The 237504-nt window shown below is 44.3% G+C and overlaps 138 non-coding genes and 8 pseudogenes across 138 annotated transcripts; 78 read left to right on the forward strand and 68 right to left on the reverse strand.

Annotated features, from left to right (window-relative positions):
- Positions 1 to 3592: 3592 nt before the first annotated feature.
- Positions 3593 to 3755, reverse strand: LOC135047715 (U1 spliceosomal RNA). Its single transcript, XR_010239705.1, has one exon. It is a non-coding gene; the product is annotated as a U1 spliceosomal RNA (small nuclear RNA).
- Positions 3756 to 3907: 152 nt separating this feature from the next.
- On the reverse strand, positions 3908 to 4071 carry LOC135047662 (U1 spliceosomal RNA). Its single transcript, XR_010239657.1, has one exon. It is a non-coding gene; the product is annotated as a U1 spliceosomal RNA (small nuclear RNA).
- A 674-nt stretch (positions 4072 to 4745) lies between these two features.
- On the reverse strand, positions 4746 to 4908 carry LOC135047678 (U1 spliceosomal RNA). The gene has a single exon (XR_010239673.1). It is a non-coding gene; the product is annotated as a U1 spliceosomal RNA (small nuclear RNA).
- A 152-nt stretch (positions 4909 to 5060) lies between these two features.
- On the reverse strand, positions 5061 to 5224 carry LOC135047800 (U1 spliceosomal RNA). The gene has a single exon (XR_010239785.1). It is a non-coding gene; the product is annotated as a U1 spliceosomal RNA (small nuclear RNA).
- Positions 5225 to 6196: 972 nt separating this feature from the next.
- LOC135047664 (U1 spliceosomal RNA) lies at positions 6197 to 6360 on the reverse strand. The gene has a single exon (XR_010239659.1). It is a non-coding gene; the product is annotated as a U1 spliceosomal RNA (small nuclear RNA).
- A 674-nt stretch (positions 6361 to 7034) lies between these two features.
- On the reverse strand, positions 7035 to 7197 carry LOC135047724 (U1 spliceosomal RNA). The gene has a single exon (XR_010239712.1). It is a non-coding gene; the product is annotated as a U1 spliceosomal RNA (small nuclear RNA).
- A 152-nt stretch (positions 7198 to 7349) lies between these two features.
- LOC135047787 (U1 spliceosomal RNA) lies at positions 7350 to 7513 on the reverse strand. The gene has a single exon (XR_010239772.1). It is a non-coding gene; the product is annotated as a U1 spliceosomal RNA (small nuclear RNA).
- Positions 7514 to 8184: 671 nt separating this feature from the next.
- On the reverse strand, positions 8185 to 8347 carry LOC135047671 (U1 spliceosomal RNA). The gene has a single exon (XR_010239666.1). It is a non-coding gene; the product is annotated as a U1 spliceosomal RNA (small nuclear RNA).
- Positions 8348 to 8499: 152 nt separating this feature from the next.
- On the reverse strand, positions 8500 to 8663 carry LOC135047675 (U1 spliceosomal RNA). Its single transcript, XR_010239670.1, has one exon. It is a non-coding gene; the product is annotated as a U1 spliceosomal RNA (small nuclear RNA).
- Positions 8664 to 9337: 674 nt separating this feature from the next.
- LOC135047708 (U1 spliceosomal RNA) lies at positions 9338 to 9500 on the reverse strand. Its single transcript, XR_010239698.1, has one exon. It is a non-coding gene; the product is annotated as a U1 spliceosomal RNA (small nuclear RNA).
- A 152-nt stretch (positions 9501 to 9652) lies between these two features.
- On the reverse strand, positions 9653 to 9816 carry LOC135047785 (U1 spliceosomal RNA). Its single transcript, XR_010239770.1, has one exon. It is a non-coding gene; the product is annotated as a U1 spliceosomal RNA (small nuclear RNA).
- A 144-nt stretch (positions 9817 to 9960) lies between these two features.
- On the forward strand, positions 9961 to 10076 carry LOC135047740 (U5 spliceosomal RNA). The gene has a single exon (XR_010239725.1). It is a non-coding gene; the product is annotated as a U5 spliceosomal RNA (small nuclear RNA).
- A 270-nt stretch (positions 10077 to 10346) lies between these two features.
- Positions 10347 to 10463, forward strand: LOC135047763 (U5 spliceosomal RNA). Its single transcript, XR_010239749.1, has one exon. It is a non-coding gene; the product is annotated as a U5 spliceosomal RNA (small nuclear RNA).
- Positions 10464 to 10749: 286 nt separating this feature from the next.
- LOC135047761 (U5 spliceosomal RNA) lies at positions 10750 to 10862 on the forward strand. The gene has a single exon (XR_010239747.1). It is a non-coding gene; the product is annotated as a U5 spliceosomal RNA (small nuclear RNA).
- Positions 10863 to 15675: 4813 nt separating this feature from the next.
- Positions 15676 to 15838, reverse strand: LOC135047771 (U1 spliceosomal RNA). The gene has a single exon (XR_010239756.1). It is a non-coding gene; the product is annotated as a U1 spliceosomal RNA (small nuclear RNA).
- Positions 15839 to 15982: 144 nt separating this feature from the next.
- On the forward strand, positions 15983 to 16098 carry LOC135047748 (U5 spliceosomal RNA). The gene has a single exon (XR_010239733.1). It is a non-coding gene; the product is annotated as a U5 spliceosomal RNA (small nuclear RNA).
- A 270-nt stretch (positions 16099 to 16368) lies between these two features.
- LOC135047753 (U5 spliceosomal RNA) lies at positions 16369 to 16484 on the forward strand. The gene has a single exon (XR_010239739.1). It is a non-coding gene; the product is annotated as a U5 spliceosomal RNA (small nuclear RNA).
- Positions 16485 to 16770: 286 nt separating this feature from the next.
- Positions 16771 to 16886, forward strand: LOC135047732 (U5 spliceosomal RNA). Its single transcript, XR_010239717.1, has one exon. It is a non-coding gene; the product is annotated as a U5 spliceosomal RNA (small nuclear RNA).
- Positions 16887 to 17161: 275 nt separating this feature from the next.
- On the forward strand, positions 17162 to 17277 carry LOC135047757 (U5 spliceosomal RNA). The gene has a single exon (XR_010239742.1). It is a non-coding gene; the product is annotated as a U5 spliceosomal RNA (small nuclear RNA).
- Positions 17278 to 23905: 6628 nt separating this feature from the next.
- On the reverse strand, positions 23906 to 24069 carry LOC135047658 (U1 spliceosomal RNA). Its single transcript, XR_010239653.1, has one exon. It is a non-coding gene; the product is annotated as a U1 spliceosomal RNA (small nuclear RNA).
- Positions 24070 to 24740: 671 nt separating this feature from the next.
- LOC135047722 (U1 spliceosomal RNA) lies at positions 24741 to 24903 on the reverse strand. Its single transcript, XR_010239710.1, has one exon. It is a non-coding gene; the product is annotated as a U1 spliceosomal RNA (small nuclear RNA).
- Positions 24904 to 25055: 152 nt separating this feature from the next.
- Positions 25056 to 25219, reverse strand: LOC135047805 (U1 spliceosomal RNA). The gene has a single exon (XR_010239790.1). It is a non-coding gene; the product is annotated as a U1 spliceosomal RNA (small nuclear RNA).
- Positions 25220 to 25887: 668 nt separating this feature from the next.
- On the reverse strand, positions 25888 to 26051 carry LOC135047701 (U1 spliceosomal RNA). The gene has a single exon (XR_010239692.1). It is a non-coding gene; the product is annotated as a U1 spliceosomal RNA (small nuclear RNA).
- A 152-nt stretch (positions 26052 to 26203) lies between these two features.
- LOC135047778 (U1 spliceosomal RNA) lies at positions 26204 to 26367 on the reverse strand. Its single transcript, XR_010239763.1, has one exon. It is a non-coding gene; the product is annotated as a U1 spliceosomal RNA (small nuclear RNA).
- Positions 26368 to 27037: 670 nt separating this feature from the next.
- On the reverse strand, positions 27038 to 27200 carry LOC135047717 (U1 spliceosomal RNA). The gene has a single exon (XR_010239706.1). It is a non-coding gene; the product is annotated as a U1 spliceosomal RNA (small nuclear RNA).
- A 152-nt stretch (positions 27201 to 27352) lies between these two features.
- Positions 27353 to 27516, reverse strand: LOC135047775 (U1 spliceosomal RNA). Its single transcript, XR_010239760.1, has one exon. It is a non-coding gene; the product is annotated as a U1 spliceosomal RNA (small nuclear RNA).
- Positions 27517 to 28218: 702 nt separating this feature from the next.
- LOC135047718 (U1 spliceosomal RNA) lies at positions 28219 to 28353 on the reverse strand (annotated as a pseudogene).
- Positions 28354 to 28505: 152 nt separating this feature from the next.
- LOC135047795 (U1 spliceosomal RNA) lies at positions 28506 to 28669 on the reverse strand. The gene has a single exon (XR_010239780.1). It is a non-coding gene; the product is annotated as a U1 spliceosomal RNA (small nuclear RNA).
- A 2361-nt stretch (positions 28670 to 31030) lies between these two features.
- On the forward strand, positions 31031 to 31186 carry LOC135047728 (U1 spliceosomal RNA). Its single transcript, XR_010239714.1, has one exon. It is a non-coding gene; the product is annotated as a U1 spliceosomal RNA (small nuclear RNA).
- Positions 31187 to 31860: 674 nt separating this feature from the next.
- LOC135047669 (U1 spliceosomal RNA) lies at positions 31861 to 32024 on the forward strand. The gene has a single exon (XR_010239664.1). It is a non-coding gene; the product is annotated as a U1 spliceosomal RNA (small nuclear RNA).
- Positions 32025 to 32176: 152 nt separating this feature from the next.
- Positions 32177 to 32339, forward strand: LOC135047711 (U1 spliceosomal RNA). Its single transcript, XR_010239701.1, has one exon. It is a non-coding gene; the product is annotated as a U1 spliceosomal RNA (small nuclear RNA).
- Positions 32340 to 35642: 3303 nt separating this feature from the next.
- LOC135047804 (U1 spliceosomal RNA) lies at positions 35643 to 35806 on the reverse strand. Its single transcript, XR_010239789.1, has one exon. It is a non-coding gene; the product is annotated as a U1 spliceosomal RNA (small nuclear RNA).
- A 692-nt stretch (positions 35807 to 36498) lies between these two features.
- LOC135047705 (U1 spliceosomal RNA) lies at positions 36499 to 36640 on the reverse strand (annotated as a pseudogene).
- Positions 36641 to 36792: 152 nt separating this feature from the next.
- Positions 36793 to 36956, reverse strand: LOC135047710 (U1 spliceosomal RNA). Its single transcript, XR_010239700.1, has one exon. It is a non-coding gene; the product is annotated as a U1 spliceosomal RNA (small nuclear RNA).
- A 692-nt stretch (positions 36957 to 37648) lies between these two features.
- LOC135047689 (U1 spliceosomal RNA) lies at positions 37649 to 37790 on the reverse strand (annotated as a pseudogene).
- A 152-nt stretch (positions 37791 to 37942) lies between these two features.
- On the reverse strand, positions 37943 to 38106 carry LOC135047733 (U1 spliceosomal RNA). Its single transcript, XR_010239718.1, has one exon. It is a non-coding gene; the product is annotated as a U1 spliceosomal RNA (small nuclear RNA).
- A 6742-nt stretch (positions 38107 to 44848) lies between these two features.
- Positions 44849 to 44964, reverse strand: LOC135047758 (U5 spliceosomal RNA). Its single transcript, XR_010239743.1, has one exon. It is a non-coding gene; the product is annotated as a U5 spliceosomal RNA (small nuclear RNA).
- Positions 44965 to 45238: 274 nt separating this feature from the next.
- LOC135047746 (U5 spliceosomal RNA) lies at positions 45239 to 45354 on the reverse strand. The gene has a single exon (XR_010239731.1). It is a non-coding gene; the product is annotated as a U5 spliceosomal RNA (small nuclear RNA).
- Positions 45355 to 45629: 275 nt separating this feature from the next.
- On the reverse strand, positions 45630 to 45745 carry LOC135047737 (U5 spliceosomal RNA). The gene has a single exon (XR_010239722.1). It is a non-coding gene; the product is annotated as a U5 spliceosomal RNA (small nuclear RNA).
- A 274-nt stretch (positions 45746 to 46019) lies between these two features.
- LOC135047735 (U5 spliceosomal RNA) lies at positions 46020 to 46135 on the reverse strand. The gene has a single exon (XR_010239720.1). It is a non-coding gene; the product is annotated as a U5 spliceosomal RNA (small nuclear RNA).
- A 264-nt stretch (positions 46136 to 46399) lies between these two features.
- LOC135047751 (U5 spliceosomal RNA) lies at positions 46400 to 46515 on the reverse strand. Its single transcript, XR_010239737.1, has one exon. It is a non-coding gene; the product is annotated as a U5 spliceosomal RNA (small nuclear RNA).
- Positions 46516 to 46785: 270 nt separating this feature from the next.
- On the reverse strand, positions 46786 to 46901 carry LOC135047743 (U5 spliceosomal RNA). Its single transcript, XR_010239728.1, has one exon. It is a non-coding gene; the product is annotated as a U5 spliceosomal RNA (small nuclear RNA).
- A 144-nt stretch (positions 46902 to 47045) lies between these two features.
- LOC135047726 (U1 spliceosomal RNA) lies at positions 47046 to 47173 on the forward strand (annotated as a pseudogene).
- A 593-nt stretch (positions 47174 to 47766) lies between these two features.
- Positions 47767 to 47930, forward strand: LOC135047781 (U1 spliceosomal RNA). Its single transcript, XR_010239766.1, has one exon. It is a non-coding gene; the product is annotated as a U1 spliceosomal RNA (small nuclear RNA).
- A 152-nt stretch (positions 47931 to 48082) lies between these two features.
- Positions 48083 to 48245, forward strand: LOC135047686 (U1 spliceosomal RNA). The gene has a single exon (XR_010239680.1). It is a non-coding gene; the product is annotated as a U1 spliceosomal RNA (small nuclear RNA).
- A 675-nt stretch (positions 48246 to 48920) lies between these two features.
- Positions 48921 to 49084, forward strand: LOC135047808 (U1 spliceosomal RNA). The gene has a single exon (XR_010239793.1). It is a non-coding gene; the product is annotated as a U1 spliceosomal RNA (small nuclear RNA).
- A 152-nt stretch (positions 49085 to 49236) lies between these two features.
- Positions 49237 to 49399, forward strand: LOC135047703 (U1 spliceosomal RNA). Its single transcript, XR_010239694.1, has one exon. It is a non-coding gene; the product is annotated as a U1 spliceosomal RNA (small nuclear RNA).
- A 9215-nt stretch (positions 49400 to 58614) lies between these two features.
- On the forward strand, positions 58615 to 58778 carry LOC135047666 (U1 spliceosomal RNA). The gene has a single exon (XR_010239661.1). It is a non-coding gene; the product is annotated as a U1 spliceosomal RNA (small nuclear RNA).
- A 152-nt stretch (positions 58779 to 58930) lies between these two features.
- Positions 58931 to 59093, forward strand: LOC135047692 (U1 spliceosomal RNA). The gene has a single exon (XR_010239684.1). It is a non-coding gene; the product is annotated as a U1 spliceosomal RNA (small nuclear RNA).
- A 655-nt stretch (positions 59094 to 59748) lies between these two features.
- On the forward strand, positions 59749 to 59912 carry LOC135047788 (U1 spliceosomal RNA). Its single transcript, XR_010239773.1, has one exon. It is a non-coding gene; the product is annotated as a U1 spliceosomal RNA (small nuclear RNA).
- Positions 59913 to 69656: 9744 nt separating this feature from the next.
- On the reverse strand, positions 69657 to 69819 carry LOC135047704 (U1 spliceosomal RNA). The gene has a single exon (XR_010239695.1). It is a non-coding gene; the product is annotated as a U1 spliceosomal RNA (small nuclear RNA).
- Positions 69820 to 69971: 152 nt separating this feature from the next.
- LOC135047659 (U1 spliceosomal RNA) lies at positions 69972 to 70135 on the reverse strand. Its single transcript, XR_010239654.1, has one exon. It is a non-coding gene; the product is annotated as a U1 spliceosomal RNA (small nuclear RNA).
- Positions 70136 to 70810: 675 nt separating this feature from the next.
- On the reverse strand, positions 70811 to 70973 carry LOC135047688 (U1 spliceosomal RNA). The gene has a single exon (XR_010239683.1). It is a non-coding gene; the product is annotated as a U1 spliceosomal RNA (small nuclear RNA).
- Positions 70974 to 71125: 152 nt separating this feature from the next.
- LOC135047792 (U1 spliceosomal RNA) lies at positions 71126 to 71289 on the reverse strand. Its single transcript, XR_010239777.1, has one exon. It is a non-coding gene; the product is annotated as a U1 spliceosomal RNA (small nuclear RNA).
- A 593-nt stretch (positions 71290 to 71882) lies between these two features.
- LOC135047727 (U1 spliceosomal RNA) lies at positions 71883 to 72010 on the reverse strand (annotated as a pseudogene).
- A 144-nt stretch (positions 72011 to 72154) lies between these two features.
- Positions 72155 to 72270, forward strand: LOC135047745 (U5 spliceosomal RNA). The gene has a single exon (XR_010239730.1). It is a non-coding gene; the product is annotated as a U5 spliceosomal RNA (small nuclear RNA).
- Positions 72271 to 72540: 270 nt separating this feature from the next.
- LOC135047752 (U5 spliceosomal RNA) lies at positions 72541 to 72656 on the forward strand. Its single transcript, XR_010239738.1, has one exon. It is a non-coding gene; the product is annotated as a U5 spliceosomal RNA (small nuclear RNA).
- A 264-nt stretch (positions 72657 to 72920) lies between these two features.
- Positions 72921 to 73036, forward strand: LOC135047736 (U5 spliceosomal RNA). The gene has a single exon (XR_010239721.1). It is a non-coding gene; the product is annotated as a U5 spliceosomal RNA (small nuclear RNA).
- Positions 73037 to 73310: 274 nt separating this feature from the next.
- LOC135047738 (U5 spliceosomal RNA) lies at positions 73311 to 73426 on the forward strand. The gene has a single exon (XR_010239723.1). It is a non-coding gene; the product is annotated as a U5 spliceosomal RNA (small nuclear RNA).
- Positions 73427 to 73701: 275 nt separating this feature from the next.
- Positions 73702 to 73817, forward strand: LOC135047747 (U5 spliceosomal RNA). Its single transcript, XR_010239732.1, has one exon. It is a non-coding gene; the product is annotated as a U5 spliceosomal RNA (small nuclear RNA).
- A 274-nt stretch (positions 73818 to 74091) lies between these two features.
- Positions 74092 to 74207, forward strand: LOC135047759 (U5 spliceosomal RNA). The gene has a single exon (XR_010239744.1). It is a non-coding gene; the product is annotated as a U5 spliceosomal RNA (small nuclear RNA).
- A 6743-nt stretch (positions 74208 to 80950) lies between these two features.
- Positions 80951 to 81114, forward strand: LOC135047744 (U1 spliceosomal RNA). Its single transcript, XR_010239729.1, has one exon. It is a non-coding gene; the product is annotated as a U1 spliceosomal RNA (small nuclear RNA).
- Positions 81115 to 81266: 152 nt separating this feature from the next.
- On the forward strand, positions 81267 to 81408 carry LOC135047690 (U1 spliceosomal RNA; annotated as a pseudogene).
- Positions 81409 to 82100: 692 nt separating this feature from the next.
- Positions 82101 to 82264, forward strand: LOC135047721 (U1 spliceosomal RNA). The gene has a single exon (XR_010239709.1). It is a non-coding gene; the product is annotated as a U1 spliceosomal RNA (small nuclear RNA).
- A 151-nt stretch (positions 82265 to 82415) lies between these two features.
- Positions 82416 to 82557, forward strand: LOC135047691 (U1 spliceosomal RNA; annotated as a pseudogene).
- Positions 82558 to 83249: 692 nt separating this feature from the next.
- LOC135047784 (U1 spliceosomal RNA) lies at positions 83250 to 83413 on the forward strand. The gene has a single exon (XR_010239769.1). It is a non-coding gene; the product is annotated as a U1 spliceosomal RNA (small nuclear RNA).
- Positions 83414 to 86717: 3304 nt separating this feature from the next.
- On the reverse strand, positions 86718 to 86880 carry LOC135047712 (U1 spliceosomal RNA). Its single transcript, XR_010239702.1, has one exon. It is a non-coding gene; the product is annotated as a U1 spliceosomal RNA (small nuclear RNA).
- Positions 86881 to 87032: 152 nt separating this feature from the next.
- LOC135047670 (U1 spliceosomal RNA) lies at positions 87033 to 87196 on the reverse strand. The gene has a single exon (XR_010239665.1). It is a non-coding gene; the product is annotated as a U1 spliceosomal RNA (small nuclear RNA).
- Positions 87197 to 87870: 674 nt separating this feature from the next.
- LOC135047729 (U1 spliceosomal RNA) lies at positions 87871 to 88026 on the reverse strand. The gene has a single exon (XR_010239715.1). It is a non-coding gene; the product is annotated as a U1 spliceosomal RNA (small nuclear RNA).
- A 2361-nt stretch (positions 88027 to 90387) lies between these two features.
- LOC135047796 (U1 spliceosomal RNA) lies at positions 90388 to 90551 on the forward strand. Its single transcript, XR_010239781.1, has one exon. It is a non-coding gene; the product is annotated as a U1 spliceosomal RNA (small nuclear RNA).
- A 152-nt stretch (positions 90552 to 90703) lies between these two features.
- LOC135047716 (U1 spliceosomal RNA) lies at positions 90704 to 90838 on the forward strand (annotated as a pseudogene).
- Positions 90839 to 91540: 702 nt separating this feature from the next.
- On the forward strand, positions 91541 to 91704 carry LOC135047776 (U1 spliceosomal RNA). Its single transcript, XR_010239761.1, has one exon. It is a non-coding gene; the product is annotated as a U1 spliceosomal RNA (small nuclear RNA).
- A 152-nt stretch (positions 91705 to 91856) lies between these two features.
- Positions 91857 to 92019, forward strand: LOC135047719 (U1 spliceosomal RNA). The gene has a single exon (XR_010239707.1). It is a non-coding gene; the product is annotated as a U1 spliceosomal RNA (small nuclear RNA).
- A 670-nt stretch (positions 92020 to 92689) lies between these two features.
- On the forward strand, positions 92690 to 92853 carry LOC135047779 (U1 spliceosomal RNA). The gene has a single exon (XR_010239764.1). It is a non-coding gene; the product is annotated as a U1 spliceosomal RNA (small nuclear RNA).
- A 152-nt stretch (positions 92854 to 93005) lies between these two features.
- Positions 93006 to 93169, forward strand: LOC135047702 (U1 spliceosomal RNA). Its single transcript, XR_010239693.1, has one exon. It is a non-coding gene; the product is annotated as a U1 spliceosomal RNA (small nuclear RNA).
- Positions 93170 to 93837: 668 nt separating this feature from the next.
- Positions 93838 to 94001, forward strand: LOC135047806 (U1 spliceosomal RNA). The gene has a single exon (XR_010239791.1). It is a non-coding gene; the product is annotated as a U1 spliceosomal RNA (small nuclear RNA).
- A 152-nt stretch (positions 94002 to 94153) lies between these two features.
- Positions 94154 to 94316, forward strand: LOC135047723 (U1 spliceosomal RNA). The gene has a single exon (XR_010239711.1). It is a non-coding gene; the product is annotated as a U1 spliceosomal RNA (small nuclear RNA).
- A 671-nt stretch (positions 94317 to 94987) lies between these two features.
- Positions 94988 to 95151, forward strand: LOC135047770 (U1 spliceosomal RNA). The gene has a single exon (XR_010239755.1). It is a non-coding gene; the product is annotated as a U1 spliceosomal RNA (small nuclear RNA).
- Positions 95152 to 101777: 6626 nt separating this feature from the next.
- On the reverse strand, positions 101778 to 101893 carry LOC135047760 (U5 spliceosomal RNA). Its single transcript, XR_010239745.1, has one exon. It is a non-coding gene; the product is annotated as a U5 spliceosomal RNA (small nuclear RNA).
- A 275-nt stretch (positions 101894 to 102168) lies between these two features.
- LOC135047734 (U5 spliceosomal RNA) lies at positions 102169 to 102284 on the reverse strand. The gene has a single exon (XR_010239719.1). It is a non-coding gene; the product is annotated as a U5 spliceosomal RNA (small nuclear RNA).
- Positions 102285 to 102570: 286 nt separating this feature from the next.
- On the reverse strand, positions 102571 to 102686 carry LOC135047754 (U5 spliceosomal RNA). The gene has a single exon (XR_010239740.1). It is a non-coding gene; the product is annotated as a U5 spliceosomal RNA (small nuclear RNA).
- A 270-nt stretch (positions 102687 to 102956) lies between these two features.
- Positions 102957 to 103072, reverse strand: LOC135047739 (U5 spliceosomal RNA). Its single transcript, XR_010239724.1, has one exon. It is a non-coding gene; the product is annotated as a U5 spliceosomal RNA (small nuclear RNA).
- A 144-nt stretch (positions 103073 to 103216) lies between these two features.
- On the forward strand, positions 103217 to 103379 carry LOC135047783 (U1 spliceosomal RNA). The gene has a single exon (XR_010239768.1). It is a non-coding gene; the product is annotated as a U1 spliceosomal RNA (small nuclear RNA).
- Positions 103380 to 108193: 4814 nt separating this feature from the next.
- On the reverse strand, positions 108194 to 108306 carry LOC135047769 (U5 spliceosomal RNA). The gene has a single exon (XR_010239754.1). It is a non-coding gene; the product is annotated as a U5 spliceosomal RNA (small nuclear RNA).
- A 286-nt stretch (positions 108307 to 108592) lies between these two features.
- LOC135047764 (U5 spliceosomal RNA) lies at positions 108593 to 108709 on the reverse strand. Its single transcript, XR_010239750.1, has one exon. It is a non-coding gene; the product is annotated as a U5 spliceosomal RNA (small nuclear RNA).
- A 270-nt stretch (positions 108710 to 108979) lies between these two features.
- Positions 108980 to 109095, reverse strand: LOC135047741 (U5 spliceosomal RNA). Its single transcript, XR_010239726.1, has one exon. It is a non-coding gene; the product is annotated as a U5 spliceosomal RNA (small nuclear RNA).
- Positions 109096 to 109239: 144 nt separating this feature from the next.
- On the forward strand, positions 109240 to 109403 carry LOC135047786 (U1 spliceosomal RNA). Its single transcript, XR_010239771.1, has one exon. It is a non-coding gene; the product is annotated as a U1 spliceosomal RNA (small nuclear RNA).
- A 152-nt stretch (positions 109404 to 109555) lies between these two features.
- Positions 109556 to 109718, forward strand: LOC135047713 (U1 spliceosomal RNA). The gene has a single exon (XR_010239703.1). It is a non-coding gene; the product is annotated as a U1 spliceosomal RNA (small nuclear RNA).
- Positions 109719 to 110392: 674 nt separating this feature from the next.
- Positions 110393 to 110556, forward strand: LOC135047687 (U1 spliceosomal RNA). The gene has a single exon (XR_010239681.1). It is a non-coding gene; the product is annotated as a U1 spliceosomal RNA (small nuclear RNA).
- A 152-nt stretch (positions 110557 to 110708) lies between these two features.
- Positions 110709 to 110871, forward strand: LOC135047672 (U1 spliceosomal RNA). The gene has a single exon (XR_010239667.1). It is a non-coding gene; the product is annotated as a U1 spliceosomal RNA (small nuclear RNA).
- Positions 110872 to 111542: 671 nt separating this feature from the next.
- On the forward strand, positions 111543 to 111706 carry LOC135047803 (U1 spliceosomal RNA). Its single transcript, XR_010239788.1, has one exon. It is a non-coding gene; the product is annotated as a U1 spliceosomal RNA (small nuclear RNA).
- Positions 111707 to 111858: 152 nt separating this feature from the next.
- Positions 111859 to 112021, forward strand: LOC135047725 (U1 spliceosomal RNA). The gene has a single exon (XR_010239713.1). It is a non-coding gene; the product is annotated as a U1 spliceosomal RNA (small nuclear RNA).
- A 674-nt stretch (positions 112022 to 112695) lies between these two features.
- LOC135047772 (U1 spliceosomal RNA) lies at positions 112696 to 112859 on the forward strand. Its single transcript, XR_010239757.1, has one exon. It is a non-coding gene; the product is annotated as a U1 spliceosomal RNA (small nuclear RNA).
- Positions 112860 to 113831: 972 nt separating this feature from the next.
- Positions 113832 to 113995, forward strand: LOC135047799 (U1 spliceosomal RNA). Its single transcript, XR_010239784.1, has one exon. It is a non-coding gene; the product is annotated as a U1 spliceosomal RNA (small nuclear RNA).
- A 152-nt stretch (positions 113996 to 114147) lies between these two features.
- LOC135047665 (U1 spliceosomal RNA) lies at positions 114148 to 114310 on the forward strand. Its single transcript, XR_010239660.1, has one exon. It is a non-coding gene; the product is annotated as a U1 spliceosomal RNA (small nuclear RNA).
- Positions 114311 to 114980: 670 nt separating this feature from the next.
- On the forward strand, positions 114981 to 115145 carry LOC135047700 (U1 spliceosomal RNA). The gene has a single exon (XR_010239691.1). It is a non-coding gene; the product is annotated as a U1 spliceosomal RNA (small nuclear RNA).
- A 149-nt stretch (positions 115146 to 115294) lies between these two features.
- LOC135047681 (U1 spliceosomal RNA) lies at positions 115295 to 115457 on the forward strand. Its single transcript, XR_010239676.1, has one exon. It is a non-coding gene; the product is annotated as a U1 spliceosomal RNA (small nuclear RNA).
- Positions 115458 to 116131: 674 nt separating this feature from the next.
- Positions 116132 to 116294, forward strand: LOC135047667 (U1 spliceosomal RNA). The gene has a single exon (XR_010239662.1). It is a non-coding gene; the product is annotated as a U1 spliceosomal RNA (small nuclear RNA).
- A 152-nt stretch (positions 116295 to 116446) lies between these two features.
- On the forward strand, positions 116447 to 116609 carry LOC135047698 (U1 spliceosomal RNA). The gene has a single exon (XR_010239689.1). It is a non-coding gene; the product is annotated as a U1 spliceosomal RNA (small nuclear RNA).
- A 674-nt stretch (positions 116610 to 117283) lies between these two features.
- On the forward strand, positions 117284 to 117447 carry LOC135047777 (U1 spliceosomal RNA). Its single transcript, XR_010239762.1, has one exon. It is a non-coding gene; the product is annotated as a U1 spliceosomal RNA (small nuclear RNA).
- A 152-nt stretch (positions 117448 to 117599) lies between these two features.
- LOC135047706 (U1 spliceosomal RNA) lies at positions 117600 to 117762 on the forward strand. Its single transcript, XR_010239696.1, has one exon. It is a non-coding gene; the product is annotated as a U1 spliceosomal RNA (small nuclear RNA).
- A 7148-nt stretch (positions 117763 to 124910) lies between these two features.
- On the reverse strand, positions 124911 to 125025 carry LOC135047766 (U5 spliceosomal RNA). The gene has a single exon (XR_010239752.1). It is a non-coding gene; the product is annotated as a U5 spliceosomal RNA (small nuclear RNA).
- A 275-nt stretch (positions 125026 to 125300) lies between these two features.
- Positions 125301 to 125416, reverse strand: LOC135047731 (U5 spliceosomal RNA). Its single transcript, XR_010239716.1, has one exon. It is a non-coding gene; the product is annotated as a U5 spliceosomal RNA (small nuclear RNA).
- Positions 125417 to 125702: 286 nt separating this feature from the next.
- On the reverse strand, positions 125703 to 125818 carry LOC135047750 (U5 spliceosomal RNA). The gene has a single exon (XR_010239736.1). It is a non-coding gene; the product is annotated as a U5 spliceosomal RNA (small nuclear RNA).
- A 270-nt stretch (positions 125819 to 126088) lies between these two features.
- On the reverse strand, positions 126089 to 126204 carry LOC135047749 (U5 spliceosomal RNA). Its single transcript, XR_010239734.1, has one exon. It is a non-coding gene; the product is annotated as a U5 spliceosomal RNA (small nuclear RNA).
- Positions 126205 to 126348: 144 nt separating this feature from the next.
- LOC135047782 (U1 spliceosomal RNA) lies at positions 126349 to 126512 on the forward strand. The gene has a single exon (XR_010239767.1). It is a non-coding gene; the product is annotated as a U1 spliceosomal RNA (small nuclear RNA).
- A 4824-nt stretch (positions 126513 to 131336) lies between these two features.
- On the reverse strand, positions 131337 to 131449 carry LOC135047762 (U5 spliceosomal RNA). Its single transcript, XR_010239748.1, has one exon. It is a non-coding gene; the product is annotated as a U5 spliceosomal RNA (small nuclear RNA).
- Positions 131450 to 131735: 286 nt separating this feature from the next.
- LOC135047765 (U5 spliceosomal RNA) lies at positions 131736 to 131852 on the reverse strand. The gene has a single exon (XR_010239751.1). It is a non-coding gene; the product is annotated as a U5 spliceosomal RNA (small nuclear RNA).
- A 270-nt stretch (positions 131853 to 132122) lies between these two features.
- On the reverse strand, positions 132123 to 132238 carry LOC135047742 (U5 spliceosomal RNA). Its single transcript, XR_010239727.1, has one exon. It is a non-coding gene; the product is annotated as a U5 spliceosomal RNA (small nuclear RNA).
- Positions 132239 to 132382: 144 nt separating this feature from the next.
- On the forward strand, positions 132383 to 132546 carry LOC135047789 (U1 spliceosomal RNA). Its single transcript, XR_010239774.1, has one exon. It is a non-coding gene; the product is annotated as a U1 spliceosomal RNA (small nuclear RNA).
- Positions 132547 to 132698: 152 nt separating this feature from the next.
- On the forward strand, positions 132699 to 132861 carry LOC135047709 (U1 spliceosomal RNA). Its single transcript, XR_010239699.1, has one exon. It is a non-coding gene; the product is annotated as a U1 spliceosomal RNA (small nuclear RNA).
- Positions 132862 to 133535: 674 nt separating this feature from the next.
- On the forward strand, positions 133536 to 133699 carry LOC135047699 (U1 spliceosomal RNA). The gene has a single exon (XR_010239690.1). It is a non-coding gene; the product is annotated as a U1 spliceosomal RNA (small nuclear RNA).
- A 152-nt stretch (positions 133700 to 133851) lies between these two features.
- On the forward strand, positions 133852 to 134014 carry LOC135047668 (U1 spliceosomal RNA). The gene has a single exon (XR_010239663.1). It is a non-coding gene; the product is annotated as a U1 spliceosomal RNA (small nuclear RNA).
- A 671-nt stretch (positions 134015 to 134685) lies between these two features.
- Positions 134686 to 134849, forward strand: LOC135047774 (U1 spliceosomal RNA). Its single transcript, XR_010239759.1, has one exon. It is a non-coding gene; the product is annotated as a U1 spliceosomal RNA (small nuclear RNA).
- A 152-nt stretch (positions 134850 to 135001) lies between these two features.
- Positions 135002 to 135164, forward strand: LOC135047714 (U1 spliceosomal RNA). The gene has a single exon (XR_010239704.1). It is a non-coding gene; the product is annotated as a U1 spliceosomal RNA (small nuclear RNA).
- Positions 135165 to 135838: 674 nt separating this feature from the next.
- LOC135047793 (U1 spliceosomal RNA) lies at positions 135839 to 136001 on the forward strand. Its single transcript, XR_010239778.1, has one exon. It is a non-coding gene; the product is annotated as a U1 spliceosomal RNA (small nuclear RNA).
- A 972-nt stretch (positions 136002 to 136973) lies between these two features.
- Positions 136974 to 137137, forward strand: LOC135047807 (U1 spliceosomal RNA). Its single transcript, XR_010239792.1, has one exon. It is a non-coding gene; the product is annotated as a U1 spliceosomal RNA (small nuclear RNA).
- Positions 137138 to 137289: 152 nt separating this feature from the next.
- LOC135047673 (U1 spliceosomal RNA) lies at positions 137290 to 137452 on the forward strand. The gene has a single exon (XR_010239668.1). It is a non-coding gene; the product is annotated as a U1 spliceosomal RNA (small nuclear RNA).
- Positions 137453 to 138122: 670 nt separating this feature from the next.
- On the forward strand, positions 138123 to 138287 carry LOC135047685 (U1 spliceosomal RNA). The gene has a single exon (XR_010239679.1). It is a non-coding gene; the product is annotated as a U1 spliceosomal RNA (small nuclear RNA).
- Positions 138288 to 138436: 149 nt separating this feature from the next.
- Positions 138437 to 138599, forward strand: LOC135047682 (U1 spliceosomal RNA). Its single transcript, XR_010239677.1, has one exon. It is a non-coding gene; the product is annotated as a U1 spliceosomal RNA (small nuclear RNA).
- A 674-nt stretch (positions 138600 to 139273) lies between these two features.
- On the forward strand, positions 139274 to 139437 carry LOC135047801 (U1 spliceosomal RNA). The gene has a single exon (XR_010239786.1). It is a non-coding gene; the product is annotated as a U1 spliceosomal RNA (small nuclear RNA).
- A 152-nt stretch (positions 139438 to 139589) lies between these two features.
- LOC135047684 (U1 spliceosomal RNA) lies at positions 139590 to 139752 on the forward strand. The gene has a single exon (XR_010239678.1). It is a non-coding gene; the product is annotated as a U1 spliceosomal RNA (small nuclear RNA).
- Positions 139753 to 140426: 674 nt separating this feature from the next.
- On the forward strand, positions 140427 to 140590 carry LOC135047802 (U1 spliceosomal RNA). The gene has a single exon (XR_010239787.1). It is a non-coding gene; the product is annotated as a U1 spliceosomal RNA (small nuclear RNA).
- A 152-nt stretch (positions 140591 to 140742) lies between these two features.
- On the forward strand, positions 140743 to 140905 carry LOC135047679 (U1 spliceosomal RNA). The gene has a single exon (XR_010239674.1). It is a non-coding gene; the product is annotated as a U1 spliceosomal RNA (small nuclear RNA).
- A 674-nt stretch (positions 140906 to 141579) lies between these two features.
- Positions 141580 to 141743, forward strand: LOC135047663 (U1 spliceosomal RNA). Its single transcript, XR_010239658.1, has one exon. It is a non-coding gene; the product is annotated as a U1 spliceosomal RNA (small nuclear RNA).
- A 152-nt stretch (positions 141744 to 141895) lies between these two features.
- LOC135047707 (U1 spliceosomal RNA) lies at positions 141896 to 142058 on the forward strand. Its single transcript, XR_010239697.1, has one exon. It is a non-coding gene; the product is annotated as a U1 spliceosomal RNA (small nuclear RNA).
- A 22345-nt stretch (positions 142059 to 164403) lies between these two features.
- Positions 164404 to 164567, reverse strand: LOC135047676 (U1 spliceosomal RNA). Its single transcript, XR_010239671.1, has one exon. It is a non-coding gene; the product is annotated as a U1 spliceosomal RNA (small nuclear RNA).
- Positions 164568 to 164718: 151 nt separating this feature from the next.
- LOC135047791 (U1 spliceosomal RNA) lies at positions 164719 to 164882 on the reverse strand. Its single transcript, XR_010239776.1, has one exon. It is a non-coding gene; the product is annotated as a U1 spliceosomal RNA (small nuclear RNA).
- A 674-nt stretch (positions 164883 to 165556) lies between these two features.
- LOC135047695 (U1 spliceosomal RNA) lies at positions 165557 to 165719 on the reverse strand. Its single transcript, XR_010239686.1, has one exon. It is a non-coding gene; the product is annotated as a U1 spliceosomal RNA (small nuclear RNA).
- A 152-nt stretch (positions 165720 to 165871) lies between these two features.
- LOC135047780 (U1 spliceosomal RNA) lies at positions 165872 to 166035 on the reverse strand. The gene has a single exon (XR_010239765.1). It is a non-coding gene; the product is annotated as a U1 spliceosomal RNA (small nuclear RNA).
- Positions 166036 to 177028: 10993 nt separating this feature from the next.
- LOC135047677 (U1 spliceosomal RNA) lies at positions 177029 to 177192 on the reverse strand. The gene has a single exon (XR_010239672.1). It is a non-coding gene; the product is annotated as a U1 spliceosomal RNA (small nuclear RNA).
- A 150-nt stretch (positions 177193 to 177342) lies between these two features.
- Positions 177343 to 177506, reverse strand: LOC135047797 (U1 spliceosomal RNA). The gene has a single exon (XR_010239782.1). It is a non-coding gene; the product is annotated as a U1 spliceosomal RNA (small nuclear RNA).
- Positions 177507 to 178180: 674 nt separating this feature from the next.
- On the reverse strand, positions 178181 to 178343 carry LOC135047696 (U1 spliceosomal RNA). Its single transcript, XR_010239687.1, has one exon. It is a non-coding gene; the product is annotated as a U1 spliceosomal RNA (small nuclear RNA).
- A 152-nt stretch (positions 178344 to 178495) lies between these two features.
- On the reverse strand, positions 178496 to 178659 carry LOC135047773 (U1 spliceosomal RNA). Its single transcript, XR_010239758.1, has one exon. It is a non-coding gene; the product is annotated as a U1 spliceosomal RNA (small nuclear RNA).
- A 674-nt stretch (positions 178660 to 179333) lies between these two features.
- LOC135047697 (U1 spliceosomal RNA) lies at positions 179334 to 179496 on the reverse strand. The gene has a single exon (XR_010239688.1). It is a non-coding gene; the product is annotated as a U1 spliceosomal RNA (small nuclear RNA).
- Positions 179497 to 179648: 152 nt separating this feature from the next.
- Positions 179649 to 179812, reverse strand: LOC135047755 (U1 spliceosomal RNA). Its single transcript, XR_010239741.1, has one exon. It is a non-coding gene; the product is annotated as a U1 spliceosomal RNA (small nuclear RNA).
- A 37655-nt stretch (positions 179813 to 217467) lies between these two features.
- On the forward strand, positions 217468 to 217631 carry LOC135047794 (U1 spliceosomal RNA). The gene has a single exon (XR_010239779.1). It is a non-coding gene; the product is annotated as a U1 spliceosomal RNA (small nuclear RNA).
- A 152-nt stretch (positions 217632 to 217783) lies between these two features.
- LOC135047693 (U1 spliceosomal RNA) lies at positions 217784 to 217946 on the forward strand. Its single transcript, XR_010239685.1, has one exon. It is a non-coding gene; the product is annotated as a U1 spliceosomal RNA (small nuclear RNA).
- Positions 217947 to 218601: 655 nt separating this feature from the next.
- Positions 218602 to 218764, forward strand: LOC135047660 (U1 spliceosomal RNA). Its single transcript, XR_010239655.1, has one exon. It is a non-coding gene; the product is annotated as a U1 spliceosomal RNA (small nuclear RNA).
- Positions 218765 to 228386: 9622 nt separating this feature from the next.
- LOC135047680 (U1 spliceosomal RNA) lies at positions 228387 to 228549 on the reverse strand. The gene has a single exon (XR_010239675.1). It is a non-coding gene; the product is annotated as a U1 spliceosomal RNA (small nuclear RNA).
- Positions 228550 to 228701: 152 nt separating this feature from the next.
- LOC135047768 (U1 spliceosomal RNA) lies at positions 228702 to 228865 on the reverse strand. Its single transcript, XR_010239753.1, has one exon. It is a non-coding gene; the product is annotated as a U1 spliceosomal RNA (small nuclear RNA).
- Positions 228866 to 229539: 674 nt separating this feature from the next.
- LOC135047720 (U1 spliceosomal RNA) lies at positions 229540 to 229702 on the reverse strand. Its single transcript, XR_010239708.1, has one exon. It is a non-coding gene; the product is annotated as a U1 spliceosomal RNA (small nuclear RNA).
- A 98-nt stretch (positions 229703 to 229800) lies between these two features.
- On the reverse strand, positions 229801 to 229964 carry LOC135047798 (U1 spliceosomal RNA). The gene has a single exon (XR_010239783.1). It is a non-coding gene; the product is annotated as a U1 spliceosomal RNA (small nuclear RNA).
- A 49-nt stretch (positions 229965 to 230013) lies between these two features.
- LOC135047790 (U1 spliceosomal RNA) lies at positions 230014 to 230177 on the forward strand. Its single transcript, XR_010239775.1, has one exon. It is a non-coding gene; the product is annotated as a U1 spliceosomal RNA (small nuclear RNA).
- Positions 230178 to 230329: 152 nt separating this feature from the next.
- LOC135047674 (U1 spliceosomal RNA) lies at positions 230330 to 230492 on the forward strand. Its single transcript, XR_010239669.1, has one exon. It is a non-coding gene; the product is annotated as a U1 spliceosomal RNA (small nuclear RNA).
- Positions 230493 to 237308: 6816 nt separating this feature from the next.
- Positions 237309 to 237472, forward strand: LOC135047661 (U1 spliceosomal RNA). Its single transcript, XR_010239656.1, has one exon. It is a non-coding gene; the product is annotated as a U1 spliceosomal RNA (small nuclear RNA).
- Positions 237473 to 237504: the final 32 nt, after the last annotated feature.

The raw sequence follows: 237504 nt of genomic DNA on the forward strand, positions 1-237504 counted from the left end.
ACCCGATTGCAAGCAATGGGCACTGCATCCCTTGCAAAGGATACTGGGAAGCTGAAATTCAAATCGGACGAACAGTGCTACCACAGCAAGGCTTCATCATCACCACTGCCCAAGATGATGGATTGCCTCCAGTGATAGTGGGCATGAATGTGTTGCGGAACTGCTGTGAGGAGCTCGTAGCAGCACTCCAAGGAGAGTTTCAAACTGACAAGCTCCAGGAGAAACAAGGCCTTCAACCTGGGATAGCCAAACAAAAGGGAAGAATGATAACAGAATTATCTGTAAGAGAGGAACATGAAAAAAATAAGGCTAGCCAAATAATGATAGAAATGCCCATCTCCAGTGTCCAGATTATCCGAAAGAATGCTTCAATGTTAGGCATGAATAATATAGCATCCAGTTCTAGAAACTGTGAGCAACCTATTCAAGGAACCAGTTTTGACCACCTGCAAGATAAAAGTCAGATGATAAGACACCTCAAAGCCTTACTGAAGATTGGGAAATACCTGACCAAGCGACAAAGGCAAGAATCCTCGCCAGAACTCCTGAAGTTGTTGAGACAGCGAGAAAGGCTGTTTGAAGAGAAAGGACAGTTGGTTCGATGTAGTGTGGATCCTAATACTCATTATAGGATCAGTCAACTTGTAATTCCAAGACAAAGTGCTTGTTATGTGCTTGAAGAATATCACGACAAGTCAGGTCACCCTGGGTGCAAAAGGATGGAAACAAGCATCTGGAAAAAGTTCTTTTGGGTTGAAATGAGGGAAGACATCAAGAGATGGTGCCGAAACTGTCCAACCTGTTCTGTAAGAAGAACCTTGCTGCCTCTTTCTCTCCAGAATCCATTGTCCCAAACCAGCTGTGATACTGAATCCCAAGATGGAATGGAAGAGGCTCATAAAATGTATTTACAGCAGACTAAGGTGGTTTGTCACCGACAAGGAGGCAAGAAGACTAGGGCTTGCAAAACAGAAAACCACCATAGTCAGCTGCAGTTTTGTACAGCATGTCCCAAAGACAGTTTAGAAAGAGTTCAATACTCATCCATGGCAGGGGGGTTGAGGTTTCCTAGACAAACTTTTCAAGACCATATACTGTCCAGATTTCAACCGATTGCTCCAGGAGCATGTGTTAATGTACTATAGCACAAAAGGAATTATACCTATCAGATACTGATGTTAAAAATGTTGATAAATGTTAATGTTTCAGACATAATCTGTGTTCACTAATGAATGTGACTGGATATAGTGAGAAGTTTATATAGGGATAAAACCAAAATGCGTGAGGACACGCATGTTTTGGGGGGGGCACGTGTGATATCCCATAACAACAAGGACATTTTTGACAACAGTGTAGTTGCCTGTGCCATTTTAAATAAAGTTTATTTAAAAGAAAATTGAACAGCAGTTTGAGAAGTCAGTTGGAGCCATGGTGAGGAAAGAGCTGGCGACGCCATTACGCAGAGATGAGCAGCTGAGAGAGGGGAGACAAATAAGCTGAAAATTGCATGAGAGAGTAAGCAGTAGTGCAAAATACAGCAGTGGAAGTGCAGCAATTAACAAGTAAGAACGCCATGACACTCTCAGCCAAGAGAGTGCACAGCAAGTGTCAGAGACAGGAGAGTATAAAGCCTTTATACCAATGCTGACTGGCCTACATCTGAGGGGAAACTGCCTCAGAAACATCTATTGACTGGGTGAGATAAATCCATATTTATACTGAAACCTACTCCACTGCAAAGGACATTATCCTATATTTACTATACCTATGCAGCGATTTACATGGGAAGCAGCTCCAGTTTGTTTTAAACAATCATCTTTACTACACAGAGCTACAATATTTTGTTCACAGCTAAAGGAGACAATAGCTGCATATAACTATGTAACAACATAACCGGGCCCCAACGTGCACATAGAGACTCCCTGCAGTGACACCAATGTTATCTGGGACTTAAATATTGTCTGCATAAGTTGATTTCTATTACTAAGCAACATAGTATTAATCTCAGATTTAGTTATATTACCATTTGTGTAATGACTTAAAGTGTATATGGTGTCTGTGTTTAAGTTGCTTGAATCAAATCTTTCCCTTCCCTACTGTAATCAGTTCCTTTTCTGAGTTATGTGGTAAACCATTTATTCTTTCATACAAAGCCCTGCCTGCCTTTCTTTGTGTCTGGGGAAACCTTGCCTCTCTGCCAGGAATAGAGAAGAGCTGCTGCTGAAGGAGGAATAGTCCATCAAGGTATCCCTGACCTGTTCCACATAGTTTACACACTTGTTATACCGGGGTGTTACATTGTGTGTGACTGACCTTAGGAAGAAACCGGAGCCTCCGCTGCAGTGACCCAGCAACCAGGGCACGGGAGTATACAGTGCCGCTGGGAGTGATGAAGCTGCAGTAAAGATGTCTATTAGACCTAGCCTGCTGCAGCCCTTGTAGATTCTCATAAAAAAAGTTCTTCTTTTCTTGTCAAAATTAATAGCTAAGAATAGGCTGCTTGAGGCAGGCCCCTGTTAAGTGGCCTGCTACTGAAGGCAACAACTACAAACTGAGCTCCCTGTTCATGGAAGCGGGGTTATAGAGGAGAATGCGCTGAGCATCTTGGGAACAGTCAAAAGCTTTGAGCCGGTTGGTGCCTCAGATCAAGATCCTACTCTACACCCCAATGTGAATCCTTGTGGAGTCCAGTGTACCCCACAGAAGAAATTAATGTGTCACACCCATTGGCAGCAACCTTAGAATAGCTGCTGATGGGCACAATTGAGAAAGGAAGGGGGGGGGGACATTTGAATCCAGCACATAGATGCAATTCAAATATGTAATTTGAACCTTCCTATTTTAAAATATAATGGATGAACCTCACCCTGTGAGAACAATCTTCATGATATAGAGATCTCATATGCAAAATAAGTATGAGTTGGGATAGGGCTGGGGAGGGTGGCTGCTCGGGCAGCCCCTCCCCCGTCAAGTTAAGGAGATTCAACTGAGGAAGCACAAGGGAACTCTCGTCTGGGGACAACAACTGCAGGGAGACCACATCTTTTCAGATGAACATGGGAGGGCGGAAGGCTGCCTAATACTGAAGCACCATCAAATATCAAACCATATGCAATAACTAGTACAAGCATTCCTGGGGGAAGGTCTGCAGGAGACGAATTTGCATACGGTGATGTCATCCAAGCAGTGGGCCAAAGTTGGCTGGAACCCTCATCTGCATATGAAAAGAGAAAAGGGTTATGCAGGGCATGGCGGCATTTTGCGGCGCTTGGATGACCCCTAGTTCGCATTAAACACCTCCACCCTCCTTCGGTGTGGGGCTCATGTTGACTATGCCCCAGCCCCTGAAGCATTCAAGCTGATTTCTTGCAGCAGCTGGGCACTGTAACAGCTCCAGAGCTGCTCTGTAAGGCAAATAAAAGGGTGTGGGCCCTGCAGCACTACCTGTAGTTCGCATTGTGCGTTGGAAGGCACAAAGTAAGCAGACGGGAGAAGTCAGGATAGTGCGCAAGGGCATAGAAGGGAGCGGCTCAAGAATAGAGAAGTGGAAACAGACAGCAAACTAGGCTGGAGAGAGACCTGAGACAAAGAGATCTGAATTATACGAGAGCCGACCAGGGGAAACACAAATTATGCAGTCAAGTTTCCCACATTTGGGGAAATCGCAGGGGCAGCACAGCCAGAGTGCAATGGGTGAGCCTTGCCCTGGGAGAAGCACCTTCAAGATCATAGTATCTCACCTGGCAGGTAAATAGGAGTTGGGCTAGAGCTGGGGAGGGTCGCTGCTCGGGCACCCCCCTGTCAAGTGAAGGAGATCCAACTGAGGCAGCACAATGGAACTCTCGAAAGAAGAACAAGGCTAGAGGAAGATCTGAGACAAAGAAATCTGACTTTTACCAGAGCTGACCAGCGGAAAACACAAACACAGTCCCCCACTACCACAAATAATGCAGGCGAGTTTCCCACATTTGGGGAAATCACAGGGGTCAGCATACCCAGAATGCAATGAATGAACCTCACCCTGGGTGAACAATCTTCATGACCATGGTGTCTCCTATGCAAAATAAGTATGATTTGGGATAGGGCTGGGGAGGGCCGCTGCTCAGGCACATCTCTGTCAAGTAAAGGAAATTCAACTGAGGCAGCACAAGGGAACTCTCATCTGGGGACAACAACTGCAGGGAGAACACATATTTTCAGATGAACATGGGAGGGCAGAAGGCTGCCTAATACTGAAGCACCCCCAAACAACAAACCAAATGCAACAACTAGTGCAAGCATTCCTGGGGGAAGGCCTGCAGCAGATGGATTTGCATATGGTGATGTTATCCAAGCAGTGGGTCAAAGTTGGCTTCAACCCTCATCTGCATATGAAAAGAGAAAAGGGGCGTGCAGGGCATGGCGGCCTTTTGCGCTGCTTGGATGACCCCTAGATCGCATTAAACACCCCCACCCTCCTTTGGTGTGGGGCTCATGTTGGCCATGCCCCATCCCATGAAGCATTCAAGCTGATTTCTTGCAGCAGCTGGGCACTGTAACAGCTCCAGAGCTGCTCTGTAAGGCAAGTAAAAGGGTGTGGGCCCTGCAGCACTACCTGTAGTTTGCATTGTGCATTGGAAGGCACAAAGTAAGCAGACGGGAGGAGAAGTCAGGATAGTGCACAAGGGTATAGAAGGGAGGGGCTCAAGAAAAGAGAAGTGGAAACAGACAGCAAACTAGGCTGGAGAGAGACCTGAGACAAAGAGATCTGAATTATACGAGAGCCGACCAGGGGAAACACAAATTATGCAGTCAAGTTTCCCACATTTGGGGAAATTGCAGGGGCAGCACACCCAGAGTGCAATGGGTGAGCCTTGCCCTGGGAGAAGCACCTTCATGATCATAGTATCTCACCTGGCAGGTAAGTAGGAGTTGGGCTAGAGCTGGGGAGGGTCGCTGCTCGGGCACCCCCCTGTCAAGTGAAGGAGATCCAACTGAGGCAGCACAAAGGAACTCTCGAAAGAAGAACAAGGCTAGAGGAAGATCTGAGACAAAGAAATCTGACTTTTACCAGAGCTGACCAGAGGAAAGCACAAACACAGTCCACCACTACCACAAATAATGCAGTCGAGTTTCCCACATTTGGGGAAATCACAGGGGTCAGCATACCCAGAGTGCAATGAATGAACCGCACCCTGGGAGAACAATCTTCATAACAATGGTATCTCCTATGCAAAATAAGTATGATTTGGGATATGGCTGGGGAGGGCCGCTGCTCAGGCACATCTCTGTCAAGTAAAGGAGATTCAACTGAGGCAGCACAAGGGAACTCTCATCTGGGGACAACAACTGCAGGGAGAACACATATTTTCAGATGAACATGGGAGGGCAGAAGGCTGCCTAATACTGAAGCACCCCCAAACAACAAACCAAATGCAACAACTAGTGCAAGCATTCCTGGGGGAAGGCCTGCAGCAGATAGATTTGCATATGGTGATGTCATCCAAGCAGTGGGTCAAAGTTGGCTTCAACCCTCGTCTGCATATGAAAAGAGAAAAGGGGCGTGCAGGGCATGGTGGCCTTTTGCGGCACTTGGCTGACCCCTAGTTTGCATTAAACACCTCCACCCTCCTTCGGTGTGGGGCTCATGTTGGCTATGCCCCAGCCCCTGAAGCATTCAAGCTGATTTCTTGCAGCAGCTGGGCACTGTAACAGCTCCAGAGCTGCTCTGTAAGGCAAGTAAAAGGGTGTGGGCCCTGCAGCACTACCTGTAGTTCGCATTGTGCGTTGGAAGGCACAAAGTAAGCAGAAAGGAGGAGAAGTCAGGATAGTGCGCAAGGGCATAGAAGGGAGCGGCTCAAGAAAAGAGAAGTGGAAACAGACAGCAAACTAGGCTGGAGAGAGACCTGAGACAAAGAGATCTGAATTATACGAGAGCCGACCAGGGGAAACACAAATTATGCAGTCAAGCTTCCCACATTTGGGGAAATCAGAGTGCAATGGGTGAGCCTTGCCCTGGGAGAAGCACCTTCATGATCATAGTATCTCACCTGGCAGGTAAGTAGGAGTTGGGCTAGAGCTGGGGAGGGTCGCTGCTCGGGCACCCCCCTGTCAAGTGAAAGAGATCCAACTGAGGCAGCACAAGGAAACTCTCGAAAGAAGAACAAGGCTAGAGGAAGATCTGAGACAAATAAATCTGACTTTTACCAGAGCTGACCAGAGGAAAGCACAAACACAGTCCCCCACTACCACAAATAATGCAGTCGAGTTTCCCACATTTGGGGAAATCACAGGGGTCAGCATACCCAGAATGCAATGAATGAACCTCACCCTGGGAGAACAATCTTCATGACCATGGTATCTCCTATGCAAAATAAGTATGATTTGGGATAGGGCTGGGGAGGGCCGCTGCTCAGGCACATCTCTGTCAAGTAAAGGAGATTCAACTGAGGCAGCACAAGGGAACTCTCATCTGGGGACAACAACTGCAGGGAGAACACATATTTTCAGATGAACATGGGAGGGCAGAAGGCTGCCTAATACTGAAGCACCCCCAAACAACAAACCAAATGCAACAACTAGTGCAAGCATTCCTGGGGGAAGGCCTGCAGCAGATGGATTTGCATACGGTGATGTCATCCAAGCAGTGGGTCAAAGTTGGCTTCAACCCTCGTCTGCATATGAAAAGAGAAAAGGGGCGTGCAGGGCATGGCGGCCTTTTGCGGTGCTTGGATGACCCCTAGTTCACATTAAACACCTCCACCCTCCTTCGGTGTGGGGCTCATGTTGGCTGTGCCCCAGCCCCTGAAGCATTCAAGCTGATTTCTTGCAGTAGCTGGGCACTGTAACAGCTCCAGAGCTGCTCTGTACGGCAAGTAAAAGGGTGTGGGCCCTACAGCACTACCTGTAGTTTGCATTGTGCATTGGAAGGCACAAAGTAAGCAGACAGGAGGAGAAGTCAGGATAGTGCACAAGGGTATAAAAGGGAGGGGCTCATGAAAAAAGAAGTGGAAACAGACAGCAAACTAGGCTGGAGAGAGACCTGAGACAAAGAGATCTGAATTATACGAGAGCCGACCAGGGGAAACACAAATTATGCAGTCAAGCTTCCCACATTTGGGGAAATCGCAGGGGCACCACACCCAGAGTGCAATGGGTGAGCCTTGCCCTGGGAGAAGATCCTTCATGATCATAGTATCTCACCTGGCAAGTAAGTAGGAGTTGGGCTAGAGCTGGGGAGGGTCGCTGCTCGGGCACCCCCCTGTCAAGTTAAAGAGATCCAACTGAGGCAGCACAAGGGAACTCTCGAAAGAAGAACAAGGCTAGAGGAAGATCTGAGACAAAGAAATCTGACTTTTACCAGAGCTGTCCAGAGGAAAGCACAAACACAGTCCCCCACTACCACAAATAATGCAGTCGAGTTTCCCACATTTGGGGAAATCACAGGGGTCAGCATACCCAGAATGCAATGAATGAACCTCACCCTGGGAGAACAATCTTCATGACCATGGTATCGCCTATGCAAAATAAGTATGATTTGGGATAGGGTTGGGGAGGGCCGCTGCTCAGGCACATCTCTGTCAAGTAAAGGAGATTCAACTGAGGCAGCACAAGGGAACTCTCATCTGGGGACAACAACTGCAGGGAGAACACATATTTTCAGATAAACATGGGAGGGCAGAAGGCTGCCTAATACTGAAGCACCCCCAAACAACAAACCAAATGCAACAACTAGTACAAGCATTCCTGGGGGAAGGCCTGCAGCAGATGGATTTGCATATAGTGATGTCATCCAAGCAGTGGGTCAAAGTTGGCTTCAACCCTCGTCTGCATATGAAAAGAGAAAAGGGGCGTGCAGGGCATGGCGGCCTTTTGCGGCGCTTGGATGACCCCTAGTTCGCATTAAACACCTCCACCCTCCTTCGGTGTGGGGCTCATGTTGGCTATGCCCCAGCCCCTGAAGCATTCAAGCTGATTTCTTGCAGCAGCTGGGCACTGTAACAGCTCCAGAGCTGCTCTGAACGGCAAGTAAAAGGGTGTGGGCCCTGCAGCACTACCTGTAGTTTGCATTGTGCATTGGAAGGCACAAAGTAAGCAGACGGGAGAAGTCAGGATAGTGCGCAAGGGCATAGAAGGGAGCGGCTCAAGAAAAGAGAAGTTGAAACAGACAGCAAACTAGGCTGGAGAGAGACCTGAGACAAAGAGATCTGAATTATACGAGAGCCGACCAGGGGAAACACAAATTATGCAGTCAAGTTTCCCACATTTGGGGAAATCGCAGGAGCAGCACACCCAGAGTGCAATGGGTGAGCCTTGCCCTGGGAGAAGCACCTACATGATCATAGTATCTCACCTGCCAGGTAAGTAGAAGTTGGGCTAGAGCTGGGGAGGGTCGCTGCTCGGGTACCCCCCTGTCAAGTGAAGGAGATTCAACTGAGGCAGCACAAGGGAACTCTCGAAAGAAGAACAAGGCTAGAGGAAGATCTGAGACAAATAAATCTGACTTTTACCAGAGCTGACCAGAGGAAAGCACAAACACAGTCCCCCACTACCACAAATAATGCAGTCGAGTTTCCCACATTTGGGGAAATCACAGGGGTCAGCATACCCAGAATGCAATGAATGAACCTCACCCTGGGAGAACAATCTTCATGACCATGGTATCTCCTATGCAAAATAAGTATGATTTGGGATAGGGCTGGGGAGGGCCGCTGCTCAGGCACATCTCTGTCAAGTAAAGGAGATTCAATTGAGGCAGCACAAGGGAACTCTCATCTGGGGACAACAACTGCAGGGAGAACACATATTTTCAGATGAACATGGGAGGGCAGAAGGCTGCCTAATAATGAAGCACCCCCAAACAACAAACCAAATGCAACAACTAGTGCAAGCATTCCTGGGGGAAGGCCTGCAGCAGATGGATTTGCATACGGTGATGTCATCCAAGCAGTGGGTCAAAGTTGGCTTCAACCCTCGTCTGCATATGAAAAGAGAAAAGGGGCGTGCAGGGCATAGCGGCCTTTTGCGGCGCTTGGATGACCCCTAGTTCGCATTAAACACCTCCACCCTCCTTCGGTGTGGGGCTCATGTTGGCTATGCCCCAGCCCCTGAAGCATTCAAGCTGATTTCTTGCAGCAGCTGGGCACTGTAACAGCTCCAGAGCTGCTCTGTACGGCAAGTAAAAGGGTGTGGGCCCTGCAGCACTACCTGTAGTTTGCATTGTGCATTGGAAGGCACAAAATAAGCAGACAAGAGGAGAAGTCAGGATAGTGCACAAGGGTATAAAAGGGAGGGGCTCATGAAAAAAGAAGTGGAAACAGACAGCAAACTAGGCTGGAGAGAGACCTGAGACAAAGAGATCTGAATTATACGAGAGCCGACCAGGGGAAACACAAATTATGCAGTCAAGCTTCCCACATTTGGGGAAATCGCAGGGGCACCACACCCAGAGTGCAATGGGTGAGCCTTGCCCTGGGAGAAGCACCTTCATGATCATAGTATCTCACCTGGCAGGTAAGTAGGAGTTAGGCTAGAGCTGGGGAGGGTCGCTACTCGGGCACCCCCCTGTCAAGTGAAAGAGATCCAACTGAGGCAGCACAAGGGAACTCTCGAAAGAAGAACAAGGCTAGAGGAAGATCTGAGACAAATAAATCTGACTTTTACCAGAGCTGACTAGAGGAAAGCACAAACACAGTCCCCCACTACCACAAATAATGCAGTCGAGTTTCCCACATTTGGGGAAATCACAGGGGTCAGCATACCCAGAATGCAATGAATGAACCTCACCCTGGGAGAACAATCTTCATGACCATGGTATCGCCTATGCAAAATAAGTATGATTTGGGATAGGGCTGGGGAGGGCCGCTGCTCAGGCACATCTCTGTCAAGTAAAGGAGATTCAGCTGAGGCAGCACAAGGGAACTCTCATCTGGGGACAACAACTGCAGGGAGAACACATATTTTCAGATAAAAATCTTGGTCATGCTCTGGTTTCTCTTCAGAACGAACAAATCTTTCGCCTCTTACTAAAGATTTCCGTGGAGAGGAGCAAAACCGAGTTTTATCTCAATTTTTGCATGCCCCATCTTTTTGGGGTTTCTTTTACCGGTTTAAAGATAGAATGAGTGTGCTTTAATGTAAGCTCATTTGCATAGAAATGACAGTAAATGTTTATTTATGTTCAAACAGAACTTTCTTGACCATGCTACTTGCTTTAAAGATCTGGGAGCACATGGAATACAGTACAAACCATGCTTATAGCAAGGAGAAGCCAGGTGAGAAATCTGCTTTCTTTCAAATTGGGCGCTCACTTTGATCTGAATGAGGACTGCTGGCACAGCACTCAGGCGACAGGTGGAATCTTGGTCATGCTCTGGTTTCTCTTCAGAATGAACAAATCTTTCGCCTTTTATTAAAGATTATCCGTGGAGAGGAGCAAAACTGAGTTTTATCTCAATTTTTGCATGCCCCATATTATTGGGGTTTCTTTTATCAGTTTAAAGACAGAACAAGTGTGCTTTCTTGTTAGCTTTAATGTAAGTTTATTTGCATAACAATGACAATAAATGTCTGTTTCTTTTCAAGCAGAACTTTCTTGACCATACTAATTGCTTGAAAGATCTGGGAGCACATGGAAAAGAGTACAAACCATGTTTATAGCAAGGGGAAGCCTGGTGAGAAATCTGCTTTCTTTCTTTCAAATTGGGTGCTCACTTTGAGCTGAATGAGGACTGCTGGCATGGCACTCAGGCGACAGGTGGAATCTTGGTCATGCTCTGGTTTCTCTTCAGAACGAACAAATCTTTCGCCTTTTACTAAAGATTTCCGTGGAGAGGAGCAAAACTGAGTTTTATCTCAATTTTTGCATGCCCCATATCATACCTCCCAACTGTCCCGATTTTCGCGGGACAGTCCCGTTTTTTGGGGACTGTCCCGCTGTCCCACCTGCGGGCCGCAGTGTCCCGCGGTGGGTAGGACAGTTGGGAGGCTCTGTCTGTCGCTGCCCTGCTTAGCAGAGCAGAGGTGAATAGTCGCTGTGCGCACAGCGTCTATTCACTGAAGTCAGAGGGAGAGGTGGCATGCCAGCGGCTCACAGAGCGCTGGGCATGCCCCCTCAGTGCCGAAAACGGGGGCGTGACTCGCGATCGCGGGTCCTCCCGCGAAGCCATGCCCCTTTTTACTTAGGCCACGCCCTTTTTGGGAGCGCGTGCGACTTCGCCGCGCGTGTGTCCCTCTTTGCGAGCCGACAAAGTTGGGAGGTATGCCCATATTATTGGGGTTTCTTTTATCAGTTTAAAGACAGAACGAGTGTGCTTTCTGGTTAGCTTTAATGTAAGTTTATTTGCATAACAATGACAGTAAATGTTTGTTTCTTTTCAAACAGAACTTTCTTGACCATGCTACTTGCTTGAAAGATCTGGGAGCACATGGAAAACAGTACAAACCATGCAGTATCACAAGAGCCTTTATTTGATCTTTCATGAAGATAGAGCAGAATTGAGGACACGTCAACAATTTCTGCCGAAGGTGGTTCATCTTTCCACATGGTGCCTTTGGCCACTGACACCTTCGTTGAGTCAAAGTCTCTGGCTGTGGTCAGAACTTTGAAAATTTATGTCACCAGAACGGTTCAGATTAGGAAAACAGAGGCTCTGTTTGTCCTGTATGCTCCCAACAGGATTGGGTGTCCTGCTTCCATGTAGACCATTATGCGCTGGATCTGTGGTAAGATTCAGCATGCTCATTCCATGGCAGGATTGCCGTTACTGAATTAGGTGAAGACCCATTCTACTAGAAAGGTGGGTTCATCCTGGGCAGCTGGTCGGGGAATCTCGGCATTGCAACTTTGCCGAGCAGCTATTTAGTAAACACTTTTGCTAAGTTTTACAAGTTTGATACCTTGGCCGATGATAACTTCAAGTTGGGTAATTCGGTGCTGCAGAGTCGTACGCACTCTTCCACCCGTTCAAGAGCTTTGGTATAACCCCATGGTTCTTAATGTGACCCCAGCATCCTCTAGGTCGTATGAGAAAATAGGATTTTAATACCTACCGGTAAATCCTTTTCTCTTAGTCTGTAGAGGATGCTGGGCACCCGTCCCAGTCCATACTGTGTCTGCAGTTATTACTTGTGGTTATACACATGTTGTGTTATGGTTCTGGTCAGCTTTTTGCTGCAATTATTCATGCCGTTGGCTTGTGTTCTGTTGAATGCCACGTTCTGCGGCATGCTTAAGGTGTGAGCTGGTAAGATGCTCACCTTAGTTTAACAATAAATCCTTTCCTCGAAATGTCCGTCTCCATGGGCACAGTTCCTATAACTGGAGTCTGGAGGAGGGGCATAGAGGGAGGAGCCAGTTCACACCCTTTGATAGTCTTAAAGTGCCCATGTCTCTTGCGGATCCCGTCTATACCCCATGGTTCTTAATGTGACCCCAGCATCCTCTACGGACTAAGAGAAAAGGATGCCCTTGCGCACTATCCTGACTTCTCCTCCCGTCTGCTTACTTTGTGCCTTCCAACGCACAATGCAAACTACAGGTGGTGCTGCAGGGCCCACACCCTTTTACTTGCCTTACAGAACAGCTCTGGAGCTGTTACAGTGCCCAGCTGCTGCAAGAAATCAGCTTGAATGCTTCAGGGGATGGGGCATGGCCAACATGAGCCCCACACCAAAGGAGGGTGGGGGTGTTTAATGAGAACTAGGGGTCATCCAAGCACTGCAAAAGGCCGCCATGCCCTGCACGCCCCTTTTCTCTTTTAATGGCAGATGAGGGTTCCAGCCAACTTTGGCCCACTGCTTGAATAACATCACTGTATGCAAATCCGTCTGCTGCAGACCTTCCCCCAGGAAGGCTTGTACTAGATGTTGCATATGGTTTGATATTTGATGGTGCTTCAGTATTAGGCAGCCTTCCGCCCTCCCATGTTCATCTGAAAAGATGTGGTCTCCCTGCAGTTGTTGTCCCCAGACGAGAGTTCCCTTGTGCTTCCTCAGTTGAATCTCCTTAACTTGACGGGGGAGGGGCTGCCCGAGCAGCCACCCTCCCCAGCCCTATCCCAACTCATACTTATTTTGCATATGTGATCTCTTGATCATGAAGATTGTTCTCACAGGGTGAGGTTCATCCATTATATTTTAAAATAGGAAGGTACAAATTACATATTTGAATTGCATTTATGTGCTGGATTCAAATGTCCCCCCCCCCCCCTTCCTTTCTCAATTGTGCCCGTCAGCAGCTATTCTAAGGTTGCTGCCAATGGGTGTGACACATTAATTTCTTCTGTGGGGTACACTGGACTCCACAAGGATTCACATTGGGGTGTAGAGTAGGATCTTGATCTGAGGCACCAACCGGCTCAAAGCTTTTGACTGTTCCCAAGATGCTCAGTGCATTCTCCTCTATAACCCCGCTTCCATGAACAGGGAGCTCAGTTTGTAGTTGGTGCCTTCAGTAGCAGGCCACTTAACAGGGGCCTGCCTCAGGCAGCCTATTCTTAGCTATAAATTTTGACAAGAAAAGAAGAACTTGTTTTATGAGAATCTACAAGGGCTGCAGCAGGCTAGGTCTAATAGACATCTTTACTGCAGCTTCATCACTCCCAGCGGCGCTGTATACTCCCGTGCCCTGGTTGCTGGGTCACTGCAGCGGAGGGTCCGGTTTCATCCTAAGGTCAGTCACACACACACCACCCTTCCGGATCACGAGGCCGCTGATGAAGGGGAGCGTGGCCGTAGGGGGTGGACCGTGTGCGCACTGGCGTGGACACTGATTACTGGGCAGCCGCTCCACTAGCCACCAGGTACAGTTAAGGAGCACAGGTCTGGGGGTTTTTCTCCTATATTAACCCAATTTTGTACTGCCCGCAGCGCATTGTGATAGGTAATAGGGCCTGATTCAGGTTGGATTGCAATCACAATAAGCGATCCAACTGCAAAAATTGCTAAGAGCATACGCATGTGCCTGCATTTTCTGCGGCACCCCGCAGAGAATGCGATCGCCTCTGCCTGTCAATCGGGGCGGGGGGGGATAGGTGGGTCAGCAACACTCCATTTCCAAGTCAGGGATGGAGCGGTGCGGGGGCAAGGCTTCAAAATGGGGTCTGCAACGGAGTAGACACAGGGGGCGTGGTCACAGCGGCTGTATGACATCACATTCAGCCGCTGTGATCACAAAAATGGTGGCGGCTTCCTGCGCGCACATACAGTCTGCACCAGCAGGAGGCTACACCATTTTTTATGATCACGCTGAACTGCAGTGCGACTGCAATTACAGCATGGTCAAGAAGGGAGGCGTCATGCTGGGTGGCCATGCCCTTTCACTGTGCAGGAGCCAGCACCGCTCACACACTAGTCCCCGGGTGCAGCCCCCAACCCCCGGGACACCCGGAGCAACAAAATGTAGATTCAGGCCACCAGGCCACGCCCCTACCTATGAAACCATGCCTCCTTTTTACCATTGCGCTGCTTATCTGCGCGTACTGCATTACAATCTCCCTCGCCACCTCTCTGGGTGTCACCAGTGATAGTGACACCTCTGCCATGCTTGTAGCAGCTGGTCCTAAGATCTACGCCTCAAGCCCTGAGTGTTTGCCCTTGTGACTTGTTGATCATCATAGCGAAGCAGATGCTTACAGAAAACTGCAGGGGCTTAGATTGAAAATAAAAAAATTGATTGGTATAAGGTAGAGAGGAGCGGGTTCGGTTCTCCGAGAACCGAATTCCCCACGAACTCCACGTTGTTTACACTGGTCCGAGGCAGGCTCGGTTGTTCCCGCCTGACTCGCAAAACCTGAACAAGGGAAAATGTCATCATCCCGCTGTCGGATTCTCGCGAGATTCGGATTCCATATAAAGAGCTGCGCGTTGCCGCCATTTTTACTCGTGCATTGAAGAGAGAGCGGAATGGACGTGGCTATGTTCTCTCAGTGGAAATCTCAATATCAGTGCTCAGTATCAGTGGTTACTTATTGCTGCTCAGTAATACTAGTAGTGTGTCTCTCCTGCTCAGTGTCAGTTCTCAGTAGTATCCTCATCAGTGCTCAGTATCACTGCTCATTGTCTTGTGCTGCATTGTGGTGCTCAGCATACTACAGTACATTACTAATAGTCCAGTGCTGCATCTTGCTGCTCAGTGTCAGTTCTAGTATCCTCATCAGTGCTCACTATCACTGTTCATTGCATTTTGGTTTTCTGTATACTACAGTAACATAGTAATATAGTAACATATAGTAACATAGTTTTTGAGGTTGAATAGAGGCAAATTGCCCATCGTGTTCAACCTGTTTTAAGTTGTGATGATTCTACATACTTGCTGAATAATGTTTTATGACTAGTTAGCTACTATAACTCATGTTACCCCCGGATTAACCATGTTGATATTTTAAGTATTATAACCTTAGATAGCTTTTTCATTCAGAAATGTATCCATTCCTTTTTTAAATCCAATTACAGAGTCCGCCATTACCACCTTCCCTGGCAGGGAATTCCACATCCTGATTGCCCTAACAGTGAAGATCATAGTATCTCACCTGGCAGGTAAGTAGGAGTTGGGCTAGAGCTGTGGAGGATTGCTGCTCGGGCACCCCCTGTCAAGTGAAGGAGATCCAACTGAGGCAGCACAAGGGAACTCTCGAAAGAAGAACAAGGCTAGAGGAAGATCTGAGACAAAGAAATCTGACTTTTACCAGAGCTGACCAGAGGAAAGCACAAACACAGTCCCCCACTACCACAAATAATGCAGTCGAGTTTCCCACATTGGGGAAATCACAGGGGTCAGCATACCCAGAATGCAATGAATGAACCTCACCCTGGGAGAACAATCTTCATGACCATGGTATCTCCTGTGCAAAATAAGTATGATTTGGGATAGGGCTGGGGAGGGCCGCTGCTCAGGCACATCTCTGTCAAGTAAAGGAGATTCAACTGAGGCAGCACAAGGGAACTCTCATCTGGGGACAACAACTGCAGGGAGAACACATATTTTCAGATGAAAATCTTGGTCATGCTCTGGTTTCTCTTCAGAACGAACAAATCTTTCGCCTTTTACTAAAGATTTCCGTGGAGAGGAGCAAAACTGAGTTTTACCTCAATTTTTGCATGCCCCATCTTTTTGGATTTTCTTTTATCGGTTTAAAGATAGAATGAGTGTGCTTTAATGAAAGCTCATTTGCATAGAAATTACAGTAAATGTTTGTTTCTTTTCAAACAGAACTTTCTTGACCATGCTACTTGCTTGAAAGATCTGGGAGCACATGGAATACAGTACAAACCATGCTTATAGCAAGGAGAAGCCAGGTGAGAAATCTGCTTTCTTTCAAATTGGGCGCTCACTTTGATCTGAATGAGGACTGCTGGCATGGCACTCAGGCGACAGGTGGAATCTTGGTCATGCTCTGGTTTCTCTTCAGAATGAACAAATCTTTCGCCATTTATTAAAGATTTCCGTGGAGAGGAGCAAAACTGAGTTTTATCTCAATTTTTGCATGCCCCATATTATTGGGGTTTCTTTTATCAGTTTAAGGACAGAATGAGTGTGCTTTCTTGTTGGCTTTAATGTAAGTTTATTTGTATAACAATGACAGTAAATGTCTGTTTCTTTTCAAACAGAACTTTCTTGACCATGCTACTTGCTTGAAAGATCTGGGAGCACATGGAAAAGAGTACAAACCATGCTTATAGCAAGGGGAAGCCTGGTGAGAAATCTGCTTTCTTTCTTTCAAATTGGGTGCTCACTTTGAGCTGAATGAGGACTGCTGGCATGGCACTCAGGCGACAGGTGGAATCTTGGTCATGCTCTGGTTTCTCTTCAGAACGAACAAATCTTTCGCCTTTTACTAAAGATTTCCGTGGAGAGGAGCAAAACTGAGTTTTATCTCAAATTTTGCATTCCCCATCTTATTGGGGTTTTATTTTATCTGTTTAAAGATAGAACGAGTGTGCTTTAATGTAAGCTCATTTGCATAGAAATGACAGTAAATGTTTGTTTCTTTTCAAACAGAACTTTCTTGACTATACTAATTGCTTGAAAGATCTGGGAACACATGGAAAAGAGTACAAACCATGTTTATAGCTAGGGGAAGCCTGGTGAGAAATCTGCTATCTTTCTTTCAAATTGGGTGCTCACTTTGAGCTCAATGAGAACTGCTGGCATGGCACTCAGGCGACAGGTGGAATCTTGGTCATGCTCTGGTTTCTCTTCAGAACTAACAAATATTTCGCCTTTTATTAAAGATTTCCGTGGAGAGGAGCAAAACTGAGTTTTATCTCAATTTTTGCATGCCCCATATTATTGGGGTTTCTTTTATCAGTTTAAAGACAGAACGAGTGTGCTTTCTTGTTAGCTTTAATGTAAGTTGCCATAGATGCAGTGAAACACACGTGTAGGGCACGGCGAGTCCGCGTGTATTTGACTCATGTGAAATGTTATAAAACAAAAATATATGATTATGATGTTAGCTGTTAGTCTCCACTAATAGGGAATAGAAGCTGAGCTATAAGAAAGGAATACACTAGATATGATGTCACTTAGCAGATACAATGTCTAAAGTGCATACAGATAGCTACTAATAACTCTTGATAAGAAAGTATATCAGTGTGGGTATATTTATATGATGGGATATTGGGACTAGTGAATATATATCACTCCTGCTGTCCAGATTGGCAATAACCAGACAATTATGATAAGAGTAGAGATGTCACATGGGCTGCTATAGATATTAATTTAATGCTGTATGTGTCATTTGTTACAAATGGATACATTTTCTATGAGTCAGCCTAGCAGCTGCATGTTCTAACAGAACACTATCCTCACACAGAATCTGCTAACCTTGAGATAACTAAATGACAGTGTGTAACAGTCTCTTTACTATAAGACTGTTACAAAGTAATATATATATTTGAAGTCAGTCTAGCAGCTGTGTGTTCCAGCAGTTTATAAGACAAAGAAAATCTCCTATTGTGGAATCTAGACACATGGGACTGCTGGCCTGTGTCATACTATTTCTATGTAATACCAGTAACATGTATATAACTGTTACATAATTGTTACAAATGGATAAATCTTTGAGTCAGCCTAGCAGCTGCATGTCCTAACAGGACACCATAAATCCTTTACAGTGTAACAAATTGATTGGTAACACTTAAAGGCTGGAGAGCAGTTATATGCCTTACTAGCATACTCAATATACCACATTATTACACCAGTTACCACGATTATTGACAGCGCATTTGATATATTATATTACCCTCACACTGAGTCTGTTTACCTTTAGATAACTAAGTGACCGAATATGTAACAGTTTCTCTATCATAAGACTGTTACAAAGTGAGATAGATATATTTGGAAGTCAGTCAAACAGCTGTGTGTTTCAGCGGTTTATAAGAAAATTCCTCATTGTGGAATCTGGACCACTAAGGGTTATTATATATATAGCACATGGAATTGCCACATCTCCCTATATGATAATTTCATTACACTGTAACATAATAAGAATTAACTCTTTAACAGTGTAAATAGAGAGTAATGAATCTCTGACACATGGAATATATTATTTCTTAGATGAATTGGATAAACCATTATGACAGACACTTTGCTTCCTAATAAGAATTGAGGTGGCTATACCTCTAAGGAAAGCATTATTGCCTACGCCTAGATCAGATTAAATAAGATCTGGCTGAATATATGAAGGAAGGTTGCTATTTATATGAGAATTGGAATTGCTATATTCCTTAAGGCAACCCCACCGATTGATATATGTTGTCAATTAAGTATATCTGAACGGCTATATCTGGACCAGATTTAATAAGATCTGGCTGATTATATGAAGGAGGGCTGCTATTTATATTGGAATTGCCATATTCCTTAAGGCAACCGCACCTGTTGGTATATCTCGCCAATTAACTATATCTAAACAGCTAAATTAAAGCTATTCATCATTTTTTTAGTTTGGATATTAATAAATATGATCTTTCCATGATGCATAGAGATTTCCCTATCAAGTGATTCCTTATCCGATATAGAAAGCTATCCCCCTGTGGTATTGAATTTAGGAATATAGTCTTAGGGGACACAGAGAAATAAGTGATCCCCATCTACCTAAGCACCCCACAAATTGGAGGTTAGCTTACCGGTTATACTCAATCACCCCCACAAATTCGCCAATGGGGATGGCTTCCCGGGAGGTAACCCCTATTGAGTGAAGGGAGTATATAGGATACGACCCAGTGGTACCTGACGACATAGATACTAACAGCTATTTAATAACATTACGCTAGAAAGTGATTATTAGCAACATATATATCTATATAAACAACCCCGCCAGGGTTGTGCCTTCAAAAATAATCACACACGGACACGCTTTTTAAACCTTTTTTTCACATCTCTTTATTCTTCTTATGCACATGTATGTTAGTTCTGTGATTTTAACCTTTATGTTTCACTGCAGTTTGGGATAATAATATTAATATTTATCCAATTTTAATACATACTTAATAAAGGTTATATTTTATGATTCATTCATTCTGTCCAGTGCGTCAACAGTGCAGATTTCTTCTTGTTTTTTCTCCCAAATTCTATAACAATGACAGTAAATGTTGTTTCTTTTCAAACAGAACTTTCTTGACCATGCTACTTGCTTGAAAGATCTGGGAGCACATGGAAAACAGTACAAACCATGCAGTATCACAAGAGCCTTTATTTGATCTTTCATGAAGATAGAGCAGAATTGAGGACACGTCAACAATTTCTGCCGAAGGTGGTTCATCTTTCCACATGGTGCCTTTGGCCACTGACACCTTCGTTGAGTCAAAGTCTCTGGCTGTGGTCAGAACTTTGAAAATTTATGTCACCAGAACGGTTCAGATTAGGAAAACAGAGGCTCTGTTTGTCCTGTATGCTCCCAACAGGATTGGGTGTCCTGCTTCCATGTAGACCATTATGCGCTGGATCTGTGGTAAGATTCAGCATGCTCATTCCATGGCAGGATTGCCGTTACTGAATTAGGTGAAGACCCATTCTACTAGAAAGGTGGGTTCATCCTGGGCAGCTGGTCGGGAAGTCTCGGCATTGCAACTTTGCCGAGCAGCTATTTAGTAAACACTTTTGCTAAGTTTTACAAGTTTGATACCTTGGCTGATGATAACCTCAAGTTGGGTCATTCGGTGCTGCAGAGTCGTACGCACTCTCCCACCCGTTCAAGAGCTTTGGTATAACCCCATGGTTCTTAATGTGACCCCAGCATCCTCTAGGTCGTATGAGAAAATAGGATTTTAATACCTACCGGTAAATCCTTTTCTCTTAGTCCGTAGAGGATGCTGGGCACCCGTCCCAGTCCATACTGTGTCTGCAGTTATTACTTGTGGTTATACACATGTTATGTTATGGTTCTGGTCAGCTTTTTGCTGCAATTGTTCATGCCGTTGGCTTGTGTTCTGTTGAATGCCACGTTCTGCGGCATGCTTAAGGTGTGAGCTGGTAAGATGCTCACCTTAGTTTAACAATAAATCCTTTCCTCGAAATGTCCGTCTCCCTGGGCACAGTTCCTATAACTGGAGTCTGGAGGAGGGGCATAGAGGGAGGAGCCAGTTCACACCCTTTGAAAGTCTTAAAGTGCCCATGTCTCTTGCGGATCCCGTCTATACCCCATGGTTCTTAATGTGACCCCAGCATCCTCTACGGACTAAGAGAAAAGGATGCCCTTGCGCACTATCCTGACTTCTCCTCCCGTCTGCTTACTTTGTGCCTTCCAACGCACAATGCGAACTACAGGTGGTGCTGCAGGGCCCACACCCTTTTACTTGCCTTACAGAACAGCTCTGGAGCTGTTACAGTGCCCAGCTGCTGCAAGAAATCAGCTTGAATGCTTCAGGGGATGGGGCATGGCCAACATGAGCCCCACACCAAAGGAGGGTGGGGGTGTTTAATGCGAACTAGGGGTCATCCAAGCACCGCAAAAGGCCGCCATGCCCTGCATGCCCCTTTTCTCTTTTCATATGCAGATGAGGGTTCCAGCCAACTTTGGCCCACATCTTGGATGACATCACCGTATGCAAATCCGTCTTCTGCAGACCTTCCCCCAGGAATGCTTGTACTAGTTGTTGCATATGGTTTGATATTTGATGGTGCTTCAATATTAGGCAGCCTTCCACCCTCCCATGTTCATCTGAACAGATGTGGTCTCCCTGCAGTTGTTGTCCCCAGACGAGAGTTCCCTTGTGCGTCCTCAGTTGAATCTCCTTAACTTGACGGGGGAGGGGCTGCCCGAGCAGCCACCCTCCCCAGCCCTATCCCAACTCATACTTATTTTGCATATGAGATCTCTTGATCATGAAGATTGTTCTCACAGGGTGAGGTTCATCCATTATATTTTAAAATAGGAAGGTACAAATTACATATTTGAATTGCATCTATGTGCTGGATTCAAATGTCCCCCCCCCCCCCTTCCTTTCTCAATTGTGCCCGTCAGCAGCTATTCTAAGGTTGCTGCCAATGGGTGTGACACATTAATTTCTTCTGTGGGGTACACTGGACTCCACAAGGATTCACATTGGGGTGTAGAGTAGGATCTTGATCTGAGGCACCAACCGGCTCAAAGCTTTTGACTGTTCCCAAGATGCTCAGCGCATCCTCCTCTATAACCCCGCTTCCATGAACAGGGAGCTCAGTTTGTAGTTGGTGCTTTCAGTAGCAGGCCACTTAACAGGGGCCTGCCTCAGGCAGCCTATTCTTAGCTATAAATTTTGACAAGAAAAGAAGAACTTGTTTTATGAGAATCTACAAGGGCTGCAGCAGGCTAGGTCTAATAGACATCTTTACTGCAGCTTCATCACTCCCAGCGGCGCTGTATACTCCCGTGCCCTGGTTGCTGGGTCACTGCAGCGGAGGCTCCAGTTTCTTCCTAAGGTCAGTCACACACACACCGCCCTTCCGGATCACGAGGCCGCTGATGAAGGGGAGCGTGGCCGTAGGGGGTGGACCGTGTGCGCACTGGCGTGGACACTGATTACTGGGCAGCCGCTCCACTAGCCACCAGGTACAGTTAAGGAGCACAGGTCTGGGAGTTTTACTCCTATATTAACCCAATTTTGTACTGCCCGCAGCGCATTGTGATAGGTAATAGGGCCTGATTCAGGTTGGAATGCAATCACAATAAGCGATCCAACTGCAAAAATTGCTAACAGCATACGCATGTGCCTGCATTTTCTGCGGCACCCCGCAGAGAATGCGATCGCCTCTGCCTGTCAATCGGGGCGGGGGGGGGAGAGGGGGGTCAGCAACACTCCATTTCCAAGTCAGGGATGGAGCGGTGCGGGGGCAAGGCTTCAAAATGGGGTCTGCAACGGAGGAGACACAGGGGGCGTGGTCACAGCGGCTGTATGACATCACATTCAGCCGCTGTGATCACAAAAATGGTGGCGGCTTCCTGCGCGCACATACAGTTTGCACCAGCAGGAGGCTACACCATTTTTTATGATCACGCTGAACTGCAGTGCGACTGCAATTACAGCATGGTCAAGAATGGAGGCGTCATGCTGGGTGGCCATGCCCTGTCACTGTGCAGGAGCCAGCACCGCACACACACTAGTCCCCGGGTGCAGCCCCCAACCCCCGGGACACCCGGAGCAACAAAATGTAGATTCAGGCCACCAGGCCACGCCCCTACCTATGAAACCATGCCTCCTTTTTACCATTGCGCTGCTTATCTGCGCGCACTGCATTACAATCTCCTTCGCCACCTCTCTGGGTGTCACCAGTGATAGTGACACCTCTGCCATGCTTGTAGCAGCTGGTCCTAAGATCTACGCCTCAAGCCCTGAGTGTTTGCCCTTGTGACTTGTTGATCATCATAGCGAAGCAGATGCTTACAGAAAACTGCAGGGGCTTAGATTGAAAATAAAAAAATTGATGGGTATAAGGTAGAGAGGAGCGGGTTCGGTTCTCCGAGAACCGAATTCCCGACGAACTCCATGTGGTTTACACTGGTCCGAGGCAGGCTCGGTTGTTCCCGCCTGACTCGGAAAACCTGAACAAGGGAAAATGTCATCATCCCGCTGTCGGATTCTCTCGAGATTCGGATTCCATATAAAGAGCTGCGCGTTGCCGCCATTTTTACTCGTGCATTGAAGAGAGAGCGGAGAGGACGTGGCTATGTTCTCTCAGTGGAAATCTCAATATCAGTGCTCAGTATCAGTGGTTACTTATTGCTGCTCAGTAATACTAGTAGTGTGTCTCTCCTGCTCAGTGTCAGTTCTCAGTAGTATCCTCATCAGTGCTCAGTATCACTGCTCATTGTCTTGTGCTGCATTGTGGTGCTCAGCATACTACAGTACATTACTAATAGTCCAGTGCTGCATCTTGCTGCTCAGTGTCAGTTCTAGTATCCTCATCAGTGCTCACTATCACTGCTCATTACATTGTGGTGTTCTGTATACTACAGTAACATAGTAATATAGTAACATATAGTAACATAGTTTTTGAGGTTGAATAGAGGCAAATTGCCCATCGTGTTCAACCTGTTTTAAGTTGTGATGATTCTACATACTTGCTGAATAATGTTTTATGACTAGTTAGCTACTATAACTCATGTTACCCCCGGATTAACCATGTTGATATTTTAAGTATTATAACCTTGGATAGCTTTTTCATTCAGAAATGTATCCATTCCTTTTTTAAATCCAATTACAGAGTCCGCCATTACCACCTTCCCTGGCAGGGAATTCCACATCCTGATTGCCCTAACAGTGAACATCATAGTATCTCACCTGGCAGGTAAGTAGGAGTTGGGCTAGAGCTGTGGAGGATTGCTGCTCGGGCACCCCCTGTCAAGTGAAGGAGATCCAACTGAGGCAGCACAAGGGAACTCTCGAAAGAAGAACAAGGCTAGAGGAAGATCTGAGACAAAGAAATCTGACTTTTACCAGAGCTGACCAGAGGAAAGCACAAACGCAGTCCCCCACTACCACAAATAATGCAGTCGAGTTTCCCACATTTGGGGAAATCACAGGGGTCAGCATACCCAGAGTGCAATGAATGAACCTCACCCTGGGAGAACAATCTTCATGACCATGGTATCTCCTATGCAAAATAAGTATGATTTGGGATAGGGCTGGGGAGGGCCGCTGCTCAGGCACATCTCTGTCAAGTAAAGGAGATTCAACTGAGGCAACACAAGGGAACTCTCATCTGGGGACAACAACTGCAGGGAGAACACATATTTTCAGATGAACATGGGAGGGCAGAAGGCTGCCTAACACTGAAGCACCCCCAAACAACAAACCAAATGCAACTACTAGTGCAAGCATTCCTTGGGGAAGGCCTGCAGCAGATGGATTTGCATATGGTGATGTCATCCAAGCAGTGGGTCAAAGTTGGCTTCAACCCTCGTCTGCATATGAAAATAAAAAAGGGGTGTGCAGGGCATGGCGGCCTTTTGCGGCGCTTGGATGACCCCTAGTTTGCATTAAACACCTCCACCTTCCTTCGGTGTGGGGCTCATGTTGGCTATGCCCCAGCCCCTGAAGCATTCAAGCTGATTTCTTGCTGCAGCTGGGCACTGTAACAGCTCCAGAGCTGCTCTGTAAAGCAAGTAAAAGGGTGTGGGCCCTGCAGCACTACCTGTAGTTTGCATTGTGCGTTGGAAGGCACAAAGTAAGCAGACGGGAGAAGTCAGGATAGTGCACAAGGGCATAGAAGGGAGCGGCTCAAGAAAAGAGAAGTGGAAACAGACAGCAAACTAGGCTGGAGAGAGACCTGAGACAAAGAGATCTGAATTATACGAGAGCCGACCAGAGGAAACACAAATTATGTAATCAAGTGTCCCACATTTGGGGAAATCGTAGGAGCAGCACACCCAGAGTGCATTGGGTGAGCCTTGCCCTGGGAGAAGCACCTTCCTGATCATAGTATCTCACCTGGCAGGTAAGTAGGAGTTGGGCTAGAGCTAGGGAGGGTCGCTGTTCGGGCACCCCCCTGTCAAGTGAAGGAGATCCAACTGAGGCAGCACAAGGAAACTCTCGAAAAAAGAACAAGGCTAGAGGAAGATCTGAGACAAAGAAATCTGACTTTTACCAGAGCTGACCAGAGGAAAGCACAAACACAGTCCCCCACTACCACAAATAATGCAGTCGAGTTTCCCACATTTGGGGAAATGACAGGGGTCAGCATACCCAGAATGCAATGAATGAACCTCACCCTGGGAGAACAATCTTCATGACAATGGTATCTCCTATGCAAAATAAGTATGATTTGGGATAGGGCTGGGGAGGGCCGCTGCTCAGGCACATCCCTGTCAAGTAAAGGAGATTCAACTGAGGCAGCACAAGGGAACTCTCATCTGGGGACAACAACTGCAGGGAGAACACATATTTTCAGATGAACATGGGAGAGCAGAAGGCTGCCTAATACTGAAGCACCCCCAAACAACAAACCAAATGCAACAACTAGTACAAGCATTCCTGGGAAAAGGTCTGCAGAAGACGGATTTGCATACGGTGATGTCATCCAAGCAGTGGGCCAAAGTTGGCTGGAACCCTCATCTGCATATGAAAAGAGAAAAGGGGTATGCAGGGCATGGCGGCCTTTTGCGGCGCTTGGATGACCCTTAGTTCGCATTAAACACCTCCACCCTCCGTCGGTGTGGGGCTCATGTTGGCTATGCCCCAGCCCCTGAAGCATTCAAGCTGATTTCTTGCAGCAGCTGGGCACTGTAACAGCTCCAGAGCTGCTCTGTAAGGCAAGTAAAAGGGTGTTGGCCCTGCAGCACTACCTGTAGTTTGCATTGTGCGTTGGAAGGCACAAAGTAAGCAGACAGGAGAAGTCAGGAGAGTGCACAAGGGCAAGGGCAGGGGCTCAAGAAAAGAGAAGTGGAAACAGACAGCAAACTAGGCTGGAGAGAGACCTGAGACAAAGAGATCTGAATTATACGAGTAGCCGACCAGAGGAAACACAAATTATGTAGTCAAGTGTCCCACATTTGGGGAAATCGTAGGAGCAGCACACCCAGAGTGCAATGGGTGAGCCTTGCCCTGGGAGAAGCACCTTCCTGATCATAGTATCTCACCTGGCAGGTAAGTAGGAGTTGGGCTAGAGCTGGGGAGGGTCGCTGCTCGGGCACCCCCCTGTCAAGTGAAGGAAATCCAACTGAGGCAGCACAAGGAAACTCTCAAAAAAAGAACAAGGCTAGAGGAAGATCTGAGACAAAGAAATCTGACTTTTACCAGAGCTGACCAGAGGAAAGCACAAACACAGTCCCCCACTACCACAAATAATGCAGTCGAGTTTCCCACATTTGGGGAAATCACAGGGGTCAGCATACCCAGAATGCAATGAATGAACCTCACCCTGGAAGAACAATCTTCATGACCATGGTATCTCCTATGCAAAATAAGTATGATTTGGGATAGGGCTGGGGATGGCCGCTGCTCAGGCACATCTCTGTCAAGTAAAGGAGATTCAACTGAGGCAGCACAAGAGAACTCTCATCTGGGGACAACAACTGCAGGGAGAACACATATTTTCAGATGAACATGGGAGAGCAGAAGGCTGCCTAATACTGAAGCACCCCAAACAACAAACCAAATGCAACAACTAGTACAAGCATTCCTGGGGGAAGGTCTGCAGAAGACGTATTTGCATACGGTGATGTCATCCAAGCAGTGGGCCAAAGTTGGCTGGAACCCTCATCTGCATATGAAAAGAGAAAAGGGGTATGCAGGGCATGGCGGCCTTTTGCGGCGCTTGGATGACCCTTAGTTCGCATTAAACACCTCCACCCTCCGTCGGTGTGGGGCTCATGTTGGCTATGCCCCAGCCCCTGAAGCATTCAAGCTGATTTCTTGCAGCAGCTGGGCACTGTAACAGCTCCAGAGCTGCTCTGAAAGGCAAGTAAAAGGGTGTGGGCCCTGCAGCACTACCTGTAGTTTGCATTGTGCGTTGGAAGGCACAAAGTAAGCAGACAGGAGAAGTCAGGAGAGTGCACAAGGGCATAGAAGGCAGCGGCTCAAGAAAAGAGAAGTGGAAACAGACAGCAAACTAGGCTGGAGAGAGACCTGAGACAAAGAGATCTGAATTATACGAGAGCCGACCAGGGGAAACGCAAATTATGCAGTCAAGTTTCCCACATTTGGGGAAATCGCAGGAGCAGCACACCCAGAGTGCAATGGGTGAGCCTTGCCCTGGGAGAAGCACCTTCATGATCATAGTATCTCACCTGGCAGTTATGTAGGAGTTGGGCTAGAGCTGGGGAGGGTCGCTGCTCGGGTACCCCCCTGTCAAGTGAAGGAGATCAAACTGAGGCAGCACAATGGAACTCTCGAAAGAAGAACAAGGCTAGAGGAAGATCTGAGACAAAGAAATCTGACTTTTACCAGAGCTGACCAGAGGAAAACACAAACACAGTCCCCCACTACCACAAATAATGCAGTTGAGTTTCCCACATTTGGGGAAATCACAGGGGTCAGCATACCCAGAATGCAATGAATGAACCTCACCCTGGGAGAACAATCTTTATGACCATGGTATCTCCTATGCAAAATAAGTATGATTTGGGATAGGGCTGGGGAGGGCCGCTGCTCAGGCACATCTCTGTCAAGTAAAGGAGATTCAACTGAGGCAGCACAAGGGAACTCTCATCTGGGGACAACAACTGCCGGGAGAACACATATTTTCAGATGAACATGGGAGGGCAGAAGGCTGCCTAATACTGAAGCACCCCCAAACAACAAACCAAATGCAACAACTAGTACAAGCATTCCTGGGGGAAGGTCTGCAGAAGACGGATTTGCATACAGTGATGTCATCCAAGCAGTGGGCCAAAGTTGGCTGGAACCCTCATCTGCATATGAAAAGAGAAAAGGGGTATGCAGGGCATGGCGGCCTTTTGCGGCGCTTGGATGACCCTTAGTTCGCATTAAACACCCCCACCCTACTTCGGTGTGGGGCTCATGTTGGCCATGCCCCAGCCCCTGAAGCATTCAAGCTGATTTCTTGCAGCAGCTTGGCACTGTAACAGCTCCAGAGCTGCTCTGTAAGGCAAGTAAAAGGGTGTGGGCCCTGCAGCACTACCTGTAGTTTGCATTGTGCATCGGAAGGCACAAAGTAAGCAGACAGGAGGAGAAGTCAGGATAGTGCACAAGGGTATAGAAGGGAGGGGCTCAAGAAAAAAGAAGTGGAAACAGACAGCAAACTAGGCTGGAGAGAGACCTGAGACAAAGAGATCTGAATTATATGAGAGCCGACTAGGGGAAACACAAATTATGCAATCAAGTTTCCCATATTTGGGGAAATCGCAGGGGCAGCACACCCAGAGTGCAATGGGTGAGCCTTGCCCAGGGAGAAGCAACTTCATGATCATAGTATCTCACCTGGCAGGTAAGTAGGAGTTGGGCTAGAGCTGGGGAGGGTCGCTGCTCGGGCACCCCCCTGTCAAGTGAAGGAGATCCAACTGAGGCAGCACAAGGGAACTCTTGAAAGAAGAACAAGGCTAGAGGAAGATCTGAGACAAAGAAATCTGACTTTTACCAGAGCTGACCAGAGGAAAGCACAAACACAGTCCCCCACTACCACAAATAATGCAGTTGAGTTTCCCACATTTGGGGAAATCACAGAGGTCAGCATACCCAGAACGCAATGAATGAACCTAACCCTGGGAGAACAATCTTCATGACCATGGTATCTCCTATGCAAAATAAGTATGATTTGGGATAGGGCTGGGGAGGGCCGCTGCTCAGGCACATCTCTGTCAAGTAAAGGAGATTCAACTGAGGCAGCACAAGGGAACTCTCATCTGGGGACAACAACTGCAGGGAGAACACATATTTTCAGATGAACATGGGAGGGCAGAAGGCTGCCTAATACTGAAGCACCCCCAAACAACAAACCAAATGCAACAACTAGTGCAAGCATTCCTGGGGGAAGGCCTGCCGCAGATGGATTTGCATATGGTGATGTCATCCAAGCAGTGGGTCAAAGTTGGCTTCAACCCTCGTCTGCATATGAAAAGAGAAAAGGGGCATGCAGGGCATGGCGGCCTTTTGCGGCGCTTGGCTGACCCCTAGTTTGCATTAAACACCTCCACCCTCCGTCGGTGTGGGGCTCATGTTGGCTATGCCCCAGCCCCTGAAGCATTCAAGCTGATTTCTTGCTGCAGCTGGGCACTGTAACAGCTCCAGAGCTGCTCTGTAAGGCAAGTAAAAGGGTGTGGGCCCTGCAGCACTACCTGTAGTTTGCATTGTGCGTTGGAAGGCACAAAGTAAGCAGACAGGAGAAGTCTGGAGAGTGCACAAGGGCATAGAAGGCAGCGGCTCAAGAAAAGAGAAGTGGAAACAGACAGCAAACTAGGCTGGAGAGAGACCTGAGACAAAGAGATCTGAATTATACGAGAGCCGACCAGGGGAAACACAAATTATGCAGTCAAGTTTCCCACAGGAGTATATAGGATACGACCCAGTGGTACCTGACGACATAGATACTAACAGCTATTTAATAACATTACGCTAGAAAGTGATTATTAGCAACATATATATCTATATAAACAACCCCGCCAGGGTTGTGCCTTCAAAAATAATCACACACGGACACGCTTTTTAAACCTTTTTTTCACATCTCTTTATTCTTCTTATGCACATGTATGTTAGTTCTGTGATTTTAACCTTTATGTTTCACTGCAGTTTGGGATAATAATATTAATATTTATCCAATTTTAATACATACTTAATAAAGGTTATATTTTATGATTCATTCATTCTGTCCAGTGCGTCAACAGTGCAGATTTCTTCTTGTTTTTTCTCCCAAATTCTATAACAATGACAGTAAATGTTGTTTCTTTTCAAACAGAACTTTCTTGACCATGCTTCTTGCTTGAAAGATCTGGGAGCACATGGAAAACAGTACAAACCATGCAGTATCACAAGAGCCTTTATTTGATATTTCATGAAGATAGAGCAGAATTGAGGACACGTCAACTATTTCTGCCGAAGGTGGTTCATCTTTCCACATGGTGCCTTTGGCCACTGACACCTTCGTTGAGTCAAAGTCTCTGGCTGTGGTCAGAACTTTGAAAATTTATGTCACCAGAACGGTTCAGATTAGGAAAACAGAGGCTCTGTTTGTCCTGTATGCTCCCAACAGGATTGGGTGTCCTGCTTCCATGTAGACAATTATGCGCTGGATCTGTGGTAAGATTCAGCATGCTCATTCCACGGCAGGATTGCCGTTACTGAATTAGGTGAAGACCCATTCTACTAGAAAGGTGGGTTCATCCTGGGCAGCTGGTCGGGGAGTCTCGGCATTGCAACTTTGCCGAGCAGCTATTTAGTAAACACTTTTGCTAAGTTTTACAAGTTTTAGAGTAAAGGAGATTCAACTGAGGCAGCACAAGGGAACTCTCATCTGGGGACAACAACTGCAGTGAGAACACATATTTTCAGATGAACATGGGAGGGCAGAAGGCTGCCTAATACTGAAGCACCCCCAAACAACAAACCAAATGCAACAACTAGTACAAGCATTCCTGGGGGAAGGTCTGCAGAAGACGGATATGCATATAGTGATGTCATCCAAGCAGTGGGCCAAAGTTGGCTGGAACCCTCATCTGCATATGAAAAGAGAAAAGGGGTATGCAGGGCATGGCGGCCTTTTGCGGCGCTTGGATGACCCTTAGTTCGCATTAAACACCCCCACCCTCCTTCGGTGTGGGGCTCATGTTGGCCATGCCCCAGCCCCTGAAGCATTCAAGCTGATTTCTTGCAGCAGCTTGGCACTGTAACAGCTCCAGAGCTGCTCTGTAAGGCAAGTAAAAGGGTGTGGGCCCTGCAGCACTACCTGTAGTTTGCATTGTGCATTGGAAGGCACAAAGTAAGCAGACAGGAGGAGAAGTCAGGATAGTCCACAAGGGTATAGAAGGGAGGGGCTCAAGAAAAAAGAAGTGGAAACAGACAGCAAACTAGGCTGGAGAGAGACCTGAGACAAAGAGATCTGAATTATATGAGAGCCGACCAGGGGAAACACAAATTATGCAGTCAAGTTTCCCACATTTGGGGAAATCGCAGGGGCAGCACACCCAGGTGAGATACTATAATCAGGAAGGTGCTTCTCCCAGGGCAAGGCTCACCCATTGCACACTGGGTGTGCTGCTCCTACGATTTCCCCAAATGTGGGACACTTGACTGCATAATTTGTGTTTCCTCTGGTCGGCTCTCGTATAATTCAGATCTCTTTGTCTCAGGTCTCTCTCCAGCCTAGTTTGCTCTCTGTTTCCACTTCTTTTTTCTTGAGCCCCTCCCTTCTATACCCTTGTGCACTATCCTGACTTCTCCTCCCGTCTGCTTACTTTGTGCCTTCCAATGCACAATGCAAACTACAGGTAGTGCTGCAGGGCCCACACCCTTTTACTTGCCTTACAGAGCAGCTCTGGAGCTGTTACAGTGCCCAGCTGCTGCAAGAAATCAGCTTGAATGCTTCATGGGATGGGGCATGGCCAACATGAGCCCCACACCAAAGGAGGGTGGGGGTGTTTAATGCGATCTAGGGGTCATCCAAGCACCGCAAAAGGCCGCCATGCCCTGCACGCCCCTTTTCTCTTTTCATATGCAGATGAGGGTTGAAGCCAACTTTGACCCACTGCTTGGATAACATCACCATATGCAAATCCATCTGCTGCAGGCCTTCCCCCAGGAATGCTTGCACTAGTTGTTGCATTTGGTTTGTTGTTTGGGGGTGCTTCAGTATTAGGCAGCCTTCTGCCCTCCCATGTTCATCTGAAAATATGTGTTCTCCCTGCAGTTGTTGTCCCCATATGAGAGTTCCCTTGTGCTGCCTCAGTTGAATCTCCTTTACTTGACAGAGATGTGCCTGAGCAGCGGCCCTCCCCAGCCCTATCCCAAATCATACTTATTTTGCATAGGAGACACCATGGTCATGAAAATTGTTCACCCAGGGTGAGGTTCATTCATTGCATTCTGGGTATGCTGACCCCTGTGATTTACCCAAATGTGGGAAACTCGCCTGCATTATTTGTGGTAGTTGGGGACTGTGTTTGTGTTTTCCGCTGGTCAGCTCTGGTAAAAGTCAGATTTCTTTGTCTCAGATCTTCCTCTAGCCTTGTTCTTCTTTCGAGAGTTCCATTGTGCTGCCTCAGTTGGATCTCCTTCACTTGACAGGGGGGTGCCCGAGCAGCGACCCTCCCCAGCTCTAGCCCAACTCCTACTTACCTGCCAGGTGAGATACTATGATCTTGAAGGTGCTTCTCCCAGGGCAAGGCTCAACCATTGCACTCTGGGTGTGCTGCCCCTGCGATTTCCCCAAATATGGGAAACTTGACTGCATAATTTGTGTTTCCCCTGGTCGGCTCTCGTATAATTCAGATCTCTTTGTCTCAGGTCTCTCTCCAGCCTAGTTTGCTGTCTGTTTCCACTTCTCTTTTCTTGAGCCGCTCCCTTCTATGCCCTTGCGCACTATCCTGACTTCTCCCGTCTGCTTACTTTGTGCCTTCCAACGCACAATGCGAACTACAGGTAGTGCTGCAGGGCCCACACCCTTTTATTTGCCTTACAGAGCAGCTCTGGAGCTGTTACAGTGCCCAGCTGCTGCAAGAAATCAGCTTGAATGCTTCAGGGGCTGGGGCATAGCCAACATGAGCCCCACACCGAAGGAGGGTGGAGGTGTTTAATGCGAACTAGGGGTCATCCAAGCGCCGCAAAAGGCCGCCATGCCCTGCATAACCCTTTTCTCTTTTCATATGCAGATGAGGGTTCCAGCCAACTTTGGCCCACTGCTTGGATGACATCACCGTATGCAAATTCGTCTCCTGCAGACCTTCCCCCAGGAATGCTTGTACTAGTTATTGCATATGGTTTGATATTTGATGGTGCTTCAGTATTAGGCAGCCTTCCGCCCTCCCATGTTCATCTGAAAAAATGTGGTCTCCCTGCAGTTGTTGTCCCCAGACGAGAGTTCCCTTGTGCTTCCTCAGTTGAATCTCCTTAACTTGACGGGGGAGGGGCTTGCCCGAGCAGCCACCCTCCCCAGCCCTATCCCAACTCATACTTATTTTGCATATGAGATCTCTATATCATGAAGATTGTTATCACAGGGTGAAGTTCATCCATTATATTTTAAAATAGGAAGGTTCAAATTACATATTTGAATTGCATCTATGTGCTGGATTCAAATGTCCCCCCCCCTTCCTTTCTCAATTGTGCCCGTCAGCAGCTATTCTAAGGTTGCTGCCAATGGGTGTGACACATTAATTTCTTCTGTGGGGTACACTGGACTCCACAAGGATTCACATTGGGGTGTAGAGTAGGATCTTGATCTGAGGCACCAACCGGCTCAAAGCTTTTGACTGTTCCCAAGATGCTCAGCGCATTCTCCTCTATAACCCCGCTTCCATGAACAGGGAGCTCAGTTTGTAGTTGGTGCCTTCAGTAGCAGGCCACTTAACAGGGGCCTGCCTCAGGCAGCCTATTCTTAGCTATTAATTTTGACAAGAAAATAAGAACTTTTTTTATGAGAATCTACAAGGGCTGCAGCAGGCTAGGTCTAATAGACATCTTTACTGCAGCTTCATCACTCCCAGCGGCGCTGTATACTCCCGTGCCCTGGTTGCTGGGTCACTGCAGCGGAGGCTCCGGTTTCTTCCTAAGGTCAGTCACACACGCACCGCCCTTCCGGATCACGAGGCCGCTGATGAAGGGGAGCGTGGCCGTAGGGGGTGGACCGTGTGCGCACTGGCGTGGACACTGATTACTGGGCAGCCGCTCCACGAGCCACCAGGTACAGTTAAGGAGCACAGGTCTGGGGTTTTTTCTCCCATATTAAACCAATTTTGTACTGCCCGCAGCGCATTGTGATAGGTAATAGGGCCTGATTCAGGTTGGATTGCAATCACAGTAAGCGATCCAACTGCAAAAATTGCTAAGAGCATACGCATGTGCCTGCATTTTCTGCGGCACCCCGCAGAGAATGCGATCGCCTCTGCCTGTCAATCGGGGCAGGGGGGGAGAGGGGGGTCAGCAACACTCCATTTCCAAGTCAGGGATGGAGCGGTGCGGGGGCAAGGCTTCAAAATGGGGTCTGCAACGGAGGAGACACAGGGGGCGTGGTCACAGCGGCTGTATGACATCACATTCAGCCGCTGTGATCACAAAAATGGTGGCGGCTTCCTGCGCGCACATACAGTCTGCACCAGCAGGAGGCTACACCATTTTTTATGATCACGCTGAACTGCAGTGCAACTGCAATTACAGATTGGTCAAGAAGGGAGGCGTCATGCTGGGTGGCCATGTCCTGTCACTGTGCAGGAGCCAGCACCGCTCACACACTAGTCCCCGGGTGCAGCCCCCAACCCCCGGGACACCCGGAGCAACAAAATGTAGATTCAGGCCACCAGGCCACGCCCCTACCTATGAAACCATGCCTCCTTTTTACCATTGCGCTGCTTATCTGCGCGCACTGCATTACAATCTCCTTCGCCACCTCTCTGGGTGTCACCAGTGATAGTGACACCTCTGCCATGCTTGTAGCAGCTGGTCCTAAGATCTACGCCTCAAGCCCTGAGTGTTTGCCCTTGTGACTTGTTGATCATCATAGCGAAGCAGATGCTTACAGAAAACTGCAGGGGCTTAGATTGAAAATAAAAAAATATATGGGTATAAGGTAGAGAGGAGCGGGTTCGGTTCTCCGAGAACCGAATTCCCCACGAACTCCACGTGGTTTACACTGGTCCGAGGCAGGCTCAGTTGTTCCCGCCTGACTCGGAAAACCTGAACAAGGGAAAATGTCATCATCCCGCTGTCGGATTCTCGCGAGATTCGGATTTCATATAAAGAGCTGCGCGTTGCCGCCATTTTTACTCGTGCATTGAAGAGGGAGCGGAGAGGACGTGGCTATGTTCTCTCAGTGGAAATCTCAATATCAGTGCTCAGTATCAGTGGTTACTTATTGCTGCTCAGTAATACTAGTAGTGTGTCTCTCCTGCTCAGTGTCAGTTCTCAGTAGTATCCTCATCAGTGCTCAGTATCACTGCTCATTGTCTTGTGCTGCATTGTGGTGCTCAGCATACTACAGTACATTACTAATAGTCCAGTGCTGCATCTTGCTGCTCAGTGTCAGTTCTAGTATCCTCATCAGTGCTCACTATCACTGCTCATTACATTGTGGTGTTCTGTATACTACAGTAACATAGTAATATAGTAACATATAGTAATATAGTTTTTGAGGTTGAAAAGAGGCAAATTGCCCATCGTGTTCAACCTGTTTTAAGTTGTGATGATTCTACATACTTGCTGAATAATGTTTTATGACTAGTTAACTACTACAACTCATGTTACCCCCGGATTAACCATGTTGATATTTTAAGTATTATAACCTTGGATAGCTTTTTCATTCAGAAATGTATCCATTCCTTTTTTAAATCCAATTACAGAGTCCGCCATTACCACCTTCCCTGGCAGGGAATTCCACATCCTGATTGCCCTAACAGTGAAGATCATAGTATCTCACCTGGCAGGTAAGTAGGAGTTGGGCTAGAGCTGTGGAGGATTGCTGCTTGGGCACCCCCTGTCAAGTGAAGGAGATCCAACTGAGGCAGCACAAGGGAACTCTCGAAAGAAGAACAAGGCTAGAGGAAGATCTGAGACAAAGAAATCTGACTTTTACCAGAGCTGACCAGAGGAAAGCACAAACACAGTCCCCCACTACCACAAATAATGCAGTCGAGTTTCCCACATTTGGGGAAATCACAGGGGTCAGCATACCCAGAATGCAATGAATGAACCTCACCCTGGGAGAAAAATCCTCATGACCAAGGTATCTCCTATGCAAAATAAGTATGATTTGGGATAGGGCTGGGGAGGGCCGCTGCTCAGGCACATCTCTGTCAAGTAAAGGAGATTCAACTGAGGCAGCACAAGGGAACTCTCATCTGGGGACAACAACTGCAGGGAGAACACATATTTTCAGATGAACATGGGAGGGCAGAAGGCTGCCTAAAACTGAAGCACCCCCAAACAACGAACCAAATGCAACTACTAGTGCAAGCATTCCTGTGGGAAGGCCTGCAGCAGATGGATTTGCATATGGTGATGTCATCCAAGCAGTGGGTCAAAGTTGGCTTCAACCCTCGTCTGCATATGAAAAGAAAAAAGGGGTGTGCAGGGCATGGCGGCCTTTTGCGGCGCTTGGATGACCCCTAGTTCACATTAAACACCTCCACCCTCCTTCGGTGTGGGGCTCATGTTGGCTATGCCCCAGCCCCTGAAGCATTCAAGCTGATTTCTTGCAGCAGCTGGGCACTGTAACAGCTCCAGAGCTGCTCTGTAAAGCAAGTAAAAGGGTGTGGGCCCTGCAGCACTACCTGTAGTTTGCATTGTGCGTTGGAAGGCACAAAGTAAGCAGATGGGAGAAGTCAGGATAGTGCACAAGGGTATAGAAGGGAGGGGCTCAAGAAAAAAGAAGTGGAAACAGACAGCAAACTAGGCTGGAGAGAGACCTGAGACAAAGAGATCTGAATTATATGAGAGCCGACCAGGGGAAACACAAATTATGCAGTCAAGTTTCCCACATTTGGGGAAATCGCAGGGGCAGCACAGCCAGAGTGCAATGGGTGAGCCTTGCCCTGGGAGAAGCATCTTCATGATCATAGTATCTCACCTGGCAGGTAAGTAGGAGTTGGGCTAGAGCTGGGGAGGGTCGCTGCTCGGGCACCCCCCTGTCAAGTGAAGGAGATCCAACTGAGGCAGCACAAGGGAACTCTCGAAAGAAGAACAAGGCTAGAGGAAGATCTGAGACAAAGAAATCTGACTTTTACCAGAGCTGACCAGAGGAAAGCACAAACACAGTCCCCCACTACCACAAATAATGCAGTTGAGTTTCCCACATTTGGGGAAATCACAGGGGTCAGCATACCCAGAATGCAATGAATGAACCTAACCCTGGGAGAACAATCTTCATGACCATGGTATCTCCTATGCAAAATAAGTATGATTTGGGATAGGGCTGGGGAGGGCCGCTGCTCAGGCACATCTCTGTCAAGTAAAGGAGATTCAACTGAGGCAGCACAAGGGAACTCTCATCTGGGGACAACAACTGCAGGGAGAACACATATTTTCAGATGAACATGGGAGGGCAGAAGGCTGCCTAATACTGAAGCACCCCCAAACAACAAACCAAATGCAACAACTAGTGCAAGCATTCCTGGGGGAAGGCCTGCAGCAGATGGATTTGAATATGGTGATGTCATCCAAGCAGTGGGTCAAAGTTGGCTTCAACCCTCGTCTGCATATGAAAAGAATAAAGGGGTGTGCAGGGCATGGCGGCCTTTTGCGGCGCTTGGATGACCCCTAGTTCGCATTAAACACCTCCACCCTCCTTCGGTGTGGGGCTCATGTTGGCTATGCCCCAGCCCCTGAAGCATTCAAGCTGATTTCTTGCAGCAGCTGGGCACTGTAACAGCTCCAGAGCTGCTCTATAAAGCAAGTAAAAGGGTGTGGGCCCTGCAGCACTACCTGTAGTTTGTATTGTGCGTTGGAAGGCACAAAGTAAGCAGACGGGAGAAGTCAGGATAGTGCACAAGGGTATAGAAGGGAGGGGCTCAAGAAAAAAGAAGTGGAAACAGACAGCAAACTAGGCTGGAGAGAGACCTGAGACAAAGAGATCTGAATTATATGAGAGCCGACCAGGGGAAACACAAATTATGCAGTCAAGTTTCCCACATTTGGGGAAATCGCAGGGGCAGCACACCCAGAGTGCAATGGGTGAGCCTTGCCCTGGGAGAAGCATCTTCATGATCATAGTATCTCACCTGGCAGGTAAGTAGGAGTTGGGCTAGAGCTGGGGAGGGTCGCTGCTCGGGCACCCCCCTGTCAAGTGAAGGAGATCCAACTGAGGCAGCACAAGGGAACTCTCGAAAGAAGAACAAGGCTAGAGGAAGATCTGAGACAAAGAAATCTGACTTTTACCAGAGCTGACCAGAGGAAAGCACAAACACAGTCCCCCACTACCACAAATAATGCAGTTGAGTTTCCCACATTTGGGGAAATCACAGGGGTCAGCATACCCAGAATGCAATGAATTAACCTAACCCTGGGAGAACAATCTTCATGACCATGGTATCTCCTATGCAAAATAAGTATGATTTGGGATAGGGCTGGGGAGGGCCGCTGCTCAGGCACATCTCTGTCAAGTAAAGGAGATTCAACTGAGGCAGCACAAGGGAACTCTCATCTGGGGACAACAACTGCAGGGAGAACACATATTTTCAGATGAACATGGGAGGGCAGAAGGCTGCCTAATACTGAAGCACCCCCAAACAACAAACCAAATGCAACAACTAGTGCAAGCATTCCTGGGGGAAGGCCTGCCGCAGATGGATTTGCATATGGTGATGTCATCCAAGCAGTGGGTCAAAGTTGGTTCAAACACCTTTGCAAAGTTCTATAAGTTTGATACCCTGGCTGAGGAGGACCTCCTGTTTGCTCAATCGGTGCTGCAAAGTCATCCGCACTCTCCTGCCCGTTTGGGAGCTTTGGTATAATCCCCATGGTCCTTACGGAGTCCCCAGCATCCTCTAGGACGTAAGAGAAAATAAGATTTTAAACCTACCGGTAAATCTTTTTCTCGTAGTCCGTAGAGGATGCTGGGTGCCCGTCCCAAGTGCGGTCTACTTCTGCAAGACTTGTATATAGTTATTGCTTACATAAGGGTTATATGTTAGTTTTCATCGGTCTTGGACTGATGCTATGTTGTTTTCATACTGTTAACTGGGTAGTATATCACAAGTTATACGGTGTGATTGGTGTGGCTGGTATGAATCTTGACCTTGGATTAACAAAAATCCTTTCCTCGTACTGTCCGTCTCCTCTGGGCACAGTTTCTCTAACTGAGGTATGGAGGAGGGGCATAGAGGGAGGAGCCAGTGCACACCCAGATCTAAAGTCTTTCTTAAAGTGCCCATGTCTGCTGCGGAGCCCGTCTATCCCCCATGGTCCTTACGGAGTCCCCATCATCCTCTACGGACTACGAGAAAAAAAAATTACCGGTAGGTTTAAAATGTTATTTTTTTCTCTGCAACCCACTGCTAAATTGTGCTTCCTAGCTGTTTTTTATAAAATCACTTAATTAAATCTAACTCTGATTACGTCAGAGAAGGCCAGGTACCCTACACCATAAGAGGGGGTTTGAAATTTTGACTTGTCTACTTAAAGATCACCAAAATCTGATGACAAGGTCAATTACATCCCTGGGTGGGATTGAACCACCAACCTTTTGGTTAATAGCCCATGTAAGTGCAAGAAATCCTGAAGCACTCACTCATCATGGGAAAGTACCAATGTGTTTCTTACAAAAATTCTCCAGATTATTGACTTTTTAAAGTTTTTCTAGGAAACGTTCTAGATGAATGCTTATTAGCCTTTGTCAGTATTGACTTTCGCAAGGTGTCTCTGTGGCGCAATCGGTTAGCATGTTTGGCTATTAACCAAAAGGTTGGTGGTTCAATCCCACCCAGGGATGTAATTGACCTTGTAATCAGATTTTGGTGATCTTTAAGTAGACAAGTCAAAATTTCAAAAACCCCCCTTATGGTGTAGGGTACCTGGCCTTCTCTGATGTAATCAGAGTTAGATTTGATTAAGTGATTTTATAAAAAAACAGCTAGGAAGCACAATTTAGCAGTGAGTTGCAGAGAAAAAAAATTATGCTGGCAGAAAAGTCCAATTGAGTGATTAAACAGCTCTTCATTTTCTGATTTTATGTTTATGCTAACAAATTTGCTCTCTGAAAAGTGTCCACAAAGCCAAGTCTCTGATTAACACCTTTGTAGGAATGGTTTTTCACCTATTACTGAATTAAACTTGCTTCATTGGAAAGGCATCAAAGATGCATCCTCATTTCAATGTCTACTGAAATAATACAGGTTGACACCAGGAAACGTCACTGCATCCTTGCTGCTTCCTCATGGGGAAGTCTGTTTAATGTGAAAACAAGGTGATATCTAATCAGCACACAGGTAAGGAATTAAGAAAATCTTTCTTTATGGGTGAAGATGTTTCTCACAAATTGTTGTCCCAATGCATCATTGAAATTCAAGATGGAAGATGATTTTCATATATCACTTGTACATTTTGCATTGCTCTTCTGGTGACAATGTAGTTTGTTTTTGTCAATTACCATTTCAGTAATAGGGTAAAGAAAATTAAGTGGATTTTTTAAAGAAAACAATGCTGTCAATATACTATTAAAACAAATTAAAATGATAAAAGTTATTGTACTTTAAGTAAAAATAAAAGTGCCAAAATATCAATCCCAGTTTTTGATTACTTTAATTATAAAAAAAAAAATGCACATAGCAGAGGATAGTTTCGATCAATCGACCTCTGGGTTATGGGCCCAGCATGCTTCCATTGCACTACTCTGCTGCTCATGGAAGTGTCAGAGATCCTGAAGACTAAATTGATTAAAGGCCTTAAAGTACTGGACTATAAGGAAAGACTTACTAGGCTGAATATTTATACACTAGAAAAGAGGTGCCTAAGAGGAGATATTATTAATATCTTCAAATATGTAAAGATACATAACAAAGAGTTATCAGAGGAATTATTTATTAAAAGAACACGTGGTCACTCGCTGCGACTGGAGGAAAGTTCAGAACGCAATGGAGGAAAGGTTTCTTCACTGTTAGGGCAATCAGGATGTGGAATTCCCTGCCAGGGAAGGTGGTAATGGCGGACTCTGTAATTGGATTTAAAAAAGGAATGGATACATTTCTGAATGAAAAAGCTATCCAAGGTTATAATACTTAAAATATCAACATGGTTAATCCGGGGGTAACATGAGTTATAGTAGCTAACTAGTCATAAAACATTATTCAGCAAGTATGTAGAATCATCACAACTTAAAACAGGTTGAACACGATGGGCAATTTGCCTCTATTCAACCTCAAAAACTATGTTACTATATTACTATGTTATTGTAGTATACAGAACACCACAATGCAATGAGCAGTGATAGTGAGCACTGATGAGGATACTAGAACTGACACTGAGCAGCAAGATGCAGCACTGGACTATTAGTAATGTACTGTATTATGCTGAGCAACACAATGCAGCACAAGACAATGAACAGTGATACTGAGCACTGATGAGGATACTACTGAGAACTGACACTGAGCAGGAGAGACACACTACTAGTATTACTGAGCAGCAATAAGTAACCACTGATACTGAGCACTGATATTGAGATTTCCACTGAGAGAACATAGCCACGTCCTCTCCGCTCTCTCTTCAATGCACGAGTAAAAATGGCAGCAACGCGCAGCTCTTTATATGGAATCCGAATCTCGCGAGAATCCGACAGCGGGATGATGACATTTTCCCTTGTTCAGGTTTTCCGAGTCAGGCGGGAACAACCGAGCCTGCCTCGGACCAGTGTAAACCACGTGGAGTTCGTGGGGAATTCGGTTCTCGGAGAACCGAACCCGCTCCTCTCTACCTTATACCCTATCAATTTTTTTATTTTCAATCTAAGCCCCTGCAGTTTTCTGTAAGCATCTGCTTCGCTATGATGATCAACAAGTCACAAGGGCAAACACTCAGGGTTTGAGGCGTAGATCTTAGGACCAGCTGCTACAAGCATGGCAGAGGTGTCACTATCACTGGTGACACCCAGAGAGGTGGCGAGGGAGATTGTAATGCAGTGCGCGCAGATAAGCAGTGCAATGGTAAAAAGGAGGCATGGTTTCATAGGTAGGGGCGTGGCCTGGTGGCCTGAATCTACATTTTGTTGCTCCGGGTGTCCCGGGGGTTGGGGGCTGCACCCGGGGACTAGTGTGTGAGCGGTGCTGGCTCCTGCAAAGTGACAGGGCATGGCCACCCAGCATGACGCCTCCCTTCTTGACCATGCTGTAATTGCAGTCGCACTGCAGTTCAGCGTGATCATAAAAAATGGTGTAGGCTCCTGCTGGTGCAGACTGTATGTGCGCGCAGGAAGCCGCCACCATTTTTGTGATCACAGCGGCTGAATGTGATGTCATACAGTCGCTGTGACCACGCCCCCTGTGTCTCCTCCGTTGCAGACCCCATTTTGAAGCCTTGCCCCCGCACCGCTCCATCCCTGACTTGGAAATGGAGTGTTGCTGACCCACCTCTCCCCCCCTTCCCCGCCCCGATTGACAGGCAGAGGCGATCACATTCTCTGCGGGGTGCCGCAGAAAATGCAGGCACATGCGTATGCTCTTAGCAATTTTTGCAGTTGGATCGCTTATTGTGATTGCAATCCAACCTGAATCAGGCCCTATTACCTATCACAATGCGCTGCGGGCAGTACAAAATTGGGTTAATATAGGAGAAAAACCCCCAGACCTGTGCTCCTTAACTGTACCTGGTGGCTAGTGGAGCGGCTGCCCAGTAATCAGTGTCCACCGCAGTGCGCACACGGCCCACCCCCTACGGCCTCGCTCCCCTTCAGCAGCGGCCTCGTGATCCGGAAGGGTGGTGTGTGTGTGACTGACCTTAGGATGAAACCGGAGCCTCCGCTGCAGTGACCCAGCAACCAGGGCATGGGAGTATACAGCGCCGCTGGGAGTGATGAAGCTGCAGTAAAGATGTCTATTAGACCTAGCCTGCTGCAGCCCTTGTAGATTCTCATAAAACAAGTTCTTCTTTTCTTGTCAAAATTAATAGCTAAGAATAGGCTGCCTGAGGCAGGCCCCTGTTAATTGGCCTGCTACTGAAGGCACCAACTACAAACTGAGCTCCCTGTTCATGGAAGCGGGGTTATAGAGGAGAATGCACTGAGCTTCTTGGGAACAGTCAAAAGCTTTGAGCCGGTTGGTGCCTCAGATCAAGATCCTACTCTACACCCCAATGTGAATCCTTGTGGAGTCCAGTGTACCCCACAGAAGAAATTAATGTGTCACACCCATTGGCAGCAACCTTAGAATAGCTGCTGACGGGCACAATTGAGAAAGGAAGGGGGGGGGACATTTGAATCCAGCACATAGATGCAATTCAAATATGTAATTCGTACCTTCCTATTTTAAAATATAATGGATGAACCTCACCCTGTGAGAACAATCTTCATGATCAAGAGATCTCATATGCAAAATAAATATGAGTTGGGATAGGGCTGGGGAGGGCTGCTCGGGCAGCACCTCCCCCGTCAAGTTAAGGAGATTCAACTGAGGAAGCACAAGGGAACTCTCGTCTGGGGACAACAACTGCAGGGAGACCACATCTTTTCAGATGAACATGGGAGGGCGGAAGGCTGCCTAATACTGAAGCACCATATGCAACAACTAGTACAAGCATTCCTGGGGGAAGGTCTGCAGCAGACGGATTTGCATACGGTGATGTTATCCAAGCAGTGGGCCAAAGTTGACTGGAACCCTCATCTGCATATGAAAAGAGAAAAGGGGCATGCAGGGCATGGCGGCCTTTTGCAGTGCTTGGATGACCCCTAGTTCACATTAAACACCCCCACCCTCCTTTGGTGTGGGGCTCATGTTGGCCATGCCCCATCCCCTGAAGCATTCAAGCTGATTTCTTGCAGCAGCTGGGCACTGTAACAGCTCCAGAGCTGTTCTGTAAGGCAAGTAAAAGGGTGTGGGCCCTGCAGCACCACCTGTAGTTCGCATTGTGCGTTGGAAGGCACAAAGTAAGCAGACGGGAGGAGAAGTCAGGATAGTGCGCAAGGGCATTATTTTCTCTTAGTCCGTAGAGGATGCTGGGGTCACATTAAGAACCATGGGGTATAGACGGGATCCGCAAGAGACATGGGCACTTTAAGACTTTCAAAGGGTGTGAACTGGCTCCTCCCTCTATGCCCCTCCTCCAGACTCCAGTTATAGGAACTGTGCCCAGGGAGACGGACATTTCGAGGAAAGGATTTATTGTTAAACTAAGGTGAGCATCTTACCAGCTCACACCTTAAACATGCCGCAGAACGTGGCATTCAACAGAACACAAGCCAACGGCATGAACAATTGCAGCAAAAAGCTGACCAGAACCATAACACAACATGTGTATAACCACAAGTAATAACTGCAGACACAGTATGGACTGGGACGGGTGCCCAGCATCCTCTACAGACTAAGAGAAAAGGATTTACCGGTAGGTATTAAAATCCTATTTTCTCATATGACCTAGAGGATGCTGGGGTCACATTAAGAACCATGGGGTTATACCAAAGCTCTTGAACGGGTGGGAGAGTGCGTACGACTCTGCAGCACCGAATGACCCAACTTAAGGTTATCATCAGCCAAGGTATCAAACTTGTAAAACTTAGCAAAAGTGTTTACTAAATAGCTGCTCGGCAAAGTTGCAATGCCGAGACTCCCCGACCAGCTGCCAAGGATGAACCCACCTTTCTAGTAGAATGGGTCTTCACCTACTTCAGTAACGGCAATCCTGCCGTGGAACGAGCATGCTGAATCTTACCACAGATCCAGCGCATAATGGTCTGCATGGAAGCAGGACACCAAATCCTGTTGGGAGCATACAGGACAAACAGAGCCTCTGTTTTCCTAATCTGAACCGTTCTGGTGACATACATTTTCAAAGTTCTGACCACAGCCAGAGACTTTGACTCAACGAAGGTGTCAGTGGCCAAAGGCACCATGTGGAAAGATGAACCACCTTCGGCAGAAATTGTTGACGTGTCCTCAATTCTGCTCTATCTTCATGAAAGATCAAATAAAGGCTCTTGTGATACTGCATGGTTTGTACTGTTTTCCATGTGCTCCCAGACCTTTAAGCAAGTAGCATGGTCAAGAAAGTTCTGTTTGAAAAGAAACAACATTTACTGTCATTGTTATGCAAATAAACTTACATTAAAGCTAACAAGAAAGCACACTCGTTCTGTCTTTAAACTGATAAAAGAAACCCCAATAATATGGGGCATGCAAAAATTGAGATAAAACTCAGTTTTGCTCCTCTCCACGGAAATCTTTAATAAAAGGCGAAATATTTGTTAGTTCTGAAGAGAAACCAGAGCATGACCAAGATGCCACCTGTCGCCTGAGTGCCATGCCAGCAGTTCTCATTCAGCTGAAAGTGAGCACCCAATTTGAATGAAAGAAAGCAGATTTCTCACCAGGCTTCCCCTTGCTATAAACATGGTTTGTACTCTTTTCTATGTGCTCCCAGATCTTTCAAGCAATTAGTATAGTCAAGAAAGTTCTGTTTGAAAAGAAACAAACATTTACTGTCATTTCTATGCAAATGAGCTTACATTAAAGCACACTCGTTCTATCTTTAAACCGATAAAAGAAACCCCAATAAGACGGAGCATGCAAAAATTGAGATAAAACTCAGTTTTGCTCCTCTCCACGGAAATCTTTAGTAAAAGGCGAAAGATCTGTTCGTTTTGAAGAGAAACCAGAGCATGACCAAGATTCCACCTGTCGCCTGAGTGCCATGCCAGCAATCCTCATTCAGCTCAAAGTGAGCACCCAATTTGAAAGAAAGAAAGCAGATTTCTCACCAGGCTTCCCCTTGCTATAAACATGGTTTGTACTCTTTTCCATGTGCTCCCAGATCTTTCAAGCAATTAGTGTGGTCAAGAAAGTTCTGTTTGAAAAGAAACAAACATTTACTGTCATTTCTATGCAAATGAGCTTACATTAAAGCACACTCGTTCTATCTTTAAACCGATAAAATAAAATCCCAATAAGATGGGGCATGCAAAAATTGAGATAAAACTCAGTTTTGCTCCTCTCCACGGAAATCTTTAGTAAAAGGCGAAAGATTTGTTCGTTCTGAAGAGAAACCAGAACATGACCAAGATTCCACCTGTCGCCTGAGTGCCATGCCAGCAGTCCTCATTCAGCTCAAAGTGAGCACCCAATTTGAAAGAAAGAAAGCAGATTTCTCACCAGGCTTCCCCTTGCTATAAACATGGTTTGTACTCTTTTCCATGTGCTCCCAGATCTTTCAAGCATTTAGTATAGTCAAGAAAGTTCTGTTTGAAAAGAAACAAACATTTACTGTCATTTCTATGCAAATGAGCTTACATTAAAGCACACTCGTTCTATCTTTAAACCGATAAAAGAAACCCCAATAAGACGGAGCATGCAAAAATTGAGATAAAACTCAGTTTTGCTCCTCTCCACGGAAATCTTTAGTAAAAGGCGAAAGATCTGTTCGTTTTGAAGAGAAACCAGAGTATGACTAAGATTCCACCTGTCGCCTGAGTGCCATGCCAGCAGTCCTCATTCAGCGCAAAGTGAGCACCCAATTTGAAAGAAAGAAAGCAGATTTCTCACCAGGCTTCCCCTTGCTATAAGCATGGTTTGTACTCTTTTCCATGTGCTCCCAGATCTTTCAAGCAATTAGAATGGTCAAGAAAGTTCTGCTTGAAAAGAAACAGACATTTATAGTCATTGTTATGCAAATAAACTTACATTAAAGCTAACAAGAAACTGATAAAAGAAACCCCAATAATATGGGGCATGCAAAAATTGAGATAAAACTCAGTTTTGCTCCTCTCCACAGAAATCTTTAATAAAAGGCGAAAGATTTGTTCGTTCTGAAGAGAAACCAGAGCATGACCAAGATTCCACCTGTCGCCTAAATGCTGTGCCAGCAGTCCTCATTCAGATCAAAGTGAGCGCCCAACTTGAAAGTAAGCAGATTTCTCACCTGGCTTCTCCTTGCTATAAGCATGGTTTGTACTGTATTCCATGTGCTCCCAGATCTTTCAAGCAAGTAGCATGGTCAAGAAAGTTCTGTTTGAAAAGAAACAAACATTTACTGTCATTTCTATGCAAATGAGCTTACATTAAAGCACACTCATTCTATCTTTTAACCGATAAAAGAAACCCCAAAAAGATGGGGCATGCAAAAATTGAGATAAAACTCGGTTTTGCTCCTCTCCACGGAAATCTTTAATAAAAGGCGAAAGATTTGTTCGTTCTGAAGAGAAACCAGAGCATGACCAAGATTTTTATCTGAAAATATGTGTTCTCCCTGCAGTTGTTGTCCCCAGATGAGAGTTCCCTTGTGCTGCCTCAGTTGAATCTCCTTTACTTGACAGAGATGTGCCTGAGCAGCGGCCCTCCCCAGCCCTATCCCAAATCATACTTATTTTGCATAGGAGATACCATGGTCATGAAGATTGTTCTCCCAGGGTGAGGTTCATTCATTGCATTCTGGGTATGCTGACCCCTGTGATTTTCCCAAATGTGGGAAACTCGCTTTTATACCCTTGTGCACTATCCTGACTTCTCCTCCTGTCTGCTTACTTTGTGCCTTCCAATGCACAATGCAAACTACAGGTAGTGCTGCAGGGCCCACACCCTTTTACTTGCCTTACAGAGCAGCTCTGGAGCTGATACAGTGCCAAGCTGCTGCAAGAAATCAGCTTGAATGCTTCAGGGGATGGGGCATGGCCAACATGAGCCCCACACCGAAGGAGGGTGGGGGTGTTTAATGCGAACTAAGGGTCATCCAAGCGCCGCAAAAGGCCGCCATGCCCTGCATACCCCTTTTCTCTTTTCATATGCAGATGAGGGTTCCAGCCAACTTTGGCCCACTGCTTGGATGACATCACCGTATGCAAATCCGTCTTCTGCAGAACTTCCCCCAGGAATGCTTGCACTAGTTGTTGCATTTGGTTTGTTGTTTGGGGGTGCTTCAGTATTAGGCAGCCTTCTGCCCTCCCATGTTCATCTGAAAATATGTGTTCTCCCTGCAGTTGTTGTCCCCAGATGAGAGTTCCCTTGTGCTGCCTCAGTTGAATCTCCTTTACTTGACAGAGATGTGCATGAGCAGCGGCCCTCCCCAGCCCTATCCCAAATCATACTTATTTTGCATAGGAGATACCATGGTCATGAAGATTGTTCTCCCAGGGTGAGGTTCATTCATTGCATTTTGGGTATGCTGACCCCTGTGATTTACCCAAATGTGGGAAACTCGACTGCATTATTTGTGGTAGTGGGGGACTGTGTTTGTGCTTTCCTCTGGTCAGCTCTGTTAAAACTCAGATTTCTTTGTCTCAGATTTTCCTCTAGCCTTGTTCTTCTTTCGAGAGTTCCCTTGTGCTGCCTCAGGTGGATCTCCTTCACTTGACAGGGGGGTGCCCGAGCAGCGACCCTCCCCAGCTCTAGCCCAACTCCTACTTACCTGCCAGGTGAGATACTATGATCAGGAAGGTGCTTCTCCCAGGGCAAGGCTCACCCATTGCACTCTGGGTGTGCTGCTCCTACGATTTCCCCAAATGTGGGACACTTGACTGCATAATTTGTGTTTCCTCTGGTCGGCTCTCGTATAATTCAGATCTCTTTGTCTCAGGTCTTTCTCCAGCCTAGTTTGCTGTCTGTTTCCACTTCTTTTATCTTGAGCCCCTCCCTTCTATACCCTTGTGCACTATCCTGACTTCTCCTCCCGTCTGCTTACTTTGTGCCTTCCAATGCACAATGCAAACTACAGGTAGTGCTGCAGGGCCCACACAATCTTTTACTTGCCTTAAAGAGCAGCTCTGGAGCTGTTACAGTGCCCAGCTGCTGCAAGAAATCAGCTTGAATGCTTCAGGGGATGGGGCATGGCCAACATGAGCCCCACACCAAAGGTGGGTGGGGGTGTTTAATGCGAACTAGGGGTAATCCAAGCACCGCAAAAGGCCGCCATGCCCTGCACGCCCCTTTTCTCTTTTCATATGCAGATGAGGGTTGAAGCCAACTTTGACCCACTGCTTGGATGACATCACCATATGCAAATCCATCTGCTGCAGGCCTTGCCCCAGGAATGCTTGCACTAGTTGTTGCATTTGGTTTGTTGTTTGGGGGTGCTTCAGTATTAGGCAGCCTTCTGCCCTCCCATGTTCATCTGAAAATATGTGTTCTCCCTGCAGTTGTTGTCCCCAGATGAGAGTTCCCTTGTGCTGCCTCAGTTGAATCTCCTTTACTTGACAGAGATGTGCCTGAGCAGCGGCCCTCCCAGCCCTATCCCAAATCATACTTATTTTGCATAGGAGACACCATGGTCATGAAGATTGTTCACCCAGGGTGAGGTTCATTCATTGCATTCTGGGTATGCTGACCCCTGTGATTTCCCCAAATGTGGGAAACTCGCCTGCATTTTTTGTGGTAGTGGGGGACTGTGTTTGTGTTTTCCTCTGGTCAGCTCTGGTAAAAGTCAGATTTCTTTGTCTCATATATTCCTCTAGCCTTGTTCTTCTTTCGAGAGTTCCCTTGTGCTGCCTCAGTTGGATCTCCTTCACTTGACAGGGGGGTGCCCGAGCAGTGACCCTCCCCAGCTCTAGCCCAACTCCTACTTACCTGCCAGGTGAGATACTATGATCATGAAGGTGCTTCTCCCAGGGCAAGGCTCACCCATTGCACTCTGGGTGTGCTGCTCCTGTGATTTCCCCAAATGTGGGAAACTTGATTGCATAATTTGTGTTTCCCCTGGTCGGCTCTCGTATAATTCAGATCTCTTTGTCTCAGGTCTCTCTCCAGCCTAGTTTGCTGTCTGTTTCCACTTCTCTTTTCTGGAGCCACTCCCTTCTATGCCCTTGCGCACTATCCTGACTTCTCCCGTCTGCTTACTTTGTGCCTTCCAACGCACAATGCGAACTACAGGTAGTGCTGCAGGGCCCACACCCTTTTAGTTGCCTTACAGAGCAGCTCTGGAGCTGTTACAGTGCCCAGCTGCTGCAAGAAATCAGCTTGAATGCTTCAGGGGCTGGGGCATAGCCAACATGAGCCCCACACCAAAGGAGGGTGGGGGTGTTTAATGCGAACTAGGGGTCATCCAAGCACCGCAAAAGGCCGCCATGCCCTGCATGCCCCTTTTCTCTTTTCATATGCAGATGAGGGTTCCAGCCAACTTTGGCCCACTGCTTGGATGACATCACCGTATGCAAATCCGTCTGCTGCAGACCTTCCCCCAGGAATGCTTGTACTAGTTGTTGCATATGGTTTGATATTTGATGGTGCTTCAGTATTAGGCAGCCTTCCGCCCTCCCATGTTCATCTGAAAAGATGTGGTCTCCCTGCAGTTGTTGTCCCCAGACGAGAGTTCCCTTGTGCTTCCTCAGTTGAATCTCCTTAACTTGATGGGGGAGGGGCTGCCCGAGCAGCCACCCTCCCCAGCCCTATCCCAACTCATACTTATTTTGCATATGAGATCTCTTGATCATGAAGATTGTTCTCACAGGGTGAAGTTCATCCATTATATTTTAAAATAGGAAGGTACAAATTACATATTTGAATTGCATCTATGTGCTGGATTCAAATGTCCCCCCCCCCCCCTTCCTTTCTCAATTGTGCCCATCAGCAGCTATTCTAAGGTTGATGCCAATGGGTGTGACACATTAATTTCTTCTGTGGGGTACACAGGACTCCACAAGGATTCACATTGGGGTGTAGAGTAGGATCTTGATCTGAGGCACCAACCGACTCAAAGCTTTTGACTGTTCCCAAGATGCTCAGCGCATCCTCCTCTATAACCCCGCTTCCATGAACAGGGAGCTCAGTTTGTAGTTGGTGCCTTCAGTAGCAGGCCACTTAACAGGGGCCTGCCTCAGGAAGCCAATTCTTAGCTATTCATTTTGACAAGAAAAGAAGAACTTGTTTTATGAGAATCTACAAGGGCTGCAGCAGGCTAGGTCTAATAGACATCTTTACTGCAGCTTCATCACTCCCAGCGGCACTGTATACTCCCGTGCCCTGGTTGCTGGGTCACTGCAGCGGAGGCTCCGGATTCTTCCTAAGGTCAGTCACACACACACCGCCCTTCCGTATCACGAGGCCGCTGATGAAGGGGAGCGTGGCCGTAGGGGGTGGACCGTGTGCGCACTGGCGTGGACACTGATTACTGGGCAGCCGCTCCACTAGCCACCAGGTACAGTTAAGGAGCACAGGTCTGGGGGGTTTTCTCCTATATTAAACCAATTTTGTACTGCCCGCAGCGCATTGTGATAGGTAATAGGGCCTGATTCAGGTTGGATTGCAATCACAATAAGTGATCCAACTGCAAAAATTGCTAAGAGCATACGCATGTGCCTGCATTTTCTGCAGCACCCCACAGAGAATGCGATCGCCTCTGCCTGTCAATCGGGGCAGGGGGGGAGAGGGGGGTCAGCAACACTCCATTTCCAAGTCAGGGATGGAGCGGTGCGGGGGCAAGGCTTCAAAATGGGGTCTGCAATGGAGGAGACACAGGGGGCGTGGTCACAGCAGCTGTATGACATCACATTCAGCCGCTGTGATCACAAAAATGGTGGCGGCTTCCTGCGCGCACATACAGTCTGCACCAGCAGGAGGCTACACCATTTTTTATGATCACGCTGAACTGCAGTGCGACTGCAATTACAGCATGGTCAAGAAGGGAGGCGTCATGCTGGGTGGCCATAAGAGATGAGCGGGTTCGGTTCCTCGGAATCCGAACCCGCCCGAGCTTCACCCTTTTTTGCTCGGGTCCGAGCAGACTCGGATCCTCTCGCCTTGCTCGGTTAACCCGAGCGCGCCCGAACGTCATCATCCCGCTGTCGGATTCTCACGAGACTTGGATTCTATATAAGGAGCCGCGCGTCGCCGCCATTTTCACACGTGCATTGAGATTGATAGGGAGAGGACGTGGCTGGCGTCCTCTCCGTTTAGATTAGAAGATAGAGACGAGTGACATTTGATTTACTACTAATTTGGGGAGCAGTTGAACTTGTCAGGAGTACTCAGTAGTGCAGAGTTTTGCTGATAGTGACCACCAGTTTTATTATTTATAATCCGTTCTCTGCCTGAAAAAAAACGATACACATACCATATCTGTGCTCAGCCTCAGTGTGCTGCATGATATATCATCTATGTATATCTGACTGTGCTGAGTGCTCACTGCTCACACAGCTTAATTGTGGGGGAGACTGGGGAGCAGTTATAGCAGGAGTACAGTGCACACTTTTGCTGCCAGTGTGACCACCAGTATATTGTCTGCCTGAAAAAGTTAAACACTCCTGTGGTGTTTTTTTTTTATTCTATAAATGCATTCTGCTGACAGTGTCCAGCAGGTCCGTCATACATATATTATATAAATATTTACCTGCAGTAGTGTTATATATTTTTTTTCATCTTTATCATCTCTATATTAGCAGACGCAGTACGGTAGTCCACGGCTGTGGCTATCTCTGTGTCGTCAGTGCTCGTCCATAATTGTATACCTACCTACCTGTGGTGGTTTTTTTTTTTCTATCTTCTTCATACTAGTAGTTTAGGAGTCTACTGACAGTGTCCACCAGGTCCATCATTATATTATATACCTACAGTAGTAATATATTTATTATATTATCTATACTAGCAGACGCAGTACGGTAGTCCACGGCTGTGGCTATCTCTGTGTCGTCAGTGCTCGTCCATAATTGTATACCTACCTACCTGTGGTGGGGTTTTTTTTTATCTTCTTCATACTAGCAGTTTAGCAGTCTGCTGACAGTGTCCACCAGGTCCGTCATTATATTATATACCTACAGTAGTAATATATTTATTATATTATCTATACTAGCAGATGCAGTACGGTAGTCCACGGCTGTACCTACCTCTGTGTCGTCAGTGCTCGTCCATAATTGTATACCTACCTGTGGTGGGGTTTTTTTTTCTATCTTCTTCATACTAGTAGTTTAGGAGTCTGCTGACAGTGTCCACCAGGTCCGTCATTATATTATATACCTACAGTAGTAATATATTTAGTATATTATCTATACTAGCAGACGCAGTACGGTAGTCCACGGCTGTACCTACCTCTGTGTCGTCACTCGTCCATAATTGTATACCTAACTGTGGTGGTTTTTTTTTTCTATCTTCTTCATACTAGTAGTTTAGCAGTCTGCTGACAGTGTCCACCAGGTCCGTCATTATATTATATATACCTACAGTAGTTATATATATTTTTTTTTATATCATTAATTATCATCTCTATACTAGCAGACGCAGTACGGTAGGCCACGGCTGTGGCTATCTCTGTGTCGTCAGTGCTCGTCCATAATTGTATACCTACCTACCTGTGGTGGAAGTTTTTTTCTATCTTCTTCATACTAGTAGTTTAGCAGTCTGCTGACAGTGTCCACCAGGTCCGTCATTATATTATATATACCTACAGTAGTTATATATATATTTTTTTTTATATCATTAATTATCATCTCTATACTAGCAGACGCAGTACGGTAGTCCACGGCTGTAGCTACCTCTGTGTCGTCAGTCACTCGTCATCCATAAGTATACTAGTATCCATCCATCTCCATTGTTTACCTGAGGTGCCTTTTAGTTGTGCCTATTAAAATATGGAGAACAAAAATGTTGAGGTTCCAAAAATAGGGAAAGATCAAGATCCACTTCCACCTCGTGCTGAAGCTGCTGCCACTAGTCATGGCCGAGACGATGAAATTCCATCAACGTCGTCTCCCAAGGCCGATGCCCAATGTCATAGTACAGAGCATGTAAAATCCAAAACACAAAAGATCAGTAAAAAAATGACTCAAAAATCTAAATAAAAATCGTCGGAGGAGAAGCGTAAACTTGCCAATATGCCATTTACCACACGGAGTGGCAAGGAACGGCTGAGGCCCTGGCCTATCTTCATGGCTAGTGGTTCAGCTTCACATGAGGATGGAAGCACTCAGCCTCTCGCTAGAAAAATGAAAAGACTTAAGCTGGCAAAAGCACAGCAAAGAACTGTGCGTTCTTCAAAATCACAAATCCACAAGGAGAGTCCAATTGTGTCGGTTGCGATGCCTGACCTTCCCAACACTGGACGTGAAGAGCATGCACCTTCCACCATTTGCACGCCCCCTGCAAGTGCTGGAAGGAGCACCCGCAGTCCAGTTCCTGATAGTCAGATTGAAGATGTCAGTGTTGAAGTACACCAGGATGAGGAGAATATGGGTGTTGCTGGCGCTGGGGAGGAAATTGACAAGGAGGATTCTGATGGTGAGGTGGTTTGTTTAAGTCAGGCACCCGGCGAGACACCTGTTGTCCGTGGGAGGAATATGGCCATTGACATGCCTGGTGAAAATACAAAAAAAATCAGCTCTTCGGTGTGGAAGTATTTCAACAGAAATGCGGACAACAGGTGTCAAGCCGTGTGTTGCCTTTGTCAAGCTGTAATAAGTAGGGGTAAGGACGTTAACCACCTCGGAACATCCTCCCTTATACGTCACCTGCAGCGCATTCATCATAAGTCAGTGACAAGTTCAAAAACTTTGGGCGACAGCGGAAGCAGTCCACTGACCAGTAAATCCCTTCCTCTTGTAACCAAGCTCACGCAAACCACCCCACCAACTCCCTCAGTGTCAATTTCCTCCTTCCCCAGGAATGCCAATAGTCCTGCAGGCCATGTCACTGGCAATTCTGACGAGTTCTCTCCTGCCTGGGATTCCTCCGATGCATCCTTGAGTGTAACGCCTACTGCTGCTGGCACTGCTGTTGTTGCTGCTGGGAGTCGATGGTCATCCCAGAGGGGAAGTCGTAAGACCACTTTTACTACTTCCACCAAGCAATTGACTGTCCAACAGTCCTTTGCGAGGAAGATGAAATATCACAGCAGTCATCCTGCTGCAAAGCGGATAACTGAGGCCTTGGCATCCTGGGCAGTGAGAAACGTGGTTCCGGTATCCATCATTACTTCAGAGCCAACTATAGACTTGATTGAGGTACTGTGTCCCCGGTACCAAATACTATCTAGGTTCCATTTCTCTAGGCAGGCGATACCGAAAATGTACACAGACCTCAGAAAAAGACTCACCAGTGTCCTAAAAAATGCAGTTGTACCCAATGTCCACTTAACCACGGACATGTGGACAAGTGGAGCAGGGCAGACTCAGGACTATATGACTGTGACAGCCCACTGGGTAGATGTATTGACTCCCGCCGCAAGAACAGCAGCGGCGGCACCAGTAGCAGCATCTCGCAAACGCCAACTCTTTCCTAGGCAGGCTACGCTTTGTATCACCGCTTTCCAGAATACGCACACAGATGAAAACCTCTTACGGCAACTGAGGAAGATCATCACAGAATGGCTTACCCCAATTGGACTCTCCTGTGGATTTGTGGCATCGGACAACGCCAGCAATATTGTGCGTGCATTATATCTGGGCAAATTCCAGCACGTCCCATGTTTTGCACATACCTTGAATTTGGTGGTGCAGAATTATTTAAAAAACGACAGGGGCGTGCAAGAGATGCTGTCGGTGGCCACAAGAATTGCGGGACACTTTCGGCGTACAGGCACCACGTACAGAAGACTGGAGCAACACCAAAAACGCCTGAACCTGCCCTGCCATCATCTGAAGCAAGAAGTGGAAACGAGGTGGAATTCAACCCTCTATATGCTTCAGAGGATGGAGGAGCAGCAAAAGGCCATTCAAGCCTATACATCTGACCACGATATAGGAGGTGGAATGCACCTGTCTCAAGCGCAGTGGAGAATGATTTCAACGTTGTGCAAGGTTCTGCAACCTTTTGAACTTGCCACACGTGAAGTCAGTTCAGACACTGCCAGCCTGAGTCAGGTCATTCCCGTCATCAGGCTTTTGCAGAAGAAGCTGGAGACATTGAAGGAGGAGCTAAGACAGAGCGATTCCGCTAGGCATGTGGGACTTGTGGATGGAGCCCTTCATTCGCTTAACCAGGATTCACGGGTGGTCAATCTGTTGAAATCAGAGCACTACATTTTGGCCACCGTGCTCGATCCTAGATTTAAAACCTACGTTGTATCTCTCTTTCCGGCAGACACAAGTCTGCAGGGGTTCAAAGACCTGCTGGTGAGAAAATTATCAAGTCAAGCGGAACTTGATCGGTCAACAGCTCCTCCTTCACAGTCTCCCGCAATTGGGGGTGCGAGGAAAAGGCTCAGAATTCCGAGCCCACCCGCTGGCGGTGATGCAGGGCAGTCTGGAGCGACTGCTGATGCTGACATCTGGTCCGGACTGAAGGACCTGCCAACGATTACGGACATGTCGTCTACTGTCACTGCATATGATTCTCTCACCATTGAAAGAATGGTGGAGGATTATATGAGTGACCGCATCCAAGTAGGCACGTCAGACAGTCCGTACGTATACTGGCAGGAAAAAGAGGCAATTTGGAGGCCCTTGCACAAACTGGCTTTATTCTACCTAAGTTGCCCTCCCACAAGTGTGTACTCCGAAAGAGTGTTTAGTGCCGCCGCTCACCTTGTCAGCAATCGGCGTACGAGGTTACTTCCAGAAAATGTGGAGAAGATGATGTTCATTAAAATGAATTATAATCAATTGCTCCGTGGAGACATTGACCAGCAGCAATTGCCTCCACAAAGTATACAGGGAGCTGAGATGGTGGATTCCAGTGGGGACGAATTGATAATCTGTGAGGAGGGGGATGTACACGGTGATGAATCGGAGGATGATGATGAGGTGGACATCTTGCCTCTATAGAGCCAGTTTGTGCAAGGAGAGATTTATTGCTTCTTTTTTGGTGGGGGTCCAAACCAACCCGTCATTTCAGTCACAGTCGTGTGGCAGACCCTGTCACTGAAATGATGGGTTGGTTAAAGTGTGCATGTCCTGTTTATACAACATAAGGGTGGGTGGGAGGGCCCAAGGCAATTCCACCTTGCACCTCTTTTTTCTTTTATTTTTCTTTGCGTCATGTGCTGTTTGGGGAGTGTTTTTTGGAAGGGCCATCCTGCGTGACACTGCAGTGCCACTCCTAGATGGGCCAGGTGTTTGTGTCGGCCACTTGGGTCGCTGAGCTTAGTCACACAGCTACCTCATTGCGCCTCTTTTTTTCTTTGCGTCATGTGCTGTTTGGGGAGTGTTTTTTGGAAGGGCCATCCTGCGTGACACTGCAGTGACACTCCTAGATGGGCCAGGTGTTTGTGTCGTCCACTTGGGTCGCTGAGCTTAGTCACACAGCTACCTCATTGCGCCACTTTTTTTCTTTGCGTCATGTGCTGTTTGGGGAGTGTTTTTTGGAAGGGCCATCCTGCGTGACACTGCAGTGCCACTCCTAGATGGGCCAGGTGTTTGTGTCGGCCACTTGGGTCGCTGAGCTTAGTCACACAGCTACCTCATTGCGCCTCTTTTTTTCTTTGCGTCATGTGCTGTTTGGGGAGTGTTTTTGGAAGGGCCATCCTGCGTGACACTGCAGTGCCACTCCTAGATGGGCCAGGTGTTTGTGTCGGCCACTTGGGTCGCTGAGCTTAGTCACACAGCTACCTCATTGCGCCTCTTTTTTTCTTTGCGTCATGTGCTGTTTGGGGAGTGTTTTTTGGAAGGGCCATCCTGCGTGACACTGCAGTGCCACTCCTAGATGGGCCAGGTGTTTGTGTCGGCCACTTGGGTCGCTGAGCTTAGTCACACAGCTACCTCATTGCGCCTCTTTTTTTCTTTGCGTCATGTGCTGTTTGGGGAGTGTTTTTTGGAAGGGCCATCATGCGTGACACTGCAGTGCCACTCCTAGATGGGCCAGGTGTTTGTGTCGGCCACTTGGGTCACTGAGCTTAGTCATCCAGCGACCTCGGTGCAAATTTTAGGACTAAAAATAATATTGTGAGGTGTGAGGTGTTAAGAATAGACTGAAAATTAGTGGAAATTATGGTTATTGAGGTTAATAATACTTTGGGATCAAAATGACTCCCAAATTCTATGATTTAAGCTGTTTTTTAGGGTTTTTTGAAAAAAACACCCGAATCCAAAACACACCCGAATCCGACAAAAAAAATTCGGTGAGGTTTAGCCAAAATGCGTTCGAACCCAAAACACGGCCGCGGAACCGAACCCAAAACCAAAACACAAAACCCGAAAAATTTCCGGTGCACATCTCTAGTGGCCATGCCATGTCACTGTGCAGGAGCCAGCACCGCTCACACACTTGTCCCCGGTGCAGCCCCCAACCCCCGGGACACCCGGAGCAACAAAATGTAGATTCAGGCCACCAGGCCACGCCCCTACCTATGAAACCATGCCTCCTTTTTACCATTGCGCTGCTTATCTGCGCGCACTGCATTACAATCTCCCTCGCCACCTCTCTGGGTGTCACCAGTGATAGTGACACCTCTGCCATGCTTGTAGCAGCTGGTCCTAAGATCTACACCTCAAGCCCTGAGTGTTTGCCCTTGTGACTTGTTGATCATCATAGCAAAGCAGATGCTTACAGAAAACTGCAGGGGCTTAGATTGAAAATAAAAAAAATTGATGGGTATAAGGTAGAGAGGAGCGGGTTCGGTTCTCCGAGAACCGAATTCCCCACGAACCCCACGAACTCCTCCTCCGAGGCAGGCTCGGTTGTTCCCGCCTGACTCGGAAAACCTGAACAAGGGAAAATGTCATCATCCCGCTGTCGGATTCTCGCGAGATTCGGATTTCATATAAAGAGTGCAAGCATTCCTGGGGGAAGGCCTGCAGCAGATGGATTTGCATATGGTGATGTCATCCAAGCAGTGGGTCAAAGTTGGCTTCAGAAACAAACAGGAATGCTTGCACTAGTTGTTGCATTTGGTTTGTTGTTTGGGGGTGCTTCAGTATTAGGCAGCCTTCTGCCCTCCCATGTTCATCTGAAAATATGTGTTCTCCCTGCAGTTGTTGTCCCCAGATGAGAGTTCCCTTGTGCTGCCTCAGTTGAATCTCCTTTACTTGACAGAGATGTGCCTGAGCAGCGGCCCTCCCCAGCCCTATCCCAAATCATACTTATTTTGCATATGAGATACCATGGTCATGAAGATTATTCTCCCAGGGTGAGGTTCATTCATTGCATTCTGGGTATGCTGACCCCTGTGATTTCCCCAAATGTGGGTAACTCGACTGCATTATTTGTGGTAGTGGGGGACTGTGTTTGTGTTTTCCTCTGGTCAGCTCTGGTAAAAGTCAGATTTCTTTGTTTCAGATCTTCCTCTAGCCTTGTTCTTCTTTCGAGAGTTCCCTTGTGCTGCCTCAGTTGGATCTCCTTCACTTGACAGGGGGGTGCCCGAGCAGCGACCCTCCCCAGCTCAAGCCCAACTCCTACTTACCTGCCAGGTGAGATACTATGATCATGAAGGTGCTTCTTCCAGGGCAAGGCTCACCCATTGCACTCTGGGTGTGCTGCCCCTGCGATTTCCCCAAATGTGGGAAACTTGACTGCATAATTTGTGTTTCCCCTGGTCGGCTCTCGTATAATTCAGATCTCTTTGTCTCAGGTCTCTCTCCAGCCTAGTTTGCTGTCTGTTTCCACTTCTTTTTTCTTGAGCCCCTCCCTTTTATACCCTTGTGCACTATCCTGACTTCTCCTCCTGTCTGCTTACTTTGTGCCTTCCAATGCACAATGCAAACTACACACCCTTTTACTTGCCTTACAGAGCAGCTCTGGAGCTGTTACAGTGCCAAGCTGCTGTAAGAAATCAGCTTGAATGCTTCAGGGGCTGGGGCATTGTCAACATGAGCCCCACACCGAAGGAGGGTGGGGGTGTTTAATGCGAACTAAGGGTCATCCAAGCGCCGCAAAAGGCCGCCATGCCCTGCATACCCCTTTTCTCTTTTCATATGCAGATGAGGGATCCAGCCAACTTTGGCCCACTGCTTGGATGACATCACCGTATGCAAATCCGTCTTCTGCAGAACTTCCCCCAGGAATGCTTGTACTAGTTGTTGCATTTGGTTTGTTGTTTGGGGGTGCTTCAGTATTAGGCAGCCTTCTGCCCTCCCATGTTCATCTGAAAATATGTGTTCTCCCTGCAGTTGTTGTCCCCAGATGAGAGTTCCCTTGTGCTGCCTCAGTTGAATCTCCTTTACTTGACAGAGATGTGCCTGAGCAGCGGCCCTCCCCAGCCCTATCCCAAATCATACTTATTTTGCATAGGCGATACCATGGTCATGAAGATTGTTCTCCCAGGGTGAGGTTCATTCATTGCATTCTGGGTATGCTGACCCCTGTGATTTCCCCAAATGTGGGAAACTCGACTGCATTATTTGTGGTAGTGGGGGACTGTGTTTGTGCTTTCCTCTGGTCAGCTCTGGTAAAAGTCAGATTTCTTTGTCTCAGATCTTCCTCTAGCCTTGTTCTTCTTTCGAGAGTTCCCTTGTGCTGCCTCAGTTGGAACTCCTTCATTTGACAGGGGGTGCCCGAGCAGCAATCCTCCACAGCTCTGGCCCAACTCCTACTTACCTGCCAGGTGAGATACTATGATCTTCACTGTTAGGGCAATCAGGATGTGGAATTCCCTGCCAGGGAAGGTGGTAATGGCGGACTCTGTAATTGGATTTAAAAAAGGAATGGATACATTTCTGAATGAAAAAGCTATCCAAGGTTATAATACTTAAAATATCAACATGGTTAATCCGGGGGTAACATGAGTTGTAGTAGCTAACTAGTCATAAAACATTATTCAGCAAGTATGTAGAATCATCACAACTTAAAACAGGTTGAACACGATGGGCAATTTGCCTCTATTCAACCTCAAAAACTATGTTACTATATGTTACTATATTACTATGTTACTGTAGTATACAGAACACCACAATGCAATGAGCAGTGATAGTGAGCACTGATGAGGATACTAGAACTGACACTGAGCAGCAAGATGCAGCACTGGACTATTAGTAATGTACTGTAGTATGCTGAGCACAACAATGCAGCACAAGACAATGAGCAGTGATACTGAGCACTGATGAGGATACTACTGAGAACTGACACTGAGCAGGAGAGACACACTACTAGTATTACTGAGCAGCAATAAGTATCCACTGATACTGAGCACTGATATTGAGATTTCCACTGAGAGAACATAGCCACGTCCTCTCCGCTCTCTCTTCAATGCACGAGTAAAAATGGCGGCAACGCGCAGCTCTTTATATGGAATCCGAATCTCGCGAGAATCCGACAGCGGGATGATGACATTTTCCCTTGTTCAGGTTTTCCGAGTCAGGCGGGAACAACCGAGCCTGCCTCGGAGGAGGAGTTCGTGGGGTTCGTGGGGAATTCAGTTCTCGGAGAACCGAACCCGCTCCTCTCTACCTTATACCCATCAATTTTTTTTATTTTCAATCTAAGCCCCTGCAGTTTTCTGTAAGCATCTGCTTTGCTATGATGATCAACAAGTCACAAGGGCAAACACTCAGGGCTTGAGGTGTAGATCTTAGGACCAGCTGCTACAAGCATGGCAGAGGTGTCACTATCACTGGTGACACCCAGAGAGGTGGCGAGGGAGATTGTAATGCAGTGCACGCAGATAAGCAGCGCAATGGTAAAAAGGAGGCATGGTTTCATAGGTAGGGGCGTGGCCTGGTGGCCTGAATCTACATTTTGTTGCTCCGGGTGTCCCGGGGGTTGGGGGCTGCACCGGGGACTAGTGTGTGAGCGGTGCTGGCTCCTGCACAGTGACATGGCATGGCCACTAGAGATGTGCACCGGAAATTTTTCGGGTTTTGTGTTTTGGTTTTGGGTTCGGTTCCGCGGCCGTGTTTTGGGTTCGAACGCGTTTTGGCTAAACCTCACCGAATTTTTTTTGTCGGATTCGGGTGTGTTTTGGATTCGGGTGTTTTTTTCAAAAAACCCTAAAAAACAGCTTAAATCATAGAATTTGGGAGTCATTTTGATCCCAAAGTATTATTAACCTCAATAACCATAATTTCCACTAATTTTCAGTCTATTCTTAACACCTCACACCTCACAATATTATTTTTAGTCCTAAAATTTGCACCGAGGTCGCTGGATGACTAAGCTCAGTGACCCAAGTGGCCGACACAAACACCTGGCCCATCTAGGAGTGGCACTGCAGTGTCACGCATGATGGCCCTTCCAAAAAACACTCCCCAAACAGCACATGACGCAAAGAAAAAAAGAGGCGCAATGAGGTAGCTGTGTGACTAAGCTCAGCGACCCAAGTGGCCGACACAAACACCTGGCCCATCTAGGAGTGGCACTGCAGTGTCACGCAGGATGGCCCTTCCAAAAAACACTCCCCAAACAGCACATGACGCAAAGAAAAAAAGAGGCGCAATGAGGTAGCTGTGTGACTAAGCTCAGCGACCCAAGTGGCCGACACAAACACCTGGCCCATCTAGGAGTGGCACTGCATTGTCACGCAGGATGGCCCTTCCAGAAACACTCCCCAAACAGCACATGACGCAAAGAAAAAAAGAGGCGCAATGAGGTAGCTGTGTGACTAAGCTCAGCGACCCAAGTGGCCGACACAAACACCTGGCCCATCTAGGAGTGGCACTGCAGTGTCACGCAGGATGGCCCTTCCAAAAAACACTCCCCAAACAGCACATGACGCAAAGAAAAAAAGTGGCGCAATGAGGTAGCTGTGTGACTAAGCTCAGCGACCCAAGTGGACGACACAAACACCTGGCCCATCTAGGAGTGTCACTGCAGTGTCACGCAGGATGGCCCTTCCAAAAAACACTCCCCAAACAGCACATGACGCAAAGAAAAAAAGAGGCGCAATGAGGTAGCTGTGTGACTAAGCTCAGCGACCCAAGTGGCCGACACAAACACCTGGCCCATCTAGGAGTGGCACTGCAGTGTCACGCAGGATGGCCCTTCCAAAAAACACTCCCCAAACAGCACATGACGCAAAGAAAAATAAAAGAAAAAAGAGGTGCAAGGTGGAATTGCCTTGGGCCCTCCCACCCACCCTTATGTTGTATAAACAGGACATGCACACTTTAACCAACCCATCATTTCAGTGACAGGGTCTGCCACACGACTGTGACTGAAATGACGGGTTGGTTTGGACCCCCACCAAAAAAGAAGCAATAAATCTCTCCTTGCACAAACTGGCTCTATAGAGGCAAGATGTCCACCTCATCATCATCCTCCGATTCATCACCGTGTACATCCCCCTCCTCACAGATTATCAATTCGTCCCCACTGGAATCCACCATCTCAGCTCCCTGTATACTTTGTGGAGGCAATTGCTGCTGGTCAATGTCTCCACGGAGCAATTGATTATAATTCATTTTAATGAACATCATCTTCTCCACATTTTCTGGAAGTAACCTCGTACGCCGATTGCTGACAAGGTGAGCGGCGGCACTAAACACTCTTTCGGAGTACACACTTGTGGGAGGGCAACTTAGGTAGAATAAAGCCAGTTTGTGCAAGGGCCTCCAAATTGCCTCTTTTTCCTGCCAGTATACGTACGGACTGTCTGACGTGCCTACTTGGATGCGGTCACTCATATAATCCTCCACCATTCTTTCAATGGTGAGAGAATCATATGCAGTGACAGTAGACGACATGTCCGTAATCGTTGGCAGGTCCTTCAGTCCGGACCAGATGTCAGCATCAGCAGTCGCTCCAGACTGCCCTGCATCACCGCCAGCGGGTGGGCTCGGAATTCTGAGCCTTTTCCTCGCACCCCCAATTGCGGGAGACTGTGAAGGAGGAGCTGTTGACCGATCAAGTTCCGCTTGACTTGATAATTTTCTCACCAGCAGGTCTTTGAACCCCTGCAGACTTGTGTCTGCCGGAAAGAGAGATACAACGTAGGTTTTAAATCTAGGATCGAGCACGGTGGCCAAAATGTAGTGCTCTGATTTCAACAGATTGACCACCCGTGAATCCTGGTTAAGCGAATGAAGGGCTCCATCCACAAGTCCCACATGCCTAGCGGAATCGCTCTGTCTTAGCTCCTCCTTCAATGTCTCCAGCTTCTTCTGCAAAAGCCTGATGACGGGAATGACCTGACTCTGGCTGGCAGTGTCTGAACTGACTTCACGTGTGGCAAGTTCAAAGGTTGCAGAACCTTGCACAACGTTGAAATCATTCTCCACTGCGCTTGAGACAGGTGCATTCCACCTCCTATATCGTGGTCAGATGTATAGGCTTGAATGGCCTTTTGCTGCTCCTCCATCCTCTGAAGCATATAGAGGGTTGAATTCCACCTCGTTTCCACTTCTTGCTTCAGATGATGGCAGGGCAGGTTCAGGCGTTTTTGGTGTTGCTCCAGTCTTCTGTACATGGTGCCTGTACGCCGAAAGTGTCCCGCAATTCTTGTGGCCACCGACAGCATCTCTTGCACGCCCCTGTCGTTTTTTAAATAATTCTGCACCACCAAATTCAAGGTATGTGCAAAACATGGGACGTGCTGGAATTTGCCCAGATATAATGCACGCACAATATTGCTGGCGTTGTCCGATGCCACAAATCCACAGGAGAGTCCAATTGGGGTAAGCCATTCTGTGATGATCTTCCTCAGTTGCCGTAAGAGGTTTTCATCTGTGTGCGTATTCTGGAAAGCGGTGATACAAAGCGTAGCCTGCCTAGGAAAGAGTTGGCGTTTGCGAGATGCTGCTACTGGTGCCGCCGCTGCTGTTCTTGCGGCGGGAGTCAATACATCTACCCAGTGGGCTGTCACAGTCATATAGTCCTGAGTCTGCCCTGCTCCACTTGTCCACATGTCCGTGGTTAAGTGGACATTGGGTACAACTGCATTTTTTAGGACACTGGTGAGTCTTTTTCTGAGGTCTGTGTACATTTTCGGTATCGCCTGCCTAGAGAAATGGAACCTAGATAGTATTTGGTACCGGGGACACAGTACCTCAATCAAGTCTATAGTTGGCTCTGAAGTAATGATGGATACCGGAACCACGTTTCTCACTGCCCAGGATGCCAAGGCCTCAGTTATCCGCTTTGCAGCAGGATGACTGCTGTGATATTTCATCTTCCTCGCAAAGGACTGTTGGACAGTCAATTGCTTGGTGGAAGTAGTAAAAGTGGTCTTACGACTTCCCCTCTGGGATGACCATCGACTCCCAGCAGCAACAACAGCAGCGCCAGCAGCAGTAGGCGTTACACTCAAGGATGCATCGGAGGAATCCCAGGCAGGAGAGAACTCGTCAGAATTGCCAGTGACATGGCCTGCAGGACTATTGGCATTCCTGGGGAAGGAGGAAATTGACACTGAGGGAGTTGGTGGGGTGGTTTGCGTGAGCTTGGTTACAAGAGGAAGGGATTTACTGGTCAGTGGACTGCTTCCGCTGTCGCCCAAAGTTTTTGAACTTGTCACTGACTTATGATGAATGCGCTGCAGGTGACGTATAAGGGAGGATGTTCCGAGGTGGTTAACGTCCTTACCCCTACTTATTACAGCTTGACAAAGGCAACACACGGCTTGACACCTGTTGTCCGCATTTCTGTTGAAATACTTCCACACCGAAGAGCTGATTTTTTTGGTATTTTCACCAGGCATGTCAATGGCCATATTCCTCCCACGGACAACAGGTGTCTCGCCGGGTGCCTGACTTAAACAAACCACCTCACCATCAGAATCCTCCTTGTCAATTTCCTCCCCAGCGCCAGCAACACCCATATTCTCCTCATCCTGGTGTACTTCAACACTGACATCTTCAATCTGACTATCAGGAACTGGACTGCGGGTGCTCCTTCCAGCACTTGCAGGGGGCGTGCAAATGGTGGAAGGTGCATGCTCTTCACGTCCAGTGTTGGGAAGGTCAGGCATCGCAACCGACACAATTGGACTCTCCTTGTGGATTTGTGATTTTGAAGAACGCACAGTTCTTTGCTGTGCTTTTGCCAGCTTAAGTCTTTTCATTTTTCTAGCGAGAGGCTGAGTGCTTCCATCCTCATGTGAAGCTGAACCACTAGCCATGAAGATAGGCCAGGGCCTCAGCCGTTCCTTGCCACTCCGTGTGGTAAATGGCATATTGGCAAGTTTACGCTTCTCCTCCGACGATTTTTATTTAGATTTTTGAGTCATTTTTTTACTGATCTTTTGTGTTTTGGATTTTACATGCTCTGTACTATGACATTGGGCATCGGCCTTGGCAGACGACGTTGATGGAATTTCATCGTCTCGGCCATGACTAGTGGCAGCAGCTTCAGCACGAGGTGGAAGTGGATCTTGATCTTTCCCTATTTTTGGAACCTCAACATTTTTGTTCTCCATATTTTAATAGGCACAACTAAAAGGCACCTCAGGTAAACAATGGAGATGCATGGATACTAGTATACTTATGGATGACGAGTGACTGACGACACAGAGGTAGCTACAGCCGTGGACTACCGTACTGCGTCTGCTAGTATAGAGATGATAATTAATGATATAAAAAAAAATATATATATAACTACTGTAGGTATATATAATATAATGACGGACCTGGTGGACACTGTCAGCAGACTGCTAAACTACTAGTATGAAGAAGATAGAAAAAAACTTCCACCACAGGTAGGTAGGTATACAATTATGGACGAGCACTGACGACACAGAGATAGCCACAGCCGTGGCCTACCGTACTGCGTCTGCTAGTATAGAGATGATAATTAATGATATAAAAAAAAATATATATAACTACTGTAGGTATATATAATATAATGACGGACCTGGTGGACACTGTCAGCAGACTGCTAAACTACTAGTATGAAGAAGATAGAAAAAAAAAACCACCACAGTTAGGTATACAATTATGGACGAGTGACGACACAGAGGTAGGTACAGCCGTGGACTACCGTACTGCGTCTGCTAGTATAGATAATATACTAAATATATTACTACTGTAGGTATATAATATAATGACGGACCTGGTGGACACTGTCAGCAGACTCCTAAACTACTAGTATGAAGAAGATAGAAAAAAAAACTCCACCACAGGTAGGTATACAATTATGGACGAGCACTGACGACACAGAGGTAGGTACAGCCGTGGACTACCGTACTGCATCTGCTAGTATAGATAATATAATAAATATATTACTACTGTAGGTATATAATATAATGACGGACCTGGTGGACACTGTCAGCAGACTGCTAAACTACTAGTATGAAGAAGATAAAAAAAAAACCCCACCACAGGTAGGTAGGTATACAATTATGGACGAGCACTGACGACACAGAGATAGCCACAGCCGTGGACTACCGTACTGCGTCTGCTAGTATAGATAATATAATAAATATATTACTACTGTAGGTATATAATATAATGATGGACCTGGTGGACACTGTCAGTAGACTCCTAAACTACTAGTATGAAGAAGATAGAAAAAAAAAAACCACCACAGGTAGGTAGGTATACAATTATGGACGAGCACTGACGACACAGAGATAGCCACAGCCGTGGACTACCGTACTGCGTCTGCTAATATAGAGATGATAAAGATGAAAAAAAATATATAACACTACTGCAGGTAAATATTTATATAATATATGTATGACGGACCTGCTGGACACTGTCAGCAGAATGCATTTATAGAATAAAAAAAAAACACCACAGGAGTGTTTAACTTTTTCAGGCAGACAATATACTGGTGGTCACACTGGCAGCAAAAGTGTGCACTGTACTCCTGCTATAACTGCTCCCCAGTCTCCCCCACAATTAAGCTGTGTGAGCAGTGAGCACTCAGCACAGTCAGATATACATAGATGATATATCATGCAGCACACTGAGGCTGAGCACAGATATGGTATGTGTATCGTTTTTTTTCAGGCAGAGAACGGATTATAAATAATAAAACTGGTTGTCACTATCAGCAAAACTCTGCACTACTGAGTACTCCTGACAAGTTCAACTGCTCCCCAAATTAGTAGTAAATCAAATGTCACTCGTCTCTATCTTCTAATCTAAACGGAGAGGACGCCAGCCACGTCCTCTCCCTATCAATCTCAATGCACGTGTGAAAATGGCGGCGACGCGCGGCTCCTTATATAGAATCCAAGTCTCGTGAGAATCCGACAGCGGGATGATGACGTTCGGGCGCGCTCGGGTTAACCGAGCAAGGCGAGAGGATCCGAGTCTGCTCGGACCCGAGCAAAAAAGGGTGAAGTTCGGGCGGGTTCGGATTCCGAGGAACCGAACCCGCTCATCTCTTATGGCCACCCAGCATGACGCCTCCCTTCTTGACCATGCTGTAATTGCAGTCGCACTGCAGTTCAGCGTGATCATAAAAAATGGTGTAGCCTCCTGCTGGTGCAGACTGTATGTGCGCGCAGGAAGCCGCCACCATTTTTGTGATCACAGCGGCTGAATGTGATGTCATACAGCTGCTGTGACCACGCCCCCTGTGTCTCCTCCATTGCAGACCCCATTTTGAAGCCTTGCCCCCGCACCGCTCCATCCCTGACTTGGAAATGGAGTGTTGCTGACCCCCCTCTCCCCCCCTGCCCCGATTGACAGGCAGAGGCGATCGCATTCTCTGCGGGGTGCCGCAGAAAATGCAGGCACATGCGTATGCTCTTAGCAATTTTTGCAGTTGGATCACTTATTGTGATTGCAATCCAACCTGAATCAGGCCCTATTACCTATCACAATGCGCTGCGGGCAGTACAAAATTGGTTTAATATAGGAGAAAAACCCCCAGACCTGTGCTCCTTAACTGTACCTGGTGGCTAGTGGAGCGGCTGCCCAGTAATCAGTGTCCACGCCAGTGCGCACACGGTCCACCCCCTACGGCCACGCTCCCCTTCATCAGCGGCCTCGTGATCCGGAAGGGCGGTGTGTGTGTGACTGACCTTAGGAAGAAACCGGAGCCTCCGCTGCAGTGACCCAGCAACCAGGGCACGGGAGTATACAGCGCCGCTGGGAGTGATGAAGCTGCAGTAAAGATGTCTATTAGACCTAGCCTGCTGCAGCCCTTGTAGATTCTCATAAAACAAGTTCTTCTTTTCTTGTCAAAATGAATAGCTAAGAATTGGCTTCCTGAGGCAGGCCCCTGTTAAGTGGCCTGCTACTGAAGGCACCAACTACAAACTGAGCTCCCTGTTCATGGAAGCGGGGTTATAGAGGAGGATGCGCTGAGCATCTTGGGAACAGTCAAAAGCTTTGAGTCGGTTGGTGCCTCAGATCAAGATCCTACTCTACACCCCAATGTGAATCCTTGTGGAGTCCTGTGTACCCCACAGAAGAAATTAATGTGTCACACCCATTGGCAGCAACCTTAGAATAGCTGCTGATGGGCACAATTGAGAAAGGAAGGGGGGGACGGACATTTGAATCCAGCACATAGATGCAATTCAAATATGTAATTTGTACCTTCCTATTTTAAAATATAATGGATGAACTTCACCCTGTGAGAACAATCTTCATGATCAAGAGATCTCATATGCAAAATAAGTATGAGTTGGGATAGGGCTGGGGAGGGTGGCTGCTCGGGCAGCCCCTCCCCCATCAAGTTAAGGAGATTCAACTGAGGAAGCACAAGGGAACTCTCGTCTGGGGACAACAACTGCAGGGAGACCACATCTTTTCAGATGAACATGGGAGGGCGGAAGGCTGCCTAATACTGAAGCACCATCAAATATCAAACCATATGCAACAACTAGTACAAGCATTCCTGGGGGAAGGTCTGCAGCAGACGGATTTGCATACGGTGATGTCATCCAAGCAGTGGGCCAAAGTTGGCTGGAACCCTCATCTGCATATGAAAAGAGAAAAGGGGCATGCAGGGCATGGCGGCCTTTTGCGGTGCTTGGATGACCCCTAGTTCGCATTAAACACCCCCACCCTCCTTTGGTGTGGGGCTCATGTTGGCTATGCCCCAGCCCCTGAAGCATTCAAGCTGATTTCTTGCAGCAGCTGGGCACTGTAACAGCTCCAGAGCTGCTCTGTAAGGCAACTAAAAGGGTGTGGGCCCTGCAGCACTACCTGTAGTTCGCATTGTGCGTTGGAAGGCACAAAGTAAGCAGACGGGAGAAGTCAGGATAGTGCGCAAGGGCATAGAAGGGAGTGGCTCCAGAAAAGAGAAGTGGAAACAGACAGCAAACTAGGCTGGAGAGAGACCTGAGACAAAGAGATCTGAATTATACGAGAGCCGACCAGGGGAAACACAAATTATGCAATCAAGTTTCCCACATTTGGGGAAATCACAGGAGCAGCACACCCAGAGTGCAATGGGTGAGCCTTGCCCTGGGAGAAGCACCTTCATGATCATAGTATCTCACCTGGCAGGTAAGTAGGAGTTGGGCTAGAGCTGGGGAGGGTCACTGCTCGGGCACCCCCCTGTCAAGTGAAGGAGATCCAACTGAGGCAGCACAAGGGAACTCTCGAAAGAAGAACAAGGCTAGAGGAATATATGAGACAAAGAAATCTGACTTTTACCAGAGCTGACCAGAGGAAAACACAAACACAGTCCCCCACTACCACAAAAAATGCAGGCGAGTTTCCCACATTTGGGGAAATCACAGGGGTCAGCATACCCAGAATGCAATGAATGAACCTCACCCTGGGTGAACAATCTTCATGACCATGGTGTCTCCTATGCAAAATAAGTATGATTTGGGATAGGGCTGGGAGGGCCGCTGCTCAGGCACATCTCTGTCAAGTAAAGGAGATTCAACTGAGGCAGCACAAGGGAACTCTCATCTGGGGACAACAACTGCAGGGAGAACACATATTTTCAGATGAACATGGGAGGGCAGAAGGCTGCCTAATACTGAAGCACCCCCAAACAACAAACCAAATGCAACAACTAGTGCAAGCATTCCTGGGGCAAGGCCTGCAGCAGATGGATTTGCATATGGTGATGTCATCCAAGCAGTGGGTCAAAGTTGGCTTCAACCCTCATCTGCATATGAAAAGAGAAAAGGGGCGTGCAGGGCATGGCGGCCTTTTGCGGTGCTTGGATTACCCCTAGTTCGCATTAAACACCCCCACCCACCTTTGGTGTGGGGCTCATGTTGGCCATGCCCCATCCCCTGAAGCATTCAAGCTGATTTCTTGCAGCAGCTGGGCACTGTAACAGCTCCAGAGCTGCTCTTTAAGGCAAGTAAAAGATTGTGTGGGCCCTGCAGCACTACCTGTAGTTTGCATTGTGCATTGGAAGGCACAAAGTAAGCAGACGGGAGGAGAAGTCAGGATAGTGCACAAGGGTATAGAAGGGAGGGGCTCAAGATAAAAGAAGTGGAAACAGACAGCAAACTAGGCTGGAGAAAGACCTGAGACAAAGAGATCTGAATTATACGAGAGCCGACCAGAGGAAACACAAATTATGCAGTCAAGTGTCCCACATTTGGGGAAATCGTAGGAGCAGCACACCCAGAGTGCAATGGGTGAGCCTTGCCCTGGGAGAAGCACCTTCCTGATCATAGTATCTCACCTGGCAGGTAAGTAGGAGTTGGGCTAGAGCTGGGGAGGGTCGCTGCTCGGGCACCCCCCTGTCAAGTGAAGGAGATCCACCTGAGGCAGCACAAGGGAACTCTCGAAAGAAGAACAAGGCTAGAGGAAAATCTGAGACAAAGAAATCTGAGTTTTAACAGAGCTGACCAGAGGAAAGCACAAACACAGTCCCCCACTACCACAAATAATGCAGTCGAGTTTCCCACATTTGGGTAAATCACAGGGGTCAGCATACCCAAAATGCAATGAATGAACCTCACCCTGGGAGAACAATCTTCATGACCATGGTATCTCCTATGCAAAATAAGTATGATTTGGGATAGGGCTGGGGAGGGCCGCTGCTCATGCACATCTCTGTCAAGTAAAGGAGATTCAACTGAGGCAGCACAAGGGAACTCTCATCTGGGGACAACAACTGCAGGGAGAACACATATTTTCAGATGAACATGGGAGGGCAGAAGGCTGCCTAATACTGAAGCACCCCCAAACAACAAACCAAATGCAACAACTAGTGCAAGCATTCCTGGGGGAAGTTCTGCAGAAGACGGATTTGCATACGGTGATGTCATCCAAGCAGTGGGCCAAAGTTGGCTGGAACCCTCATCTGCATATGAAAAGAGAAAAGGGGTATGCAGGGCATGGCGGCCTTTTGCGGCGCTTGGATGACCCTTAGTTCGCATTAAACACCCCCACCCTCCTTCGGTGTGGGGCTCATGTTGGCCATGCCCCATCCCCTGAAGCATTCAAGCTGATTTCTTGCAGCAGCTTGGCACTGTATCAGCTCCAGAGCTGCTCTGTAAGGCAAGTAAAAGGGTGTGGGCCCTGCAGCACTACCTGTAGTTTGCATTGTGCATTGGAAGGCACAAAGTAAGCAGACAGGAGGAGAAGTCAGGATAGTGCACAAGGGTATAAAAGCGAGTTTCCCACATTTGGGAAAATCACAGGGGTCAGCATACCCAGAATGCAATGAATGAACCTCACCCTGGGAGAACAATCTTCATGACCATGGTATCTCCTATGCAAAATAAGTATGATTTGGGATAGGGCTGGGGAGGGCCGCTGCTTAGGCACATCTCTGTCAAGTAAAGGAGATTCAACTGAGGCAGCACAAGGGAACTCTCATCTGGGGACAACAACTGCAGGGAGAACACATATTTTCAGATAAAAATCTTGGTCATGCTCTGGTTTCTCTTCAGAACGAACAAATCTTTCGCCTTTTATTAAAGATTTCCGTGGAGAGGAGCAAAACCGAGTTTTATCTCAATTTTTGCATGCCCCATCTTTTTGGGGTTTCTTTTATCGGTTTAAAGATAGAATGAGTGTGCTTTAATGTAAGCTCATTTGCATAGAAATGACAGTAAATGTTTGTTTCTTTTCAAACAGAACTTTCTTGACCATGCTACTTGCTTGAAAGATCTGGGAGCACATGGAATACAGTACAAACCATGCTTATAGCAAGGAGAAGCCAGGTGAGAAATCTGCTTACTTTCAAGTTGGGCGCTCACTTTGATCTGAATGAGGACTGCTGGCACAGCATTTAGGCGACAGGTGGAATCTTGGTCATGCTCTGGTTTCTCTTCAGAACGAACAAATCTTTCGCCTTTTATTAAAGATTTCTGTGGAGAGGAGCAAAACTGAGTTTTATCTCAATTTTTGCATGCCCCATATTATTGGGGTTTCTTTTATCAGTTTCTTGTTAGCTTTAATGTAAGTTTATTTGCATAACAATGACTATAAATGTCTGTTTCTTTTCAAGCAGAACTTTCTTGACCATTCTAATTGCTTGAAAGATCTGGGAGCACATGGAAAAGAGTACAAACCATGCTTATAGCAAGGGGAAGCCTGGTGAGAAATCTGCTTTCTTTCTTTCAAATTGGGTGCTCACTTTGCGCTGAATGAGGACTGCTGGCATGGCACTCAGGCGACAGGTGGAATCTTAGTCATACTCTGGTTTCTCTTCAAAACGAACAGATCTTTCGCCTTTTACTAAAGATTTCCGTGGAGAGGAGCAAAACTGAGTTTTATCTCAATTTTTGCATGCTCCGTCTTATTGGGGTTTCTTTTATCGGTTTAAAGATAGAACGAGTGTGCTTTAATGTAAGCTCATTTGCATAGAAATGACAGTAAATGTTTGTTTCTTTTCAAACAGAACTTTCTTGACTATACTAAATGCTTGAAAGATCTGGGAGCACATGGAAAAGAGTACAAACCATGTTTATAGCAAGGGGAAGCCTGGTGAGAAATCTGCTTTCTTTCTTTCAAATTGGGTGCTCACTTTGAGCTGAATGAGGACTGCTGGCATGGCACTCAGGCGACAGGTGGAATCTTGGTCATGTTCTGGTTTCTCTTCAGAACGAACAAATCTTTCGCCTTTTACTAAAGATTTCCGTGGAGAGGAGCAAAACTGAGTTTTATCTCAATTTTTGCATGCCCCATCTTATTGGGATTTTATTTTATCGGTTTAAAGATAGAACGAGTGTGCTTTAATGTAAGCTCATTTGCATAGAAATGACAGTAAATGTTTGTTTCTTTTCAAACAGAACTTTCTTGACCACACTAATTGCTTGAAAGATCTGGGAGCACATGGAAAAGAGTACAAACCATGTTTATAGCAAGGGGAAGCCTGGTGAGAAATCTGCTTTCTTTCTTTCAAATTGGGTGCTCACTTTGAGCTGAATGAGGATTGCTGGCATGGCACTCAGGCGACAGGTGGAATCTTGGTCATGCTCTGGTTTCTCTTCAAAACGAACAGATCTTTCGCCTTTTACTAAAGATTTCCGTGGAGAGGAGCAAAACTGAGTTTTATCTCAATTTTTGCATGCTCCGTCTTATTGGGGTTTCTTTTATCGGTTTAAAGATAGAACGAGTGTGCTTTAATGTAAGCTCATTTGCATAGAAATGACAGTAAATGTTTGTTTCTTTTCAAACAGAACTTTCTTGACTATACTAATTGCTTGAAAGATCTGGGAGCACATAGAAAAGAGTACAAACCATGTTTATAGCAAGGGGAAGCCTGGTGAGAAATCTGCTTTCTTTCATTCAAATTGGGTGCTCACTTTCAGCTGAATGAGAACTGCTGGCATGGCACTCAGGCGACAGGTGGAATCTTGGTCATGCTCTGGTTTCTCTTCAGAACTAACAAATATTTCGCCTTTTATTAAAGATTTCCGTGGAGAGGAGCAAAACTGAGTTTTATCTCAATTTTTGCATGCCCCATATTATTGGGGTTTCTTTTATCAGTTTAAAGACAGAACGAGTGTGCTTTCTTGTTAGCTTTAATGTAAGTTTATTTGCATAACAATGACAGTAAATGTTGTTTCTTTTCAAACAGAACTTTCTTGACCATGCTACTTGCTTAAAGGTCTGGGAGCACATGGAAAACAGTACAAACCATGCAGTATCACAAGAGCCTTTATTTGATCTTTCATGAAGATAGAGCAGAATTGAGGACACGTCAACAATTTCTGCCGAAGGTGGTTCATCTTTCCACATGGTGCCTTTGGCCACTGACACCTTCGTTGAGTCAAAGTCTCTGGCTGTGGTCAGAACTTTGAAAATGTATGTCACCAGAACGGTTCAGATTAGGAAAACAGAGGCTCTGTTTGTCCTGTATGCTCCCAACAGGATTTGGTGTCCTGCTTCCATGCAGACCATTATGCGCTGGATCTGTGGTAAGATTCAGCATGCTCGTTCCACGGCAGGATTGCCGTTACTGAAGTAGGTGAAGACCCATTCTACTAGAAAGGTGGGTTCATCCTTGGCAGCTGGTCGGGGAGTCTCGGCATTGCAACTTTGCCGAGCAGCTATTTAGTAAACACTTTTGCTAAGTTTTACAAGTTTGATACCTTGGCTGATGATAACCTTAAGTTGGGTCATTCGGTGCTGCAGAGTCGTACGCACTCTCCCACCCGTTCAAGAGCTTTGGTATAACCCCATGGTTCTTAATGTGACCCCAGCATCCTCTAGGTCGTATGAGAAAATAGGATTTTAATACCTACCGGTAAATCCTTTTCTCTTAGTCTGTAGAGGATGCTGGGCACCCGTCCCAGTCCATACTGTGTCTGCAGTTATTACTTGTGGTTATACACATGTTGTGTTATGGTTCTGGTCAGCTTTTTGCTGCAATTGTTCATGCCGTTGGCTTGTGTTCTGTTGAATGCCACGTTCTGCGGCATGTTTAAGGTGTGAGCTGGTAAGATGCTCACCTTAGTTTAACAATAAATCCTTTCCTCGAAATGTCCGTCTCCCTGGGCACAGTTCCTATAACTGGAGTCTGGAGGAGGGGCATAGAGGGAGGAGCCAGTTCACACCCTTTGAAAGTCTTAAAGTGCCCATGTCTCTTGCGGATCCCGTCTATACCCCATGGTTCTTAATGTGACCCCAGCATCCTCTACGGACTAAGAGAAAAGAATGCCCTTGCGCACTATCCTGACTTCTCCTCCCGTCTGCTTACTTTGTGCCTTCCAACGCACAATGCGAACTACAGGTGGTGCTGCAGGGCCCACACCCTTTTACTTGCCTTACAGAACAGCTCTGGAGCTGTTACAGTGCCCAGCTGCTGCAAGAAATCAGCTTGAATGCTTCAGGGGATGGGGCATGGCCAACATGAGCCCCACACCAAAGGAGGGTGGGGGTGTTTAATGTGAACTAGGGGTCATCCAAGCACTGCAAAAGGCCGCCATGCCCTGCATGCCCCTTTTCTCTTTTCATATGCAGATGAGGGTTCCAGTCAACTTTGGCCCACTGCTTGGATAACATCACCGTATGCAAATCTGTCTGCTGCAGACCTTCCCCCAGGAATGCTTGTACTAGTTGTTGCATATGGTGCTTCAGTATTAGGCAGCCTTCCGCCCTCCCATGTTCATCTGAAAAGATGTGGTCTCCCTGCAGTTGTTGTCCCCAGACGAGAGTTCCCTTGTGCTTCCTCAGTTGAATCTCCTTAACTTGATGGGGGAGGTGCTGCCCGAGCAGCCCTCCCCAGCCCTATCCCAACTCATATTTATTTTGCATATGAGATCTCTTGATCATGAAGATTGTTCTCACAGGGTGAGGTTCATCCATTATATTTTAAAATAGGAAGGTACGAATTACATATTTGAATTGCATCTATGTGCTGGATTCAAATGTCCCCCCCCCCTTCCTTTCTCAATTGTGCCCGTCAGCAGCTATTCTAAGGTTGCTGCCAATGGGTGTGACACATTAATTTCTTCTGTGGGGTACACTGGACTCCACAAGGATTCACATTGGGGTGTAGAGTAGGATCTTGATCTGAGGCACCAACCGGCTCAAAGCTTTTGACTGTTCCCAAGAAGCTCAGTGCATTCTCCTCTATAACCCCGCTTCCATGAACAGGGAGCTCAGTTTGTAGTTGGTGCCTTCAGTAGCAGGCCAATTAACAGGGGCCTGCCTCAGGCAGCCTATTCTTAGCTATTAATTTTGACAAGAAAAGAAGAACTTGTTTTATGAGAATCTACAAGGGCTGCAGCAGGCTAGGTCTAATAGACATCTTTACTGCAGCTTCATCACTCCCAGCGGCGCTGTATACTCCCGTGCCCTGGTTGCTGGGTCACTGCAGCGGAGGCTCCGGTTTCATCCTAAGGTCAGTCACACACACACCACCCTTCCGGATCACGAGGCCGCTGCTGAAGGGGAGCGAGGCCGTAGGGGGTGGGCCGTGTGCGCACTGCGGTGGACACTGATTACTGGGCAGCCGCTCCACTAGCCACCAGGTACAGTTAAGGAGCACAGGTCTGGGGGTTTTTCTCCTATATTAACCCAATTTTGTACTGCCCGCAGCGCATTGTGATAGGTAATAGGGCCTGATTCAGGTTGGATTGCAATCACAATAAGCGATCCAACTGCAAAAATTGCTAAGAGCATACGCATGTGCCTGCATTTTCTGCGGCACCCCGCAGAGAATGTGATCGCCTCTGCCTGTCAATCGGGGCGGGGAAGGGGGGGAGAGGTGGGTCAGCAACACTCCATTTCCAAGTCAGGGATGGAGCGGTGCGGGGGCAAGACTTCAAAATGGGGTCTGCAACGGAGGAGACACAGGGGGCGTGGTCACAGCGACTGTATGACATCACATTCAGCCGCTGTGATCACAAAAATGGTGGCGGCTTCCTGCGCGCACATACAGTCTGCACCAGCAGGAGCCTACACCATTTTTTATGATCACGCTGAACTGCAGTGCGACTGCAATTACAGCATGGTCAAGAAGGGAGGCGTCATGCTGGGTGGCCATGCCCTGTCACTTTGCAGGAGCCAGCACCGCTCACACACTAGTCCCCGGGTGCAGCCCCCAACCCCCGGGACACCCGGAGCAACAAAATGTAGATTCAGGCCACCAGGCCACGCCCCTACCTATGAAACCATGCCTCCTTTTTACCATTGCACTGCTTATCTGCGCGCACTGCATTACAATCTCCCTCGCCACCTCTCTGGGTGTCACCAGTGATAGTGACACCTCTGCCATGCTTGTAGCAGCTGGTCCTAAGATCTACGCCTCAAACCCTGAGTGTTTGCCCTTGTGACTTGTTGATCATCATAGCGAAGCAGATGCTTACAGAAAACTGCAGGGGCTTAGATTGAAAATAAAAAAATTTATAGGGTATAAGGTAGAGAGGAGCGGGTTCGGTTCTCCGAGAACCGAATTCCCCACGAACTCCACGTGGTTTACACTGGTCCGAGGCAGGCTCGGTTGTTCCCGCCTGACTCGGAAAACCTGAACAAGGGAAAATGTCATCATCCCGCTGTCGGATTCTCGCGAGATTCGGATTCCATATAAAGAGCTGCGCGTTGCTGCCATTTTTACTCGTGCATTGAAGAGAGAGCGGAGAGGACGTGGCTATGTTCTCTCAGTGGAAATCTCAATATCAGTGCTCAGTATCAGTGGTTACTTATTGCTGCTCAGTAATACTAGTAGTGTGTCTCTCCTGCTCAGTGTCAGTTCTCAGTAGTATCCTCATCAGTGCTCAGTATCACTGTTCATTGTCTTGTGCTGCATTGTGTTGCTCAGCATAATACAGTACATTACTAATAGTCCAGTGCTGCATCTTGCTGCTCAGTGTCAGTTCTAGTATCCTCATCAGTGCTCACTATCACTGCTCATTGCATTGTGGTGTTCTGTATACTACAATAACATAGTAATATAGTAACATAGTTTTTGAGGTTGAATAGAGGCAAATTGCCCATCGTGTTCAACCTGTTTTAAGTTGTGATGATTCTACATACTTGCTGAATAATGTTTTATGACTAGTTAGCTACTATAACTCATGTTACCCCCGGATTAACCATGTTGATATTTTAAGTATTATAACCTTGGATAGCTTTTTCATTCAGAAATGTATCCATTCCTTTTTTAAATCCAATTACAGAGTCCGCCATTACCACCTTCCCTGGCAGGGAATTCCACATCCTGATTGCCCTAACAGTGAAGAAACCTTTCCTCCATTGCGTTCTGAACTTTCCTCCAGTCGCAGCGAGTGACCACGTGTTCTTTTAATAAATAATTCCTCTGATAACTCTTTGTTATGTATCTTTACATATTTGAAGATATTAATAATATCTCCTCTTAGGCACCTCTTTTCTAGTGTATAAATATTCAGCCTAGTAAGTCTTTCCTTATAGTCCAGTACTTTAAGGCCTTTAATCAATTTAGTCTTCAGGATCTCTGACACTTCCATGAGCAGCAGAGTAGTGCAATGGAAGCATGCTGGGCCCATAACCCAGAGGTCGATTGATCGAAACTATCCTCTGCTATGTGCATTTTTTTTTTTATAATTAAAGTAATCAAAAACTGGGATTGATATTTTGGCACTTTTATTTTTACTTAAAGTACAATAACTTTTATCATTTTAATTTGTTTTAATAGTATATTGACAGCATTGTTTTCTTTAAAAAATCCACTTAATTTTCTTTACCCTATTACTGAAATGGTAATTGACAAAAACAAACTACATTGTCACCAGAAGAGCAATGCAAAATGTACAAGTGATATATGAAAATCATCTTCCATCTTGAATTTCAATGATGCATTGGGACAACAATTTGTGAGAAACATCTTCACCCATAAAGAAAGATTTTCTTAATTCCTTACCTGTGTGCTGATTAGATATCACCTTGTTTTCACATTAAACAGACTTCCCCATGAGGAAGCAGCAAGGATGCAGTGACGTTTCCTGGTGTCAACCTGTATTATTTCAGTAGACATTGAAATGAGGATGCATCTTTGATGCCTTTCCAATGAAGCAAGTTTAATTCAGTAATAGGTGAAAAACCATTCCTACAAAGGTGTTAATCAGAGACTTGGCTTTGTGGACACTTTTCAGAGAGCAAATTTGTTAGCATAAACATAAAATCAGAAAATGAAGAGCTGTTTAATCACTCAATTGGACTTTTCTGCCAGCATAATTTTTTTTCTCTGCAACTCACTGCTAAATTGTGCTTCCTAGCTGTTTTTTTATAAAATCACTTAATCAAATCTAACTCTGATTACATCAGAGAAGGCCAGGTACCCTACACCATAAGGGGGTTTTTTGAAATTTTGACTTGTCTACTTAAAGATCACCAAAATCTGATTACAAGGTCAATTACATCCCTGGGTGGGATTGAACCACCAACCTTTTGGTTAATAGCCAAACATGCTAACCGATTGCGCCACAGAGACACCTTGCGAAAGTCAATACTGACAAAGGCTAATAAGCATTCATCTAGAACGTTTCCTAGAAAAACTTTAAAAAGTCAATAATCTGGAGAATTTTTGTAAGAAACACATTGGTACTTTCCCATGATGAGTGAGTGCTTCAGGATTTCTTGCACTTACATGGGCTATTAACCAAAAGGTTGGTGGTTCAATCCCACCCAGGGATGTAATTGACCTTGTCATCAGATTTTGGTGATCTTTAAGTAGACAAGTCAAAATTTCAAACCCCCTCTTATGGTGTAGGGTACCTGGCCTTCTCTGACGTAATCAGAGTTAGATTTAATTAAGTGATTTTATAAAAAACAGCTAGGAAGCACAATTTAGCAGTGGGTTGCAGAGAAAAAAATAACATTTTAAACCTACCGGTAATTTTTTTTTCTCGTAGTCCGTAGAGGATGATGGGGACTCCGTAAGGACCATGGGGGATAGACGGGCTCCGCAGCAGACATGGGCACTTTAAGAAAGACTTTAGATCTGGGTGTGCACTGGCTCCTCCCTCTATGCCCCTCCTCCATACCTCAGTTAGAGAAACTGTGCCCAGAGGAGACGGACAGTACGAGGAAAGGATTTTTGTTAATCCAAGGTCAAGATTCATACCAGCCACACCAATCACACCGTATAACTTGTGATATACTACCCAGTTAACAGTATGAAAACAACATAGCATCAGTCCAAGACCGATGAAAACTAACATATAACCCTTATGTAAGCAATAACTATATACAAGTCTTGCAGAAGTAGACCGCACTTGGGACGGGCACCCAGCATCCTCTACGGACTACGAGAAAAAGATTTACCGGTAGGTTTAAAATCTTATTTTCTCTTACGTCCTAGAGGATGCTGGGGACTCCGTAAGGACCATGGGGATTATACCAAAGCTCCCAAACGGGCAGGAGAGTGCGGATGACTTTGCAGCACCGATTGAGCAAACAGGAGGTCCTCCTCAGCCAGGGTATCAAACTTATAGAACTTTGCAAAGGTGTTTGAACCAACTTTGACCCACTGCTTGGATGACATCACCATATGCAAATCCATCTGCGGCAGGCCTTCCCCCAGGAATGCTTGCACTAGTTGTTGCATTTGGTTTGTTGTTTGGGGGTGCTTCAGTATTAGGCAGCCTTCTGCCCTCCCATGTTCATCTGAAAATATGTGTTCTCCCTGCAGTTGTTGTCCCCAGATGAGAGTTCCCTTGTGCTGCCTCAGTTGAATCTCCTTTACTTGACAGAGATGTGCCTGAGCAGCGGCCCTCCCCAGCCCTATCCCAAATCATACTTATTTTGCATAGGAGATACCATGGTCATGAAGATTGTTCTCCCAGGGTTAGGTTAATTCATTGCATTCTGGGTATGCTGACCCCTGTGATTTCCCCAAATGTGGGAAACTCAACTGCATTATTTGTGGTAGTGGGGGACTGTGTTTGTGCTTTCCTCTGGTCAGCTCTGGTAAAAGTCAGATTTCTTTGTCTCAGATCTTCCTCTAGCCTTGTTCTTCTTTCGAGAGTTCCCTTGTGCTGCCTCAGTTGGATCTCCTTCACTTGACAGGGGGGTGCCCGAGCAGCGACCCTCCCCAGCTCTAGCCCAACTCCTACTTACCTGCCAGGTGAGATACTATGATCATGAAGATGCTTCTCCCAGGGCAAGGCTCACCCATTGCACTCTGGGTGTGCTGCCCCTGCGATTTCCCCAAATGTGGGAAACTTGACTGCATAATTTGTGTTTCCCCTGGTCGGCTCTCATATAATTCAGATCTCTTTGTCTCAGGTCTCTCTCCAGCCTAGTTTGCTGTCTGTTTCCACTTCTTTTTTCTTGAGCCCCTCCCTTCTATACCCTTGTGCACTATCCTGACTTCTCCCGTCTGCTTACTTTGTGCCTTCCAACGCACAATACAAACTACAGGTAGTGCTGCAGGGCCCACACCCTTTTACTTGCTTTACAGAGCAGCTCTGGAGCTGTTACAGTGCCCAGCTGCTGCAAGAAATCAGCTTGAATGCTTCAGGGGCTGGGGCATAGCCAACATGAGCCCCACACCGAAGGAGGGTGGAGGTGTTTAATGCGAACTAGGGGTCATCCAAGCGCCGCAAAAGGCCGCCATGCCCTGCACACCCCTTTATTCTTTTCATATGCAGACGAGGGTTGAAGCCAACTTTGACCCACTGCTTGGATGACATCACCATATTCAAATCCATCTGCTGCAGGCCTTCCCCCAGGAATGCTTGCACTAGTTGTTGCATTTGGTTTGTTGTTTGGGGGTGCTTCAGTATTAGGCAGCCTTCTGCCCTCCCATGTTCATCTGAAAATATGTGTTCTCCCTGCAGTTGTTGTCCCCAGATGAGAGTTCCCTTGTGCTGCCTCAGTTGAATCTCCTTTACTTGACAGAGATGTGCCTGAGCAGCGGCCCTCCCCAGCCCTATCCCAAATCATACTTATTTTGCATAGGAGATACCATGGTCATGAAGATTGTTCTCCCAGGGTTAGGTTCATTCATTGCATTCTGGGTATGCTGACCCCTGTGATTTCCCCAAATGTGGGAAACTCAACTGCATTATTTGTGGTAGTGGGGGACTGTGTTTGTGCTTTCCTCTGGTCAGCTCTGGTAAAAGTCAGATTTCTTTGTCTCAGATCTTCCTCTAGCCTTGTTCTTCTTTCGAGAGTTCCCTTGTGCTGCCTCAGTTGGATCTCCTTCACTTGACAGGGGGTGCCCGAGCAGCGACCCTCCCCAGCTCTAGCCCAACTCCTACTTACCTGCCAGGTGAGATACTATGATCATGAAGATGCTTCTCCCAGGGCAAGGCTCACCCATTGCACTCTGGGTGTGCTGCCCCTGCGATTTCCCCAAATGTGGGAAACTTGACTGCATAATTTGTGTTTCCCCTGGTCGGCTCTCATATAATTCAGATCTCTTTGTCTCAGGTCTCTCTCCAGCCTAATTTGCTGTCTGTTTCCACTTCTTTTTTCTTGAGCCCCTCCCTTCTATACCCTTGTGCACTATCCTGACTTCTCCCATCTGCTTACTTTGTGCCTTCCAACGCACAATGCAAACTACAGGTAGTGCTGCAGGGCCCACACCCTTTTACTTGCTTTACAGAGCAGCTCTGGAGCTGTTACAGTGCCCAGCTGCTGCAAGAAATCAGCTTGAATGCTTCAGGGGCTGGGGCATAGCCAACATGAGCCCCACACCGAAGGAGGGTGGAGGTGTTTAATGCGAACTAGGGGTCATCCAAGCGCCGCAAAAGGCCGCCATGCCCTGCACACCCCTTTTTTCTTTTCATATGCAGACGAGGGTTGAAGCCAACTTTGACCCACTGCTTGGATGACATCACCATAAGCAAATCCATCTGCTGCAGGCCTTCCCCCAGGAATGCTTGCACTAGTAGTTGCATTTGGTTCGTTGTTTGGGGGTGCTTCAGTTTTAGGCAGCCTTCTGCCCTCCCATGTTCATCTGAAAATATGTGTTCTCCCTGCAGTTGTTGTCCCCAGATGAGAGTTCCCTTGTGCTGCCTCAGTTGAATCTCCTTTACTTGACAGAGATGTGCCTGAGCAGCGGCCCTCCCCAGCCCTATCCCAAATCATACTTATTTTGCATAGGAGATACCTTGGTCATGAAGATTGTTCTCCCAGGGTGAGGTTCATTCATTGCATTCTGGGTATGCTGACCCCTGTGATTTCCCCAAATGTGGGAAACTCGACTGCATTATTTGTGGTAGTGGGGGACTGTGTTTGTGCTTTCCTCTGGTCAGCTCTGGTAAAAGTCAGATTTCTTTGTCTCAGATCTTCCTCTAGCCTTGTTCTTCTTTCGAGAGTTCCCTTGTGCTGCCTCAGTTGGATCTCCTTCACTTGACAGGGGGTGCCCAAGCAGCAATCCTCCACAGCTCTAGCCCAACTCCTACTTACCTGCCAGGTGAGATACTATGATCTTCACTGTTAGGGCAATCAGGATGTGGAATTCCCTGCCAGGGAAGGTGGTAATGGCGGACTCTGTAATTGGATTTAAAAAAGGAATGGATACATTTCTGAATGAAAAAGCTATCCAAGGTTATAATACTTAAAATATCAACATGGTTAATCCGGGGGTAACATGAGTTGTAGTAGTTAACTAGTCATAAAACATTATTCAGCAAGTATGTAGAATCATCACAACTTAAAACAGGTTGAACACGATGGGCAATTTGCCTCTTTTCAACCTCAAAAACTATATTACTATATGTTACTATATTACTATGTTACTGTACTATACAGAACACCACAATGTAATGAGCAGTGATAGTGAGCACTGATGAGGATACTAGAACTGACACTGAGCAGCAAGATGCAGCACTGGACTATTAGTAATGTACTGTAGTATGCTGAGCACCACAATGCAGCACAAGACAATGAGCAGTGATACTGAGCACTGATGAGGATACTACTGAGAACTGACACTGAGCAGGAGAGACACACTACTAGTATTACTGAGCAGCAATAAGTAACCACTGATACTGAGCACTGATATTGAGATTTCCACTGAGAGAACATAGCCACGTCCTCTCCGCTCCCTCTTCAATGCACGAGTAAAAATGGCGGCAACGCGCAGCTCTTTATATGAAATCCGAATCTCGCGAGAATCCGACAGCGGGATGATGACATTTTCCCTTGTTCAGGTTTTCCGAGTCAGGCGGGAACAACCGAGCCTGCCTCGGACCAGTGTAAACCACGTGGAGTTCGTGGGGAATTCGGTTCTCGGAGAACCGAACCCGCTCCTCTCTACCTTATACCCATATATTTTTTTATTTTCAATCTAAGCCCCTGCAGTTTTCTGTAAGCATCTGCTTCGCTATGATGATCAACAAGTCACAAGGGCAAACACTCAGGGCTTGAGGCGTAGATCTTAGGACCAGCTGCTACAAGCATGGCAGAGGTGTCACTATCACTGGTGACACCCAGAGAGGTGGCGAAGGAGATTGTAATGCAGTGCGCGCAGATAAGCAGCGCAATGGTAAAAAGGAGGCATGGTTTCATAGGTAGGGGCGTGGCCTGGTGGCCTGAATCTACATTTTGTTGCTCCGGGTGTCCCGGGGGTTGGGGGCTGCACCCGGGGACTAGTGTGTGAGCGGTGCTGGCTCCTGCACAGTGACAGGACATGGCCACCCAGCATGACGCCTCCCTTCTTGACCAATCTGTAATTGCAGTCGCACTGCAGTTCAGCGTGATCATAAAAAATGGTGTAGCCTCCTGCTGGTGCAGACTGTATGTGCGCGCAGGAAGCCGCCACCATTTTTGTGATCACAGCGGCTGAATGTGATGTCATACAGCCGCTGTGACCACGCCCCCTGTGTCTCCTCCGTTGCAGACCCCATTTTGAAGCCTTGCCCCCGCACCGCTCCATCCCTGACTTGGAAATGGAGTGTTGCTGACCCCCCTCTCCCCCCCTGCCCCGATTGACAGGCAGAGGCGATCGCATTCTCTGCGGGGTGCCGCAGAAAATGCAGGCACATGCGTATGCTCTTAGCAATTTTTGCAGTTGGATCGCTTACTGTGATTGCAATCCAACCTGAATCAGGCCCTATTACCTATCACAATGCGCTGCGGGCAGTACAAAATTGGTTTAATATGGGAGAAAAAAACCCAGACCTGTGCTCCTTAACTGTACCTGGTGGCTCGTGGAGCGGCTGCCCAGTAATCAGTGTCCACGCCAGTGCGCACACGGTCCACCCCCTACGGCCACGCTCCCCTTCATCAGCGGCCTCGTGATCCGGAAGGGCGGTGCGTGTGTGACTGACCTTAGGAAGAAACCGGAGCCTCCGCTGCAGTGACCCAGCAACCAGGGCACGGGAGTATACAGCGCCGCTGGGAGTGATGAAGCTGCAGTAAAGATGTCTATTAGACCTAGCCTGCTGCAGCCCTTGTAGATTCTCATAAAAAAAGTTCTTATTTTCTTGTCAAAATTAATAGCTAAGAATAGGCTGCCTGAGGCAGGCCCCTGTTAAGTGGCCTGCTACTGAAGGCACCAACTACAAACTGAGCTCCCTGTTCATGGAAGCGGGGTTATAGAGGAGAATGCGCTGAGCATCTTGGGAACAGTCAAAAGCTTTGAGCCGGTTGGTGCCTCAGATCAAGATCCTACTCTACACCCCAATGTGAATCCTTGTGGAGTCCAGTGTACCCCACAGAAGAAATTAATGTGTCACACCCATTGGCAGCAACCTTAGAATAGCTGCTGACGGGCACAATTGAGAAAGGAAGGGGGGGGGGACATTTGAATCCAGCACATAGATGCAATTCAAATATGTAATTTGAACCTTCCTATTTTAAAATATAATGGATGAACTTCACCCTGTGATAACAATCTTCATGATATAGAGATCTCATATGCAAAATAAGTATGAGTTGGGATAGGGCTGGGGAGGGTGGCTGCTCGGGCAAGCCCCTCCCCCGTCAAGTTAAGGAGATTCAACTGAGGAAGCACAAGGGAACTCTCGTCTGGGGACAACAACTGCAGGGAGACCACATTTTTTCAGATGAACATGGGAGGGCGGAAGGCTGCCTAATACTGAAGCACCATCAAATATCAAACCATATGCAATAACTAGTACAAGCATTCCTGGGGGAAGGTCTGCAGGAGACGAATTTGCATACGGTGATGTCATCCAAGCAGTGGGCCAAAGTTGGCTGGAACCCTCATCTGCATATGAAAAGAGAAAAGGGTTATGCAGGGCATGGCGGCCTATTGCGGCGCTTGGATGACCCCTAGTTCGCATTAAACACCTCCACCCTCCTTCGGTGTGGGGCTCATGTTGGCTATGCCCCAGCCCCTGAAGCATTCAAGCTGATTTCTTGCAGCAGCTGGGCACTGTAACAGCTCCAGAGCTGCTCTGTAAGGCAAATAAAAGGGTGTGGGCCCTGCAGCACTACCTGTAGTTCGCATTGTGCGTTGGAAGGCACAAAGTAAGCAGACGGGAGAAGTCAGGATAGTGCGCAAGGGCATAGAAGGGAGCGGCTCAAGAAAAGAGAAGTGGAAACAGACAGCAAACTAGGCTGGAGAGAGACCTGAGACAAAGAGATCTGAATTATACGAGAGCCGACCAGGGGAAACACAAATTATGCAGTCAAGTTTCCCATATTTGGGGAAATCGCAGGGGCAGCACACCCAGAGTGCAATGGTTGAGCCTTGCCCTGGGAGAAGCACCTTCAAGATCATAGTATCTCACCTGGCAGGTAAGTAGGAGTTGGGCTAGAGCTGGGGAGGGTCGCTGCTCGGGCACCCCCCTGTCAAGTGAAGGAGATCCAACTGAGGCAGCACAATGGAACTCTCGAAAGAAGAACAAAGCTAGAGGAAGATCTGAGACAAAGAAATCTGACTTTTACCAGAGCTGACCAGCGGAAAACACAAACACAGTCCCCAACTACCACAAATAATGCAGGCGAGTTTCCCACATTTGGGTAAATCACAGGGGTCAGCATACCCAGAATGCAATGAATGAACCTCACCCTGGGTGAACAATTTTCATGACCATGGTGTCTCCTATGCAAAATAAGTATGATTTGGGATAGGGCTGGGGAGGGCCGCTGCTCAGGCACATCTCTGTCAAGTAAAGGAGATTCAACTGAGGCAGCACAAGGGAACTCTCATATGGGGACAACAACTGCAGTGAGAACACATATTTTCAGATGAACATGGGAGGGCAGAAGGCTGCCTAATACTGAAGCACCCCCAAACAACAAACCAAATGCAACAACTAGTGCAAGCATTCCTGGGGGAAGGCCTGCAGCAGATGGATTTGCATATGGTGATGTTATCCAAGCAGTGGGTCAAAGTTGGCTTCAACCCTCATCTGCATATGAAAAGAGAAAAGGGGCGTGCAGGGCATGGCGGCCTTTTGCGGTGCTTGGATGACCCCTAGATCGCATTAAACACCCCCACCCTCCTTTGGTGTGGGGCTCATGTTGGCCATGCCCCATCCCATGAAGCATTCAAGCTGATTTCTTGCAGCAGCTGGGCACTGTAACAGCTCCAGAGCTGCTCTGTAAGGCAAGTAAAAGGGTGTGGGCCCTGCAGCACTACCTGTAGTTTGCATTGTGCATTGGAAGGCACAAAGTAAGCAGACGGGAGGAGAAGTCAGGATAGTCCACAAGGGTATAGAAGGGAGGGGCTCAAGAAAAAAGAAGTGGAAACAGAGAGCAAACTAGGCTGGAGAGAGACCTGAGACAAAGAGATCTGAATTATACGAGAGCCGACCAGAGGAAACACAAATTATGCAGTCAAGTGTCCCACATTTGGGGAAATCGTAGGAGCAGCACACCCAGTGTGCAATGGGTGAGCCTTGCCCTGGGAGAAGCACCTTCCTGATTATAGTATCTCACCTGGGTGTGCTGCCCCTGCGATTTCCCCAAATGTGGGAAACTTGACTGCATAATTTGTGTTTCCCCTGGTCGGCTCTCATATAATTCAGATCTCTTTGTCTCAGGTCTCTCTCCAGCCTAGTTTGCTGTCTGTTTCCACTTCTTTTTTCTTGAGCCCCTCCCTTCTATACCCTTGTGGACTATCCTGACTTCTCCTCCTGTCTGCTTACTTTGTGCCTTCCAATGCACAATGCAAACTACAGTTAGTGTTGCAGGGCCCACACCCTTTTACTTGCCTTACAGAGCAGCTCTGGAGCTGTTACAGTGCCAAGCTGCTGCAAGAAATCAGCTTGAATGCTTCAGGGGCTGGGGCATGGCCAACATGAGCCCCACACCGAAGGAGGGTGGGGGTGTTTAATGCGAACTAAGGGTCATCCAAGCGCCGCAAAAGGCCGCCATGCCCTGCATACCCCTTTTCTCTTTTCATATGCAGATGAGGGTTCCAGCCAACTTTGGCCCACTGCTTGGATGACATCACTATATGCATATCCGTCTTCTGCAGACCTTCCCCCAGGAATGCTTGTACTAGTTGTTGCATTTGGTTTGTTGTTTGGGGGTGCTTCAGTATTAGGCAGCCTTCTGCCCTCCCATGTTCATCTGAAAATATGTGTTCTCACTGCAGTTGTTGTCCCCAGATGAGAGTTCCCTTGTGCTGCCTCAGTTGAATCTCCTTTACTCTAAAACTTGTAAAACTTAGCAAAAGTGTTTACTAAATAGCTGCTCGGCAAAGTTGCAATGCCGAGACTCCCCGACCAGCTGCCCAGGATGAACCCACCTTTCTAGTAGAATGGGTCTTCACCTAATTCAGTAACGGCAATCCTGCCGTGGAATGAGCATGCTGAATCTTACCACAGATCCAGCGCATAATTGTCTACATGGAAGCAGGACACCCAATCCTGTTGGGAGCATACAGGACAAACAGAGCCTCTGTTTTCCTAATCTGAACCGTTCTGGTGACATAAATTTTCAAAGTTCTGACCACAGCCAGAGACTTTGACTCAACGAAGGTGTCAGTGGCCAAAGGCACCATGTGGAAAGATGAACCACCTTCGGCAGAAATAGTTGACGTGTCCTCAATTCTGCTCTATCTTCATGAAATATCAAATAAAGGCTCTTGTGATACTGCATGGTTTGTACTGTTTTCCATGTGCTCCCAGATCTTTCAAGCAAGAAGCATGGTCAAGAAAGTTCTGTTTGAAAAGAAACAACATTTACTGTCATTGTTATAGAATTTGGGAGAAAAAACAAGAAGAAATCTGCACTGTTGACGCACTGGACAGAATGAATGAATCATAAAATATAACCTTTATTAAGTATGTATTAAAATTGGATAAATATTAATATTATTATCCCAAACTGCAGTGAAACATAAAGGTTAAAATCACAGAACTAACATACATGTGCATAAGAAGAATAAAGAGATGTGAAAAAAAGGTTTAAAAAGCGTGTCCGTGTGTGATTATTTTTGAAGGCACAACCCTGGCGGGGTTGTTTATATAGATATATATGTTGCTAATAATCACTTTCTAGCGTAATGTTATTAAATAGCTGTTAGTATCTATGTCGTCAGGTACCACTGGGTCGTATCCTATATACTCCTGTGGGAAACTTGACTGCATAATTTGTGTTTCCCCTGGTCGGCTCTCGTATAATTCAGATCTCTTTGTCTCAGGTCTCTCTCCAGCCTAGTTTGCTGTCTGTTTCCACTTCTCTTTTCTTGAGCCGCTGCCTTCTATGCCCTTGTGCACTCTCCAGACTTCTCCTGTCTGCTTACTTTGTGCCTTCCAACGCACAATGCAAACTACAGGTAGTGCTGCAGGGCCCACACCCTTTTACTTGCCTTACAGAGCAGCTCTGGAGCTGTTACAGTGCCCAGCTGCAGCAAGAAATCAGCTTGAATGCTTCAGGGGCTGGGGCATAGCCAACATGAGCCCCACACCGACGGAGGGTGGAGGTGTTTAATGCAAACTAGGGGTCAGCCAAGCGCCGCAAAAGGCCGCCATGCCCTGCATGCCCCTTTTCTCTTTTCATATGCAGACGAGGGTTGAAGCCAACTTTGACCCACTGCTTGGATGACATCACCATATGCAAATCCATCTGCGGCAGGCCTTCCCCCAGGAATGCTTGCACTAGTTGTTGCATTTGGTTTGTTGTTTGGGGGTGCTTCAGTATTAGGCAGCCTTCTGCCCTCCCATGTTCATCTGAAAATATGTGTTCTCCCTGCAGTTGTTGTCCCCAGATGAGAGTTCCCTTGTGCTGCCTCAGTTGAATCTCCTTTACTTGACAGAGATGTGCCTGAGCAGCGGCCCTCCCCAGCCCTATCCCAAATCATACTTATTTTGCATAGGAGATACCATGGTCATGAAGATTGTTCTCCCAGGGTTAGGTTCATTCATTGCGTTCTGGGTATGCTGACCTCTGTGATTTCCCCAAATGTGGGAAACTCAACTGCATTATTTGTGGTAGTGGGGGACTGTGTTTGTGCTTTCCTCTGGTCAGCTCTGGTAAAAGTCAGATTTCTTTGTCTCAGATCTTCCTCTAGCCTTGTTCTTCTTTCAAGAGTTCCCTTGTGCTGCCTCAGTTGGATCTCCTTCACTTGACAGGGGGGTGCCCGAGCAGCGACCCTCCCCAGCTCTAGCCCAACTCCTACTTACCTGCCAGGTGAGATACTATGATCATGAAGTTGCTTCTCCCAGGGCAAGGCTCACCCATTGCACTCTGGGTGTGCTGCCCCTGCGATTTCCCCAAATATGGGAAACTTGATTGCATAATTTGTGTTTCCCCTAGTCGGCTCTCATATAATTCAGATCTCTTTGTCTCAGGTCTCTCTCCAGCCTAGTTTGCTGTCTGTTTCCACTTCTTTTTTCTTGAGCCCCTCCCTTCTATACCCTTGTGCACTATCCTGACTTCTCCTCCTGTCTGCTTACTTTGTGCCTTCCGATGCACAATGCAAACTACAGGTAGTGCTGCAGGGCCCACACCCTTTTACTTGCCTTACAGAGCAGCTCTGGAGCTGTTACAGTGCCAAGCTGCTGCAAGAAATCAGCTTGAATGCTTCAGGGGCTGGGGCATGGCCAACATGAGCCCCACACCGAAGTAGGGTGGGGGTGTTTAATGCGAACTAAGGGTCATCCAAGCGCCGCAAAAGGCCGCCATGCCCTGCATACCCCTTTTCTCTTTTCATATGCAGATGAGGGTTCCAGCCAACTTTGGCCCACTGCTTGGATGACATCACTGTATGCAAATCCGTCTTTTGCAGACCTTCCCCCAGGAATGCTTGTACTAGTTGTTGCATTTGGTTTGTTGTTTGGGGGTGCTTCAGTATTAGGCAGCCTTCTGCCCTCCCATGTTCATCTGAAAATATGTGTTCTCCCGGCAGTTGTTGTCCCCAGATGAGAGTTCCCTTGTGCTGCCTCAGTTGAATCTCCTTTACTTGACAGAGATGTGCCTGAGCAGCGGCCCTCCCCAGCCCTATCCCAAATCATACTTATTTTGCATAGGAGATACCATGGTCATAAAGATTGTTCTCCCAGGGTGAGGTTCATTCATTGCATTCTGGGTATGCTGACCCCTGTGATTTCCCCAAATGTGGGAAACTCAACTGCATTATTTGTGGTAGTGGGGGACTGTGTTTGTGTTTTCCTCTGGTCAGCTCTGGTAAAAGTCAGATTTCTTTGTCTCAGATCTTCCTCTAGCCTTGTTCTTCTTTCGAGAGTTCCATTGTGCTGCCTCAGTTTGATCTCCTTCACTTGACAGGGGGGTACCCGAGCAGCGACCCTCCCCAGCTCTAGCCCAACTCCTACATAACTGCCAGGTGAGATACTATGATCATGAAGGTGCTTCTCCCAGGGCAAGGCTCACCCATTGCACTCTGGGTGTGCTGCTCATGCGATTTCCCCAAATGTGGGAAACTTGACTGCATAATTTGTGTTTCCCCTGGTCGGCTCTCGTATAATTCAGATCTCTTTGTCTCAGGTCTCTCTCCAGCCTAGTTTGCTGTCTGTTTCCACTTCTCTTTTCTTGAGCCGCTGCCTTCTATGCCCTTGTGCACTCTCCTGACTTCTCCTGTCTGCTTACTTTGTGCCTTCCAACGCACAATGCAAACTACAGGTAGTGCTGCAGGGCCCACACCCTTTTACTTGCCTTTCAGAGCAGCTCTGGAGCTGTTACAGTGCCCAGCTGCTGCAAGAAATCAGCTTGAATGCTTCAGGGGCTGGGGCATAGCCAACATGAGCCCCACACCGACGGAGGGTGGAGGTGTTTAATGCGAACTAAGGGTCATCCAAGCGCCGCAAAAGGCCGCCATGCCCTGCATACCCCTTTTCTCTTTTCATATGCAGATGAGGGTTCCAGCCAACTTTGGCCCACTGCTTGGATGACATCACCGTATGCAAATACGTCTTCTGCAGACCTTCCCCCAGGAATGCTTGTACTAGTTGTTGCATTTGGTTTGTTGTTTGGGGTGCTTCAGTATTAGGCAGCCTTCTGCTCTCCCATGTTCATCTGAAAATATGTGTTCTCCCTGCAGTTGTTGTCCCCAGATGAGAGTTCTCTTGTGCTGCCTCAGTTGAATCTCCTTTACTTGACAGAGATGTGCCTGAGCAGCGGCCCTCCCCAGCCCTATCCCAAATCATACTTATTTTGCATAGGAGATACCATGGTCATGAAGATTGTTCTTCCAGGGTGAGGTTCATTCATTGCATTCTGGGTATGCTGACCCCTGTGATTTCCCCAAATGTGGGAAACTCGACTGCATTATTTGTGGTAGTGGGGGACTGTGTTTGTGCTTTCCTCTGGTCAGCTCTGGTAAAAGTCAGATTTCTTTGTCTCAGATCTTCCTCTAGCCTTGTTCTTTTTTTGAGAGTTTCCTTGTGCTGCCTCAGTTGGATTTCCTTCACTTGACAGGGGGGTGCCCGAGCAGCGACCCTCCCCAGCTCTAGCCCAACTCCTACTTACCTGCCAGGTGAGATACTATGATCAGGAAGGTGCTTCTCCCAGGGCAAGGCTCACCCATTGCACTCTGGGTGTGCTGCTCCTACGATTTCCCCAAATGTGGGACACTTGACTACATAATTTGTGTTTCCTCTGGTCGGCTACTCGTATAATTCAGATCTCTTTGTCTCAGGTCTCTCTCCAGCCTAGTTTGCTGTCTGTTTCCACTTCTCTTTTCTTGAGCCCCTGCCCTTGCCCTTGTGCACTCTCCTGACTTCTCCTGTCTGCTTACTTTGTGCCTTCCAACGCACAATGCAAACTACAGGTAGTGCTGCAGGGCCAACACCCTTTTACTTGCCTTACAGAGCAGCTCTGGAGCTGTTACAGTGCCCAGCTGCTGCAAGAAATCAGCTTGAATGCTTCAGGGGCTGGGGCATAGCCAACATGAGCCCCACACCGACGGAGGGTGGAGGTGTTTAATGCGAACTAAGGGTCATCCAAGCGCCGCAAAAGGCCGCCATGCCCTGCATACCCCTTTTCTCTTTTCATATGCAGATGAGGGTTCCAGCCAACTTTGGCCCACTGCTTGGATGACATCACCGTATGCAAATCCGTCTTCTGCAGACCTTTTCCCAGGAATGCTTGTACTAGTTGTTGCATTTGGTTTGTTGTTTGGGGGTGCTTCAGTATTAGGCAGCCTTCTGCTCTCCCATGTTCATCTGAAAATATGTGTTCTCCCTGCAGTTGTTGTCCCCAGATGAGAGTTCCCTTGTGCTGCCTCAGTTGAATCTCCTTTACTTGACAGAGATGTGCCTGAGCAGCGGCCCTCCCCAGCCCTATCCCAAATCATACTTATTTTGCATAGGAGATACCATTGTCATGAAGATTGTTCTCCCAGGGTGAGGTTCATTCATTGCATTCTGGGTATGCTGACCCCTGTCATTTCCCCAAATGTGGGAAACTCGACTGCATTATTTGTGGTAGTGGGGGACTGTGTTTGTGCTTTCCTCTGGTCAGCTCTGGTAAAAGTCAGATTTCTTTGTCTCAGATCTTCCTCTAGCCTTGTTCTTTTTTCGAGAGTTTCCTTGTGCTGCCTCAGTTGGATCTCCTTCACTTGACAGGGGGGTGCCCGAACAGCGACCCTCCCCAGCTCTAGCCCAACTCCTACTTACCTGCCAGGTGAGATACTATGATCAGGAAGGTGCTTCTCCCAGGGCAAGGCTCACCCAATGCACTCTGGGTGTGCTGCTCCTACGATTTCCCCAAATGTGGGACACTTGATTACATAATTTGTGTTTCCTCTGGTCGGCTCTCGTATAATTCAGATCTCTTTGTCTCAGGTCTCTCTCCAGCCTAGTTTGCTGTCTGTTTCCACTTCTCTTTTCTTGAGCCGCTCCCTTCTATGCCCTTGTGCACTATCCTGACTTCTCCCGTCTGCTTACTTTGTGCCTTCCAACGCACAATGCAAACTACAGGTAGTGCTGCAGGGCCCACACCCTTTTACTTGCTTTACAGAGCAGCTCTGGAGCTGTTACAGTGCCCAGCTGCTGCAAGAAATCAGCTTGAATGCTTCAGGGGCTGGGGCATAGCCAACATGAGCCCCACACCGAAGGAAGGTGGAGGTGTTTAATGCAAACTAGGGGTCATCCAAGCGCCGCAAAAGGCCGCCATGCCCTGCACACCTCTTTTTTATTTTCATATGCAGACGAGGGTTGAAGCCAACTTTGACCCACTGCTTGGATGACATCACCATATGCAAATCCATCTGCTGCAGGCCTTCCCCCAGGAATGCTTGCACTAGTAGTTGCATTTGGTTTGTTGTTTGGGGGTGCTTCAGTGTTAGGCAGCCTTCTGCCCTCCCATGTTCATCTGAAAATATGTGTTCTCCCTGCAGTTGTTGTCCCCAGATGAGAGTTCCCTTGTGTTGCCTCAGTTGAATCTCCTTTACTTGACAGAGATGTGCCTGAGCAGCGGCCCTCCCCAGCCCTATCCCAAATCATACTTATTTTGCATAGGAGATACCATGGTCATGAAGATTGTTCTCCCAGGGTGAGGTTCATTCATTGCACTCTGGGTATGCTGACCCCTGTGATTTCCCCAAATGTGGGAAACTCGACTGCATTATTTGTGGTAGTGGGGGACTGCGTTTGTGCTTTCCTCTGGTCAGCTCTGGTAAAAGTCAGATTTCTTTGTCTCAGATCTTCCTCTAGCCTTGTTCTTCTTTCGAGAGTTCCCTTGTGCTGCCTCAGTTGGATCTCCTTCACTTGACAGGGGGTGCCCGAGCAGCAATCCTCCACAGCTCTAGCCCAACTCCTACTTACCTGCCAGGTGAGATACTATGATGTTCACTGTTAGGGCAATCAGGATGTGGAATTCCCTGCCAGGGAAGGTGGTAATGGCGGACTCTGTAATTGGATTTAAAAAAGGAATGGATACATTTCTGAATGAAAAAGCTATCCAAGGTTATAATACTTAAAATATCAACATGGTTAATCCGGGGGTAACATGAGTTATAGTAGCTAACTAGTCATAAAACATTATTCAGCAAGTATGTAGAATCATCACAACTTAAAACAGGTTGAACACGATGGGCAATTTGCCTCTATTCAACCTCAAAAACTATGTTACTATATGTTACTATATTACTATGTTACTGTAGTATACAGAACACCACAATGTAATGAGCAGTGATAGTGAGCACTGATGAGGATACTAGAACTGACACTGAGCAGCAAGATGCAGCACTGGACTATTAGTAATGTACTGTAGTATGCTGAGCACCACAATGCAGCACAAGACAATGAGCAGTGATACTGAGCACTGATGAGGATACTACTGAGAACTGACACTGAGCAGGAGAGACACACTACTAGTATTACTGAGCAGCAATAAGTAACCACTGATACTGAGCACTGATATTGAGATTTCCACTGAGAGAACATAGCCACGTCCTCTCCGCTCTCTCTTCAATGCTCGAGTAAAAATGGCGGCAACGCGCAGCTCTTTATATGGAATCCGAATCTCGAGAGAATCCGACAGCGGGATGATGACATTTTCCCTTGTTCAGGTTTTCCGAGTCAGGCGGGAACAACCGAGCCTGCCTCGGACCAGTGTAAACCACGTGGAGTTCGTCGGGAATTCGGTTCTCGGAGAACCGAACCCGCTCCTCTCTACCTTATACCCATCAATTTTTTTATTTTCAATCTAAGCCCCTGCAGTTTTCTGTAAGCATCTGCTTCGCTATGATGATCAACAAGTCACAAGGGCAAACACTCAGGGCTTGAGGCGTAGATCTTAGGACCAGCTGCTACAAGCATGGCAGAGGTGTCACTATCACTGGTGACACCCAGAGAGGTGGCGAAGGAGATTGTAATGCAGTGCGCGCAGATAAGCAGCGCAATGGTAAAAAGGAGGCATGGTTTCATAGGTAGGGGCGTGGCCTGGTGGCCTGAATCTACATTTTGTTGCTCCGGGTGTCCCGGGGGTTGGGGGCTGCACCCGGGGACTAGTATGTGTGCGGTGCTGGCTCCTGCACAGTGACAGGGCATGGCCACCCAGCATGACACCTCCATTCTTGACCATGCTGTAATTGCAGTCGCACTGCAGTTCAGCGTGATCATAATAAATGGTGTAGCCTCCTGCTGGTGCAGACTGTATGTGCGCGCAGGAAGCCGCCACCATTTTTGTGATCACAGCGGCTGAATGTGATGTCATACAGCCGCTGTGACCACGCCCCCTGTGTCTCCTCCGTTGCAGACCCCATTTTGAAGCCTTGCCCCCGCACCGCTCCATCCCTGACTTGGAAATGGAGTGTTGCTGACCCCCCTCTCCCCCCCCCGCCCCGATTGACAGGCAGAGGCGATCGCATTCTCTGCGGGGTGCCGCAGAAAATGCAGGCACATGCGTATGCTGTTAGCAATTTTTGCAGTTGGATCGCTTATTGTGATTGCATTCCAACCTGAATCAGGCCCTATTACCTATCACAATGCGCTGCGGGCAGTACAAAATTGGGTTAATATAGGAGTAAAACTCCCAGACCTGTGCTCCTTAACTGTACCTGGTGGCTAGTGGAGCGGCTGCCCAGTAATCAGTGTCCACGCCAGTGCGCACACGGTCCACCCCCTACGGCCACGCTCCCCTTCATCAGCGGCCTCGTGATCCGGAAGGGCGGTGTGTGTGTGACTGACCTTAGGAAGAAACTGGAGCCTCCGCTGCAGTGACCCAGCAACCAGGGCACGGGAGTATACAGCGCCGCTGGGAGTGATGAAGCTGCAGTAAAGATGTCTATTAGACCTAGCCTGCTGCAGCCCTTGTAGATTCTCATAAAACAAGTTCTTCTTTTCTTGTCAAAATTAATAGCTAAGAATAGGCTGCCTGAGGCAGGCCCCTGTTAAGTGGCCTGCTACTGAAGGCACCAACTACAAACTGAGCTCCCTGTTCATGGAAGCGGGGTTATAGAGGAGGATGCGCTGAGCATCTTGGGAACAGTCAAAAGCTTTGAGCCGGTTGGTGCCTCAGATCAAGATCCTACTCTACACCCCAATGTGAATCCTTGTGGAGTCCAGTGTACCCCACAGAAGAAATTAATGTGTCACACCCATTGGCAGCAACCTTAGAATAGCTGCTGACGGGCACAATTGAGAAAGGAAAGGGGGGGGGGGACATTTGAATCCAGCACATAGATGCAATTCAAATATGTAATTTGTACCTTCCTATTTTAAAATATAATGGATGAACCTCACCCTGTGAGAACAATCTTCATGATCAAGAGATCTCATATGCAAAATAAGTATGAGTTGGGATAGGGCTGGGGAGGGTGGCTGCTCGGGCAGCCCCTCCCCCGTCAAGTTAAGGAGATTCAACTGAGGACGCACAAGGGAACTCTCGTCTGGGGACAACAACTGCAGGGAGACCACATCTGTTCAGATGAACATGGGAGGGTGGAAGGCTGCCTAATATTGAAGCACCATCAAATATCAAACCATATGCAACAACTAGTACAAGCATTCCTGGGGGAAGGTCTGCAGAAGACGGATTTGCATACGGTGATGTCATCCAAGATGTGGGCCAAAGTTGGCTGGAACCCTCATCTGCATATGAAAAGAGAAAAGGGGCATGCAGGGCATGGCGGCCTTTTGCGGTGCTTGGATGACCCCTAGTTCGCATTAAACACCCCCACCCTCCTTTGGTGTGGGGCTCATGTTGGCCATGCCCCATCCCCTGAAGCATTCAAGCTGATTTCTTGCAGCAGCTGGGCACTGTAACAGCTCCAGAGCTGTTCTGTAAGGCAAGTAAAAGGGTGTGGGCCCTGCAGCACCACCTGTAGTTCGCATTGTGCGTTGGAAGGCACAAAGTAAGCAGACGGGAGGAGAAGTCAGGATAGTGCGCAAGGGCATCCTTTTCTCTTAGTCCGTAGAGGATGCTGGGGTCACATTAAGAACCATGGGGTATAGACGGGATCCGCAAGAGACATGGGCACTTTAAGACTTTCAAAGGGTGTGAACTGGCTCCTCCCTCTATGCCCCTCCTCCAGACTCCAGTTATAGGAACTGTGCCCAGGGAGACGGACATTTCGAGGAAAGGATTTATTGTTAAACTAAGGTGAGCATCTTACCAGCTCACACCTTAAGCATGCCGCAGAACGTGGCATTCAACAGAACACAAGCCAACGGCATGAACAATTGCAGCAAAAAGCTGACCAGAACCATAACATAACATGTGTATAACCACAAGTAATAACTGCAGACACAGTATGGACTGGGACGGGTGCCCAGCATCCTCTACGGACTAAGAGAAAAGGATTTACCGGTAGGTATTAAAATCCTATTTTCTCATACGACCTAGAGGATGCTGGGGTCACATTAAGAACCATGGGGTTATACCAAAGCTCTTGAACGGGTGGGAGAGTGCGTACGACTCTGCAGCACCGAATGACCCAACTTGAGGTTATCATCAGCCAAGGTATCAAACTTGTAAAACTTAGCAAAAGTGTTTACTAAATAGCTGCTCGGCAAAGTTGCAATGCCGAGACTCCCCGACCAGCTGCCCAGGATGAACCCACCTTTCTAGTAGAATGGGTCTTCACCTAATTCAGTAACGGCAATCCTGCCATGGAATGAGCATGCTGAATCTTACCACAGATCCAGCGCATAATGGTCTACATGGAAGCAGGACACCCAATCCTGTTGGGAGCATACAGGACAAACAGAGCCTCTGTTTTCCTAATCTGAACCGTTCTGGTGACATAAATTTTCAAAGTTCTGACCACAGCCAGAGACTTTGACTCAACGAAGGTGTCAGTGGCCAAAGGCACCATGTGGAAAGATGAACCACCTTCGGCAGAAATTGTTGACGTGTCCTCAATTCTGCTCTATCTTCATGAAAGATCAAATAAAGGCTCTTGTGATACTGCATGGTTTGTACTGTTTTCCATGTGCTCCCAGATCTTTCAAGCAAGTAGCATGGTCAAGAAAGTTCTGTTTGAAAAGAAACAACATTTACTGTCATTGTTATAGAATTTGGGAGAAAAAACAAGAAGAAATCTGCACTGTTGACGCACTGGACAGAATGAATGAATCATAAAATATAACCTTTATTAAGTATGTATTAAAATTGGATAAATATTAATATTATTATCCCAAACTGCAGTGAAACATAAAGGTTAAAATCACAGAACTAACATACATGTGCATAAGAAGAATAAAGAGATGTGAAAAAAAGGTTTAAAAAGCGTGTCCGTGTGTGATTATTTTTGAAGGCACAACCCTGGCGGGGTTGTTTATATAGATATATATGTTGCTAATAATCACTTTCTAGCGTAATGTTATTAAATAGCTGTTAGTATCTATGTCGTCAGGTACCACTGGGTCGTATCCTATATACTCCCTTCACTCAATAGGGGTTACCTCCCGGGAAGCCATCCCCATTGGCGAATTTGTGGGGGTGATTGAGTATAACCGGTAAGCTAACCTCCAATTTGTGGGGTGCTTAGGTAGATGGGGATCACTTATTTCTCTGTGTCCCCTAAGACTATATTCCTAAATTCAATACCACAGGGGGATAGCTTTCTATATCGGATAAGGAATCACTTGATAGGGAAATCTCTATGCATCATGGAAAGATCATATTTATTAATATCCAAACTAAAAAAATGATGAATAGCTTTAATTTAGCTGTTTAGATATAGTTAATTGGCGAGATATACCAACAGGTGCGGTTGCCTTAAGGAATATGGCAATTCCAATATAAATAGCAGCCCTCCTTCATATAATCAGCCAGATCTTATTAAATCTGGTCCAGATATAGCCGTTCAGATATACTTAATTGACAACATATATCAATCGGTGGGGTTGCCTTAAGGAATATAGCAATTCCAATTCTCATATAAATAGCAACCTTCCTTCATATATTCAGCCAGATCTTATTTAATCTGATCTAGGCGTAGGCAATAATGCTTTCCTTAGAGGTATAGCACCTCAATTCTTATTAGGAAGCAAAGTGTCTGTCATAATGGTTTATCCAATTCATCTAAGAAATAATATATTCCATGTGTCAGAGATTCATTACTCTCTATTTACACTGTTAAAGAGTTAATTCTTATTATGTTACAGTGTAATGAAATTATCATATAGGGAGATGTGGCAATTCCATGTGCTATATATATAATAACCCTTAGTGGTCCAGATTCCACAATGAGGGATTTTCTTATAAACCGCTGAAACACACAGCTGTTTGACTGACTTCCAAATATATCTATCTCACTTTGTAACAGTCTTATGATAGAGAAACTGTTACATATTCGGTCACTTAGTTATCTAAAGGTAAACAGACTCAGTGTGAGGGTAATATAATATATCAAATGCGCTGTCAATAATCGTGGTAACTGGTGTAATAATGTGGTATATTGAGTATGCTAGTAAGGCATATAACTGCTCTCCAGCCTTTAAGTGTTACCAATCAATTTGTTACACTGTAAAGGATTTATGGTGTCCTGTTAGGACATGCAGCTGCTAGGCTGACTCAAAGATTTATCCATTTGTAACAATGATGTAACAGTTATATACATGTTACTGGTATTACATAGAAATAGTATGACACAGGCCAGCAGTCCCATGTGTCTAGATTCCACAATAGGAGATTTTCTTTGTCTTATAAACTGCTGGAACACACAGCTGCTAGACTGACTTCAAATATATATATTACTTTGTAACAGTCTTATAGTAAAGAGACTGTTACACACTGTCATTTAGTTATCTCAAGGTTAGCAGATTCTGTGTGAGGATAGTGTTCTGTTAGAACATGCAGCTGCTAGGCTGACTCATAGAAAATGTATCCATTTGTAACAAATGACACATACAGCATTAAATTAATATCTATAGCAGCCCATGTGACATCTCTACTCTTATCATAATTGTCTGGTTATTGCCAATCTGGACAGCAGGAGTGATATATATTCACTAGTCCCAATATCCCATCATATAAATATACCCACACTGATATACTTTCTTATCAAGAGTTATTAGTAGCTATCTGTATGCACTTTAGACATTGTATCTGCTAAGTGACATCATATCTAGTGTATTCCTTTCTTATAGCTCAGCTTCTATTCCCTATTAGTGGAGACTAACAGCTAACATCATAATCATATATTTTTGTTTTATAACATTTCACATGAGTCAAATACACGCGGACACGCCGTGCCCTACACGTGTGTTTCACTGCATCTATGGCAACTTACATTAAAGCTAACAAGAAAGCACACTCGTTCTGTCTTTAAACTGATAAAAGAAACCCCAATAATATGGGGCATGCAAAAATTGAGATAAAACTCAGTTTTGCTCCTCTCCACGGAAATCTTTAATAAAAGGCGAAATATTTGTTAGTTCTGAAGAGAAACCAGAGCATGACCAAGATTCCACCTGTCGCCTGAGTGCCATGCCAGCAGTTCTCATTGAGCTCAAAGTGAGCACCCAATTTGAAAGAAAGATAGCAGATTTCTCACCAGGCTTCCCCTAGCTATAAACATGGTTTGTACTCTTTTCCATGTGTTCCCAGATCTTTCAAGCAATTAGTATAGTCAAGAAAGTTCTGTTTGAAAAGAAACAAACATTTACTGTCATTTCTATGCAAATGAGCTTACATTAAAGCACACTCGTTCTATCTTTAAACAGATAAAATAAAACCCCAATAAGATGGGGAATGCAAAATTTGAGATAAAACTCAGTTTTGCTCCTCTCCACGGAAATCTTTAGTAAAAGGCGAAAGATTTGTTCGTTCTGAAGAGAAACCAGAGCATGACCAAGATTCCACCTGTCGCCTGAGTGCCATGCCAGCAGTCCTCATTCAGCTCAAAGTGAGCACCCAATTTGAAAGAAAGAAAGCAGATTTCTCACCAGGCTTCCCCTTGCTATAAGCATGGTTTTTACTCTTTTCCATGTGCTCCCAGATCTTTCAAGCAAGTAGCATGGTCAAGAAAGTTCTGTTTGAAAAGAAACAGACATTTACTGTCATTGTTATACAAATAAACTTACATTAAAGCCAACAAGAAAGCACACTCATTCTGTCCTTAAACTGATAAAAGAAACCCCAATAATATGGGGCATGCAAAAATTGAGATAAAACTCAGTTTTGCTCCTCTCCACGGAAATCTTTAATAAATGGCGAAAGATTTGTTCATTCTGAAGAGAAACCAGAGCATGACCAAGATTCCACCTGTCGCCTGAGTGCCATGCCAGCAGTCCTCATTCAGATCAAAGTGAGCGCCCAATTTGAAAGAAAGCAGATTTCTCACCTGGCTTCTCCTTGCTATAAGCATGGTTTGTACTGTATTCCATGTGCTCCCAGATCTTTCAAGCAAGTAGCATGGTCAAGAAAGTTCTGTTTGAAAAGAAACAAACATTTACTGTAATTTCTATGCAAATGAGCTTTCATTAAAGCACACTCATTCTATCTTTAAACCGATAAAAGAAAATCCAAAAAGATGGGGCATGCAAAAATTGAGGTAAAACTCAGTTTTGCTCCTCTCCACGGAAATCTTTAGTAAAAGGCGAAAGATTTGTTCGTTCTGAAGAGAAGCCAGAGCATGACCAAGATTTTCATCTGAAAATATGTGTTCTCCCTGCAGTTGTTGTCCCCAGATGAGAGTTCCCTTGTGCTGCCTCAGTTGAATCTCCTTTACTTGACAGAGATGTGCCTGAGCAGCGGCCCTCCCCAGCCCTATCCCAAATCAAACTTATTTTGCATAGGAGATACCATGGTCATGAAGATTGTTCTCCCAGGGTGAGGTTCATTCATTGCATTCTGGGTATGCTGACCCCTGTGATTTCCCCAATGTGGGAAACTCGACTGCATTATTTGTGGTAGTGGGGGACTGTGTTTGTGCTTTCCTCTGGTCAGCTCTGGTAAAAGTCAGATTTCTTTGTCTCAGATCTTCCTCTAGCCTTGTTCTTCTTTCGAGAGTTCCCTTGTGCTGCCTCAGTTGGATCTCCTTCACTTGACAGGGGGTGCCCGAGCAGCAATCCTCCACAGCTCTAGCCCAACTCCTACTTATCTGCCAGGTGAGATACTATGATCTTCACTGTTAGGGCAATCAGGATGTGGAATTCCCTGCCAGGGAAGGTGGTAATGGCGGACTCTGTAATTGGATTTAAAAAAGGAATGGATACATTTCTGAATGAAAAAGCTATCTAAGGTTATAATACTTAAAATATCAACATGGTTAATCCGGGGGTAACATGAGTTATAGTAGCTAACTAGTCATAAAACATTATTCAGCAAGTATGTAGAATCATCACAACTTAAAACAGGTTGAACACGATGGGCAATTTGCCTCTATTCAACCTCAAAAACTATGTTACTATATGTTACTATATTACTATGTTACTGTAGTATACAGAAAACCAAAATGCAATGAACAGTGATAGTGAGCACTGATGAGGATACTAGAACTGACACTGAGCAGCAAGATGCAGCACTGGACTATTAGTAATGTACTGTAGTATGCTGAGCACCACAATGCAGCACAAGACAATGAGCAGTGATACTGAGCACTGATGAGGATACTACTGAGAACTGACACTGAGCAGGAGAGACACACTACTAGTATTACTGAGCAGCAATAAGTAACCACTGATACTGAGCACTGATATTGAGATTTCCACTGAGAGAACATAGCCACGTCCATTCCGCTCTCTCTTCAATGCACGAGTAAAAATGGCGGCAACGCGCAGCTCTTTATATGGAATCCGAATCTCGCGAGAATCCGACAGCGGGATGATGACATTTTCCCTTGTTCAGGTTTTGCGAGTCAGGCGGGAACAACCGAGCCTGCCTCGGACCAGTGTAAACAACGTGGAGTTCGTGGGGAATTCGGTTCTCGGAGAACCGAACCCGCTCCTCTCTACCTTATACCAATCAATTTTTTTATTTTCAATCTAAGCCCCTGCAGTTTTCTGTAAGCATCTGCTTCGCTATGATGATCAACAAGTCACAAGGGCAAACACTCAGGGCTTGAGGCGTAGATCTTAGGACCAGCTGCTACAAGCATGGCAGAGGTGTCACTATCACTGGTGACACCCAGAGAGGTGGCGAGGGAGATTGTAATGCAGTGCGCGCAGATAAGCAGCGCAATGGTAAAAAGGAGGCATGGTTTCATAGGTAGGGGCGTGGCCTGGTGGCCTGAATCTACATTTTGTTGCTCCGGGTGTCCCGGGGGTTGGGGGCTGCACCCGGGGACTAGTGTGTGAGCGGTGCTGGCTCCTGCACAGTGAAAGGGCATGGCCACCCAGCATGACGCCTCCCTTCTTGACCATGCTGTAATTGCAGTCGCACTGCAGTTCAGCGTGATCATAAAAAATGGTGTAGCCTCCTGCTGGTGCAGACTGTATGTGCGCGCAGGAAGCCGCCACCATTTTTGTGATCACAGCGGCTGAATGTGATGTCATACAGCCGCTGTGACCACGCCCCCTGTGTCTACTCCGTTGCAGACCCCATTTTGAAGCCTTGCCCCCGCACCGCTCCATCCCTGACTTGGAAATGGAGTGTTGCTGACCCACCTATCCCCCCCCGCCCCGATTGACAGGCAGAGGCGATCGCATTCTCTGCGGGGTGCCGCAGAAAATGCAGGCACATGCGTATGCTCTTAGCAATTTTTGCAGTTGGATCGCTTATTGTGATTGCAATCCAACCTGAATCAGGCCCTATTACCTATCACAATGCGCTGCGGGCAGTACAAAATTGGGTTAATATAGGAGAAAAACCCCCAGACCTGTGCTCCTTAACTGTACCTGGTGGCTAGTGGAGCGGCTGCCCAGTAATCAGTGTCCACGCCAGTGCGCACACGGTCCACCCCCTACGGCCACGCTCCCCTTCATCAGCGGCCTCGTGATCCGGAAGGGTGGTGTGTGTGTGACTGACCTTAGGATGAAACCGGACCCTCCGCTGCAGTGACCCAGCAACCAGGGCACGGGAGTATACAGCGCCGCTGGGAGTGATGAAGCTGCAGTAAAGATGTCTATTAGACCTAGCCTGCTGCAGCCCTTGTAGATTCTCATAAAACAAGTTCTTCTTTTCTTGTCAAAATTTATAGCTAAGAATAGGCTGCCTGAGGCAGGCCCCTGTTAAGTGGCCTGCTACTGAAGGCACCAACTACAAACTGAGCTCCCTGTTCATGGAAGCGGGGTTATAGAGGAGAATGCACTGAGCATCTTGGGAACAGTCAAAAGCTTTGAGCCGGTTGGTGCCTCAGATCAAGATCCTACTCTACACCCCAATGTGAATCCTTGTGGAGTCCAGTGTACCCCACAGAAGAAATTAATGTGTCACACCCATTGGCAGCAACCTTAGAATAGCTGCTGACGGGCACAATTGAGAAAGGAAGGGGGGGGGGGGGACATTTGAATCCAGCACATAAATGCAATTCAAATATGTAATTTGTACCTTCCTATTTTAAAATATAATGGATGAACCTCACCCTGTGAGAACAATCTTCATGATCAAGAGATCTCATATGCAAACTAAGTATGAGTTGGGATAGGGCTGGGGAGGGTGGCTGCTCGGGCAGCCCCTCCCCCGTCAAGTTAAGGAGATTCAACTGAGGAAGCACAAGGGAACTCTCGTCTGGGGACAACAACTGCAGGGAGACCACATCTTTTCAGATGAACATGGGAGGGCGGAAGGCTGCCTAATACTGAAGCACCATCAAATATCAAACCATATGCAACATCTAGTACAAGCCTTCCTGGGGGAAGGTCTGCAGCAGACGGATTTGCATACAGTGATGTTATTCAAGCAGTGGGCCAAAGTTGGCTGGAACCCTCATCTGCATATGAAAAGAGAAAAGGGGCGTGCAGGGCATGGCGGCCTTTTGCAGTGCTTGGATGACCCCTAGTTCTCATTAAACACCCCCACCCTCCTTTGGTGTGGGGCTCATGTTGGCCATGCCCCATCCCCTGAAGCATTCAAGCTGATTTCTTGCAGCAGCTGGGCACTGTAACAGCTCCAGAGCTGTTCTGTAAGGCAAGTAAAAGGGTGTGGGCCCTGCAGCACCACCTGTAGTTTGCATTGTGCGTTGGAAGGCACAAAGTAAGCAGACGGGAGGAGAAGTCAGGATAGTGCGCAAGGGCATCCTTTTCTCTTAGTCCGTAGAGGATGCTGGGGTCACATTAAGAACCATGGGGTATAGACGGGATCCGCAAGAGACATGGGCACTTTAAGACTATCAAAGGGTGTGAACTGGCTCCTCCCTCTATGCCCCTCCTCCAGACTCCAGTTATAGGAACTGTGCCCATGGAGACGGACATTTCGAGGAAAGGATTTATTGTTAAACTAAGGTGAGCATCTTACCAGCTCACACCTTAAGCATGCCGCAGAACGTGGCATTCAACAGAACACAAGCCAACGGCATGAATAATTGCAGCAAAAAGCTGACCAGAACCATAACACAACATGTGTATAACCACAAGTAATAACTGCAGACACAGTATGGACTGGGACGGGTGCCCAGCATCCTCTACAGACTAAGAGAAAAGGATTTACCGGTAGGTATTAAAATCCTATTTTCTCATACGACCTAGAGGATGCTGGGGTCACATTAAGAACCATGGGGTTATACCAAAGCTCTTGAACGGGTGGAAGAGTGCGTACGACTCTGCAGCACCGAATGACCCAACTTGAAGTTATCATCGGCCAAGGTATCAAACTTGTAAAACTTAGCAAAAGTGTTTACTAAATAGCTGCTCGGCAAAGTTGCAATGCCGAGACTCCCCGACCTGCTGCCCAGGATGAACCCACCTTTCTAGTAGAATGGGTCTTCACCTAATTCAGTAACGGCAATCCTGCCATGGAATGAGCATGCTGAATCTTACCACAGATCCAGCGCATAATGGTCTACATGGAAGCAGGACACCCAATCCTGTTGGGAGCATACAGGACAAACAGAGCCTCTGTTTTCCTAATCTGAACCGTTCTGGTGACATAAATTTTCAAAGTTCTGACCACAGCCAGAGACTTTGACTCAACGAAGGTGTCAGTGGCCAAAGGCACCATGTGGAAAGATGAACCACCTTCGGCAGAAATTGTTGACGTGTCCTCAATTCTGCTCTATCTTCATGAAAGATCAAATAAAGGCTCTTGTGATACTGCATGGTTTGTACTGTTTTCCATGTGCTCCCAGATCTTTCAAGCAAGTAGCATGGTCAAGAAAGTTCTGTTTGAAAAGAAACAAACATTTACTGTCATTGTTATGCAAATAAACTTACATTAAAGCTAACCAGAAAGCACACTCGTTCTGTCTTTAAACTGATAAAAGAAACCCCAATAATATGGGCATACCTCCCAACTTTGTCGGCTCGCAAAGAGGGACACACGCGCGGCGAAGTCGCACGCGCTCCCAAAAAGGGCGTGGCCTAAGTAAAAAGGGGCATGGCTTCGCGGGAGGACCCGCGATCGCGAGTCACGCCCCCGTTTTCGGCACTGAGGGGGCATGCCCAGCGCTCTGTGAGCCGCTGGCATGCCACCTCTCCCTCTGACTTCAGTGAATAGACGCTGTGCGCACAGCGACTATTCACCGCTGCTCTGCTAAGCAGGGCAGCGACAGACAGAGCCTCCCAACTGTCCTCCCCACCGCGGGACACTGCGGCCCGCAGGTGGGACAGCGGGACAGTCCCCAAAAAACGGGACTGTCCCGCGAAAATCGGGACAGTTGGGAGGTATGATATGGGGCATGCAAAAATTGAGATAAAACTCAGTTTTGCTCCTCTCCATGGAAATCTTTAGTAAAAGGCGATAGATTTGTTCGTTCTGAAGAGAAACCAGAGCATGACCAAGATTCCACCTGTCGCCTGAGTGCCATGCCAGCAGTCCTCATTCAGCTCAAAGTGAGCACCCAATTTGAAAGAAAGAAAGCAGATTTCTCACCAGGCTTCCCCTTGCTATAAACATGGTTTGTACTCTTTTCCATGTGCTCCCAGATCTTTCAAGCAATTAGTATGGTCAAGAAAGTTCTGCTTGAAAAGAAACAGACATTTATTGTCATTGTTATGCAAATAAACTTACATTAAAGCTAACAAGAAAGCACACTCGTTCTGTCTTTAAACTGATAAAAGAAACCCCAATAATATGGGGCATGCAAAAATTTAGATAAAACTCAGTTTTGCTCCTCTCCACGGATAATCTTTAATAAAAGGCGAAAGATTTGTTCATTCTGAAGAGAAACCAGAGCATGACCAAGATTCCACCTGTCGCCTGAGTGCTGTGCCAGCAGTCCTCATTCAGATCAAAGTGAGCGCCCAATTTGAAAGAAAGCAGATTTCTCACCTGGCTTCTCCTTGCTATAAGCATGGTTTGTACTGTATTCCATGTGCTCCCAGATCTTTAAAGCAAGTAGCATGGTCAAGAAAGTTCTGTTTGAACATAAATAAACATTTACTGTCATTTCTATGCAAATGAGCTTACATTAAAGCACACTCATTCTATCTTTAAACCGGTAAAAGAAACCCCAAAAAGATGGGGCATGCAAAAATTGAGATAAAACTCGGTTTTGCTCCTCTCCACGGAAATCTTTAGTAAGAGGCGAAAGATTTGTTCGTTCTGAAGAGAAACCAGAGCATGACCAAGATTTTTATCTGAAAATATGTGTTCTCCCTGCAGTTGTTGTCCCCAGATGAGAGTTCCCTTGTGCTGCCTCAGCTGAATCTCCTTTACTTGACAGAGATGTGCCTGAGCAGCGGCCCTCCCCAGCCCTATCCCAAATCATACTTATTTTGCATAGGCGATACCATGGTCATGAAGATTGTTCTCCCAGGGTGAGGTTCATTCATTGCATTCTGGGTATGCTGACCCCTGTGATTTCCCCAAATGTGGGAAACTCGACTGCATTATTTGTGGTAGTGGGGGACTGTGTTTGTGCTTTCCTCTAGTCAGCTCTGGTAAAAGTCAGATTTATTTGTCTCAGATCTTCCTCTAGCCTTGTTCTTCTTTCGAGAGTTTCCTTGTGCTGCCTAAGTTGGATCTCTTTCACTTGACAGGGGGGTGCCCGAGTAGCGACCCTCCCCAGCTCTAGCCCAACTCCTACTTACCTGCCAGGTGAGATACTATGATCATGAAGGTGCTTCTCCCAGGGCAAGGCTCACCCATTGCACTCTGGGTGTGGTGCCCCTGCGATTTCCCCAAATGTGGGAAGTTTGACTGCATAATTTGTGTTTCCCCTGGTCGGCTCTCGTATAATTCAGATCTCTTTGTCTCAGGTCTCTCTCCAGCCTAGTTTGCTGTCTGTTTCCACTTCTTTTTTCATGAGCCCCTCCCTTTTATACCCTTGTGCACTATCCTGACTTCTCCTCTTGTCTGCTTATTTTGTGCCTTCCAATGCACAATGCAAACTACAGGTAGTGCTGCAGGGCCCACACCCTTTTACTTGCCGTACAGAGCAGCTCTGGAGCTGTTACAGTGCCCAGCTGCTGCAAGAAATCAGCTTGAATGCTTCAGGGGCTGGGGCATAGCCAACATGAGCCCCACACCGAAGGAGGGTGGAGGTGTTTAATGCGAACTAGGGGTCATCCAAGCGCCGCAAAAGGCCGCTATGCCCTGCACGCCCCTTTTCTCTTTTCATATGCAGACGAGGGTTGAAGCCAACTTTGACCCACTGCTTGGATGACATCACCGTATGCAAATCCATCTGCTGCAGGCCTTCCCCCAGGAATGCTTGCACTAGTTGTTGCATTTGGTTTGTTGTTTGGGGGTGCTTCATTATTAGGCAGCCTTCTGCCCTCCCATGTTCATCTGAAAATATGTGTTCTCCCTGCAGTTGTTGTCCCCAGATGAGAGTTCCCTTGTGCTGCCTCAGTTGAATCTCCTTTACTTGACAGAGATGTGCCTGAGCAGCGGCCCTCCCCAGCCCTATCCCAAATCATACTTATTTTGCATAGGAGATACCATGGTCATGAAGATTGTTCTCCCAGGGTGAGGTTCATTCATTGCATTCTGGGTATGCTGACCCCTGTGATTTCCCCAAATGTGGGAAACTCGACTGCATTATTTGTGGTAGTGGGGGACTGTGTTTGTGCTTTCCTCTGGTCAGCTCTGGTAAAAGTCAGATTTATTTGTCTCAGATCTTCCTCTAGCCTTGTTCTTCTTTCGAGAGTTCCCTTGTGCTGCCTCAGTTGAATCTCCTTCACTTGACAGGGGGGTACCCGAGCAGCGACCCTCCCCAGCTCTAGCCCAACTTCTACTTACCTGGCAGGTGAGATACTATGATCATGTAGGTGCTTCTCCCAGGGCAAGGCTCACCCATTGCACTCTGGGTGTGCTGCTCCTGCGATTTCCCCAAATGTGGGAAACTTGACTGCATAATTTGTGTTTCCCCTGGTCGGCTCTCGTATAATTCAGATCTCTTTGTCTCAGGTCTCTCTCCAGCCTAGTTTGCTGTCTGTTTCAACTTCTCTTTTCTTGAGCCGCTCCCTTCTATGCCCTTGCGCACTATCCTGACTTCTCCCGTCTGCTTACTTTGTGCCTTCCAATGCACAATGCAAACTACAGGTAGTGCTGCAGGGCCCACACCCTTTTACTTGCCGTTCAGAGCAGCTCTGGAGCTGTTACAGTGCCCAGCTGCTGCAAGAAATCAGCTTGAATGCTTCAGGGGCTGGGGCATAGCCAACATGAGCCCCACACCGAAGGAGGGTGGAGGTGTTTAATGCGAACTAGGGGTCATCCAAGCGCCGCAAAAGGCCGCCATGCCCTGCACGCCCCTTTTCTCTTTTCATATGCAGACGAGGGTTGAAGCCAACTTTGACCCACTGCTTGGATGACATCACTATATGCAAATCCATCTGCTGCAGGCCTTCCCCCAGGAATGCTTGTACTAGTTGTTGCATTTGGTTTGTTGTTTGGGGGTGCTTCAGTATTAGGCAGCCTTCTGCCCTCCCATGTTCATCTGAAAATATGTGTTCTCCCTGCAGTTGTTGTCCCCAGATGAGAGTTCCCTTGTGCTGCCTCAGTTGAATCTCCTTTACTTGACAGAGATGTGCCTGAGCAGCGGCCCTCCCCAGCCCTATCCCAAATCATACTTATTTTGCATAGGAGATACCATGGTCATGAAGATTGTTCTCCCAGGGTGAGGTTCATTCATTGCATTCCGGGTATGCTGACCCCTGTGATTTCCCCAAATGTGGGAAACTCGACTGCATTATTTGTGGTAGTGGGGGACTGTGTTTGTGCTTTCCTCTGGTCAGCTCTGGTAAAAGTCAGATTTATTTGTCTCAGATCTTCCTCTAGCCTTGTTCTTCTTTCGAGAGTTTCCTTGTGCTGCCTCAGTTGGATCTCTTTCACTTGACAGGGGGGTGCCCGAGCAGCGACCCTCCCCAGCTCTAGCCCAACTCCTACTTACTTGCCAGGTGAGATACTATGATCATGAAGGATCTTCTCCCAGGGCAAGGCTCACCCATTGCACTCTGGGTGTGGTGCCCCTGCGATTTCCCCAAATGTGGGAAGCTTGACTGCATAATTTGTGTTTCCCCTGGTCGGCTCTCGTATAATTCAGATCTCTTTGTCTCAGGTCTCTCTCCAGCCTAGTTTGCTGTCTGTTTCCACTTCTTTTTTCATGAGCCCCTCCCTTTTATACCCTTGTGCACTATCCTGACTTCTCCTCCTGTCTGCTTACTTTGTGCCTTCCAATGCACAATGCAAACTACAGGTAGTGCTGTAGGGCCCACACCCTTTTACTTGCCGTACAGAGCAGCTCTGGAGCTGTTACAGTGCCCAGCTACTGCAAGAAATCAGCTTGAATGCTTCAGGGGCTGGGGCACAGCCAACATGAGCCCCACACCGAAGGAGGGTGGAGGTGTTTAATGTGAACTAGGGGTCATCCAAGCACCGCAAAAGGCCGCCATGCCCTGCACGCCCCTTTTCTCTTTTCATATGCAGACGAGGGTTGAAGCCAACTTTGACCCACTGCTTGGATGACATCACCGTATGCAAATCCATCTGCTGCAGGCCTTCCCCCAGGAATGCTTGCACTAGTTGTTGCATTTGGTTTGTTGTTTGGGGGTGCTTCAGTATTAGGCAGCCTTCTGCCCTCCCATGTTCATCTGAAAATATGTGTTCTCCCTGCAGTTGTTGTCCCCAGATGAGAGTTCCCTTGTGCCTCCTCAGTTGAATCTCCTTTACTTGACAGAGATGTGCCTGAGCAGCGGCCCTCCCCAGCCCTATCCCAAATCATACTTATTTTGCATAGGAGATACCATGGTCATGAAGATTGTTCTCCCAGGGTGAGGTTCATTCATTGCATTCTGGGTATGCTGACCCCTGTGATTTCCCCAAATGTGGGAAACTCGACTGCATTATTTGTGGTAGTGAGGGACTGTGTTTGTGCTTTCCTCTGGTCAGCTCTGGTAAAAGTCAGATTTATTTGTCTCAGATCTTCCTCTAGCCTTGTTCTTCTTTCGAGAGTTTCCTTGTGCTGCCTCAGTTGGATCTCTTTCACTTGACAGGGGGGTGCCCGAGCAGCGACCCTCCCCAGCTCTAGCCCAACTCCTACTTACCTGCCAGGTGAGATACTATGATCATGAAGGTGCTTCTCCCAGGGCAAGGCTCACCCATTGCACTCTGATTTCCCCAAATGTGGGAAGCTTGACTGCATAATTTGTGTTTCCCCTGGTCGGCTCTCGTATAATTCAGATCTCTTTGTCTCAGGTCTCTCTCCAGCCTAGTTTGCTGTCTGTTTCCACTTCTTTTTTCATGAGCCCCTCCCTTTTATACCCTTGTGCACTATCCTGACTTCTCCTCCTGTCTGCTTACTTTGTGCCTTCCAATGCACAATGCAAACTACAGGTAGTGCTGCAGGGCCCACACCCTTTTACTTGCCGTACAGAGCAGCTCTGGAGCTGTTACAGTGCCCAGCTGCTGCAAGAAATCAGCTTGAATGCTTCAGGGGCTGGGGCATAGCCAACATGAGCCCCACACCGAAGGAGGGTGGAGGTGTTTAATGCGAACTAGGGGTCATCCAAGCGCCGCAAAAGGCCGCCATGCCCTGCACGCCCCTTTTCTCTTTTCATATGCAGACGAGGGTTGAAGCCAACTTTGACCCACTGCTTGGATGACATCACCGTATGCAAATCCATCTGCTGCAGGCCTTCCCCCAGGAATGCTTGCACTAGTTGATGCATTTGGTTTGTTGTTTGGGGGTGCTTCAGTATTAGGCAGCCTTCTGCCCTCCCATGTTCATCTGAAAATATGTGTTCTCCCTGCAGTTGTTGTCCCCAGATGAGAGTTCCCTTGTGCTGCCTCAGTTGAATCTCCTTTACTTGACAGAGATGTGCCTGAGCAGCGGCCCTCCCCAGCCCTATCCCAAATCATACTTATTTTGCATAGGAGATACCATGGTCATGAAGATTGTTCTCCCACGGTGAGGTTCATTCATTGCATTCTGGGTATGCTGACCCCTGTGATTTCCCCAAATGTGGGAAACTCGACTGCTTTATTTGTGGTAGTGGGGGACTGTGTTTGTGCTTTCCTCTGGTCAGCTCTGGTAAAAGTCAGATTTCTTTGTCTCAGATCTTCCTTTAGCCTTGTTCTTCTTTCGAGAGTTCCCTTGTGCTGCCTCAGTTGGATCTCCTTCACTTGACAGGGGGGTACCCGAGCAGCGACCCTCCCCAGCTCTAGCCCAACTTCTACTTACCTGGCAGGTGAGATACTATGATCATGTAGGTGCTTCTCCCAGGGCAAGGCTCACCCATTGCACTCTGGGTGTGCTGCTCCTGCGATTTCCCCAAATGTGGGAAACTTGACTGCATAATTTGTGTTTCCCCTGGTCGATTCTCGTATAATTCAGATCTCTTTGTCTCAGGTCTCTCTCCAGCCTAGTTTGCTGTCTGTTTCAACTTCTCTTTTCTTGAGCCGCTCCCTTCTATGCCCTTGCGCACTATCCTGACTTCTCCTGTCTGCTTACTTTGTGCCTTCCAATGCACAATGCAAACTACAGGTAGTGCTGCAGGGCCCACACCCTTTTACTTGCCGTTCAGAGCTGCTCTGGAGCTGTTACAGTGCCCAGCTGCTGCAATAAATCAGCTTGAATGCTTCAGGGGATGGGGCATGGCCAACATGAGCCCCACACCAAAGGAGGGTGGGGTGTTTAATGCGAACTAGGGGTCATCCAAGCACCGCAAAAGGCCGCCATGCCCTGCACGCCCCTTTTCTCTTTTCATATGCAGATGAGGGTTGAAGCCAACTTTGACCCACTACTTGGATGACATCACCGTATGCAAATCCGTCTTCTGCAGAACTTCCCCCAGGAATGCTTGCACTAGTTGTTGCATTTGGTTTGTTGTTTGGGGGTGCTTCAGTATTAGGCAGCCTTCTGCCCTCCCATGTTCATCTGAAAATATGTGTTCTCCCTGCAGTTGTTGTCCCCAGATGAGAGTTCCCTTGTGCTGCCTCAGTTGAATCTCCTTTACTTGACAGAGATGTGCATGAGCAGCGGCCCTCCCCAGCCCTATCCCAAATCATACTTATTTTGCATAGGAGATACCATGGTCATGAAGATTACTCTCCCAGGGTGAGGTTCATTCATTGCATTCTGGGTATGCTGACCCCTGTGATTTCCCCAAATGTGGGAAACGTGACTGCTTTATTTGTTGGCAGTGGGGGACTGTGTTTGTGTTTTCCTCTGATCTCTGGTAAAAGTCAGATTTCTTTGTTTCAGATCTTCCTCTAGCCTTGTTCTTCTTTCGAGAGTTTCCTTGTGCTGCCTCAGTTGGATCTCCTTCACTTGACAGGGGGGTGCCCGAGCAGCGACCCTCCCCAGCTCTAGCCCAACTCCTACTTACCTGCCAGGTGAGATACTATGATCATGAAGGTGCTTCTCCCAGGGCAAGGCTCACCCATTGCACTCTGGGTGTGCTGCCCCTGCGATTTCCCCAAATGTGGGAAACTTGACTGCATAATTTGTGTTTCCCCTGGTCAGGTCTCGTATAATTCAGATCTCTTTGTCTCAGGTCTCTCTCCTGCCTAGTTTGCTGTCTGTTTCCACTTCTCTTTTCTTGAGCCGCTCCCTTCTATGCCCTTGCGCACTATCCTGACTTCTCCTCCTTTCTGCTTACTTTGTGCCTTCCAACGCACAATGCGAACTACAGGTAGTGCTGCAGGGCCCACACCCTTTTACTTGCCTTACAGAGCAGCTCTGGAGCTGTTACAGTGCCCAGCTGCTGCAAGAAATCAGCTTGAATGCTTCAGGGGCTGGGGCATAGCCAACATGAGCCCCACACCGAAGGAGGGTGGAGGTGTTTAATGCAAACTAGGGGTCAGCCAAGTGCTGCAAAAGGCCACCATGCCCTGCATGCCCCTTTTCTCTTTTCATATGCAGACGAGGGTTGAAGCCAACTTTGACCCACTGCTTGGATGACATCACCATATGCAAATCTATCTGCTGCAGGCCTTCCCCCAGGAATGCTTGCACTAGTTGTTGCATTTGGTTTGTTGTTTGGGGGTGCTTCAGTATTAGGCAGCCTTCTGCCCTCCCATGTTCATCTGAAAATATGTGTTCTCCCTGCAGTTGTTGTCCCCAGATGAGAGTTCCCTTGTGCTGCCTCAGTTGAATCTCCTTTACTTGACAGAGATGTGCCTGAGCAGCAGCCCTCCGCAGCCATATCCCAAATCATACTTATTTTGCATAGGAGATACCATTGTTATGAAGATTGTTCTCCAGGGTGCGGTTCATTCATTGCACTCTGGGTATGCTGAACCCTGTGATTTCCCCAAATGTGGGAAACTCGACTGCATTATTTGTGGTAGTGGTGGACTGTGTTTGTGCTTTCCTCTGGTCAGCTCTGGTAAAAGTCAGATTTCTTTGTCTCAGATCTTCCTCTAGCCTTGTTCTTCTTTCGAGAGTTCCTTTGTGCTGCCTCAGTTGGATCTCCTTCACTTGACAGGGGGGTGCCCGAGCAGCGACCCTCCCCAGCTCTAGCCCAACTCCTACTTACCTGCCAGGTGAGATACTATGATCATGAAGGTGCTTCTCCAAGGGCAAGGCTCACCCATTGCACTCTGGGTGTGCTGCTCCTGCGATTTCCCCAAATGTGGGAAACTTGACTGCATAATTTGTGTTTCCCCTGGTCAGGTCTCGTATAATTCAGATATCTTTGTCTCAGGTCTCTCTCCAGCCTAGTTTGCTGTCTGTTTCCACTTCTCTTTTCTTGAGCCGCTCCCTTCTATGCCCTTGCGCACTATCCTGACTTCTCCTCCTTTCTGCTTACTTTGTGCCTTCCAACGCACAATGCGAACTACAGGTAGTGCTGCAGGGCCCACACCCTTTTACTTGCCTTACAGAGCAGCTCTGGAGCTGTTACAGTGCCCAGCTGCTGCAAGAAATCAGCTTGAATGCTTCAGGGGCTGGGGCATAGCCAACATGAGCCCCACACCGAAGGAGGGTGGAGGTGTTTAATGCAAACTAGGGGTCAGCCAAGTGCCGCAAAAGGCCACCATGCCCTGCACGCCCCTTTTCTCTTTTCATATGCAGACGAGGGTTGAAGCCAACTTTGACCCACTGCTTGGATGACATCACCATATGCAAATCTATCTGCTGCAGGCCTTCCCCCAGGAATGCTTGCACTAGTTGTTGCATTTGGTTTGTTGTTTGGGGGTGCTTCAGTATTAGGCAGCCTTCTGCTCTCCCATGTTCATCTGAAAATATGTGTTCTCCCTGCAGTTTTTGTCCCCAGATGAGAGTTCCCTTGTGCTGCCTCAGTTGAATCTCCTTTACTTGACAGAGATGTGCCTGAGCAGCGGCCCTCCCCAGCCCTATCCCAAATCATACTTATTTTGCATAGGAGATACCATGGTCATAAAGATTGTTCTCCCAGGGTGAGGTTCATTCATTGCATTCTGGGTATGCTGACCCCTGTGATTTCCCCAAATGTGGGAAACTCAACTGCATTATTTGTGGTAGTGGGGGACTGTGTTTGTGTTTTCCTCTGGTCAGCTCTGGTAAAAGTCAGATTTCTTTGTCTCAGATCTTCCTCTAGCCTTGTTCTTCTTTCGAGAGTTCCATTGTGCTGCCTCAGTTTGATCTCCTTCACTTGACAGGGGGGTACCCGAGCAGCGACCCTCCCCAGCTCTAGCCCAACTCCTACATACCTGCCAGGTGAGATACTATGATCATGAAGGTGCTTCTCCCAGGGCAAGGCTCACCCATTGCACTCTGGGTGTGCTGCTCCTGTGATTTCCCCAAATGTGGGAAACTTGACTGCATAATTTGTGTTTCCCCTGGTCGGCTCTCGTATAATTCAGATCTCTTTGTCTCAGGTCTCTCTCCAGCCTAGTTTGCTGTCTGTTTCCACTTCTCTTTTCTTGAGCCGCTGCCTTCTATGCCCTTGTGCACTCTCCTGACTTCACCTGTCTGCTTACTTTGTGCCTTCCAACGCACAATGCAAACTACAGGTAGTGCTGCAGGGCCAACACCCTTTTACTTGCCTTACAGAGCAGCTCTGGAGCTGTTACAGTGCCCAGCTGCTGCAAGAAATCAGCTTGAATGCTTCAGGGGCTGGGGCATAGCCAACATGAGCCCCACACCGACGGAGGGTGGAGGTGTTTAATGCTAACTAAGGGTCATCCAAGCGCCGCAAAAGGCCGCCATGCCCTGCATACCCCTTTTCTCTTTTCATATGCAGATGAGGGTTCCAGCCAACTTTGGCCCACTGCTTGGATGACATCACCGTATGCAAATCCGTCTTCTGCAGACCTTTTCCCAGGAATGCTTGTACTAGTTGTTGCATTTGGTTTGTTGTTTGGGGGTGCTTCAGTATTAGGCAGCCTTCTGCTCTCCCATGTTCATCTGAAAATATGTGTTCTCCCTGCAGTTGTTGTCCCCAGATGAGAGTTCCCTTGTGCTGCCTCAGTTGGATCTCCTTCACTTGACAGGGGGTGCCCGAGCAGCAATCCTCCACAGCTCTAGCCCAACTCCTACTTACCTGCCAGGTGAGATACTATGATCTTCACTGTTAGGGCAATCAGGATGTGGAATTCCCTGCCAGGGAAGGTGGTAATGGCGGACTCTGTAATTGGATTTAAAAAAGGAATGGATACATTTCTGAATGAAAAAGCTATCCAAGGTTATAATACTTAAAATATCAACATGGTTAATCCGGGGGTAACATGAGTTATAGTAGCTAACTAGTCATAAAACATTATTCAGCAAGTATGTAGAATCATCACAACTTAAAACAGGTTGAACACGATGGGCAATTTGCCTCTATTCAACCTCAAAAACTATGTTACTATATGTTACTATATTACTATGTTACTGTAGTATACAGAAAACCAAAATGCAATGAACAGTGATAGTGAGCACTGATGAGGATACTAGAACTGACACTGAGCAGCAAGATGCAGCACTGGACTATTAGTAATGTACTGTAGTATGCTGAGCACCACAATGCAGCACAAGACAATGAGCAGTGATACTGAGCACTGATGAGGATACTACTGAGAACTGACACTGAGCAGGAGAGACACACTACTAGTATTACTGAGCAGCAATAAGTAACCACTGATACTGAGCACTGATATTGAGATTTCCACTGAGAGAACATAGCCACGTCCTCTCCGCTCTCTCTTCAATGCACGAGTAAAAATGGCGGCAACGCGCAGCTCTTTATATGGAATCCGAATCTCGCGAGAATCCGACAGCGGGATGATGACATTTTCCCTTGTTCAGGTTTTCCGAGTCAGGCGGGAACAACCGAGCCTGCCTCGGACCAGTGTAAACCACGTGGAGTTCGTCGGGAATTCGGTTCTCGGAGAACCGAACCCGCTCCTCTCTACCTTATACCCATCAATTTTTTTATTTTCAATCTAAGCCCCTGCAGTTTTCTGTAAGCATCTGCTTCGCTATGATGATCAACAAGTCACAAGGGCAAACACTCAGGGCTTGAGGCGTAGATCTTAGGACCAGCTGCTACAAGCATGGCAGAGGTGTCACTATCACTGGTGACACCCAGAGAGGTGGCGAGGGAGATTGTAATGCAGGGCGCGCAGATAAGCAGTGCAATGGTAAAAAGGAGGCATGGTTTCATAGGTAGGGGCGTGGCCTGGTGGCCTGAATCTACATTTTGTTGCTCCGGGTGTCCCGGGGGTTGGGGGCTGCACCCGGGGACTAGTGTGTGTGCGGTGCTGGCTCCTGCACAGTGACAGGGCATGGCCACCCAGCATGACGCCTCCATTCTTGACCATGCTGTAATTGCAGTCGCACTGCAGTTCAGCGTGATCATAAAAAATGGTGTAGCCTCCTGCTGGTGCAGACTGTATGTGCGCGCAGGAAGCCGCCACCATTTTTGTGATCACAGCGGCTTAATGTGATGTCATACAGCCGCTGTGACCACGCCCCCTGTGTCTCCTCCGTTGCAGACCCCATTTTGAAGCCTTGCCTCCGCACCGCTCCATCCCTGACTTGGAAATGGAGTGTTGCTGACCCCCCTCTCCCCCCCCCGCCCCGATTGACAGGCAGAGGCGATCGCATTCTCTGCGGGGTGCCGCAGAAAATGCAGGCACATGCGTATGCTGTTAGCAAATTTTGCAGTTGGATCGCTTATTGTGATTGCATTCCAACCTGAATCAGGCCCTATTACCTATCACAATGCGCTGCGGGCAGTACAAAATTGGGTTAATATAGGAGTAAAACTCCCAGACCTGTGCTCCTTAACTGTACCTGGTGGCTAGTGGAGCGGCTGCCCAGTAATCAGTGTCCACGCCAGTGCGCACACGGTCCACCCCCTACGGCCACGCTCCCCTTCATCAGCGGCCTCGTGATCCGGAAGGGCGGTGTGTGTGTGACTGACCTTAGGAAGAAACTGGAGCCTCCGCTGCAGTGACCCAGCAACCAGGGCACGGGAGTATACAGCGCCGCTGGGAGTGATGAAGCTGCAGTAAAGATGTCTATTAGACCTAGCCTGCTGCAGCCCTTGTAGATTCTCATAAAACAAGTTCTTCTTTTCTTGTCAAAATTAATAGCTAAGAATAGGCTGCCTGAGGCAGGCCCCTGTTAAGTGGCCTGCTACTGAAGGCACCAACTACAAACTGAGCTCCCTGTTCATGGAAGCGGGGTTATAGAGGAGGATGCGCTGAGCATCTTGGGAACAGTCAAAAGCTTTGAGCCGGTTGGTGCCTCAGATCAAGATCCTACTCTACACCCCAATGTGAATCCTTGTGGAGTCCAGTGTACCCCACAGAAGAAATTAATGTGTCACACCCATTGGCAGCAACCTTAGAATAGCTGCTGACGGGCACAATTGAGAAAGGAAGGGGGGGGGGGGGGACATTTGAATCCAGCACATAGATGCAATTCAAATATGTAATTTGTACCTTCCTATTTTAAAATATAATGGATGAACCTCACCCTGTGAGAACAATCTTCATGATCAAGAGATCTCATATGCAAAATAAGTATGAGTTGGGATAGGGCTGGGGAGGGTGGCTGCTCGGGCAGCCCCTCCCCCGTCAAGTTAAGGAGATTCAACTGAGGACGCACAAGGGAACTCTCGTCTGGGGACACCAACTGCAGGGAGACCACATCTGTTCAGATGAACATGGGAGGGTGGAAGGCTGCCTAATATTGAAGCACCATCAAATATCAAACCATATGCAACAACTAGTACAAGCATTCCTGGGGGAAGGTCTGCAGAAGACGGATTTGCATACGGTGATGTCATCCAAGATGTGGGCCAAAGTTGGCTGGAACCCTCATCTGCATATGAAAAGAGAAAAGGGGCATGCAGGGCATGGCGGCCTTTTGCGGTGCTTGGATGACCCCTAGTTCGCATTAAACACCCCCACCCTCCTTTGGTGTGGGGCTCATGTTGGCCATGCCCCATCCCCTGAAGCATTCAAGCTGATTTCTTGCAGCAGCTGGGCACTGTAACAGCTCCAGAGCTGTTCTGTAAGGCAAGTAAAAGGGTGTGGGCCCTGCAGCACCACCTGTAGTTCGCATTGTGCGTTGGAAGGCACAAAGTAAGCAGACGGGAGGAGAAGTCAGGATAGTGCGCAAGGGCATCCTTTTCTCTTAGTCCGTAGAGGATGCTGGGGTCACATTAAGAACCATGGGGTATAGACGGGATCCGCAAGAGACATGGGCACTTTAAGACTTTCAAAGGGTGTGAACTGGCTCCTCCCTCTATGCCCCTCCTCCAGACTCCAGTTATAGGAACTGTGCCCAGGGAGACGGACATTTCGAGGAAAGGATTTATTGTTAAACTAAGGTGAGCATCTTACCAGCTCACACCTTAAGCATGCCGCAGAACGTGGCATTCAACAGAACACAAGCCAACGGCATGAACAATTGCAGCAAAAAGCTGACCAGAACCATAACATAACATGTGTATAACCACAAGTAATAACTGCAGACACAGTATGGACTGGGACGGGTGCCCAGCATCCTCTACGGACTAAGAGAAAAGGATTTACCAGTAGGTATTAAAATCCTATTTTCTCATACGACCTAGAGGATGCTGGGGTCACATTAAGAACCATGGGGTTATACCAAAGCTCTTGAACGGGTGGGAGAGTGCGTACAACTCTGCAGCACCGAATGACCCAACTTGAGGTTATCATCAGCCAAGGTATCAAACTTGTAAAACTTAGCAAAAGTGTTTACTAAATAGCTGCTCGGCAAAGTTGCAATGCCGAGACTCCCCGACCAGCTGCCCAGGATGAACCCACCTTTCTAGTAGAATGGGTCTTCACCTAATTCAGTAATGGCAATCCTGCCATGGAATGAGCATGCTGAATCTTACCACAGATCCAGCGCATAATGGTCTACATGGAAGCAGGACACCCAATCCTGTTGGGAGCATACAGGACAAACAGAGCCTCTGTTTTCCTAATCTGAACCGTTCTGGTGACATAAATTTTCAAAGTTCTGACCACAGCCAGAGACTTTGACTCAACGAAGGTGTCAGTGGCCAAAGGCACCATGTGGAAAGATGAACCACCTTCGGCAGAAATTGTTGACGTGTCCTCAATTCTGCTCTATCTTCGTGAAAGATCAAATAAAGGCTCTTGTGATACTGCATGGTTTGTACTGTTTTCCATGTGCTCCCAGATCTTTCAAGCAAGTAGCATGGTCAAGAAAGTTCTGTTTGAAAAGAAACAACATTTACTGTCATTGTTATAGAATTTGGGAGAAAAAACAAGAAGAAATCTGCACTGTTGACGCACTGGACAGAATGAATGAATCATAAAATATAACCTTTATTAAGTATGTATTAAAATTGGATAAATATTAATATTATTATCCCAAACTGCAGTGAAACATAAATGTTAAAATCACAGAACTAACATACATGTGCATAAGAAGAATAAAGAGATGTGAAAAAAAGGTTTAAAAAGCGTGTCCGTGTGTGATTATTTTTGAAGGCACAACCCTGGCGGGGTTGTTTATATAGATATATATGTTGCTAATAATCACTTTCTAGCGTAATGTTATTAAATAGCTGTTAGTATCTATGTCGTCAGGTACCACTGGGTCGTATCCTATATACTCCCTTCACTCAATAGGGGTTACCTCCCGGGAAGCCATCCCCATTGGCGAATTTGTGGGGGTGATTGAGTATAACCGGTAAGCTAACCTCCAATTTGTGGGGTGCTTAGGTAGATGGGGATCACTTATTTCTCTGTGTCCCCTAAGACTATATTCCTAAATTCAATACCACAGGGGGATAGCTTTCTATATCGGATAAGGAATCACTTGATAGGGAAATCTCTATGGATCATGGAAAGATCATATTTATTAATATCCAAACTAAAAAAATGATGAATAGCTTTAATTTAGCTGTTTAGATATAGTTAATTGGCGAGATATACCAACAGGTGCGGTTGCCTTAAGGAATATGGCAATTCCAATATAAATAGCAGCCCTCCTTCATATAATCAGCCAGATCTTATTAAATCTGGTCCAGATATAGCCGTTCAGATATACTTAATTGACAACATATATCAATCGGTGGGGTTGCCTTAAGGAATATAGCAATTCCAATTCTCATATAAATAGCAACCTTCCTTCATATATTCAGCCAGATCTTATTTAATCTGATCTAGGCGTAGGCAATAATGCTTTCCTTAGAGGTATAGCCACCTCAATTCTTATTAAGAAGCAAAGTGTCTGTCATAATGGTTTATCCAATTCATCTAAGAAATAATATATTCCATGTGTCAGAGATTCATTACTCTCTATTTACACTGTTAAAGAGTTAATTCTTATTATGTTACAGTGTAATGAAATTATCATATAGGGAGATGTGGCAATTCCATGTGCTATATATATAATAACCCTTAGTGGTCCAGATTCCACAATGAGGAATTTTCTTATAAACCGCTGAAACACACAGCTGTTTGACTGACTTCCAAATATATCTATCTCACTTTGTAACAGTCTTATGATAGAGAAACTGTTACATATTCGGTCACTTAGTTATCTAAAGGTAAACAGACTCAGTGTGAGGGTAATATAATATATCAAATGCGCTGTCAATAATCGTGGTAACTGGTGTAATAATGTGGTATATTGAGTATGCTAGTAAGGCATATAACTGCTCTCCAGCCTTTAAGTGTTACCAATCAATTTGTTACACTGTAAAGGATTTATGGTGTCCTGTTAGGACATGCAGCTGCTAGGCTGACTCAAAGATTTATCCATTTGTAACAATTATGTAACAGTTATATACATGTTACTGGTATTACATAGAAATAGTATGACACAGGCCAGCAGTCCCATGTGTCTAGATTCCACAATAGGAGATTTTCTTTGTCTTATAAACTGCTGGAACACACAGCTGCTAGACTGACTTCAAATATATATATTACTTTGTAACAGTCTTATAGTAAAGAGACTGTTACACACTGTCATTTAGTTATCTCAAGGTTAGCAGATTCTGTGTGAGGATAGTGTTCTGTTAGAACATGCAGCTGCTAGGCTGACTCATAGAAAATGTATCCATTTGTAACAAATGACACATACAGCATTAAATTAATATCTATAGCAGCCCATGTGACATCTCTACTCTTATCATAATTGTCTGGTTATTGCCAATCTGGACAGCAGGAGTGATATATATTCACTAGTCCCAATATCCCATCATATAAATATACCCACACTGATATACTTTCTTATCAAGAGTTATTAGTAGCTATCTGTATGCACTTTAGACATTGTAATTGCTAAGTGACATCATATCTAGTGTATTCCTTTCTTATAGCTCAGCTTCTATTCCCTATTAGTGGAGACTAACAGCTAACATCATAATCATATATTTTTGTTTTATAACATTTCACATGAGTCAAATACACGCGGACACGCCGTGCCCTACACATGTGTTTCACTGCATCTATGGCAACTTACATTAAAGCTAACAAGAAAGCACACTCGTTCTGTCTTTAAACTGATAAAAGAAACCCCAATAATATGGGGCATGCAAAAATTGAGATAAAACTCAGTTTTGCTCCTCTCCACGGAAATCTTTAATAAAGGCGAAATATTTGTTAGTTCTGAAGAGAAACCAGAGCATGACCAAGATTCCACCTGTCGCCTGAGTGCCATGCCAGCAGTTCTCATTGAGCTCAAAGTGAGCACCCAATTTGAAAGAAAGAAAGCAGATTTCTCACCAGGCTTCCCCTAGCTATAAACATGGTTTGTACTCTTTTCCATGTGTTCCCAGATCTTTCAAGCAATTAGTATAGTCAAGAAAGTTCTGTTTGAAAAGAAACAAACATTTACTGTCATTTCTATGCAAATGAGCTTACATTAAAGCACACTCGTTCTATCTTTAAACAGATAAAATAAAACCCCAATAAGATGGGGCATGCAAAATTTGAGATAAAACTCAGTTTTGCTCCTCTCCACGGAAATCTTTAGTAAAAGGCGAAAGATTTGTTCGTTCTGAAGAGAAACCAGAGCATGACCAAGATTCCACCTGTCGCCTGAGTGCCATGCCAGCAGTCCTCATTCAGCTCAAAGTGAGCACCCAATTTGAAAGAAAGAAAGCAGATTTCTCACCAGGCTTCCCCTTGCTATAAGCATGGTTTGTACTCTTTTCCATGTGCTCCCAGATCTTTCAAGCAAGTAGCATGGTCAAGAAAGTTCTGTTTGAAAAGAAACAGACATTTACTATCATTGTTATACAAATAAACTTACATTAAAGCCAACAAGAAAGCACACTCGTTCTGTCTTTAAACTGATAAAAGAAACCCCAATAATATGGGGCATGCAAAAATTGAGATAAAACTCAGTTTTGCTCCTCTCCACGGAAATCTTTAATAAAAGGCGAAAGATTTGTTCATTCTGAAGAGAAACCAGAGCATGACCAAGATTCCACCTGTCGCCTGAGTGCCATGCCAGCAGTCCTCATTCAGATCAAAGTGAGCGCCCAATTTGAAAGAAAGCAGATTTCTCACCTGGCTTCTCCTTGCTATAAGCATGGTTTGTACTGTATTCCATGTGCTCCCAGATCTTTCAAGCAAGTAGCATGGTCAAGAAAGTTCTGTTTGAAAAGAAACAAACATTTACTGTAATTTCTATGCAAATGAGCTTTCATTAAAGCACACTCATTCTATCTTTAAACCGATAAAAGAAAATCCAAAAAGATGGGGCATGCAAAAATTGAGGTAAAACTCAGTTTTGCTCCTCTCCACGGAAATCTTTAGTAAAAGGCGAAAGATTTGTTCGTTCTGAAGAGAAACCAGAGCATGACCAAGATTTTCATCTGAAAATATGTGTTCTCCCTGCAGTTGTTGTCCCCAGATGAGAGTTCCCTTGTGCTGCCTCAGTTGAATCTCCTTTACTTGACAGAGATGTGCCTGAGCAGCGGCCCTCCCCAGCCCTATCCCAAATCATACTTATTTTGCATAGGAGATACCATGGTCATGAAGATTGTTCTCCCAGGGTGAGGTTCATTCATTGCATTCTGGGTATGCTGACCCCTGTGATTTCCCCAAATGTGGGAAACTCGACTGCATTATTTGTGGTAATGGGGGACTGTGTTTGTGCTTTCCTCTGGTCAGCTCTGGTAAAAGTCAGATTTCTTTGTCTCAGATCTTCCTCTAGCCTTGTTCTTCTTTCGAGAGTTCCCTTGTGCTGCCTCAGTTGGATCTCCTTCACTTGACAGGGGGTGCCCGAGCAGCAATCCTCCACAGCTCTAGCCCAACTCCTACTTACCTGCCAGGTGAGATACTATGATCTTCACTGTTAGGGCAATCAGGATGTGGAATTCCCTGCCAGGGAAGGTGGTAATGGCGGACTCTGTAATTGGATTTAAAAAAGGAATGGATACATTTCTGAATGAAAAAGCTATCTAAGGTTATAATACTTAAAATATCAACATGGTTAATCCGGGGGTACCATGAGTTATAGTAGCTAACTAGTCATAAAACATTATTCAGCAAGTATGTAGAATCATCACAACTTAAAACAGGTTGAACACGATGGGCAATTTGCCTCTATTCAACCTCAAAAACTATGTTACTATATGTTACTATATTACTATGTTACTGTAGTATACAGAAAACCAAAATGCAATGAACAGTGATAGTGAGCACTGATGAGGATACTAGAACTGACACTGAGCAGCAAGATGCAGCACTGGACTATTAGTAATGTACTGTAGTATGCTGAGCACCACAATGCAGCACAAGACAATGAGCAGTGATACTGAGCACTGATGAGGATACTACTGAGAACTGACACTGAGCAGGAGAGACACACTACTAGTATTACTGAGCAGCAATAAGTAACCACTGATACTGAGCACTGATATTGAGATTTCCACTGAGAGAACATAGCCACGTCCATTCCGCTCTATCTTCAAAGCACGAGTAAAAATGGCGGCAACAAGCAGCTCTTTATATGGAATCCGAATCTCGCGAGAATCCGACAGCGGGATGATGACATTTTCCCTTGTTCAGGTTTTCCGAGTCAGGCGGGAACAACCGAGCCTGCCTCGGACCAGTGTAAACAACGTGGAGTTCGTGGGGAATTCGGTTCTCGGAGAACCGAACCCGCTCCTCTCTACCTTATACCCATCAATTTTTTTATTTTCAATCTAAGCCCCTGCAGTTTTCTGTAAGCATCTGCTTCGCTATGATGATCAACAAGTCACAAGGGCAAACACTCAGGGCTTGAGGCGTAGATCTTAGGACCAGCTGCTACAAGCATGGCAGAGGTGTCACTATCACTGGTGACACCCAGAGAGGTGGCGAGGGAGATTGTAATGCAGTGCGCGCAGATAAGCAGCGCAATGGTAAAAAGGAGGCATGGTTTCATAGGTAGGGGCGTGGCCTGGTGGCCTGAATCTACATTTTGTTGCTCCGGGTGTCCCGGGGGTTGGGGGCTGCACCCGGGGACTAGTGTGTGAGCAGTGCTGGCTCCTGCACAGTGAAAGGGCATGGCCACCCAGCATGACGCCTCCCTTCTTGACCATGCTGTAATTGCAGTCGCACTGCAGTTCAGCGTGATCATAAAAAATGGTGTAGCCTCCTGCTGGTGCAGACTGTATGTGCGCGCAGGAAGCCGCCACCATTTTTGTGATCACAGCGGCTGAATGTGATGTCATACAGCCGCTGTGACCACGCCCCCTGTGTCTCCTCCGTTGCAGACCCCATTTTGAAGCCTTGCCCCCGCACCGCTCCATCCCTGACTTGGAAATGGAGTGTTGCTGACCCACCTATCCCCCCCCCGCCCCGATTGACAGGCAGAGGCGATCGCATTCTCTGCGGGGTGCCGCAGAAAATGCAGGCACATGCGTATGCTCTTAGCAATTTTTGCAGTTGGATCGCTTATTGTGATTGCAATCCAACCTGAATCAGGCCCTATTACCTATCACAATGCGCTGCGGGCAGTACAAAATTGGGTTAATATAGGAGAAAAACCCCCAGACCTGTGCTCCTTAACTGTACCTGGTGGCTAGTGGAGCGGCTGCCCAGTAATCAGTGTCCACGCCAGTGCGCACACGGTCCACCCCCTACGGCCACGCTCCCCTTCATCAGCGGCCTCGTGATCCGGAAGGGTGGTGTGTGTGTGACTGACCTTAGGATGAAACCGGACCCTCCGCTGCAGTGACCCAGCAACCAGGGCACGGGAGTATACAGCGCCGCTGGGAGTGATGAAGCTGCAGTAAAGATGTCTATTAGACCTAGCCTGCTGCAGCCCTTGTAGATTCTCATAAAACAAGTTCTTCTTTTCTTGTCAAAATTTATAGCTAAGAATAGGCTGCCTGAGGCAGGCCCCTGTTAAGTGGCCTGCTACTGAAGGCACCAACTACAAACTGAGCTCCCTGTTCATGGAAGCGGGGTTATAGAGGAGAATGCACTGAGCATCTTGGGAACAGTCAAAAGCTTTGAGCCGGTTGGTGCCTCAGATCAAGATCCTACTCTACACCCCAATGTGAATCCTTGTGGAGTCCAGTGTACCCCACAGAAGAAATTAATGTGTCACACCCATTGGCAGCAACCTTAGAATAGCTGCTGACGGGCACAATTGAGAAAGGAAGGGGGGGGGGGGGGGGACATTTGAATCCAGCACATAAATGCAATTCAAATATGTAATTTGTACCTTCCTATTTTAAAATATAATGGATGAACCTCACCCTGTGATAACAATCTTCATGATCAAGAGATCTCATATGCAAAATAAGTATGAGTTGGGATAGGGCTGGGGAGGGTGGCTGCTCGGGCAGCCCCTCCCCCGTCAAGTTAAGGAGATTCAACTGAGGAAGCACAAGGGAACTCTCGTCTGGGGACAACAACTGCAGGGAGACCACATCTTTTCAGATGAACATGGGAGGGCGGAAGGCTGCCTAATACTGAAGCACCATCAAATATCAAACCATATGCAACATCTAGTACAAGCCTTCCTGGGGGAAGGTCTGCAGCAGACGGATTTGCATACAGTGATGTTATTCAAGCAGTGGGCCAAAGTTGGCTGGAACCCTCATCTGCATATGAAAAGAGAAAAGGGGCGTGCAGGGCATGGCGGCCTTTTGCAGTGCTTGGATGACCCCTAGTTCTCATTAAACACCCCCACCCTCCTTTGGTGTGGGGCTCATGTTGGCCATGCCCCATCCCCTGAAGCATTCAAGCTGATTTCTTGCAGCAGCTGGGCACTGTAACAGCTCCAGAGCTGTTCTGTAAGGCAAGTAAAAGGGTGTGGGCCCTGCAGCACCACCTGTAGTTTGCATTGTGCGTTGGAAGGCACAAAGTAAGCAGACGGGAGGAGAAGTCAGGATAGTGCGCAAGGGCATCCTTTTCTCTTAGTCCGTAGAGGATGCTGGGGTCACATTAAGAACCATGGGGTATAGACGGGATCCGCAAGAGACATGGGCACTTTAAGACTATCAAAGGGTGTGAACTGGCTCCTCCCTCTATGCCCCTCCTCCAGACTCCAGTTATAGGAACTGTGCCCATGGAGACGGACATTTCGAGGAAAGGATTTATTGTTAAACTAAGGTGAGCATCTTACCAGCTCACACCTTAAGCATGCCGCAGAACGTGGCATTCAACAGAACACAAGCCAACGGCATGAACAATTGCAGCAAAAAGCTGACCAGAACCATAACACAACATGTGTATAACCACAAGTAATAACTGCAGACACAGTATGGACTGGGACGGGTGCCCAGCATCCTCTACAGACTAAGAGAAAAGGATTTACCGGAAGGTATTAAAATCCTATTTTCTCATACGACCTAGAGGATGCTGGGGTCACATTAAGAACCATGGGGTTATACCAAAGCTCTTGAACGGGTGGAAGAGTGCGTACGACTCTGCAGCACCGAATGACCCAACTTGAAGTTATCATCGGCCAAGGTATCAAACTTGTAAAACTTAGCAAAAGTGTTTACTAAATAGCTGCTCGGCAAAGTTGCAATGCCGAGACTCCCCGACCAGCTGCCCAGGATGAACCCACCTTTCTAGTAGAATGGGTCTTCACCTAATTCAGTAACGGCAATCCTGCCATGGAATGAGCATGCTGAATCTTACCACAGATCCAGCGCATAATGGTCTACATGGAAGCAGGACACCCAATCCTGTTGGGAGCATACAGGACAAACAGAGCCTCTGTTTTCCTAATCTGAACCGTTCTGGTGACATAAATTTTCAAAGTTCTGACCACAGCCAGAGACTTTGACTCAACGAAGGTGTCAGTGGCCAAAGGCACCATGTGGAAAGATGAACCACCTTCGGCAGAAATTGTTGACGTGTCCTCAATTCTGCTCTATCTTCATGAAAGATCAAATAAAGGCTCTTGTGATACTGCATGGTTTGTACTGTTTTCCATGTGCTCCCAGATCTTTCAAGCAAGTAGCATGGTCAAGAAAGTTCTGTTTGAAAAGAAACAAACATTTACTGTCATTGTTATGCAAATAAACTTACATTAAAGCTAACAAGAAAGCAAACTCGTTCTGTCTTTAAACTGATAAAAGAAACCCCAATAATATGGGCATACCTCCCAACTTTGTCGGCTCGCAAAGAGGGACACACGCGCGGCGAAGTCGCGCGCGCTCCCAAAAAGGGTGTGGCCTAAGTAAAAGGGGGCGTGGCTTCGCGGGAGGACCCGCGATCGCGAGTCACGCCCCCGTTTTCGGCACTGAGCGGGCATGCCCAGCGCTCTGTGAGCCGCTGGCATGCCACCTCTCCCTCTGACTTCAGTGAATAGACGCTGTGCGCATGCGCACAGCGTCTATTCACCGCTGCTCTGCTAAGCAGGGCAGCGACAGACAGAGCCTCCCAATTGTCCTCCCCACCGCGGGACACTGCGGCCCGCAGGTGGGACAGCGGGACAGTCCCCAAAAAACGGGACTGTCCCGCGAAAATCGGGACAGTTGGGAGGTATGATATGGGGCATGCAAAAATTGAGATAAAACTCAGTTTTGCTCCTCTCCACGGAAATCTTTAGTAAAAGGCGAAAGATTTGTTCGTTCTGAAGAGAAACCAGAGCATGACCAAGATTCCACCTGTCGCCTGAGTGCCATGCCAGCAGTCCTCATTCAGCTCAAAGTGAGCACCCAATTTGAAAGAAAGAAAGCAGATTTCTCACCAGGCTTCCCCTTGCTATAAACATGGTTTGTACTCTTTTCCATGTGCTCCCAGATCTTTCAAGCAATTAGTATGGTCAAGAAAGTTCTGCTTGAAAAGAAACAGACATTTATTGTCATTGTTATGCAAATAAACTTACATTAAAGCTAACAAGAAAGCACACTCGTTCTGTCTTTAAACTGATAAAAGAAACCCCAATAATATGGGGCATGCAAAAATTGAGATAAAATTCAGTTTTGCTCCTCTCCACGGATAATCTTTAATAAAAGGCGAAAGATTTGTTCGTTCTGAAGAGAAACCAGAGCATGACCAAGATTCCACCTGTCGCCTGAGTGCTGTGCCAGCAGTCCTCATTCAGATCAAAGTGAGTGCCCAATTTGAAAGAAAGCAGATTTCTCACCTGGCTTCTCCTTGCTATAAGCATGGTTTGTACTGTATTCCATGTGCTCCCAGATCTTTAAAGCAAGTAGCATGGTCAAGAAAGTTCTGTTTGAACATAAATAAACATTTACTGTCATTTCTATGCAAATGAGCTTACATTAAAGCACACTCATTCTATCTTTAAACCGGTAAAAGAAACCCCAAAAAGATGGGGCATGCAAAAATTGAGATAAAACTCGGTTTTGCTCCTCTCCACGGAAATCTTTAGTAAGAGGCGAAAGATTTGTTCGTTCTGAAGAGAAACCAGAGCATGACCAAGATTTTTATATGAAAATATGTGTTCTCCCTGCAGTTGTTGTCCCCAGATGAGAGTTCCCTTGTGCTGCCTCAGCTGAATCTCCTTTACTTGACAGAGATGTGCCTGAGCAGCGGCCCTCCCCAGCCCTATCCCAAATCATACTTATTTTGCATAGGCGATACCATGGTCATGAAGATTGTTCTCCCAGGGTGAGGTTCATTCATTGCATTCTGGGTATGCTGACCCCTGTGATTTCCCCAAATGTGGGAAACTCGACTGCATTATTTGTGGTAGTGGGGGACTGTGTTTGTGCTTTCCTCTGGTCAGCTCTGGTAAAAGTCTGATTTATTTGTCTCAGATCTTCCTCTAGCCTTGTTCTTCTTTCGAGAGTTCCCTTGTGCTGCCTCAGTTGGATCTCTTTCACTTGACAGGGGGGTGCCCGAGTAGCGACCCTCCCCAGCTCTAGCCCAACTCCTACTTACCTGCCAGGTGAGATACTATGATCATGAAGGTGCTTCTCCCAGGGCAAGGCTCACCCATTGCACTCTGGGTGTGGTGCCCCTGCGATTTCCCCAAATGTGGGAAGCTTGACTGCATAATTTGTGTTTCCCCTGGTCGGCTCTCGTATAATTCAGATCTCTTTGTCTCAGGTCTCTCTCCAGCCTAGTTTGCTGTCTGTTTCCACTTCTTTTTTCATGAGCCCCTCCCTTTTATACCCTTGTGCACTATCCTGACTTCTCCTCTTGTCTGCTTACTTTGTGCCTTCCAATGCACAATGCAAACTACTGGTAGTGCTGCAGGGCCCACACCCTTTTACTTGCCGTACAGAGCAGCTCTGGAGCTGTTACAGTGCCCAGCTGCTGCAAGAAATCAGCTTGAATGCTTCAGGGGCTGGGGCATAGCCAACATGAGCCCCACACCGAAGGAGGGTGGAGGTGTTTAATGCGAACTAGGGGTCATCCAAGTGCCGCAAAAGGCCGCTATGCCCTGCACGCCCCTTTTCTCTTTTCATATGCAGACGAGGGTTGAAGCCAACTTTGACCCACTGCTTGGATGACATCACCGTATGCAAATCCATCTGCTGCAGGCCTTCCCCCAGGAATGCTTGCACTAGTTGTTGCATTTGGTTTGTTGTTTGGGGGTGCTTCATTATTAGGCAGCCTTCTGCCCTCCCATGTTCATCTGAAAATATGTGTTCTCCCTGCAGTTGTTGTCCCCAGATGAGAGTTCCCTTGTGCTGCCTCAGTTGAATCTCCTTTACTTGACAGAGATGTGCCTGAGCAGCGGCCCTCCCCAGCCCTATCCCAAATCATACTTATTTTGCATAGGAGATACCATGGTCATGAAGATTGTTCTCCCAGGGTGAGGTTCATTCATTGCATTCTGGGTATGCTGACCCCTGTGATTTCCCCAAATGTGGGAAACTCGACTGCATTATTTGTGGTAGTGGGGGACTGTGTTTGTGCTTTCCTCTGGTCAGCTCTGGTAAAAGTCAGATTTATTTGTCTCAGATCTTCCTCTAGCCTTGTTCTTCTTTCGAGAGTTCCCTTGTGCTGCCTCAGTTGAATCTCCTTCACTTGACAGGGGGGTACCCGAGCAGCGACCCTCCCCAGCTCTAGCCCAACTTCTACTTACCTGGCAGGTGAGATACTATGATCATGTAGGTGCTTCTCCCAGGGCAAGGCTCACCCATTGCACTCTGGGTGTGCTGCTCCTGCGATTTCCCCAAATGTGGGAAACTTGACTGCATAATTTGTGTTTCCCCTGGTCTGCTCTCGTATAATTCAGATCTCTTTGTCTCAGGTCTCTCTCCAGCCTAGTTTGCTGTCTGTTTCAACTTCTCTTTTCTTGAGCCGCTCCCTTCTATGCCCTTGCGCACTATCCTGACTTCTCCCGTCTGCTTACTTTGTGCCTTCCAATGCACAATGCAAACTACAGGTAGTGCTGCAGGGCCCACACCCTTTTACTTGCCGTTCAGAGCAGCTCTGGAGCTGTTACAGTGCCCAGCTGCTGCAAGAAATCAGCTTGAATGCTTCAGGGGCTGGGGCATAGCCAACATGAGCCCCACACCGAAGGAGGGTGGAGGTGTTTAATGCGAACTAGGGGTCATCCAAGCGCCGCAAAAGGCCGCCATGCCCTGCACGCCCCTTTTCTCTTTTCATATGCAGACGAGGGTTGAAGCCAACTTTGACCCACTGCTTGGATGACATCACCATATGCAAATCCATCTGCTGCAGGCCTTCCCCCAGGAATGCTTGTACTAGTTGTTGCATTTGGTTTGTTGTTTGGGGGTGCTTCAGTATTAGGCTGCCTTCTGCCCTCCCATGTTTATCTGAAAATATGTGTTCTCCCTGCATTTGTTGTCCCCAGATGAGAGTTCCCTTGTGCTGCCTCAGTTGAATCTCCTTTACTTGACAGAGATGTGCCTGAGCAGCGGCCCTCCCCAGCCCTATCCCAAATCATACTTATTTTGCATAGGCGATACCATGGTCATGAAGATTGTTCTCCCAGGGTGAGGTTCATTCATTGCATTCTGGGTATGCTGACCCCTGTGATTTCCCCAAATGTGGGAAACTCAACTGCATTATTTGTGGTAGTGGGGGACTGTGTTTGTGCTTTCCTCTGGACAGCTCTGGTAAAAGTCAGATTTATTTGTCTCAGATCTTCCTCTAGCCTTGTTCTTCTTTCGAGAGTTCCCTTGTGCTGCCTCAGTTGGATCTCTTTCACTTGACAGGGGGGTGCCCGAGCAGCGACCCTCCCCAGCTCTAGCCCAACTCCTACTTACTTGCCAGGTGAGATACTATGATCATGAAGGTGCTTCTCCCAGGGCAAGGCTCACCCATTGCACTCTGGGTGTGGTGCCCCTGCGATTTCCCCAAATGTGGGAAGCTTGACTGCATAATTTGTGTTTCCCCTGGTCGGCTCTCGTATAATTCAGATCTCTTTGTCTCAGGTCTCTCTCCAGCCTAGTTTGCTGTCTGTTTCCACTTCTTTTTTCATGAGCCCCTCCCTTTTATACCCTTGTGCACTATCCTGACTTCTCCTCCTGTCTGCTTACTTTGTGCCTTCCAATGCACAATGCAAACTACAGGTAGTGCTGTAGGGCCCACACCCTTTTACTTGCCGTACAGAGCAGCTCTGGAGCTGTTACAGTGCCCAGCTACTGCAAGAAATCAGCTTGAATGCTTCAGGGGCTGGGGCACAGCCAACATGAGCCCCACACCGAAGGAGGGTGGAGGTGTTTAATGTGAACTAGGGGTCATCCAAGCGCCGCAAAAGGCCGCCATGCCCTGCACGCCCCTTTTCTCTTTTCATATGCAGACGAGGGTTGAAGCCAACTTTGACCCACTGCTTGGATGACATCACCGTATGCAAATCCATCTGCTGCAGGCCTTCCCCCAGGAATGCTTGCACTAGTTGTTGCATTTGGTTTGTTGTTTGGGGGTGCTTCAGTATTAGGCAGCCTTCTGCCCTCCCATGTTCATCTGAAAATATGTGTTCTCCCTGCAGTTGTTGTCCCCAGATGAGAGTTCCCTTGTGCTGCCTCAGTGGAATCTCCTTTACTTGACAGAGATGTGCCTGAGCAGCGGCCCTCCCCAGCCCTATCCCAAATCATACTTATTTTGCATAGGAGATACCATGGTCATGAAGATTGTTCTCCCAGGGTGAGGTTCATTCATTGCATTCTGGGTATGCTGACCCCTGTGATTTCCAAAATGTGGGAAACTCGACTGCATTATTTGTGGTAGTGGGGGACTGTGTTTGTGCTTTCCTCTGGTCAGCTCTGGTAAAAGTCAGATTTATTTGTCTCAGATCTTCCTCTAGCCTTGTTCTTCTTTCGAGAGTTTCCTTGTGCTGCCTCAGTTGGATCTCTTTCACTTGACAGAGGGGTGCCCGAGCAGCGACCCTCCCCAGCTCTAGCCCAACTCCTACTTACCTGCCAGGTGAGATACTATGATCATGAAGGTGCTTCTCCCAGGGCAAGGCTCACCCATTGCACTCTGATTTCCCCAAATGTGGGAAGCTTGACTGCATAATTTGTGTTTCCCCTGGTCGGCTCTCGTATAATTCAGATCTCTTTGTCTCAGGTCTCTCTCCAGCCTAGTTTGCTGTCTGTTTCCACTTCTTTTTTCATGAGCCCCTCCCTTTTATACCCTTGTGCACTATCCTGACTTCTCCTCCTGTCTGCTTACTTTGTGCCTTCCAATGCACAATGCAAACTACAGGTAGTGCTGCAGGGCCCACACCCTTTTACTTGCCGTACAGAGCAGCTCTGGAGCTGTTACAGTGCCCAGCTGCTGCAAGAAATCAGCTTGAATGCTTCAGGGGCTGGGGCATAGCCAACATGAGCCCCACACCGAAGGAGGGTGGAGGTGTTTAATGCGAACTAGGGGTCATCCAAGCGCCGCAAAAGGCCGCCATGCCCTGCACGCCCCTTTTCTCTTTTCATATGCAGACGAGGGTTGAAGCCAACTTTGACCCACTGCTTGGATGACATCACCGTATGCAAATCCATCTGCTGCAGGCCTTCCCCCAGGAATGCTTGCACTAGTTGTTGCATTTGGTTTGTTGTTTGGGGGTGCTTCAGTATTAGGCAGCCTTCTGCCCTCCCATGTTCATCTGAAAATATGTGTTCTCCCTGCAGTTGTTGTCCCCAGATGAGAGTTCCCTTGTGCTGCCTCAGTTGAATCTCCTTTACTTGACAGAGATGTGCCTGAGCAGCGGCCCTCCCCAGCCCTATCCCAAATCATGCTTATTTTGCATAGGAGATACCATGGTCATGAAGATTGTTCTCCCACGGTGAGGTTCATTCATTGCATTCTGGGTATGCTGACCCCTGTGATTTCCCCAAATGTGGGAAACTCGACTGCTTTATTTGTGGTAGTGGGGGACTGTGTTTGTGCTTTCCTCTGGTCAGCTCTGGTAAAAGTCAGATTTCTCTGTCTCAGATCTTCCTTTAGCCTTGTTCTTCTTTCGAGAGTTCCCTTGTGCTGCCTCAGTTGGATCTCCTTCACTTGACAGGGGGGTACCCGAGCAGCGACCCTCCCCAGCTCTAGCCCAACTTCTACTTACCTGGCAGGTGAGATACTATGATCATGTAGGTGCTTCTCCCAGGGCAAGGCTCACCCATTGCACTCTGGGTGTGCTGCTCCTGCGATTTCCCCAAATGTGGGAAACTTGACTGCATAATTTGTGTTTCCCCTGGTCGGCTCTCGTATAATTCAGATCTCTTTGTCTCAGGTCTCTCTCCAGCCTAGTTTGCTGTCTGTTTCAACTTCTCTTTTCTTGAGCCGCTCCCTTCTATGCCCTTGCGCACTATCCTGACTTCTCCCGTCTGCTTACTTTGTGCCTTCCAATGCACAATGCAAACTACAGGTAGTGCTGCAGGGCCCACACCCTTTTACTTGCCGTTCAGAGCAGCTCTGGAGCTGTTACAGTGCCCAGCTGCTGCAATAAATCAGCTTGAATGCTTCAGGGGATGGGGCATGGCCAACATGAGCCCCACACCAAAGGAGGGTGGGGTGTTTAATGCGAACTAGGGGTCATCCAAGCACCGCAAAAGGCCGCCATGCCCTGCACGCCCCTTTTCTCTTTTCATATGCAGATGAGGGTTGAAGCCAACTTTGACCCACTGCTTGGATGACATCACCGTATGCAAATCCGTCTTCTGCAGAACTTCCCCCAGGAATGCTTGCACTAGTTGTTGCATTTGGTTTGTTGTTTGGGGGTGCTTCAGTATTAGGCAGCCTTCTGCCCTCCCATGTTCATCTGAAAATATGTGTTCTCCCTGCAGTTGTTGTCCCCAGATGAGAGTTCCCTTGTGCTGCCTCAGTTGAATCTCCTTTACTTGACAGAGATGTGCATGAGCAGCGGCCCTCCCCAGCCCTATCCCAAATCATACTTATTTTGCATAGGAGATACCATGGTCATGAAGATTACTCTCCCAGGGTGAGGTTCATTCATTGCATTCTGGGTATGCTGACCCCTGTGATTTCCCCAAATGTGGGAAACGCGACTGCTTTATTTGTTGGTAGTGGGGGACTGTGTTTGTGTTTTCCTCTGATCTCTGGTAAAAGTCAGATTTCTTTGTTTCAGATCTTCCTCTAGCCTTGTTCTTCTTTCGAGAGTTTCCTTGTGCTGCCTCAGTTGGATCTCCTTCACTTGACAGGGGGGTGCCCGAGCAGCGACCCTCCCCAGCTCTAGCCCAACTCCTACTTACCTGCCAGGTGAGATACTATGATCATGAAGGTGCTTCTCCCAGGGCAAGGCTCACCCATTGCACTCTGGGTGTGCTGCCCCTGCGATTTCCCCAAATGTGGGAAACTTGACTGCATAATTTGTGTTTCCCCTGGTCAGGTCTCGTATAATTCAGATCTCTTTGTCTCTGGTCTCTCTCCAGCCTAGTTTGCTGTCTGTTTCCACTTCTCTTTTCTTGAGCCGCTCCCTTCTATGCCCTTGCGCACTATCCTGACTTCTCCTCCTTTCTGCTTACTTTGTGCCTTCCAACGCACAATGCGAACTACAGGTAGTGCTGCAGGGCCCACACCCTTTTACTTGCCTTACAGAGCAGCTCTGGAGCTGTTACAGTGCCCAGCTGCTGCAAGAAATCAGCTTGAATGCTTCAGGGGCTGGGGCATAGCCAACATGAGCCCTACACCGAAGGAGGGTGGAGGTGTTTAATGCAAACTAGGGGTCAGCCAAGTGCCACAAAAGGCCACCATGCCCTGCACGCCCCTTTTCTCTTTTCATATGCAGACGAGGGTTGAAGCCAACTTTGACCCACTGCTTGGATGACATCACCATATGCAAATCTATCTGCTGCAGGCCTTCCCCCAGGAATGCTTGCACTAGTTGTTGCATTTGGTTTGTTGTTTGGGGGTGCTTCAGTATTAGGCAGCCTTCTGCCCTCCCATGTTCATCTGAAAATATGTGTTCTCCCTGCAGTTGTTGTCCCCAGATGAGAGTTCCCTTGTGCTGCCTCAGTTGAATCTCCTTTACTTGACAGAGATGTGCCTGAGCAGCGGCCCTCCCCAGCCATATCCCAAATCATACTTATTTTGCATAGGAGATACCATTGTTATGAAGATTGTTCTCCCAGGGTGCGGTTCATTCATTGCACTCTGGGTATGCTGACCCCTGTGATTTCCCCAAATGTGGGAAACTCGACTGCATTATTTGTGGTAGTGGTGGACTGTGTTTGTGCTTTCCTCTGGTCAGCTCTGGTAAAAGTCAGATTTCTTTGTCTCAGATCTTCCTCTAGCCTTGTTCTTCTTTCGAGAGTTCCTTTGTGCTGCCTCAGTTGGATCTCCTTCACTTGACAGGGGGGTGCCCGAGCAGCGACCCTCCCCAGCTCTAGCCCAACTCCTACTTACCTGCCAGGTGAGATACTATGATCATGAAGGTGCTTCTCCCAGGGCAAGGCTCACCCATTGCACTCTGGGTGTGCTGCTCCTGCGATTTCCCCAAATGTGGGAAACTTGACTGCATAATTTGTGTTTCCCCTGGTCAGGTCTCGTATAATTCAGATCTCTTTGTCTCAGGTCTCTCTCCAGCCTAGTTTGCTGTCTGTTTCCACTTCTCTTTTCTTCAGCAGCTCCCTTCTATGCCCTTGCGCACTATCCTGACTTCTCCTCCTTTCTGCTTACTTTGTGCCTTCCAACGCACAATGCGAACTACAGGTAGTGCTGCAGGGCCCACAACCTTTTACTTGCCTTACAGAGCAGCTCTGGAGCTGTTACAGTGCCCAGCTGCTGCAAGAAATCAGCTTGAATGCTTCAGGGGCTGGGGCATAGCCAACATGAGCCCCACACCGAAGGAGGGTGGAGGTGTTTAATGCAAACTAGGGGTCAGCCAAGTGCCGCAAAAGGCCACCATGCCCTGCACGCCCCTTTTCTCTTTTCATATGCAGACGAGGGTTGAAGCCAACTTTGACCCACTGCTTGGATGACATCACCATATGCAAATCTATCTGCTGCAGGCCTTCCCCCAGGAATGCTTGCACTAGTTGTTGCATTTGGTTTGTTGTTTGGGGGTGCTTCAGTATTAGGCAGCCTTCTGCCCTCCCATGTTCATCTGAAAATATGTGTTCTCCCTGCAGTTGTTGTCCCCAGATGAGAGTTCCCTTGTGCTGCCTCAGTTGAATCTCCTTTACTTGACAGAGATGTGCCTGAGCAGCGGCCCTCCCCAGCCATATCCCAAATCATACTTATTTTGCATAGGAGATACCATTGTTATGAAGATTGTTCTCCCAGGGTGCGGTTCATTCATTGCACTCTGGGTATGCTGACCCCTGTGATTTCCCCAAATGTGGGAAACTCGACTGCATTATTTGTGGTAGTGGTGGACTGTGTTTGTGCTTTCCTCTGGTCAGCTCTGGTAAAAGTCAAATTTCTTTGTCTCAGATCTTCCTCTAGCCTTGTTCTTCTTTCGAGAGTTCCTTTGTGCTGCCTCAGTTGGATCTCCTTCACTTGACAGGGGGGTGTCCGAGCAGCGACCCTCCCCAGCTCTAGCCCAACTCCTACTTACCTGCCAGGTGAGATACTATGATCATGAAGGTGCTTCTCCCAGGGCAAGGCTCACCCATTGCACTCTGGGTGTGCTGCCCCTGCAATTTCCCCAAATGTGGGAAACTTGACTGCATAATTTGTGTTTCCCCTGGTCGGCTCTCGTATAATTCAGATCTCTTTGTCTCAGGTCTCTCTCCAGCCTAGTTTGCTGTCTGTTTCCACTTCTCTTTTCTTGAGCCCCTCCCTTCTATACCCTTGTGCACTATCCTGACTTCTCCTCCCGTCTGCTTACTTTGTGCCTTCCAATGCACAATGCAAACTACAGGTAGTGCTGCAGGGCCCACACCCTTTTACTTGCCTTACAGAGCAGCTCTGGAGCTGTTACAGTGCCCAGCTGCTGCAAGAAATCAGCTTGAATGCTTCATGGGATGGGGCATGGCCAACATGAGCCCCACACCAAAGGAGGGTGGGGGTGTTTAATGCGATCTAGGGGTCATCCAAGCAGCGCAAAAGGCCGCCATGCCCTGCACGCCCCTTTTCTCTTTTCATATGCAGATGAGGGTTGAAGCCAACTTTGACCCACTGCTTGGATAACATCACCATATGCAAATCCATCTGCTGCAGGCCTTCCCCCAGGAATGCTTGCACTAGTTGTTGCATTTGGTTTGTTGTTTGGTGGTGCTTCAGTATTAGGCAGCCTTCTGCCCTCCCATGTTCATCTGAAAATATGTGTTCTCCCTGCAGTTGTTGTCCCCAGATGAGAGTTCCCTTGTGCTGCCTCAGTTGAATTAACTTTACTTGACAGAGATGTGCCTGAGCAGCGGCCCTCCCCAGCCCTATCCCAAATCATACTTATTTTGCATAGGAGACACCATGGTCATGAAGATTGTTCACCCAGGGTGAGGTTCATTCATTGCATTCTGGGTATGCTGACCCCTGTGATTTCCCCAAATGTGGGAAACTCGCCTGCATTATTTGTGGTAGTGGGGGACTGTGTTTGTGTTTTCCGCTGGTCAGCTCTGGTAAAAGTCAGATTTCTTTGTCTCAGATCTTCCTCTAGCCTTGTTCTTCTTTCGAGAGTTCCATTGTGCTGCCTCAGTTGGATCTCCTTCACTTGACAGGGGGGTGCCCGAGCAGCGACCCTCCCCAGCTCTAGCCCAACTCCTACTTACCTGCCAGGTGAGATACTATGATCTTGAAGGTGCTTCTCCCAGGGCAAGGCTCACCCATTGCACTCTGGCTGTGCTGCCCCTGCGATTTCCCCAAATGTGGGAAACTTGACTGCATAATTTGTGTTTCCCCTGGTCGGCTCTCGTATAATTCAGATCTCTTTGTCTCTCTCCAGCCTAGTTTGCTGTCTGTTTCCACTTCTCTTTTCTTGAGCCGCTCCCTTCTATGCCCTTGCGCACTATCCTGACTTCTCCCGTCTGATTACTTTGTGCCTTCCAACGCACAATGCGAACTACAGGTAGTGCTGCAGGGCCCACACCCTTTTATTTGCCTTACAGAGCAGCTCTGGAGCTGTTACAGTGCCCAGCTGCTGCAAGAAATCAGCTTGAATGCTTCAGGGGCTGGGGCATAGTCAACATGAGCCCCACACCGAAGGAGGGTGGAGGTGTTTAATGCGAACTAGGGGTCATCCAAGCGCCGCAAAAGGCCGCCATGCCCTGCATAACCCTTTTCTCTTTTCATATGCAGATGAGGGTTCCAGCCAACTTTGGCCCACTGCTTGGATGACATCACCGTATGCAAATTCGTCTCCTGCAGACCTTCCCCCAGGAATGCTTGTACTAGTTATTGCATATGGTTTGATATTTGATGGTGCTTCAGTATTAGGCAGCCTTCCGCCCTCCCATGTTCATCTGAAAAGATGTGGTCTCCCTGCAGTTGTTGTCCCCAGACGAGAGTTCCCTTGTGCTTCCTCAGTTGAATCTCCTTAACTTGACGGGGGAGGGGCTGCCCGAGCAGCCACCCTCCCCAGCCCTATCCCAACTCATACTTATTTTGCATATGAGATCTCTATATCATGAAGATTGTTCTCACAGGGTGAGGTTCATCCATTATATTTTAAAATAGGAAGGTTCAAATTACATATTTGAATTGCATCTATGTGCTGGATTCAAATGTCCCCCCCCCCTTCCTTTCTCAATTGTGCCCGTCAGCAGCTATTCTAAGGTTGCTGCCAATGGGTGTGACACATTAATTTCTTCTGTGGGGTACACTGGACTCCACAAGGATTCACATTGGGGTGTAGAGTAGGATCTTGATCTGAGGCACCAACCGGCTCAAAGCTTTTGACTGTTCCCAAGATGCTCAGCGCATTCTCCTCTATAACCCCGCTTCCATGAACAGGGAGCTCAGTTTGTAGTTGTTGCCTTCAGTAGCAGGCCACTTAACAGGGGCCTGCCTCAAGCAGCCTATTCTTAGCTATTAATTTTGACAAGAAAAGAAGAACTTTTTTTATGAGAATCTACAAGGGCTGCAGCAGGCTAGGTCTAATAGACATCTTTACTGCAGCTTCATCACTCCCAGCGGCACTGTATACTCCCGTGCCCTGGTTGCTGGGTCACTGCAGCGGAGGCTCCGGTTTCTTCCTAAGGTCAGTCACACACAATGTAACACCCCGGTATAACAAGTGTGTAAACTATGTGGAACAGGTCAGGGATACCTTGATGGACTATTCCTCCTTCAGCAGCAGCTCTTCTCTATTCCTGGCAGAGAGGCAAGGTTTCCCCAGACACAAAGAAAGGCAGGCAGGGCTTTGTATGAAAGAATAAATGGTTTACCACATAACTCAGAAAAGGAACTGATTACAGTAGGGAAGGGAAAGATTTGATTCAAGCAACTTAAACACAGACACCATATACACTTTAAGTCATTACACAAATGGTAATATAACTAAATCTGAGATTAATACTATGTTGCTTAGTAATAGAAATCAACTTATGCAGACAATATTTAAGTCCCAGATAACATTGGTGTCACTGCAGGGAGTCTCTATGTGCACGTTGGGGCCCGGTTATGTTGTTACATAGTTATATGCAGCTATTGTCTCCTTTAGCTGTGAACAAAATATTGTAGCTCTGTGTAGTAAAGATGATTGTTTAAAACAAACTGGAGCTGCTTCCCATGTAAATCGCTGCATAGGTATAGTAAATATAGGATAATGTCCTTTGCAGTGGAGTAGGTTTCAGTATAAATATGGATTTATCTCACCCAGTCAATAGATGTTTCTGAGGCAGTTTCCCCTCAGATGTAGGCCAGTCAGCATTGGTATAAAGGCTTTATACTCTCCTGTCTCTGACACTTGCTGTGCACTCTCTTGGCTGAGAGTGTCATGGCGTTCTTACTTGTTAATTGCTGCACTTCCACTGCTGTATTTTGCACTACTGCTTACTCTCTCATGCAATTTTCAGCTTATTTGTCTCCCCTCTCTCAGCTGCTCATCTCTGCGTAATGGCGTCGCCAGCTCTTTCCTCACCATGGCTCCAACTGACTTCTCAAACTGCTGTTCAATTTTCTTTTAAATAAACTTTATTTAAAATGGCACAGGCAACTACACTGTTGTCAAAAATGTCCTTGTTGTTATGGGATATCACACGTGCCCCCCCCCCCAAAACATGCGTGTCCTCACGCATTTTGGTTTTATCCCTATATAAACTTCTCACTATATCCAGTCACATTCATTAGTGAACACAGATTATGTCTGAAACATTAACATTTATCAACATTTTTAACATCAGTATCTGATAGGTATAATTCCTTTTGTGCTATAGTACATTAACACATGCTCCTGGAGCAATCGGTTGAAATCTGGACAGTATATGGTCTTGAAAAGTTTGTCTAGGAAACCTCAACCCCCCTGCCATGGATGAGTATTGAACTCTTTCTAAACTGTCTTTGGGACATGCTGTACAAAACTGCAGCTGACTATGGTGGTTTTCTGTTTTGCAAGCCCTAGTCTTCTTGCCTCCTTGTCGGTGACAAACCACCTTAGTCTGCTGTAAATACATTTTATGAGCCTCTTCCATTCCATCTTGGGATTCAGTATCACAGCTGGTTTGGGACAATGGATTCTGGAGAGAAAGAGGCAGCAAGGTTCTTCTTACAGAACAGGTTGGACAGTTTCGGCACCATCTCTTGATGTCTTCCCTCATTTCAACCCAAAAGAACTTTTTCCAGATGCTTGTTTCCATCCTTTTGCACCCAGGGTGACCTGACTTGTCGTGATATTCTTCAAGCACATAACAAGCACTTTGTCTTGGAATTACAAGTTGACTGATCCTATAATGAGTATTAGGATCCACACTACATCGAACCAACTGTCCTTTCTCTTCAAACAGCCTTTCTCGCTGTCTCAACAACTTCAGGAGTTCTGGCGAGGATTCTTGCCTTTGTCGCTTGGTCAGGTATTTCCCAATCTTCAGTAAGGCTTTGAGGTGTCTTATCATCTGACTTTTATCTTGCAGGTGGTCAAAACTGGTTCCTTGAATAGGTTGCTCACAGTTTCTAGAACTGGATGCTATATTATTCATGCCTAACATTGAAGCATTCTTTCGGATAATCTGGACACTGGAGATGGGCATTTCTATCATTATTTGGCTAGCCTTATTTTTTTCATGTTCCTCTCTTACAGATAATTCTGTTATCATTCTTCCCTTTTGTTTGGCTATCCCAGGTTGAAGGCCTTGTTTCTCCTGGAGCTTGTCAGTTTGAAACTCTCCTTGGAGTGCTGCTACGAGCTCCTCACAGCAGTTCCGCAACACATTCATGCCCACTATCACTGGAGGCAATCCATCATCTTGGGCAGTGGTGATGATGAAGCCTTGCTGTGGTAGCACTGTTCGTCCGATTTGAATTTCAGCTTCCGAGTATCCTTTGCAAGGGATGCAGTGCCCATTGCTTGCAATCGGGTTTATCAATGTGGAAGTTGACGGAAACATCTGTTCCTCAGTCCAATGCTGCTCAAACTGTGTTGCTTGTATTGTGGTCACTTGTGATCCAGTGTCTAAGAGAGCGGGCATTGAGACTCCATTGATGCAAACTTGAACCACCGGGCTTTGGCTAACATAACGGGTTAACCACATGAATTTGGAGTTTAAATGATCTGGCTGCTCAAATTCTCTCTTAATTTGTCCGCTTCCTTCACAGCTTTGAAAAATGGGTCGCCTTTGGGAGGCAAAGTGGTTGGAAAAAAGTGTCTCCCTGTTTCTATGTAGGTCCCATTGGGAACTGTTCAGTGGTCTCCTCTCCTGGCACCATTCCATTTCTTCATGGAGCAGTGCCTGCTGTCTCTTCAGAATCTGCAGGTCTCTGCGCATCTCTGTCACACCACGTGTCAGTTCAGCCAGCAGACTTCGTAACTCACTAGAAGAGTCAAATATGCATGTCTTTGAACATGGCACTGTCACTCCTTTTACTGTAGGTGGGTAAGTAGCTCCTTTAAAACTTGACTCCTGGGCATCAGAATTCTCTTGATACCGTGGCATCTCTGGAATAGACTCTTGTGGAACAGCCCCTGAAGTAAGACTGGAGCCTAGAACTTTAATCGCAGCCTCTTTAAAATCCAGGAATGTGCTTCCAGGCTTCTGCAATCTCAATAGTCGCAGCTGAGTTTTACAAATTCGCCCCTTGCACCTTCAGTGAACTGGTCCAATAACATTTTCTCTTTGTCATGCACTTGCTCAGGGTCTGCTTGCTGAACATCTCTGAGTGCTTCCTGCAAGCTGAGGGCATAGCCCCGTAGTGACTCTCCTGGTTGTTGCTTTCGAGCAAAGAAGTGCATTTTAAGTTCTGACACTGTCCTTGTGTCAAATGTGGTAGCAAGCCTGTTGAGGATCTGGTCCACAGTCTTCTTCTCTTCAGTAGGCCAGGAAGTAACCTCTCTAAGTGCAAGCCCTTTCAACTGTCCCATCAAGATCTCCACCTATTGCTGCTCTTTCAGCGGGTACAGACGAAACAAAGACTGCAGTAGTATCCTCATCAGTTTATTTTTGTCAATTACCATTTTAATAATCGGGTAAAGAAAATTAAGTGGATTTTTGAAAGAAAACAATACTGTCAATATACTATTAAAACAAATTAAAATGGTAAAAGTTATTGTACTTTAAGTAAAAATAAAAGAGCAAAAATATCAATCCCAGTTTTGGATTACTTTAATTAACAAAAAAAAATGCATATAGCAGAGGATAGTTTCAATCTGCCTACCTCTGGGCTATGGACCCAGCATGCTTCCATTACAGTACTCTGCTGCACATGTAATTGCAAGAGATCCTGAAGCACTCACTCATCATGGGAAAGTACCAATGTGTTTCTTCATTGGTTGATGGAAGAAACATCTTACAAAAACTCTCCAGATTATTGACTATTTAAAGTTTTTCTTGGAAACGTTCTAGATGAATGCTTATCAGCCTTTGTCAGTATGTACTTTTGCAAAGTGTCGCTGTGGCGCAATCAGTTAGTGTGTACGGCTATTAACCAAAAGGTTGGTGGTTCAATCCCACCCAGGGACGTAATTGACCTTGTTATCAGATTTTGGTGATCTTTAAGTAGACAAGTCAAAATTGCAAACCCCCTCTTATGGTGTAGGGTACCTGGCCTTCTCTGATGTAATCAGAGTTAGATTTAATTAAGTGATTTTATAAAAAAAACAGCTAGGAAGCACAATTTAGCAGTGGGTTGCAGAGAAAAAGAAAAATGCTGGCAGAAAAATCCAATTGAGTGATTAAACAGCTCTTCATTTTCTGGCTTTATTTTTATGATAACAAATTTGTTCTCTGAAAAGTGTCCACAAAGCCAAGTATCTGATTAACATCTTTGTAGGGATGGTTTTTCACCTATTACTAAATTAAACTTGCTTCATTGGAAAGGCAGCAAGATGTATCCTCATTTCAATATCTACGGAAATAATACAGGTTGACACCATGAAACATTAACGCCACTGCATCTTTGCTGTTTTCTCATGTGGAAGTCTGTTTAATGTGAAAACAAGGTGATCTCTAATTAGCACACAGGTAAGGAATTAAGAAAATCTTTATTTAAGGGTGAAGATGTTTCTCACAAAATCGTTGCCCCAATGCATCATTGAAATCCAAGCTGGAAAGATGATTTTAATATATTACTTGAACATTTTATATTGCTCTTCTGGTGATAATGTAGTTTGTTTTTGTCAATTACCATTTTAATAATCGGGTAAAGAAAATTAAGTGGATTTTTGAAAGAAAACAATACTGTCAATATACTATTAAAACAAATTAAAATGGTAAAAGTTATTGTACTTTAAGTAAAAATAAAAGAGCAAAAATATCAATCCCAGTTTTGGATTACTTTAATTAACAAAAAAAAAAATGCATATAGCAGAGGATAGTTTCAATCTGCCTACCTCTGGGTTATGGACCCAGCATGCTTCCATTACAGTACTCTGCTGCACATGTAAGTGCAAGAGATCCTGAAGCACTCACTCATCATGGGAAAGTACCAATGTGTTTCTTCATTGGTTGATGGAAGAAACATCTTACAAAAACTCTCCACATTATTGACTTTTTAAAATGTTTCTAGGAATCGTTCTAGATGAATGCTTATTAGCCTTTGTCAGTATGGACTTTTGCAAAGTGTTGCTGTGGTGCAATCAGTTACTGCGTAAGGCTATTAACCAAAAGGTTGGTGGTTCAATCCCACCCAGGGACGTAATTGACCTTGTTATCAGATTTTGGTGATCTTTATGTAGACAAGTCAAAATTTCGAAAACCCCTGTTATGGTGTAGGGTACCTGGCCTTCTCTGATGTAATCAGAGTTAGATTTGATTCAGTGATTTTATAAAAACAGCTAGGAAGCACAATTTAGCAGTGGGTTGCAGAGAAAAAGAAATATGCTGGCAAAAAAATCCAATTGAGTGATTAAATAGCTCTTCATTTTCTGGCTTTATTTTTATGCTAACAAATTTGTTCTCTGAAAAGTGTCCACAAAGCCAAGTATCTGATTAACATCTTTGTAGGGATGGTTTTTCACCTATTACTAAATTAAACTTGCTTCATTGGAAAGGCAGCAAGGTGCATCCTCATTTCAATATCTACTGAAATAATACAGGTTGACACCAGGAAACATTAACGCCACTGCATCCTTGCTGCTTTCTCATGTGGAAGTCTGTTTAATGTGAAAACAAGGTGATATCTAATTAGCACACAGGTAAGGAATTAAGAAAATCTTTATTTAAGGGTGAAGATGTTTCTCACAAAATCGTTGCCCCAATGCATCATTGAAATTCAAGCTGGAAAGATGATTTTAATATATCATTTGTACATTTTGTATTGCTCTTCTGGTGACAATGTAGTTTGTTTTTGTCAATTACCATTTTAATAATCGGGTAAAGAAAATTAATTGGATTTTTGAAAGAAAACAATACTGTCAATATACTATTAAAACAAATTAAAATGGTAAAAGTTATTGTACTTTAAGTAAAAATAAAAGAGCAAAAATATCAATCCCAGTTTTGGATTACTTTAATTAACAAAAAAAAATGCATATAGCAGAGGATAGTTTCAATCTGCCTACCTCTGGGTTATGGACCCAGCATGCTTCCATTACAGTACTCTGCTGCACATGTAAGTGCAAGAGATCCTGAAGCACTCACTCATCATGGGAAAGTACCAATGTGTTTCTTCATTGGTTGATGGAAGAAACATCTTACAAAAACTCTCCACATTATTGACTTTTTAAAATGTTTCTAGGAATCGTTCTAGATGAATGCTTATTAGCCTTTGTCAGTATGGACTTTTGCAAAGTGTTGCTGTGGCGCAATCAGTTACTGTGTAAGGCTAATAACCAAAAGGTTGGTGGTTCAATCCCACCCAGGGACGTAATTGACCTTGTTATCAGATTTTGGTGATCTTTATGTAGACAAGTCAAAATTTCAAACCCCCTCTTATGGTGTAGGGTACCTGGCCTTCTCTGATGTAATCAGAGTTAGATTTGATTCAGTGATTTTATAAAAACAGCTAGGAAGCACAATTTAGCAGTGGGTTGCAGAGAAAAAGAAATATGCTGGCAAAAAAATCCAATTGAGTGATTAAACAGCTCTTCATTTTCTGGCTTTATTTTTATGCTAACAAATTTGTTCTCTGAAAAGTGTCCACAAAGCCAAGTTTCTGATTAACACCTTTGTAGGGATGGTTTTTCACCTATTACTAAATTAAACTTGCTTCATTGGAAAGGCTGCAAGATGCATCCTCATTTGAATATCTACTGAAATAATACAGGTTGACACCAGGAAACATTAACGCCACTGCATCCTTGCTGCTTTCTCATGTGGAAGTCTGTTTAATGTGAAAACAAGGTGATATCTAATTAGCACACAGGTAAGGAATTAAGAAAATCTTTATTTAAGGGTGAAGATGTTTCTCACAAAATCGTTGCCCCAATGCATCATTGAAATTCAAGCTGGAAATATTATTTTAATATATCACTTGTACATTTTGTATTGCTCTTCTGGTGACAATGTAGTTTGTTTTTGTCAATTACCATTTTAATAATCGGGTAAAGAAAATTAAGTGGATTTTTGAAAGAAAACAATACTGTCAATATACTATTAAAACAAATGAAAATGGTAAAAGTTATTGTACTTTAAGTAAAAATAAAAGAGCAAAAATATCAATCCCAGTTTTGGATTACTTTAATTAACAAAAAAAAACGCATATAGCAGAGGATAGTTTCAATCTGCCTACCTCTGGGCTATGGACCCAGCATGCTTCCATTCCAGTACTCTGCTGCACATGTAATTGCAAGAGATCCTGAAGTACTCACTCATCATGGGAAAGTACCAATGTGTTTCTTCATTGGTTGATGGAAGAAACATCTTACAAAAACTCTCCAGATTATTGACTACTTAAAGTTTTTCTAGGAAACGTTCTAGATGAATGCTTATTAGCCTTTGTCAGTATGTACTTTTGCAAAGTGTCGCTGTGGCGCAATCAGTTAGTGTGTACGGCTATTAACCAAAAGGTTGGTAGTTCAATCCCACCCAGGGATGTAATTGACCTTGTTATCAGATTTTGGTGATCTTTAAGTAGACAAGTCAAAATTTCAAAAACCCCTGTTATGGTATTGGGTACCTGGCCTTCTCTGATGTAATCAGAGTTAGATTTGATTCAGTGATTTTATAAAAACAGCTAGGAAGCACAATTTAGCAGTGGTTTGCAGAGAAAAAGAAATATGCTGGCAAAAAAAATCCAATTGAGTGATTTAACAGCTCTTCATTTTCTGGCTTTATTTTTATGCTAACAAATTTGTTCTCTGAAAAGTGTCCACAAAGCCAAGTATCTGATTAACATCTTTGTAGGGATGGTTTTTCACCTATTACTAAATTAAACTTGCTTCATTGGAAAGGCAGCAAGATGCATCCTCATTTCAATATCTACTGAAATAATACAGGTTGACACCAGGAAACATTAACGCCACTGCATCCTTGCTGCTTTCTCATGTGGAAGTCTGTTTAATGTGAAAACAAGGTGATATCTAATTAGCACACAGGTAAGGAATTAAGAAAATCTTTATTTAAGGGTGAAGATGTTTCTCACAAAATCGTTGCCCCAATGCATCATTGAAATTCAAGCTGGAAAGATGATTTTAATATATCACTTGTACATTTTGTATTGCTCTTCTGGTGACAATGTAGTTTGTTTTTGTCAATTACCATTTTAATAATAGGGTAAAGAAAATTAAGTGGATTTTTGAAAGAAAACAATACTGTCAATATACTATTAAAACAAATTAAAATGGTAAAAGTTATTGTACTTTAAGTAAAAATAAAAGAGCAAAAATATCAATCCCAGTTTTGGATTACTTTAATTAACAAAAAAAAATGCATATAGCAGAGGATAGTTTCAATCTGCCTACCTCTGGGTTAAGGGGCCCAGCATGCTTCCATTGCAGTACTCTGCTGCACATGTAAGTGCAAGAGAACCTGAAGCACTCACTCATCATGGGAAAGTACCAATGCGTTTCTTCATTGGTTGATGGAAGAAACATCTTACAAAAACTCTCCAGATTATTGACTTTTTAAAGTTTTCTAGGAAACGTTCTAGATGAATGCTTATTAGCCTTTGTCAGTATGTACTTTTGCAAAGTGTCTCTGTGGTGCAATCGGTTAGTGTGTTTGGTTATTAACCAAAGGGTTGGTGGTTCAATCCCACCCAGGGATGTTATTGACCTTGTCATCAGATTTTGGTGATCTTTAAGTAGACAAGTCAAAATTTCAAACCCCCTCTTATGGTGTAGGGTACCTGGCCTACTCTGATGTAATCAGAGTTAGATTTGATTAAGTGATTTTATAAAAAAACAGCTAGGAAGCACAATTTAGCAGTGGTTTGCAGAGAAAATGAAATATGCTGGCAGAAAAATCCAATTGAGTGATTAAACAGCTCTTCATTTTCTGGCTTTATTTTTATGCTAACTAATTTGTTCTCTGAAAAGTGTCCACAAAGCCAAGTATCGGATTAACATCTTTGTAGGGATGGTTTTTCACCTATTACTAAATTAAACTTGCTTCATTGGAAAGGCAGCAAGATGCATCCTCATTTCAATATCTACTGAAATAATACAGGTTGACACCAGGAAACATTAACGCCACTGCATCCTTGCTGCTTTCTCATGTGGAAGTCTGTTTAATGTGAAAACAAGGTGATATCTAATTAGCACACAGGTAAGGAATTAAGAAAATCTTTATTTAAGGGTAAGATGTTTCTCACAAAATCGTTGCCCCAATGCATCATTGAAATTCAAGCTGGAAAGATGATTTTAATATATCATTTGTACATTTTGTATTGCTCTTCTGGTGACAATGTAGTTTGTTTTTGTCAATTACCATTTTAATAATCGGGTAAAGAAAATTAATTGGATTTTTGAAAGAAAACAATACTGTCAATATACTATTAAAACAAATTAAAATGGTAAAAGTTATTGTACTTTAAGTAAAAATAAAAGAGCAAAAATATCAATCCCAGTTTTGGATTACTTTAATTAACAAAAAAAAATGCATATAGCAGAGGATAGTTTCAATCTGCCTACCTCTGGGTTATGGACCCAGCATGCTTCCATTACAGTACTCTGCTGCACATGTAAGTGCAAGAGATCCTGAAGCACTCACTCATCATGGGAAAGTACCAATGTGTTTCTTCATTGGTTGATGGAAGAAACATCTTACAAAAACTCTCCACATTATTGACTTTTTAAAATGTTTCTAGGAATCGTTCTAGATGAATGCTTATTAGCCTTTGTCAGTATGGACTTTTGCAAAGTGTTGCTGTGGCGCAATCAGTTACTGTGTAAGGCTATTAACCAAAAGGTTGGTGGTTCAATCCCACCCAGGGACGTAATTGACCTTGTTATCAGATTTTGGTGATCTTTATGTAGACAAGTCAAAATTTCAAACCCACTCTTATGGTGTAGGGTACCTGGCCTTCTCTGATGTAATCAGAGTTAGATTTGATTCAGTGATTTTATAAAAACAGCTAGGAAGCACAATTTAGCAGTGGGTTGCAGAGAAAAAGAAATATGCTGGCAAAAAAATCCAATTGAGTGATTAAACAGCTCTTCATTTTCTGGCTTTATTTTTATGCTAACAAATTTGTTCTCTGAAAAGTGTCCACAAAGCCAAGTTTCTGATTAACACCTTTGTAGGGATGGTTTTTCACCTATTACTAAATTAAACTTGCTTCATTGGAAAGGCAGCAAGATGCATCCTCATTTGAATATCTACTGAAATAATACAGGTTGACACCAGGAAACATTAACGCCACTGCATCCTTGCTGCTTTCTCATGTGGAAGTCTGTTTAATGTGAAAACAAGGTGATATCTAATTAGCACACAGGTAAGGAATTAAGAAAATCTTTATTTAAGGGTGAAGATGTTTCTCACAAAATCGTTGCCCCAATGCATCATTGAAATTCAAGCTGGAAAGATGATTTTAATATATCACTTGTACATTTTGTATTGCTCTTCTGGTGACAATGTAGTTTGTTTTTGTCAATTACCATTTTAATAATCGGGTAAAGAAAATTAAGTGGATTTTTGAAAGAAAACAATACTGTCAATATACTATTAAAACAAATGAAAATGGTAAAAGTTATTGTACTTTAAGTAAAAATAAAAGAGCAAAAATATCAATCCCAGTTTTGGATAACTTTAATTAACAAAAAAAAACGCATATAGCAGAGGATAGTTTCAATCTGCCTACCTCTGGGCTATGGACCCAGCATGCTTCCATTACAGTACTCTGCTGCACATGTAATTGCAAGAGATCCTGAAGTACTCACTCATCATGGGAAAGTACCAATGTGTTTCTTCATTGGTTGATGGAAGAAACATCTTACAAAAACTCTCCAGATTATTGACTACTTAAAGTTTTTCTAGGAAACGTTCTAGATGAATGCTTATTAGCCTTTGTCAGTATGTACTTTTGCAAAGTGTCGCTGTGGCGCAATCAGTTAGTGTGTACGGCTATTAACCAAAAGGTTGGTGGTTCAATCCCACCCAGGGATGTAATTGACCTTGTTATCAGATTTTGGTGATCTTTAAGTAGACAAGTCAAAATTTCAAAAACCCCTGTTATGGTGTAGGGTACCTGGCCTTCTCTGATGTAATCAGAGTTAGATTTTATTCAGTGATTTTATAAAAACAGCTAGGAAGCACAATTTAGCAGTGGTTTGCAGAGAAAAAGAAATATGCTGGCAAAAAAATCCAATTGAGTGATTAAACAGCTCTTCATTTTCTGGCTTTATTTTTATGCTAACAAATTTGTTCTCTGAAAAGTGTCCACAAAGCCAAGTATCTGATTAACATCTTTGTAGGGATGGTTTTTCACCTATTACTAAATTAAACTTGCTTCATTGGAAAGGCAGCAAGATGCATCCTCATTTCAATATCTACTGAAATAATACAGGTTGACACCAGGAAACATTAACGCCACTGCATCCTTGCTGCTTTCTCATGTGGAAGTCTGTTTAATGTGAAAACAAGGTGATATCTAATTAGCACACAGGTAAGGAATTAAGAAAATCTTTATTTAAGGGTGAAGATGTTTCTCACAAAATCGTTGCCCCAATGCATCATTGAAATTCAAGCTGGAAAGATGATTTTAATATATCACTTGTACATTTTGTATTGCTCTTCTGGTGACAATGTAGTTTGTTTTTGTCAATTACCATTTTAATAATAGGGTAAAGAAAATTAAGTGGATTTTTGAAAGAAAACAATACTGTCAATATACTATTAAAACAAATTAAAATGGTAAAAGTTATTGTACTTTAAGTAAAAATAAAAGAGCAAAAATATCAATCCCAGTTTTGGATTACTTTAACAAAAAAAAAATGCATATAGCAGAGGATAGTTTCAATCTGCCTACCTCTGGGTTAAGGGGCCCAGCATGCTTCCATTGCAGTACTCTGCTGCACATGTAAGTGCAAGAGATCCTGAAGCACTCACTCATCATGGGAAAGTACCAATGCGTTTCTTCATTGGTTGATGGAAGAAACATCTTACAAAAACTCTCCAGATTATTGACTTTTTAAAGTTTTCTAGGAAACGTTCTAGATGAATGCTTATTAGCCTTTGTCAGTATGTACTTTTGCAAAGTGTCTCTGTGGTGCAATCGGTTAGTGTGTTTGGTTATTAACCAAAGGGTTGGTGGTTCAATCCCACCCAGGGATGTTATTGACCTTGTCATCAGATTTTGGTGATCTTTAAGTAGACAAGTCAAAATTTCAAACCCCCTCTTATGGTGTAGGGTACCTGGCCTACTCTGATGTAATCAGAGTTAGATTTGATTCAGTGATTTTATCAAAAAACAGCTAGGAAGCACAATTTAGCAGTGGTTTGCAGAGAAAATGAAATATGCTGGCAGAAAAATCCAATTGAGTGATTAAACAGCTCTTCATTTTCTGGCTTTATTTTTATGCTAACTAATTTGTTCTCTAAAAAGTGTCCACAAAGCCAAGTATCGGATTAACATCTTTGTAGGGATGGTTTTTCACCTATTACTAAATTAAACTTGCTTCATTGGAAAGGCAGCAAGATGCATCCTCATTTCAATATCTACTGAAATAATACAGGTTGACACCAGGAAACATTAACGCCACTGCATCCTTGCTGCTTTCTCATGTGGAAGTCTGTTTAATGTGAAAACAAGGTGATATCTAATTAGCACACAGGTAAGGAATTAAGAAAATCTTTATTTAAGGGTAAGATGTTTCTCACAAAATCGTTGCCCCAATGCATCATTGAAATTCAAGCTGGAAAGATGATTTTAATATATCACTTGTACATTTTGTATTGCTCTTCTGGTGACAATGTAGTTTGTTTTTGTCAATTACCATTTTAATAATCGGGTAAAGAAAATTAAGTGGATTTTTGAAAGAAAACAATACTGTCAATATACTATTAAAACAAATTAAAATGGTAAAAGTTATTGTACTTTAAGTAAAAATAAAAGAGCAAAAATATCAATACCAGTTTTGGATTACTTTAATTAACAAAAAAAATGCATATAGCAGAGGATAGTTTCAATCTGCCTACCTCTGGGTTATGGACCCAGCATGCTTCCATTACAGTCCTCTGCTGCACATGTAAGTGCAAGAGATCCTGAAGCACTCACTCATCATGGGAAAGTACCAATGTGTTTCTTCATTGGTTGATGGAAGAAACATCTTACAAAAACTCTCCACATTATTGACTTTTTAAAATGTTTCTAGGAATCGTTCTAGATGAATGCTTATTAGCCTTTGTCAGTATGGACTTTTGCAAAGTGTTGCTGTGGCGCAATCAGTTACTGTGTAAGGCTATTAACCAAAAGGTTGGTGGTTCAATCCCACCCAGGGATGTAATTGACCTTGTTATCAGATTTTGGTGATCTTTATGTAGACAAGTCAAAATTTCGAAAACCCCTGTTATGGTGTAGGGTACCTGGCCTTCTCTGATGTAATCAGAGTTAGATTTGATTCAGTGATTTTATAAAAACAGCTAGGAAGCACAATTTAGCAGTGGGTTGCAGAGAAAAAGAAATATGCTGGCAAAAAAATCCAATTGAGTGATTAAATAGCTCTTCATTTTCTGGCTTTATTTTTATGCTAACAAATTTGTTCTCTGAAAAGTGTCCACAAAGCCAAGTATCTGATTAACATCTTTGTAGGGATGGTTTTTCACCTATTACTAAATTAAACTTGCTTCATTGGAAAGGCAGCAAGATGCATCCTCATTTCAATATCTACTGAAATAATACAGGTTGACACCAGGAAACATTAACGCCACTGCATCCTTGCTGCTTTCTCATGTGGAAGTCTGTTTAATGTGAAAACAAGGTGATATCTAATTAGCACACAGGTAAGGAATTAAGAAAATCTTTATTTAAGGGTAAGATGTTTCTCACAAAATCGTTGCCCCAATGCATCATTGAAATTCAAGCTGGAAAGATGATTTTAATATATCACTTGTACATTTTGTATTGCTCTTCTGGTGACAATGTAGTTTGTTTTTGTCAATTACCATTTTAATAATCGGGTAAAGAAAATTAAGTGGATTTTTGAAAGAAAACAATACTGTCAATATACTATTAAAACAAATTAAAATGGTAAAAGTTATTGTACTTTAAGTAAAAATAAAAGAGCAAAAATATCAATACCAGTTTTGGATTACTTTAATTAACAAAAAAAATGCATATAGCAGAGGATAGTTTCAATCTGCCTACCTCTGGGTTATGGACCCAGCATGCTTCCATTACAGTCCTCTGCTGCACATGTAAGTGCAAGAGATCCTGAAGCACTCACTCATCATGGGAAAGTACCAATGTGTTTCTTCATTGGTTGATGGAAGAAACATCTTACAAAAACTCTCCACATTATTGACTTTTTAAAATGTTTCTAGGAATCGTTCTAGATGAATGCTTATTAGCCTTTGTCAGTATGGACTTTTGCAAAGTGTTGCTGTGGCGCAATCAGTTACTGTGTAAGGCTATTAACCAAAAGGTTGGTGGTTCAATCCCACCCAGGGATGTAATTGACCTTGTTATCAGATTTTGGTGATCTTTATGTAGACAAGTCAAAATTTCGAAAACCCCTGTTATGGTGTAGGGTACCTGGCCTTCTCTGATGTAATCAGAGTTAGATTTGATTCAGTGATTTTATAAAAACAGCTAGGAAGCACAATTTAGCAGTGGGTTGCAGAGAAAAAGAAATATGCTGGCAAAAAAATCCAATTGAGTGATTAAATAGCTCTTCATTTTCTGGCTTTATTTTTATGCTAACAAATTTGTTCTCTGAAAAGTGTCCACAAAGCCAAGTATCTGATTAACATCTTTGTAGGGATGGTTTTTCACCTATTACTAAATTAAACTTGCTTCATTGGAAAGGCAGCAAGATGCATCCTCATTTCAATATCTACTGAAATAATACAGGTTGACACCAGGAAACATTAACGCCACTGCATCCTTGCTGCTTTCTCATGTGGAAGTCTGTTTAATGTGAAAACAAGGTGATATCTAATTAGCACACAGGTAAGGAATTAAGAAAATCTTTATTTAAGGGTGAAGATGTTTCTCACAAAATCGTTGCCCCAATGCATCATTGAAATTCAAGCTGGAAAGATGATTTTAATATAACACTTGTACATTTTGTATTGCTCTTCTGGTGACAATGTAGTTTGTTTTTGTCAATTACCATTTTAATAATCGGGTAAAGAAAATTAAGTGGATTTTTGAAAGAAAACAATACTGTCAATATACTATTAAAACAAATGAAAATGGTAAAAGTTATTGTACTTTAAGTAAAAATAAAAGAGCAAAAATATCAATCCCAGTTTTGGATTACTTTAATTAACAAAAAAAAACGCATATAGCAGAGGATAGTTTCAATCTGCCTACCACTGGGCTATGGACCCAGCATGCTTCCATTACAGTACTCTGCTGCACATGTAATTGCAAGAGATCCTGAAGTACTTACTCATCATGGGAAAGTACCAATGTGTTTCTTCATTGGTTGATGGAAGAAACATCTTACAAAAACTCTCCAGATTATTGACTATTTAAAGTTTTTCTAGGAAACGTTCTAGATGAATGCTTATTAGCCTTTGTCAGTATGTACTTTTGCAAAGTGTCGCTGTGGCGCAATCAGTTAGTGTGTACGGCTATTAACCAAAAGGTTGGTGGTTCAATCCCACCCAGGGATGTAATTGACCTTGTTATCAGATTTTGGTGATCTTTAAGTAGACAAGTCAAAATTTCAAAAACCCCTGTTATGGTGTAGGGTACCTGGCCTTCTCTGATGTAATCAGAGTTAGATTTGATTCAGTGATTTTATAAAAACAGCTAGGAAGCACAATTTAGCAGTGGTTTGCAGAGAAAAAGAAATATGCTGGCAAAAAAATCCAATTGAGTGATTAAATAGCTCTTCATTTTCTGGCTTTATTTTTATGCTAACAAATTTGTTCTCTGAAAAGTGTCCACAAAGCCAAGTATCTGATTAACATCTTTGTAGGGATGGTTTTTCACCTATTACTAAATTAAACTTGCTTCATTGGAAAGGCAGCAAGATGCATCCTCATTTCAATATCTACTGAAATAATACAGGTTGACACCAGGAAACATTAACGCCACTGCATCCTTGCTGCTTTCTCATGTGGAAGTCTGTTTAATGTGAAAACAAGGTGATATCTAATTAGCACACAGGTAAGGAATTAAGAAAATCTTTATTTAAGGGTGAAGATGTTTCTCACAAAATCGTTGCCCCAATGCATCATTGAAATTCAAGCTGGAAAGATGATTTTAATATATCATTTGTACATTTTGTATTGCTCTTCTGGTGACAATGTAGTTTGTTTTTGTCAATTACCATTTTAATAATCGGGTAAAGAAAATTAATTGGATTTTTGAAAGAAAACAATACTGTCAATATACTATTAAAACAAATTAAAATGGTAAAAGTTATTGTACTTTAAGTAAAAATAAAAGAGCAAAAATATCAATCCCAGTTTTGGATTACTTTAATTAACAAAAAAAAATGCATATAGCAGAGGATAGTTTCAATCTGCCTACCTCTGGGTTATGGACCCAGCATGCTTCCATTACAGTACTCTGCTGCACATGTAAGTGCAAGAGATCCTGAAGCACTCACTCATCATGGGAAAGTACCAATGTGTTTCTTCATTGGTTGATGGAAGAAACATCTTACAAAAACTCTCCACATTATTGACTTTTTAAAATGTTTCTAGGAATCGTTCTAGATGAATGCTTATTAGCCTTTGTCAGTAAGGACTTTTGCAAAGTGTTGCTGTGGCGCAATCAGTTACTGTGTAAGGCTATTAACCAAAAGGTTGGTGGTTCAATCCCACCCAGGGACGTAATTGACCTTGTTATCAGATTTTGGTGATCTTTATGTAGACAAGTCAAAATTTCAAACCCCCTCTTATGGTGTAGGGTACCTGGCCTTCTCTGATGTAATCAGAGTTAGATTTGATTCAGTGATTTTATAAAAACAGCTAGGAAGCACAATTTAGCAGTGGGTTGCAGAGAAAAAGAAATATGCTGGCAAAAAAATCCAATTGAGTGATTAAACAGCTCTTCATTTTCTGGCTTTATTTTTATGCTAACAAATTTGTTCTCTGAAAAGTGTCCACAAAGCCAAGTTTCTGATTAACACCTTTGTAGGGATGGTTTTTCACCTATTACTAAATTAAACTTGCTTCATTGGAAAGGCAGCAAGATGCATCCTCATTTGAATATCTACTGAAATAATACAGGTTGACACCAGGAAACATTAACGCCACTGCATCCTTGCTGCTTTCTCATGTGGAAGTCTGTTTAATGTGAAAACAAGGTGATATCTAATTAGCACACAGGTAAGGAATTAAGAAAATCTTTATTTAAGGGTGAAGATGTTTCTCACAAAATCGTTGCCCCAATGCATCATTGAAATTCAAGCTGGAAAGATGATTTTAATATATCACTTGTACATTTTGTATTGCTCTTCTGGTGACAATGTAGTTTGTTTTTGTCAATTACCATTTTAATAATCGGGTAAAGAAAATTAAGTGGATTTTTGAAAGAAAACAATACTGTCAATATACTATTAAAACAAATGAAAATGGTAAAAGTTATTGTACTTTAAGTAAAAATAAAAGAGCAAAAATATCAATCCCAGTTTTGGATTACTTTAATTAACAAAAAAAAACGCATATAGCAGAGGATAGTTTCAATCTGCCTACCTCTGGGCTATGGACCCAGCATGCTTCCATTACAGTACTCTGCTGCACATGTAATTGCAAGAGATCCTGAAGTACTCACTCATCATGGGAAAGTACCAATGTGTTTCTTCATTGGTTGATGGAAGAAACATCTTACAAAAACTCTCCAGATTATTGACTAAAGTTTTTCTAGGAAACGTTCTAGATGAATGCTTATTAGCCTTTGTCAGTATGTACTTTTGCAAAGTGTCGCTGTGGCGCAATCAGTTAGTGTGTAAGGCTATTAACCAAAAGGTTGGTGGTTCAATCCCACCCAGGGATGTAATTGACCTTGTTATCAGATTTTGGTGATCTTTAAGTAGACAAGTCAAAATTTCAAAAACCCCTGTTATGGTGTAGGGTACCTGGCCTTCTCTGATGTAATCAGAGTTAGATTTGATTCAGTGATTTTATAAAAACAGCTAGGAAGCACAATTTAGCAGTGGTTTGCAGAGAAAAAGAAATATGCTGGCAAAAAAATCCAATTGAGTGATTAAACAGCTCTTCATTTTCTGGCTTTATTTTTATGCTAACAAATTTGTTCTCTGAAAAGTGTCCACAAAGCCAAGTATCTGATTAACATCTTTGTAGGGATGGTTTTTCACCTATTACTAAATTAAACTTGCTTCATTGGAAAGGCAGCAAGATGCATCCTCATTTCAATATCTACTGAAATAATACAGGTTGACACCAGGAAACATTAACGCCACTGCATCCTTGCTGCTTTCTCATGTGGAAGTCTGTTTAATGTGAAAACAAGGTGATATCTAATTAGCACACAGGTAAGGAATTAAGAAAATCTTTATTTAAGGGTGAAGATGTTTCTCACAAAATCATTGCCCCAATGCATCATTGAAATTCAAGCTGGAAAGATGATTTTAATATATCACTTGTACATTTTGTATTGCTCTTCTGGTGACAATGTAGTTTGTTTTTGTCAATTACCATTTTAATAATAGGGTAAAGAAAATTAAGTGGATTTTTGAAAGAAAACAATACTGTCAATATACTATTAAAACAAATTAAAATGGTAAAAGTTATTGTACTTTAAGTAAAAATAAAAGAGCAAAAATATCAATCCCAGTTTTGGATTACTTTAATTAACAAAAAAAAAATGCATATAGCAGAGGATAGTTTCAATCTGCCTACCTCTGGGTTAAGGGGCCCAGCATGCTTCCATTGCAGTACTCTGCTGCACATGTAAGTGCAAGAGATCCTGAAGCACTCACTCATCATGGGAAAGTACCAATGCGTTTCTTCATTGGTTGATGGAAGAAACATCTTACAAAAACTCTCCAGATTATTGACTTTTTAAAGTTTTCTAGGAAACGTTCTAGATGAATGCTTATTAGCCTTTGTCAGTATGTACTTTTGCAAAGTGTCTCTGTGGTGTAATCGGTTAGTGTGTTTGGTTATTAACCAAAGGGTTGGTGGTTCAATCCCACCCAGGGATGTTATTGACCTTGTCATCAGATTTTGGTGATCTTTAAGTAGACAAGTCAAAATTTCAAACCCCCTCTTATGGTGTAGGGTACCTGGCCTACTCTGATGTAATCAGAGTTAGATTTGATTAAGTGATTTTATCAAAAAACAGCTAGGAAGCACAATTTAGCAGTGGTTTGCAGAGAAAATGAAATATGCTGGCAGAAAAATCCAATTGAGTGATTAAACAGCTCTTCATTTTCTGGCTTTATTTTTATGCTAACTAATTTGTTCTCTGAAAAGTGTCCACAAAGCCAAGTATCGGATTAACATCTTTGTAGGGATGGTTTTTCACCTATTACTAAATTAAACTTGCTTCATTGGAAAGGCAGCAAGATGCATCCTCATTTCAATATCTACTGAAATAATACAGGTTGACACCAGGAAACATTAACGCCACTGCATCCTTGCTGCTTTCTCATGTGGAAGTCTGTTTAATGTGAAAACAAGGTGATATCTAATTAGCACACAGGTAAGGAATTAAGAAAATCTTTATTTAAGGGTAAGATGTTTCTCACAAAATCATTGCCCCAATGCATCATTGAAATTCAAGCTGGAAAGATGATTTTAATATATCACTTGTACATTTTGTATTGCTCTTCTGGTGACAATGTAGTTTGTTTTTGTCAATTACCATTTTAATAATCGGGTAAAGAAAATTAAGTGGATTTTTGAAAGAAAACAATACTGTCTATATACTATTAAAACAAATTAAAAAGGTAAAAGTTATTGTACTTTAAGTAAAATAAAAAGAGCAAAAATATCAATCCCAGTTTTGGATTACTTTAATTAACAAAAAAAATGCATATAGCAGAGGATAATTTCAATCTGCCTACCTCTGGGTTATGGACCCAGCATGCTTCCATTACAGTACTCTGCTGCACATGTAAGTGCAAGAGATCCTGAAGCACTCACTCATCATGGGAAAGTACCAATGTGTTTCTTCATTGGTTGATGGAAGAAACATCTTACAAAAACTCTCCAGATTATTGACTATTTAAAGTTTTTCTAGGAAACGTTCTAGATGAATGCTTATTAGCCTTTGTCAGTATGTACTTTCACAAAGTGTCGCTGTAGCGCAATCAGTTAGTGTGTACGGCTATTAACCAAAAAGTTGGTGGTTCAATCCCACCCAGGGACGTAATTGACCTTGTGATCAGATTTTGGTGATATTTAAGTAGACAAGTCAAAATTTCAAACCCTCTCTTATGGTGTAGGGTACCTGGCCTACTCTGATGTAATCAGTTAGATTTGATTAAGTGATTTTATGAAAAAAACAGCTAGGAAGCACAATTTAGCAGTGGGTTGCAGAGAAAAAGAAATATGCTGGCAGAAAAATCCAATTGAGTGATTAAACAGCTCTTCATTTTCTGGCTTTATTTTTATGCTAACAAATTTGTTCTCTGAAAAGAGTCCACAAAGCCAAGTATCTGATTAACACCTTTGTAGGGATGGTTTTTCACCTATTACTAAATTAAACTTGCTTCATTGGAAAGGCAGCAAGTGATGTCATCCAAGCAGTGGGTCAAAGTTGGCTTCATCCCTCGTCTGCTTATGAAAAGAGAAAAGGGATATGCAGGGCATGGCGGCCTTTTGCGACGCTTGGATGACCCCTAGTTCGCATTAAACACCCCCACCCTCCTTCGGTGTGGGGCTCATGTTGGCCATGCCCCAGCCCCTAAAGCATTCAAGCTGATTTCTTGCAGCAGCTGGGTACTGTAACAGCTCCAGAGCTGCTCTGTAAGGCAAGTAAAAGGGTGTGGGCCCTGCAGCACTACCTGTAGTTTGCATTGTGCATTGGAAGGCACAAAGTAAGCAGACGGGAGGAGAAGTCAGGATAGTGCACAAGGTTATAGAAGGGATGGGCTCAAGAAAAGAGAAGTGGAAACAGACAGCATACTAGGCTGGAGAGAGACCTGAGACAAAGAGATCTGAATTATACGAGAGCCGTCCAGGGGAAACACAAATTATGCAGTCAAGTTTCCCACATTTGGGGAAATCGCAAGGGGCAGCACACCCAGAGTGCAATGGGTGAGCCTTGCCCTGGGAGAAGCACCTTCATGATCATAGTATCTCACCTGGCAGGTTAGTAGGAGTTGGGCTAGAGCTGGGGAGGGTCGCTGCTCGGGCACTACCTTTCAAGTGAAGGAGATCCAACTGAGGCAGCACAAGGGAACTCTCAAAAGAAGAACAAGGCTAGAGGAAGATCTGAGACAAAGAAATCTGACTTTTACCAGAGCTGACCAGAGGAAAGCACAAACACAGTCCACCACTACCACAAATAATGCAGTCGAGTTTCCCACATTTGGGGAAATCACAGGGGTCAGCATACCCAGAATGCAATGAATGAACCTCACCCTGGGAGAACAATCTTCATGACAATAGTATCTCCTATGCAAAATAAGTATGATTTGGGATAGGGCTGGGGAGGGCCGTTGCTCAGGCACATCTCTGTCAAGTAAAGGAGATTCAACTGAGGCAGCACAAGGGAACTCTCATCTGGGGACAACAACTGCAGGGAGAACACATATTTTCAGATGAACATGGGGTGGCAGAAGGCTGCCTAATACTGAAGCACCCCCAAACAACAAACCAAATGCAACAACTAGTGCAAGCATTCCTGGGGGATGGCCTGCAGCAGATGGATTTGAATATGGTGATGTCATCCAAGCAGTGGGTCAAAGTTGGCTTCAACCCTCGTCTGCATATGAAAAGAGAAAAGGAGCGTGCAGGGCATGGAGGCCTTTTGTGGTGCTTGGATGACCCCTAGTTCGCATTAAGCACCCCCACCCTCCTTCGGTGTGGGGCTCATGTTGGCCATTCCCCAGCCCCTGAAGCATTCAAGCTGATTTCTTGCAGCAGCTGGGCACTGTAACAGCTCCAGAGCTGCTCTGTAAAGCAAGTAAAAGGGTGTGGGCCCTGCAGCACTACCCGTAGTTTGCATTGTGCATTGGGAGGCACAAAGTAAGCAGACGGGAGGAGAAGTCAGGATAGTGCACAAGGGTATAGAAGGGAGGGGCTCAAGAAAAAAGAAGTGGAACCAGACAGCAAACTAGGCTGGAGAGAGACCTGAGACAAAGAGATCTGAATTACATGAGAGCCGACCAGGGAAAACTCAAATTATGCAGTCAAGTTTCCCACATTTGGGGAAATCGCAGGGGCAGCACACCCAGAGTGCAATGGGTGAGCCTTGCCCTGGGAGAAGCAACTTCATGATCATAGTATCTCACCTGGCAGGTAAGTAGGAGTTGGGCTAGAGCTGGGGAGGGTCGCTGCTCGGGCACCCCCCTGTCAAGTGAAGGAGATCCAACTGAGGCAGCACAAGGGAACTCTCGAAAGAAGACAAAGGCTAGAGGAAGATCTGAGACAAAGAAATCTGACTTTTACCAGAGCTGACCAGAGGAAAGCACAAACACAGTCCCCCACTACCACAAATAATGCAGTCGAGTTTCCCACATTTGGGGAAATCACAGGGGTCAGCATACCCAGAATGCAATGAATGAACCTAACCCTGGGAGAACAATCTTCATGACCATGGTATCTCCTATGCAAAATAAGTATGATTTGGGATAGGGCTGGGGAGGGCCGTTGCTCAGGCACATCTCTGTCAAGTAAGTTGCATTTGATTTGTTGTTTGGGGGTGCTTCAGTATTAGGCAGCCTTCTGCCCTACCATGTTCATCTGAAAATATGTGTTCTCCCTGCAGTTGTTGTCCCCAGATGAGAGTTCCCTTGTGCTGCCTCAGTTGAATCTCCTTTTGGAGAAGACCTCAATAAGATTGTAGCTGATCTGGCTACTGCTAAAACAGCTTGCCTACCTAGTATGACTCCTACCACGCAGAAGGCTAAAAGTACTTTTCTTGGCCCTTTCATCCTCCAGGTAAAGCGTACCCAAGGTCAGGCATACCCAAAGCAAGCTCATGTTTCCAGACCTGCCAAGCCCAGACTGAAGCAATCCTGGGCTGCCCATCAGCCTGCTTCCAAAACGGACAAGCCTGCCGCATGACGGTGCAGGCCTCCCTCTGGGGGATCCCAGGGTGGGGGGCCCGACTTCTAGGTTTGGCAAAGAAAGGTATAATTCTAAGCTAGAGAATTCTGTTTGGAGCTCACCTTGTACTTTGTGAAGAAATAATCAGCATTGTGGCTGAGCAGATACATGTAGTGTGTGGCTGCAAACTGCATGGATCTGCTGCGTTGTAATGCTGATTCTTTTTTTTTGCAAAGTACCAATAGCTTCATATAATGTTCACAATTTTTATGCAGGATCAAATAGCTCAATAGGTAGGGTGTTTGATTAGAATTCAACAGGTTATAGGTTTGAATCCTGGGTATGGTAGTTTGAGATGTGTTATTTAATAAAGTATGTTGTTCTGACTGCCGGCATCCTATCACCTGGGATATCATACTAAATAAATGGAGTTGAGAAAAAATTTTTTTTTTTTTTTAACTAGGGACAATTTCCAGATACTTCTCTTTATAACTGAGATTGCCCCCTGGAACTTCACATCAGTTGACAACTATGCATGAGTGGGCAGTGCTTGCCCTGGATCTGTCCACCCATTTATGTGCCGCCATAAAATAAAGCATGACTAACAGTTATCCTGGGCGTACACTACACAATTATCTGTCAGGCTATCTATCCAGTCTGGATGGATGGAATGAAAATCTGGTAATGTATAGGAGCAAATGTCAATTAACCATTTGCTCCCAAACACTAGAAAAGTGGTCAAAAATGGTCATTACACAAATTGGTTAAACCCAAAATTTAACCAATTTGTTTAGGGGACCATTTTTGTCCATTTTTTAGTGTTTGAGAGTAAATCGTTGATGGTCATTTGCTCACATAGATAACCGGATTTCTATTCCAACCAGCCAGTGTTGGAGAGATGGTCTGCCAGATTACATAATGCATACCAGAGCCATAACTAGACTTTTTGGTGCCCTGTGACAGAGAATTATATGCCCTCCCCCCCATTTTTGCAATATGGACAAAAGGCGCATGCCTTGTGGGGAAGGGGCATAACAAGATTGGTCTCAGAGAAAGCACATGAGATATGAAGATATATCTAGTATACTTGACACTCAATGGTTTGTGGTATTGCAGGGGTGCCCTCCTTAAATGCATATACAGTCACACATGGCATGTTTGTGTAAATGGCATATCAGCAGTCAGCACTAACTGGTGACATGCCATTTGTACAAGTAAGCCATGTGTGACTAATATATAAACATACTTTATTAAATAACACCTCAAACTATCATACCCAGGATTCAAACCTATAACCTGTTAAATTCTAATCAAACACCCTACCCATTGAGCTACTTGATCCTGCATCTATTCTAACCTCCAAAAACAGATTCAGTTGCATTTTCCAGCGTGTTTTGTTTGCGCCTTTGCAAATGTCTTACATCGACAAACTTATTTAGTACTATTTTGCAAATAGGGTTACATTGTCGCAACATTGTGTTCCCTAATTGCTTGATTTTTTAAATGCAAAAATTGATAAAGACACCTGATAATTGCTCTGTGGAGTCTTCTTTTGTGTCTACTTCTTATCTACATTTAATTCCCTACCTATAATCAAGGCATTTTTAAATGCTGGGTGCTGCCAGGACGTGAGGCCTACCTAGTCTTTAGATCTGAATTTGAATGTACTTGTGAACTAACTTAATTTCCTACTTCTAAACTCATTCCTAAATTCACTACTTACATTAATCCTGTAGTTGGGCATTTTGAGCCTTCAATTGTGGGCATTGTTTTGTGTCCAGACCAGCAGCTGGTGGTGTGCATTTGCTGGAAAGGCATCGAAGACCTCCGATATGCTGCATCTCCTGATGTGTGTCTGCCTCAAGTGGCTGTCAGCAAATGCATGCTAGACACCCCATTCCAAGCTGATTGTGACATCACGGAACATGCATCATAGAACAGGCATGCTAGAACATGGGTCTTCAACCTGCGACCCTCCAGCTGCTGTGGAACTACATATCCCAGCATGCCCTGCCTCAGTTTTAGCATACCTTAATAGCAAAACTGTGGCAGGGCATGCTGGGATGTGTAGTTTCACAGCAGCTGGAGGGCCACAGGATGAAGACCCATGTGCTAGAACCAAACCGCAGGTACATTGAATGCTAGCAAGCTGAATGTTTAAATCCTTTTTGTTCCGCAGCATTCCAATGCGGAAGATTCCATGGAACCAGAGATTATTCCATTGAGAAGGACATGCTGCCTGGATGACTGCACTGTGCAAATTAAATCACGGAGCCAGTTGGCTTGTGGGTGGCTCTGGTGACTGGGTGGTTGGGTGGGCGGTGTGTCGGAGGTGGAGCACATGCAAATGAATGTGTATCATCCAGCTAGTGAGAGAGAAAACTCATGCAGGAGTGTGCCTGCTTGTCAGTGAGTTATGCACCTTGCCAGACGTCAAATCTACATGGAGCAACTGGAGGGGACAAGAGCAGGTTTGGAAAATATAGACAGAAGAGCATATATGCTGGCGCATTCTCCATGATTGTGTCAGCTTATGTTTTGGTGCACTGCACTTTCCTCCACTAAGTTTTAGCCATTTTGTTTAAACGCAAGTGTAGTTGCTTCTCGCTCTTTTGGCTGTGATATTGTATTGTGGTTGAAGAGTCTGCTGGAGGGATTGTTTTCTTCATTGGCGAGAGACTGAAGATATTCCAGGATGGAAGGCTTGGGAACACTATCCGTTTTTCAGTTGTGGAAGAGTTGAAAGACCGGATTGGACTACATTCTATAGTAAAGGGTATCTTTGTATTTATTAATCCTCCCTTTATATGTGTCTGTCTTTCAATAAAGCTTTGGGCTTGTGATTCCGTCACCCTCTTACACTCCACACCCATAGCCTTATTAACTATTGTATTGTTTAAATGTATAGTGCAGTTCATGATTTATAGTGTAGGCTGACCTGTGCTGTAGTTCTTGAACTGTACTATACCGACAGCATTTGTATTGTGTTTTGGCTGTGCTGCAACACAGTACTTATGTGTGTAATGTTTATGTATGTTTTTTTGCTTCTTTATGTCAATAAAGACTGCTTTTTCAATCCAATATCTGAAAACAATCAATGTTTATCTTTGATGGCAATAGAAGTGGTATGATATTTGCTGCTTTTGAAAGGCAATATCTGATATGTCCCCTATCTGGGAACCATATATTAAATGGCTTTTCAGAAAAGGGAGATGGGAGAAGAGCTTTCAGTACTTGTAGGACCGATGCACATTTCCTATTCTAGCCTCCAAAAACAGATTCAGTTGCATTTTCCAGCGTGTTTTGGATGCGCCTTTGCAAATGTCTTACATCGACAAACTTATTTAGTACTATTTTGCAAATAGGGTTACATTGTTGCAACATTGTGTTCCCTAATTGCTTGATTTTTTAAATGCAACAATTGATAAAAACACCTGATAACTGCTCTGCGGAGTCTTATTTTGTGTCTACTTCTTATCTACATTTAATTCCGTACCTCTAATCAAGGCATTTTTAAATGCTGGCGGCTGCCAGGACGTGAGGCCTACCTAGACTTTAGATCTGAATTTGAATGTACTTGTGAACTAACTTAATTTCCTACTTCTAAATTCATTCCTAAATTCACTACTTACATGAATCCTGTAGTTGGGCATTTTGGGACTTCGATTGTGGGCATTGTTTTGTGTCCAGACCAGCAGCAGGTGGTGTGCATTTGCTGGAAAGGCATCAAAGACCTCCGATATGCTGCATCTCCTGATGTGTGTCTCCCTCAAGTGGCTGTCAGCAAATGCCTGCTAGACACCTCATTCCAAGCTGATTGTGACATCACGGAACATGCATCATAGAACAGGCATGCTAAAACATGGGTCTTCAACCTGCGACCCTCCAGCTGCTGTGGAACTACACATCCCAGCATGCCCTGCCTCAGTTTTAGCATACCTTATAGCAAAACTGTGGCAGGGCGTGCTGGGATGTGTAGTTTCACAGCAGCTGGAGGGCCACAGGATGAAGACCCATGTGCTAGAGCCAAGCCGCAGGTACATTGAATGCTAGCAAGCTGAATATTTAAATCCTTTTTGTTCCGCAGCATTCCAATGCGGAAGATTCCATGGAACCAGAGATCCTTCCATTGAGAAGGACATGCTGCCTGGATGACTACACTGTGCAAATTAAATCACGGAGCCAGTTGGTTTGTGGGTGGCTCTGGTGACTGGGTGGTTGGGTGGGTGGTGTGTCGGAGGTGGAGCACATGCAAATGATTGTGTATCATCCAGCTAGTGAGAGTGAAAACTCATGCAGGAGTGTGCCTGCTTGTCAGTGGGTTATGCACCTTGCCAGACGTTAAATCTACATAGAGCAGCTGGAGGGGACAAGAGCATGTTTGCAAAATATAGATAGAAGAGCATATATGCTGGCGCATTCTCCATGATTGTGTCAGCTTATGTTTTGGTGCACTGCACTTTCCTCCACTAAGTTTTAGCCATTTTTGTTAAGCTCAAGTGTAGTTGCTTCTCGGCCTTTTGGCTGTGATCTTGTATTGTGGTTGAAGGGTCTGCTGGAGGGAGGGATTGCTTTCTTCATTGGCGAAAGACCAAAGATATTCCAGGATGGAAGGCTTGGGAACACTATCTGTTTTTCAGTTGTGGAAGAGCACAGAGGTCGGATTGGACTACATTCTATAGTAAAGGATGTCTTTCTATTTATTAAACCTCCCCTTATATGTGTCAGTCTTTCAATAAAGCTTCGGGCTTGTGATTCCCTCACCCTCTTACACTCCACACCCATAGCCTTATTAACTGTTGTATTATTGTACAGTTTAAATGTATAGTGCAGTTCATGATTTATAGTGTAGGCTGGCCTGTGCTGTAGTTCTTGAACTGTACTATACCATCAGCATTTCTATTGTGTTTTGGCTGTGCCGCAACGCGGTACTTATGTGTGTAATGTTTATGTATGTTTTTTTGCTTCTTTATGTGCATCGGTCCTACAAGTAATGAAAGCTCTTCTCCCATCTCCCTTTTCTGAAAAGCCATTTAATATATGGTTCCCAGATAGGGGACATATCAGATATTGCCTTTCAAAAGCATCAAATATCATACCACTTTTATTGCCATCAAAGATAAACATTGATTGTTTTCAGATATTGGCTTGAAAAAGCAGTCTTTATTGACATAAAAAAAAAACATACATAAACATTGCACACATAAATACAGTGTTGCAGCACAGCCAAAACACAATACAAATGCTGACGGTATAGTACAGTTCAAGAACTACAGCACAGGCCAGTCTACACTATAAATCATGAACTGCACTATACATTTAAAGTATACAATAATACAACAGTTAATAAGGCTATGGGTGTGGAGTGTAAGAGGGTGAGGGATTCACAAAACCGAAGCTTTATTGTAACACAGACACATATAAGGGGAGGGTCAATAAATAGAAAGATATCCTTTACTATAGAATGTAGTCCAATCCGACCTCTGTGCTCTTCCACAACTGAAAAACAGATAGTGTTCCCAAGCCTTCCATCCTGGAATATCTTTGGTCTTTCGCCAATGAAGAAAACAATCCCTCCCTCCAGCAGACCCTTCAACCACGATACAAGATCACAGCCAAAAGGCCGAGAAGCAACTACACTTGAGCTTAACAAAAATGGCTAAAACTTAGTGGAGGAAAGTGCAGTGCACCAAAACATAAGCTGACACAATCATGGAGAATGCGCCAGCATATATGCTCTTCTATCTATATTTTGCAAACCTGCTCTTGTCCCCTCCAGCTGCTCTATGTAGATTTAACGTCTGGCAAGGTGCATAACCCACTGACAAGCAGGAACACTCCTGCATGAGTTTTCTCTCTCACTAGCTGGATGATACACAATCATTTGCATGCGCTCCACTTCCGACACACCACCCACCCAACCACCCAGTCACCAGAGCCACCCACAAGCCAACTGGCTCCGTGATTTAATTTGCACAGTGTAGTCATCCAGGCAGCATGTCCTTCTCAATGGAAGGATCTCTGGTTCCATGGAATCTTCCGCATTGGAATGCTGCGGAACAAAAAGGATTTAAATATTCAGCTTGCTAGCATTCAATGTACCTGCGGCTTGGCTCTAGCACATGGGTCTTCATCCTGTGGCCCTCCAGCTGCTGTGAAACTACACATCCCAGCATGCCCTGCCACAGTTTTGCTATTAAGGTATGCTAAAACTGAGGCAGGGCATGCTGGGATGTGTAGTTCCACAGCAGCTGGAGGGTCGCAGGTTGAAGACCCATGTTTTAGCATGCCTGTTCTATGATGCATGTTCCATGATGTCACAATCAGCTTGGAATGGGGTGTCTAGCAGGCATTTGCTGACAGCCACTTGAGGGAGACACACATCAGGAGATGCAGCATATCGGAGGTCTTCGATGCCTTTCCAGCAAATGCACACCACCTGCTGCTGGTCTGGACACAAAACAATGCCCACAATCGAAGTCCCAAAATGCCCAACTACAGGATTCATGTAAGTAGTGAATTTAGGAATGAATTTAGAAGTAGGAAATTAAGTTAGTTCACAAGTACATTCAAATTCAGATCTAAAGACTAAACACAAAACACAAAATAAGACTCCACAGAGCAATTATCAGGTGTCTTTATTAATTGTTGCATTTAAAAAATCAAGCAATTAGGGAGCACAATGTTGCGACAATGTAACCCTATTTGCAAAATAGTACTAAATAAGTTTGTCGATGTAAGACATTTGCAAAGGCGCAAACAAAACACGCTGGAAAATGCAACTGAATCTGTTTTTGGAGGTTAGAAAAGATGCAGGATCAAGTAGCTCCATGGGTAGGGTGTTTGATTAGAATTCAACAGGTTATAGGTTTGAATCCTGGGTATGATAGTTTGAGGTGTTATTTAATAAAGCATGTTTATATATTAGTCACACATGGCTTACTTGTACAAATGGCATGTCACCAGTTAGTGCTGACTGCTGATATGCCATTTGCACTAAAACAAATTAAAATGGTAAAAGTTATTGTACTTTAAGTAAAAATAAAAGCTAAAATATCAATCCCAGTTTTGGATTACTTTAATGAACAAAAAAAAAATGCATATAGCAAAGGATAGTTTCAATCTGCCTACCTCTGGGTTATGGACCCAGCATGCTTCCATTACAGTACTCTGCTGCACATGTAAGTGCAAGAGATCCTGAAGCACTCACTCATCATGGGAAAGTACCAATGTGTTTCTTCATTGGTTGATGGAAGAAACATCTTACAAAAACTCTCCACATTATTGACTTTTTAAAATGTTTCTAGGAATCGTTCTAGATGAATGCTTATTAGCCTTTGTCAGTATGGACTTTTACAAAGTGTTGCTGTGGCGCAATCAGTTACTGTGTAAGGCTATTAACCAAAAGGTTGGTGGTTCAATCCCACCCAGGGACGTAATTGACCTTGTTATCAGATTTTGGTGATCTTTATGTAGACAAGTGAAAATTTCAAACCCCCTCTTATGGTGTAGGGTACCTGGCCTTCTCTGATGTAATCAGAGTTAGATTTGATTCAGTGATTTTATAAAAACAGCTAGGAAGCACAATTTAGCAGTGGGTTGCAGAGAAAAAGAAATATGCTGGCAAAAAAATCCAATTGAGTGATTAAACAGCTTTTCATTTTCTGGCTTTATTTTTATGCTAACAAATTTGTTCTCTGAAAAGTGTCCACAAAGCCAAGTTTCTGATTAACACATTTGTAGGGATGGTTTTTAACCTATTACTAAATTAAACTTGCTTCATTGGAAAGGCAGCAAGATGCATCCTCATTTCAATATCTACTGAAATAATACAGGTTGACACCAGGAAACATTAACGCCACTGCATCCTTTGTGCTTTCTCATGTGGAAGTCTGTTTAATGTGAAAACAAGGTGATATCTAATTAGCACACAGGTAAGGAATTAAGAAAATCTTTATTTAAGGGTGAAGATGTTTCTCACAAAATCGTTGCCCCAATGCATCATTGAAATTCAAGCTGGAAAGATGATTTTAATATATCACTTGTACATTTTGTATTGCTCTTCTGGTGACAATGTAGTTTGTTTTTGTCAATTACCATTTTAATAATCGGGTAAAGAAAATTAAGTGGATTTTTGAAAGAAAACAATACTGTCAATATACTATTAAAACAAATGAAAATGGTAAAAGTTATTGTACTTTAAGTAAAAATAAAAGAGCAAAAATATCAATCCCAGTTTTGGATTACTTTAATTAACAAAAAAAAAACGCATATAGCAGAGGATAGTTTCAATCTGCCTACCTCTGGGCTATGGACCCAGCATGCTTCCATTACAGTACTCTGCTGCACATGTAATTGCAAGAGATCCTGAAGCACTCACTCATCATGGGAAAGTACCAATGTGTTTCTTCATTGGTTGATGGAAGAAACATCTTACAAAAACTCTCCAGATTATTGACTATTTAAAGTTTTTCTAGGAAACGTTCTAGATGAATGCTTATTAGCCTTTGTCAGTATGTACTTTTGCAAAGTGTCGCTGTGGCGCAATCAGTTAGTGTGTACAGCTATTAACCAAAAGGTTGGTGGTTCAATCCCACCCAGGGATGTAATTGACCTTGTTATCAGATTTTGGTGATCTTTAAGTAGACAAGTCAAAATTTCAAAAACCCCTGTTATGGTGTAGGGTACCTGGCCTTCTCTGATGTAATCAGAGTTAGATTTGATTCAGTGATTTTATAAAAACAGCTAGGAAGCACAATTTAGCAGTGGTTTGCAGAGAAAAAGAAATATGCTGGCAAAAAAATCAAATTGAGTGATTAAACAGCTCTTCATTTTCTGGCTTTATTTTTATGCTAACAAATTTGTTCTCTGAAAAGTGTCCACAAAGCCAAGTATCTGATTAACATCTTTGTAGGGATGGTTTTTCACCTATTACTAAATTAAACTTGCTTCATTGGAAAGGCAGCAAGATGCATCCTCATTTCAATATCTACTGAAATAATACAGGTTGACACCAGGAAACATTAACGCCACTGCATCCTTGCTGCTTTCTCATGTGGAAGTCTGTTTAATGTGAAAACAAGGTGATATCTAATTAGCACACAGGTAAGGAATTAAGAAAATCTTTATTTAAGGGTGAAGATGTTTCTCACAAAATCGTTGCCCCAATGCATCATTGAAATTCAAGCTGGAAAGATGATTTTAATATATCACTTGTACATTTTGTATTGCTCTTCTGGTGACAATGTAGTTTGTTTTTGTCAATTACCATTTTAATAATAGGGTAAAGAAAATTAAGTGGATTTTTGAAAGAAAACAATACTGTCAATATACTATTAAAACAAATTAAAATGGTAAAAGTTATTGTACTTTAAGTAAAAATAAAAGAGCAAAAATATCAATCCCAGTTTTGGATTACTTTAATTAACAAAAAAAAAAATGCATATAGCAGAGGATAGTTTCAATCTGCCTACCTCTGGGTTAAGGGGCCCAGCATGCTTCCATTGCAGTACTCTGCTGCACATGTAAGTGCAAGAGATCCTGAAGCACTCACTCATCATGGGAAAGTACCAATGCGTTTCTTCATTGGTTGATGGAAGAAACATTTTACAAAAACTCTCCAGATTATTGACTTTTTAAAGTTTTCTAGGAAACGTTCTAGATGAATGCTTATTAACCTTTGTCAGTATGCACTTTTGCAAAGTGTCTCGGTGGTGCAATCGGTTAGTGTGTTTGGTTATTAACCAAAGGGTTGGTGGTTCAATCCCACCCAGGGATGTTATTGACCTTGTCATCAGATTTTGGTGATCTTTAAGTAGACAAGTCAAAATTTCAAACCCCCTCTTATGGTGTAGGGTACCTGGCCTTCTCTGATGTAATCAGAGTTAGATTTGATTAAGTGATTTTATAAAAGAACAGCTAGGAAGCACAACTTAGCAGTGGGTTGCAGAGAAAAAGAAATACGCTTGCAGAAAAATCCAATTGAGTGATTAAACAGCTCTTCATTTTCTGGCTTTATTTTTATGCTAACTAATTTGTTCTCTGAAAAGTGTCCACAAAGCCAAGTATCTGATTAACACCTTTGTAGGGATGGTTTTTCACCTATTACTAAATTAAACTTGCTTCATTGGAAAGGCAGCAAGTGATGTCATCCAAGCAGTGGGTCAAAGTTTGCTTCAACCCTCGTCTGCTTATGAAAAGAGAAAAGGGATATGCAGGGCATGGCGGCCTTTTGCGACGCTTGGATGACCCCTAGTTCGCATTAAACACCCCCACCCTCCTTCGGTGTGGGGCTCATGTTGGCCATGCCCCAGCCCCTGAAGCATTCAAGCTGATTTCTTGCAGCAGCTGGGTACTGTAACAGCTCCAGAGCTGCTCTGTAAGGCAAGTAAAAGGGTGTGGGCCCTGCAGCACTACCTGTAGTTTGCATTGTGCATTGGAAGGCACAAAGTAAGCAGACGGGAGGAGAAGTCAGGATAGTGCACAAGGTTATAGAAGGGAGGGGCTCAAGAAAAGAGAAGTGGAAACAGACAGCATACTAGGCTGGAGAGAGACCTGAGACAAAGAGATCTGAATTATACGAGAGCCGTCCAGGGGAAACACAAATTATGCAGTCAAGTTTCCCACATTTGGGGAAATCGCAAGGGGCAGCACACCCAGAGTGCAATGGGTGAGCCTTGCCCTGGGAGAAGCACCTTCATGATCATAGTATCTCACCTGGCAGGTTAGTAGGAGTTGGGCTAGAGCTGGGGAGGGTCGCTGCTCGGGCACTACCTTTCAAGTGAAGGAGATCCAACTGAGGCAGCACAAGGGAACTCTCAAAAGAAGAACAAGGCTAGAGGAAGATCTGAGACAAAGAAATCTGACTTTACCAGAGCTGACCAGAGGAAAGCACAAACACAGTCCACCACTACCACAAATAATGCAGTCGAGTTTCCCACATTTGGGGAAATCACAGGGGTCAGCATACACAGAATGCAATGAATGAACCTCACCCTGGGAAAACAATCTTCATGACAATAGTATCTCCTATGCAAAATAAGTATGATTTGGGATAGGGCTGGGGAGGGCCGCTGCTCAGGCACATCTCTGTCAAGTAAAGGAGATTCAACTGAGGCAGCACAAGGGAACTCTCATCTGGGGACAACAACTGCAGGGAGAACACATATTTTCAGATGAACATGGGGTGGCAGAAGGCTGCCTAATACTGAAGCACCCCCAAACAACAAACCAAATGCAACAACTAGTGCAAGCATTCCTGGGGGATGGCCTGCAGCAGATGGATTTGAATATGGTGATGTCATCCAAGCAGTGGGTCAAAGTTGGCTTCAACCCTTGTCTGCATATGAAAAGAGAAAAGGAGCGTGCAGGGCATGGAGGCCTTTTGTGGTGCTTGGATGACCCCTAGTTCGCATTAAGCACCCCCACCCTCCTTCGGTGTGGGGCTCATGTTGGCCATTCCCCAGCCCCTGAAGCATTCAAGCTGATTTCTTGCAGCAGCTGGGCACTGTAACAGCTCCAGAGCTGCTCTGTAAAGCAAGTAAAAGGGTGTGGGCCCTGCAGCACTACCCGTAGTTTGCATTGTGCATTGGGAGGCACAAAGTAAGCAGACGGGAGGAGAAGTCAGGATAGTGCACAAGGGTATAGAAGGGAGGGGCTCAAGAAAAAAGAAGTGGAACCAGACAGCAAACTAGGCTGGAGAGAGACCTGAGACAAAGAGATCTGAATTACATGAGAGCCGACCAGGGAAAACTCAAATTATGCAGTCAAGTTTCCCACATTTGGGGAAATCGCAGGGGCAGCACACCCAGAGTGCAATGGGTGAGCCTTGCCCTGGGAGAAGCAACTTCATGATCATAGTATCTCACCTGGCAGGTAAGTAGGAGTTGGGCTAGAGCTGGGGAGGGTCGCTGCTCGGGCACCCCCCTGTCAAGTGAAGGAGATCCAACTGAGGCAGCACAAGGGAACTCTCGAAAGAAGAACAAGGCTAGAGGAAGATCTGAGACAAAGAAATCTGAATTTTACCAGAGCTGACCAGAGGAAAGCACAAATACAGTCCCCCACTACCACAAATAATGCAGTCGAGTTTCCCACATTTGGGGAAATCACAGGGGTCAGCATACCCAGAATGCAATGAATGAACCTCACCCTGGGAAAACAATCTTCATGACAATAGTATCTCCTATGCAAAATAAGTATGATTTGGGATAGGGCTGGGGAGGGCCGCTGCTCAGGCACATCTCTGTCAAGTAAAGGAGATTCAACTGAGGCAGCACAAGGGAACTCTCATCTGGGGACAACAACTGCAGGGAGAACACATATTTTCAGATGAACATGGGGTGGCAGAAGGCTGCCTAATACTGAAGCACCCCCAAACAACAAACCAAATGCAACAACTAGTGCAAGCATTCCTGGGGGATGGCCTGCAGCAGATGGATTTGAATATGGTGATGTCATCCAAGCAGTGGGTCAAAGTTGGCTTCAACCCTTGTCTGCATATGAAAAGAGAAAAGGAGCGTGCAGGGCATGGAGGCCTTTTGTGGTGCTTGGATGACCCCTAGTTCGCATTAAGCACCCCCACCCTCCTTCGGTGTGGGGCTCATGTTGGCCATTCCCCAGCCCCTGAAGCATTCAAGCTGATTTCTTGCAGCAGCTGGGCACTGTAACAGCTCCAGAGCTGCTCTGTAAAGCAAGTAAAAGGGTGTGGGCCCTGCAGCACTACCCGTAGTTTGCATTGTGCATTGGGAGGCACAAAGTAAGCAGACGGGAGGAGAAGTCAGGATAGTGCACAAGGGTATAGAAGGGAGGGGCTCAAGAAAAAAGAAGTGGAACCAGACAGCAAACTAGGCTGGAGAGAGACCTGAGACAAAGAGATCTGAATTACATGAGAGCCGACCAGGGAAAACTCAAATTATGCAGTCAAGTTTCCCACATTTGGGGAAATCGCAGGGGCAGCACACCCAGAGTGCAATGGGTGAGCCTTGCCCTGGGAGAAGCAACTTCATGATCATAGTATCTCACCTGGCAGGTAAGTAGGAGTTGGGCTAGAGCTGGGGAGGGTCGCTGCTCGGGCACCCCCCTGTCAAGTGAAGGAGATCCAACTGAGGCAGCACAAGGGAACTCTCGAAAGAAGAACAAGGCTAGAGGAAGATCTGAGACAAAGAAATCTGAATTTTACCAGAGCTGACCAGAGGAAAGCACAAATACAGTCCCCCACTACCACAAATAATGCAGTCGAGTTTCCCACATTTGGGGAAATCACAGGGGTCAGCATACCCAGAATGCAATGAATGAACCTAACCCTGGGAGAACAATCTTCATGACCATGGTATCTCCTATGCAAAATAAGTATGATTTGGGATAGGGCTGGGGAGGGCCGTTGCTCAGGCACATCTCTGTCAAGTAAGTTGCATTTGATTTGTTGTTTGGGGGTGCTTCAGTATTAGGCAGCCTTCTGCCCTACCATGTTCATCTGAAAATATGTGTTCTCCCTGCAGTTGTTGTCCCCAGATGAGAGTTCCCTTGTGCTGCCTCAGTTGAATCTCCTTTTGGAGAAGACCTCAATAAGATTGTAGCTGATCTGGCTACTGCTAAAACAGCTTGCCTACCTAGTATGACTCCTACCACGCAGAAGGCTAAAAGTACTTTTCTTGGCCCTTTCATCCTCCAGGTAAAGCGTACCCAAGGTCAGGCATACCCAAAGCAAGCTCATGTTTCCAGACCTGCCAAGCCCAGACTGAAGCAATCCTGGGCTGCCCATCAGCCTGCTTCCAAAACGGACAAGCCTGCCGCATGACGGTGCAGGCCTCCCTCTGGGGGATCCCAGGGTGGGGGGCCCGACTTCTAGGTTTGGCAAAGAAAGGTATAATTCTAAGCTAGAGAATTCTGTTTGGAGCTCACCTTGTACTTTGTGAAGAAATAATCAGCATTGTGGCTGAGCAGATACATGTAGTGTGTGGCTGCAAACTGCATGGATCTGCTGCGTTGTAATGCTGATTCTTTTTTTTTGCAAAGTACCAATAGCTTCATATAATGTTCACAATTTTTATGCAGGATCAAATAGCTCAATAGGTAGGGTGTTTGATTAGAATTCAACAGGTTATAGGTTTGAATCCTGGGTATGGTAGTTTGAGATGTGTTATTTAATAAAGTATGTTGTTCTGACTGCCGGCATCCTATCACCTGGGATATCATACTAAATAAATGGAGTTGATCAAATTTTTTTTTTTTTTTTTAACTAGGGACAATTTCCAGATACTTCCCTTTATAACTGAGATTGCCCCCTGGAACTTCACATCAGTTGACAACTATGCATGAGTGGGCAGTGCTTGCCCTGGATCTGTCCACCCATTTATGTGCCGCCATAAAATAAAGCATGACTAACAGTTATCCTGGGCGTACACTACACAATTATCTGTCAGGCTATCTATCCAGTCTGGATGGTTGGAATGAAAATCTGGTAATGTATAGGAGCAAATGTCAATTAACCATTTGCTCCCAAACACTAGAAAAGTGGTCAAAAATGGTCATTACACAAATTGGTTAAACCCAAAATTTAACCAATTTGTTTAGGGGACCATTTTTGTCCATTTTTTAGTGTTTGAGAGTAAATCGTTGATGGTCATTTGCTCACATAGATAACCGGATTTCTATTCCAACCAGCCAGTGTTGGAGAGATGGTCTGCCAGATTACATAATGCATACCAGAGCCATAACTAGACTTTTTGGTGCCCTGTGACAGAGAATTATATGCCCTCCCCCCCATTTTTGCAATATGGACAAAAGGCGCATGCCTTGTGGGGAAGGGGCATAACAAGATTGGTCTCAGAGAAAGCACATGAGATATGAAGATATATCTAGTATACTTGACACTCAATGGTTTGTGGTATTGCAGGGGTGCCCTCCTTAAATGCATATACAGTCACACATGGCATGTTTGTGTAAATGGCATATCAGCAGTCAGCACTAACTGGTGACATGCCATTTGTACAAGTAAGCCATGTGTGACTAATATATAAACATACTTTATTAAATAACACCTCAAACTATCATACCCAGGATTCAAACCTAAAACCTGTTAAATTCTAATCAAACACCCTACCCATTGAGCTACTTGATCCTGCATCTATTCTAACCTCCAAAAACAGATTCAGTTGCATTTTCCAGCGTGTTTTGTTTGCGCCTTTGCAAATGTCTTACATCGACAAACTTATTTAGTACTATTTTGCAAATAGGGTTACATTGTCGCAACATTGTGTTCCCTAATTGCTTGATTTTTTAAATGCAAAAATTGATAAAGACACCTGATAATTGCTCTGTGGAGTCTTCTTTTGTGTCTACTTCTTATCTACATTTAATTCCCTACCTATAATCAAGGCATTTTTAAATGCTGGGTGCTGCCAGGACGTGAGGCCTACCTAGTCTTTAGATCTGAATTTGAATGTACTTGTGAACTAACTTAATTTCCTACTTCTAAATTCATTCCTAAATTCACTACTTACATTAATCCTGTAGTTGGGCATTTTGAGCCTTCAATTGTGGGCATTGTTTTGTGTCCAGACCAGCAGCTGGTGGTGTGCATTTGCTGGAAAGGCATCGAAGACCTCCGATATGCTGCATCCCCTGATGTGTGTCTGCCTCAAGTGGCTGTCAGCAAATGCATGCTAGACACCCCATTCCAAGCTGATTGTGACATCACGGAACATGCATCATAGAACAGGCATGCTAGAACATGGGTCTTCAACCTGCGACCCTCCAGCTGCTGTGGAACTACATATCCCAGCATGCCCTGCCTCAGTTTTAGCATACCTTAAAAGCAAAACTGTGGCAGGGCATGCTGGGATGTGTAGTTTCACAGCAGCTGGAGGGCCACAGGATGAAGACCCATGTGCTAGAACCAAACCGCAGGTACATTGAATGCTAGCAAGCTGAATGTTTAAATCCTTTTTGTTCCGCAGCATTCCAATGCGGAAGATTCCATGGAACCAGAGATTATTCCATTGAGAAGGACATGCTGCCTGGATGACTGCACTGTGCAAATTAAATCACGGAGCCAGTTGGCTTGTGGGTGGCTCTGGTGACTGGGTGGTTGGGTGGGCGGTGTGTCGGAGGTGGAGCACATGCAAATGAATGTGTATCATCCAGCTAGTGAGAGAGAAAACTCATGTAGGAGTGTGCCTGCTTGTCAGTGAGTTATGCACCTTGCCAGACGTCAAATCTACATGGAGCAACTGGAGGGGACAAGAGCAGGTTTGGAAAATATAGACAGAAGAGCATATATGCTGGCGCATTCTCCATGATTGTGTCAGCTTATGTTTTGGTGCACTGCACTTTCCTCCACTAAGTTTTAGCCATTTTGTTTAAACGCAAGTGTAGTTGCTTCTCGCTCTTTTGGCTGTGATATTGTATTGTGGTTGAAGAGTCTGCTGGAGGGATTGTTTTCTTCATTGGCGAGAGACTGAAGATATTCCAGGATGGAAGGCTTGGGAACACTATCCGTTTTTCAGTTGTGGAAGAGTTGAAAGACCGGATTGGACTACATTCTATAGTAAAGGGTATCTTTGTATTTATTAATCCTCCCTTTATATGTGTCTGTCTTTCAATAAAGCTTTGGGCTTGTGATTCCGTCACCCTCTTACACTCCACACCCATAGCCTTATTAACTATTGTATTGTTTAAATGTATAGTGCAGTTCATGATTTATAGTGTAGGCTGACCTGTGCTGTAGTTCTTGAACTGTACTATACCGACAGCATTTGTATTGTGTTTTGGCTGTGCTGCAACACAGTACTTATGTGTGTAATGTTTATGTATGTTTTTTTGCTTCTTTATGTCAATAAAGACTGCTTTTTCAATCCAATATCTGAAAACAATCAATGTTTATCTTTGATGGCAATAGAAGTGGTATGATATTTGCTGCTTTTGAAAGGCAATATCTGATATGTCCCCTATCTGGGAACCATATATTAAATGGCTTTTCAGAAAAGGGAGATGGGAGAAGAGCTTTCAGTACTTGTAGGACCGATGCACATTTCCTATTCTAGCCTCCAAAAACAGATTCAGTTGCATTTTCCAGCGTGTTTTGGATGCGCCTTTGCAAATGTCTTACATCGACAAACTTATTTAGTACTATTTTGCAAATAGGGTTACATTGTTGCAACATTGTGTTCCCTAATTGCTTGATTTTTTAAATGCAACAATTGATAAAAACACCTGATAACTGCTCTGCGGAGTCTTATTTTGTGTCTACTTCTTATCTACATTTAATTCCGTACCTCTAATCAAGGCATTTTTAAATGCTGGCGACTGCCAGGACGTGTGGACTAACTAGACTTTAGATCTGAATTTGAATGTACTTGTGAACTAACTTAATTTCCTACTTCTAAATTCATTCCTAAATTCACTACTTACATGAATCCTGTAGTTGGGCATTTTGGGACTTCGATTGTGGGCATTGTTTTGTGTCCAGACCAGCAGCAGGTGGTGTGCATTTGCTGGAAAGGCATCGAAGACCTCCGATATGCTGCATCTCCTGATGTGTGTCTCCCTCAAGTGGCTGTCAGCAAATGCCTGCTAGACACCCCATTCCAAGCTGATTGTGACATCACGGAACATGCATCATAGAACAGGCATGCTAAAACATGGGTCTTCAACCTGCGACCCTCCAGCTGCTGTGGAACTACACATCCCAGCATGCCCTGCCTCAGTTTTAGCATACCTTATAGCAAAACTGTGGCAGGGCATGCTGGGATGTGTAGTTTCACAGCAGCTGGAGGGCCACAGGATGAAGACCCATGTGCTAGAGCCAAGCCGCAGGTACATTGAATGCTAGCAAGCTGAATATTTAAATCCTTTTTGTTCCGCAGCATTCCAATGCGGAAGATTCCATGGAACCAGAGATCCTTCCATTGAGAAGGACATGCTGCCTGGATGACTACACTGTGCAAATTAAATCACGGAGCCAGTTGGTTTGTGGGTGGCTCTGGTGACTGGGTGGTTGGGTGGGTGGTGTGTCGGAGGTGGAGCACATGCAAATGATTGTGTATCATCCAGCTAGTGAGAGTGAAAACTCATGCAGGAGTGTGCCTGCTTGTCAGTGGGTTATGCACCTTGCCAGACGTTAAATCTACATAGAGCAGCTGGAGGGGACAAGAGCAGGTTTGCAAAATATAGATAGAAGAGCATATATGCTGGCGCATTCTCCATGATTGTGTCAGCTTATGTTTTGGTGCACTGCACTTTCCTCCACTAAGTTTTAGCCATTTTTGTTAAGCTCAAGTGTAGTTGCTTCTCGGCCTTTTGGCTGTGATCTTGTATTGTGGTTGAAGGGTCTGCTGGAGGGAGGGATTGCTTTCTTCATTGGCGAAAGACCAAAGATATTCCAGGATGGAAGGCTTGGGAACACTATCCGTTTTTCAATTGTGGAAGAGTTGAAAGACCGGATTGGACTACATTCTATAGTAAAGGATGTCTTTCTATTTATTAATCCTCCCCTTATATGTGTCAGTCTTTCAATAAAGCTTCGGGCTTGTGATTCCCTCACCCTCTTACACTCCACACCCATAGCCTTATTAACTGTTGTATTATTGTACAGTTTAAATGTATAGTGCAGTTCATGATTTATAGTGTAGGCTGGCCTGTGCTGTAGTTCTTGAACTGTACTATACCGTCAGCATTTCTATTGTGTTTTGGCATTGCCGCAACGCGGTACTTATGTGTGTAATGTTTATGTATGTTTTTTTGCTTCTTTATGTGCATCGGTCCTACAAGTACTGAAAGCTCTTCTCCCATCTCCCTTTTCTGAAAAGCCATTTAATATATGGTTCCCAGATAGGGGACATATCAGATATTGCCTTTCAAAAGCATCAAATATCATACCACTTTTATTGCCATCAAAGATAAACATTGATTGTTTTCAGATATTGGCTTGAAAAAGCAGTTTTTATTGACATTAAAAAACATACATAAACATTACACACATAAGTACAGTGTTGCAGCACAGCCAAAACACAATACAAATGCTGACGGTATAGTACAGTTCCAGAACTACAGCACAGGCCAGCCTACACTATAAATCATGAACTGCACTATACATTTAAACTATACAATAATACAACAGTTAATAAGGCTATGGGTGTGGAGTGTAAGAGGGTGAGGGATTCACAAAACCGAAGCTTTATTGTAACACAGACACATATAAGGGGAGGGTCAATAAATAGAAAGATATCCTTTACTATAGAATGTAGTCCAATCCGACCTCTGTGCTCTTCCACAACTGAAAAACAGATAGTGTTCCCAAGCCTTCCATCCTGGAATATCTTTGGTCTTTCGCCAATGAAGAAAACAATCCCTCCCTCCAGCAGACCCTTCAACCACGATACAAGATCACAGCCAAAAGGCCGAGAAGCAACTACACTTGAGCTTAACAAAAATGGCTAAAACTTAGTGGAGGAAAGTGCAGTGCACCAAAACATAAGCTGACACAATCATGGAGAATGCGCCAGCATATATGCTCTTCTATCTATATTTTGCAAACCTGCTCTTGTCCCCTCCAGCTGCTCTATGTAGATTTAACGTCTGGCAAGGTGCATAACCCACTGACAAGCAGGCACACTCCTGCATGAGTTTTCTCTCTCACTAGCTGGATGATACACAATCATTTGCATGCGCTCCACTTCCGACACACCACCCACCCAACCACCCAGTCACCAGAGCCACCCACAAGCCAACTGGCTCCGTGATTTAATTTGCACAGTGTAGTCATCCAGGCAGCATGTCCTTCTCAATGGAAGGATCTCTGGTTCCATGGAATCTTCCGCATTGGAATGCTGTGGAACAAAAAGGATTTAAATATTCAGCTTGCTAGCATTCAATGTACCTGCGGCTTGGCTCTAGCACATGGGTCTTCATCCTGTGGCCCTCCAGCTGCTGTGAAACTACACATCCCAGCATGCCCTGCCACAGTTTTGCTATTAAGGTATGCTAAAACTGAGGCAGGGCATGCTGGGATGTGTAGTTCCACAGCAGCTGGAGGGTCGCAGGTTGAAGACCCATGTTTTAGCATGCCTGTTCTATGATGCATGTTCCATGATGTCACAATCAGCTTGGAATGGGGTGTCTAGCAGGCATTTGCTGACAGCCACTTGAGGGAGACACACATCAGGAGATGCAGCATATCGGAGGTCTTCGATGCCTTTCCAGCAAATGCACACCACCTGCTGCTGGTCTGGACACAAAACAATGCCCACAATCGAAGTCCCAAAATGCCCAACTACAGGATTCATGTAAGTAGTGAATTTAGGAATGAATTTAGAAGTAGGAAATTAAGTTAGTTCACAAGTACATTCAAATTCAGATCTAAAGACTAAACACAAAACACAAAATAAGACTCCACAGAGCAATTATCAGGTGTCTTTATCAATTGTTGCATTTAAAAAATCAAGCAATTAGGGAACACAATGTTGCGACAATGTAACCCTATTTGCAAAATAGTACTAAATAAGTTTGTCGATGTAAGACATTTGCAAAGGCGCAAACAAAACACGCTGGAAAATGCAACTGAATCTGTTTTTGGAGGTTAGAAAAGATGCAGGATCAAGTAGCTCCATGGGTAGGGTGTTTGATTAGAATTCAACAGGTTATAGGTTTGAATCCAGGGTATGATAGTTTGAGGTGTTATTTAATAAAGTATGTTTATATATTAGTCACACATGGCTTACTTGTACAAATGGCATGTCACCAGTTAGTGCTGACTGCTGATATGCCTTTTGCACTAAAACAAATTAAAATGGTAAAAGTTATTGTACTTTAAGTAAAAATAAAAGCTAAAATATCAATCCCAGTTTTGGATTACTTTAATGAACAAAAAAAAAATGCATATAGCAAAGGATAGTTTCAATCTGCCTACCTCTGGGTTATGGGCCCAGCATGCTTCCATTGCAGTACTCTGCTGCACATGTAAGTGCAAGAGATCCTGAAGCACTCACTCATCATGCGAAAGTACCAATGTGTTTCTTCATTGGTTGCTGGAAGAAACATCTTACAAAAACTCTCCAGATTATTGACTTTTTAAAGTTTTTCTAGGAAACGTTCTAGATGAATGCTTATTAATCTTTGTCAGTATGGACTTTTTGCAAAGTGTCTCTGTGGCGCAATCGGTTAGTGTGTTCAGCTATTAATCAAAAGGTTGGTGGTTCAATCCCACCCAGGGACGTAATTGACCTTGTAATCAGATTTTGGTGATATTTAAGTAGACAAGTCAAAATTGCAAACCCCCTCTTATGGTGTAGGGTACCTGGCCTTCTCTGATGTAATCAGAGTTAGATTTGATTAAGTGATTTTATAAAAAAAACAGCTAGGAAGCACAATTTAGCAGTGGGTTGCAGAGAAAAAGAAAAATGCTGGCAGAAAAATCCAATTGAGTGATTAAACAGCTCTTCATTTTCTGGGTTTATTTTTATGATAACAAATTTGTTCTCTGAAAAGTGTCCACAAAGCCAAGTATCTGATTAACATCTTTGTAGGGATGTTTTTTCACCTATTACTAAATTAAACTTGCTTCATTGGAAAGGCAGCAAGATGCATCCTCATTTCAATATCTACGGAAATAATACAGGTTGACACCAGGAAACATTAACGCCACTGCATCTTTGCTGTTTTCTCATGTGGAAGTCTGTTTAATGTGAAAACAAGGTGATATCTAATTAGCACACAGGTAAGGAATTAAGAAAATCTTTATTTAAGGGTGAAGATGTTTCTCACAAAATCGTTGCCCCAATGCATCATTGAAATTCAAGCTGGAAAGATGATTTTAATATATCACTTGTACATTTTGTATTGCTCTTCTGGTGACAATGTAGTTTGTTTTTGTCAATTACCATTTTAATAATCGGGTAAAGAAAATTAATTGGATTTTTGAAAGAAAACAATACTGTCAATATACTATTAAAACAAATTAAAATGGTAAAAGTTATTGTACTTTAAGTAAAAATAAAAGAGCAAAAATATCAATCCCAGTTTTGGATTAATTTAATTAACAAAACAAAATGCATATAGCAGAGGATAGTTTCAATCTGCCTACCTCTGGGTTATGGACCCAGCATGCTTCCATTACAGTACTCTGCTGCACATGTAAGTGCAAGAGATCCTGAAGCACTCACTCGTCATGGGAAAGTACCAATGTGTTTCTTCATTGGTTGATGGAAGAAACATCTTACAAAAACTCTCCACATTATTGACTTTTTAAAATGTTTCTAGGAATCGTTCTAGATGAATGCTTATTAGCCTTTGTAAGTATGTACTTTTGCAAAGTGTCGCTGTGGCGCAATCAGTTAGTGTGTAAGGCTATTAACCAAAAGGTTGGTGGTTCAATCCTACCCAGGGACTTAATTGACCTTGTTATCAGATTTTGGTGATCTTTAAGTAGACAAGTCAAAATTTCAAACCCCCTGTTATGGTGTAGGGTACCTGGCCTTCTCTGATGTAATCAGAGTTAGATTTGATTCAGTGATTTTATAAAAACAGCTAGGAAGCACAATTTAGCAGTGGGTTGCAGAGAAAAAGAAATATGCTGGCAGAAAAATCCAATTGAGTGATTAAACAGCTCTTCATTTTCTGGCTTTATTTTTATGCTAACTAATTTGTTCTCTGAAAAGTGTCCACAAAGCCAAGTATCTGATTAACATATTTGTAGGGATGGTTTTTCACCTATTACTAAATTAAACTTGCTTCATTGGAAAGGCAGCAAGATGCATCCTCATTTCAATATCTACTGAAATAATACAGGTTGACACCAGGAAACATTAACGCCACTGCATCCTTGCTGCTTTCTCATGTGGAAGTCTGTTTAATGTGAAAACAAGGTGATATCTAATTAGCACACAGGTAAGGAATTAAGAAAATCTTTATTTAAGGGTGAAGATGTTTCTCACAAAATCGTTGCCCCAATGCATCATTGAAATTCAAGCTGGAAAGATGATTTTAATATATCACTTGTACATTTTGTATTGCTCTTCTGGTGACAATGTAGTTTGTTTTTGTCAATTACCATTTTAATAATAGGGTAAAGAAAATTAAGTGGATTTTTGAAAGAAAACAATACTGTCAATATACTATTAAAACAAATTAAAATGGTAAAAGTTATTGTACTTTAAGTAAAAATAAAAGCTAAAATATCAATCCCAGTTTTGGATTACTTTAATGAACAAAAAAAAAATGCATATAGCAAAGGATAGTTTCAATCTGCCTACCTCTGGGTTATGGGCCCAGCATGCTTCCATTGCAGTACTCTGCTGCACATGTAAGTGCAAGAGATCCTGAAGCACTCACTCATCATGCGAAAGTACCAATGTGTTTCTTCATTGGTTGCTGGAAGAAACATCTTACAAAAACTCTCCAGATTATTGACTTTTTAAAGTTTTTCTAGGAAACGTTCTAGATGAATGCTTATTAGTCTTTGTCAGTATGGACTTTTTGCAAAGTGTCTCTGTGGCGCAATCGGTTAGTGTGTTCAGCTATTAGTCAAAAGGTTGGTGGTTCAATCCCACCCAGGGACGTAATTGACCTTGTGATCAGATTTTGGTGATATTTAAGTAGACAAGTCAAAATTGCAAACCCCCTCTTATGGTGTAGGGTACCTGGCCTTCTCTGATGTAATCAGAGTTAGATTTGATTAAGTGATTTTATAAAAAATCAGCTAGGAAGCACAATTTAGCAGTGGGTTGCAGAGAAAAAGAAAAATGCTGGCAGAAAAATCCAATTGAGTGATTAAACAGCTCTTCATTTACTGGCTTTATTTTTATGATAACAAATTTGTTCTCTGAAAAGTGTCCACAAAGCCAAGTATCTGATTAACATCTTTGTAGGGATGGTTTTTCACCTATTACTAAATTAAACTTGCTTCATTGGAAAGGCAGCAAGATGCATCCTCATTTCAATATCTACGGAAATAATACAGGTTGACACCAGGAAACATTAACGCCACTGCATCTTTGCTGTTTTCTCATGTGGAAGTCTGTTTAATGTGAAAACAAGGTGATATCTAATTAGCACACAGGTAAGGAATTAAGAAAATCTTTATTTAAGGGTGAAGATGTTTCTCACAAAATCGTTGCCCCAATGCATCATTGAAATTCAAGCTGGAAAGATGATTTTAATATATCACTTGTACATTTTGTATTGCTCTTCTGGTGACAATGTAGTTTGTTTTTGTCAATTACCATTTTAATAATCGGGTAAAGAAAATTAATTGGATTTTTGAAAGAAAACAATACTGTCAATATACTATTAAAACAAATTAAAATGGTAAAAGTTATTGTACTTTAAGTAAAAATAAAAGAGCAAAAATATCAATCCCAGTTTTGGATTACTTTAATTAACAAAAAAAATGCATATAGCAGAGGATAGTTTCAATCTGCCTACCTCTGGGTTATGGACCCAGCATGCTTCCATTACAGTACTCTGCTGCACATGTAAGTGCAAGAGATCCTGAAGCACTCACTCATCATGGGAAAGTACCAATGTGTTTCTTCATTGGTTGATGGAAGAAACATCTTACAAAAACTCTCCACATTATTGACTTTTTAAAATGTTTCTAGGAATCGTTCTAGATGAATGCTTATTAGCCTTTGTCAGTATATAGTTTTGCAAAGTGTCGCTGTGGCGCAATCAGTTAGTGTGTAAGGCTATTAACCAAAAGGTTGGTGGTTCAATCCCACCCAGGGACTTAATTGACCTTGTGATCAGATTTTGGTGATCTTTAAGTAGACAAGTCAAAATTTCAAACCCCCTGTTATGGTGTAGGGTACCTGGCCTTCTCTGATGTAATCAGAGTTAGATTTGATTCAGTGATTTTATAAAAACAGCTAGGAAGCACAATTTAGCAGTGGGTTGCAGAGAAAAAGAAATATGCTGGCAGAAAAATCCAATTGAGTGATTAAACAGCTCTTCATTTTCTGGCTTTATTTTTATGCTAACTAATTTGTTCTCTGAAAAGTGTCCACAAAGCCAAGTATCTGATTAACATATTTGTAGTGATGGTTTTTCACCTATTACTAAATTAAACTTGCTTCATTGGAAAGGCAGCAAGATGCATCCTCATTTCAATATCTACTGAAATAATACAGGTTGACACCAGGAAACATTAACGCCACTGCATCCTTGCTGCTTTCTCATGTGGAAGTCTGTTTAATGTGAAAACAAGGTGATATCTAATTAGCACACAGGTAAGGAATTAAGAAAATCTTTATTTAAGGGTGAAGATGTTTCTCACAAAATCGTTGCCCCAATGCATCATTGAAATTCAAGCTGGAAAGATGATTTTAATATATCACTTGTACATTTTGTATTGCTCTTCTGGTGACAATGTAGTTTGTTTTTGTCAATTACCATTTTAATAATCGGGTAAAGAAAATTAATTGGATTTTTGAAAGAAAACAATACTGTCAATATACTATTAAAAAAAATTAAAATGGTAAAAGTTATTGTACTTTAAGTAAAAATAAAAGCTAAAATATCAATCCCAGTTTTGGATTACTTTAATGAACAAAAAAAAATGCATATAGCAAAGGATAGTTTCAATCTGCCTACCTCTGGGTTATGGGCCCAGCATGCTTCCAGTGCAGTACTCTGCTGCACATGTAAGTGCAAGAGATCCTGAAGCACTCACTCATCATGCGAAAGTACCAATGTGTTTCTTCATTGGTTGCTGGAAGAAACATCTTACAAAAACTCTCCAGATTATTGACTTTTTAAAGTTTTTCTAGGAAACGTTCTAGATGAATGCTTATTAGTCTTTGTCAGTATGTACTTTTTGCAAAGTGTCTCTGTGGCGCAATCGGTTAGTGTGTTCAGCTATTAATCAAAAGGTTGGTGGTTCAATCCCACCCAGGGACGTAATTGACCTTGTGATCAGATTTTGGTGATATTTAAGTAGACAAGTCAAAATTTCGAAAACCCCTGTTATGGTGTAGGGTACCTGGCCTTCTCTGATGTAATCAGAGTTAGATTTGATTCAGTGATTTTATAAAAACAGCTAGGAAGCACAATTTAGCAGTGGGTTGCAGAGAAAAAGAAATATGCTGGCAAAAAAATCAAATTGACTGATTAAACAGCTCTTCATTTTCTGGCTTTATTTTTATGCTAACAAATTTGTTCTCTGAAAAGTGTCCACAAAGCCAAGTATCTGATTAACATCTTTGTAGGGATGGTTTTTCACCTATTACTAAATTAAACTTGCTTCATTGGAAAGGCAGCAAGATGCATCCTCATTTCAATATCTACTGAAATAATACAGGTTGACACCAGGAAACATTAACGCCACTGCATCCTTGCTGCTTTCTCATGTGGAAGTCTGTTTAATGTGAAAACAAGGTGATATCTAATTAGCACACAGGTAAGGAATTAAGAAAATCTTTATTTAAGGGTGAAGATGTTTCTCACAAAATCGTTGCCCCAATGCATCATTGAAATTCAAGCTGGAAAGATGATTTTAATATATCACTTGTACATTTTGTATTGCTCTTCTGGTGACAATGTAGTTTGCTTTTGTCAATTACCATTTTAATAATCGGGTAAAGAAAATTAATTGGATTTTTGAAAGAAAACAATACTGTCAATATACTATTAAAACAAATTAAAATGGTAAAAGTTATTGTACTTTAAGTAAAAATAAAAGAGCAAAAATATCAATCCCAGTTTTGGATTACTTTAATTAACAAAAAAAAAATGCATATAGCAGAGGATAGTTTCAATCTGCCTACCTCTGGGTTATGGACCCAGCATGCTTCCATTACAGTACTCTGCTGCACATGTAAGTGCAAGAGATCCTGAAGCACTCACTCATCATGGGAAAGTACCAATGTGTTTCTTCATTGGTTGATGGAAGAAACATCATACAAAAACTCTCCACATTATTGACTTTTTAAAATGTTTCTAGGAATCGTTCTAGATGAATGCTTATTAGCCTTTGTCAGAATGTACTTTTGCAAAGTGTCGCAGTGGCGCAATCAGTTAGTGTGTAAGGCTATTAACCAAAAGGTTGGTGGTTCAATCCCACCCAGGGACTTAATTGACCTTGTTATCAGATTTTGGTGATCTTTAAGTAGACAAGTCAAAATTTCAAACCCCCTGTTATGGTGTAGGGTACCTGGCCTTCTCTGATGTAATCAGAGTTAGATTTGATTCAGTGATTTTATAAAAACAGCTAGGAAGCACAATTTAGCAGTGGGTTGCAGAGAAAAAGAAAAATGCTGGCAGAAAAATCCAATTGAGTGATTAAACAGCTCTTCATTTTCTGGCTTTATTTTTATGCTAACTAATTTGTTCTCTGAAAAGTGTCCACAAAGCCAAGTATCTGATTAACATCTTTGTAGGGATGGTTTTTCACCTATTACTAAATTAAACTTGCTTCATTGGAAAGGCAGCAAGATGCATCCTCATTTCAATATCTACTGAAATAATACAGGTTGACACCAGGAAACATTAACGCCACTGCATCCTTGCTGCTTTCTCATGTGGAAGTCTGTTTAATGTGAAAACAAGGTGATATCTAATTAGCACACAGGTAAGGAATTAAGAAAATCTTTATTTAAGGGTGAAGATGTTTCTCACAAAATCGTTGCCCCAATGCATCATTGAAATTCAAGCTGGAAAGATGATTTTAATATATCACTTGTACATTTTGTATTGCTCTTCTGGTGACAATGTAGTTTGTTTTTGTCAATTACCATTTTAATAATAGGGTAAAGAAAATTAAGTGGATTTTTGAAAGAAAACAATACTGTCAATATACTATTAAAACAAATTAAAATGGTAAAAGTTATTGTACTTTAAGTAAAAATAAAAGCTAAAATATCAATCCCAGTTTTGGATTACTTTAATGAACAAAAAAAAATGCATATAGCAAAGGATAGTTTCAATCTGCCTACCTCTGGGTTATGGGCCCAGCATGCTTCCATTGCAGTACTCTGCTGCACATGTAAGTGCAAGAGATCCTGAAGCACTCACTCATCATGCGAAAGTACCAATGTGTTTCTTCATTGGTTGCTGGAAGAAACATCTTACAAACACTCTCCAGATTATTGACTTTTTAAAGTTTTTCTAGGAAACGTTCTAGATGAATGCTTATTAGTCTTTGTCAGTATATACTTTTTGCAAAGTGTCTCTGTGGCGCAATCGGTTAGTGTGTTCAGCTATTAATCAAAAGGTTGGTGGTTCAATCCCACCCAGGGACGTAATTGACCTTGTGATCAGATTTTGGTGATATTTAAGTAGACAAGTCAAAATTGCAAACCCCCTCTTATGGTGTAGGGTACCTGGCCTTCTCTGATGTAATCAGAGTTAGATTTGATTCAGTGATTTTATAAAAACAGCTAGGAAGCACAATTTAGCAGTGGGTTGCAGAGAAAAAGAAATATGCTGGCAGAAAAATCCAATTGAGTGATTAAACAGCTCTTCATTTTCTGGCTTTATTTTTATGCTAACTAATTTGTTCTCTGAAAAGTGTCCACAAAGCCAAGTATCTGATTAACATATTTGTAGTGATGGTTTTTCACCTATTACTAAATTAAACTTGCTTCATTGGAAAGGCAGCAAGATGCATCCTCATTTCAATATCTACTGAAATAATACAGGTTGACACCAGGAAACATTAACGCCACTGCATCCTTGCTGCTTTCTCATGTGGAAGTCTGTTTAATGTGAAAACAAGGTGATATCTAATTAGCACACAGGTAAGGAATTAAGAAAATCTTTATTTAAGGGTGAAGATGTTTCTCACAAAATCGTTGCCCCAATGCATCATTGAAATTCAAGCTGGAAAGATGATTTTAATATATCACTTGTACATTTTGTATTGCTCTTCTGGTGACAATGTAGTTTGTTTTTGTCAATTACCATTTTAATAATCGGGTAAAGAAAATTAATTGGATTTTTGAAAGAAAACAATACTGTCAATATACTATTAAAAAAAATTAAAATGGTAAAAGTTATTGTACTTTAAGTAAAAATAAAAGCTAAAATATCAATCCCAGTTTTGGATTACTTTAATGAACAAAAAAAAATGCATATAGCAAAGGATAGTTTCAATCTGCCTACCTCTGGGTTATGGGCCCAGCATGCTTCCAGTGCAGTACTCTGCTGCACATGTAAGTGCAAGAGATCCTGAAGCACTCACTCATCATGCGAAAGTACCAATGTGTTTCTTCATTGGTTGCTGGAAGAAACATCTTACAAAAACTCTCCAGATTATTGACTTTTTAAAGTTTTTCTAGGAAACGTTCTAGATGAATGCTTATTAGTCTTTGTCAGTATGTACTTTTTGCAAAGTGTCTCTGTGGCGCAATCGGTTAGTGTGTTCAGCTATTAATCAAAAGGTTGGTGGTTCAATCCCACCCAGGGACGTAATTGACCTTGTGATCAGATTTTGGTGATATTTAAGTAGACAAGTCAAAATTTCGAAAACCCCTGTTATGGTGTAGGGTACCTGGCCTTCTCTGATGTAATCAGAGTTAGATTTGATTCAGTGATTTTATAAAAACAGCTAGGAAGCACAATTTAGCAGTGGGTTGCAGAGAAAAAGAAATATGCTGGCAAAAAAATCCAATTGACTGATTAAACAGCTCTTCATTTTCTGGCTTTATTTTTATGCTAACAAATTTGTTCTCTGAAAAGTGTCCACAAAGCCAAGTATCTGATTAACATCTTTGTAGGGATGGTTTTTCACCTATTACTAAATTAAACTTGCTTCATTGGAAAGGCAGCAAGATGCATCCTCATTTCAATATCTACTGAAATAATACAGGTTGACACCAGGAAACATTAACGCCACTGCATCCTTGCTGCTTTCTCATGTGGAAGTCTGTTTAATGTGAAAACAAGGTGATATCTAATTAGCACACAGGTAAGGAATTAAGAAAATCTTTATTTAAGGGTGAAGATGTTTCTCACAAAATCGTTGCCCCAATGCATCATTGAAATTCAAGCTGGAAAGATGATTTTAATATATCACTTGTACATTTTGTATTGCTCTTCTGGTGACAATGTAGTTTGCTTTTGTCAATTACCATTTTAATAATCGGGTAAAGAAAATTAATTGGATTTTTGAAAGAAAACAATACTGTCAATATACTATTAAAACAAATTAAAATGGTAAAAGTTATTGTACTTTAAGTAAAAATAAAAGAGCAAAAATATCAATCCCAGTTTTGGATTACTTTAATTAACAAAAAAAAAATGCATATAGCAGAGGATAGTTTCAATCTGCCTACCTCTGGGTTATGGACCCAGCATGCTTCCATTACTGTACTCTGCTGCACATGTAAGTGCAAGAGATCCTGAAGCACTCACTCATCATGGGAAAGTACCAATGTGTTTCTTCATTGGTTGCTGGAAGAAACATCTTACAAAAACTCTCCAGATTATTGACTTTTTAAAGTTTTTCTAGGAAACGTTCTAGATGAATGCTTATTAGTCTTTGTCAGTATGGACTTTTTGCAAAGTGTCTCTGTGGCGCAATCGGTTAGTGTGTTCAGCTATTAGTCAAAAGGTTGGTGGTTCAATCCCACCCAGGGACGTAATTGACCTTGTGATCAGATTTTGGTGATATTTAAGTAGACAAGTCAAAATTGCAAACCCCCTCTTATGGTGTAGGGTACCTGGCCTTCTCTGATGTAATCAGAGTTAGATTTGATTAAGTGATTTTATAAAAAATCAGCTAGGAAGCACAATTTAGCAGTGGGTTGCAGAGAAAAAGAAAAATGCTGGCAGAAAAATCCAATTGAGTGATTAAACAGCTCTTCATTTTCTGGCTTTATTTTTATGATAACAAATTTGTTCTCTGAAAAGTGTCCACAAAGCCAAGTATCTGATTAACATCTTTGTAGGGATGGTTTTTCACCTATTACTAAATTAAACTTGCTTCATTGGAAAGGCAGCAAGATGCATCCTCATTTCAATATCTACGGAAATAATACAGGTTGACACCAGGAAACATTAACGCCACTGCATCTTTGCTGTTTTCTCATGTGGAAGTCTGTTTAATGTGAAAACAAGGTGATATCTAATTAGCACACAGGTAAGGAATTAAGAAAATCTTTATTTAAGGGTGAAGATGTTTCTCACAAAATCGTTGCCCCAATGCATCATTGAAATTCAAGCTGGAAAGATGATTTTAATATATCACTTGTACATTTTGTATTGCTCTTCTGGTGACAATGTAGTTTGTTTTTGTCAATTACCATTTTAATAATCGGGTAAAGAAAATTAATTGGATTTTTGAAAGAAAACAATACTGTCAATATACTATTAAAACAAATTAAAATGGTAAAAGTTATTGTACTTTAAGTAAAAATAAAAGAGCAAAAATATCAATCCCAGTTTTGGATTACTTTAATTAACAAAAAAAAAATGCATATAGCAGAGGATAGTTTCAATCTGCCTACCTCTGGGTTATGGACCCAGCATGCTTCCATTACAGTACTCTGCTGCACATGTAAGTGCAAGAGATCCTGAAGCACTCACTCATCATGGGAAAGTACCAATGTGTTTCTTCATTGGTTGATGGAAGAAACATCATACAAAAACTCTCCACATTATTGACTTTTTAAAATGTTTCTAGGAATCGTTCTAGATGAATGCTTATTAGCCTTTGTCAGTATGTACTTTTGCAAAGTGTCGCGGTGGCGCAATCAGTTAGTGTGTAAGGCTATTAACCAAAAGGTTGGTGGTTCAATCCCACCCAGGGACTTAATTGACCTTGTTATCAGATTTTGGTGATCTTTAAGTAGACAAGTCAAAATTTCAAACCCCCTGTTATGGTGTAGGGTACCTGGCCTTCTCTGATGTAATCAGAGTTAGATTTGATTCAGTGATTTTATAAAAACAGCTAGGAAGCACAATTTAGCAGTGGGTTGCAGAGAAAAAGAAAAATGCTGGCAGAAAAATCCAATTGAGTGATTAAACAGCTCTTCATTTTCTGGCTTTATTTTTATGCTAACTAATTTGTTCTCTGAAAAGTGTCCACAAAGCCAAGTATCTGATTAACATATTTGTAGGGATGGTTTTTCACCTATTACTAAATTAAACTTGCTTCATTGGAAAGGCAGCAAGATGCATCCTCATTTCAATATCTACTGAAATAATACAGGTTGACACCAGGAAACATTAACGCCACTGCATCCTTGCTGCTTTCTCATGTGGAAGTCTGTTTAATGTGAAAACAAGGTGATATCTAATTAGCACACAGGTAAGGAATTAAGAAAATCTTTATTTAAGGGTGAAGATGTTTCTCACAAAATCGTTGCCCCAATGCATCATTGAAATTCAAGCTGGAAAGATGATTTTAATATATCACTTGTACATTTTGTATTGCTCTTCTGGTGACAATGTAGTTTGTTTTTGTCAATTACCATTTTAATAATAGGGTAAAGAAAATTAAGTGGATTTTTGAAAGAAAACAATACTGTCAATATACTATTAAAACAAATTAAAATGGTAAAAGTTATTGTACTTTAAGTAAAAATAAAAGCTAAAATATCAATCCCAGTTTTGGATTACTTTAATGAACAAAAAAAAATGCATATAGCAAAGGATAGTTTCAATCTGCCTACCTCTGGGTTATGGACCCAGCATGCTTCCATTGCAGTACTCTGCTGCACATGTAAGTGCAAGAGATCCTGAAGCACTCACTCATCATGCGAAAGTACCAATGTGTTTCTTCATTGGTTGCTGGAAGAAACATCTTACAAACACTCTCCAGATTATTGACTTTTTAAAGTTTTTCTAGGAAACGTTCTAGATGAATGCTTATTAGTCTTTGTCAGTATATACTTTTTGCAAAGTGTCTCTGTGGCGCAATCGGTTAGTGTGTTCAGCTATTAATCGAAAGGTTGGTGGTTCAATCCCACCCAGGGACGTAATTGACCTTGTGATCAGATTTTGGTGATATTTAAGTAGACAAGTCAAAATTGCAAACCCCCTCTTATGGTGTAGGGTACCTGGCCTTCTCTGATGTAATCAGAGTTAGATTTGATTCAGTGATTTTATAAAAACAGCTAGGAAGCACAATTTAGCAGTGGGTTGCAGAGAAAAAGAAATATGCTGGCAGAAAAATCCAATTGAGTGATTAAACAGCTCTTTATTTTCTGGCTTTATTTTTATGCTAACTAATTTGTTCTCTGAAAAGTGTCCACAAAGCCAAGTATCTGATTAACATATTTGTAGTGATGGTTTTTCACCTATTACTAAATTAAACTTGCTTCATTGGAAAGGCAGCAAGATGCATCCTCATTTCAATATCTACTGAAATAATACAGGTTGACACCAGGAAACATTAACGCCACTGCATCCTTGCTGCTTTCTCATGTGGAAGTCTGTTTAATGTGAAAACAAGGTGATATCTAATTAGCACACAGGTAAGGAATTAAGAAAATCTTTATTTAAGGGTGAAGATGTTTCTCACAAAATCGTTGCCCCAATGCATCATTGAAATTCAAGCTGGAAAGATGATTTTAATATATCACTTGTACATTTTGTATTGCTCTTCTGGTGACAATGTAGTTTGTTTTTGTCAATTACCATTTTAATAATCGGGTAAAGAAAATTAATTGGATTTTTGAAAGAAAACAATACTGTCAATATACTATTAAAAAAAATTAAAATGGTAAAAGTTATTGTACTTTAAGTAAAAATAAAAGCTAAAATATCAATCCCAGTTTTGGATTACTTTAATGAACAAAAAAAAATGCATATAGCAAAGGATAGTTTCAATCTGCCTACCTCTGGGTTATGGGCCCAGCATGCTTCCAGTGCAGTACTCTGCTGCACATGTAAGTGCAAGAGATCCTGAAGCACTCACTCATCATGCGAAAGTACCAATGTGTTTCTTCATTGGTTGCTGGAAGAAACATCTTACAAAAACTCTCCAGATTATTGACTTTTTAAAGTTTTTCTAGGAAACGTTCTAGATGAATGCTTATTAGTCTTTGTCAGTATGTACTTTTTGCAAAGTGTCTCTGTGGCGCAATCGGTTAGTGTGTTCAGCTATTAATCAAAAGGTTGGTGGTTCAATCCCACCCAGGGACGTAATTGACCTTGTGATCAGATTTTGGTGATATTTAAGTAGACAAGTCAAAATTTCGAAAACCCCTGTTATGGTGTAGGGTACCTGGCCTTCTCTGATGTAATCAGAGTTAGATTTGATTCAGTGATTTTATAAAAACAGCTAGGAAGCACAATTTAGCAGTGGGTTGCAGAGAAAAAGAAATATGCTGGCAAAAAAATCCAATTGACTGATTAAACAGCTCTTCATTTTCTGGCTTTATTTTTATGCTAACAAATTTGTTCTCTGAAAAGTGTCCACAAAGCCAAGTATCTGATTAACATCTTTGTAGGGATGGTTTTTCACCTATTACTAAATTAAACTTGCTTCATTGGAAAGGCAGCAAGATGCATCCTCATTTCAATATCTACTGAAATAATACAGGTTGACACCAGGAAACATTAACGCCACTGCATCCTTGCTGCTTTCTCATGTGGAAGTCTGTTTAATGTGAAAACAAGGTGATATCTAATTAGCACACAGGTAAGGAATTAAGAAAATCTTTATTTAAGGGTGAAGATGTTTCTCACAAAATCGTTGCCCCAATGCATCATTGAAATTCAAGCTGGAAAGATGATTTTAATATATCACTTGTACATTTTGTATTGCTCTTCTGGTGACAATGTAGTTTGTTTTTGTCAATTACCATTTTAATAATCGGGTAAAGAAAATTAATTGGATTTTTGAAAGAAAACAATACTGTCAATATACTATTAAAAAAAATTAAAATGGTAAAAGTTATTGTACTTTAAGTAAAAATAAAAGCTAAAATATCAATCCCAGTTTTGGATTACTTTAATGAACAAAAAAAAATGCATATAGCAAAGGATAGTTTCAATCTGCCTACCTCTGGGTTATGGGCCCAGCATGCTTCCAGTGCAGTACTCTGCTGCACATGTAAGTGCAAGAGATCCTGAAGCACTCACTCATCATGCGAAAGTACCAATGTGTTTCTTCATTGGTTGCTGGAAGAAACATCTTACAAAAACTCTCCAGATTATTGACTTTTTAAAGTTTTTCTAGGAAACGTTCTAGATGAATGCTTATTAGTCTTTGTCAGTATGTACTTTTTGCAAAGTGTCTCTGTGGCGCAATCGGTTAGTGTGTTCAGCTATTAATCAAAAGGTTGGTGGTTCAATCCCACCCAGGGACGTAATTGACCTTGTGATCAGATTTTGGTGATATTTAAGTAGACAAGTCAAAATTTCGAAAACCCCTGTTATGGTGTAGGGTACCTGGCCTTCTCTGATGTAATCAGAGTTAGATTTGATTCAGTGATTTTATAAAAACAGCTAGGAAGCACAATTTAGCAGTGGGTTGCAGAGAAAAAGAAATATGCTGGCAAAAAAATCCAATTGACTGATTAAACAGCTCTTCATTTTCTGGCTTTATTTTTATGCTAACTAATTTGTTCTCTGAAAAGTGTCCACAAAGCCAAGTATCTGATTAACATATTTGTAGTGATGGTTTTTCACCTATTACTAAATTAAACTTGCTTCATTGGAAAGGCAGCAAGATGCATCCTCATTTCAATATCTACTGAAATAATACAGGTTGACACCAGGAAACATTAACGCCACTGCATCCTTGCTGCTTTCTCATGTGGAAGTCTGTTTAATGTGAAAACAAGGTGATATCTAATTAGCACACAGGTAAGGAATTAAGAAAATCTTTATTTAAGGGTGAAGATGTTTCTCACAAAATCGTTGCCCCAATGCATCATTGAAATTCAAGCTGGAAAGATGATTTTAATATATCACTTGTACATTTTGTATTGCTCTTCTGGTGACAATGTAGTTTGTTTTTGTCAATTACCATTTTAATAATCGGGTAAAGAAAATTAATTGGATTTTTGAAAGAAAACAATACTGTCAATATACTATTAAAAAAAATTAAAATGGTAAAAGTTATTGTACTTTAAGTAAAAATAAAAGCTAAAATATCAATCCCAGTTTTGGATTACTTTAATGAACAAAAAAAATGCATATAGCAAAGGATAGTTTCAATCTGCCTACCTCTGGGTTATGGGCCCAGCATGCTTCCAGTGCAGTACTCTGCTGCACATGTAAGTGCAAGAGATCCTGAAGCACTCACTCATCATGCGAAAGTACCAATGTGTTTCTTCATTGGTTGCTGGAAGAAACATCTTACAAAAACTCTCCAGATTATTGACTTTTTAAAGTTTTTCTAGGAAACGTTCTAGATGAATGCTTATTAGTCTTTGTCAGTATGTACTTTTTGCAAAGTGTCTCTGTGGCGCAATCGGTTAGTGTGTTCAGCTATTAATCAAAAGGTTGGTGGTTCAATCCCACCCAGGGACGTAATTGACCTTGTGATCAGATTTTGGTGATATTTAAGTAGACAAGTCAAAATTTCGAAAACCCCTGTTATGGTGTAGGGTACCTGGCCTTCTCTGATGTAATCAGAGTTAGATTTGATTCAGTGATTTTATAAAAACAGCTAGGAAGCACAATTTAGCAGTGGGTTGCAGAGAAAAAGAAATATGCTGGCAAAAAAATCCAATTGACTGATTAAACAGCTCTTCATTTTCTGGCTTTATTTTTATGCTAACAAATTTGTTCTCTGAAAAGTGTCCACAAAGCCAAGTATCTGATTAACATCTTTGTAGGGATGGTTTTTCACCTATTACTAAATTAAACTTGCTTCATTGGAAAGGCAGCAAGATGCATCCTCATTTCAATATCTACTGAAATAATACAGGTTGACACCAGGAAACATTAACGCCACTGCATCCTTGCTGCTTTCTCATGTGGAAGTCTGTTTAATGTGAAAACAAGGTGATATCTAATTAGCACACAGGTAAGGAATTAAGAAAATCTTTATTTAAGGGTGAAGATGTTTCTCACAAAATCGTTGCCCCAATGCATCATTGGAATTCAAGCTGGAAAGATGATTTTAATATATCACTTGTACATTTTGTATTGCTCTTCTGGTGACAATGTAGTTTGTTTTTGTCAATTACCATTTTAATAATCGGGTAAAGAAAATTAATTGGATTTTTGAAAGAAAACAATACTGTCAATATACTATTAAAAAAAATTAAAATGGTAAAAGTTATTGTACTTTAAGTAAAAATAAAAGCTAAAATATCAATCCCAGTTTTGGATTACTTTAATGAACAAAAAAAAATGCATATAGCAAAGGATAGTTTCAATCTGCCTACCTCTGGGTTATGGGCCCAGCATGCTTCCAGTGCAGTACTCTGCTGCACATGTAAGTGCAAGAGATCCTGAAGCACTCACTCATCATGCGAAAGTACCAATGTGTTTCTTCATTGGTTGCTGGAAGAAACATCTTACAAAAACTCTCCAGATTATTGACTTTTTAAAGTTTTTCTAGGAAACGTTCTAGATGAATGCTTATTAGTCTTTGTCAGTATGTACTTTTTGCAAAGTGTCTCTGTGGCGCAATCGGTTAGTGTGTTCAGCTATTAATCAAAAGGTTGGTGGTTCAATCCCACCCAGGGACGTAATTGACCTTGTGATCAGATTTTGGTGATATTTAAGTAGACAAGTCAAAATTTCGAAAACCCCTGTTATGGTGTAGGGTACCTGGCCTTCTCTGATGTAATCAGAGTTAGATTTGATTCAGTGATTTTATAAAAACAGCTAGGAAGCACAATTTAGCAGTGGGTTGCAGAGAAAAAGAAATATGCTGGCAAAAAAATCCAATTGACTGATTAAACAGCTCTTCATTTTCTGGCTTTATTTTTATGCTAACAAATTTGTTCTCTGAAAAGTGTCCACAAAGCCAAGTATCTGATTAACATCTTTGTAGGGATGGTTTTTCACCTATTACTAAATTAAACTTGCTTCATTGGAAAGGCAGCAAGATGCATCCTCATTTCAATATCTACTGAAATAATACAGGTTGACACCAGGAAACATTAACGCCACTGCATCCTTGCTGCTTTCTCATGTGGAAGTCTGTTTAATGTGAAAACAAGGTGATATCTAATTAGCACACAGGTAAGGAATTAAGAAAATCTTTATTTAAGGGTGAAGATGTTTCTCACAAAATCGTTGCCCCAATGCATCATTGAAATTCAAGCTGGAAAGATGATTTTAATATATCACTTGTACATTTTGTATTGCTCTTCTGGTGACAATGTAGTTTGTTTTTGTCAATTACCATTTTAATGATCGGGTAAAGAAAATTAATTGGATTTTTGAAAGAAAACAATACTGTCAATATACTATTAAAACAAATTAAAATGGTAAAAGTTATTGTACTTTAAGTAAAAATAAAAGCTAAAATATCAATCCCAGTTTTGGATTACTTTAATGAACAAAAAAAAAATGCATATAGCAAAGGATAGTTTCAATCTGCCTACCTCTGGGTTATGGGCCCAGCATGCTTCCAGTGCAGTACTCTGCTGCACATGTAAGTGCAAGAGATCCTGAAGCACTCACTCATCATGCGAAAGTACCAATGTGTTTCTTCATTGGTTGCTGGAAGAAACATCTTACAAAAACTCTCCAGATTATTGACTTTTTAAAGTTTTTCTAGGAAACGTTCTAGATGAATGCTTATTAGTCTTTGTCAGTATGTACTTTTTGCAAAGTGTCTCTGTGGCGCAATCGGTTAGTGTGTTCAGCTATTAATCAAAAGGTTGGTGGTTCAATCCCACCCAGGGATGTAATTGACTTTGTGATCAGATTTTGGTGATATTTAAGTAGACAAGTCAAAATTTCGAAAACCCCTGTTATGGTGTAGGGTACCTGGCCTTCTCTGATGTAATCAGAGTTAGATTTGATTCAGTGATTTTATAAAAACAGCTAGGAAGCACAATTTAGCAGTGGGTTGCAGAGAAAAAGAAATATGCTGGCAAAAAAATCCAATTGACTGATTAAACAGCTCTTCATTTTCTGGCTTTATTTTTATGCTAACAAATTTGTTCTCTGAAAAGTGTCCACAAAGCCAAGTATCTGATTAACATCTTTGTAGGGATGGTTTTTCACCTATTACTAAATTAAACTTGCTTCATTGGAAAGGCAGCAAGATGCATCCTCATTTCAATATCTACTGAAATAATACAGGTTGACACCAGGAAACATTAACGCCACTGCATCCTTGCTGCTTTCTCATGTGGAAGTCTGTTTAATGTGAAAACAAGGTGATATCTAATTAGCACACAGGTAAGGAATTAAGAAAATCTTTATTTAAGGGTGAAGATGTTTCTCACAAAATCGTTGCCCCAATGCATCATTGAAATTCAAGCTGGAAAGATGATTTTAATATATCACTTGTACATTTTGTATTGCTCTTCTGGTGACAATGTAGTTTGCTTTTGTCAATAACCATTTTAATAATCGGGTAAAGAAAATTAATTGGATTTTTGAAAGAAAACAATACTGTCAATATACTATTAAAATAAAATTAAAATGGTAAAAGTTATTGTACTTTAAGTAAAAATAAAAGAGCAAAAATATCAATCCCAGTTTTGGATTACTTTAATTAACAAAAAAAAAATGCATATAGCAGAGGATAGTTTCAATCTGCCTACCCCTGGGTTATGGACCCAGCATGCTTCCATTACAGTACTCTGCTGCACATGTAAGTGCAAGAGATCCTGAAGCACTCACTCATCATGGGAAAGTACCAATGTGTTTCTTCATTGGTTGATGGAAGAAACATCATACAAAAACTCTCCACATTATTGACTTTTTAAAATGTTTCTAGGAATCGTTCTAGATGAATGCTTATTAGCCTTTGTCAGTATGTACTTTTGCAAAGTGTCGCGGTGGCGCAATCAGTTAGTGTGTAAGGCTATTAACCAAAAGGTTGGTGGTTCAATCCCACCCAGGGACTTAATTGACCTTGTTATCAGATTTTGGTGATCTTTAAGTAGACAAGTCAAAATGTCAAACCCCCTGTTATGGTGTAGGGTACCTGGCCTTCTCTGATGTAATCAGAGTTAGATTTGATTCAGTGATTTTATAAAAACAGCTAGGAAGCACAATTTAGCAGTGGGTTGCAGAGAAAAAGAAAAATGCTGGCAGAAAAATCCAATTGAGTGATTAAACAGCTCTTCATTTTCTGGCTTTATTTTTATGCTAACTAATTTGTTCTCTGAAAAGTGTCCACAAAGCCAAGTATCTGATTAACATATTTGTAGGGATGGTTTTTCACCTATTACTAAATTAAACTTGCTTCATTGGAAAGGCAGCAAGATGCATCCTCATTTCAATATCTACTGAAATAATACAGGTTGACACCAGGAAACATTAACGCCACTGCATCCTTGCTGCTTTCTCATGTGGAAGTCTGTTTAATGTGAAAACAAGGTGATATCTAATTAGCACACAGGTAAGGAATTAAGAAAATCTTTATTTAAGGGTGAAGATGTTTCTCACAAAATCGTTGCCCCAATGCATCATTGAAATTCAAGCTGGAAAGATGATTTTAATATATCACTTGTACATTTTGTATTGCTCTTCTGGTGACAATGTAGTTTGTTTTTGTCAATTACCATTTTAATAATAGGGTAAAGAAAATTAAGTGGATTTTTGAAAGAAAACAATACTGTCAATATACTATTAAAACAAATTAAAATGGTAAAAGTTATTGTACTTTAAGTAAAAATAAAAGCTAAAATATCAATCCCAGTTTTGGATTACTTTAATGAACAAAAAAAAATGCATATAGCAAAGGATAGTTTCAATCTGCCTACCTCTGGGTTATGGACCCAGCATGCTTCCATTGCAGTACTCTGCTGCACATGTAAGTGCAAGAGATCCTGAAGCACTCACTCATCATGCGAAAGTACCAATGTGTTTCTTCATTGGTTGCTGGAAGAAACATCTTACAAACACTCTCCAGATTATTGACTTTTTAAAGTTTTTCTAGGAAACGTTCTAGATGAATGCTTATTAGTCTTTGTCAGTATACACTTTTCACAAAGTGTCTCTGTGGCGCAATCGGTTAGTGTGTTCAGCTATTAATCAAAAGGTTGGTGGTTCAATCCCACCCAGGGACGTAATTGACCTTGTGATCAGATTTTGGTGATATTTAAGTAGACAAGTCAAAATTGCAAACCCCCTCTTATGGTGTAGGGTACCTGGCCTTCTCTGATGTAATCAGAGTTAGATTTGATTCAGTGATTTTATAAAAACAGCTAGGAAGCACAATTTAGCAGTGGGTTGCAGAGAAAAAGAAATATGCTGGCAGAAAAATCCAATTGAATGATTAAACAGCTCTTCATTTTCTGGCTTTATTTTTATGCTAACTAATTTGTTCTCTGAAAAGTGTCCACAAAGCCAAGTATCTGATTAACATATTTGTAGTGATGGTTTTTCACCTATTACTAAATTAAACTTGCTTCATTGGAAAGGCAGCAAGATGCATCCTCATTTCAATATCTACTGAAATAATACAGGTTGACACCAGGAAACATTAACGCCACTGCATCCTTGCTGCTTTCTCATGTGGAAGTCTGTTTAATGTGAAAACAAGGTGATATCTAATTAGCACACAGGTAAGGAATTAAGAAAATCTTTATTTAAGGGTGAAGATGTTTCTCACAAAATCGTTGCCCCAATGCATCATTGAAATTCAAGCTGAAAAGATGATTTTAATATATCACTTGTACATTTTGTATTGCTCTTCTGGTGACAATGTAGTTTGTTTTTGTCAATTACCATTTTAATAATCGGGTAAAGAAAATTAATTGGATTTTTGAAAGAAAACAATACTGTCAATATACTATTAAAAAAAATTAAAATGGTAAAAGTTATTGTACTTTAAGTAAAAATAAAAGCTAAAATATCAATCCCAGTTTTGGATTACTTTAATGAACAAAAAAAAAATGCATATAGCAAAGGATAGTTTCAATCTGCCTACCTCTGGGTTATGGGCCCAGCATGCTTCCAGTGCAGTACTCTGCTGCACATGTAAGTGCAAGAGATCCTGAAGCACTCACTCATCATGCGAAAGTACCAATGTGTTTCTTCATTGGTTGCTGGAAGAAACATCTTACAAAAACTCTCCAGATTATTGACTTTTTAAAGTTTTTCTAGGAAACGTTCTAGATGAATGCTTATTAGTCTTTGTCAGTATGTACTTTTTGCAAAGTGTCTCTGTGGCGCAATCGGTTAGTGTGTTCAGCTATTAATCAAAAGGTTGGTGGTTCAATCCCACCCAGGGACGTAATTGACCTTGTGATCAGATTTTGGTGATATTTAAGTAGACAAGTCAAAATTTCGAAAACCCCTGTTATGGTGTAGGGTACCTGGCCTTCTCTGATGTAATCAGAGTTAGATTTGATTCAGTGATTTTATAAAAACAGCTAGGAAGCACAATTTAGCAGTGGGTTGCAGAGAAAAAGAAATATGCTGGCAAAAAAATCCAATTGACTGATTAAACAGCTCTTCATTTTCTGGCTTTATTTTTATGCTAACAAATTTGTTCTCTGAAAAGTGTCCACAAAGCCAAGTATCTGATTAACATCTTTGTAGGGATGGTTTTTCACCTATTACTAAATTAAACTTGCTTCATTGGAAAGGCAGCAAGATGCATCCTCATTTCAATATCTACTGAAATAATACAGGTTGACACCAGGAAACATTAACGCCACTGCATCCTTGCTGCTTTCTCATGTGGAAGTCTGTTTAATGTGAAAACAAGGTGATATCTAATTAGCACACAGGTAAGGAATTAAGAAAATCTTTATTTAAGGGTGAAGATGTTTCTCACAAAATCGTTGCCCCAATGCATCATTGAAATTCAAGCTGGAAAGATGATTTTAATATATCACTTGTACATTTTGTATTGCTCTTCTGGTGACAATGTAGTTTGCTTTTGTCAATTACCATTTTAATAATCGGGTAAAGAAAATTAATTGGATTTTTGAAAGAAAACAATACTGTCAATATACTATTAAAACAAATTAAAATGGTAAAAGTTATTGTACTTTAAGTAAAAATAAAAGAGCAAAAATATCAATCCCAGTTTTGGATTACTTTAATTAACAAAAAAAAAATGCATATAGCAGAGGATAGTTTCAATCTGCCTACCTCTGGGTTATGGACCCAGCATGCTTCCATTACAGTACTCTGCTGCACATGTAAGTGCAAGAGATCCTGAAGCACTCACTCATCATGGGAAAGTACCAATGTGTTTCTTCATTGGTTGATGGAAGAAACATCATACAAAAACTCTCCACATTATTGACTTTTTAAAATGTTTCTAGGAATCGTTCTAGATGAATGCTTATTAGCCTTTGTCAGTATGTACTTTTGCAAAGTGTCGCGGTGGCGCAATCAGTTAGTGTGTAAGGCTATTAACCAAAAGGTTGGTGGTTCAATCCCACCCAGGGACTTAATTGACCTTGTTATCAGATTTTGGTGATCTTTAAGTAGACAAGTCAAAATGTCAAACCCCCTGTTATGGTGTAGGGTACCTGGCCTTCTCTGATGTAATCAGAGTTAGATTTGATTCAGTGATTTTATAAAAACAGCTAGGAAGCACAATTTAGCAGTGGGTTGCAGAGAAAAAGAAAAATGCTGGCAGAAAAATCCAATTGAGTGATTAAACAGCTCTTCATTTTCTGGCTTTATTTTTATGCTAACTAATTTGTTCTCTGAAAAGTGTCCACAAAGCCAAGTATCTGATTAACATATTTGTAGGGATGGTTTTTCACCTATTACTAAATTAAACTTGCTTCATTGGAAAGGCAGCAAGATGCATCCTCATTTCAATATCTACTGAAATAATACAGGTTGACACCAGGAAACATTAACGCCACTGCATCCTTGCTGCTTTCTCATGTGGAAGTCTGTTTAATGTGAAAACAAGGTGATATCTAATTAGCACACAGGTAAGGAATTAAGAAAATCTTTATTTAAGGGTGAAGATGTTTCTCACAAAATCGTTGCCCCAATGCATCATTGAAATTCAAGCTGGAAAGATGATTTTAATATATCACTTGTACATTTTGTATTGCTCTTCTGGTGACAATGTAGTTTGTTTTTGTCAATTACCATTTTAATAATCGGGTAAAGAAAATTAATTGGATTTTTGAAAGAAAACAATACTGTCAATATACTATAAAAAAAAATTAAAATTGTAAAAGTTATTGTACTTTAAGTAAAAATAAAAGCTAAAATATCAATCCCAGTTTTGGATTACTTTAATGAACAAAAAAAAAATGCATATAGCAAAGGATAGTTTCAATCTGCCTACCTCTGGGTTATGGGCCCAGCATGCTTCCAGTGCAGTACTCTGCTGCACATGTAAGTGCAAGAGATCCTGAAGCACTCACTCATCATGCGAAAGTACCAATGTGTTTCTTCATTGGTTGCTGGAAGAAACATCTTACAAACACTCTCCAGATTATTGACTTTTTAAAGTTTTTCTAGGAAACGTTCTAGATGAATGCTTATTAGTCTTTTTCAGTATATACTTTTCGCAAAGTGTCTCTGTGGCGCAATCGGTTAGTGTGTTCAGCTATTAATCAAAAGGTTGGTGGTTCAATCCCACCCAGGGACGTAATTGACCTTGTGATCAGATTTTGGTGATATTTAAGTAGACAAGTCAAAATTGCAAACCCCCTCTTATGGTGTAGGGTACCTGGCCTTCTCTGATGTAATCAGAGTTAGATTTGATTCAGTGATTTTATAAAAACAGCTAGGAAGCACAATTTAGCAGTGGGTTGCAGAGAAAAAGAAATATGCTGGCAGAAAAATCCAATTGAATGATTAAACAGCTCTTCATTTTCTGGCTTTATTTTTATGCTAACTAATTTGTTCTCTGAAAAGTGTCCACAAAGCCAAGTATCTGATTAACATATTTGTAGTGATGGTTTTTCACCTATTACTAAATTAAACTTGCTTCATTGGAAAGGCAGCAAGATGCATCCTCATTTCAATATCTACTGAAATAATACAGGTTGACACCAGGAAACATTAACGCCACTGCATCCTTGCTGCTTTCTCATGTGGAAGTCTGTTTAATGTGAAAACAAGGTGATATCTAATTAGCACACAGGTAAGGAATTAAGAAAATCTTTATTTAAGGGTGAAGATGTTTCTCACAAAATCGTTGCCCCAATGCATCATTGAAATTCAAGCTGAAAAGATGATTTTAATATATCACTTGTACATTTTGTATTGCTCTTCTGGTGACAATGTAGTTTGTTTTTGTCAATTACCATTTTAATAATCGGGTAAAGAAAATTAATTGGATTTTTGAAAGAAAACAATACTGTCAATATACTATTAAAAAAAATTAAAATGGTAAAAGTTATTGTACTTTAAGTAAAAATAAAAGCTAAAATATCAATCCCAGTTTTGGATTACTTTAATGAACAAAAAAAAAATGCATATAGCAAAGGATAGTTTCAATCTGCCTACCTCTGGGTTATGGGCCCAGCATGCTTCCAGTGCAGTACTCTGCTGCACATGTAAGTGCAAGAGATCCTGAAGCACTCACTCATCATGCGAAAGTACCAATGTGTTTCTTCATTGGTTGCTGGAAGAAACATCTTACAAAAACTCTCCAGATTATTGACTTTTTAAAGTTTTTCTAGGAAACGTTCTAGATGAATGCTTATTAGTCTTTGTCAGTATGTACTTTTTGCAAAGTGTCTCTGTGGCGCAATCGGTTAGTGTGTTCAGCTATTAATCAAAAGGTTGGTGGTTCAATCCCACCCAGGGACGTAATTGACCTTGTGATCAGATTTTGGTGATATTTAAGTAGACAAGTCAAAATTTCGAAAACCCCTGTTATGGTGTAGGGTACCTGGCCTTCTCTGATGTAATCAGAGTTAGATTTGATTCAGTGATTTTATAAAAACAGCTAGGAAGCACAATTTAGCAGTGGGTTGCAGAGAAAAAGAAATATGCTGGCAAAAAAATCCAATTGACTGATTAAACAGCTCTTCATTTTCTGGCTTTATTTTTATGCTAACAAATTTGTTCTCTGAAAAGTGTCCACAAAGCCAAGTATCTGATTAACATCTTTGTAGGGATGGTTTTTCACCTATTACTAAATTAAACTTGCTTCATTGGAAAGGCAGCAAGATGCATCCTCATTTCAATATCTACTGAAATAATACAGGTTGACACCAGGAAACATTAACGCCACTGCATCCTTGCTGCTTTCTCATGTGGAAGTCTGTTTAATGTGAAAACAAGGTGATATCTAATTAGCACACAGGTAAGGAATTAAGAAAATCTTTATTTAAGGGTGAAGATGTTTCTCACAAAATCGTTGCCCCAATGCATCATTGAAATTCAAGCTGGAAAGATGATTTTAATATATCACTTGTACATTTTGTATTGCTCTTCTGGTGACAATGTAGTTTGCTTTTGTCAATTACCATTTTAATAATCGGGTAAAGAAAATTAATTGGATTTTTGAAAGAAAACAATACTGTCAATATACTATTAAAACAAATTAAAATGGTAAAAGTTATTGTACTTTAAGTAAAAATAAAAGAGCAAAAATATCAATCCCAGTTTTGGATTACTTTAATTAACAAAAAAAAAATGCATATAGCAGAGGATAGTTTCAATCTGCCTACCTCTGGGTTATGGACCCAGCATGCTTCCATTACAGTACTCTGCTGCACATGTAAGTGCAAGAGATCCTGAAGCACTCACTCATCATGGGAAAGTACCAATGTGTTTCTTCATTGGTTGATGGAAGAAACATCATACAAAAACTCTCCACATTATTGACTTTTTAAAATGTTTCTAGGAATCGTTCTAGATGAATGCTTATTAGCCTTTGTCAGTATGTACTTTTGCAAAGTGTCGCGGTGGCGCAATCAGTTAGTGTGTAAGGCTTTTAACCAAAAGGTTGGTGGTTCAATCCCACCCAGGGACTTAATTGACCTTGTTATCAGATTTTGGTGATCTTTAAGTAGACAAGTCAAAATTTCAAACCCCCTGTTATGGTGTAGGGTACCTGGCCTTCTCTGATGTAATCAGAGTTAGATTTGATTCAGTGATTTTATAAAAACAGCTAGGAAGCACAATTTAGCAGTGGGTTGCAGAGAAAAAGAAAAATGCTGGCAGAAAAATCCAATTGAGTGATTAAACAGCTCTTCATTTTCTGGCTTTATTTTTATGCTAACAAATTTGTTCTCTGAAAAGTGTCCACAAAGCCAAGTATCTGATTAACATATTTGTAGGGATGGTTTTTCACCTATTACTAAATTAAACTTGCTTCATTGGAAAGGCAGCAAGATGCATCCTCATTTCAATATCTACTGAAATAATACAGGTTGACACCAGGAAACATTAACGCCACTGCATCCTTGCTGCTTTCTCATGTGGAAGTCTGTTTAATGTGAAAACAAGGTGATATCTAATTAGCACACAGGTAAGGAATTAAGAAAATCTTTATTTAAGGGTGAAGATGTTTCTCACAAAATCGTTGCCCCAATGCATCATTGAAATTCAAGCTGGAAAGATGATTTTAATATATCACTTGTACATTTTGTATTGCCCTTCTGGTGACAATGTAGTTTGTTTTTGTCAATTACCATTTTAATAATCGGGTAAAGAAAATTAATTGGATTTTTGAAAGAAAACAATACTGTCAATATACTATTAAAAAAAATTAAAATGGTAAAAGTTATTGTACTTTAAGTAAAAATAAAAGCTAAAATATCAATCCCAGTTTTGGATTACTTTAATGAACAAAAAAAAATGCATATAGCAAAGGATAGTTTCAATCTGCCTACCTCTGGGTTATGGGCCCAGCATGCTTCCAGTGCAGTACTCTGCTGCACATGTAAGTGCAAGAGATCCTGAAGCACTCACTCATCATGGGAAAGTACCAATGTGTTTCTTCATTGGTTGATGGAAGAAACATCATACAAAAACTCTCCAGATTATTGACTTTTTAAAATGTTTCTAGGAATCGTTCTAGATGAATGCTTATTAGCCTTTGTCAGTATGTACTTTTGCAAAGTGTCGCGGTGGCGCAATCAGTTAGTGTGTAAGGCTATTAACCAAAAGGTTGGTGGTTCAATCCCACCCAGGGACTTAATTGACCTTGTTATCAGATTTTGGTGATCTTTAAGTAGACAAGTCAAAATTTCGAAAACCCCTGTTATGGTGTAGGGTACCTGGCCTTCTCTGATGTAATCAGAGTTAGATTTGATTCAGTGATTTTATAAAAACAGCTAGGAAGCACAATTTAGCAGTGGGTTGCAGAGAAAAAGAAATATGCTGGCAAAAAAATCCAATTGACTGATTAAACAGCTCTTCATTTTCTGGCTTTATTTTTATGCTAACAAATTTGTTCTCTGAAAAGTGTCCACAAAGCCAAGTATCTGATTAACATCTTTGTAGGGATGGTTTTTCACCTATTACTAAATTAAACTTGCTTCATTGGAAAGGCAGCAAGATGCATCCTCATTTCAATATCTACTGAAATAATACAGGTTGACACCAGGAAACATTAACGCCACTGCATCCTTGCTGCTTTCTCATGTGGAAGTCTGTTTAATGTGAAAACAAGGTGATATCTAATTAGCACACAGGTAAGGAATTAAGAAAATCTTTATTTAAGGGTGAAGATGTTTCTCACAAAATCGTTGCCCCAATGCATCATTGAAATTCAAGCTGGAAAGATGATTTTAATATATCACTTGTACATTTTGTATTGCTCTTCTGGTGACAATGTAGTTTGCTTTTGTCAATTACCATTTTAATAATCGGGTAAAGAAAATTAATTGGATTTTTGAAAGAAAACAATACTGTCAATATACTATTAAAACAAATTAAAATGGTAAAAGTTATTGTACTTTAAGTAAAAATAAAAGAGCAAAAATATCAATCCCAGTTTTGGATTACTTTAATTAACAAAAAAAAATGCATATAGCAGAGGATAGTTTCAATCTGCCTACCTCTGGGTTATGGACCCAGCATGCTTCCATTACAGTACTCTGCTGCACATGTAAGTGCAAGAGATCCTGAAGCACTCACTCATCATGGGAAAGTACCAATGTGTTTCTTCATTGGTTGATGGAAGAAACATCATACAAAAACTCTCCACATTATTGACTTTTTAAAATGTTTCTAGGAATCGTTCTAGATGAATGCTTATTAGCCTTTGTCAGTATGTACTTTTGCAAAGTGTCGCGGTGGCGCAATCAGTTAGTGTGTAAGGCTATTAACCAAAAGGTTGGTGGTTCAATCCCACCCAGGGACTTAATTGACCTTGTTATCAGATTTTGGTGATCTTTAAGTAGACAAGTCAAAATTTCAAACCCCCTGTTATGGTGTAGGGTACCTGGCCTTCTCTGATGTAATCAGAGTTAGATTTGATTCAGTGATTTTATAAAAACAGCTAGGAAGCACAATTTAGCAGTGGGTTGCAGAGAAAAAGAAAAATGCTGGCAGAAAAATCCAATTGAGTGATTAAACAGCTCTTCATTTTCTGGCTTTATTTTTATGCTAACTAATTTGTTCTCTGAAAAGTGTCCACAAAGCCAAGTATCTGATTAACATATTTGTAGGGATGGTTTTTCACCTATTACTAAATTAAACTTGCTTCATTGGAAAGGCAGCAAGATGCATCCTCATTTCAATATCTACTGAAATAATACAGGTTGACACCAGGAAACATTAACGCCACTGCATCCTTGCTGCTTTCTCATGTGGAAGTCTGTTTAATGTGAAAACAAGGTGATATCTAATTAGCACACAGGTAAGGAATTAAGAAAATCTTTATTTAAGGGTGAAGATGTTTCGCACAAAATCGTTGCCCCAATGCATCATTGAAATTCAAGCTGGAAAGATGATTTTAATATATCACTTGTACATTTTGTATTGCCCTTCTGGTGACAATGTAGTTTGTTTTTGTCAATTACCATTTTAATAATAGGGTAAAGAAAATTAAGTGGATTTTTGAAAGAAAACAATACTGTCAATATACTATTAAAACAAATTAAAATGGTAAAAGTTATTGTACTTTAAGTAAAAATAAAAGCTAAAATATCAATCCCAGTTTTGGATTACTTTAATGAACAACAAAAAAATGCATATAGCAAAGGATAGTTTCAATCTGCCTACCTCTGGGTTATGGACCCAGCATGCTTCCATTGCAGTACTCTGCTGCACATGTAAGTGCAAGAGATCCTGAAGCACTCACTCATCATGCGAAAGTACCAATGTGTTTCTTCATTGGTTGCTGGAAGAAACATCTTACAAACACTCTCCAGATTATTGACTTTTTAAAGTTTTTCTAGGAAACGTTCTAGATGAATGCTTATTAGTCTTTGTCAGTATATACTTTTTGCAAAGTGTCTCTGTGGCGCAATCGGTTAGTGTGTTCAGCTAACCCTTGTGCACTATCCTGACTTCTCCTCCTGTCTGCTTACTTTGTGCCTTCCAATGCACAATGCAAACTACAGGTAGTGCTGCAGGGCCCACACCCTTTTACTTGCCTTACGGAGCAGCTCTGGAGCTGTTTCAGTGCCAAGCTGCTGTAAGAAATAAGCTTGAATGCTTCAGAGGCTGGGGCATTGTCAACATGAGCCCCACACCAAAGGAGGGTGGAGGTGTTTAATGCGAACTAGGGGTCATCCAAGCGCCGCAAAAGGCCGCCATACCCTGCACGCCCCTTTTCTCTTTTCATATGCAGATGAGGATTGAAGCCAACTTTGACCCACTGCTTGGATGACATCACCATATGCAAATCCATCTGCTGCAGGCCTTCCCCCCGGAATGCTTGCACTAGTTGTTGCATTTGGTTTGTTGTTTGGGGGTGCTTCAGTATTAGGCAGCCTTCTGCCCTCCCATGTTCATCTGAAAATATGTGTTCTCCCTGCAGTTGTTGTCCCAAGATGAGAGTTCCCTTGTGCTGCCTCAGTTGAATCTCCTTTACTTGACAGAGATGTGCCTGAGCAGCGGCCCTCCCCAGCCCTATCCCAAATCATACTTATTTTGCATAGGAGATACCATGGTCATGAAGATTGTTCTCCCAGGGTGAGGTTCATTCATTGCATTTTGGGTATGCTGATCCCTGTGATTTCCCCAAATGTGGGTAACTCGACTGCATTATTTGTGGTAGTGGGGGACTGTGTTTGTGTTTTCCTCTGGTCAGCTCTGGTAAAAGTCAGATTTCTTTGTTTCAGATCTTCCTCTAGCCTTGTTCTTCTTTCGAGAGTTCCCTTGTGCTTCCTCAGTTGGATCTCCTTCAGTTGACAGGGCGGTGCCCGAGCAGCGACCCTCCCCAGCTCAAGCCCAACTCCTACTTACCTGCCAGGTGAGATACTATGATCATGAAGGTGCTTCTTCCAGGGCAAGGCTTACCCATTGCACTCTGGGTGTGCTGCCCCTGCGATTTCCCCAAATGTGGGAAACTTGACTGCATAATTTGTGTTTCCCCTGGTCGGCTCTCGTATAATTCAGATCTCTTTGTCTCAGGTCTCTCTCCAGCCTAGTTTGCTGTCTGTTTCCACTTCTTTTTTCTTGAGCCCCTCCCTTTTATACCCTTGTGCACTATCCTGACTTCTCCTCCTGTCTGCTTACTTTGTGCCTTCCAATGCACAATGCAAACTACACACCCTTTTACTTGCCTTACAGAGCAGCTCTGGAGCTGTTACAGTGCCAAGCTGCTGTAAGAAATCAGCTTGAATGCTTCAGGGGCTGGGGCATTGTCAACATGAGCCCCACACCGAAGGAGGGTGGGGGTGTTTAATGCGAACTAAGGGTCATCCAAGCGCCGCAAAAGGCCGCCATGCCCTGCATGCCCCTTTTCTCTTTTCATATGCAGATGAGGGTTCCAGCCAACTTTGGCCCACTGCTTGGATGACATCACCGTATGCAAATCCGTCTTCTGCAGAACTTCCCCCAGGAATGCTTGTACTAGTTGTTGCATTTGGTTTGTTGTTTGGGGGTGCTTCAGTATTAGGCAGCCTTCTGCCCTCCCATGTTCATCTGAAAATATGTGTTCTCCCTGCAGTTGTTGTCCCCAGATGAGAGTTCCCTTGTGCTGCCTCAGTTGAATCTCCTATACTTGACAGAGATGTGCCTGAGCAGCGGCCCTCCCCAGCCCTATCCCAAATCATACTTATTTTGCATAGGCGATACCATGGTCATGAAGATTGTTCTCCCAGGGTGAGGTTCATTCATTGCATTCTGGGTATGCTGACCCCTGTGATTTCCAAAATGTGGGAAACTTGACTGCATTATTTGTGGTAGTGGGGGACTGTGTTTGTGCTTTCCTCTGGTCAGCTCTGGTAAAAGTCAGATTTCTTTGTCTCAGATCTTCCTCTAGCCTTGTTCTTCTTTCGAGAGTTCCCTTGTGCTGCCTCAGTTGGATCTCCTTCACTTCACAGGGGGTGCCCGAGCAGCAATCCTCCACAGCTCTGGCCCAACTCCTACTTACCTGCCAGGTGAGATACTATGATCTTCACTGTTAGGGCAATCAGGATGTGGAATTCCCTGCCAGGGAAGGTGGTAATGGCGGACTCTGTAATTGGATTTAAAAAAGGAATGGATACATTTCTGAATGAAAAAGCTATCCAAGTTTATAATACTTAAAATATCAACATGGTTAATCCGGGGGTAACATGAGTTGTAGTAGCTAACTAGTCATAATACATTATTAAGCAAGTATGTAGAATCATCACAACTTAAAACAGGTTGAACACGATGGGCAATTTGCCTCTATTCAACCTCAAAAACTATGTTACTATATGTTACTATATTACTATGTTACTGTAGTATACAGAACACCACAATGCAATGAGCAGTGATAGTGAGCACTGATGAGGATACTAGAACTGACACTGAGCAGCAAGATGCAGCACTGGACTATTAGTAATGTACTGTAGTATGCTGAGCACAACAATGCAGCACAAGACAATGAGCAGTGATACTGAGCACTGATGAGGATACTACTGAGAACTGACACTGAGCAGGAGAGACACACTACTAGTATTACTGAGCAGCAATAAGTATCCACTGATACTGAGCACTGATATTGAGATTTCCACTGAGAGAACATAGCCACGTCCTCTCCGCTCTCTCTTCAATGCACGAGTAAAAATGGCGGCAACGCGCAGCTCTTTATATGGAATCCGAATCTCGCGAGAATCCGACAGCGGGATGATGACATTTTCCCTTGTTCATAGAATTTGGGAGTCATTTTGATCCCAAAGTATTATTAACCTCAATAACCATAATTTCCACTCATTTTCAGTCTATTCTTAACACCTTACACCTCACAATATTATTTTTAGTCCTAAAATTTGCACCGAGGTCGCTGGATGACTAAGCTCAGCGACCCAAGTGGCCGACACAAACACCTGGCCCATCTAGGAGTGGCACTGCAGTGTCCCGCAGGATAGCCCTTCCAAAAAACACTCCCCAAACAGCACATGACGCAAAGAAAAAAAGAGGCGCAATGAGGTAGCTGTGTGACTAAGCTCAGCGACCCAAGTGGCCGACACAAACACCTGGCCCATCTAGGAGTGGCACTGCAGTGTCACGCAGGATGGCCCTTCCAAAAAACACTCCCCAAACAGCACATGACGCAAAGAAAAAAAGAGGCGCAATGAGGTAGCTGTGTGACTAAGCTCAGCGACCCAAGTGGCCGACACAAACACCTGGCCCATCTAGGAGTGGCACTGCAGTGTCACGCAGGATGGCCCTTCCAAAAACACTCCCCAAACAGCACATGACGCAAAGAAAAAAAGAGGCGCAATGAGGTAGCTGTGTGACTAAGCTCAGCGACCCAAGTGGCCGACACAAACACCTGGCCCATCTAGGAGTGGCACTGCAGTGTCACGCAGGATGGCCCTTCCAAAAAACACTCCCCAAACAGCACATGACGCAAAGAAAAAAAGAGGCGCAATGAGGTAGCTGTGTGACTAAGCTCAGCGACCCAAGTGGCCGACACAAACACCTGGCCCATCTAGGAGTGGCACTGCAGTGTCACGCAGGATGGCCCTTCCAAAAAACACTCCCCAAACAGCACATGACGCAAAGAAAAAAAGAGGCGCAATGAGGTAGCTGTGTGACTAAGCTCAGCGACCCAAGTGGCCGACACAAACACCTGGCCCATCTAGGAGTGTCACTGCAGTGTCACGCAGGATGGCCCTTCCAAAAAACACTCCCCAAACAGCACATGACGCAAAGAAAAAAAGAGGCGCAATGAGGTAGCTGTGTGACTAAGCTCAGCGACCCAAGTGGCCGACACAAACACCTGGCCCATCTAGGAGTGGCACTGCAGTGTCACGCAGGATGGCCCTTCCAAAAAACACTCCCCAAACAGCACATGACGCAAAGAAAAATGAAAGAAAAAAGAGGTGCAAGATGGAATTGTCCATGGGCACTCCCACCCACCCTTATGTTGTATAAACAGGACATGCACACTTTAACCAACCCATCATTTCAGTGACAGGGTCTGCCACACGACTGTGACTGAAATGACGGGTTGGTTTGGACCCCCACCAAAAAAGAAGCAATTAATCTCTCCTTGCACAAACTGGCTCTACAGAGGCAAGATGTCCACCTCATCATCATCCTCCGATTCATCACCGTGTACATCCCCCTCCTCACAGATTATCAATTCGTCCCCACTGGAATCTACCATCTCAGCTCCCTGTGTACTTTGTGGAGGCAATTGCTGCTGGTCAATGTCTCCACGGAGCAATTGATTATAATTCATTTTAATGAACATCATCTTCTCCACATTTTCTGGAAGTAACCTCGTACGCCGATTGCTGACAAGGTGAGCGGCGGCACTAAACACTCTTTCGGAGTACTACTTGTGGGAGGGCAACTTAGGTAGAATAAAGCCAGTTTGTGCAAGGGCCTCCAAATTGCCTCTTTTTCCTGCCAGTATACGTACGGACTGTCTGACGTGCCTACTTGGATGCGGTCACTCATATAATCCTCCACCATTCTTTCAATGGTGAGAGAATCATATGCAGTGACAGTAGACGTCATGTCCGTAATCGTTGGCAGGTCCTTCAGTCCGGACCAGATGTCAGCATCAGCAGTCGCACCAGACTGCCCTGCATCACCGCCAGCGGGTGGGCTCGGAATTCTGAGCCTTTTCCTCGCACCCCCAATTGCGGGAGAATGTGAAGGAGGAGCTGTTGACCGATCAAGTTCCACTTGACTTGATAATTTTCTCACCAGCAGGTCTTTGAACCCCTGCAGACTTGTGTCTGCCGGAAAGAGAGATACAACGTAGGTTTTAAATCTAGGATCGAGCACGGTGGCCAAAATGTAGTGCTCTGATTTCAACAGATTGACCACCCGTGAATCCTGGTTAAGCGAATGAAGGGCTCCATCCACAAGTCCCACATGCCTAGCGGAATCGCTCTGTCTTAGCTCCTCCTTCAATGTCTCCAGCTTCTTCTGCAAAAGCCTGATGACGGGAATGACCTGACTCAGGCTGGCAGTGTCTGAACTGACTTCACGTGTGGCAAGTTCAAAAGGTTGCAGAACCTTGCACAACGTTGAAATCATTCTCCACTGCGCTTGAGACAGGTGCATTCCACCTCCTATATCGTGGTCAGATGTATAGGCTTGAATGGCCTTTTGCTGCTCCTCCATCCTCTGAAGCATATAGAGGGTTGAATTCCACCTCGTTACCACTTCTTGCTTCAGATGATGGCAGGGCAGGTTCAGGCGTTTTTGGTGTTGCTCCAGTCTTCTGTACGTGGTGCCTGTACGCCGAAAGTGTCCCGCAATTCTTCTGGCCACCGACAGCATCTCTTGCACACCCCTGTCGTTTTTTAAATAATTCTGCACCACCAAATTCAAGGTATGTGCAAAACATGGGACGTGCTGGAATTTGCCCAGATATAATGCACGCACAATATTGCTGGCGTTGTCCGATGCCACAAATCCACAGGAGAGTCCAATTGGGGTAAGCCATTCTGCGATGATCTTCCTCAGTTGCCGTAAGAGGTTTTCAGCTGTGTGCGTATTCTGGAAAGCGGTGATACAAAGCGTAGCCTGCCTAGGAAAGAGTTGGCGTTTGCGAGATGCTGCTACTGGTGCCGCCGCTGCTGTTCTTGCGGCGGGAGTCAATACATCTACCCAGTGGGCTGTCACAGTCATATAGTCCTGAGTCTGCCCTGCCCCATTTGTCCACATGTCCGTGGTTAAGTGGACATTGGGTACAACTGCATTTTTTAGGACACTGGTGAGTCTTTTTCTGAGGTCTGTGTACATTTTCGGTATCGCCTGCCTAGAGAAATGGAACCTAGATGGTATTTGGTACCGGGGACACAGTACCTCAATCAAGTCTATAGTTGGCTCTGAAGTAATGATGGATACCGGAACCACGTTTCTCACCGCCCAGGATGCCAAGGCCTCAGTTATCCGCTTTGCAGCAGGATGACTGCTGTGATATTTCATCTTCCTTGCAAAGGACTGTTGGACAGTCAATTGCTTGGTGGAAGTAGTAAAAGTGGTCTTACGACTTCCCCTCTGGGATGACCATCGACTCCCAGCAGCAACAACAGCAGCGCCAGCAGCAGTAGGCGTTACACTCAAGGATGCATCGGAGGAATCCCAGGCAGGAGAGAACTCGTCAGAATTGCCAGTGACATGGCCTGCAGGACTATTGGCATTCCTGGGGAAGGAGGAAATTGACACTGAGGGAGTTGGTGGGGTGGTTTGCGTGAGCTTGGTTACAAGAGGAAGGGATTTACTGGTCAGTGGACTGCTTCCGCTGTCGCCCAAAGTTTTTGAACTTGTCACTGACTTATGATGAATGCGCTGCAGGTGACGTATAAGGGAGGATGTTCCGAGGTGGTTAACGTCCTTACCCCTACTTATTACAGCTTGACAAAGGCAACACACGGCTTGACACCTGTTGTTCGCATTTCTGTTGAAATACTTCCACACCGAAGAGCAGTTTTTTTTGGTATTTTCACCAGGCATGTCAATGGCCATATTCCTCCCACGGACAACAGGTGTCTCCCCGGGTGCCTGACTTAAACAAACCACCTCACCTCCCCAGCGCCAGCAACACCCATATCCTCCTCATCCTGGTGTACTTCAACACTGACATCTTCAATCTGACTATCAGGAACTGGACTGCGGGTGCTCCTTCCAGCACTTGCAGGGGGTGTGCAAATGGTGGAAGGTGCATGCTCTTCACGTCCAGTGTTGGGAAGGTCAGGCATCGCAACCGACACAATTGGACTCTCCTTGTGGATTTGTGATTTTGAAGAACGCACAGTTCTTTGCTGTGCTTTTGCCAGCTTAAGTCTTTTCATTTTTCTAGCGAGAGGCTGAGTGCTTCCATCCTCATGTGAAGCTGAACCACTAGCCATGAACATAGGCCAGGGCCTCAGCCGTTCCTTGCCACTCCGTGTGGTAAATGGCATATTGGCAAGTTTACGCTTCTCCTCCGACGATTTTTATTTAGATTTTTGAGTCCTTTTTTTTACTGATCTTTTGTGTTTTGAATTTTACATGCTCTGTACTATGACATTGGGCATCGGCCTCGGCAGACGACGTTGATGGAATTTCATCGTCTCGGCCATGACTAGTGGCAGCAGCTTCAGCACGAGGTGGAAGTGGATCTTGATCTTTCCCTATTTTTGGAACCTCAACATTTTTGTTCTCCATATTTTAATAGGCACAACTAAAAGGCACCTCAGGTAAACAATGGAGATGGATGGATACTAGTATACTTATGGATGACGAGTGACTGACGACACAGAGGTAGCTACAGCCGTGGACTACCGTACTGCGTCTGCTAGTATAGAGATGATAATTAATGATATAAAAAAAATATATATATAACTACTGTAGGTATATATTATATAATGACGGACCTGGTGGACACTGTCAGCAGACTGCTAAACTACTAGTATGATGAAGACAGAAAAAAAAACCCCACCACAGGTAGGTAGGTATACAATTATGGACGAGCACTGACGACACAGAGATAGCCACAGCCGTGGCCTACCGTACTGCGTCTGCTAGTATAGAGATGATAATTAATGATATAAAAAAAAATATATATAACTACTGTAGGTATATATAATGTAATGACGGACCTGGTGGACACTGTCAGCAGACTGCTAAACTACTAGTATGAAGAAGATAGAAAAAAAACTTCACCACAGGTAGGTATACAATTATGGACGAGTGACGACACAGAGGTAGGTACAGCCGTGGACTACCGTACTGCGTCTGCTAGTATAGATAATATACTAAATATATTACTACTGTAGGTATATAATATAATGACGGACCTGGTGGACACTGTCAGCAGACTCCTAAACTACTAGTATGAAGAAGATAGAAAAAAAAACCCACCACAGGTAGGTAGGTATACAATTATGGATGAGCACTGACGACACAGAGATAGCCACAGCCGTGGCCTACCGTACTGCGTCTGCTAGCATAGATAATATACTAAATATATTACTACTGTAGGTATATAATATAATGACGGACCTGGTGGACACTGTCAGCAGACTGCTAAACTACTAGTATGAAGAAGATAGAAAAAAAACCCCCACCACAGGTAGGTATACAATTATGGACGAGTGACGACACAGAGGTAGGTACAGCCGTGGACTACAGTACTGCGTCTGCTAGTATAGATAATATACTAAATATATTACTACTGTAGGTATATAATATAATGACGGACCTGGTGGACACTGTCAGCAGACTCCTAAACTACTAGTATGAAGAAGATAGAAAAAAAAACCCCACCACAGTTAGGTATACAATTATGGACGAGTGACGACACAGAGGTAGGTACAGCCGTGGACTACCGTACTGCGTCTGCTAGTATAGATAATATACTAAATATATTACTACTGTAGGTATATAATATAATGACGGACCTGGTGGACACTGTCAGCAGACTCCTAAACTACTAGTATGAAGAAGATAGAAAAAAAACACCCCACCACAGGTAGGTATACAATTATGGACGAGCACTGACGACACAGAGATAGCCACAGCCGTGGACTACCGTACTGCGTCTGCTAGTATAGATAATATAATAAATATATTACTACTGTAGGTATATAATATAATGATGGACCTGGTGGACACTGTCAGCAGACTCCTAAACTACTAGTATGAAGAAGATAGAAAAAAAAAACCCACCACAGGTAGGTAGGTATACAATTATGGACGAGCACTGACGACACAGAGATAGCCACAGCCGTGGACTACCGTACTGCGTCTGCTAATATAGAGATGATAAAGATGATAGAGATGAAAAAAAAATATAACACTACTGCAGGTAAATATTTATATAATATAATGTATGACCGACCTGCTGGACACTGTCAGCAGAATGCGTTTATAGAATAAAAAAAAAAAACACCACAGGAGTGTTTAACTTTTTCAGGCAGACAATATACTGGTGGTCACACTGGCAGCAAAAGTGTGCACTGTACTCCTGCTATAACTGCTCCCCAGTCTCCCCCACAATTAAGCTGTGTGAGCAGTGAGCACTCAGCACAGTCAGATATACATAGATGATATATCATGCAGCACACTGAGGCTGAGCACATATATGGTATGTGTATCGTTTTTTTTCAGGCAGAGAACGGATTATAAATAATAAAACTGGTGGTCACTATCAGCAAAACTCTGCACTACTGAGTACTCCTGACAAGTTCAACTGCTCCCCAAATTAGTAGTAAATCAAATGTCACTCGTCTCTATCTTCTAATCTAAACGGAGAGGACGCCAGCCACGTCCTCTCCCTATCAATCTCAATGCACGTGTGAAAATGGCGGCGACGCGCGGCTCCTTATATAGAATCCGAGTCTTGTGAGAATCCGACAGCGGGATGATGACGTTCGGGCGCGCTCGGGATAACCGAGCAAGGCGGGAGGATCCGAGTCTGCTCGGACCCGTGCAAAAAAGGGTGAAGTTCGGGCGGGTTCGGATTCCGAGGAACCGAACCCGCTCATCTCTAATGGCCACCCAGCATGACGCCTCCCTTCTTGACCATGCTGTAATTGCAGTCGCACTGCAGTTCAGCGTGATCATAAAAAATGGTGTAGCCTCCTGCTGGTGCAGACTGTATGTGCGCGCAGGAAGCCGCCACCATTTTTGTGATCACAGCGGCTGAATGTGATGTCATACAGCCGCTGTGACCACGCCCCCTGTGTCTCCTCCATTGCAGACCCCATTTTGAAGCCTTGCCCCCGCACCGCTCCATCCCTGACTTGGAAATGGAGTGTTGCTGACCCCCCTCTCCCCCCCTGCCCCGATTGACAGGCAGAGGCGATCGCATTCTCTGCGGGGTGCCGCAGAAAATGCAGGCACATGCGTATGCTCTTAGCAATTTTTGCAGTTGGATCGCTTATTGTGATTGCAATCCAACCTGAATCAGGCCCTATTACCTATCACAATGCGCTGCGGGCAGTACAAAATTGGTTTAATATAGGAGAAAAACCCCCAGACCTGTGCTCCTTAACTGTACCTGGTGGCTAGTGGAGCGGCTGCCCAGTAATCAGTGTCCACGACAGTGCGCACACGGTCCACCCCCTACGGCCACGCTCCCCTTCATCAGCGGCCTCGTGATCCGGAAGGGCGGTGTGTGTGTGACTGACCTTAGGAAGAAACCGGAGCCTCCGCTGCAGTGACCCAGCAACCAGGGCACGGGAGTATACAGCGCCGCTGGGAGTGATGAAGCTGCAGTAAAGATGTCTATTAGACCTAGCCTGCTGCAGCCCTTGTAGATTCTCATAAAACAAGTTCTTCTTTTCTTGTCAAAATTAATAGCTAAGAATAGGCTGCCTGAGGCAGGCCCCTGTTAAGTGGCCTGCTACTGAAGGCACCAACTACAAACTGAGCTCCCTGTTCATGGAAGCGGGGTTATAGAGGAGAATGCACTGAGCTTCTTGGGAACAGTCAAAAGCTTTGAGCCGGTTGGTGCCTCAGATCAAGATCCTACTCTACACACCAATGTGAATCCTTGTGGAGTCCAGTGTACCCCACAGAAGAAATTAATGTGTCACACCCATTGGCAGCAACCTTAGAATAGCTGCTGACGGGCACAATTGAGAAAGGAAGGGGGGGGGGGGACATTTGAATCCAACACATAGATGCAATTCAAATATGTAATTTGTACCTTCCTATTTTAAAATATAATGGATGAACCTCACCCTGTGAGAACAATCTTCATGATCAAGAGATCTCATATGCAAAATAAGTATGAGTTGGGATAGGGCTGGGGAGGGTGGCTGCTCGGGCAGCCCCTCCCCCGTCAAGTTAAGGAGATTCAACTGAGGAAGCACAAGGGAACTTTCGTCTGGGGACAACAACTGCAGGGAGACCACATCTTTTCAGATGAACATGGGAGGGCGGAAGGCTGCCTAATACTGAAGCACCATCAAATATCAAACCATATGCAACAACTAGTACAAGCATTCCTGGGGGAAGGTCTGCAGAAGACGGATTTGCATACGGTGATGTCATCCAAGCAGTGGGCCAAAGTTGGCTGGAACCCTCATCTGCATATGAAAAGAGAAAAGGGGCATGCAGGGCATGGCGGCCTTTTGCGGTGCTTGGATGACCCTTAGTTCGCATTAAACACCCCCACCCTCCTTTTGTGTGGGGCTCATGTTGGCTCTGCCCCAGCCCCTGAAGCATTCAAGCTGATTTCTTGCAGCAGCTGGGCACTGTAACAGCTCCAGAGCTGCTCTGTAAGGCAACTAAAAGGGTGTGGGCCCTGCAGCACTACCTGTAGTTCGCATTGTGCGTTTGAAGGCACAAAGTAAGCAGACAGGAGGATAAGTCAGGATAGTGCGCAAGGGCATAGAAGGGAGCGGCTCAAGAAAAGAGAAGTGGAAACAGACAGCAAACTAGGCTGGAGAGAGACCTGAGACAAAGAGATCTGAATTATACGAGAGCCGACCAGGGGAAACACAAATTATGCAGTCAAGTTTCCCACATTTGGGGAAATCGCAGGGGCAGCACACCCAGAGTGCAATGGGTGAGCCTTGCCCTGGGAGAAGCACCTTCATGATCATAGTATCTCACCTGGCAGGTAAGTAGGAGTTGGGCTAGAGCTGGGGAGGGTCGCTGCTCGGGTACCCCCCTGTAAAGTGAAGGAGATCCAACTGAGGCAGCACAAGGGAACTCTCGAAAGAAGAACAAGGCTAGAGGAAAATCTGAGACAAAGAAATCTGACTTTTACCAGAGCTGACCAGAGGAAAGCACAAACACAGTCCCCCACTACCAAAAATAATGCAGTCAAGTTTCCCACATTTGGGGAAATCACAGGGGTCAGTATACCCAAAATGCAATGAATGAACCTCACCCTGGGAGAACAATCTTCATGACCATGGTATCTCCTATGCAAAATAAGTATGATTTGGAATAGGGCTGGGGAGGGCCGCTGCTCAGGCACATCTCTGTCAAGTAAAGGAGATTCAACTGAGGCAGCACAAGGGAACTCTCATCTGGGGACAACAACTGCAGGGAGAACACATATTTTCAGATGAACATGGGAGGGCAGAAGGCTGCCTAATACTGAAGCACCCCCAAACAACAAACCAAATGCAACAACTAGTGCAAGCATTCCTGGGGGAAGTTCTGCAGAAGACGGATTTGCATACGGTGATGTCATCCAAGCAGTGGGTCAAAGTTGGCTTCAACCCTCATCTGCATATGAAAAGAGAAAAGGGGCGTGCAGGGCTTGGCGGCCTTTTGCGGTGCTTGGATGACCCCTAGTTCGCATTAAACTCCTCCACCCTCCTTTGGTGTGGGGCTCATGTTGGCCATGCCCCATCCCCTGAAGCATTCAAGCTGATTTCTTGCAGCAGCTGGGCACTGTAACAGCTCCAGAGCTGCTCTGTAAGGCAAGTAAAAGGGTGTGGGCCCTGCAGCACTACCTGTAGTTTGCATTGTGCATTGGAAGGCACAAAGTAAGCAGACGGGAGGAGAAGTCAGGATAGTGCACAAGGGTATAGAAGGGAGCGGCTAAAGAAAAGAGAAGTGGAAACAGACAGCAAACTAGGCTGGAGAGAGACCTGAGACAAAGAGATCTGAATTATACGAGAGCCGACCAGGGGAAACACAAATTATGCAGTCAAGTTTCCCACATTTGGGGAAATCGCAGGGGCAGCACACCCAGAGTGCAATGGGTGAGCCTTGCCCTGGGAGAAGCACCTTCATGATCATAGTATCTCACCCCCCTGTCAAGTGAAGGAGATCCAACTGAGGCAGCACAAGGGAACTCTCGAAAGAAGAACAAGGCTAGAGGAAGATCTGAAACAAAGAAATCTGACTTTTACCAGAGCTGACCAGAGGAAAACACAAACACAGTCCCCCACTACCACAAATAAAGCAGTCGAGTTTCCCACATTTGGGGAAATCACAGGGGTCAGCATACCCAGAATGCAATGAATGAACCTCACCCTGGGAGAATAATCTTCATGACCATGGTATCTCCTATGCAAAATAAGTATGATTTGGAATAGGGCTGAGCAGCGGCCCTCCCCAGCCCTATTCCAAATCATACTTATTTTGCATAGGAGATACCATGGTCATGAAGATTGTTCTTCCAGGGTGAGGTTCATTCATTGCATTCTGGGTATGCTGACCCCTGTGATTTCCCCAAATGTGGGAAACTTGACTGCATTATTTGTGGTAGTGGGGGACTGTGTTTGTGCTTTCCTCTGGTCAGCTCTGGTAAAAGTCAGATTTCTTTGTCTCATATTTTACTCTAGCCTTGTTCTTCTTTCGAGAGTTCCCTTGTGCTGCCTCAGTTGGATCTCCTTCACTTGACAGGGGGGTACCCGAGCAGCGACCCTCCCCAGCTCTAGCCCAAATCCTACTTACCTGCCAGGTGAGATACTATGATCATGAAGGTGCTTCTCATAGGGCAAGGCTCACCCATTGCACTCTGGGTGTGCTGCTCCTGCGATTTCCCCAAATGTGGGAAACTTGACTGCATAATTTGTGTTTCCCCTGGTCGGCTCTCGTATAATTCAGATCTCTTTGTCTCAGGTCTCTCTCCAGCCTAGTTTGCTGTCTGTTTCCACTTCTCTTTTCTTGAGCCGCTCCCTTCTATGCCCTTGCGCACTATCCTGACTTCTCCTCCTGTCTGCTTACTTTGTGCCTTCCAACGCACAATGCGAACTACAGGTAGTGCTGCAGGGCCCACACCCTTTTACTTGCCTTACAGAGCAGCTCTGGAGCTGTTACAGTGCCCAGCTGCTGCAAGAAATCAGCTTGAATGCTTCAGGGGCTGGGGCATAGCCAACATGAGCCCCACACCGAAGGTGTTACGATTCCTGTACCCCAGACTGGGGAAGATCTTATGGCAGGGATCTGAGCACAGGAACCATATACAGGTTGTGGGAGCTGGAAAGCCTAGTAGCCCCTGGCACCCTAACTCCGTTGTCTCGCCCGTGTTATCAGAAATCCCCTGCGAGACTATGGTTGCTTGAGCCCATGGCAGCCGCGTTCGAAGGGCGGATTATGTCTGCCCAACCCCGATGCCCCCGCAGGTCTTAATGGGAGACAAGGGGAAGTCCGAGACAGGGTGATAACAAGGGGCCCTCTGACTAAGCAACCAAGCCAGGGGTTACAAGCTAACTTAACTAAATCAAAAGGTATGTGCGGACTAGCCGCCAGGGAAAAGGACAACCAAAGATCCACTGATCCGACACTCCTATCCGGCACCGCTGGACACCAGAGTGGATCTTGTGGAAGCGGAATCCTCCGCAAAGCTCCAGAACACAATATAAACAAAATAATAATAATAGCGGACAAGCCGCAACACACGGCTGCGCCGCGACTCACGAACACCACCAGATGTTAAAGGTGCTTGATCAGACTCCAGGAACAGATGGTAACTTCCGAGTACAGGATCACTGAGAACAGGAACAAACGGGTAAACCGGGACTGGGAACTTTCTCTGCAGCAGACACAGGCAAACAGGAAGCTATCACCGGCGTCTGTGAGGAGTCCTGGGAGTGCTTTTAACAGAGAGTCTTCCAATCAGCTGTTTGGAGGCTGATTGGATTTAAATGCTATGCAGCTGACAAGCTGCATGGTCAGGGAAACAGATGAGTGATAATTACAACATGCCATGCAGCTGCATGCTACACAGCCAGGAAACCAGTGAAGATATAAACTTAGACCCAGCAACGGGGAACACGATCCGGCAGTGGCGTCCCCGTTGCTAGGCGCCGGCCGCACTGACGAGCGGACCCTCGGCGCCTAACAGTACCCCCCCCTTGAGGAGGGGTCAAGGAACCCCTAAATCCGGGTTTCTGAGGAAATTCTTGAAAAAATGCCCTTTTGAGTCTTGGGGCATGAAGATCCTCATCTAGGACCCACGACCTTTCCTCAGGACCATAACCTCTCCAATGGACCAAAAAATAGAGCCGACCCCGGGACAACTTGGAATCGAGAACCTTCTCAACCACGAACTCCTGCTGACCCTGTACATTAACTGGTGATCTCCCCTGAGGTTTTTTACGAGGAAATCTGCTAGATGAAACATATGGTTTGAGCAAAGAGCAATGGAAGGTATTTCCGATCCGTAAAGTTTTTGGTAGCTGTAACCGGAAAGCAACTGGATTGACTTTTTTGATAATGAGAAATGGTCCAATAAATCTAGGACCCAATCTGGCTGAGGTTTGTCGAAGTTTGATATTGCGAGTCGACAGCCACACCCTGTCTCCTACTTTAAAAGTGCACGGCCGCCGGAGCTTGTCAGAAATTTTTTTTTCCCTGAAAGCTGCTTTTCTGAGAGCAATGTGCACTCTTTTCCAAATAAGTTTAAGATGAGAGGTCAGGGCCAGAGAGGAGACAGAGGAATGTTGAAAAAATGAATTAGCTCTGGGATGGAAACCAAAAACTGCAAAAAATGGAGATACATTGGTGGAGGAATGACAGGCATTATTATAAGCAAACTCTGCTAATGGAAGAAACTCAGACCAGTCATTTTGGAGTTTGGCCGAGTACAAACGTAAATATTGTTTCAGGGATTGATTCACTCGCTCAGTCTGTCCATTTGATTGTGGATGATAACCGGAGGTTAATGATAATTTCATCTTTAATGAAGCACAAAAAGATTTCCAAAATTGTGCAATGAATTGTGGACCCCTGTCAGAAACAATATCAGTGGGTAACCCATGGAGTCTGAAAACATGACGGAGGAACAAGACTGCCAATCCCTGGGCAGATGGCAATCGGGGAAGACCAACAAAATGAGCCATCTTACTAAAACGGTCCACTACCACCCATATGACTGTGCATCCAGCTGACAGAGGGAGATCCACCACAAAATCCATGGAGATATGCGACCATGGTCTAAGAGGAACATTCAATGGCATGAGTTGACCAATAGGCAAAGAGCGAGGAACTTTATGCTGTGCACAGACCTGACATGAAAAAACAAATTCTTTAATGTCTTTAGAAAGACCAGGCCACCACACTGAGCGGGATACCAATTCCAAAGTTTTAGCGACTCCCAGATGCCCTGCAACTTTGCTATCATGAAATTCCTCCAAAACAGTTGCTCTCAAAAACTCAGGAACAAAAAGACGACCAGCAGGAGTATTTCCCGGAGCTTGATGTTGAAGCAGCTTCAATTGAGAAAAAACATCCTGTGTGAGACCTGCCTGAATGACTGAAGGCGGAAGTATGGGAGTAACAGGACTGTTGTCTTGAACGGGAAGAAAACTGCGTGAGAGGGCATCTGCCTTGGTATTCTTGGAACCAGGTCTGAAGGTGATAATGAATTTGAAACGAGTAAAAAATAAAGCCCAACGAGCCTGTCGGGCATTCAGTCGCTTAGCTGATTCAATGTATTGAAGATTTTTGTGATCCGTCAAAACAGAAATGGTATGGCTCGCTCCTTCAAGCCAATGTCTCCACTCCTCAAAAGCCCATTTAATAGCCAGCAACTCCCGATTACCAACATCGTAGTTGGATTCAGCAGACGAGAACTTCCTGGACATAAAGGCACAAGGATGTAACTCAAGGGAATCTGGATCCTTCTGAGAAAGGATAGCCCCTACACCAACCTCCGAGGCATCTACCTCAACGATGAAAGGCAATTCTGGGTTGGGATGTCTAAGGACAGGGGCTGAGACAAAGGCTTGTTTCAAGGCCTGAAAAGATGCTTTAGCTTCACATGACCAATTGGTAGGATCTGCTCCCTTCTTAGTGAGTGCCACAATGGGAGCAACTAGGTCAGAGAAAGAGTGAATAAACCTTCTATAGTAGTTTGCAAACCCTAAAAAGCGCTGAATAGCTTTTAAGTTAGTGGGTTGCGCCCAACTCAGGATGGCTTGGAGCTTCTTAGGTTCCATTCGGAATCCCCGAGGGGAAATAATGTACCCTAAAAAGGATACCTCCGTGACGTGAAATTCACACTTCTCCGGTTTGGCATACAAGTGATTTTCACGTAATTTCTTAAGCACCTGACGCACCTGGGTAACAGGTTGTTCTACAGAGTCAGAATATATCAAAATGTCGTCTAAATAGACCACGACGAATCTTCCCAGAAACTCACGGAGCACATCATTAATGAGATCCTGAAAGACTGCCGGAGCGTTAGATAGGCCGAATGGCATGACCAGATACTCATAGTGGCCTGATTGAGTACTGAATGCCGTTTTCCACTCATCCCCTGACCTGATTCTAATGAGATTATATGCTCCTCTCAGGTCAATCTTAGAAAAAATAACAGCCGAACGTAGCTGATCAAAGAGGACAGAGATCAGTGGCAGGGGGTAAGTATTCTTTACTGAGATCTTATTCAAGGCTCGAAAGTCAATGCAGGGTCTGAGGGAACCATCCTTCTTCTCTACGAAGAAGAAACCTGCACTTAAAGGGGATTTAGATGGCCTGATAAACCCTTTCTCAAGACTTTCTTTCACATACTCATTCATGGCCACCGTTTCAGGACCAGACAAAGCATATAACCTTCCTTTAGGCAACGTGGCACCAGGAATTAACTCAATGGTACAATCATAAGGCCTATGGGGAGGCAAAATATCAGCATTGCCCTTGGAAAACACATCCAAAAAATCCTGGTATTCTCCAGGAATATGTGCGGACCTGGCAGAAGCTACTCGGATAGGAAGTGTAATACATTCTTTATCACAGATGGTACCCCATTGTAGGATCTCCCCAGACTGCCAATCTATGATGGGATTATGGAAGGCCAGCCAAGGGTGACCCAGAACCACAGGAACTGCTGGACAATGGGTAAGAAAAAACTCAATCTTTTCTGAATGTAGAGCTCCCACCGAGAGCAAAACTGGAGGTGTACATAGAGAAATAACCCCATTGGATAAGGGACTCCCATCTAAACCATGCATGGTGACACACCTACCTAAGGTTAGCTGAGGAATACCTAAGGCCTTGGCCCATGTTAAGTCCATAAAGTTTCCTGCAGCTCCACTGTCCACAAAAGCAGAGACCGAGGAACAGAGGCTGTCATAAGAAACTTTAGCAGGAACCAACAGTGAATTATTCGAGGAGATGAGCTGTAGACCAAAGTGAACCCCCTCACTATTCACTTGGTCAGGAAGTTTCCCGACTTGTTTGGGCAACTACGGGCAAAATGTCCCTTACCTCCGCAGTACAAACACAGACCCGAATTTTGCCTCCTGGTTCTTTCTTCCGGAGACAATTTGGAGAGACCAATCTGCATAGGCTCTCCCATGTCTACAGGAACGGAAGGAACACAGGGAAAAGAAACTACAGATGCCCCTTTTTCAGTCCTCCGCTCTCTGAGCCGACGATCTATTTTAATAGAGAGCTCCATGAGTTTATCAAGGGTCTCAGGAGCGGGATACTGAAGGAGGCTGTCTTTTATAGATTCAGATAAGCCGAGGCGAAACTGACTGCGCAGGGCAGGGTCATTCCAGCCACAGTCGTTCGACCAACGGCGAAACTCCGTACAATAATTCTCTGCAGGATTCCTACCCTGTCTCAGAGCACGCAACTGACTTTCTGCGGACGCCTCTCTATCAGGGTCGTCATACAATAGCCCCAAAGATTTAAAAAAGGCGTCTACAGACGATAAGGCCGGATCGTCTGTCTTCAAACCAAAAGCCCAGGTCTGAGGATCCCCCTGAAGCAGAGAAACTACAATCCCAACCCGCTGAGCCTCCGTACCTGAGGAGACTGGTCTCAAACGAAAATACAGTTTACAAGACTCTTTAAAATTAAAAAACTGTTTTCTATCCCCAGAAAAACGGTCAGGCAGATGCATTTTTGGTTCAGGGACGACCCTCGGGGAAGTCCGTAACAGATCTTCCTGTGAGCTCACCCGGAGGGACAGATCCTGAACCATCTGGGTAAGTTCCTGAATCTGACTAACTAGGAACTGGCCAGGGTTTGGCCCAACACCGGTGGGATTCATGAGGCCGACAAAAATTCTCCCAACTGGATCAGTGAAAAAATTAACTCCTGTTGAAATTTTTTCTTTTGTTGGCCGGTGATAATGTTACGATTCCTGTACCCCAGACTGGGGAAGATCTTATGGCAGGGATCTGAGCACAGGAACCATATACAGGTTGTGGGAGCTGGAAAGCCTAGTAGCCCCTGGCACCCTAACTCCGTTGTCTCGCCCGTGTTATCAGAAATCCCCTGCGAGACTATGGTTGCTTGAGCCCATGGCAGCCGCGTTCGAAGGGCGGATTATGTCTGCCCAACCCCGATGCCCCCGCAGGTCTTAATGGGAGACAAGGGGAAGTCCGAGACAGGGTGATAACAAGGGGCCCTCTGACTAAGCAACCAAGCCAGGGGTTACAAGCTAACTTAACTAAATCAAAAGGTATGTGCGGACTAGCCGCCAGGGAAAAGGACAACCAAAGATCCACTGATCCGACACTCCTATCCGGCACCGCTGGACACCAGAGTGGATCTTGTGGAAGCGGAATCCTCCGCAAAGCTCCAGAACACAATATAAACAAAATAATAATAATAGCGGACAAGCCGCAACACACGGCTGCGCCGCGACTCACGAACACCACCAGATGTTAAAGGTGCTTGATCAGACTCCAGGAACAGATGGTAACTTCCGAGTACAGGATCACTGAGAACAGGAACAAACGGGTAAACCGGGACTGGGAACTTTCTCTGCAGCAGACACAGGCAAACAGGAAGCTATCACCGGCGTCTGTGAGGAGTCCTGGGAGTGCTTTTAACAGAGAGTCTTCCAATCAGCTGTTTGGAGGCTGATTGGATTTAAATGCTATGCAGCTGACAAGCTGCATGGTCAGGGAAACAGATGAGTGATAATTACAACATGCCATGCAGCTGCATGCTACACAGCCAGGAAACCAGTGAAGATATAAACTTAGACCCAGCAACGGGGAACACGATCCGGCAGTGGCGTCCCCGTTGCTAGGCGCCGGCCGCACTGACGAGCGGACCCTCGGCGCCTAACAGAAGGAGGGTGGAGGTGTTTAATGCGAACTAGGGGTCATCCAAGCGCCGCAAAAGGCCGCCATGCCCTGCACGCCCCTTTTCTCTTTTCATATGCAGACGAGGGTTGAAGCCAACTTTGACCCACTGCTTGGATGACATCACCATATGCAAATCCGTCTTCTGCAGAACTTCCCCCAGGAATGCTTGTACTAGTTGTTGCATTTGGTTTGTTGTTTGGGGGTGCTTCAGTATTAGGCAGCCTTCTGCCCTCCCATGTTCATCTGAAAATATGTGTTCTCCCTGCAGTTGTTGTCCCCAGATGAGAGTTCCCTTGTGCTGCCTCAGTTGAATCTCCTTTACTTGACAGAGATGTGCATGAGCAGCGGCCCTCCCCAGCCCTATTCCAAATCATACTTATTTTGCATAGGAGATACCATGGTCATGAAGATTGTTCTCCCAGGGTGAGGTTCATTCATTGCATTCTGGGTATGCTGACCTCTGTGATTTCCCCAAATGTGGGAAACGCGACTGCTTTATTTGTGGTAGTGGGGGACTGTGTTTGTGTTTTCCTCTGGTCAGCTCTGGTAAAAGTCAGATTTCTTTGTT

Source organism: Pseudophryne corroboree, unplaced genomic scaffold (assembly GCF_028390025.1).
Source record: "Pseudophryne corroboree isolate aPseCor3 unplaced genomic scaffold, aPseCor3.hap2 scaffold_941, whole genome shotgun sequence".
Taxonomy (NCBI): domain Eukaryota; kingdom Metazoa; phylum Chordata; class Amphibia; order Anura; family Myobatrachidae; genus Pseudophryne; species Pseudophryne corroboree.